This window comes from Zalophus californianus, chromosome 11, assembly GCF_009762305.2.
Source record: "Zalophus californianus isolate mZalCal1 chromosome 11, mZalCal1.pri.v2, whole genome shotgun sequence".
Classification (NCBI taxonomy): Eukaryota; Metazoa; Chordata; class Mammalia; order Carnivora; family Otariidae; genus Zalophus; species Zalophus californianus.
The window spans coordinates 103,258,737-103,510,370 of record NC_045605.1 but is presented as its reverse complement, the minus strand read 5'-3'; the positions used below and the strand labels follow the sequence as shown (position 1 = coordinate 103,510,370).

Sequence of the window (251,634 nt, the reverse complement as noted above, 5' to 3'; positions counted from 1 at the left end):
AGTCCAGAGCAGACTGCCTCTCTGCTGAAGCAGGTGGAAGCTACTACTTCTAGAAGGAATTCTGTGTTACTTGTGTTATTTTGAAGGCAAACCCCAGCTTAGGTTAAAAAAAACAAAGAAAATGGGGTGGGTGGGGAAACAAATAGTGGGGTGGGGTGCCTGAGAGGATTCAAGGAAACGTTGCACCCTCCTAGCCTGAAGGAAGGGGATCAGGGAGGGTTTAAGGACTGACTGTAGCACTAACAGTTTACGGACCTTTACCAGATCCTTGTAATTAATCAGAATCAAAACTGCCAAATCTAATGTCTCTTGGTTCCAAGTTCTAGATTCCCAGAAGAAGGAATCTTATTGGTCCAGCTTGGCCCATGGTCGATCATAGTAACTATATTCCACCCCTTAGCTGCCCTGCGCACACAAATTCTCATGTGTACACAGACGCGCGCGCACACACACACACACACACACACCCCGTCCTTCCATTCATCCAAACGAGTATCAATATTCCATGGTCAGCCCCTCCAGACTTGACGTCATGTCATGGTTAAGATCCAAGCCCAAGATTTTCAAGGTGCTGTCCATTTCTCCTCAAGTGAGTCCATCTGGCATCTAACAACTGAATTAAAGGGCACATTTCACCACCACCAACATGTCTTTTAAATTTTCCTGATTGAAGTGTATCATTGACACCATCGGAAATGTTTCAGAAATGCAGAATCTCAGGCCCAGGGCTCTCAGCAGGTTAAGATCCCCAGATGATTTGTGTGCACATTAAAGTTTGATATAAATATAACTTTGACTTAACTGTTGTTATAAAAATTGGGGGGAAGGAAAAGGAAAGATATGAAAAATATTTTTTCATTGCAGTCATTCCTATTGAAAAAAAAAAAGGAGGGAGGGGTTCATGATTTCATCCTCAGCAACTTCAGTAGCCAGCAAGAAAACACAAGCAGGGGCTGAACTCTTTATTTTCGCAACAGTTGCAAACTCCTAAAAGGTGTTTATGACTTCTGTCTTCTGACTCCTTATTTCACATTCCACTGGCCTCCAGCCTGCGTCTCCTCTGGTCAGGATTCTTCACCTGGTGGACTGACCTGTCTTCATCCTTGCGGGCCTGAGCCATTGGTGATCCCAGCTGTACAGCATCAAAACACGCTTCCATCTACATTTACCATTGGGCAGGATGATGTAGGAGGTACTCCTTGGGGACCCTCGGTTCCACCCGTACACCCCTGTGTTTGTGTGTGTGTGTGTGTGTGATGAAGATCCCCAAATGGCCAGGTGGCGGTCTCAATTTCCAATTCAATGGAACCATGATTGTGCCTCCTGGTGGAACTGTTCTTTCCTTCAGTTTAAAGACAATCAAAACCCAGAGCGGTCTGAACAGGAAGCAGATGGAAGACATTCTGATGATGGCGAGAGTCACCACCATCATTTCCACCCCCACTTCTGAGACCTTTTGGAAGAAGCATAATGGAATAGGTGTCTGGTTCGGGGCACGTACTCCCCAGGGGCCTGGTCTGGTCCAGCTACCAGGCCGGACTTTCTCTGCTCCAATGCCCTGCTTCCTTTCCCAGGAGTGCCGTCGGGCTCAATTCTGAGAGTTTGGCCAGGTGTCTTTGGAGACAGCCACCACCGCTGTGAGCAGACTGAAACCCTAGGGGGGGGGGGGGGGGGGGGGGGGGGCGGGGGGGGACAACAGTGAGGCTCCCAGAAGGGGCCGTAAGCCACAGACTGGTCCTGGTCCAGCTGCTGGGCTGTTTGCTCTCAGTTTGGTGCCAAATTCCCACTCTGGCCTCAGTTTCCCTCTGGGTCCCAGTGGGGATAATAACATGGCTTCTCATCCCCGGGGGGGGGGCTGTGCAGATTAACTAATTAACGAGTGTGACATCGTCTGCTTCCACAAAGGGGCTGATTAAATGCTGAGCGTTGTTATTAGAGCCACGGAGGATGGGTGACAGGCAGCGTCGACTGGAGACCGATCTGCTCCCTTCGCCTTCTTCCCACCCCCTTCCTCCGTCTGCCCCGTGCTCTGCAAGCTGAACATTTTGCAAGACAAAAACCAAGATGATTTTTGGCACCCCAAAGACAGTGTATAACTTTTGCACATTTCCCCTGTACTGGAATGTGAGTCATGGCTGAGCTCCGTAGTGTAATCCGTCTCCGAAAGCTGGCACAGCTGTGCCCTGCCCCAGACTCTCAGCTCCCAGCAGCTGCAGAATGGGGTGGTGTGGCCAGTGACTGCATCAGGGCAGAGCTGCCTGCAGAAAGACAACTGCAGAATTCTGAGCTGGGCACCAAGCCCCCGATTGCACTGCCCCATGGCGCAGGGGACTCAGGGACCACCTTTTCTCGCAGCCTGAGGGAGGGAGGGCCCACACAGCACACGGGCTGAAGGTTGGGGGGACTCAAAGCATGCAGGGTTTTAAAGTATAGAGTATCTGCTCATGGTTGTGGAAGATCCAATGACTCTATTTCAGCTTAGATGCAGGGTATAGGATAACTGGATGAAATCACAGCTCTGGGGCATGGTGACTTTAGCTCTAGCTTGCTCCCAGGTGCAAAAGTCCAGAGAGGCCCCTGAGTGTAGTGGTGAATGTGACTGTCCCCACAGCTGTTGTGAGATGCTGAGTCCCCTTCCCTGAGGGTTGTCGGGTGCTGGCTCCCACCCTGAGTCCCAGTACCTGTGTTGCGGTGGGAAGGAATCACTCGGTCCCATCACCGGGTAAATAAACCTGCGTCTGAGAACCAAGGGGAATATTGTTTACCCAAATAGCACAAACTCAGCCTGCCTGGGGAGGTGAGAGAAAAGCTCTCAGGAGGCTGAGCTGTCAGACTCCCACAGGGAGAGAAATGAGCCACTTGTGAGGACTAGGGAATGCATGTGAATTGGGGTTTAGGGCACCTGGAGCCAGCTTTGGATTATCCAGGGCACCTACTGGCAGGATTTCAGCCCTTGTTCCCTCTGAAACTGCTGCCCTCCCTGCTTTCTTGTTTCTCCTGCTAGGAGATACAGGAACGGGTCATGGGGGCAAATAGCATGGAAGTGGGGGCTGGACCACCCGGCATTAAAAGGCCAGACACCACTGGGATGTGCTGAGGTCCTGTGCAAGAAGCAAGTTGAGAAGAAGGAGAAAGAGAAGGAGGAGAAGAAAAGTTGTTCCTGCCCCACAGAGGGGAGCCTACAAGCCTGTAAGTTTTATCTGAGCAAGCACAATTTGCAGAGCCTCAACAAATCCATATGGTGATGGGGTGATCATGGGGTGGAGATGCTGAAGGAGGTGATGGTGAAGATGGTTTGGGTGGTGGTGATGATAGGAGAAGGAAGACTGCTAGCTTCCACGGGGGAAGTACTGGGAAGCTTTTCTATTCCCGCCTCATTCTCCATCCACTTGGGTATCACCAACATTTTGACTGTAATGCCCAGAGGACTGGGGGATCCTTGCATCTCATTAAACCAGCCTATTTGTAAGTGTCTGCTCCCTGATGAGTATTATAGTAACTAGTTTTTCTCCTGGGGAACTAGGGGAGTGTAAACACAGATATCTCAGGGGAAAGCTTGTGTGCTTACTGACTAGTGCAACGCATCTGTACTTTCTGGACACAAATAACAAGAGAAGAGAGTCTGCCCTCTTGAGGAAGTTCATCTATACACTCATTCACTCGGCCACTCATTCCCCCACCTGCCTCTTCACCCATCCATCTTGCCACCCACCTATTCATCCACTCACCCACCCTTCTACCCAGTCTGTCCATTACCCACCCACTTACCCATCCACCCATTCATCTACCCACCTACTCCTCTAGCCACCCACCTAACCCATCTACTCATCCATCCATCCATCCACTTATCCACACATCTGTCCATCAACTCTTCCATACATCCTCCCATCCCTTTACCCAACTATATCCTAAATCATGTCTTTTTGATTCTTCCTTCTAACTGTCTTTGGAACTACCCACTTCTATCCATTTCTACCAGTACCACCCAATCTGGGACACCTTTGTCTCTCTTCAGGGCAACTGCAACAGACTCCTCTCTGCTCTGACTGCTTATCTATTTTCTATCCAGTAAATAGTGTGACCTTTTATAAATGGACATCAGATTATGTCATGTCATTTCTTAAAATCTTGCTGTGGTTTCCTATTGCTCTTAAAATACAGACCCCATTTTTTTTCTGTATACAGTAAAACATACAGCTTGCAGAAGATACAGAACATTTCCAATTCCTGGTGCAATCAGTACCCACCCGCACCGCCCAGAAGTAATCACTATTCGGACTTCTATGTCATAGACTGGTTTTGTCCGTTCCTGAACTTCTTACAGATGGAATCATTTTTTTTTAAAGACCTATTTATTTATTTGAGAGAAAGTGCGGGGGGAGGGGCAGAGGGATAGAGAATTTCAAGCAGACTCCAAGCTGAGTGCAGAGCCGGAAGCAGGGCTTGATCTCACTAACCTGAGATCACAACCCAAGCCAAAACCAAGAGTCCTGGATGCTCAACCAACTGCATCACCCAGGCGCCCCCCTACAAATGGAATCATATACAGATGGTCCCCAACTTACCGTGGTTCAATTTAAGATTATTCAACTTTATGATGGTGCAAAAGCAATACATATTCAGTAGAAACCATACTTCAAGTTTTGAATTTTGATCTTTTCCCAAGCTAGCGACATGCAGTGTGATCCTCTCTTGTGACGCTGGGCACTATTCAATAAATTACATGAGGAAGGCAACAGTTTATTATAAAATAGGCTTTGCGTGAGATGATTTTGCCCAACCGGGAGATAATGTAAATGTTCTGAGCACAGTTAAGGGAGGCAAGGCTAAACTATGATGTTCAGTAGATTAGGTATATGAAATGCATCTTCAACTTAATGATATTTTCAATTGTGATGGGTTTACTGGGGCATAGCCCCACTGTAAGTCAAGGAAGATCAGTAGTGGGCGCCTGGGAGGCTCAGTTGGTTAAGCGACCGCCTTCGGCTCAGGTCATGATCCTGGAGTCCCGGGATCGAGTCCTGCATCGGGCTCCCTGCTCGGTGGGGAGTCTGCTTCTCCCTCTGGCCCTCTTCCCTCTCGTGCTCTCTATCTCTCATTCTCTCTCTCTCAAATAAATAAATAAAATCTTTAAAAAAAATAAAAATAAAATAAAAAAAGGAAGATCAGTAGTATGTACTCCTTTATGTCTGGCTTCTTTTGCTCGACATTAAGTCTGTGAGATTAATCCATGTTATTGTGTATCAGTGGCTCATTCTTTTTTTTATTACTGTGTAATATTTCATTGGGTGAATATACTATGATTTGTTTGTCTCTTCAGCTATTGATGGATAGTGAATCTATACACTTGATGTATAGATTGATGGATATGTGATCTCTTCTGGTTTGGGGTACTAATGAATAAGCCTGCTATGAATATTCTTGTACAAGTCTTTTGTTGGACTTTATGCTTATTTCTCTTGGATAGTGTGATGGGTTGAATTGTGGCCCTCCAGTGATGTCACATCCTAATCTCCGGAGACTGTGAATGTGTTACATGGCAAAGGGAAAATTAAGGCTGCTGATGGAATTAAGTTTGCTAATCAGCTGACCTTGAGATGGGGAGATTATCCTGGATTATCTGGGTGGGCCTACTGTAATTTCAAGGGTGTCCTTGTAAGTAGAAAAGGGAAGCCCAATGAGCAAACCAGTGAAATGGCAGCGAGAGGAAGACTCAAACAGCCATTGCTGGCTTTGAAGATGAACCAAAGAATGAGCTGGGAAAGGCAAGGAAATGGATCATCCCCTAGAGCCTCCAGAATGAACGCAGCCCTGCCAACACCTTGATTTTAGCCCAGCGAGACCCATTTTGGACTTCTGACTTCAGAACTGTAAGATAATAGATTTGTTTTTGTTTTAAGCCACCAATTTTGTGGCGATGTGTTGTAGCAGCAATAGGAAATTCGTATAGGCGGATGGGTAGGCGTGGAATTGCTAGGTCCTAGGATGGGCCAACGTCTCAAATTCCTCTCACGGTCCCCACCCCCCAGCATGTCTGGTCCTGCCAGCAGGTGCACCCCCATCTCAAGCCGCTCTCTGCTCTGTCCTCCACTCTCCGGCCACACGAGCCACACCATCCACGCTGTTCCCCAGAGGTCTCTCTGTGCGTGCCGTTGCCGCTGCTGCGTGCACCCCCTCCCCGACTCTTTAGATACCAGGGCCCAGGATACGTCCTCAACGAGGGAGATCAGTTTCCTTAACTGATGTGTTCTTTTTCCCTGTCAAGGTTTGCCACGGCATGTTCCTTTAAGTAATCGAGTCTTGCCCCCTCCCCGCCCAGCCAAACCTCCGTGTGGGCAGACTCTGGGTCACCGCAGCATCCACAGCACGTCGTCCGGTGCCTGGCACACAGTAGACCCACAGCACCGACCTGCTCAATGTTGGATGGAGGCTTTCTCTTTGAGAGGCGGGGGAGTAGACTCAAGGAGGAAGTCAGAGAGGAGGAGCAGGAGAGAGGGAAGAAGACAGGAGGAGAGAGAAGAGATGAGACCGAGAGAAAGAAGCATACACCCCGGAGACCACCAGCCCACGTTCTGCCCTCTGCTGCAGTCTCAGTTCACCAGGATTCCCAGGGCAAGAAGACTCTTAAAAAACTTTTCATGTGCATCAGACCCCCAGGAGGGAAATGATCTCTTAGTGAGAAAGGCCCTGTTTTCCTTAACAGACAGCTCGATGCCTTCCCAGGGACCTGTGACTCATGCTTACTGCCTTGGAAACAGTTGGCCTGGCCCCCGAGGCAGGAGGGATTTTTAAGTAGGTGAGGTGACCAAGACTCGGAAACAGACAGTGAGTTGACCAAGCCTCCTCCTCCCCAACATGTTAGAATTGGAGCTGAGACCCAAAACAGGGCTCTCTGAGACAGGTCAGCAGTGGGGTGGGGAGGGGTTGCCGGATTTAGCAAATAAAAGAAAACAGATGCCCAATTACATTGGAATTTCAGGTGAACAACAAATAATTTTTTTAAAAGATTGTATTTATTTATTTGACACACACAGAGAGAGAGAGAGAGAGAGATTGATCACAAGCGGGGGGGGTGGGGGGGCAGAGGGAGAGGGAGAAGCAGGCTTCCCGCTGAGCAAGGAGCCTGACGCGGGGCTCGATCCCAGGACCCTGGGATCATGACCTGAGCCGAAGGCAGACGCTTAACAGACTGAGCCACCCAGGTGCCCCTACAACAAATAATATTTTTAAGACAAGTATGTCCCAAATATTGCATGGACATATACAGAATTACTGCCATTTATCTGAAATTCAAATTAACTGGGCATCCTATATTTTATCTGGCAATCTGAGGTGGGGGTCAGGGTTAGGGTGGGGCTGCGGGTGAGGTGGGGATTAATCTCTGGTCCACCACCAAGCAGGCCTTTCTGGGCACCCATGTCCCCATGCTGTTCAGATCACACAGCCTGCTGGTCCCCTGGATGCCCCCTGACCTCTTGGCCTCCTTGAGTCACCTTCCGTGGCCTCTGAGCAGACTCCAGCCTTCTGCCAGGTCACTGGTCCTCAGCTCAGCTCATTAGACACATCTGTCCAGGCTGCCCCACATGCCAGTTACAGCAGAATCTCCGGGGGTAAGACTCAACATCAGGAGTTTGTAAAGCTCTCTGGGCGATCCCAGCATGCAGTGGAGTTTGAGAACCACAGTGCTAGCAGGACCCACGTTTGTTCTGCTCTTGGCCTCCCAGAAGAGCCCTCGGGACCTCTCCGGTCTCCGCTGCTCCCTTTTGCAAGCTGCTCTGTGCCAGGCTCTTCTGCCCTCACTCCTCTCAGCCCTTTCTGGTCAATTGTGAGGAGCTTCCATTTCAGAGAAAGATGGTTTCTGTCTCTCCCCAGGCTCATCAGGAAAGCAGGGGTAGGAGCCCCCCATTTGAGATCCCTGTGCCCCTGACATGCCACCTACAGGCGATGGGGTCTGGAGCACTCGGGGGAGCCATTTGGGGTCCCAAGATAAAGGCCAGACAGAGAGCAGGGTGTTCTTTGAGCTGATTTCTTTGTTCTTAGAGCCCAGTCCTTGAGGTGGGGTTGGATCTATTGGCTGTGGGTCTCTGTAGCCCCCCATGTCTCTCCTCCCATGGCATACAGTGTGCTTGTGATTACTTATCAGTGTCCATCTTCCCCACTAGACCCAACCCAAGGAGGGTAGGGGACCCGTCTGTCTTCTGTGTCCCCACAACTTGGCGGCTGGCTAGACCAGGGTCTCAGTTTACACTAGGGTAACTGGTGGATGAACGCTTAGCAATCATGAACTCCAACCCCACGCTTGTGGGGACCAGGAAGGGTAGGGGGTCCGCCCCCGTTGCACAGCATGATGGAGGCTATTAGGACTAAAACTCGAGGCTCTGATTTCCATTCCAGGGCTCCGTCCACTTGGTGCCACTATCCCTCCCCAGCTCCCCATCCCTCCTGCCCCACCCCCCCTCAGCCTGCTTTGAGCCATAAGCTTCTCCTCCATTCAGGATTACTGTCACCCCCCCCCACCCCCACACATTCGCTCTCTCTCTTCCTGAGGCTTTCCTTTCTGGGAAGGGTCAAGCTGACCCTGGCAGTGGGTGGGGAGACAGGCAGAGGCGAGAGGAGAGCTATAGTCTGTGGGAGACACCGGAAGTCCCTCTAGCAGAAGCCTCCTCTACCAGACAGACTTCTGGATGAAGAAGCCCCGCAGGGTGTGGGGTGAGCTGGGACTTCTGTTTTGTTAGGCCTGCAAGAGTGGACTTTGCCCTCTCTCCTGCCTCCTCTGAGAAAATACTTCTGGGCTACCAAGATCCCAGAACCTGCTTCTCCCAGGCCAGGCCTGAAGCGGGAAGGTCAGCAAGCAGGCCTTGGCGCCAAGTAAAGCCGGCTTTAAAGTCCAACCCCCGCCCCCACTTTTCTGGCTGTGAGACCCTCTTTGAGGCTTAAGTTTCCTAATCAGGAAAATGGGTCTAATCGTATTGCCATGGTGGGGCGGTGATAAGGATTCCAGGCATGGCACACTTGGCACATAGTAGGTGCTCAGCCAAGGGGCTTTTCCCTTTGCCCTGGGCTTTCAGTGACAAACTTGAGCATAGTTAGCAGAAACTCCAGGCTGATCCCCAGATCAGACGGACTGACGTCACACATCCCCTCCTGAGGTGTGAGTCAGCAGGTGACTTTTTGGTAAATTTATGACTGACAGCGGCTTCCTAATGGGCACCAAAGTCTCTTTCAGAGACTTCCCTGCCTTTTGAAGTCAGTGTCCAGAGGGTAAGCAAGCTTTTGCTCCATAGGGCACGGGAGGTAGATTTGCCATGGGTCTCCCTAGGAGAGCAGATATCAGAGGGGACAGAACCAGCCAGGCTGCAACCTGTGGGGCCAGTTGAGGAAACCACAGGGCTGGCCTTGGATTGCAGACACCCTCTCCTTCGTAGTTTTTAAGACAATTTTTTAAGGGACACCTGGGTGGCTCAGTCGGTTAAAGCCTCCCACTCTTGATTTCAGCTCAGGTCATGATCTCAGGGTGGTGAGATTGAGCCCTGCATGGGGCTGGGCATGAAGTCTGCTTAAGATTCTCTTTCTCCCTCTTCCTCTGCCCCCTCCCCCTTTCTCTCTCTTTCTCCCTCTCTAAAAAAAAAAAAAAATTATTTGTGTCTAGCCAACACACAATGTTACATTCGTTTCAGGTGTGCAACATAGTGATCTGACAAGTTTATACATTATGCTGCGCTCACCACAAGTGTATCTACCATCTGTCACCATCCGAGGCTATTACAGTATCACTGTGCTGTGCCTTCTATTCCTGTCACTTATTCTTTCCATAACTGCAAGCCAGGATCTCCCACTCCCCCTCACCCATTTTGCCCATCCCCCACCCCTTCTTAGCCGTTAAAAAAACATCGTGTGTGTGTGTGTGCTAAAATGTACATAACATAAAATTAAGCATCTGAACCATTTTTAAGTGTCCACTTCTGTGGCATTAAGTACATTCACATTGCCGTGCAGCCATTTCAAGAACTTTCTCGTCATCCCATCCTGAAACCTTATAACCATTAAACAAGAAGTCTCCATTCCCCCCTTCCTTCAGCCCCCCATGGCCACCACTCTGCCTTCTGTGTCTATGAATTTGACTACTCTAGGGAACTTCCTATCAGTAGAATCATACAATATTTGTCCTTTTGTAAGTTGGCTCATTTCACTTAGAATAATGTCTTCAAGGTCATCCCTATTTTTTTAAGCTCTTTTTTCCTTTTTTTTTCCTAATGGGTGGGGGGCAGAGGAAGAGGGAGAGAGAAAATCTTAAGCAAGCTCCACACCCAGCAAGGAGCCTGACACAGGGCTCGATCTCACAACCCTGAGATCATGACCTGAGCCAAAATGAAGAGTGGGGTGCTTCACCGACTGAGCCCCCCAGGCGCCCCAAGGTCATTCTTATTGTAGCAGGTGTCAGAACTGCATCTTGGGGCACCTGGCTGGCTCAGTTGGTAGAGCATGCAGCTCTTTGATCTTGAGTTTGAGCCCCACATCGGGTGTAGAGATTGCTTAAATACATAAACTCAAAAAAAAAAAAAAAAGAATTGCATCTCTTTTTAAGGCTGAGTAATATTCCATTGTATATAGAAGCCACATTTCATCCATCAATGGACAATTACGTTGTTTCTACCTTTTGGCAATAATAACAAGAATGATATAACATGGGTGTACAAATATCTGGTCAAGTCCCTGCTTGCAGTTCTTTGGGGTATGTCTTTATGGTAAAAGAGAAACTGAGGCATGTTAAAAATTTTAAGAGTTTGAGCAAAAATTGATTTGAATCAGGCAGCATCCAATCTAGCAGATAGAAAGAAGCCTGAGGAGCTGTCCAAAATGAACACCTTGGTGTTCGTTTGGGGCACCTTGGTGACTTAGTGCGTTAAGCATCTATCTTCAGCTCAGGTCATGATTCCAGGGTCCTGGGATTGAGCCCCGCATCGGGCTCTCTGCTCAGCGGGGAGCCTGCTTCTCCCTCTCCCTCTGCTGCTCCCCCTGCTTGTGCTCTCTCTCTCTCTGTCTCTCTCTGTCAAATAAATAAATAAAATCTTAAAAAAAAAATGAAAGACTTTTATAGGCAGAAGGGAGTGAGAACAAGGAAAAGTGGGTTGATTACTGCTAAGTTACTTTCCTTTAGGGGATGGCAGGGGTTTATCAGGCAGATTATTAATGAGTGCTGGCCAGGTGATTCCTTTTTTTTTTTTTAGTTTAATTTAAGTTAGTGAACATACAGTGCAGCACCGGTTTCAGGAGCAGAATTCAGTGATTCATTGCCCATCAGGTGATTCCTGATTGACTGGCTTAAGATTTTATTTCTGGGAGAGCCAAAAGCGTCATGAAGTAAAGCCTCGGTTTGGTAGTTGAGGCTTAGCATAAGCTATTCCATTTTGGGCCTGTTGTCTTGCTTTTAATACTCAGAAGTGGCATTGCGGAATCCTGTGATAATTTCATGTTTAATTTTTTTTAAGATTTTATTTATTTATTTGACAGAGAGAGAGAGAAGAAGCAGGGGGAGCTGCAGAAGGAGAGGGAGAAGCAGGCTCTCCACCAAGTAGAGAGCCCAACCCAGGGCTCAGACCCAGGACCCTGAGATCATGACCTGAGCCGAAGGCAGACGCTTAACCAACTGAGCCACCCAGGCGCCCCTCGTGTTCAATTTTTTTGAGGAACTGCCATACTGTTTTCCATAGTGACTGCCCATTTCACCTTCCCACCAGTAATACACTTCCAGTTTCTCCACATCCACACCAACACTTGTTGTTTTCCGTTTGTTTGTTTTTTATAATGGCCACCCTAATGGGTGTAAAATGACATCTCACTGTGATTTTGACTTGCATTTCCCTGATGATGAGTGATGTTGAGCATCTTTTCATGTGCTTATTGGCCATCTTTAAGGTGGTTTTTGTTTTGTTTTGCTTTATTTTTACTTTTTCATTGAGATAAAAGTTACATACTAATCTTAAGTCTGGACAACTTGATTAATTCATTAATCAACTGGGTAACCATTGTCTATATCCAAATTTAGAACATCTTAGCATCCTGGAAGAGTCCTTGATGCCCCCTCCCAGTTAGTACTACCTGAAGAAAACCACCATTCTGACCTTCTGTCACCACAGATAAGGTTACCTGTTCTAGAACTTCAAAGAAATGGAAACATAGAGTATATTTATTTTTGCAATTGGCTTCTTTCATTCGTTGTTCGATCGGTGAGATGCATCCATATCATTTCAGGTTGCAGGGGCTTATTCTTTTTCATTGCTGTGTAATATTCCATGGCATAAATATGCCAAATCTATGAGGATTAATCAAATGAAATTGCTAATCTCCAACCTTTTTGTCTACCAAAAAAAGGCCATTTCATAAGGCTCAACCTAATATGGATTCATTATATAGTCGATGGATATTTGCTGTTATGAACATTTGTGTATATGTCTTGGTGAACATATGCATGCATCTATTGCTGTTGAGTATGTTCCTAGGGATAGATTGCTGGGTCATAGGACATATGTTTGTTAGGTTTGGTCAATTCTTCCAGTTTTACAAAGTGATTTTACGAATTTCCACTCTCATTCATGGAGTATGAGAGTTCCAGTTGCTTCACATTCTTGCCAACATTTGGTATGGTTACCCTTTTCAGTTGTAGCTAATTTTCCAGCCACCTTTTGAGGAATGGGTCTCCAGTGTGTTGTCTTCCCCAGCCACTGCAGTGGGTCCCTTGGTCAGAGCCGATTTCCCTGGCCTGGCCTCCAGTCTGAAGGCCACTGTGTGGGCTGGACAGGTCAGCTAAGCCCCTGGTGGCAGCTGGTCTAAGCTTCACCCCGCTGAGCTGTTCCATAGTGAGTGTGTGGTGTTGTGATTCCTAAGAAATATATAATTAGCCATTCAGATGGCCCGAATATGTTTCTCATAGATATTTGGTCTTCCTCCATGGTTCCCGGCTCACGGATCTCAAAACCTTTGGAATTTCCTGAGCAAAAGAGCCTTGGGAGCGTCTTTTGTTATAATATTTAGGCTCTTGTCCTCAGTTCCTGAAATCCCTTCAGAGACATAAAGGTGAAACCGATGTCTTGTTATTCATAACAAGCCTCTTTCCACCATACCTGTGTTTATGTTAATGAGGTGACTTTCAGAAAGCGCCTGAGGATGGGGGAGGGTTGCCAGGTGTGCCAATACCCACACCCCAATTTCCAGGTTGGAGGTCAAATCAAGTTCACTAATCATGCCTATGTAAAGAAGCCTCCATAAAAACTCAAAAGCAGAGTTTGAAGAGCTTCAAGGTTGGGGAGCCAGAATGCTTCCATACGCCATGATACTGGGCCCCAAATTCCACAAGGACAGAACTTGCCCTATGCGTCACTTCATCTGACTGTTGATTTGTATCTTTCATATCCTTTGTAGTGAACTGGTAATCTAGTGAGCATGTGGGTTTCCGGAGTTCTGTGAGCCACTCTAGCAAATTAATGGAACCCAAGGAGGGGGTTATGAGAACCTCTGATATATAGCCAGTTGGTCAGAAGCACAGGGAACACCCTGGACTTGCAATTGGCACCTAAAGTGGAGCGCAGTCTTACAGAACTGAGCCCTTCACCTGTGGAATCCGATGCTCCTTCCAGGTAGACTGTGTTAGAATTGAGTTGAACTCTTGAACACGCCGCTGGTGTAGGAGAATTCCTGGTTGGTGTGGAGAATGTCCCTCACCCTTCCCCCACACATTGGAATTGGGCCCAGGAACAAAAGTCATGTGGCATCAGGACCACCCAGTCAAAGCCTGTCTTCCAGGGCATATACTAGCAGGGAGGAGGTGACATATCATGCATCGGGACTGTCACGGTGACCCAGAGCCTCCCCAACGGTGTGCTCTGGGGCCTGGGGGATTGAGTGGCTGACAGAGTTCCCACCTCTACCTTCAGCCAGCAGTGTCTGTACGTTTCCCAAGCATGGCAGCTGGTAAGCGTTTGGCTTCCACATATGTATGTAATGTTTTTCAAATGCATGTGGATGCCATTGTGTTAATAACGTTCAAATTCACTAAAAGCTTTTCTGAATTCACAGTGGTCTTTTGTGTTATATTTTCTCAGCCAGTGAATACATAAAAATACAGTTATTAGCAAATGGGGTGGGAATTGGTAAAATGGCGGACATGGTAGTGTGTAGAAAACAAAAGTGTTCACATGGGCCCTGGGTGTAAGCTCGTGCTGCCATTTTGGGCTTCTAAAAATGGGGTGGGGAGGGTGTGATGATGGAACTCTTGGTTCTTTCACCTCCCTGGAGTCAGCCCTCCCTGAAAGACCCGGTTGAATGGCTTGTGTTCCCCTTCTTTGTACCGGGGTAAACCTAGCATCCTTCTCCGTGTCTCTGAGAATCTTGGAGGGATGCTTGTGATCAGTCTCATGTTACCTCTTCGTGCAGCTTTCTGCTCCCCTCCCCCAGCTCTGCACCTGCTGATGCCGTTTCCCTCCATGTGCTTCACCAGGACACAGCCCAGGCCCTTGCTGATGGGGTGATTGAGCAGGACCCCAAGAACCAGACTGCCAGGGTTCAAGGTCCAGCTCTGCCATTGACAGGCTGGCTGATCTTGGGCAAGGTATTCTCTCTCTCTGGCTTGGGTTTTCTCATTATAAAACAGGAACAAGGGGCGCCTCGGTGGCTCAGTCGTTAAGGGTCTGCCTTTGGCTCAGGTCATAATCCCGGGGTCCTGGGATCGAGCCCCGCATCGGGCTCTCTGCTCCGCGGGAAGCCTGCTTCTCCCTCTCCCACTCCCCCTGCTTGTGTTCCCTCTCTCGCTGTCTTTCTCTCTGTCAAAAAATAAATAAAATCTTAAAAAAAAAAAAAAAAAACAGGGAAAACAGCCCCTCTCTGAGCTGACTGAAGGTCACAGGAGTTGATGTGGGTAGAGAACGCAGTGCCTGGCAGTTAGGGCACATGAGCCCTCATTTTTTTTTTTAAGATTTTATTTATTTATTTATTTGTTTGTTTATTTATTTATTTATTTAAGAGAGAGAGAGAGGGAGGGAAGGGGAGGGGAGAGAATCTCAAGCAGACTCCACACTGAGTGCAAAGCCCGACACAGGGCTCGCTTGAGCCCATGACCCTGAGATCATGACCTGAGCCGAAACCAAGAGTTGGATGCTCAACCCACTGAGCCACCCAGGTGCCCCAACCCTCATTTTTACTTATTTCCCACCAAGCACTGCTGTGGGCACCTGATTTTATGGGAGGTTTGGGGTGGGGAGGGGATTACAGCATCAGAACAACTTACAACTGAACCACAGATCTTGCCGCGTTTATCATGAGTCCATCCCCATCACAGAAAAGGTCTCCCCAGCCAGCTGTGTCCTCTGGCTCGGGGCTGATGCCATTTCTTGGGCCCTGCTCGCCAGCTCCTTCCCTGGACCTTCCTCCCAGTTCCGCAGCCTCCCACTCCCCTCTCAGCCACCAGAAGAAGATGCAAAGTTGATTTTGCAGAGCATCTACATTTTGGTCTCAATTACTGTCAATATCTAAGATAATGATGTTCAATGAGACCCAGACAGCCCCCTTAGGAGGAGTCTGGGAAATCTGTAAGGGTATTTCCTTTGTCATAGTGTGTGTGTGTGTGTGTGTGTGTGTGTGTGTGTGTGTGTGTAACCTGTTTATATAAAAACACAAAATAATTTTTGCATGCTTTTAATACACACAGAATTTTCCAGGAAGGCGACTATTCCGTACATGGAGAGCAAAGATTGTCCTTTGTTTTGTTCGGAATTTTGCCAAGACCTGTTGCCCATTTCACATCAGCAGTGACAACACCGTTCGAGGTGTCTGAGTCACCATTGGAACCACCTGGGTCCGTCTGCTTCTGTGGCTGTGGTGTTTCCAGTGGCCCCACTTCTAGGAGCAAGTGTGTGGCCACGTCAGCCTGTCTCCTGCTGCAGTTGACTTGCTTATTTTTATCCCCGAAATTATTTTATTATAAATTACTCCCCTTTTATTTCTCCTTCATATTATGGTTAGGCTATTACATTGATTTTTTTTAAAGCAACTGTGATTATTTATGAATTTCATTTCAGCTTGGTGAAGGGCACCTTACAAAATATTTGTTATCCGAAGGGGGCTTGGGTCTGACGGGGTTGAGAGCCACCGCCCAAGGGCCCCCCTCAGCATAATTTAAGAAACCCATTTCTGAGCCCCGGCCAACCAGGACTGATTTGTTCTTGAGACGAAGTTCTCAGTTCCCCTGAGTGGGGAGGCTGTTGCCATTTATTCTTTTAAATGACTCTTTTTCCTTTTCTCTGTAAATGTTCAGAGTTAACAATCCCACCGCTGGTCTCCCTGCTCCTGGATCTGTCCTCAGGGAGCGGCCCTAAGAGATGTTCCAAATATACGAAGGTGACATTGTTACAGTTCCACTTAAAACCCTTCCGTGGCCCCGGGTGCTCCGTGGCTCAAGTCGGAGCCCCTCAGTCTGGCCCACAGAGCCCCCCCGTGAGCCGTGCACAAGGCACAACCCCATCTCAGCTCCTCATCCCCTCCCATTGGGCCCTCTGCCCGTCTAGTCTCCTCTGTCTGGATGCCCAGTCCCCACCACCCGTACGTCCACTTCTGGCTCTACCCAGGGACTTCCTAGCCTTCTCCTCTTCAGTAGAGACTCAATCCTGAGGTTCCACCTCTAGACGATGTCTCTAACGGATCGGCTTCCTCCAGGCCCTAGAGGTGAGCCGGGGGGCTCGGGGGCCACAGCGGGAGAGGAGCATGTTGGGCTTAGAGAATCCAGTAAAGGACGCTCCAGGTTTGGAACCAACTGCGAGAGACAGACAAGACAACAGCCAGACAGATAAAGATCAAAATATTTCCCTACGGCTATGACTTCAGATTCGTGGTCAAGGGGCTTCCTACCATTTCATCTATGAACATGACATTCCCTCACCGAAACCACCCAGTCCCTGGCCCAAAGTGGGGACGCAGGAGGCTCCTGACTGCCCAGCAGGAGCAGACCAGTCAGTAAGGGCTTCCAGAAGAGCTCCTCCCAGCCTGCGCCCTCCGATAAGTCACGTCTCTGCAAGGCAGGAGGAGGGAGAGGGGCCAGAGGCTTACTGTGATTCAGTGGACACTCCTCCACAAGGAGACATGATGAGAGGGAGGGAAGGAGGCCATGGCAAGACGTCAGTGCTCAGGTCGTGCGGATGGTGTCACACGTGGGGCGGGAGCTGGGACACATGGCTGAGGCCGAGGAGACTGGCAGAGTTACGGATGGAGCAGGAAGCTTCTCTAATTTTTTTTTTTTTTTAAGGATTTTATTTCCTTATCTGACACAGATAGAGACAGCGAGAGAGGGAACACAAGCAGGGGGAGTGGGAGAGGGAGAAGCAGGCCTCCCGCGGAGCAGGGAGCCCGATGTGGGGCTCGATCCCAGGACCCTGGGATCATGACCCTGAGCCAAAGGCAGACGCTTAACGACTGAGCCACCCAGGCGCCATGAGAACTTCTCTAACTTAAAATAACTTTTGAAAACCACCAAAGCTGTGTCTGTGTATCGTAGGAAGTTGGAGCACACCGATTAGCAAACATAGGAAAACACATCCCCTTTATTCTGACCATCCGGGCTGTATCACCACGCCTTGTTGTCTGTCCTCCCAGATCTTTTTGTGCATATGTGACTTTTTTTTTTTTAATCGAAACGAAATCGGGGCACCTGGGTGGCTCAGATGGTTAAGCATCTGCCTTCAGCTCAGGTCGTGATCTCAGGGTCCTGGGATCGAGCCCACGTTGGGCTACCGGCTCAGCGGGAGGTCTGCTTCTCCTTCTCCCGCTGCCTCTACCCCTGCTTGTGCTCTCTCTCTCTCTCAAATGAAATCTTAACAAATAAATAAAATCTTAACAAAACAAAACAAACAAACAAACAAACAAAAAACGAGATCACAGTGTCCCTGTTGCTTTGCAATCAGCTTTTTGGTTTTTTCAGTTAGCAATCTCGACCTCTCCCCTGCCAAGACGTTTTTATTTGTGCACAGTTGTATTCAAATGCCCTCATTGTCCCCTAACCGTCCTTTAGGCTGACTCCTGAGAGCCAGGGTGCAGTCAGGACCCTCTGGTCGGATGCCCTCTGGGCTCCTTTGGTCTGGCAGATCCTTTTCTTATGACAAAGACATGGGAAGACAGGAGCACTTGTCTTGCAAAACGTGCCACCTTCAGGATTTGTCTCCTTGTTTCCCCTCTTGTTAAGTGCGTTCCTTCTCCTATATTTCCAGTAGAATTGCCGGACTCAGGTGATGAGGCATTTGGGTGAGGACAGATCGGTGATGCTGGCCCTTCATGGTGTGTCACACAGAAGCCACAGGACATGCGTGAGCTGAGATGGGGTGACGATTTCTCACGGGATTGGGCTAGAGTGCTTCCCCGATTGAAGAACGCTTTGAGCTCCTTGCTCTCGTTTCAGACATGGAAACTGAGTCCTGGAGCACTGGCCCTGGCAGTGAGGGCTGAGATGAGGTTGTGCTTTGCTCATGGCTCACAGTGGGGGGCGGGGGCCTCTGCGGGCCAGGCAGAGGGGCTCCGACTTGAGCCACAGGGCACTCGGGGCCACGGAAGGGTTTTAAGTGGAGATGTAACACTGTCACCCTCATATATTTGGAACAGAGGGTCTTCTTCCTCTAGGGACCTCCTTGGGAGCTTCTGCACAGCTCTGAGATAAAGGAATTATGATTCCATTTCAAAGAAGCTGGGGGTCTGTGGGGCTAAGTGGCCAGAGTGGGGACCTGATCCCTGCCTCTGGGTCCTTTCTCTTTCCCTAGGCCTGGCCGTGGGACTCTGCCTGCCCTTCTCCAGCAGGAGAGGCCTGGGCCTATCTGGCCCTGGAGCCCTCTGGGCCCAGCCTGTGGGTCAAGCCCAGGGCACGCTGCTGCCTCAAGGAGGTTTGGCACCTGTCCTTGCCTTTTGGACTGACAGGCCTTCACCCTGGGCTGGGAGGCCGGGGGACACAGAGATCTGGACCCCGGAATGTACCGGCTCAGCTGGGCTCAGGTTTCCCTCTGGGGAGGAGGGAGCCTTTGTGCATATCGCAGGGGACAGAGGCGAGGCTCTGGGGCTCTGAAGGCAGTCCCGGCTTTGTCGTCCTGCTGTTCCCTGGCCCTCCTCCCTGCAAGACCCTGCTTTGACTCCGGAGTCAACTGAGTCTCAGAGGGTTTGGAATGTTGCTGGCCCTGGGACACACAGCTGGACGTGGCAGAGAATGCAGGGCCCTGCCTCCCAACCCAGGGCGGCTGCCATTGTACCCCACTCCCCACAAACCATCCCAGTGGAGGTGCCCACTCACCAGCCAGTCCCCAGCCCAGTTAAAAGCCTGACGAAGTAAAGAGAGCACTGGGTAAGGAGTCCTAGCCATGGTCCGACCCGCCTTCCACCTCCCCATGCTGTTCGTTCATTCATCAGCACTGATTGTTGCCTGATGTGCACCAGGCTTGCACAAAATGCGGGGGATCTGGAGACCAAAAAAATGTTTTGGAATCAGATGGAATTGTTTTCATACCTTGGCTCAGTGACTCACACACTGTATAACCTTGGACAAGTCAGCTGACCTCTCTTAACCTCAGTTCCTTATCCACAAAACAATGATAAATCTCTCTAGTTGCTTTGTTGAGAGAATGAAAAGTATGGAGAGTGCTTAATAATCAGACCTCACACTTATATGGTGTTTACTACTCTGTGCCAGGCACGCTCAATTCATTTTCCACAAGTCAATTTGCTGAATCTGTGGGACAGAGGTAGGTAGTATTATTCTCACCCTCATTTTACAGAGGAGGTACCCCAGACCCAGAGAAGTTTAGTGACCTGTTCAAGGTCACACAGTGCATAAGTGGTGGAGCTGGGTTTCAAACCAGTGGGCAGTCTGGCTCCAAATTAACCTGTGCTTGTAATCACTGTGCTTCCAATAAGGTCTGGTCGCAACCGTCATAAACACTAGATGCTATCATTGGGTCCCAGGAGGGGAACATTCTTGATTTAGACACTCCCCACCATTGTGCTAAACCCCTAATGTCCTCTGAAGCCAAAAGAGCTTGGGGCTGGTATGTCTGCCCACAGCGCAGTCTGCAAAGGGGTAGTAGGCAATGCAGACTGCAATACTGTTGCATAACAAAACACCCCAAAACTCAGGGGCTTCAAAAGACAATCGCATATTCTCCCACTCATGGGTCTGCAGCTTGGTTGGGCTTGGCTAAGCGGCTCAGCTGCAGGCAGCAGGTCTGGCTCAGCCCAGATGCATGGCTCATCCTGGGGCCCAGACTGAAGGGGCAGCAGCATCCGGGATATGTTCTTCCAGTGCCTTTGGCAGAAGTGCAAAGGGGCAAGCTCATCCATAAAAGCACGTTTCAAGCCTCCGCACAGCTCATAACCCACTGGTCAAAGCAAGTCACATGATCAAGCTCAATGTCAAGAGCAGGGAGCGCATCCAGCCTCCATGAGGCCACGGTAAAGGGCTAACATATAATGCAACTACAGGACGATGAAGAACTGGGGTCAAAAACACAACGTTCCACGCCAGGAAGGGTCCAGAACTAAGTGAGCTGGCTTGTGGCCGGACATCGGGTTGGGAATGTCTCAGAAGCAGAGAAGGGCCTGAGCCAATTCTGGATCTGGAAGTTCCCAGCTTGAATAAAAAACCAAAGACAGGCTAACAAGGCTTATAATAATCGTGGCATATTTTCGATGTTTACATTGAACAAATTAATGCTTTTAGCACACATACAAATTGCCAAGCAATATAATTATACTATTCACAAGAAAATTATAGGACTTATTAAAATTATTAATTGCTGGTATACTTCGGGCAGTGGGCGGGGTCCAGCAATGGGCGCAGGTGGGAAGTTTCCTGGTTCAGTCAGGCCAGCTCTCTGTCACTGGACAGATGACTCCCTTGGGAGATAATGCCGAAAGCCTGACCCCGAGGCCCTTACCATGCATTAGAAATACCTGAGAAGCTTTTGTAAAATGCTGATCCTTGGGTCCTACCCACAAAGTTCCTGACTTAACAGGACTGGGGTAGTGTCTGGGCACCAGGTAATTTTTCCAAAACCCCCCTGGGTGATTATGATGTGCAGCCCCAGCCAGGGTTGAGAACCGCCGGGTTATGGGATGGACAGGTCTAAGCCAATTTCTGCTAATGAGACGGGAGGTGAGGCTCGCTTGCAGCTTTTGGAAAAAACTCTTATTCTTGAGACAGAGCCCTGGGAAGCTTAGTCTTTCTTCTGCTGGACACAGACAAGGAGACATACCTGCCCCGCTGCTATGGTGCCTATATCTCAGCCACGAGGGAGGCCAGCATGAGCACAAAGAGGACACAGGGGAAGTTGGAGACATAGCCAGAGTCTTGATCTCACCATACCTGAAGCCTGCAAACCTTCAGTTGTATGGGCCAATAAAATCTCCCCTTGTTTAAGTGAGTTTAAGTCAGGTTCGTGTCCTTTGGGCCTACAGGCTGCAAATAATGAAAACACTTCCATGCAGGACTGTCATGAAGACCAAGAGAGAGGCTGCATGCCAAAGAGTGCTCAGCATGGAGCTTTACATGTGTGGGTGCTCCATAAATGTTAGCTATGGCGAATCCCCCCTGCAGAGGGGCTGCAGAGAATGGGATGCCACCGGAGGGGAAGTCCAACGGTATGCGCTTTGCCGCATCTAGGCCTGGGGCCTGCACATGGCAGTTATGTGATAAATGTCTACCCAATGGGATGGAAACTTGAGGCTTTCATTTCCCTTTCTGTAATGCCCTGGTCTCGGCCAGATGCAAGGGAAGGGAGTAATCTGATTATCTGATTAAAGGAATATGGCCCCACGTACCAGCAACACAACGGCTTAAGCCACTGGGGCAGATCTGTGTAAGAGGCTTACCACCCCAGGGGTGAGCTAATCAGGTTGGCAAGGGAGCAATTAATTAAGCAAATGCGTATCAAATGCGTACCCACTATGTGCCAGCACTGGGCCAAGCCAAGGCAGCTGAGGAAGCCCCAGGCTCTTGGTCCCCAGTAGAAAGCTTGAGGGATCCTCCAGGAGGGGAGGAACACCCCTGCCCTTAGAACTTTGTCATCTTCTGCATACCTGGGCCAATACAATGGAGGTGATGCCCCAGAGAGGGTCTGAGGCTTCACCCCTGAGCTGAAGCACCAGACAGACAGACTGATGGTGCAGCCCCAACACCCAAGTTCACCACAATCCCCCAAGCCCTCTCCTCCCGAAGCCATCCCCATGTCCCCGGGGGGTGGGGTGGGGGTGGGGGGAGCAGGGACTGGAAGCCACCATCTTGTGTGTGGTATTTTTAAAAATTATCATGTTTTTGACCAGGCAATACAATCTTTTTTTTTTCCTGTGGTTCAATCTTTTTTATTTTTTTTTAAGATTTTATTTATTTATTTGAGAGAGAGAGAGAGAGAGAGCACAAGCGGGGGGAGGAGTAGAGGGAGAGGGAGAAGCAGACTCCCTGCCGAGCAGGGAGCCCGATGTGGGGCTCGATCCCAGGACCCCGGGATCATGACCTGAGCCGAAGGCAGACGCTTAATCAACTGAGCCACCCAGGCGTCCCCAGGCAATACAATCTTAGGGTTCGAAAATGAAAACAATCTAAAAAGTCAGAAGCTGGGCAGTCTGGTTCCCACCCCTGTCCTGTTCACCTCATTTTCCTGTCTCTACCGGCGGCCACTTCTTCAGTTTCTTGGCTGTCTCTCCTGCGGTGGTCACAGGACCAACTGTAGTCTGTTCTGTATCGGACTGGATGTGCAATATTTTGATTATCGCTCCACTGTCCAGCACCTCTTGGATAAAGTACAAGCAGATACAAAATATTTTTTCTCCTTTGCCTTCTTTCTGACATGGAAGTAACATTATGAATACACTGTTCTGGATCATGCCCTTTTCATTAAAAGTATTTCAGTGCTCTTTCCCTAGCAGTATAGAACGCTTCCTTGCTCTTCTTCTTCTTCTTTTTTTTTTTTTTTTACAGTTGTATATTATTCCTTCCAGAGTTTATTTAACCAAATCCCTATAAAATGCATGTTTAGGTGGTTTCCGCTCTTTTGTTGTCATCAGCAATGCTGCAGTGAGTAACCTCATACAACATCCGTGCACAGCTCGACCTATAGGATAAAATGTAGACTCAGGATTGCTGAGTCAACGGACAAAGGCATCTGCAGTTTTGAGAAATACTGCAAAATTTCCCTCCAGTGGGGGTACCCCAGGCTGAGCCCCACCAGTGAGGTATGCAAGTTGTTTATTTTTTAAAAGTGAGCCAAAGAAAACACTTCTCTTCCCAAGAACAAAAACACGCTCTTTGTAGAAAATTCAGAAAATACAATCATGAAGCAGAAAGTAAAAATTATACCTACTGCAAATGGGCAGAGAGCTTCCCTATTTGCAGTTGGGCATCTTTCCTTCAAGTCTTGATTTGTACTTTGCCTACTCTGCCATAACCTGATTCCTTCGCCAAGCCAATATTTGGTTAACATTTTTCCTACCCTCGGAGAGGTGGTAGAACAGAGACATTAAGCACGTGGATCCTGATTCAAATCTCAGCACCACCACCTTCTAGCTGCAGGACATTGAACAAGCTCCTTAGCTGTTCCCTGCTTCTGTGTCCTCCTTTAAAATGGGAATCCTGGGGCGCCTGGGTGACTCAGATGGTTAAGCGTCTGCCTTCAGCTCAGGTCATGATCTCCAGGTCCTGGGATCGAGCCCCACATTAGGGTCCCAGCTCAGCGGAGAATCTGCTTCTCCCTCTCCCTCTGCCTCTGCCTCTCCCCTTGCTTGTGCTCTCTCTCTCTCTCTCTCTCTCTCAAATAAATAAATAAATAAATCTTTCAAAAAAAATTAAATTAAATGGGAATCCTTACAGCACTACCTCACTGGATTGTTCTGAGGGTTGAGTCAGAACATGTGACACGTGCACATGGGGCTTGGCATTGGAAGTGTAATAAAAGTTGGCTGATGGGGCGCCTGGGTGGCTTAGTTGGTTGGGCATCTGCCTTCGGCTCAGGCCATGATCCCAGGGTCCTGGGATCAAGTCCCACAAGGAGCCCACTTCTTCCTCTGCCTGCCGCTCCCCCTGCTTGTGCTCTCGCTTTCTCTCTCTCTCTCTCTCTGACAAATAAATAAATAAAATCTTTAAAAAAAAAAAAGTTGGCTGGGAGTGCATCGTTTTTGACTCCAGGGTATTCCCTTGGATTGACATGACAGTTTATTCAACAAACTCTTTATTGTCAGACATTGAAGTTATCTCTGTTTTCCACTGTTCGGCCATGCATTGATGGCGCAGCTTTGGGGATCCAGCTTTGCCCAGGTCCCTGCTGATCTTCACTGAAAGACGTAGGGGGACAGGGGTGCTCAGGGGTATCCACTGTGCCCCTGGGAGGTCTTCAGGGTTGATTTTCACAACCCTTCTCCACTGGATTTCCTTCATGCAGGCTCCAGAGGCAGTGTCCGGACTCCCTGGTGCCTCTCTTGCCCCACCACCTGGGTAAATCAAGCTACCTCTCTTGGCCAAGAGAGTGTGGGAACCTTAAAACTGTCTGTTAATTGAGGAATGGATCTTCAAATGTGGTATGTCCATACAAGAGAATATTATTTGTCAATATGGGACATGCTACAACATGGATGAACCTTGAAAATACGGTGTAGGGCACCTGGCTGGATCAGGCAGAAAAACATGTGACTCTTGATCTCAGGGTCATGAGTGTGAGCCCCATATTCGGTATAGAGATTACTCTAAAAAAAGTTTAAAAAGAAAGAAAGAAAGAAAGTATGATAAACGAAAGAAGCTGGACACAAAAGTCCACATACGATTGTATGATTCCATTTACGTGAACTGTCCAGAATAGGGCAAATCTGTAGGGTCAGAAAGTAGGTCAGTGATTTCGAGAGGCTGGACGGAGGGATGACGAGGAGTGACTGCTAGTGGGTGTACGGTTGCTTTTTAGGGTGATTTAAATGTAGCAGGGGATGGTTGCACAGCCATGTGAATATACTATAGCCCACCAAACCGGACACTTTAAAGGCGCAAATCTTATCTAATAAATAAGGAAGGAAAGGTAATTGAGAAGACCTGGGCCCAGGGGAAGGGAGGGAAGCTCCGCAGGCTTCACACCTAGTGGAATAAAGTCTAATCGCTATACCTGGGCCTGGCAGGTGGTCCTCCACCCTTGATGCACATGAGAACGACCTGGGAAGTTTAAAAAATCCCAGGGCTTGGGATGTACTCAGAGCAAGCGAATCCAGCGAATCTGCCGTGCAGCGGGAGCTGGGAACCAGCCAGCGCCCACAACAAACACAGCAAAACATCTGGCCTGACCAAGGAGAGCTCTGAAGCCCGCCCCCAGAGGTGAGTAAATTTGCTTGGCAAGTCACAGGCAGCCTCTAGGCAGATAGACTGCCTTATTGCACCAGAGCGAGGGCTCTGGAGCCAGGTAGATTAACTTCAAATCCCCACTGCGCCTACTCACCTGAATGTCCCTGAGCATCGGCTTCCGTATCCACGGGTTGGAGATCAGTGAGGTGCCGCATGCAAAGGGCTTCTTCCAGTACCTGGCATATCGTGAGCGGTGTTTTAAGCAAGTATCTAGCAGTTTGCAGTGTGCTTTGAGAGGAGCAAAGGAGTGTGACCCCTGGCTCAATGCATCTGCCCTTTTCTACTTTTAATATCATGATCCTTTTTAAACTCTTGCTTATTCCAGGGGCTCTGTGGGACGCCACTCCCACGAGGCAGATGTAGAGAGCAAGACACAGGAGCTGGGGTATCTTGCCAGAAGGCTCCTCACTGATTCCTGAGTTCTTTGTGACTACGTTGGGGGTGGGAGTAGGGTAGCCCAGCCTCTGCAACTCTGGTGGTGGTGGGATTCTCTGGGGTGCGAATCACTGCCTCTCTGCCACCGCAGCACCTAGCATGAGCCCTGTCACTTAGCAGGAGCTCGAGAAACGTTTGCTGGGCCGCAGAGGGAAGTCCCAGATGCGGAGAGCAGCCCGCCACTTGGTGGGAGGCTTCACGCGGAGTGGTGCAATCCCCCAGGAGGCCACTAGGGGTCCCCACGCTCCGCCAAATGGCTCCAGGGCCCCTCCAAGGGCTCCGCTGCTTAGGGCTCGCAGTGGCGAACTTGGAGTGGGGGGCGCGCCCCCCACCCCCCAGCCCCGGCTGGATGGTGACATGCCAGAATGCCTTGGCCTAGCCTGCGGATGCCACCGGCTCCGCCCTGGGGTCCGGCCACAGACCGCAGTGAGGACCCGCTTCTGAAAGTCAGGCACTACGCCTGTGTTGGGGGAGGAGGGGGGCGGTTGCGAGCGATCAAACACCTACTATGTGCTAACTCTTTGTGTGGGGCTTCTTTTCTTTAATCCCCACAGCTCCAGGCTGTGAAGCAGACGTTGTTTCCTCTGTTTTATTAAAGAGGAAACCAGCTCCAACAGGGCGATGCAACAGGGCCCTTGCCGGGGCTGGGGTTCCCGCCCTGGGACCGCTTCTAGAGGGGCCGCCGGGCCCCCCACCGCACACACAGGCACACTCACACACAGTCACACCACCTACACACACTGGCACGTGCTTGCACACACGCCAGGCCCCCATCCGGAATCTCAGAGCCCCTCCTCCCTCGGCTGCAAAGCACCGTTCGCCCTGAGGCTGGAGCCCGAGGACTTATTACAACCTCCGTTGTTCTAATCTCACCATCGCTGTATTCTTAATTGTCTTTCCTCTGAATACACTTTGTAGCAAGGCCTTGTCTTCTTGGTTCCTGTGAAAACGCTGCTTTTCCTTGAACGAAGGTTCCGTTATGATTTTTTCCCCGTTATTACAAAAGTAATTTGTACAAAAGCAATTGCAGAAAACAGGGAGAAGCCAAGAGAACCAAAACTCCCTCACGTCCACCTCCAGGGACAGCGCAGGCTGACCTATGGGCCGATGTCCTTCCTTGGCCCGCCCTTCTCCCACCACAGCACCTGCAATCCGTTGCTGTGTCTGAGCCAGTTCTGAGAGCCGGGACTCCTCGGTTGGGGGTCTGAGGTGGGGTCTTTCTCCCGTCCTGCCACTGGGTCCTGTGCTTCCTTGGGCAGAGCCTTCTTGTCCTGGGGGAGTGCGCATGGAGATGATCTTGAAGGGCCCTGACACGCAAGGATTCTGGGGCTGTTGAGAACAGGGTTCAAAGCCCAGGGCCGACTCAAGTGCTTCTGTCATGCAGAACAAGCCAATCTGGGGCTGGGCTACCGAGAGGGGGCTGTCAGGAGCTCCCCGCCACAAGGAGGCTTTCTGGAATAATCTGGATAGCAGGGGAGGCTGGAATGGAGAAACCTCCACCCAGCTCCAGCTGAGCGGGTGGGCAGCCTTCCCCAGGGCAGACCGCTGTGCAGCTAGCTATAAGGAACCCCGTGTCCAGTGCCCCAGTCAGGGCCAGCTCCCCAGTGCAACAGGGCAGTCATATAGGGCCGCATGCTTGGTTCACTGCTCTGCTGTCTGTCTTCCAATTCTTTATAATTGCTTTAAAAGCCCCTCCCCCATTTTTATTTTGCACTGGGCTCTGCAAATTACATAGACAGCCCTGCTCCTGATAATAATACCTATTAGTGACACGGAGCTTGCTGCATGCCAGGCCCTCCATGCTTTTCCTATTTATAATTTGTCTGTCCCCTCACTGCAGCCAGGTGCAGATTGCCTCATAGACTTGGGCAGCCCCCATGATGATGTGTACCGGGTGCTCGGCACCTGATACCTGCTCTTAAGGCTCTCTGCCACACCAGAGATGCTCTTACCGTCCACAGTTCATAAAAGAGGAGCTGAGGCCCAGAAAGGTCAAGGGGCTCACCCCGGGAGGGGTCAGGCTGCTCTCCGAATCACGCTCTAGCCCCCACACATCCTGCCTGCTTAATGGGGAGCCAGCTCAAAGCCGCTGCCCCTCCTGCCTGGCCAGCCAGGGGTGGCCCCAGGAGCTCCACGGCACCCCCCACCCCGCCGGCCTCTGCCCCGGCCTCCATCCCGCCTGTGCTGGGTGCCCGGTGGTGCCCGGGTGGCTGAGCTGTCCGTTTCCATGCCTGCTGCCTCCTGATCCCCCAACAGCTGCTGTGCTCTGCACCTCTGGGGCCCAAGTGTGCGATCTGCAACCCCGCTTGGGCGCCGAGCCGTGCGGCTGGGAAGGGTCACTTTCCATTTCTCCCCACGGCCCTGAGCTGCCCACACATTTCTGGGCTGTGGCTGTGGGCACCCACTGTCGGTGTCGTGACCACTAGGAGGACAGCCCAGGCAGAGGGGCCTGATGCCAGGGGTGAGCACAGGCAGCTGGAAATGGGGCGGACAGACCCCGCACTCGGGAGAGTCACACGGCTCCGCTTCGGAGTCTCAGCTCCCACGTCTGTAAGATGGGGTGCAGAAAGCAGGCTCACCGGTTAGGAATTCCTGAATTCCTGGCGGACGCAGTCTTGAGTTCAAGTCCCTGGTCCAGCACTTAGCAGATAAGACCTCAGACAGGTCGCAAAACTGAATTCAGTGTCCCCCCTCTGTACAAGGACAGCAAGGACAGAGACACCCCTGTTAAGCCTCAGACCTGATTTACATGCAGATCCCGACGCTAGCACTTAGTAGTTATGGGGCAGTGCACAAATCACTTTACCTTCCTGAGCCTCCGTTAGCTCACCTGCCGAATGTGAAACATCCCTGAGGCGTCCTCACCGGGTCCTGGGAGGACCCGGCCTTTCCCCAGTACCTGCTGCTTCGTAAGTGCTCAGGAATCATCTAAGTACGCCCTCTCCGGGTCATCATGAGGACCAGATGGGGTCGCTGGCATGTCGTGAGAGCGGGTGCCCTGCTGGAAGGGTCTGGGTCAGGCCAAGTGCAGGGCCATCCTCCCCCAGCCAGGCTGCAAAGGACACAGTGGTTTTCCCAGGCAGAGGCCGAAGGCCTAGGAGTTTGCGGCTAAGGCTTGGGAGAGCTGACCATGAAGCAGGTGACTGAGGGCCAGGGGCTAAGCCAGCGGGGGCTACCGTGGGGCAGATGGCCTTTGACAGGCGTGTAGGGACAGACAGCCTCATTCAAAGGTGACTGGCAGTGGGGTGGCAGAGAAAAAAAACCAAGCCCACTTCAGTCTGGGCCTCCTCCCTATCCTGTCAACTACCCCTCCTTGGGTGGGGCGGGGGACCTCTGGGGTCAAGTCTCCCTCCCCCGGGCCCCAGCAGACCTCACTCTGTAAACCCTAAACTGGGCTTCCCAAACTTTATGGCACACACAAAGCCCTGAGGAGCTCCATTCTGATTCAGCAGCTGAAAGGGGCCTGGGAGTCCAGATTTCTCACCAGCTCCCAAGGATGCTGCTGCTGCTGGGTTGGGACCAAGTGGAGTAGCCAGGATCCAAAACATTATATAAACGTAGGGCATAAAAAGTAATAATCATTTGGGGTATTGACTTATTAGCTGGTCTGACTTCCATAGACTTCAAGGGCCTGTTTGGAAGAAAATTCTCCCCCGAGGTCATAGGGAACACTTACTCAAGGTCAGAGTTCCTAGGATCTGATTTTTGCTGCTAAGAGCAGAGTGACAGAGTGGGCACCTTCCAGCCTGAGTAACATGGACAGTGGTTTCCAAACTCCTGGCCACACACCAGCTGCATCAGAACTACTAGAGGAGTCTAAAAAATACAGATCCTGGGGAAAAAAGAAATACAGATTCTGAGTCACAAGAAGACAAATACTGGTTAATTCCACTTATATAATTTCACCAATCTAAAGAGGTGAAATTCATAGAACCAGGAAGGAGAATGGAGGTTGCCAGGAGCTGGGGGGCCTGGAAGGGAGCTGCTTAACGGGTGTAAAGCTTCAGATTTGCAAGATGGAAAGAGTTCTGGATCTCGGCTTTGCAACAAGGCGAATGTGCTTAACACTACTGAACTGTACGCTTAAAAATGGTTAAGATTTTTCATGTTGTTTTTTTTTTTTTACTACTATAAAAAAATACAGGGGGCGCCTGGGTGGCTCAGTCATTAAGCCTTTGCCTTCGGCTCAGGTCATGATCCTGGGGTCCTGGGATCGAGCCCCGCCTGCTCCGCAGGAAGCCTGCTTCTCCCTCTCCTTCTCCCCCTGCTTGTGTTCCCTCCTTTCTCTCTGTCAAATAAATAAATAAAATCTTTAATTAAAAAAAAATACAGATTCTAGCCCTGACCCCATGAGACCCTATTTAGGTGTATCTGGGGTAGAGCTTAGGAATTTATTTATTTATTTTTTAAATTTCCCCCATAGGATCCAGTGCACAGCCAGGCTTGGGGAACACCGGTTGTGGGGAGGTGGTACCTTGAATATCTTGACTCTGCCCACCTCCCCACCTGCCCACCCCTCCCACGCTCCCTCTCCCTGACTCCTGCTGCCACGAAGCTGCCCTGGTGACCTTTCTCAATCACAAATCCCATCCTTGCCCAGCTTGGCTAAAAGTGTTGCGTGGCTTCCTGGTGCCCTTGGTACACAGCAGAAAAAGCACAAGCTTCTCAGCGGGGTCAGGGAGTCAGGTGCATTGCCGGAGCTTTGCATCAGGAAGCTTTCAGAGTGAAGGCAGAGGTCCATGCAAGGGCCCGGAGCACCAGGAGGCAGAGGCTAATTTTGTCTCAGGGTGGGGGCACAGTAGGAGGGGGCAGGCCAGGGACAGGTGGGCAAAGGCAAGGAGGGTATTGCCCCAGAGAGGGGAGGGGAGTGGAGAGGAGAGCTGGGAGATCAGAGCTGGCAGCCAGAGAGGTTGGTGAGGGGTTAGCAGGGAGAAAGTAAAGCCCCATTCAGCGGGGGTACCAGTGGGAAGTGGGGGTGAGGGCCTCCTGGAACCATCTGATCCCCAGTGTGGCTGTCCAGGCTTTGGCTTAGGTTACCAGCTTCAGGCCCAGTGAGCTGGCTCGTGATGGGGATTTGGACAAGGTGATCTGGCCAGGAGGGGGCACAGCTCCCTTTGCTTGGAACCCCCATGGCTTCCCCCACTCTCCATTCACACAGCTAGCTCTCAGCCCATTCCCCAAGGGCCAGCCTGCCCCTTAGACCCTGCTCCTTTCCTTTTGCCTGAATGTGTTTGTCGCTGTGTGTCTGTGTGAGTCTCTTCCTGGTCATGTGGCCACTCAGTCCCTGTCTTTGCCTTGGGTCTGTGTATTCGAGGAAGTTTCTTAGAAGCTGGATGTGTCACAGCAGGTGTGGGTTTATGAGTGTGGCCCCTTCAGATTCTAGCGAAGCCCTGGGGCCTTCCCGGGATATAAGATGGGCTTCTGGGGCGGCATCGAGAGGGACCCAGTGCAAGGGAGCTGGGAGAGCTCCAGCTGAGCTGGGTATGTGCATGGCTGCTATGCAGCAGCAGCTGGCTGGCCCAATTCCCCGCCTGTCAGTCGCTCCGTGTCCCAGACTCGCCCCCAACACCACCCGAGAGGAACTGGAATTCGGGAGTGGCTGGTATCCAGGGCCCCTCTCACTCCATGACAGATCAAATAGACTGGTCCTCTGGGGCTGGAGCTCTGGGCTCTGGTTTTGCATCCCCCTTCTGCCCTGGGGAGGTCTCCTTCCTCTATCTCCCACAACACACACACACACACACACACACACACACACACACACACACACACCGCACCGCAGCAAGATCCCAGCACCAGGGCTGTGGGGGCTGGTTGAGCAGGTCCTCCTTGCTTCCTAGCAGAGGACCCGAGGGGCCCCAGCTGGAGGGACATCACAGCCACCTCCAAGCTCACGCAAGCCTTCTGTCTTTGGGGAAAGAGTTGGGAACAAAGATATCCCTGCAAGTGCTGGAAAAGAACTCACTGTTGGCAGGCTGGTTAATTGGATGCGGTCGTAAGCTAGTTCCTGGGACGGGTGTGTTAATAGTGCTAAAACATCTGAAAATGCCCAGAGCCACCGAGAGGAATTACTAGGCCTGGGGAGTCCAAGGTCACATTGAACAGCACCCTGGAGTGGAAGGACCACTGGACCAGGAGGCTGAGCCCCTGGCTCCTCACACTGGCTCAGCTACCAGCTCACTGCAGCCCTTGAGCAAGATCCAGCCTTTCCGGACCTTGGAAAACATTAGAGGGTGCAAGGCGGGGTTGCCTGGCGACCCGACAGGAGCCTCACTGTGGTCCTGTGTGGTGGTGGTGTGATCATCATCTCTGTTTTGTGGATGAGGAAACTGGGGTTCCCTGATGGGGGGTGGCTTTTGCCACAGCCGGCAGTGATCGGTGGGTACTGGACCCCAACTCCAAGCTGAGAGCCATACTTAAGGGGCTGGACCAGAAACCCTCAATTGCCCTCCGCCAAGGTAGACATTTTCTTAGTGTCCACTAGGAGGCGCCCTAGACTGTTTCTCCTCCTTGGCACCGACCACCTAGATCCCAGGCAGGCCCTGTGGCTCTCCCCCACTTCACGCGCGGTGTCTAAGCTAGGTGGAGCTGGAGGCCAGCTCCTGGGGAAAGGTCCGAAGGCACACTAGTTCTCCCTCTCCCTTCTCATCCACTCCCATGGAGGAAGGAGTCTCTTGCCCTGATCTTCCCCGGGTGAGGGAGGGAAGAGAGGGCTCTCAAACCCACAGGGAGATGAGGGCCCATTGGTCCTTTGGGAGCCCCATGTGCCAAACTGGAATCAGAGGCTCAGAGAGGGTTAGTAACTTGCCAGAGGTCACACAGCCTGGGCGGTCTGGTTCTAAATGCCGGGTCCCAGTCCTGGTTCAGGTGAAGCTCAGGGCAGGTACGCTGGACTCAGCCTGTCATGTGGCCCATAGCAAGGAGGAAGATCCTGGTCCGCTGGGGCTGTGAGCCTCAGTGGTGACAAAAAGGCTGAGTTTTCCATGGAGTGTCTCTCCAGCCACTCAAGGGTCAAGGGCTCTGTCCAGGAGGTCAGGGCCAGGTATGGGGGCTTATGAAAGGACAGGGGGAGGCACCCTCCTGGCAGCCGGGACATATCCTGGCATTGGCGTCACCGTCTTCATCTGAAAGTGGGTGTGTAGGTGGGGGGTGAGGGCAGAAGGGGTCACTCTGACTCAGAAGTCAGACTCGTCAGTGTATGGGAGCAATGGGGGCGGAGCCACTGGGGTACCGGGGTGGGGAGAGGCCTTTAAGGATAAGGGTGGGAAGCCTGAGATCTGGTGATGGGGATGAGTAATGGCCTGGACAGGCTGAAGGATCCAGTGTGAGCTGGTGTCGAGCTGACTGAGAGGAGGGGCTGGGCCGGCTGAGGGGAGGCGACAGTGGGCAGCAACGTGGGCCATGGGGCTGTAGGGCTCTTCTCTCCCTGCTTGGCTTCCTGGAGGGTTGATGCCTCTCCACCCTCCGTGGCAGGAGGCCTGGACCTGCCAGGGAAGCAGGAGGGAAGCTGAGTGTTCACAGAGAGCACCCCTTTGACTCCCCCAAAGTTACAGCCAGCCCTGCCTTCTCACCCAAGCAGGCCCTTTCTGGCTAGGACCCACCCCAGCACAGAGATGGCTAACCCCACCTGCGTTACTCAGGTCCGTACACAGTGACCGAGGCGGGGTCAGGCCCAGGCCTGGGCTTGGGCTTCGGAGTCAGAGATGGGCACACCTAGGGCCCCAGGGCGCAGGGCAACCGCCCTCAGTCAGCAATGGTGAGGTTGCTCCCGGCATGAATGAAGGGACCTCAGGCCAGAGCAGTTGTCCTGAAAAATCCCAGCCCTTCCTCCCAGGCAGGTCACAGAACCTGCTCTCCCAGCCTGGGCCCTTTCCCTCCCTCCCAGCAATGTGTCCGGGGCACCTGACTTGAACGGGCTATAAATAGAGGGATGACGGAAGGCTCCGGAAGCCCAAGGGAGGGTTGGAGAAAGGGATTCTGGTTCTCCTGAGAAGGGCCCGGTGAGGCTGCCCTGATAAGGTAATATTTTGGTGGTGAGTCTTTGGGATTGAACAGGAGTCCCCTGGCAGAGGAGGTCCCGGAAGGGGGCATTCAGGCAGAGGGCACAATCTGGTGAAGCAAGAAAAGGAGCAGGCAGGTAGCTCAGAGTGGTTGGGCAAAGGCTGCATGCCACTGTGGCAGGTGAGGAACCCGATGGCCAAGGGCCTTGAAACACCAGAATAAGGGCTCTTGAGTGTTGCTCTCAGGGTGGTTCTGGTTTTGTGATGGGGAGTTAAGAGTAACAGTAACAAGTCAGGGCAGTCCCAGGCTACCTGAGGCATAGGGACAGAAAGTACATGGCCATTCATCCTTTATGCCTCTTCTTTGTTTCTGCTGGCTGGAATATGTATGTGATTGCTGGAGCTGGAGCAGCCATCCTGGATCATAAGGTACCGAGCAACCATGAAGTGATCTGGGTTCTGATATTTGTGGAGCTGCCACATTAGTCTTGGACTCGATTCCACCAGATGTTGTTTACTTGGGAGAAAAAACAACTTCTATATTGTTTGATGCACTATTTCTTTGGGCTTTTCTATCTCCTTCAGCTGAATATAAGCCTAAACAACATCACAGGTCAGCAGTGAACCTCAAGAGCCCTTATACCCCATTGTTCCGCCACTGAAATCCATAAACAAAAATAAGAAAGGAAAACCCCAGGGGTATTTACACCTCTTCAGCGGTAACAACAGGCATGCTACAATTCCACTGCAAGTATCATCCCCTGCTCATTGGACCCTTTTCAGAGTCTTCCTTCCCTGCAGTTTCAATAGGATGTCTAGACATGTGCTGAAAGAAGAAAGAAAAGAAAGAAGAAAGAAAGAAAGAAAGAAAGAAAGAAAGAAAGAAAGAAAGAAAGAAAGAAAGAAAGAAAGAAAGAAAGAAAGAAAGAAAGAAAGAAAAGGAAGAAAGAAAGAAAGAAAAAAAGAAAGAAAAAAGAAAAAGAAAATGTGCTTTTTGTTGCAGATAACACGCAACATCAACCTTGTGAGAGAGCTTGGCTTTGTCTGCCAGGCCCCCTCATCCAGACATGCCTGGTTTTCTGGGTGCCATGACTCAGGGTCCCCATCCCCCAAGACCCATGGACTCACAGAGGCACCAGAGATATGAGCCACTCGCTGTTTGAGGAGTAGATAGTGTTCATGAGAGAGACTGTAGTTAACCCCCTTGGCCTTCCCGGTGGTCGTTCCCCCACACATAAGGTCATATGGTCTTATCGTTGCCATTGGTGACATAATAGTACTACTAATAAAGTTGCCATTTAAGGAAGACCCTACAGTGTTCACCTCTGGGAGAGGACTGGACAAACGCCCCTCTCTGCTCCTTGGCTGAGATGGAGACAGAGGGGAATATAGCCGGTGGCGAAGGATTTAATGGAGCCCTTTACGGGAACAAGCCTCTCCTTACGTAAATGAGGGAGCGATCCTTCAAGGCCTGGGCACTGCTCTGCATGGTCATGCCACTTACTGGATCCAGGGTGGGAGCGGTGTCAAGAAAGGGAGGCAAGTAGGAAAACATTTCCCTCCTCCTTACCGGGCTCAGCTCGGGCCGTTCTGTCTCTGTGTGCTTGCCTTCCCTAGAAGCCTCCCCGAGCTAGTTTGGCCAGGCCACTCCCGCAGAGGGAGGACCGGGCGGGGGGCAGCTGGGGCGTCTGCCAGGACCATCCCGGACTGCCGCAGAGGCCAGGGGCCCCCCTCCTCCCCGCGCTGAGGTGGGCTGCCTCAGCCACCCCTCCTTATCCTGGGAGGGCCCTCCTGGTGGTGGCGTACAAGGGTTCCCAGCTTGGGCAAGGGGGTCTGCCCCGGGTGCAGCAGAAGGAGGCAGGGGGCTGAGGTTTAGAGTGTGCAGGAATGCTGGGAGCCTGCCGCCTGGGCTTGATCCCAGCTCTGGGAGTCACCTGAGAACCTAACCTCTCTGAGCCTGGGTTTCCTCATCTGGACGAGGGAACTCACAATACCTTCCTCTTAGGGCTGCCATGCGCATGAAATGACTTAGCATGAGTCAAGTTTTAGGATGGTTGCCTGGTGCATAAAAGGGGTTGGAAGAAGATTAGCTGCTAGTTGTATTATTATTATGATTACTACTGGGGGAGGTATTACAAGGGAGAAGCCCCAAGTCAAGGAGCCGCCTCAGTGAGGGGAACTTCCAGTGAAGAATCGAACCTTCGAGGCGCTACCTCAGAAACGCCATCTCCAGCACACACCCTGAGGGGCCTCCTGCGTAAAGCTGTCTAATGACTCCAGCCCATCGGGGAAGGCAGAGGAGTGTCGTGGTTTCCAGCACCAACTCTGCGGCCAGACTGCCTGGGTCGGAATCCAAGTTCTGTCCTTCTGGAACATTCCGTAACCCCTCTGTGCCCAGGTTTCCTCACTCGTGGCATGGGGTGATGAAAGGGCCTTAGCAGTGAGGTAATGAGAGCTGGTGCGACCTGATGACAGCCTGGCACTGAAGATGTGGGGAGACCATATCGGTGCAGGGGAGGGGGCACGGCTGGCCCCTGCCATCCTCAACCGCTGCCTCTGAGGGATTGTCTGCAAGATCCAGCATGGCCAAGAAGTGGGGACAGTGTGTGTGTGTGAGAGAGAGAGAAAGCTGTCCCGGAGGAAGCTGCCCAAGCAGAGGGGCCATACCTGAGTGACTCTGCCTCAGGCCAAACGGGAGATTCAGGCTCTGTCCAGCTGTGACACCGGGCTGAAGGCCACGAGGGGCACAGGACCGGGACACACTCCCAACTCATTCTCTCTCCACCCCCAGGAGACCCGCATTTACTGCCCCCGTCTGCAGATGAGAAACTGAGGCCCAAAGACCCAGAAAGGAGTGTATGGATCCCAGGCTTGACTGTCCCTGACCCCAGCCCTGACCAGGACTGCCTGGCCTCCCGGCTCTGGGGTGAAGCCCCTGTCACCCAGCTCTAGGGTGCACATTTTCCCACACCTGACACCCCCTCCAGGTCCAACCTTCTGCCCCAACTCAATTTCTCTTCCCACCTGCTGGTTCCCCCTTTGTCTCTTTACCCCAGAGAGCAGAGACTTGTAGTTCCCACCGACTCTGTCCTGCAACTTCAAAGACTCAGGGAAGCAACAAGCAAGCCCTCCTCTTCTAGAATTTGTCCTGAAGCCTGGGAGTGGGTCATGGTCTGTAGCAGACACACTCTGCCCCTAGAGAACAAGGAGGGACCTGCTTTAGAGCCAGCCAGGAGGGCTTCCTAGAAGGGGTGGACCTTGGGACAAACTTTGAAGAGGTGAGGTCCCTCTGCCAAAGCAATGCATGGAAGGGCCTATCTGCTGAGGGCTCTGGTGGTGGCAGGCCTGGGTTCGAATCCCAGCCCTGTAGTCAACTAGCTGGGTTTGCCCTCGGGCCCATTAACTAACTCCTCTCTGCCTCAGTGTCCTCCTCTGAAGCAGAGGCGTGCCGAGTCACCGGCGAGGGAGGAGGGTGAGGCCAGAGGTGTGGGTGGCCCCTCAACATGTCAAGCAACTTCGATACCAACAGTAGCTGAGTCTGTTGGGCGCTCGCTTGATGCTCCGTACCTTTACTCGTTTCATCCCATTTCGATTTCCTGACCACCTTACTTGGGAGAGCCTATGACTGTCCCCATTTTTCAGATGAGCAAACACGCCCAGAGAGGTCGGCTGACTTGTCCAGTGCTGGCAGGTGATAGAGTGAAAACTGAGAAGCCAGGGTTATCTGACTTCAGAGCCTGTGTCCCTAACATTCTGGCCACTTTCTCTGACCCCCACCACCCCCCGCCAAGCTTCCCCCATTGTTACGAAGGGCAGGGGAGTCGGCAAGAAGCATTCTTCTCCATCATGCCATACAGCTCCAACTGGCAGCTACAGAAGGAAGGGTCCCTCCTGGAGTCTAGTGTCCCCCCAGGCTTCTCGGAGATGTCCCTGACGCCCCCTCCCCAGGGCAGTAAGGAGCAGGTGCTGGGGGAGAAGCCCTGTCCTGGGACTCATTTTCCTGCCTCTGCTGAGGGTAGGGGGTTGGTGGGGGAAGGAGCTGGGTCCCCAGTGCCCAGGCTCCGCTGGCTAAATTTAGGCACTGGGATATAGAAGGAACAAAGGTAATTAAGGGGTGTTGTATCACTTTCCAACTGCTTCTCACGTCCTCTGGGCTGTCACACGCCACTCGGGAAGGAGGGAAGAAGTGTGGGTGACACAGAGGGGAGGAATGGGTGGACACTCAGGGCTGGAGGAGGAGGGGGAGCCCACACCGCCTTCACCCCAGACTCGAGAGCTCAAGGAGCAGCGTCTGCCTGGGCCTAAATACTGCCCTGTTGCCCTGGGACCCTGGGAAGCAATTTTCAGCCAAACATCCCAAGGGCTTGCTCCAGTGAATATCATCCGGAAATGAAAAGTCCTGCCCTAAAAGTCGTGACCCCCCACGTCATGGGAAGTGCTCTGCTCGGGGCAACCTGCCATGTATTGATTGTGGACAGTATGCCATAGGCTTTGCGTGGATGTTCTCAGCAAGTCCTTCCAAGAATTCTCGAAGGAAGGCATCATCATGCCCATTTTAGAGAGGAGGAAACTGAGCAGTTAGCAGCTCAGCTCTGCACAGCAGAGGCATAGCAGAGTCTGGGCAGGAACCAGGCAGCCCGGCTCCCAAGCCCGTGTCCCCAGCCACGCACCATAGCTGACTCGGTGCACCATGGCCAGTCATCACTCTGTGACCGAAGAAGGATTACCAAGAAGGCTTTGCTGAAGAGCTGGAAAGAGAAGGCATCCTAGGCGACAGGGACAGCCTTTGCAAAGACTGAAGTGTGAAGTCTGCCTACCTCAAAGTGCACGGGCTGGTGCAGAAGCAAGCCTTCTGCTCTGGGGTCACCCTGATTGTTGCCATATCCCTATACCTATTAAAACCAGACCTGAATCACCCAATTAAGAAGTGGGCATGGATGTGAATAAGCACTTCTCCCAAGAAGATATGCAAATGGCCAATAAGCACATGAAAGATGCTCAGCATCGTTAGTCATCAGGGAAATGCAAATCAAAACTGCCATGAGCTACCACTTCACACCCACGAGGATGGTTATAATCAAACAGACAGACAATAGCAAGTGCTGACAAGGATGGGAAGAAATCAGACCCCTCGTGCAGTGCTGGCGGGAATGCAAAATGGGGCAGCCGCTTCGCAAAACATTTTGACAGCTCCTCGGAAAGTTAAACATGGAGTCACCATATATATGGCCCAGCAATTCCACTCCTAGGTCTGTGACCAGGCGAACGGAAAACATATGTACACAAAAAAATTATACACAAATGTTCACAGCGGCACGATTCATAAGACCGCAAACGTGCAAACAATCTAAAAGCCTGTCAGCTGATGAAGGGCACCTGGGTGGCTCAGATGGTTAAGCATCTGCCTTCAGCTCAGGTCATGATCCCAGGGTCCTGGGATCAAGCCCCGCATCAGGCTGGGAGCCTGCTTCTCCCTCTGCCTCTCCCCCTGCTCATGTTCTCACTCTCTCTATCTCTGTGTCTCAAATGAATAAATAAAATCTTTAAAAAAAAAAAAAAAAAGCCCGTCAGCTGATGAAGGGGTAAACAAGCGGTGGTGTATCCATAGCATGGAATATTATTCAGCTTTGGAAAGGATGCTGTCCTGACACCTGCTACAGAATGGAAGGACCCTGAAGACGTAATGGTGAGTGAAATGAGCCAGACACAAAAAGCTGCACATTGTATGACTCCATTTATATGAAGTAACCAGAATCGGCAAGTTTATAGAAACAGAAAGTAGACTAGTGATTTCCAGGGGCTGGGGAGAGGGGAGGGTGGGAAGTGGCAGCTAATGGGTGCAGAGTTTCATGGTGGTGGGGGTGATGTGAATGTTCTGGAATTAGGTGGTGGTAGTAGATGTATAACTTTATAAATACACTAAAACCCACTAAGTTGTCCATTTTAAAAGGGTGAGCTTTTGGGGCACCTGGGTGGCTTAGTCATTAAGCGTCTGCCTTCGGCTCAGGTCATGATCCTGGGGTCCTGGGATCAAGCCCCACATTGGGCTCCCTGCTCAGTGGAGAGCTTGCTTCTCCCTCTCCCACTCCCCCTGCTTGTGTTCCCTCTCTCGTTGTGTCTCTCTCTGTCAAATAAATAAATAAAATCTTTTAAAAAATAAATAAATAAAAGGGTGAGCTTTTTTTTAAAAAAGGATTTTATTTATTTGAGAGAGAGAGAGAGAGAGCACAAACAGGGGGAATAGCAGAGGGAGAGGGAGAAGCAGGCTCCGGAGCACGACGTGGGGCTCGATCCCAGGACCCTGGGATCATGACCTGAGCCGAAGGCAGATGCTTAACTGACTGAGCCAGCCAGGCGCCCCTAAAAGGGTGAGCTTTATGGTATATGAACTATTGATTAATAAAGCTGTTATTTAAAGATTTTATTTATTTATTTATTTATTTATTTATTTATTTATTTATTTATTTGAGAGAGAGAGAAACAGCATGAGAGGGAGAGAGGGCCAGGGGAGAGGGAGAAGCAGGCTCCCCACTGAGCCAGAAGCCCAATGCAGGACTCGATCCCAGGACTCTGGGATCATGACCCGAGCCGAAGACAGTCACTTAACCAACTGAGCCACCCAGGCGCCCCAAAGCTGTTATTTAAAAAGACAAATCTGCCTCTAATATTTGCAGGAGCACAAATGGTGACCCACATACCATATGCCTAAATATTTAAAAATCAAGCAAATAAGTTGTGGAATAAAATATGTTCCTGTCTCTTACCTTGACAAATATACCTCCATAGTGAAGTTGAGAAGTCTGTATAAAGCTCTGGTTTTTATATGCTCAAAAACCAGTGTGTTTGGGTGTTCTGTTGATGGACCGGCTGTGTTTGGACAAGCAGTAAAATAAAGATATACATAATTCATAAATTATTATGGTTTTGTTCCATAAAAATGTTCATGCCTTCATTTCACCAAAATTACTAATTTGTGTTCCAGTAACAGGCATAATCTAAAAAGACTAAAGAAATAAAATATCGTTTTCATCCAAAAGATAAATTACAGTAAATGTAAAAATTTAAAAATATTTTTCCAAAAGATGTTTTTCTAAAATACTCAAAATTAGGGGCGTCTGGGTGGCTCAGTCGGTTAGGCATCTGCCTTCGGCTCAGGTCATGCTCCCTGGGCCCTGGGATAGAGTCTTGCATCGGGCTCCCTGCTCAGCGGGGAGTCTGCTTCTCGCTCTCCCTCTGTCCCTCCCCTTGCTCATGCTCTCTCAAATAAACAAATAAAATCTTCAAAAAAAAAAATAGTCAAAATTGTTGTTTGAAATGAAGAGACAAAATACAATTGCAATTAATATGACATTTGACAATTTCTTTTTTTTATTTTTTAAAAGATTTTATTTATCTTTTTGACACACAGAGAGAGAGAGAACACAAGCAGGGGGAGAGGGAGAAGCAGGCTCCCCACTGAGCAGAGAGCTAGATGTGGGGCTCGATCCCAGGACCCTGGGATCATGACCTGAGCCAAAGGCAGATGCTTAACCGACTGAGCCATTCAGGCGCCCCTAATATGACATTTTAAACCGAATCTAAATTTTTATTAATTATTTTGAAATTTTAATGAAATGTTAGTAAACATTTTGGAAAAAATAACATCATTTGCAACTCTAGTGTTCAAAGCCCATCTCGTGGGTAATGTAAAGGATCAGCACCACGCTCCATGCATGTTATATTCAAATTTATATACACAAACTTAAGAGTAATACGAGTCGTTTAGACATTGCAAGATAAACGTTCCTCAGTCACCAGGGGCATCATTGTGGGTATTGCGTTAATTGCCAAGAATTGCTGGAACCCAGAGTTAGTACCTGAAGAAAGGCAAGAAAACAGACCCTCGCCTGACCCGAAGCCCTTGTTGGAGGGTAGGACTTGGGGAAATTGCAGACCTCCCCTGGGTCGCCCATCCCAGTGGGGTAATTCTCAGGAAAGTTTCCCTGGGTTGGTAGCCATTTTGCACAGCCCTTTAAGCTCTAGCCTCAGAGACTCAGAACAGTGAAGCCAGGGGAGACCTGAGGGATGCTCCAAATGCCAACCCAGCGCCCATCCCCTTCTGAAGTGAGCAAAGGGATCTGTGTGGCCCTGGCCCAGCCTTCCGTGACCCCCAATCCTCCATGAAACACCATGAGGCTTCTCAAGCCCCGGGACCTGCCCCTTTCTCCTCCTGTGGCTTTGGCTCTCACCTTTCCCTGGCCTTCCTCCTCTGGGACAGGTGTCCCTCCGGGCACTCTCTCACCTCTCTGGGCTTACCTAGAGTCTAAGCTCACAGAGGGCAGGCACCTCTGGTTCCGTCCCTGTCCCAGAACAGGGCCTCAGCCAAGCTGCCTGAGCAAGGGGGTGCCACTGTGTGAGGGGTCAGGAGAAGGGCTTGGCCTGGCTTCCTCCACAGCCTTTTCCTCTGTGCTTGGTGTCTTCAAGGACAAAGGTGGGCCCTCCCAGAGGAGTCAGAGGAACAGCCGGGGCCAGGGGTGGCCCCTCACTGTCTCCTCACAATCTGGATCGCCAAGGCCGGAGGCCCTGGGGACAGACTCTTCATTGCCCTCTAACTTCCTCCCTCCAAGGTCCCCTCTGTCAGCTTCCCTTAACTTCCAGCCGTCCGCCCGGACCTCAGCTCCCCAAGCTCAGCACAGTTACACATGACAGCTGAGATTCAGGGGGCCACGGGCCACCCTGTCTAGCAAGGCCACTGTCCCTCCCTCAACTGTTCTTTGGCCCAAAGACAAAATGATCAAGCTTGTTCTCTAGACCTGAGGGTGTGAAGTGAGGGGAACAGAAGGTGTGTACCGGAGCCCACATACCTGGGGCAAACTCTAGCCTTGTGACCGACCAGCTGTGTGACCCCTTCTGAGCCTCAGTTTTCCTCAGGTGTAAAATGGGGACAGTTCAGATTCCACTTCAGAGTGTTGCTGGGAGGGTTAAATGAGATAACACTTCAGGTAGAGTAGGGTAGAGCAAATCCTCGATACATGGGGTAATAATACTGACAGGAATGGTAAGACAGTTACTATCATTATTATTAACTTGTAAAAACTTGATCCTTACTATTTAGTCAGTCGGTCAGCAGGTATGTAATAGTGCCCCTGAGCAAGGCTCCAAATATCCTAAAGTGGCCTACAGCAATGGAGACATCCCCCAGACAGATACTAATCTGCATCTGTGAGAAACGCCTTTGGTCACAAGTCAAAGAATACCTGAAACCAGTGGCTTAAACACGTTAGAGGATACCCTAACATAACAAGGAATCTACAGGTAAGCTGCCTGGGCTGGTTTGCTGGCCTGAGGACGTCTTCCACCATCTTTAGGTGTTGGCTTTCAACCTTATGGTGCCACACTGGATGCCACACCTCCAGGCATCACGTCTAGGTTCCTGGCAAGAAAGAAGGAAGTTGGAGTAAAAAAGAACACTATCAGCTGGGTCTGCTCCTTATTTAAAAAAAATAAAAAACTCTCCTGAAACTCCACACAGTCCACTTCTACTTATGCCTCACTGGTCAGCAGTTGGAAGCTGGGAAATTGGGGAGCATGATTAGCTGGGACTAGCCCTGATCCATCCAAGGAGATGGGGGACAAGGCAACCCCAAACAAAGTTGAGTGTGGTTAGCAAGGGGGGGATGGGCACTGAGCCATTTTTGCCAGAGTCGCACGATGAAGGGGCTTTGGAGTTCATCCTTTCCCATTTGTATATTAGGGCATATTGTATATATCATGCTGTTTACCAGGTTTATTTTTTTAATGTTTTTTTTCAAAGATTTTATTTATCTGACAGAGAGAGAGAGAGCACGAGCAGGGGGAGTGGGAGAGGGAGAAGCAGGCTCCCCGCTTGGCAGGGAGCCCGATGCGGGGCTCCATCCCAGGACCCTGGGATCATGACCTGAACTGAAGGCAGACGCTTAACCGACTGAGCCACCCAGGCGCCCCGTGTTTATCAGGTTTAGAGAGGGGATTGACTTGCCCAAGGTCACATAGCACAAAAGGGCTTCTAAGGCCACAGGCAGAACTTTCTCCACTGCCTCTGTAACATGATAGCACTTCTTGATTGACAAGGCCCCTTTAGAGGGACTCAGGAGCTGGGGACTCCCGAGGCTCCAGCATCCAGAATTCTTCAGGAGGAAGGGGGACATTGACCATAGTGGGAGGTGAAGGAGGCCTTTCCTGCTGTCACCAACTCCCAGGGGCAGAGCTGGCTCTTCAGAGTGGCTAGCTGGCAGGCGGCTAATTACCCTTGTCACCCACTCTCTTCTGGGAAGGACAGCCATATAGTCTGCACATCAGCTGGAGAGAGGCCCCTGTTCTCTATCCCCCACCCTGGCTGAGGCTGACACTTGGCCGGTGAGGGAAGGGTGATGGGGGCCAGCTGATAGGCAAATGGACAAGTGGAAGAAGACAGTGGGGACCAGAGGCAGAGCAAGGATGCCAGGTGCCACAGCACTGCCGGGATGGGTAAACTGAGGCAAGACAAAGTTAGGCTCCTGCTTCGGGGATAGAGTGAGCTAACCTGTAGGACTTCTCCTGATGATGGGTGTCCAGGCTCCCTGGGAGGCCCTGGTGGGGAACAGCTAACTCCAGGTCGGGGGTGGAGGGCAGAGCAGGGGATGCTTCAAGTTGGAGGAAGCCAAGAAGGGAGAGAAAGTCCTCCCAAGCAGAGGGGACAGCGCAAGCAAAGGCATAGGGAGCTGCCAGCTTGTCAGAGTCAGTCCAGTGAGGGGCAGGGGGAGGGGTGCAGTGAGGGGCGGTGGGGGGCCCGGTGAGGGGCGGTGGGGGGCCCAGTGAGGGGCGGTGAGGAGTCAGGCGAGGGGCAGTGGGGGGCCCAGTGAGGGGCAGTGGGGAGCCCAGCGAGGGGCGGTGAGGGGCCCAGTGAGGGGCGGTGGGAGCCCAGGGTGCAGGGGAGGACCATTATGCAGGGCCTGCCATGAGCCCCTCCAGCAACCATGGGGGTCCTATTCCCATTCCCACTTTACAGGTGAAGGGGCCGAGGCTCAGAAGTCCAAGTGCTAGCAAGCAGCAGAGCCGGATTTGGATTCTCGCCCGGGTCAGCCTCCCACCCCAGTCAGTGCCCTGAGCCCCTGCGAGGATCTGCCTCCTGCAGTTGGAAGGGTGGGTGAGGAGCCAAGTGCGGAGCCTGGACTTTGAAACACCGGAAACACTGAATGGCCAACTAACAAGAGGAGAATGACCCGGTCCCATTTGTATTTAAAGGATCCTTAGTTCTCTTTCTAGATGGTCCCCCACCCCCCATCCTTTATTTTCCTGTTGGTTTTCTTCATCCTGGCACAGAGTAGCGGCTAAGCCTGTGGGATCCGGAGCCGAACTGGCCGGTTCAATTTCCCTCCGTGCCATATTCCTGCTGTGTGACCTCGGGCAGGTTGCTCAACCTTCCTGTCTCCGTTTCCTCGTCTGTGAGACAGACATCATGGGAGCTACTTCACAGACTCGGTGTGGGGATGAAAAGAGGTATATAAAAAGTCTTGTAACAGTGCCAGGCAGGTAGCAAACACTTAATAAAGGTCAGCTACTATTTCCAGAGTGCCATGTCTTGTGACTCTATATTCATTTGTTAACTTGTTTCCCCGGGCTTGTCTCCCCTTTCTGCACTGTAAGCTCTGGGCGCCCAGGACCACGTCACCTGCCGTCCCCACTCCTGCTATCACAAAGTACCACTGGCCGGGTGCCCTGCAACAGAGCAGGATGGTCTACAGCTCTGGAGGCCAGGAGCCTGAAATCAAGGGGTCAGCAGGGCGTGGTCCCTCCGAAACCTGTAGGGGAGAATCCCCCCTTGCCTCTCAGTTGCCAGCAATCCTCGGTGTCTCATAAATCCTTCTCTCTAATCCCTGCCTCTGTTGTCACATGGCCCTCTCTTGGCGTCTGTCTTCACATGGCCATCCTCCCTCTAATAAGGATACCAGTCATATTGGATTAAGGGCCACCCTATTTTTGAATGACCACATCTTAACTCGATGACAGCTGCAATGACCTTATTTCCAAATCAGTTCATACTCCGAGGTACTGGGGGTTACGACTTCAGCATACCCTCTGGGAGACACTATTCAACCCCTAACATTCATCAGATCATCCCCAGCATCTGGCCCAAGAGATATCCGTGGGACGGACACTAAAAATTCGTAAATGGAGTCTTCTGATTGTGAGTCACCAGGGGCGTGATTCAGTGTCCCCATCTCCGTGCTCCTGGGACCCAGGGCAAAACCTGCTCTCCTGGAGAGTCTGTAGATGGATTGTAATTTAGATGCATCTTAGGAAACTTGCCCAGCCGGCTGGCTCCCCAAGCCACCCAGGACAAGAGTCCTCTGGGACCTCGAGGGGGTAGGGGTGGGCTGAGGAGGGGTTTCCGCCCCTCAAGGGGCAGGCCTGACTGCTGAGTCTGGAAAAGCTGACAGCATGCTCAGCATTGCTGTCACTCAGCAGAGATGGGGCGCTCCCTGGGGAGACGTCACAGGCAGCTGGGGGCGACTGATATCTCAATGTCACTGCTAATCTGGGGGCTCGGCTGCCCATGCGTCAGGCAATGACTCGCACTGGGGGGTGGAGGAGATCCTGGCTGGGGGTGAGGGACAGCTGATGCGGAGTCAGGGGACTGTGGGCTCCCCTGTCCGGTGAAGAGGGAAGGGCAAGCTGGTTTCTGCAGGACCCACTCCCAGGTCCCCCTCCCCAAAGGCCCCTGGCGCCGGCCCCCCTCCCCCTGTTCTGAAAGGCTGTTCTGAAAGGCTCCAGCATCTAATGGCCAGCCAGCCTCAGCCTGGCCGACGAGAAGGGGAAGAAGGACCCAGGCAGCAACTGTAAAGGTCGGGAAGAAGGACCCAGGCAGCAACTGTAAAGGTCAGTGGCCCTTGGGGCCAGGAACATTCATGATGCAAATGTGGAATTTACATTCCCAGAACGCCTGCTGGCCAACCTGCCTGCCTGTCTGGATGCCAGCCAGCAGCGTGGGCAGCATGGGCACAACCAAGTCCCGGGCCCTCTCCGGAAGGGTAGCTCTGTGACTCCCCACTGCCGAGGGCACGTCCCCAAGGAGGGCCCTGAGGTGTGCCTGGGGGAAGGGGCCTCCGGGGGGACCGGGCAGTGCTGCTCTGGCTGGCTGGGTGGGGCCCACCCTGCTGGACCCGGGCTATCTGCCTGGGATTTCCACCATCGTGGCTGAAAGATCCCGGGGGCTGGACATGGGGAGAACAACTGGACACCGACCGGTCCTCCTTTCCTTTTATGTGACTTCACCCAGGGCCAGTGCCATTCAATGCGACTTTACGGATCTTCCCAAGCACCCGGGGTGAGGGAGAGGCCAGGCAGAGGCACGCAGGCCGGCTATGGGCCAGTGGCTTCCCTTTCAACCTCCTAACAACTGCGGCTCTCATTCCTGCTGTCCCAGGAGGAGAAACTGGGGCTCGGAGAAGAAAAGTCCCCCGACAAGACCATGCGCCCAAAGCATGGCGGGGCCGGGACTCAAACCCTTGCCTCCAGCATCCCCTCCGTTGCAGGGAGCAGGACTCGAATCTTCACTCAGCCTCACTGTTCCTGGCCACCTCCCCTCGAATTGCTTAGCCCAGCAGACTTGGAAAGATGTCCTCCACACCTTGCACTAGGCACCGAGAGTCTGTGTGTGCGTGTGCACGCGCGCGTGCACACGTTCACTGTGCTATCTATGCATGGTCGTGTGCAGGAGCACCGGGCTCAGGACCGGATTTCCGCCTGGCCTGCTGAGTGGCCTTGAGACCTTCCCCTAGCCTCTCCGGGCCTCAGACTCATCAGTGACCAAGGGTGTGGATCTTTCTAAGTCGGAGCCTCTCCTGCTCCTGTGCGTGTCGGGACCCCCGGGGCCGAGGCAATCTTCATCCCTCTCAGCTCTTCCAGCTCCCACCTGTCCCCGGCAACCCACTGCGGAGCTTGACACCCCGTGGGTGCTTGACACAGCTCATCCTTGCCTGAGTGACAAACCTGCCACTGGGAGTCCCTGAGGACACCGTCCACAGCCTCCTCAGAAGGCTTCCCAGGGCAGAAGGCTTCCTGGGGCTCAGTCTTCATTTGCAAACTTATTCTCTCTCTCCCCTACCTGCGCACACACACCCAACCCCCCCAAACACACACACACACACACACACACACACACACACACAGACACGCGTGTGCGCGCATGCGCCCCATGGCCCCGGGGAGCCCCTTCCCTCTGTCCATCACGTCAGCTACGGAGGAGCAGAGCCTTTAATCCTATTGACATTCAGTTAATGAGTTTCTGCGGCTGTTGACAGAACCTCCTGCCCCACCCTCGCCGGACGGGCTGGGATCCAAGTTCAGAGGGGTCGGCCCTTCGGAGCCTGGGGGAGGGGAGCAGGGGAAAAGGCCTTAGGAGGGGAAGCCGGGAAGTCTCCTGCAGGCAGCTGAAGTCTCCTCAGCCTTCTCCCGGGAAGAGCCACACAACCGGGAGCACTTCACAGTTTGTAGGAGGCCGAGGCCCAGGGCCACAAGGTGCTGAGGCGGACTCCGGAGTCTCGGCTCAGCACCCTTGTTGCCCCACGTTCGGGCCTGGCAGGGGAGAACGCAGAGACACCGAGTGACCGGGCTCTGGGGGGCACAGACTCAAACAGCAGAGGGACCAAGGCGTGAGGGGCCCAGCACCCAAGCCAGACACGCCGCTGGGGCTGTGGATTGCCTGGGGAAGGTAGTAGGTATGGAGGCTCCGGAAAGGGAGAGGCCTGGGGGAGCAGCCTCCGGAAGCTGCTGCCAGGAAACGAGCCTCCATGAGTGCCAAGGGTGCTGGTGTTGGCTCTGCCCTCTGGGGATGCCGACCTGCTTGGCCCTTGGGACCAGGGTAGCCCACCTCCTGCTGAGCCTCAATCCTGGGAGGGCAGGGCTGGGGCTCTGAGAGGCCTTCTCAGGGTAGGCCCCACCCCCAGGCAGGGCTGTGGGACCAAGCCCGCTCCATCACCCACTCCTGGGAAGCAACAGCCCTGGGTGGGCCCAGAGCCCCGATGGGGTTGAGGAGGGGGTCGTCCCCAGGCCCGGGGGATCTTCAGCAGCCCTTCACTGAAAGACAGCGTGGAATGAGGAAGGAGCATGGGCTCCAGGCCGACAATCTGGGTTCAAATCTCTGCTCTGCCTCTTCAAGGCTGTGGGACCTTAGGAAAGTACCTAACCCCTCTGGCCTCAGTTTTCTCCTGTATTAAATGGAACCCCTGCCCTCTGCTTCCAGTGGTTCCTTGGGAAAAGTGAGTATAAGGTCACATGTAATGGGTTTGGCATGGTGCCTTCCTGCTCAGTAAACAGCCAGCCATATAATGGCTGTTTATAAAATTTCTAACCACACCGATATACCATTATTCAAAGATCAGATCGGCGAAGCTTGCAAAGTTTGATAGAACACTGTGCCGGCAAAGCTGTGAGAGAATAGGCAAAGGCAGACCCGGCCGGTGGGAGTGTAGCCACCCAGAGAGGACCATGTGACCCTCTCCACCCCTTTCCGGCTGCTGGTGCACACAGGGACACGTCCAACCCAACCATTCTACCGTTCCGCTCCTGGGATCCTCTTCACAGGTTTGCTAGCAAGCGCGCGTCGGAAGTAGCCTGCATACAGGGTTATTTATTACAGCATTTAATGTAATTGCCCAAGACCGGAAACAAGGTAAATGTGCTCCAGTCGGAGTTGGTTAAATAACTCCGGGTCCCTCCATACAATGAAGTAATATGCCGCCGTAAAATAAGAATGAGGAACGGTTTTTCAGCTGATGTAAAACAGTGACCAAGATAGATTTTTAAGGGAAGACAGCCAGGTAGAGAGCAGGATGTGGATGCATTTTCAAAGGCTAACAAATGAGGGGGGCCTGCGTGGCTCAGTCGGTTGAGTGTCGGACTCTTGATCTCGACTTGGGTCATGATCTCAGGGTCTTGAGATCGAGCCCCGCAACAGTCTCCATGCTCAGCACGGAGTCTGCTGGAGATTCTCTCCCTCTGCCCCCCATTGCTCGTGCTCTCTCTCTCTCTCTCTGAAAATAAGTAAATCTTTTAAAAAAATAAATAAAAGGCTAACAAATGAGAACAGGTATGAAGGTGATGGTTTATCTACTGAAATCTCTGGAATAGCTCACAAGTGCTCCTGTCTAGAGAGGGGAACAGGGCCCAGTGGAGGAATGACTTTTCACATTTTGAATGTGAAATTTCAAATGTGAATTTTCACATTTGAATTTTAAACTTTGAATCATGTGAATTCATTATCCATCCAAAATATAAATGTGGGGGCGCCTGGGTGGCTCAGACGGTTAAGCATCTGACTTCAGCTCAGGTCATGATCCCAGCGTCCTGGGATCAAGTCCCACGTTGGGCAGGGAGCCTGCTTCTCCCTCTGCCTCTGTTCCTACCCCCCTCACTCATGGGTGCACACGCACTCTCTCTCTTTCTCAAATAAGTAAAAATACAATCTTTAAAACGTGTATAAATGTAAATTATTTTTTAAGTTTATATTTGTAAATTATTTTTTAAATATTCATTTTTTTCATGAGACCCTCCTGGTTGAGACTGAGCTTCAGATGAGCATTTAGTTTTGTGTGGCCGGGTGGGGAATGGTGACGAGGGGCCCTCAGAAGCTGGGCCCAGTGGTCTGCGCAGTGAGATGGGACCCCAAGCCCTGATGCAGGAGCACCTGTGTCCCCGGGGCGGGGTGGCATCACAGACACCCATGCAGGGCGGGCAGTGGGAACTCCCTGGATTCTGACTCCTTGCTGAGGAGGAAGGAGGGTACCGCCCACCCCTTCCCGGAGTCGGAGATGGTTGGTGCTGGGCTCCCAGAGATGGGGGGCCAGCGCTCTGCCAGGACTGGCCACTGGGGGCTGCCTGGTATACAGCAACATTTTCCTGCCCTTGTTATTAGTGATGGGACCAGAGCAGAGAGGCACTGAGGGTGGGTGTCTTCCTAGGGACAAGGGCCTCCGGCGATGGCTTTCCCTGCATTGCCCACACCGGGGGCGGGGCGGGGGGGGTTCTTCACTGGACTTCACAAATGGAGCAGGGGCTTCCCGACATCTGTCACAACAGGTGGTGATGGACCTACTGTGTGCCGGGACCTTCCCGTACGTGATGGCGAAACACGAGAAGCGAGGATAAATTGTCCCGCCTATTCCTTTTGCAGAAACTGAGGCTCAGAGAGATAGTGACTTGTCCTGAGGTCACACACCTGCTCCCAGAGCCCCTGCTCTCTTTTCTGCGCCCCTCCCCACTGCCTCCCCCCGCTGTGCCGCGCTGGTGCCTGTACGTCCTGGTCAGCTTGGGCACACAGGCTAGGGGGCACCTGAGCAGTAGAACCTACGGGAAGGAGCATTGCAAGAAGAGGGCACAGCCCGTGCAAAGGCACGGAGGTGGAACCGTTCTGAAAGTGGCCAGCAAGTGTGAGACGTGAGCCAAGTCTCCACAGCATGGAGGACGAGCCAAGCATGAGGAACAGAGGGAGGCTGGAGGCTAGCCAGGAAGGATGGGGTTCAAATGCCAGCACAGGAGCCTACATGGTGAGCACCGCGGCACCACGAGAGCTTTCTCCCTGGGGGACAGGCGTGATGAGAAGTGTCTTTCCAGAGCTGATTTCCCCAGGAGACGAGCCGGGTGACAGTCAGAGAGGCTCTGGGCCAGTGACAAGCAGAACGTGGTGGTTGAAAGAGAGGGTTCTGGAGTAAGGAGATGGGACGGAAGCCCAGCTGTACTGCTGACAAGCTGTGTGACCTTGAGACAGTTACTTAACACCCCTGGGCCTAAATCATCTTGTCTAAACATGGGGCTGACAATAATACACCTCATAGGGCTGTCGTGAAGACAAAGGCAATTAAAACACGTCCTGCACTTAGAGCAGTGCCTATTCAAACATCGTAAGCACTAAGTCTCAGCACGTCACCCTGGTACTCAGTCCTAAGCTATGGGACATGTTGATTCTGTGTTCCTGCTGCGGGAGGAAGCTGATGGGAAGACATGCAGCCCAGTGGGAAAGGGGGACCTGTCCTCGCTGAGGACTAGGGTGTCCCTGGCCCAGAACTAGGTGGCCCTCCACGTGTTCAGACCCCTGGTAGGTGACCAGACGGGCAAGTTCGGGCCCTGGTGGCTGGGTCCCTGCCACACCCTGTCCTGGCCCCGGTTCCAGGGGGAGGTGGACAGGGGGATTTTATACCAGTTTCCCTGGGCAGGGATGATTGGGCTTCCTTATCAAGCCTCTGAGTCAGGCTCCAGGGTCCCCCCTGCCAAGCCCAGGAGAAGGGGGGTGGGGTGATATCTCGGAAGTGCGAGGTGGGCATGCCCGGGAGGCCCTAATGAGGCGTGTGAAGGCCACCGAAGCGAAGCTGCCGGGAAGGTGAGGTCGCTGGGAGGGCAGGAGCGAGGCCGGACTGGCGTGACAGTGCGGACAGGGACCGCCGCGTGAGAGCAGCCCCGGCCGGCGGTTGCTCTGGTGAGCGAGGGCGCGCCGAGTCATTCTGCTGTAACGACTCTAATCCGCTCATTACCACTGCCCGGCTGAGGGGTGACTCAGGCCTGAGCTGCCAAGGGTCCCTGCCTTTCTTACCCCATCCCGCAGCCTCCCCCCTCCCCGCCCCGGCTCACATCTATGCAACAGCTGGGCTCCAGGACACACACTTCTTGGCAGGCCCAGCACCATCTGCTTCCCCTGGGGGAGCCGGGCACCACAGAGGGTGTGTCCTGGGTGGCTGGGCCCCCCAGAAGGACAGGGTGGAGAGAAGACACACCTGGCCTGGTATTAGGGGACTTTGAGCCTCACTGCTCTTCACAAATGAGGCAGGGGTCCAGGCTGGGGGCTCAGGAGGCTTGGGGTCTCTCCCTGGCCCCGATGGATGCTGAGTGACTTGTTTTCCTGACACTTGAGTCTCAGTGTTTCCATCTGCACGATGGAATGCTTGTCTGGCTCCCTCCCTGCTTCTCCAGCCAACCAGACCTAGAGCATGAAGGTTTTTCTCTCCTGAGGTCTGTGTGTGTATTGGGGTGGGGGTGGGGGAATCCATCAGAGGACCATTAAACTGCTGACTTCTTTGGGGTGTGGATGGGGTACAGTGGAGAGGGATGAGGGCCAGAGGCACCCCCGCCCAACCCCAGGCTCCCGACGAATTTTGGGGTCTTCCATCTCCTCTCTCCTACTCTTGCCTGGATTGTGGGACTTTTTCTCTATGGGGCTGCCCCTTCCTAGAACTGGGGGGAGCTGTCAGGATCCTCGGGAATAATAAGAGCAGCCAAAGCTTATGCAGCTCTCACCATGCACCTTCTGAAGGCTTCAGGCCAGCTGGCCTCACGGGCGGGTGGTTCTCCTCGTCCCCAGCCCACAGGTGAGGGACCTCAGGCACAGAAGGTTAGGTAAGACCACATGGCTAGCAAGTGTGAACCACAGTTCGTGTGACTCTGGAGCCTTCCTACAGAGCCACGGAGCCACTCATGCCCCGACATAGGAGCTGGAACCCCAGCGTCTTTCTTCCCTCCCAGAGGGGGATGGCCACTCCCCCTACCCCTTTCCCCAGGTGGAGCCAGAGGCTAGGGAGGAGGGCTCAAGACCCAGCCTGGCCTGCTTTCTCTGAGCACCTCCATTAATGGGTATATGGCGCTCCAAGGGCTCTGCCAGACAGAGCCCCGCCCGGCTCTCCAGGGGACACGCTCCAGGGAAAGCCCATGTGTGTGCAGAGCAGGGCCACCTCAGTCCCTGCTCCTGGCACACCTGACTCCCTTATTCCATCAGCAAACACTGGGTCTGGAGAGACAGTCTAATTGGCTGGCAGTGACCTACTCTGGGTTCCCCTCCTTGCCTAAACAGACAGCCCTGTTTGTCCTGCCTGCCCAGCCACCGGGACCTCACTGTCGCCCAGAGCCCTGCCCTCACTGTCACCCAGAGCCCACGCGTGTTCCCACAGAATCGCTGTCAGACCTGGAGAGGCCCATTGGAAACGTTTAGGAGAATCCCCAACCACGAACCCAAGCAACCCGCCTCTACCTTCTCATCAGAGAGGGGTGGGCGTGGCCCGCGGTCTAGGAGCAGGAGGGCAGGGCCCGCAGGGACGTTTCCCAGCTGTCTGAGCCCGGCCTCGGTGTCTTCGCATGTGCTGTTCCTTTCACCAGGAAAGGCCTTCCTCCAGTAAAGTCTCAGCCCACTGAATGCATGACAACCTCATCTGCACCCCCATAGCACCCCGTGGCTGCCTCCGTTACAACCCCTAATATCCGCTACCCTCTATATCAAACTGTAAGCTCCTAAAGGCCAAGACGGGGGCTGACGCATCTCAGGTCGCCCAGCTCCCAGCCCAGGGCACCCAGAGGGAGGCCCAGATCAAGGGTTGGCAACAAAAGAGTCAGTGGCCGTGAGCCAGAACAGATCTTCTCAACCCTGGCCCAGCCGTCTTTGGCCCCTCAACTCCCCAGGCCTGCTCCCTTGGGACCAGGACCATCCCGGAAGGCCTTTGGCCCCCCTGCCCTGGTTCCAGGATCTCAGCGGGCTTTTAAGACCCTCGCTTCCCCACGCCTGGGCCCAGCCTGGGCAGAGCCTTCTCCCGGCTGTTTGTGCGTGAGTCATTGGGCCGACTGTAAACAACCCGAACAAGCATTGGCTGTACCACCCAGGCCCTGGCACTCAGCCTAGCCGCGCTGGGGGGTGGTCTAAAAGAAGATATGGCTAGCTCCCACGCACCCACTATGGAAAGGAGAAGGTGGAATAGAAACAGGGGAGGCTTCCAGATTTGCATATCAACACGTGCATATCAGTCAGCAATGCAGCCCCGAGGAGGGGACTAAACAGACCCGGGAGGATGGGGGGCCGTTATTAATCAGGAGGGGACCTGCCGTGGGGAAGTCGGGTGCCTGCTGGGAGTTTCAAAGCCCCCGATGTTTACTGAGCACCTACTATGCTGCAGGCACTCGTGCACCTTCTGGGATACCTCAGTGAACGAAACAAAGACCCCAAGCTGTGGAAAACAGGGAGAGTAAGGGAGGCTGTGTGGCGGTTGCCTTATTCATCATTTGTAGGATGCTATAGAAGGATGGAATCTTGCACCGGTTTCCAGCCACTTGAGAGATGGGGAAACTGAGGTCCAGGAGGGCGGAGGATGTGCCTGAGATTGAACAGGTAGAGGCAGGCCCCAAGGCCAGCATGTGGGCTCAGAGATGAGATGTCCTGTGGGGCATCATCTCCATGGCCCTGTGAGGGCCGGTGCTGGATAAGGGCAGGACCCCTCTCCTCTGCCCCTGGGGCGGGGCACCAGGGCACTCAGCAGCAGCAGGGGCTCATGGGTAAAACCGGGCTCCGAAGTCAATCAGTTGTGGGTTTCCACGGCCAATCTCCCATCTCCCCATCTGTAAATGGGCAGCTCTGACTCCGTGCTCCTGGAGGGCCTCTCTGGGACCTAAAAAGATGCTTGACTTCCCTGGATACAGCCAGCTGGGGCCACCGGGATGGGCTGGCGTCTGAAACTCTCACCTATACCACAGAGCCCGGCGCAGAGCTCTAGGAACGCAGGATGACTGTTCCCTCCGCTTCAAAAGCTCTGGCCACTGCAGGGTCAGATCGCGAGCGCTGACATTTCAGAGGCTCACGCTCTGCTAAGTGAACATTAGACACAGATTATTTAGCCTCTGAAATCTGTGGCTGCCTCCTACATGCTGTTTGATAAGCTTTTATTGTTACCTCCCTCTGGCGCTGCGTCTCCGGGGCCCAGGGCAGCTTGTTTGCCCAGAGCTGGGAGGCTGCCAGGTGGGGGGTGTGGGGCAGCGGATGGCCCAGAGCCCTGGCGGGGAGCCGCTGTCTGGCTGTGTTACCTTGAGCACAACGCTTGCCTGGAAATGGCTCTCCATAACACTGTGACCCGGCTCCCCTGTCCAGTGACCCCTTCACCGGTCCTCTCCTGGGTGCAGTCCCAGGCTTGGGACAAAGCAACCTATTTTGGGGTCACTAAGCCAGCACCCCCAAGCTCTCACCATTGATCCAAACTGTCTGTCATCTAGGCCCCTCGTCCCTTTTCCCAGAGCTTCCTATGATCCTTTCTCACACGCTACCCCTCCCTCCCTTCTCTGAGTTCTCAGCATCCCCTGTGCAGCATCACTCTGGACAGTGTCCTGGACCATTGTGCATGGGGGTGCTCCACAGGGCTAGGGCTGGTTTCTCTTCACCACTGGGCCCCTTCCCAGGCCTGGGACATAGTTGATCTCCATAGATGTTCATTCAATCATTCAGTCATTCAACAAATAGCTCTTGGGGTAAACTGTGTACCCTGTTCCATGCTGGGTAGTGGGATCCAGATGTTAGAGGCTAATAAGGCACAGCCTTGCTCTCAAAGAGCTGCCAGTCTAAGGAGAAGAAACACAACTACATAGCAGCTGATTAGTGTCCTGGGCGGGGAAGCCCAGGGAGCAGCGGAGCACACATCAGGGCTACTTCACCCTGGGGAAACCAGGGAGAGCTTCCTGGAGGAGACAGCATCTAATTATGACTTGGAGGGTGCGAAGGAGTTAATCAGGTGGAGGAAAGAGTTCTAGGAAGAGGGGACAGCCCGGGCAGAGGTCTGAAGTATGGAGGAAGCACAGCGAATTCTGGGAACTCTCAACAGTTGGGCTAGACTCTGTTCTTCCCTATTGCCTGGCTCATTCCCCCCTCTCTACCAAAAGGAGGAGAGATCATTCCCTCCCATTGGGTAAGCTTTCCAGACCCCTATCCCTGCCTGAAGAGGACAGAGAACTCCCAGGAGGCTGCCCACTTGACCCCATGCCCCCTGAGCAGCCAGTCATCTCTCTGCTACCTCATCAGTGAAATGGGTGGGGCAGGGCACTGGAGCCCACAGACCCGAAGGAGAGGACTGGGTCCTGGGGGAACGGGAGGTCCCCTGGGCGCTGGCGCCCACCAGTCTGAGTCTAGGCCACAGAGCCCTGTCTTTCATCTCAGGAGTCTCTCCTCCTGGGCCCCCCTCCCTCCCAGCCACTTTGGATGGGGATAAAAAAAGAAAAGAAATGGTCCTCCCACCACCTGGCAGGCGTGCCCGTGATGAGAAATGCCTTTCTGCGGAGCCTGGTCTCCGTGGCATCCTTGCTACCGCCCAGCCCTACCTGTCGTGATCCTCTGGCTGCCCGCCTCCTGTCTTCTCCACCCCATGACCGGCTGGGGGAGGTGGTGGAGGAGACATTCCTGACGCAGAGCCTAGGTGCGGGCGAGGACAGAGCGGGGACAGGGAAGCCCTAGGACCAGTCTGAGGCGGGTCATTCTTCCCTTTCCGGTTTATGGGGAGAGTGTGGGGCAGGAATAGAGCTCGTGGCCAGCAGACAGGCCGGGCCTGGCTTCATTCCCAAGAAGGTCTGGGCCCCCAGGAAGGGCGCAGCGGGCTTTTAGAATCAGATTGGCAGAGTCAGGGGCACATCAGAAATGGATTCATGCAGTAAATGTGGAAACGAGGCCTAGGGAGGGGCCCGGGCTTCCCCAAGGTAACAGATGGAGTTAGAGGGGGCAGAGCCAGGCTGGGGCCAGCAGCGGGGATGAAAAACAAGGTCACCTTGAGGACTGAGGCAAAGGCAGGCCAGGCTGCTGCGAGGTCAGGGTCCAAGCCTGCCCACGGCTCCCAGCCCTCCCCCACGTGGCAAAGGTTTGCTCATGGCCGAGCTGGGTCCCTGTCCTCCCTCCCACCTGGGGTACAGTGGTGGGGAGAAAAGGAATTCCTGCCTGGATCTTCTAGCCAGACAGCCTGCTAGGTCTTTTGACATTTCAGAATTGCAGAAATACTGGAACGAAATTTCTGGGTCACCTGCTGATGAGGAAACTGAGGCCCAGGGAGGGGAAGACTGTCCCAAAGCCCAGACCCCAGGGAGTGGCCAATGCCCGTCTTCTGACTCCCAGTTCAGGCTTTGCCTGCTCTAGCAGTGGGTAAGAGATCGGGCCGCCGATGGAGACTGACAGACCTGGGCTCGAATCCCGGCTCTGCCACTCCCTGGGCATAGGACCTCACTTCACTCCCTATCTCTCTGAGCCTCCGTTTCTCCACCTGTAAATTCTGAGCACCTGGGGTGATGCAAGGGTTGAATGCAGTAATAGGAGCCCCAGGAGGGTAGATTTGGCCTCACGGACCACTGTGTTGCTAGCCCCCAGAACACTGCCTGACACATCGCAGGCCCTCCTCCACAAAAGGGAAGGGTTGTCATCACTCGGTGCCATGCTCCTTCTGGCTCAGCGTCACCGGTCGGAGGAGAAAGGGGTGACTTCTTTCATTCTATAGTCCCCTGAGGGGCAGCGGGGGAGTCTGATAGTATCCCAGAAAGAACAGCTGTGCATCCTTAGGTGCGTCCCAAGCCCTTTCTGTTTGGTTTCTCCAGGCAGTGCAGGGAGGGCATTGCCAAGTGATGACTGAAGTCCCCCAGCTCCAGGGACTCCTCCTGGACCCTGTGACATGGTCCTACCTGGGAGCAAGGACCTTTCCCTCCGGGGTACCCAGAGGGAGGGGCTGAGGGGTGGGGCTGGACACGAGGCATGGGAAGGGGGTGGCAGCCAGTTTCGGAGGGGTGTCCCAGGGCCTGGGCTCTATCGGGTTGCCTGCTTACGGGACACATTCGTGAGCAGGGAAGCTGGGCCCAAGAAGCAAGCTGACGGTGGGCGCCGCCTAGTTCATTAAGGGGCTGAAGGACAGGGCTAGGGTCTTGCTGAACACTTCATCAGCCCCCACCCCCACTCTAGCCTTACCACCACCTGGCACTTAACAGCTCCCTCCGCACTCCTCTCTGCCAGGCACTGGGGAATGGTAAGGAACATTGCAGATCTCGTATCAGTCTACAGAGCCCATTCTGGCCATTAGCTCTTGCTCCTGGCAGGCCCCCTATAAGGGAGTCTTTAATGCTTCCTCCAGGTTGTAGGGGGTGGGGGATGGGTGAAGTTCCAGGAGCAAGAGACCCCCGCTGGGCATGGCAGGGCAGGTACCCATGCCAGGGCTGTGAGCCCCCTCCTAGGGATGCCAGCTCCCATCCCATGGTCTTTCCATGGTGTGCTGCCAGCACACTGGAGGAATGCAAGGCCACACTGGCCCCCATGAAGCCTCCTATCTCCTCCATACACACATATACACACACTCTGTGTCCCCAGCGGAGGCCCTGGCATCACAGCCTTGAGGAAGGGACTAGCCAGCAGACAATTATCTAGGGGGTCCCAAAGGCCCAGATCTGGAAGTTTGCAAGTCCAGAAAGCTCTGGGATCTGGAGAGAGAAAGCAACATCCTGTTGTGACTCCTTGGAGGAAATGGCCTCCAGGGGCCAGGGGGGAAAACAGGAAGGGCCAGGCTGAGGAGGAAGTCCCGAGGGTGGGGCCGGGGGAAGAGGTGCCAACTCCAGCTCTTCTGTCCCTCCCTGCACTGGTGGGCCATGCTGAGAGAAGGCCAGCTAGGGCCGGTCCTGGGCTGCACTGGTGGGTCGGTCCCCGGCTGGCCACTGCTCACCCGAGAGCTAGGTGAGGGCCCCCCAGCTGCGTGGTGGAAGCTGAGCACGGGGGCTGGGGGGACAGAGTCTGCAGTCAGCCAGGACACAGATCGGACACTAGCCCTCTTCAGCCCACCCCTCAGTGCCAGGGGCCCTGAGCAAACTTCTCTCCCTCCATCCATGCCTTCTCGTTTCATTTACTGAGTCCTCATCCATGCCAGGCAACGGGGGCAGAACAGCAGGAGGCACAGAGGGCATACTCCTACCCCTTGTCCCTCGTCCACAGATGAGGAAACTGAGGCATGGGGACATTAAAATACACGCCCGGGGTTCCCCAGCAAGCGAATTCAAACGCTGGCTGCCTGACTGGTAACAGAAATGCTGAGGGAAAGGAGAGGCCCTCTCTCTGGGCAACCAGAGCAGTGAACACCTGGAGCCCAGCCCGAGTGGGGGAGCCCGGGCAGCTGGAGAGGTAGGCGGCTGACCCCTTCACACCTGCTGCCCTGATCGTGGGTGACTGCTTCTCACGATCTCACCGCCCCCCCATGCCTCCCCCACCCTCGCTCTCAGCTGTTGACCTTGTTTCCCACACTCCTGAACACAATCCAGTCTCTCAGAAGTGCTTCTGGATGCGTGGGCACATCCGCCCCCACCAGCATCTGCACCCACACGCTCTGCCTCCCTTGTCCTATGAGGCATGACTGCCCCCACTCCCGCCTCCATCGTGGGCCGGGCACGGGCGCCGGAGCCCAGCCCTCCGCTCGGCTCAAGGACACCGCTCCAGCAGGTCTCCCCGGGCCTCCTCTGTCTCCACAGCATCAGTTTCACCCTCTCCCCCAGCACCCCCATCAGTGAGCCAGCTCACTGCTCTTCCTCCTGTTTCCCTCAAACCTGTCATGATCCCACCTCCCCTGCTGCTCCCGTCCATTCCCTGTTCCCCTCTGCAGGGACGCTCCCCTCCTCCGGTTCCGCTGAAACCACTCCAATCTGGCTTTCACCCCCTCCTCCCACTCCATTGCAAATGCCCATCCAGATCTCCAGTGGCCTCCGCGGGGCTCAGTCTGCCACCACGGGCCCTCCCCACCGCATTGGACACAGTTTGGCGTTTCTCCCCCGAACAACTCTTTCTGATTGGCTTCCAGGCTTGTTGTGTTCAGCTGGTTCCCAGCAACCTCTCCGTGCTTTCCTTCTGGGTTTCTGCTTGTTCCTTCTTCCAGCCCCCAGTCTGGTCCTGGTCTCTGCACTCACTCCCCTGGCCATCTCTGGTCTTGCTGCTTTAAGCACCAGCTGTATGCTGATGACGGCCAAACCCCATACCTCCAGCCTGGACTTCAAACACCCAACTGTGGCTTCGACACCTCCTCCCTGGAACAGACAGCTCGAATCCAATGACCCGGTGAACCTGAGCTCCTTGCTTGCTGGAACCGTCCATTCTCCAAGGGCAGCCATCTCCCTGGGGGAGGGAGGGGTGAAAGCTGGCTCTTGGGGAGCAAAAGCTCTTAGATGCTGCAATGGTTTGTGACTCTTCAAAGGGCCAGAGTCCATAAACATATATGCATTATAGTATTATATAGTATTATCACTTAAATCCCAGTGTTAAAATTGCATAGGCAATAACTGGAGAAAAAAAAAGTCTAAAAACGCTCTTTCTGGGTGGGGAATAATGAAGAGAAGATAGAAACAGGGCTGCTCCAATTCGGGCTGCCCTTTCCGGTCGATGGCAATCCTGTCCTTCCATTGCTCTGGCCCAAACCTTGGAGGTGATGCTGCCTCCTCTCTTTTTCTCATGACCACAACCAATCCATCAAGAAACCCTGTCGGTTCTGCCTTCAAAACAGATCCAGAATCCACTAGTCCCCACCAGCCCCATGCTCTGAGCTGCCATGGTTTGTCATGTGCATCACTGCAACACCCTCCTAACTGGTCTCCCTGCCCCAGGTCCCTCAACACACAGCTAGCGTGATCCTTTGGTAGTCTAAGTCCGCTCATGTCCCTCTACCTCACAAGACACTCCAGAAGCTTCCCATCTCCCACAGTTCCTACAGTGACCCACCCTCCCCACTCCCCCTTTCTCTCCAGACCTCCTCCCCCATTCCTTTCTACCTCACTCGCTCTACTCCAGCCCCACAAGCCTCCTGGCTCAGCTTCAAACTCTCCAAGCACAGTTGCACCCCAGGGCCTTTGCACTGGCGATCCCCTATTCTTGGTATACTGCTACGCAAATAGCCACAGGGCTAAATCCCTCACCTTCCTCAAGTCTGTGCCCAGATGTCACCTCCTCAATCCATCTCCAACATTCCAGATAACCCTTGCTTCTCATGAACCTTTGTTTTCCTACCACTCATCATCCCCTAACATACAAGGTCATTTATCTACCGTTGCCTCTCTCCTTCTGCTAGATGCCAGCTCCCCAGTGGGATCTTTGTTTTGGTTACTGTTGGAGACCCAGCATGGGGACAGTGCCTGGCACATAGTCGATGTGTCTGAAACCCCCAGCCACCCACCCCAGTCAGGTTTCTGACTTTTCCCACACCACCTTTTTACTCACCCTTCCCTCTCTCTGAAAGGTGCCCCCAACACCATCCTTTCCACAGCTCTTTCTCACCCCCAGAACCCTCTCCAAGATCACTTCGTCTCTCTGGGTAGTCAGGAAGGCCCTGCCTGCCAGACAGGAAGGGAGCTTTTCCTCAAGAGTAGTGGGGACCTACGCAAGGGCCTTGAACTGGAGAGCAACGTGGCCGCACTCGTGCCTAGATGTGCACAGGACAGTGGATGGTGGGGGGGGGGGCAGCTGGAGGCAGAGGAGGGGGCCCAGGGACGGAGCTGGTGAGACACAAGAGGGCCTGGGGGAGGGGAGGGGTGTTGAGAAGGACTGGAGAGATGGCCCGGAGGGGAAAGGCCAGCCCTTGCCCCTAATTACGTGTGCGGGGTAAGGAGAAGAGGGGGGCAGGGACACAGCCAAGGTGTCTGATTTATGGAAAGGGGTAGGAGGCAAATGCTAGTCGAGTGCAGTGAATGAGCAGGGAGCACACAGTAGAGACGGGAAAGGAGGTTTTTGGTAGAAGCTTCTCTCTCCCCCGACTACAGCCCCCATCCCCATTCATGGGGGGCATTTTGTACCCCAAAACTTCTGGCCATAAAGGGAGAAGCCCATGGGGCTTTGGAGAAGGATTGGTGCTCCCCAGGGGGAACCCAGACCCCAGAACTGAATGAGGGGAGGGGCCCAAACAGGAGGGCTTTTCAGAATGCAGGCCTGCGGCCTCTACTCCAAAATTTACAGGGGAGCTTCCGGCCAGAAAGTCCACACTTGTCTCCCTGTCTGTGTGCCCTTGTTTGCCCAGAAAGATAAACAAGACAGGGAGCAGCCTCTGTGACATCACCTGGACTGCCGTGCTCAGCCCGGGGTGTGTTGGGCAGGAGAAGACAGAAGGCAGCTCCTAGGCAGGCACAGCTGTCCCACAGGACCACTCCCTGGAGGAGCCGGAGACGTTCAGGACTGCCTCATCCCACATTCTCACGCTGCACATGGGGAAACTGAGGCCCAGAGTGAGAATCAAGTTGTCATAGGGTACACCTGATTTTCTGAGGGGGGAACAGACTTCCCGGAAAGAACAACTTACTGATCTGATGGGAAGAGACTAATAATATCAGCGATATATATATATATATATATATACACACACATATATGTCCTTTCACCCCAAGAGTTCGGAGCACTGCACACTCATGATCTCATTTATCCACAAGCCCTCCCTCTGGGGTGGGTGGCAGGGCCATCTTGTGTAGACGTGTGACAATGCTCTGTCATTGCTCTCCCCTCCATAACCTTTCCTTCTTCAGCCTCTACTATATCCCCTTCTCCCCACCTAATTTAATTCAGCAAAGATTTAAGAGGCTCCCACTTGGTGCAAGTACTGGGCATTTGGGAAGCTTCTGGATTTCCCCAGGGCCAAAGTCATTATCCCGTCTTCTATGGTTTCACAGCACTCTGTTCAGATCCACACTGTACACAGATCATATTGTTTCTATATATCTACAGTCCTGGGCTTGGTCTTACTCCAGCTTGTATTCTTTCTTAGTACCTAGGCCAGGGCCTGGCATTCCAGAGCCTGGAGAAATGCTTTCCCAGGGCAAAGTTATCCCTGAATGTGCCCTGAGCATCCCTCCATTAGTGCCCTTGACCCACTGAATGCCAATTACCCAGAGGAGGAGCCCAGAGCAGAGATCCTGTATTTGCAGTGCCTAGCTCACAGTAGCTACTCAGTGTTTGCTAAATGGATCAATTTAAAAAAATGAATGAGGATGAAAATAGTAATGGACCATCCTTGCCTTTAAAGGAGCTTCCAACCCATTGCATAGGGGGAGAGGTGGGCAGAGAGCAGATTGTAGAGATATACAAACACCACTCAAGTGGATAATTCCATCAGGGCTGAGGCTACAGAAAAGGAGAGTTCAAACTCACCTGGGAGAATCAGGGATGGCTCCTTGGAAGAAGTGGCTTTTGAGATGGAGCTTTGAAGGGTGGAAACACATGGCAGAAATTCAGGAACAGTTTTTAACTGAGGGCAGGACAAGGAGGGCAGGGTCCACGTACTGGGGAGGACTCTGTTTCAGGCAAAGTTTCCTGTACCTGACTCCACAGGCTGTGGGGAGGCGATCAAGGCCTTGGGGGCGTGGGGGCTGGCCAGAGAGCTGGGGAGCAGCACGAGGGAGAGAGGGAGGGCACTGGGTTGGAATGGAGGAGGGTGGCAACTGGTTTGGAGCTGCTGAGGACGTGGAAGCAGAGGGTTGGGAGTGTCTGACTGAGGGAGGCAGCTGCCAGGGTTACCATGTGGGTGTGAGAGGGTCCACAGAGAAAGGGTCTGAAGGCTCTGAAACTGATCCGGTGTGGGGGAAGAGCAGTCAGCAGGAGGCTTTGGGGACCTGATCTAGAGCTTGGGAGAGGGATGGGGCCTTAACAGGCTCGGTATGGTCACAGGGAGGAGCTGCTCTAAGGCAGATAATGAATTTACTCCACTGGGGGAGGGCAATGCTTCACTGAGGCAGATGCCAGCCTGGGAGGGAGGTCAGGGCCCCAGAGATGGAGTTGGGAGTTAGGCTGAAGCGGTGGGAGTGCATGAGCTCACACGGGAGAGTGTGGGGTGAGAAAGCAGATGACCGCTGAGGACAAAGTCTTGGGGGACACCCACAGTTGGGGGGCAGGAAGAGAGAGGATCCAGGAGGAAATGGAGCAGCCAGAGAATCAGGAGTGGGGGGGGTGGGGGTCCCACTCTTTTCCAGGGCTGCCCCACCTCTGTTCCCCCGTTATCTCCCATGAGCTGGGCCAAACTGGGCTGAAGGGCAGAAGCAGGGGCCTGCCCAGCCTCCAGAAAGCTCCAAAGTGAAAGAAAGCAAAGCCTAGTGGTTGAAGGCTTAGACTCTAGAACAGGTCAGAGCTGGGTGGGACTCCCAACTGCCCCCATCCCTCAACTCTCTTGGCTTTGTGACCTCAGGCAAGCCATACCCTCTCTGATCCTCAGCTTCTTCACCTTCAGGAGGGAATCACAACCAGACTTCATGGGGCTGCTGTGACGACCCAATGGGGTAATGCTTGTTATGCACTTGGCACTTGGGCCGTCAAGCCCTCAGAGTTCAATAAACGGTGGCAGCTGCTGATACAATTATTACAAGGCCAGGACTGGATTCTGGCGCTTGGTCTGGGCAGCCCAAGGAGCCCAGCACCCCAACGAGCCTTTAAGAGAGAAGGGGCCAGGTGACCTGAACTCGCGCAGCTCCCGGAGTGCTGGGCCTCTCCTATGATCTCCCAAGTGCAGAGCCAGACTACCTGGACTGGCGGCAGTCACAGCTCTCTCGGTGCTGATAACCCTTTCACCTGCTGAGAACTAGGACCCCACCCCCACTGCAGTCTTCAACTCCAGCTGGGGCCTCAGTCCAGTGTTGGGGCTCCTTCAGGGCATGTCGCGGCCCCCACCTAGGCACTGGGTGCACTCGCCCCTCTCGCCCCCCAGCCCCAGGGCGGGGGCAGGCGCGTCCTCTCCAGCACACGGTAATTCACCAGCTCACGCGGGCTCCCCGGCGGCGCCCCCTCCGCGCATGCGCATCTCCGCCCCGGCCCCGGCCCCGGCCCCCGCCCCCGCCCCCGCCCCCGCCCCCGCCCCCGCCCCGCGGGAGACTCCGGGCGCTCTGGGTGGGTCGGTCCAAGTTGGTGAGAAGAGCAGCCGCGCTGGGGGCGCCCGTCGCGGGGCAGTGGCGGCCCGGAGTCCAGGGCCTCGTCCCCCGCCCCCCAAGGATTCTGCAGCTGGCGCCCACCCCAGGGCCTTCTGCGCGGCCCTGCAGGAGCAGGAGCGCGGGGGGCAGAGTGACGCCGGCTGTGATGGGGGCTTACGGAGCGGGCCAAGGTCTTGAGTCGGTGGGTGCCGGCTCCTGTCCCTCATACACCAACGCCTGTGCCCGGGACTTCTCAAAGCCTCAGTTTCCCCTTCTTAGCCCCAGGCTAAGGGATCACATTTACTGGACCCTGGACACAGGTTAATCGAACCCGTGGGTCGCATGCCTGTCTGTGCAGCCTAAGTTGGGCGGGAAGAAGAGACGTGTTTCCCCAGGGTCTGGGGGGACACTTACTCTGACCCCATCTTACCCGGACCGAGGCGGGGGCTCCGTGGGAGGAGCGGGGCTTTACTGAAGCAGCCCCTCTACCAGCTGGGCTTAGGTCTGGGGTCTCACAGTTGCAGGCCGGAGCCGTCTAGCCCTGGGAGGCCCCTATTAACTAGGCCACCGCTGGGGGTGGGTGGTGGCGGCTGAAGCTGACCGGCTTGGGTCTCTGGAGGAGGTGGCCACAAGGGCCAGGGCTTTGAACAAACCACGGAAGGCTTCTGCAATATCAAAAGAGCTCTTAGTCACTAATATATGGGGGGAAGGGGGCCGTTGGTGAAAGAGCCTCTGCTTGGTTCCCATCAGCGGAGGATCAAAAAGCATTTGGTCAAAGAACCCTTAAATACCTTGAAAGGCAGGTGAAGCCTGTTCGGTAGCCTCCAAAAGGTACTGAAACGCTGGTCTGAGCTGCAGGCAAGCTGGCGCCAACCACAGCAAGTGCTGGGGGAGGTGGCCGCTGAGCGGGAGGGAGAAATGGTGGGGTTAGACCGCCAGCCCACCCCTACCTGATCCCAAGAATCCCTGAGGGGAGGTGGTAGGGCGGAAAACTGGGCACAGACTGTCAGAGTTGGAAGCAACCTTGTAGGCCTCTGAACCAGGGATTTTAATCTGAAACCTGTAGGACCCCCTCCCACCCAATTATGGGCAAAATATTGTGTCTATATTTGAATATGAATTTTTCTAGGGAGGGGGAGGTCCATGGAGTTCATTAGATTCCCAAAGGCGAATCAAGGCGGAATCGAGATTAAAAACCAATATCCTTGTAGTATAGACTGGTAAACTAAGGCTCAGAAGAATCGAGCGATTTACCCCAGGTCACTCAGCTTGTAATTGGCAAGCCAAGGTGCTTCTACAGTACATCCTGATAAGGGCATCTCACTGGATCCCATGGCTCTCAACCTATGTCAGGGTCCCAGAACTGCCCAAGACTGAGAGGTAGGGGGTATCTGAAAACAGAGGCCTAAGGCCAAGAATCTGACTGAGGCTGGGGCTATCCCACACAGCAGCTGGCAAGGAGAAGGGGCACCAGCTTTCATCTTTTGGAGTTTGAGGGGCTGAGCCAAGCACATGAGGGAGGAGTGGGTGGCAGGGTGACAACAGAGAGAGAGGAGGTTTCAGGGAGAAAGGATGTGAGTGGGGTTGGGAGTGCAGAAGGGGCTTCTGGCCCTGAAGCATGACCTGAGGATACAGAATGGGGACCCAGGGCTATGGAAGGTCAGCTTGGGGCAGAGACCTTGGTGCCCGGGAGGTGTCAGGTGCCTTGGTGCAAGGGAGCCAAGAAAGAGACCCAGCCCTTGCCTTGCTATCTCCCCAGTATATTCTCCATCCCCACGTGGTGCCATTACAGTCCTATTTTATGGATGAGAAAACTGAGTCCCAGAGATGTCAAGTCACTGGCCAAAGCCAAACAGCTAGATGGTGGCAGAGGCAAGACCAGAGTTTAAGTCTAGGATTCTTCCCTGGATGCTGGATGCCTCTTTAGTATCAGGTCTTCAAAGTGGGGGTCAGCAGAAGTGTGACACGCATGCCGAGGCCTTGGGTAAGCCTCTGAGATTCAGTGGTCCCTGGGTCTGGGGACAAGAGGTGATTGATCTGCAAGCATTGACTCAGTCTCCATTGGGACGAGGTGGGCATAGGAATGGCCAGAGCTGCCTTCTAGAACTTCGTTGTTCTGTCCTTCCTGGGGAGGTGTTCATGTTATGCTTCTACCTGCTGTTGCCCTTCACAGCTGTCTTCCGGCTGGTCTCCGCCTGTCCCTCCTGGATCCAGCAAATGCTCAGCCTGAGCCTCTCACCACACGGATGGTGATAAGGAGAGAGGTGTGTTTGCTCTGTCTTGTTAGCTGCACAAACAGCTTCTTCATCATTTTTATTAATAATTCAGCCCGTGGTGAGGGGGGCAGGGTAGGGGGTACAGGAGCTGTGGGGAGACAGCAGCATTGGAGACCATGCCAGGTAGAGGCTGAGGGGAACCCAGGAGCCCTGCCTCCAGCCGTGGCCTAGCAACAGAGCCCGGCAGCCTCAGGGGCCCTGTTTAGGAGAGTGCGGGCCTGGTCTCTCTGCTCCAGAGGGACAGAACGTCCGTCTCTCCCTCCTCTGTTCCTCCAGAAGCCGACCCAGGACACCTGGGCCCTGATGACCACACCAGATCGGAAATAGGCCTGAGGGGCCCACAGTATTCAGTGGGGCATTCCTTGGGGAGCCAGGTGCTACCAGCATTTCCTGCCACATCACGGAACCCAGGACAAAGAAGCTGGCAGTGTCACAGAATGAGAAGCTTTCTCTGGGCCCCCCTCTACGGGGTGGAGGGGGGTTGGGGGGGGGGAGGATGGGAAGGGGAGGGGCAGAGCGCCAAAGGCCCAGGCCCTCACCTTAGAGGGCCACGACCTGTAGTCAGAACTAGGGTTATTCCCACCCTCTGATCTCTTTTCTCAGAGGACCTGCTCACTTCCCGCACACTTCATTTCCTGCCTGCGCCCAGTCCTCCGTGAGTGCTCAGAAGACAGGGACTCACAGTGGGCTTGGCTCTTGTCGATGCTCCCCCAGGAGAGAGTAGCCTTCAAATGCAGCTGAATGGTTCGAGGTCAGACGTCTAGAAGAGCTTTCTTGAGAGGCAAAACATGGTAACGAGGAGTAGGTTCGAGATCCATCAGGAATAAGTTCTATGTTCCAAGTATCATTTTAAGTGCCTTACTGGTATCATCTCGCTTACTCTTTATAATAGTCAACAGGTGGTATTTTTATCTCCATGGTATGGATGAGGACCGAGGCCCAGGAGTGTCAAGTGATCTGCCTGGGGTCACACAGCTATGAATGGCAGGGCCACGTAAATCTGTATTCTTTTCTCTTCCCAATGATTCTGCATCCCCTAGACTGAAGTGAATGAGACCCAGAGAAAGGGTGTCTTCAAACCTTTTCCTGTGTCGATGCAGGCAGGAAGTAAAACCCACTGAGGTTCCCAATGCCCCAGAGCCTCGGTCTCCACAGCAACATCTCATGGGATTTATCTAGTATGTCTGAGGGACTGTCCATCTCTGACGTTCTGGAACAATGACTGTCTACTGCCTCCTGGGAGTGAGTGAGTTTGGGATTTTTATGTTTGAAAGGGACAGGCTGTAAGATCTCAGATGGGGGAGAGCACTGAGTTTGCTCATGAATCTCATAGTGGTTGGCAAAAGGCTGGAGCCAGGACCAAGGGTCTCCTCCCGATTCTCTTGCCAGCTCCCTGTGCTGCTAGCTCTGGGAGCTCCCTGGCCAGTTCTTTCCCCCTATAGAGGCCTTGTCTTCACCATCTGTCACCCCAGTGGTGGCCTCTCAGAGGTCCTCTCCCCACCAACTCTAAAAACTCCATGATTCTAAATGCTTATAAAGATCTGTTGAGTTGCCATGATGAATTCTGCTGTCCCAATCTGGACTCTCAGGTTGATAGATGGGGAGATTCCTGAGCAGGGAACCTTTCTGTGTGGAGCCCACTGATGACATGAGGTAGGGGTGGGAAGGGGCGGACTATTTGGTCTTTACTAGCTGGGCACTGAGAGAGGGAACTGGGGATGGGAGCAGGAAGAAGTCAAGATTGGAGACCCTGGAGTCCCAGCCTTTTGGCTTGGCTTCCTGGGGTTTGCCAAAAAACGGTATATGGATATATCCTAGATTCTTGGCTGCATATGGGTGGGGATGTCTGCAGGGTATACAAAACATAATAGCCTTTCACCAAGGGGTGAGGGCTGAGATTTCTGGCCAGGGACTAATTATGGGCTGAAATCTATGACTGCCTTTTTTTTTTTTTTTTCTTCCTTCCATTTTTAATTAGAACGTTCAATCCAAGGAAATCTGTTCTCCACCGGAACACTCTTTATGGTGGTTTGCTTGGGGGAATTTCCTTATCTGTTTCTCAACCGAAAAGCCGTGGGTGGAGGTGAGTGTGTGCCTGCGCACGAGTGTGTGTGTGTGTGTGTGTGTGTGTGTGTGCGCGCATGTAATAGGCTCCATGCAAGTTCAAGAGTATGGGGTGTGTGTGTGAGTGAGTATTGGGGGAGACTTGAGACAAAGGCTGTGGGTGCTGGCTGCCTCCCGTGTTGGGGGAAGATGGAGGTGTGGTTGGGTGTGAGCTGTGCCGTACAGTCAGTTAAGTGGGTTTCTCCGGGTGGGATTAGGAATCCTTGATTTTACAAAGCCTGGCTCACCTTCCAACTTCATTCTCAGTGGAGGGGAGGGCAGGATGCTGCAGCGGGGCTAGGAGTTTTGCCCTCCTGCCTACCCCTTTCAGTTTAGGGTAGGGGCAGGCCCGTTGCAGAGCAGGAGTACTGCCGCAGTGTTCGTATCTCTTGTGTTTGTGTGCCGGTGTATGTGTGTGTAGAGGGAGGTGGTGGTGTAGTGGACTAGGTATGTAGGTGTGTGCTGGGAGGTCTCCGTACCTCAAACCACCAAGAGTTCATTCAGTTCCAGGCTTTGAAAATTGGGGGGAGAATTTCTCCTCCCTGCCCCAGAATCAAACATTTCCAATTCTAGGGTTCACCTGATTTGGGCTGTGCGGACCTGCCAGAGGCGCTGAGAGAGCCAAGGGAGCCCCAGGGTTGGAAGAAGGAGGGATTTCTTTCTTACCCACTGAAGTGCTGGGGTCAAGGAAAGGAAAGGGGGGTGGAGTGGAGGAGCGATGCAGGAGAGGGAGGAACAGAGGCCGAAAGGTCTGCGGCTGGGTTAAGTGAAGAGGGTCGCTAGGCCTCGTCCCCCACTGAGGGTGGCGATCCTGGTCCTTTCTGCGGCAGCTGTGTTCAAATTCGGGGAGATGGCCAGAGTAGACGGACCCAGGCTCAGCGCTGACAAAACATCCACTCCTGGTTTTTGCACACACCAGCCCGACTTCCCGGGACCGCCGCGGTGTCGAGTCCCGAGCTGACGCCCTCCAGCCGCCATTAGGCGGAAAACCCGGAGTGGCTTTCCACGCCTCTTGGAACGGAGTCAAAGGGCACCTCGGAGGAGGTGGCCAGCCACCCAGCCCCGCCCGGTTCGAAGCCGCTGCCATCAGAGGCGCCCCGGCCGGGCTGGTCGCGCCGTGCGGCAGGACCCGCAAGCTCGCAGGGCCCACCCGAGGGCTCCGTGCCCTCCCCGCGGGGGCTGCGGGCGGGGCGCGCGGGGCGGCGTTGGTGCCCTCGGGGCGGCTCCGGGCGGCGGCGGGCGCAGGGCTGCAGTGCGGCGCGCGGCCGGCAGCGGGCAGCAGCGGGCGCAGGCAGCCGCGGTGGCAGTGGCAGCGGGCGGGCGGCGCCGGCGGTGCCCCGGGCGCGCTCACACACACACACACACACATACACGGTCTCGTACACACTCACACACGCTCCGGCGCGCACACGCGGCGCGCAGGCCAGAGGGAGGAGGCTCGGCGCGGCTCGGCGGCAGCGGCAGCGGCAGCGTGCTCGGCGGGCGGGCGGGAGGGCTGGCGGGCGGCCCCCGCTCCCCGGCTCCGCGGCTCGGTGCAGCCCGCGCGGCCCCCGCCCTCGGACCCGCCCCCGGGGGTCGCCCGGCCCCATGCCCTGCAGCGGCGGCGGAGCAGCGCGCGGCCGCGGGCGGCTCTGAGGAGCCCGGAGGGAGCCGGCGACTAGGGGACCATGTACCGGGACCCGGAGGCGGCCAGCCCAGGTAAGCGCGGCCCCGCGCGGGCTGGGGCGCCCCGCACCGGCAGGCAGGACGGCGGCAGCGCCCGGCGCCGTCTCGGAGCCCCAGCCCGGGGCTGCTGTCCACAGGAGCCGCACAGACTCCCCCCCCCCCCCAACCCCGCCCCGGGGTCATCCCAGCACCGGGGGCGCGGGCTTGAGGGGCAGCGGCTCGGACCCCGGCCCCCGCAGTCCGGGCGCTGCCAGGCTTGATGCCCGGCGCCGGCTTCGCAGTGTCCCCACAAGGACCTCCTCCCCCCCTCCCCCAGCAGCCCAAGGACAACGTGTGTGGCGGAGCGAGGAGCCACTGTCCCCGCGGGAACCGGGCAGTGCCCTCAGAGGCACCCCCGGGTCCCCAGCACCGGTGCCCACGGGTGCCAGCGCTGCGGGACCCCAGGGCAAGGATCCCAGGCAGCTTTGGGCCAAGGTTGTGGGCACCGGGGAGCAGAGTGACATCGGCGGTGCCAACTGTGAATTGAGAGGGTGCCAAGGGGCAAGTGGGAATCTGGTGCAGCAGCAGGGGAGGGGGCCTCCGGAGAGGGAGGGAGGGTGGGGAACGGCAGGAGCGTTGACGCGGGGTTGGCGGGGGGGGGGGGGGGGGGGGGGGGAGACAGGAGTACCTGAAGGGAAAGAGAGCAGAGATTGGTGAGAATGGGGGTGCCAGGGGAATGTGCTCCTGGGTTTGGGTAGGGGGAGAGCAAAGATCCCCAAACTCACTCCAGTCCTGTCAGGGGAGGGAGGGGGAGGGGCCGGCTCCTTTGCATCTCTCCCGAGGGAGCCGGGGAGTGGCCTGGGAGCCCACTGTCTGCTTGCTATCCTCCAAGCCCTGGCGAGGAATCTTTCCTCCTTCCTCTGGAAATTGCTCTGCCATTTCCTCCTTGGCTCCTGACGCCTCCTCACACAGTGCCCACCTGTAGGCAGGTCCCCTGCAGCTCCTGCTCAGGCTGTCTCAGCTCCCACCTGGGGTACCCCACCCCAGACCCAGCACCCCCCAGTCTGCCAGCTCTGGCAGCGGGATCTCTGCTTCTGGTTTTCTCTCTGATGCTAAAACAAGGTACCCCAGGCTGAGAACTTGCTCCCAAATGAAGGGCCTCCAGGCTTACTGCTGCTGACCTCCCAGGGTTGGGGGTGCTCCAGGAAGGGACAGCTCTAAGGCCCTCTGCAGAAGGGACCTTGAGCCCCCAAGGATTTTGAGGGCAGTCCAGGGGACACCAGCTTTGTCCACTCTTGTCCCAGCCCCACATTTGTTCTCCCTCTAGGGGCAGCCTCAGCCTGTCCCTGCCTCCTGAGGAGCCGGACCCTCACCCCCATCAAATCATCACCGCCTTCTGAGTCCACTGAGGAGGACCTACTGGTGCCAGGCACTGCACTCACTCAGCGCTTGGGGATAAGGGTGAGAGAGACTCGGTCTCCCTCTCCGGAACCTCTTGCCCATCCATGAATGTCCTCTAGGTGATGGCTGAAGGGACATGGCTCTTGGAGACCCCTCCCTTCCTCTGCCTGAACCCAGGTCACCAACCCTGGCACCTTCCCTCATGAGGCTGCCACCTTCCAGCGCTCGGACCCAGGGCAGAGGCAGTCTCTGGCCGGGATCACCCTCTCAGAAACCAAGCGCTTAGTTCAAAGGCCAGCTCTCGGGTACGAGGTTGGAAGGAAGGGGAGATGCAGTGAGGACACTCCCTTTACCTCTGCCCTGCCAGGCTGACAGCCTCCCTTTCCTCTTAGCCCAATGGCCTGGGTCCCTGCCCTCATCCCCTCTCCCTCCCCCCCCCTTTCCTCCCACGCCTGGGCACCATGACATCACTGCTCCTCGGAGCACCTCTGCCCTCTCCATGGAGGCCAACTTGACATGCTTGGCATCTTCTGGGCAAAGGGCCTGCAACCCAGTGCTGCCCCTGGCATCCTGGCAGCCCCTATGGGGCATCTCCCTCTTCCGCCCTCCTCCCCAACAGGCCTCCCTATGGGGTGGAAACCTGTCTTGCCCAGTTGCGGTTGCAGGGCCCACCAGTGCCAGGGGCAGGGGCAGGGGCAGGGCAGCACTGACCAACCCGACCCAGAACAGACTGGGCCTGGGGTTCACTTCCCTCTGGTGTGGCCCCTGGACTGGATGGGGTCAGAAATAGGCTGGAGAGGGCAGAGTCTGCTTTTGATCCTGGGTCCTCCGGGGCTCTCTGAGGGTCCAGAATCATCAATCTGGCCTCTGTACCCCAGCCCCCCGGCATCCCCGCCCACCTCCTAGAATCCCTACAGCTCCAGGCCAGACTAGGCATTCCTTCCAACCCCAGCTCCCCTCAGGCCCCCTAGACTCTGCTCCCCCAGGCAGGGCTATGTGCCCCCCATTTCTGTCCCCCACCTCCCCTTTGGCTGGCACCTGGTAGGAGTGAGATATGCAAACTGATGCCTGTGTGATTCAGGCCCCCCCTCCTGGTCCCCCAGGGGCCAGTGCCTTGTCTGTTCTGATCTCCTCATCCCGCTCCCAGGGAACACCTGTGGCCCAATCGGTTTTTTTTACAGTTTTCCCTCTCCTGTGCTCTGCTCTCCCGCGTTCCAGGCCGGTTCCAGAGTGTCGCTGACGTACTCCTTCCCTCAGCCCACTCACCCTGGTCTCCACAGGGTTCAGCCTGCTGGCTAAGACCCTGTCCACAGTTCCCTACCCACCTGGGCCCCTGGCCCCTTCTGGGATCTAGCTCAGCTTAAGCAAGGGACTGTGGGAAAAAGCCAGAGCCCAGTGAAGAACGAAGACCAGCCCCCCTCCCATACACCCCCCCTTGGCTTCTGCTCCAGATTCTGTCCAGCCTCCCCCAAGCTGCCATGCCTGCAACTTCCTCTCTGTCCCCTCCCTGAGGCAGGCGGCCCTCTCCCTGCCCTCAACCCTCCTCCTGTGTTCATCCTGAAGCTGCCCTGGCCAGGCCTCCCTGTGTCCCTTCGACCCAGGCCCCAGGCCGGGCAGGGCCTCAGCAGGCCTGCAGGGGTCAGCGTTGCAGTGGGCAGGCAAGGCAGTTTCAGGGAGGGAGGAAGGGAAGGAGAGGTGACCTTGCAGGGAGTGAGCGAACAAGGCCAGAGAGGGAAAGTCTGGGCCAGTGCAGCAGAGCTGGGAGAGAGGTCAGGTCCTGAGGCTGCCTGCCTTGCCCCCAGCCCTCTGTGAGCTTGTCCCTGGGGGTAGCAGTGCTTGAAGTGTTGTCTGTCCCACCTGTTAGTGGGCTCTGCCCTCTACCAGCAACTCTTCCAGAAAGGCCATTCTCAGGAGCACAGGGGACACATGGGGCATGCATGGGGCAGGGGGCCTTGGCACAGCGGATCTCCTCTCTCAAGGCAGAGGGATCCATAAGGTTGTCCAGGCCAACCCTCTACCTGCTGGGCACAAGTTAAGAACAGAGGCCATTGGGTGGTGTGTAGGGCAGGAGTTAAGGGGTATGGCTGAAAGGGCCACCAGGATTAGGGAGGAGGGCTGGGGTATGGGAAGGTCCAATGAGACCTGACTTTGTCTGACCGGTTGGTTCACTGTCAAACTCCTCCCCCGACCCCCATCTACGCCCCAACCCCCCAAGCCCCACCTGCACAGGCCCAGACCTCCCTTTCATCTCAGGCTTGGATCCAGGTCTAGGGCTGAAGAGCCCACGGTCTCCCAACAGGCCATGGCCAAGAGGGGTGGGGGCTGGGGCTGGGCGGGTCTGAAACCCTGGGTGAGAGGGATGGCTTCTGTGGGCTTGGGCCAGGGTAGCCGGTGCCCCCAAGCTGCATGTGACTGTGGAGACACAACCCTCCTAGGCCTTGGGTCACGCATGCTCTTAGGTGGCTTTGTGAGAACAGCTTGACCAGCGGGCTGGGTACTTGAGAACTGGGGGCCAGTGGGGAGGGAGATAGCCTCAAAGCCCCTCCTGGTGGGGGAAGAGAGGCTAGAGCGAGCCCTGCCCCTGACTGACCCCAAGCTCAGGCCCAAGGGGCCCTGAAGGCAACATAGCCTAGCAGCGAAGGGCTGCCCCCTCTCACCACCCCCTGCCAGCCCAGCTGTTGCAGGAGGCCTTGAGGGAAAGGCAGGGGAGGAGTGGGTGGCTCCTTCCCTCTGGCACCCCTCCTTTCCTCCCACCCCCACTCCCCGCCCACCCTCTATTCTCTGAGGGACTTTGAATCCTTATTGAATCTGATGGACCGTTTTCAATAACTGCTTCCCCCAGGGGAGCCAGGCTGTGAACGGCAGGGATAGGAGCAGTGAGGGGGGGGCCTCTTGGGGGGAGGGCAGCGGGAGGCTGAGTCCTGAGCCAGGGACGCTTGGCTGGAAGGGGCATCACTAGGACAGTCCCCTCAGAGGTCCCATTGCTCCCCGGGGGTGCACGGGCAGCTCTGCGTGGATCCGGCTCCCTGCTCCGTGGGCAGTGCCCGGCAGGTGGCACGTGAGGCTGGTGAGGTCAGCTCCCTCTGTTGTGGCGGTCACTGGTCTGGCCAGGTGCCGGAGCCAGCCGGTGCCAGGCCCAGCCCGGGTGCCCGCCTGCCTTGCAAAGGGAACCCCAGCCGGTGGTGCCAGGAGGGTTGTGCCAGTTCCGTGGATATGGAAGTGCCTGACCTTCCAGGCAGTAGGGGCAGCCTGGCTGGGTCCTGTCCAATTTGCGTCTGGAGGGCAGGGCTTTGGTCTCACCCAGCAGCATTCCCCAAGGGCTGGAACGGAGTTGGCAGAAGACAGCATGGGACCTGTGGAAGGGGCTGGACGGTGCCCAGAGCCTGCGCCTGGAATTCCGGACCCAGCTGGTTTGGGAGGTGGGCCGGCACGTCGGGCCTGCTCTGGGGGGCTCTGTAGCTTCCACCTGGAGGGCCCTGTTGGAAGAGGTGTGTCTCCTGTGGGCAGGGGGCTGGGTCGGGAGCTGACTTGTATCAGGAGCCGTGGTGTTTGGCGAACGGATGTCTTGTCATTGAACCGGCCGGGCCACGGGCCCTGGGGCAGAGGGAGGGCAGGGCCCGAGGGGGAAAGCTCGTGTGTGCGAGTTCTGGTGCCGGCTGAACTCGGTCATAGCCGCGCTCGCTTGCTCGCTCGCTCGCTCCGTCTGAGTGCCGGCCGTAAACAGCAGCTAATGAGTGTATTTGTAGTTAGGTGCAGGAGGTGCGCGGGGAGCTGTGATGAGAAGCAGCGGGGAGGGCGCCTCCCCTGGCCCAATCCCCAGCCTGGCGGGCCGATGCCCCCCAGGGGCCCTGCCTGCCCCCTGCCACACCCTCCCACCTGCCAGCCGGCTGCCTCTTGAGGCTTCCATCTGCCGGGGCAGGGAGGTCCTCACCTGGCTGTGTGCACAGCGTGCACAGGTGTGGATGGGAGGCTGTGGGAGCTTTGGTGTGTACAGATCCGGGCATTTCCAAGACAGCATGTGTGTCTGTCAGCGTGTGTGTGTGTTTGTGTGTGCGTACTATGTCTGATTCTGTGCGTGTGCACACAGCCCTCCCCCAGAGCCCCGAGAGGAGGGCCGCCCCCACCCCCATCTTGGTAGTGGCCCTGCTCCTTTGATGTCCTTCTCAGAGTGCAAGAAGCTGGGGGCTCTCGGCAGGCTGGGCGGGGGAAGGGGGAGACCCGTTGTGCCCATCAGAGGAGACAGGAGGCAGAGGTCTGAGCCCCAGCCCCAGGGGGCGCCTATAGTTGCTACTAGCATCCGAGAAAGGAGAGAACTTGGCGCCTGCAGAGCCCAGCCAGCTCTCTGGTTCTAGAGCCCTCAGGAGCCCCAGGAATGAGAGAGCAGGGCTGCCAGGCCCGGGGCGGTGGCGGGGGGGTGGAGGCGGGTCAGCCCTAGTAGGTGGGGGTCCCACGGTGCTGGCTGGTGAAGGGTGTACCCTGCCCCCAGCCGGTGTGGGGCAGTGTGGGGTGTGGGCAGCCACAAGGGGTGCCCACGTGAGGCCCTGCATGAGGGGAGCAGAGAGGAGAACTCTGTGGCTAATGTGTCCAATTAAATTACTTCCAACCCTGCGGCGGCAGCTGCTCCCGGTGGGGCCCTGGGTACAAATTGGATCCGTCTCATTACCACGGGGGGTGTCAGTGGGGCCAGAGAGCGGTCGGTGGCCAGCTCAGCCAGCACACGGCAGGCCTTCTCCCCCTTGCTCAGCCTGGGCCCGCTCCAGCCCCCTGGCGCATTTGCCCACTCCAGTACCCCTCAGGCTGCCAGGGGCAGGGGGCAGGATGGTCAGGAGGCACGCAGGGCCTGGCAAACCTCCCAGCCCTCACTCCCTTTCTCCAGGAATGGGGGTTTCACGCTCTGTAGGGGGTCCAGCCTCAGGAAGCCCTTCTCAGGTCACCCGACCCACCCTGTTCCCTCCCTTGATAACAGGAGCACCATAATAATAGCAGGTTCTTACTTGGGGAGCACTCAGGATGTGCTAAGCACGTCATGTATGTGCCGCAGGGGGTGGCTTGCTTTTAGCTAGGTCTCTGGGGTCCAACAGCTAGCCATCTGTTTGAACCTTGGCAGAGATACTTGCTGCTCTGTCCCTGGAGCAAGTCACTCCTCTCTTCTGGCTTCGGTTTCTTTCTCTGTTAAATGGGTCTGATGATGGTTCTTATTTCACAGGGTTGGAGGATGAGGCGAGGTAAGGCGGGAAACATCTTTAGCAGAGAGCCCAGCACATAGTAAACACTCAGCCAATGACGGCTGTTATCAACCTTATCCTGCACCAAGTGATTGATGTCTGGCATGAGGGTTCCGGAAGCTCCAAGGAGGACATGCCTGCTTCAGCTGTGGTGGAGGAGGAGTCGGGGAGGGCTTCCCTGAGGTGGTGTCAGTCGGTTACCTTCAGAACAGCAAACACGTGTTGAATAATTCCTACGTGCCAGGTGCTGTTCTAAGCACATGACATACGTTAGCTCTTCCATCCTCCGACCAACCTGGGAAGGGGAAACTTGCAGTTAGAAGTCAGCTGGGGCTTCCAGCAAACACCAGCAGACCCAAGAGCATGAGCTTGGAGGGCCTTGGGTTTTGAAGGAAGAATAAGAGCTTGCCACATGACCGGCAGGGGTGAGGCATTTGGTGCCATGGGGACAGCATGTGCCATGGCCCAGAAGCAGGGTCTCGTTCCATGGGGGCTTGAATGGGGCTAGAAGAGAGGCCTTTGGGGGGCAGTAGCAGGAGGTGAGCCTTGGGAAAGGTGGGCTGGGCCAGATTATGAAGGTCTTGGCATTCAGAAACAGGAAAACTGGATTTTTTCTTTTTTTAACGAGGACCATGAAGAGCCATGGATGACTTTCAAGCCCATCTCTATACTGTAAAGAACTTGAACTCTGCAGCAGTGTGGAGGGTAGGAAGCCTGAAGGCAGGCAGGTACATGGAGCTGGAGTCCCAGGTTAATTCATCTGTCCCCACCTTTGCCCAGCCCCTCCTGGGTCTCTCCCCTGCACAGGGCTGAGTCCGAGACACCACACCAGGACGTCTGCAGCTTTCAGCTGGACAGGGACCCTGCCCTCGGAAAGCTTGTGGCAGGTAATGGGCTGTCAGGGGGGCACCAGGTGAAGATAGGTATGCATGGGCACACCCCGGGGGCTTACCTAGGGACATGGGGTATCAGAGACAGCCTTCTAGAGAAGGATACAGCGCCCAGGTGGGCAGGTCCAGGGCCCAGTGGACACAAATCCATGCCCCTGGGGATTGAATCAGCACCCCACCCCACACCATGGGTATCAGGGCCAGGCCCTGGGGGAGCCACACAGCTCACACTCCAGCTGCCAGCCGGGAGCTCCAGAGCCCCACCAGAGCCAACCTGTCTCCACGGCAACTGGGCAGGCCCCTCCCTTTCCATGCCCACGGCCCCTGGCACAGGGGCCCATTCCCAGCAAGGCTTGGGTACGTCTTCCCACTTCCCTGGGGGCTCGTCCCAGGGCAAACGCCCTCACCCCCAGGTGCCGGCAGCACACAGACATGTTGGTTTTTGGGTCCATGTGCACACGTGATGTGGATGTGTGCAGGAAGCAGGGAGGCCGGGATGGTCTACCTTGCCCGCCCACCTGAACTGGGGATTCGTTCCCCTGGGGATTTGGGTCAGATGGGCACTAAAAGAGCATAATGCCAGGCTGAACCGTCGGCCCCTGCCTCAGGGATCAGGGTGAGGAAGGCAGCCCAGAGAAGGAGCAGTAAGGAGGGAACAGGCAGGTCAGGGAAGGTGGCAGGGGAGAATCTCCTAGCAGGGCCTGGCAGGTCCATAGATCACCTTGTCCTTCACATTCGGCATTTCTTATCATCTTCACGGCAGCCCTGTGAGGGAGAGATCGCCCCCACTGTTGTACAGGTGAGGAGCCCGAGGCCCAGAGAGGTGGAGTGTCTCACCAGGTCACTCCTCAGAGCAGGGTCATGAGATTGCAAGGCAGCCTGACTCCAAAGCCTGGGTCTTAACCGCCAGGCTCTCCTGCTCGGTGCCTCCCCAACCCCACTGGGATCCGAGCCAGCATGTCTCTCGGCCTGTCACTTGGAAGTGAGTGCTGGGAATTGGTATTGGCTGCAGAGCTGGACCCGGAGGGTGTCCCCAGTGCCTCCTTTAGTGCTTGAGGCATCCCCTAAAGCCTTTGTTCTCAGGTCCCTGGAGTGGGGTGGAGCTTCCTTCCCACCCTGACTCCTCTCCCTCTCTGCAGGCTCAGTGGAAGGTTCCTCTCAGTCAAGGGGAGGCTCTGAAGTGAAAGGGAGGAACCCCTCACTCCCTGCTTGGCACCTGCCAGCCCTGGAGGAGCCTGATGAATCGGCTGTGTGTGGCCCCCCCAGCCCCGTTCCTCCCTCTCCAGCCCCCGCCTGGTTGGGGAGGTGCGAAGGAAGCGATTTCACAGCCTGTCAGCTGAGGCCTAAAAATACCCAGAACTCTGAGATGCTTGGGCAGGGGGAGGAGAGAGCAGAGACCAGGATGGGGTGCTGGGGGGGTGCAGTGCTAACTTGGCCAGAGAAACCTCACAGCCCCACGGTCCTACTCAGATGTGATGGGCAGTGATCCCCATCTGACCCCGCTTATGGGCCTCGAGAGTTCGGACCCTCAGACCTAAGGGAGGGCTTAGTGTCAGACGGGAGCCGTGGAACCCAGGCCCTTCAGAGCCTCCGGCCGAGGGCTCTTTCTCCCTCCCCACCCCTGAGTTGGCTGGCATCTTCAGGCCGTGGGAGCCAGGCTGGGCGTGTGCTTGGTTCCTTCCCGGAGAAGGTGCTCGCTTCTGTGAGGGGAGAGGCGTGAGGAAGGCAGCGTGGATGGGGGTGCTGACAGGTGTGCAGTGTGATGTGTGAGCCACCCAGGCACTAGAGGGGGGCAGAGGAGAAGGGGTGTGGTGGCCCACGTCACTGCCACGTGGCTGTGTGCTAACGCTTGGCACAGGGCCTCCCACGAGTCTGCCAGCGCCCAGAAAAGGGGACCTGTGTGTGCGTGCATGTGGACCTGCTGGAGTTGGCCTGCTCTGGGTGCCAGAAAGCCTGCGGAGACGTAGCACCCGGCGAGTGCAGCTATTCCAGATAGAAGCTGGGTGAAGGCTCAGGAGCAGGTCTATCACGCAGACCCATGCTGGTCATGTGTGCTTCCCATGTGGAAACGTGATGGCATGTGTGCCCCTGCGAAGGGCAGGGGAAGACTTCACCTAAGAGACTCATTAGGGAAATAATGCAGAATGGCAGCCAGAGCATGGGCTCTGGATCAAAAGTAATGGGGTTCCTGGGGTGCCTGGCGGGCTCAGTCGGTGGAGCATGCAGCTCTTGAGCTCGGGGTCATGAGTTCAAGCCCCATGTTGGGTGTAGAGGTGATTATAAAATTAGCAAATAAAAATTTAAAAAAAAATTTTTTTTTTAGTAGTGGGGTTCAAATCCCGGTTCTGCCATGTATCGAGTAGCTGTGTGACCTTGGGCAAGTTGAACTTTCATTGCTTCATTTCCCCGTCCGTAAAGGGGAGGTGATAATAGCACCCACTGCAGGGCGCTGTTGGGAGGACTTGAGGATTTGCTGTATATGAACTGGCTGGAACCATGCCTGTTGCCACGTTGGCATCATGGGTACACTAGCTCTTCCCATCTGGTTCGCACCTTCAGTGACACAGGTGGGAGCACCAAGTCCAGAGAGGGAAGTGACCTGCCCAAAGTCCCACAGTGAGTTAGTGGCAGAGCCAGGACTAGAAGCCTGGCTCCACTGCCTTAAGACGATGCCTGTTCAAATATAGCACTTGATGATCCTGCCCCCACTTTGGACCACAAGAAGGCCCTGCAACACAGGACTGTAACCCCACTGGCATCTGGGGCCTATATTCTGCCAGAGCTGGGCTGGGATCATGGGAACTTGAGAATCTGAGCATCTTCAGATAACGCCGGGTGGATGGGTCCTCGGGGTAGTGGTCGGTCGCCTGAATTAGAAACACGCCACCAATTTAGCCTGTGGACTTGGCCAATGACTTGACTTTCCTGAGTCTCAGTTTCTTCCCTATAATGGAATTCCAGTAATACATACTTTATAGGGTTATCCTGAGGACTAAATGAGATTGTGCATGCAGTGTCTGAAGTGGCTGGAACACTGTGCCTAGTAAATGCTCAATTATGTTAGCGGCAGTTAGAGCTCGTGCAGAATCCTCCTACCCAGTGCTCCATAAACAGTCTCTTCCTTTGCTTCTCCTTTAGCCCCTGGCTGCCCTTCCTCCCTTAGATTGATCAGGGACTGACTTGCTAGCAACCAAGACCTATCTTGGTCTCCTGTTATTGGCTTTGCCCAGGAAGGAACAGGACCCACCAGTGGGACTTTGACCCTGCACCCTCTACATCTGGCCTCATCATCCACTCGGTATAGGAACTTGGACAAGCACCATTTCCTCTTGGGTCCTTGGTCCTCCCTTTGTCAAGTAGAGAGGCTGGACCCCCATAGTCCCAGAGCCTCCTGGTCATGTTGCTGTGTGACCCCGGAGGATCCCTGGCTCAGCCCACTGGAGGCGGGTGGCAGACTGACGAAGAGAGATCAGCTGGCTGCCCTGGGTGAGTGGAGCATCTGGGCCCTGAGCTGACTGGTGGCCTGCCATCATGCTGGCCCGTACCTGTGGCTGCGTAGGAGGGCATACAGGCCCAACTGGCTGGGCACTGACATTGGGGGAGGCTCAAGGACGACGACTAGAGAGAGCCCTTCTTGGGGCCCTGGGAGCTGCCACTCCCCTCCTCCCCAGGGCTTTCCTTCAGCAATTCCTCCTTCCTCCCTGTCCTTCCTCTCTCCTTCCCCTTCTGGGAGTCTCCCAGTATCTCCCTCTCTCTGCCTCTTCCACTTCAGTAATTTTGACCACTTTCCAGGGTGCCTTCTTCCGTCCCCTCCCTCCACAGATGGGAGAGCTCTTCATCTCTTCCCCTCCTCTGTCTCTCTGCTTCCTGAGATTCCTTCTCTTTCCTTTCTACAACATGGAACAAATGTCCCTGTTTCTCTGGATCTTCCTGGCTCCCCCTGCTGCTCCTGAGCCTAGGTCTCTCTCTTACTCTGCATGGGCATGTCTAGGCTCCTTTGTTCCTTGTCCCCTGGCTCTCTCCCACTTCAGAGTCCCTCCCCACCCCCCAGTGTCCCCACCTCCACCTCCATTCTTCCACTTCCTCTGTGCTCCTTATTCCTCCACCGGTTCCCCTGCCCTCAGAGTTTCCCTGCCTCCTTCAGATGATGGGGCTGATGGGGCCGAGCCAGGCAGTTTCTGTGGCTGGCACTGCTATTCAATACCTCAGCAACCCCCCGCCCGTGTGAGTTGAGAAAGGGGGTCAGCCCAGGGCCCAGGGACTGGCAGCCTTGCCTCCTAATTAGTAGGAAGTAATTGCCTGGAAAAAAAAAATTTCATTTAGAATGAGACTCTGAGACTCCAAGGTAGAGCTGAGCCAACTGATGGCCCCTGGGGACGAGGAGGAGTGAAGCAGCCCAGGTCAGGGTCTTAGGAAGCCCCTGGACCCCCTCCCTGGCTTAACCCCAGGACCCCAACCTTATGGAAGTACGGAGAGGGCACTGGGCTGGGAGTACCACCGTCTTCATCTGAGTTTTGGTTCCACTACTCACTGTGTGACTTGGGGCAAGCCACTTAATTTCTTTGTGCCTTAGGTTTCTCTCCTGTCAAATCGGAAGAATGCCTCGGTATCATGAGGGTTAATTCGGACAATGGCTCTGAAATCACTTTGCAGGCTGTAAGTGCTGTGGGAGTGTGAGGTGTTACTGTGTTCCTCCAATGTGCTCTCAGATGAGATGTGAGGATGTGGAGGGGTGGGGCAAGGAGGCTTCCAGAACAGGGAAGGATGGGGAGGTGGATCCTGCTGAGCTGCAAGATGAACGGCAGACAGATGTGGTTTCCAGAGCCAGTCTCAACACATACCGGCTGCACCACCCTGAGTGGTCACCTCACCTCTCTGGACCCCCCTTTCCTCATCTGTAGAATGCTGACCATCATGCTTCTTCCTGGGGGGGAGGGGTTGTAGTTTTCAATGAGAAAATGTTTGCAGAGCTCTTAGCAGTTCTTGGCCTAGAGTAAGTGCTCAATAAATTTTATTATTTGTGTCTACTGTAAAGATTGTTATCTTTACTCCCTACCTGGATCCAGAGAGGCAGTGATTTGGGGCATTGTCTTCAGGTGGTTTTATTTGCTTTGATGTTTGTTTTGGAAAAGAGGGAAATTTCTACACCCAGTGAGGCTAATATGAAGCAGTTCCTAGAAGCACTAAGCAGATCTGCTTTTCAAAGAACCCCCACCTGTGGAGTAGGGAACAGGAGTGGGCAGCAATTAGCTTTCTCCTCTGACTCCCGTTTTTTCCTAGAGAGGGGCTGTGGGCAAGTTTCTTATCTGGGTGGATGTGAGGTAGGGAGCCTTTGCCCTCAGGGGGGCCTATTACAAGCCCTTGTGTTCCTTTTGGTAGGGCTCACCCTACAGCGGGAGGAAAAGTTGTGTTAGAGGGAGCAAGAAGTTTTTTCGCTTGGCCCGGGTTGACCACTGCGTTGAGTCTTCGCTGTGAAACAGGCAGCATGGTATTTCAAGGCGGCCGCCGGGCGGTCGGACTGCTTGGAACGTGCAGGTTATTGGGCAGTGCTGCAAACTCAGAGAGCCATATTTTCCCGGGATGGGTGAGGGGGCGGTGACGGCGGACCGTAGGCCACTCCTTCCCCACCCGCCTCGCGCCACCGCTGGGGACCTTCTGTGTTTCTGCTCTAAGCGCAGTACCCTCACCCAGCCGCCGGGAGGCAGTTCGGCGGGCTCCACTTGAGGGAATGGGAGGCGGCATTTACATTAGCGGGGAGGCTTTTTTGGTCCTGAGTCGGAGTGCTGACTGGGTCCTCAGCATCTGAGGACCTCACCGGGGAAAGGGAGCTCTCGAAGTTGCCTCGTCGCCGCCATGGCTTCAGCTCGTGGCTGATCAGGGAGGAATTGGTAGAGGAAAGTGGTCCTAACAACAGTCCTAAAAACAGCTCCAGTCGTTTGGATCCTGCTCGTCAGGGGCAATACAGAGCGGCCTGGAGGAAGGAGCGGTCTCGGGACGGAAACGATTTCAGCACCAAGGACAGGGGTACCGCTCCTGTCACCTGTTTCAGAACCATGGACAGATCCCAGGGCGGCGCTCTCAGCGGTGCAAATGATACCTCGGAAAATGGTAGAATGGCACCTCCCAGACGGAATCTCAGTCCCATGTTCTAACGAGGAGACAGGACCAGAGAGTTGAGTTAGTTGCCTAAGGCCACACACCCACAGCGGCACAGTGGGTGGCAGAACTGGATTCAGATCCCCAGTGGTCTCTCTCCAACCATTTCTCCCCACCTGGATTTCCACTAGTTCTCTCCCTCCTTCCTAAATATCCCTGGGAAGAGCTTCACATTCTAGTCTATCCCTGAGAGCCCTTGAGCTGGCAAAGATTAAGTGTACCCTTTCCCCCGCCAAAACCCAATCAAGAATCTGAATCTCAGGATGGAAGATTCCTAGCCCCTGAAGCTTTTTCATGGCTCCAAGCACCAGGTGGGAGGGTGTCAGGGCGGGCCAGGCGCCCTGGCCTGTAAGGAAGCCTGTGACTTGGGGAGCTAGAGTTGAGTCATCAGCATGAGGAACTCTTAAGTGCTCTGAGATCCTCAAATAAAATAGAGCGCACCATTCCAACCTCAGCTTCTTTGCAGCCGTGTATTATTAATAACAATAAGATGCTGACTTAGGCCAAGGCACAACAATGCATTATTCATAGGAGTAACTAGTGGTCAAGGCCTGCACTTAATCATCACACGTCCCTGATCCTGCCCCTGCTCCACACTCCTGGTGGAGAAGCCCTCCACCTGGGCTCCTCCTTTCCTGGGCACTTGCTGCTCTGATGGACATGATCATTTTCAGGGGTGCCCAGGTGGCTCATCGGCTTTGGGATCAGGGTGATTGGGGAGGGTGGCTGATTCCCAGCTAACTCAGAGCTGGCACCTGGTTCCGTTCGTCTTGAATGGCTTTGACCCTCATGACTTCCAGACTTAGCAGCTCTCTGGAGTCTACAGATGGTCTCACCGCCCCCCCCCCACCACCATCTTTTGAGGCTGAAGACTGAAGTCGGATGTACCAGGCTTCCCTAAGCCAGGAATTGTGGGAAGTGGGGGTGGCTGTGGTGAGGGAGGGGTCACCAGGCTGAAGATAGCCCATCACCATTAAATATGGCAAGAGATATGAAACCCTAGGTAAACTCTGGAGCACTTTGTAAACTTTTTGGCTCTGAACAAATGTGAGCCATATTTACCAAGGCCATGCTCTCTGCTGGAAGAGAGAGCCAAGGTAGAGAAGGCATACAGAGTGCATGGATGAGGCCTTTGTAGCTCACCAGGCCCTGCTCCCCTGATGAAGAGTCAAAGTGCTGGTGGATCCTGACATGTTCCCGTCCAATTTCTTGCTGGAACGGCTCCTGGCCCATCCGGACAATCCTTCATTCGCTGTTTACTCACTTGGCATCGCCTCTGAATTCTAAACCGTCTGCATCCAGCCAGCACTCTCTCCTTAGCTCACTCACGCATTATCTGTTTTTATTACAGTCAAGGTTGAAGAGGTTTGCTCGGGCTAAGCCCCTATTTTCAGCTACTTGTAACTTTCCAAAACAATTCCCCTTGGGCCTCCTCTTTCACCAGCCTTGAGCCCACCCCGGCTGAAGCCTGAGGGGTTGTGGGTGTCTCCTTGGCTTTCTGAAGGACACTCAGGGAGACTGTCCAGGGGGCACGGGGGTAGGGTAGAGGCCCAGCTTTCCTGGGAAATGAATGCCAGGCTCTCTTTCCCCTCCTTTTCCTTCTACCTGCCCATCTGATTTTCTTTTTCCCAAGGTGGGTAGCTTGGAGGGGGAGTTTTAGAGTAGAGAGAGGGCAGAAAATTCAGCATGACAGGAGGCCCAGAGCTTTGCCTGGCTGTATAGTGTTCGGAGGTTTGCTCATTGATTTTCTGTTGCTTTCTCCCCAGTTCAGCCTTTTTCTGGCTTTGTGTGTGTGTTGGGTCAGGAGGATAGAAGAAGGTGGGATAGGTACCAAAAATCTCCCCCCTTCCCATGCCCAAATAGTCCAAGGACTGGTAGGCTCTGCCTTTGGAAATGCCCTCCCACCTTCCCCTGTTTCCTTCTGCTCAGCATGCACGTGGAAGGGTGCTTCCTTTGGAAACCCGTGACTCTAGCTTTCACTACTTTCCACCTTGAACGTCATCATGCAGCCACCAAAGGATAGCGGGGAGGTGCTGGGGCATGATGTGTCGTAAGTAGTGCAGAATCAGGTGGGAGGAGGCAGTATTAGGATAGGAAGGCACTGGCAGGCGTAGCCCCAACCACCCCCAACATCACTCTTCTTTATCTCCAGAATAGTGGTTGTGCCCTAGGTGGCATCAGAGACAGGGCCCTGGGCAAATCCTGGACTACCCCACGCGTCTCTGTTTCCTGCTCACCCTTGTCTAAGCCCAGGGGCCCGACCCCCCAGCCTGTTCGGGGACCTTTAGGTGGACTGAGCCTCTCTCTAATGAGGGTGCTTTACCGAGGCTGAGGGCTGAGCCAGTGGAAGGAGGAAGGATCCCTGGGGAAGGGTGTGTGAGAGGAGTCTGCAGCTTTGGAGTAACAAGGGCATGGCTCTAGTTGGTAAAATTTGGGGGGAAATTCCTCTCCCTGCCTCTTATTTTGTGTTCCCTCCGTTTCTTCTCTTGGCTGTCCTCAGAGTGACTTGGGTTCAAGCTCCTCTTGGATAGAACAAGAGAGAGAGAACTGTAAGGTTTGAGGTTTACAGACTCCAGGTGCAATCCTGGCTTTACCTCTCTTCTGCTTATGGGCAAGTATTTAACCCTTCTGAGGCTCGGTTTCTTTCTTTGTGAAATGAGCATGAGTGTAGTTACCTCTAGAGGGGTGCTAAACAATGTAAATATGATTCGGTGTTGAGTGTACATTAGTTACTATGATGAGAGATATTTGGTAAGGAGAGCAAGGGCCTGGGATCTGGGGATCCCGAAAGACAGAAGCAGTCTATGTTGGGAGGGCATGGGGGTGATGGGACAACTTTGGAAGGCCTGGATATGGACAGTGTGCGTGTCACCAGCCAAGAGTGCAAGAGCAAGCAAAGTCTGAGGGAAAGAGAGTGTGTGCACAGATTTCCAGCATGTCCAGCAGCTTCTCTGTCTCATATCCTGGGCTGTGGGCTGTGGGAGAGCCCAAGCGATGGGGAGACATGATCGTACCCCATTGGCTCTGTTTGGAGGAAAGGCCTACCCCCAAGAAAAGGACGCTGGACAGAAGGTCAGTTAATTCAGTCTTGGAGAATGAAGAGACTGCTGTGAGCACTTGTCATCAGGAAGGGCTTCCTGGAAGAGGCAGGCTTGCCTGGGGGCCTTGAATAACTTCATGCATCTGTTTAGCACTTACTTATCCAGCTTCTCCTAGGCACCAGACCTGGCCTACAGAGAGGAGTGGTCTGGGGTCTCGGCCCTCCAGGGGTTCCCAGTGGGCGAAAGATAGAAAGTGCTAATTATTAACCCACAATGATGAATTGCCATAGTTACGGGGGAAGCAGAAAGGAATGTGGGAGGGAATGAAGACCATCTCATGTCTCGGGATAATCACGGTAGAAGATAGAAGGCAGGCATTCCAGGCAGAGGGAAGAGCTTGTGCCAAAATGAGGAAGAGGTTAGGCGTCTTGAAGGTGGGAGGAAAGTGAGGCGATGCTGGGTCATGCGGTGGAGCCCAACATGGAGTGCTGGTACGTTCTTCAGCTCGGAGGGAGGCAGCTGGAGCTGCAGTAAAGGGCAGGCTCGCATCCTTAACCCGCCTAATATGCCTGTCTCTGCCTCTGTGAAATGGGGATGATCCTGGTACCCGGTTGTAGAGATCACATGTAAACTTCCTGGCACAGCGTCTGCTGCAAAAGGGGAGTGCTCAGTTAATGGGAGCTATTGTTTTATCTTGACAGAACCCCAGCAGGGGACGTTAGGGGCTGAGGTCACTGGCCAGGGACAGAGATGTGACTGGAATCCAGGCCATCTGCCCCCAGGTCTACTTCCTGTCCCACTGCTCTGCCTCAGAAGGACAGACAGAATTTGAGTAGAGGAGTAACGGGCCTGGGCAAAGATTCCAGGCCAGAGGATGTGCATGAACATCTAGACCTCGTGGATGGCGGAGTGGGCTGGGCATCTACTCGTGGCCATGGCCATGGGCGTGTGCGTATTTGTGTGTATGAGTGTGAGCACAGTGCCCATGCACAGCATGAGTCTCCATGGCTTGCGCGTGTGTGTGTATTTGTGTGTACATGGGTATCTGCCTAGTGTGTTTATGCATGTGTGTGAATGAGCGTGGGTGTCTGTGCAGGGGGTGGGTCTCCGGGGCTGTGTGTGTGTGTGTGTGTGTGTGTGTGTGTGTGAGCGTGCACGTACCTGCGTGCACATGTGGGCTGTGTGGGCCGCATGGCTGTGCCAAGAGTGAGCCTCTATGGTGTGTGCACGTGTGTTGTACGAGCCATGGGTGTCCATGTCTGTGACCTGTGTGTGTGCGCCTCCTCCCCCTCTGGCTCCCCTGCTGTACTCCCCCCTCCCTGCCCTCCCCGGGCAGCTGGTGAGCGTGCCCTCAGAAGTCCATTCCCTCTCCGGCAGCTCCCCAGGGCATCCCAGCAGCCAGCCGTCCTGTTTGATTCTGTTCATCCATAAATTATGGCTTGCTGAGGAGATGAGAAGGAGTTGGGAGTGGGGGCAGAGCCTGGCAAGGGACGGGCTCAGGTCTGCGGTCCACACCTGAAGCCCAGCCTGGCTTCCAGCCAGGCCCCCCCACGCCTCCTTGCCCCAGCCCTCCCCACTCCTTGCCACAGGCATTCACTGATGCTCTTGGTCTTGGTCAAGCCCCAGGGCAGGGAGCTGGGTGCACAGAATTGGGTAAGACAGGACCCCTGGCCTCTGCTGTCTGGTGGGGAAGAACTAGATGTGTATCTAGTGCAGTATTTTATTCAACACTCATTGAGCGCCAGCTCCGAGCCCCAGATGTCTCTAATACTGGGTGGACGTGGTGATACTATGATAATAGCTAGCATTTATTGCCTACTTGTTTTGTGTCAGGCACTGTGCTAAGTGCATTATATGTGCTAATTCCTTTAAACCTCACAATTGTCCTATGAGACCTGTACTATTATTAGCTCCCATTTACAGATGGGGACACAAAGGCACGCAAAGCTTAGGTCACATGTCTTGGAAGAATAAGAGCCAGAATTTGAACCCAGAGAGTCCAGTTCCAGAGCCCTGGTCCTTAATCACTGCAATCTAAAAGAAGGGTGCAGGCACAGTGTAGTGGGAGCTCCGAGGCAGGAGAAATTCATTCCCACCGGGGGATCTTATGGAAGGCTTCCTGGAGGAGGTGCTTTTTATGGGGGTCTAGAAAAATCAGGAATTGTCAGGCAAAGATGGCATGGGGGAAGACTGAAAAGGGTCCTGGTGCGCGCGCGTGTGTGTGTGTGTGTGTGTGTGTGTAAAAGAGAGGCTCAAACTCTGTCCCGGCAGCCTCTCCCATCATGTTTGGGTGACAAGTGGGATAACATGCAAGTACTGAACATTTAACATTTACTGAGCACCTCCCATATGTCAGCCTATCGCAGAATATCCAGAATGAGCAAAGCAGATCCAGCCCTTGCCTTCACGGACCCTGGAGTCTGGTACACAGTAGGTGCTTATAAATGGTAGCCTCTATTATTATCATTATTCTTAGAGGGCTGAGGTTCCTCCTCACTCATTCTTTCAGCAAGCTTTTGTCAAGCACCTGCTGTATGCCCTTCTCCCTCCTTGGTCCTGGGAAGACAGTGGTGAACAGAGAGCAAGCCCTGCCCTTACAGAGTGGACATTCTAGAGGGGAAGACGGCATGAGCTTGAGCATGTCGTCCACCCTTAGAGGGGGCTGCCTCCTCGAACACACAGGCTTTACCCCGAGAGCTACTTGACTGGTGGCGAGGTCAGGAGCACAGGACCCCCACCAGATGAGCGTTCATCTGGAGCTCGGGTCAGCTGACCTTCCCTGCCACAGGCCTGGGCAAAGGGACAGCCACGTGCCCGAGCTTGCGCCTCACTCCCAGGACACCCCTGGGATCGGACCCACGAGGCCTGGCTCTCCCCGCTCCTGCCTCCCCCTGCCACCCGGGGCCCCTGGTGTCATCTGTCTGCCCTTGTCTGTGTCTCACCCCCGGGATCCGGGATGTCTCCTCTGCCCAAGGATAGGTTGTGGAATCCGGCCCTGTCAAAAGCTGATGAGGGCTATGATATTTTCTTTCCCCCAATGTTAATATGCTGACGCTAAGGGGACTTGAAACCATGTATGTCATTGGAGGAAGCGTTAGAAGGGCCAGGGCGTCTATGCCTGGAGAAGACTGGAAGGGGACATGAGAGCTGTCGGCAAGGATTTAGAGGCCTGTCATGTGGCCGAGGAAGCCAACGTGTTCCCAGCAGCTCTGGAGGGCCAGCTTGAGAGCGAGGGGGGATGGGGGGGGAGGAGTTCTAGGGAGACAGACTCCCCTCAGCACGGGGCACAGCAACCCTCCCTAACCATGCCTGTTGGTGGAGGGCCTGCCTCCTGCGACTTGTCACAGACAGGGCTGACCAGAGGGTTCGTGCATCGCTGGGGCCAGACTCCATGACGGCAGAGGTCCCTTCCAGCCCCAAACATAGTGATCCATGCTCTTGGGAATGGGGTCATTCTGGCTGACAGGCAAGGACACACGCCTGCACCCCCTTGATGGCAACAGCCCTTGCTGGCTGAGGACACCGTGTCACTTTCAGTCACCACATCAGTGCAATTTGCAGTGACAAGCCTTTGTTTTACCCCGGCTTCAAGGGCTGTGGGTGGACAGCCGGGGGCCTGGCGGGGAGGGGTTGGACTCCATGCCTGTGAGCTGACAGCAGCAGATCCTGGGGGTCCCAATCTAGGGGGTGCAACTTGCCTTAGCAACACAGCTCTTTCTTCAAATAGAACTTTCTACGAAAGCCCAAGATGTGAAACAGGGAAATGCTCTTGCTTTTTGGAAGAGGGCTTGAGGGACTGCAGCCTCATCTACTCGGCATCCACCTCTGTGGCCCTTGAGAAATCCCTAGGATCCCTAACAGTCCCAGAGAGCACACAAAGCAAAGAGAGCCGACTTTGAGCCAGACTGCCTAGGTTTGAACCCTTTCTCCACTACCTACTACCGGAATGACCTTGGACAAGGTTCTTAACCACCTTTGCATCTCCGTTTCCCCGTCTGCAAAATGGGGACAATCGTAATGCTTACTTCAGTTGCTGTTGTGAGGACTGAGTTGTTAGCTCGTAGGAAGCATCTGGAACACCTGGCTTATCATCAGAGGAAGGGTCAGCTCTTCCACAGATGAAGGCACTGACATCCAAGAGGCTGAGCGCCTTGCTCATGGCCACATAGCTGGTTAGTGGCCAGAACAGGGCCTCCACCAGTTTTCCTAGACTCCAAGCCCAGTGCTCATTCTGCCTGCCCTCAGCATGCTACTTGTTTCAAATGGGCACTCCCTGGATCTCTGGGGGCTCTTCTTAGCATGCCCACTGGCTTCTGGGATTGACAGGCTCCGTCCTCAGGGGCCCTCTACCTACAGCAGGGGTTGAGGAGCAGTTTTGAGAAAGACTTTTTTTGGCAAAGAGAGGAGCAGACCCCTTGCAGAATCGCCCCATGGCCAAGATGTACGTGGAGGGGGAGGTGGGAGGAGAGGGTGTGGGGGCGGGGCAGAAGAACCCAGCTGGAGCTTGGCCTCCTACCACAGCACCACAGCTACCAGACCAAGAGCCTGCTCCCTCTGGTCCTGCCCCTCCCCCACTCAAAAACCTTCCATGGCTCCCATGTCCTGCAGAATGCAGCAGGGCCCTCAGCCTGATAGACAAGCCCCTTTCCCATCAGGCCCCACTCCGTTCCCAGCCTCTCCCCTTCCACTTCACACCCACTAACCTAGACCAGCTCCTCAAACAGCATGCCTGCCCCCCCCCACTTCTTGCCTTTGCTCTTGCTTTTCCCTGTGCCCTCACCTCATAGCCATCCCCAGACCACACCAAGTACCACCTCCTCAGGGAAGCCTTCCCAGATAGCCCTCTAGTCCAGTAGTCACTTCTTCATTTGTGCTCCCAGAGCCCTCTGGGTACGGTCGAGAGAAAACTAACCCTACTAACTTTAATCGTAATATGTAACTATCGAGTGCTAGCAGTAACCCCATGGCGGGGGGTGCTACTCTTGTCTCTACTGGTAGACACTGAGTGGTTAAGACACTTGTCCAAGGTCACTCAGCTATGAAGAGGCAGAAACTGCACTCACACTTTGGTCTTTTCTCGGATATTTTGGAGTCTGGAGCCCTGGGCTGGGTGTTCTGCCACTCACTGGCTCTGGGGCACCTGACATGCTAAGAAATAATCAGCTGAAATCTTGCCTCTTGCCTGTCCCGCATGCCTCATGCGAGATTCTTAACAGATAGTGGTTGAAGAAAGCTCAGACCAAAAATGGAATTTATTTTATTTAAAAGTGAGTTTAACAGAGGAAGGTGTGAGGTCACTTGCTTTTTCAGCCCACATAGCAACCCCCTCCCAGACTCTTCCAGTGGGGCAGGGGCAGTTCCTGTGGAGAGAGCTGGAAAAAGTGCAGGTCCCCTTCCTGGGAGGTACATTTGCCCCTCTCTTTGCCACAGGCTTGAGTCTTGGGGCGCTGGGGGCGTGACCCGTGGTGTTATGGCCTTCACTCTCCCCACTTGTCTTGCCCCCTTCCCTCAGAAGCCTGGAGGTTAAAGATGGAAGCCTCCCATTCGGCAGATGTGGCCTTTCCAATCTTGCAGAGCTGTGTTCCTCCACCCCAGGAAGGGAAGGGCAGGACCAGGTCCTTGGTGTCTGCTAGTTGTCCAGGTCAGAGCTCCTGGGTGCTGTGGGCCCTGAGGCTGACAGTGAACTGGGTGCAAGGCTGGGCGGGGGCAGGGGCAGGGGGAGGCGACAGACTCAGGACAGGAGGAAGCTTAGTTGGCCTGGCAGGTAGACTGGTGGGGACCAGGCAAAGGTGGCCTTTTCCCACAGCTGGGAGGCTCAGGAAGTTGGGAAGGGAGAGGTTGGGCCTAAGCAGGACTCTAGGGAGAGCAGGTGGTGAACCGGCTGCCCAGAACACTAGAATGGCGGTAGGAGGGAGCCCCAGGGGCTCCGAGAGCTGGGCTAACCGCTGGGCCCTTCTCCACGAGGCCCCACAACCAAACAAGAGATACTGGGAGCCCAGAAGCTAAAACCACAGGAACCAAGACCAGACAGATACCGTCAACTCTTAATTACCCCCCTCACTGGCACCGAAAAGCCCATGCAGTCTCCTCTGTAAATAAACAGCGTCTACTTGCCTTTAGGACGCATCCTAGTGCATACATATTCACAGTGCACGTGCGATCTATGCTGCTTTCTTTCGACTCACTCCCCCACACGAGAATTTCTGGTGAAATTTTGCCTGCCTTGCATTTGGTTTGGGCTCGTGTTTGCAACCACCTGTGAGAAGGCAGGGAGGAGGTTTAATCCGCATTTACACGGGAGAAAACTGAGTGGTTCTGTGACTCGTCCAAAGCCACAGCGAGCAAGTGGTAGGATCTGCACAGAAACCTGGGGCTTTTGTCCCAGGGCAGGTGACGGGGCAAGCTCAGGGGGCTAAGGGTTAGGAGGGCAGGATGTACAGAGGCCACTTGGGTGGGCTTCCAGCCCAAGGAAAGCTGAGCTGAAGGGGGTGAGGGCTGGTCAGGGGGTTACAGAAATTCCCTTTTGGATTACACATGTCGCCGCTGAGTTTGGGCCAGACACTTCTGAGGGTCTGTTAGTGCCCATGGGGCAAATGTCCTCGGACATGGTGCCCTTTGGGCAAATGGGGCTGGAGTTGTGGCTCAGAGTATTGGAGGAGATGGAAGGGTGCTGGGCAGGAAGGGTGTGCTGAGGAAGTGGCTTTTTTAGGGGAGGTAGAAGTGTCCACTGAGGCCTGGCTGGGCAGAGGGTACACTTGGCCTCTCCCTTTGAGGTGTCAAGTTTGGGCAATGGTGCGGATCCTCTGGGCTCACACAGAGCCCATGCAGGGAGGGTGTGGGAGGAACTTCAACCTGCACAGTGCCCCCATTTTACAGATGAGGAAACTGAGTCACAGAGAAAGGAAGGAACTTCCCAAGGTCAGCCAGCAAGCCTAGCTGGGAGAGGAACTTGTGGCTCAGAGCTCCCAGTGTGGGGGGCCAGATGGTAGGGTAGGGTAATTGCTGGGCGGGGGGGGGGGGGCGGGGAGGGGGGGGCTCTGGGCTGAGGGAGGGTGGCCGGCCCTGGCCAATGAGGGTCTGACCTGTGTGTGTCCTCCCCAGGGGCGCCCACCCGCGATGTCCTGCTGGTCTCTGCCATTATCACCGTCAGCCTTAGCATCACTGTCGTCCTCTGCGGCCTCTGCCACTGGTGTCAGCGCAAACTGGTGAGGCTCCTGAGGGCCCCGGGGGCGGGGCCTGGCCCTGCACCCCGCCCCCCACAATTACTGGCTCCCGAACCCTCTCAAGGGCGCCCGCAGATGACCCACCTGCTCACGTAGTCAGGCCCATTTCCGTAGGAATTCACACGCACGCACGCACGCACGCACTGCGTTTGCCTGGGTGTTGGCCCCGTATGTCGTGTGTACACCCAGAACCACACACCTAGGGACACATTTGAGGACACGTGAGTCTCACGGGCATGCACACGCCCCACCTCCCGCAGGAAGAACCGTAAGCGCAGCCTGAGAATCGCCGCGGCCCCCTCCCACCCCGGTGCCTGGCGCCCCACCCCAACCCAGGGCTGGGCGTGGCCGAGCTGGGTCTCCTGGCCAATGAGGAGGCGCCGCCCGCCCCGCCCCACCCCCAACGCCCGCACATCCATCCTGGTTCTTGGGGTTTGTACAAGCACAAACGGCTTCTTTTCATTTTTAACGAGGGCTGGGGAATTAACGAGCAGGATTAGGCCATCAATAAGTAACGAGACCATCAGGAGGGACATTCATCACCCGAAGGCCCGAGAGGGGAAGCCGGCTGAGGGGTCTACCCTGCCCGCAGCCCGCAGCTCCCCGAGAGGGGCTGAGGGGCCGGCTGCAAGGCTAGACCACCACCCCGTTTCTCCCCATTCCCCCACCCCCAGTCCTGCTGCCCCAGCCCAGAAGTGCAGTGGGGACTTTGGGGGCTGCAGTGGGGCACCCCCAAAGGTGGACCCAGAGGTGTCCCACATGTTGGGCCTTTCCTGGGATTAGGTGAAGAAGCGTCCCTGACAGACACCTCCAACCCCTAGATTGAGAACGGTGGGAGTGGGGGCCAGGTGCCACATCTGGAACCCCCATTCTCTCCCTGCCCTGACACAGAGGGGCCTTAAGGACGAGGGGGGAGGGCCATGGTCGTGGGCACCATGTAGCTGGGGGCTTCAAGCCCCAATCCTATGGAAGAGAAGGGGCAGATAACCCAGCATGTCTCCTTCAGGAGAGGCAGACTCAGGAATGGAGAACATGGGTCTCCATCCTGGGACATTCAGCGTCAGGGAGCTTCTTCCCCTGGGGAGGAGCCATGGAGAAGGCCAGCTCGGGCCCCATGTGCCCTGAGTGTGAGTGCACGGGTAACCTGGGCCTGCTCTACGTGTGCAGGTGCGTGGAGCCAGGCTGGCCGCCCTGCATTGTTCCTGGATCCCCGGTGTCTGCGTCTGTCTCGGAATTTCAGAGGAGGTGGAGGAAGGGGCTTGGCCATGTGCCTGTGTGTGCGAGTGTCCTCAGAGGCCGTGGGAGGGGCTGAGCACACACGCACTGTAGCCCTGTGCATCTAGTTGCAGGGTCTGTTTGGCTGTCTGTATTAAAGTCCTCATTTGAAGGCCCAGGAAGGTGTATGAGCAGGCACTGCTGGTGACCTTGAGTGGGGGTCTGTGTGCTGAGTGTGCCGACTCTGAGGGTATTGGTGCAGTGCGTGTGTGTCTATTCACCCCTGCATGGTGGGATGTGCTTCATCTCATCAGATCTCCACCCCAGTGAGCTGACACTTGCTTCATCCCCACTGTCCTGGCCTCTCCTGGTAAGTGCTGCAGTGTGTGTGTGTGTGTGTGTGTGTGTGTGTGTGTGTGTGTGTGTGTTGTGGTGAGAGCCTCCCCCCCACCCCACTCACTTGGGGACCAGTGTTCACAGATGACAGCTTTTGTAGCAGGTGGCGGACTGCCCTCCCCGCCCTCCCCCCCCCCCCTGCCAGTGCGGGAGGCACTGCCCCTGGCCCCAGCCCCTCCTCCCAGCCTCCAGCCAGAAACTTCCCCAGGGGTCCCAGCCATAGTCGGTTGGTCTATCCCCTGCGACTTTCTCCCCTGAGCTGCCCAGCCCCACAACCCTCTCACAACTCCTCCCCTGCCCCCCACATCTGAAGAGCTGGGGAGCTTTCTGCCTGGGCTGTCTCTGTGCTTTCCGGGAGGGGCTTTCACATGGCCCTTGCACAGTTCCTGGGCTCTCCTTGCCTGCCCGGCCCCTCAGCAGCAGTGATGTGATACCCCGACAGTCCAGATCCCATTTCCAAACATTAATAACTTCCTTAATCTCCAGCTGGCTTTTTCCAGATCAGCCTGGCCAACCCCCTCCCTGAGAAGCAGGCTGGTGGTATTGGGTTCCCTTTGAGCCGCCCAGTGTCTCCTGGACTCTGCCTGGGTTTCCTGTCATTGCCCCCTTAACTTCACCCTGCCTCCCCCGAGCCCCGAGTCAAGTCCTGCCCTGGCTCCTGTTCCCCCACCCCCAGCCCCACAGTTCCTGCTGCAGAGTGATCATTGTAGCCAGAGGGGAAGGTTCCCTGAGCTGTGGAAGTAAGAGGGGCAGGCCCTGGATGAACTGGGGGACAGCCCGCCCAGCCATGCCTGGCCTTGGGGAAGGGGCAGTTGACCCACCTTAGAAGAAAGTGCTGCCTAGGCCAAGTTCTCCTGCCAAGACTAGGGAGAAAGAGGAGAGGGGTTGAGGGGTGGGGTTGGGGGGCCCTCAGCAGGTCCTCCCTGCCCCACACTGCCTGAGGTAGGGGGAGATTGGGGGGGAGCAGGTGGGGGGGGGACCCTCCCTGTGTCTTGCCCAGAGAAGGGCCCTCGGCCAGCGTGGGGCAGCTCCAGGTCCTGATCTTCCCAGTCCGGACTGGGCATTACTGGGGATTTGAACTTCTGGGTAATGATGGAGGAGAGACAGCTGGAGCAGAGAGAGGGCAGCTTTTGTGGACTCGGAGGATCCAACAGCTCTGTTTTTTTCCACTCTTAAAAGTTTTGGCTCGGAGGCAAGAGCCCGGGGCTGAGACCCCCCGGTGGGAGGGGGGCACTGGGGGGACACTCCCACGCTATCCATTCTGAGAACTGCTGGGTACCTAGAGACCAGACAGTCCCTGCCCTTTCGGGCTGCGTTCCCCCAGGGGCTGGGGGCACTGAAGTAAGTCAGGAGAGAGCTAGACATACCTGTGATGAGAGCCTAGAAGGATGAGGGACCTGGGGCGCATCCGTGACAAGTACCCCTTTTTGGAAAGGAGGAAAAGTAGGTCAGAGAGGACAAGGGACTTGACAAGGGTGACACGGGGAGGGTGCGGCGTTGCCGGGAGCAGGACCCAGGCACCCCTGAGACCTGGGGGCGCTGGAGGTGGAGTGAGGACTCTGCCCCTCCACCCACAGCATTCTGGGGGTCCGCTTCACCGCTGCCGGGCTCCCTCCGTGGGCGGCTCCCGTGCCCTGGAAGGGGCTGCCGCTGGTGGGAGTGTCGGGGACACGGCTGTGTGGCTCTTACTTTGTTTCAGGGAGGATGGAATCGTTGGCTGTTGTGGCTGTGGTGTGGGAGCACAGGACGGGATGTTGGGGAAACGTGTGTGCACGCATCAGGGTGTGCGTGTGCGTGTGCGTGTGTCTGAGCTGCCTGGCCCAGGCCCGTGGCCCGTGGGTGCGCGTGAGCTCACTCCGTGGCAGCCAGGAATGTTAATGGTGCCCAGCTCTGCATGAGCTAAATTTAGAAACCCAAACCGAGAAGGTGAACGGTGCTCACCTTCGCAGCGGCAGGCCCGGTCCCCACTGCAGCCACGGCCCTTCCCCTGGCCGGGGGACCTGGAGCCCCCACCCGGCCTGCCATGCCCTTTCCCCGCTCATGCTGGTGTGAGGAACTCTGGGGTGCCAGTGGGCAGCCTCTCTTCCTAAGGCTGCCTTCCTATAAAGAAGAGTGCTCAGGCCCTGCCCTGCCTCACTGCCCAAGGCAGGAGGACCCCAGGGAGCCCCCAGATGACGCTGGGTATGGTCCTGGGCCGGACCGGGCACAGGGCCCTCTCCCTGCCCCCGCCATTCACGTCACTGGCCACTGCCAACCTTGCCCCTGCAGGATGCCACCCCCACCATCTGGGGGTGGTGACGTGGCCAGTGTGACGTGGCCAGGCGCCTGAGAGCCGTCTGTCCGTGGCAGAGGGAGATGTGTTTCTGGGAGCTGGGCCAGAGCCCCAGGAGACAGGCAGCCGGGAGGGGCCCCATCCCTGGGGGTCAGGGGTACCCTTCGAGGGGCAGCGTGGTCCTCGAGCCTTATGGGCCAGGGAGCTACCAGCCGGCGAACAGATAGCAGTGGGGCTGGCCCCCCACATGGGTTGGTGACACCTTCACACGTGGGCCCCTGGACCTTGTGGCCAAGGCTGGGCCCCAGCCTGCTCCCCTCCCCAGGCCCATGCTGGGGAGGCAGGGAAGGCGCAGTGCTCTTTGCCCGGAGTGACCCTGGTGCTATCTCCACAGGGCAAACGCTACAAGAACTCCCTGGAGACTGTGGGCACGCCAGACTCAGGGCGTGGGCGCAACGAGAAGAAGACCATCAAGTAGGTGCCAGGCTTCCAGTTTGGGGCAGGAGCACACAGGCAGCCCCAGTGGGAGGAGCCTCCCCCCTCCCCAGAGCTGGCCACACACCCTCACACGTTGGCACCATTCTCTCTCCCTGCCCCGTGCCTGCACACTCCTAGTGCCTCCGGGTGGCTCGGGGGCTCCAGCTTTTTCTGCCCACGCCCCGCCCCCCCGCAGACCCTCACCATGTTCCAAGGACTCCAGCTCCCCATTTTCTGGCAACTGTCACTTCCAGCTCTGTCTGCCTCGTCCCTCAACCCTGGTTGCTGGTTCCTCCATCTACCCGCATATCACACACCATCTCCAGCACCCTCCTAGCTCCCCTGCATATCTGAGGGCCCCCCCCAGCCCCAGCTGGGATCCCCTCTCTCAGGGGGCTCAGGCTCTTCTCTAAGACCTCACCAGTGTCCTGAGGGTGACTTGGAAGGTGGGCAGACCTCAGTGCTGGGCCACTTGGGAAGCAGAGCAATGGGGACTCTTCCCTTCCCTGTCACTTCTGGTCCCCACGGCCTGTCTTGCTGCCTCTGCCTCACCCAGGCTCCCTGCTTGTGCTCTGAGATCCCCCTTCAAGGAGGCGGGTTTGCCTTCCACAGACCACCTTGGCCAGCCCACGGCACATGGTCGCTGGGACACACCCAGGGCAGCCCCCGCCACCAACCACCCTACCTGGCTAGAGGCTCTGGGAATGAGGGTTCTCTCTGGAGGGCTCCTCTCTGCTGAACCCAGGCCTGTGCTGGGAGGCCATTAGGCTGAGGTGGGGCTGGGTGCCCCTCCGTCTTAGCCTGGCCAGGGCCAAGCCTGCCAGCAAGGGGCTTTGCCTGAAGGGGAGCCGCCCCAGCCTTCCCTGACCCCCACTTCCTTCCTTTAACTCAAGGCCTGCACCAACCCTGCCCCACACCTTCCCTTCTGCGCCCCTTCCCACAGCCTAGTCCGCCCCCCGCTTCTTGTCCCTCTTCTCCCTTCTCCCTCTCCCCTGCTCCTGAGGGCTCCCTCCCTGCTCCTCCCCTGTTTTCAGCTCTTGCTCTAACCCTGTTTAGGGCCTTCACAGAAGCTTCCAGTGTGTGCCTTGTTGGGGGGGGGCGGGCAAGTGGAGGGGTGGGCCTGCCGAGGTTGGGGGTGGGAGGAGGTTCGGGAAGAGGCCTCGGGGAGCCTTTGAAGCTGGGTTTGGTTGCACACTCTCCGGTCTTCAAAGCCGAAAGCTGGCAGGTCTCAGGGGCTGATGCAGAGCCCAGGCCCCAGGCTTTCTGAAGGCAGGGAGGGACCATGTGGGGCCCAGCCCAGCACCTATGCCGCCTCCAGACCAGGCCCCTAACCCAGTTTGCAGCTGGGCCAGGGGGCCTGTCTCTGCCAAGTGACCATAACCTGGGCAAGTGTATGTTCTGGATAGTCATGGAAAGGGCCCGTGAGAGGGGATGGGATGCCCAGCAAGGGGGAAGGCGGGCAGCATGGGGTGCAGCAGGCTCTGCAGGCTGGGACAGCACCCACGAACGCTCTCTGAGACAAAGTGAGGGCAACAGTGGCTCTCCCCTCTTCTCCACAGCCCTGCAGCCGCTGCCACCTCCCACCCTGCTGAGCTGTCAGAGCCTCTGCCTCAGGGGAAGGGAGTCACCATTCCAGTCTACAGGCCCCTAGGTTCCTAGGCCTTTACCTCTTGCCAGGGCCCAAAGCCAGTCGAGTGGCAGGAAGCAGGGCTTACCCATTGCACAATCTCCACATGGGCTTAGGAGCTCCTCTGAAGGGATCTTTTGTCAAGGATGCTGGGAAGTTGCATTCTTTAGCAGTGGTTCCCAAACTGTGTAAATGATTAATAGTTATTCCATGAATCACTGAGGTTTCATCGGTTTCATGGCCAACTAAGTTTGGGAAACACTGCACACTCTATCTCCCTCTTGGAGATACGGGTATTCATTGACCCATTAGAGGCTCTGAGAAGTCCTGCAGTAAAGGAACCTGTGTTTCCAAAACTTTTAAAATTAAAGATGGTCTTTTCCAGTACTGCAGCAGACAACATGAGGGACCCTGGAGCTCCTTGGAACGGAGGGTGGGAGACCAGCCCGGCAGTGATGACCCTGGTGGCTCTTTCTCTCCAGGACCTAGGATTGATTTGATGACACTTGATTTTGGAGATCTGGAGGGGGGCAGGGGGAGGGAGGCCTTCCAACTGGTTCCCTCTCTCGGTTACACTGGAGGAGGGGGACCAAAGGATGTCTCTGGCAGGAGCAGGGTCTTCCGTTGAGGGGGGCCTCCCCAGGGAGGGGCCGCCCGGTGCTGAGGTCTGTCTTGCCTCCCTTCTCAGTCTCCACTGTGCCACTCACAAACTGGCTCAGGACTCTGGCTTCGAACCCGGTGTACAGAGTCCCTGTGAGACATTTCCGAGGCGCACTCTGCTCCAGACAGACAGACGCTGTCCACACCCCCTTGGGCCAGGACCACCATCTCCTCTGGGCCTGTGGTGGCCGCCCAGCTTCTCTCCTTTGTTCCCAAGTCTGAGGCTAAGAACCAAGGTCAAGGTCAAGCTCTGGTGTGGCGTCGGTGTGGGGGAAGAGAAGCAGGTGCCCCAAGAACACGTTTGCTCCTTCTTGAGGGGGTGTGCCTCCCCACAGTGGCCTCCTCCACAACAGGGCCCCCTCGCCTTGGCCTTGAGCAGCGGCACAGCCTCAGCACAGGCCAGGCCCACCCCCAGAACCTCCTAGAGCCCCTTCCCCTAGATGCGTTTCTGAGGGCTCAGGCATGGCTCCCTTCCAGAGTGTTCCTTTGGCCTGTTTCTTCTGCCTTTCCTCTCCCTATGCTCCGAGACCTGCTCCTCGGGGCCCCAGGAGCCTGACAAGGTGATGGAGCCCCTTGTCTGAGGCTTCTGCAGCCAGCCCCCAGAGGAAGTCCCCGCATTCTCTGTGCTTCCAGCCTATCTGCTTCATTGGTATGACTTGTCTCAGAGCAGAAGGAGGTGGGAAGACTGGGGCAAAGGGTCCCTTCCAGACCTAGCAGCTCCACCCTGGAAAGGATCAGGGGCACAGGGAGAGGCTACCCGGGCTGGCAGGTCAGGTATGTGTCAAGGGCCCGGGGCTGAGTCTGCCCATCAACCCCCACAGAGAAGGGCAGGCTCCCTCCACACGGGCCCCAAAACATTGGACCTGGAGGGCTCCGGTGACTCTGGTCACGCCCTCAGCAAGGTCAGAGGCCTGGAGACCTTTCTCTTTTCTGGGGGGGCCACCCAATCACCACATCTGCATTGAGTGGAGAATGTCTTCAGCTCAGCTGAGATCCCACCAAGCTCACACAAAGGCTGTGTCCTAGGAGGAGAGAGAGCAGAGGAGGCTGGGGGTACCTCAGGCCAACAGGAGGAGGAGAGAGATGGGCAGGGAGCCGGGCCTGCCCCAGGAGCGGCTCCGTGGAGGTGGATGGAAGAGGGGAGAACCTTGGGTCTCCGCTGTGGGAGAGCTGACAGCCCAGCGGTTACAGCCAATCTTCTGGTTTGGCAGGCAGGGAGACTGAGGCCAGGAGCGGTTGGGCCCCCGGACAAGTCGGCAGCAGGGCCTGATCTACCTTTCAGCTCTTTCCAGCCAGAAACCAGCACTCTGTCCTTCTCCCGCTCCCCGCACCAGCCTCCCCCACGCCTGTCCCCAGCCCCCTCTCCCCCCAGCTCCCCTCTCATCATCTTTCTCTCTCCCACCAGCTTCCCGGGCTCGAGGCTCCAGCGTGCCCACCTGCAGCTCGCCTCCTTTCTGCGTGGCTTCTCCCGGCCCTCGAGTGTGTGAGCGTGTGCGGGCGCGCAGGCGGGCGCGTGCGTGTGTGTGAGAGAGAGTGTGTGTGTGTGAGTGTGTGTGTGTGTGTGTGTGTGTGTGTGTGCGCGCGCGCGCACTCATGCACTCGCTCGCTCGGGGCGCAGCTGCCGCCTCTCTTCCTCCCGCAGGAGCAGACCCTGGCCCTCTCGGCTCTCTGTGGCTCTCTGTGTGTGCAGCCCCGGGGGCCCCTGTTCCCTCTGCCCCTGCAGGACTTGCAGTTCTTGTTTCTTCTTGTATCTCCCTGTTTTCTCCCCTCTCTCTCTGCCCCTCCAGCGATCTAGACAGAGACTTTTGGAATAACAATGAGAGCACAGTGCAGCAGAAATGGAGCTCCTATCCTCCCAAGGAGTTTATTCTAAACATTTCACCCTACGCCCCTTATGGCGACCCACGACTGTCCCTCAAGTGAGTGACTTTACCTGGTTTGATCCTATGTACCGAGTATCCGCGCACGCCCTCCTTCCCCTCTGGCCCTCACTTCCCTCCTGCTCCTGTCCCCGCCCCCCTCCGCCCCGGACTTCCCCACCGGTGCACCCATGGGCAGGCCAACCATGGAGACGAGCAACCCCTCCTGCCTCCCCTCACCTGCCTGCCCCTCTCCCGTCCCCTCCCCCAGGGCCAGCCGAGCAGGAGAGCCCCCTCCGCAGCCACACCCGGCCCCCCAGCGGGTCTCCCCCCCTCTGTGCAGTCAGGATGGGGTTGCCCGTTTGGTCCCTCCCTCTCGGCGTGGCTCGCTTTCTCCTCCCCGCTGTGTGCTGCTGCCCTGGCTGCTCGGTGGTGGTGCTCGGTGGTCGGTGGTCGGTGGTCGGTGGTCGTGGTGGCGGTGGTCGGTGATGGCGGTGATGGTGGTGGTGGTGATGAACTCTGACTAACACGGCTTTCTCTTTCTCCCTGCCTTGGGGCCTCCTGGCCTGGACAGCCCGCTCTTCCTCCGTCGTTAACCCTTCGTTGTCCTGTGGGATAGAGTTGGAGGTGGCTGCCCTCCCCCCACCCCCGCCGCCCCCGCCCCAGGCGGTGGGGAGGGGCCGCCCCTCCGTTGTCGTGGTGCGTTGTTCTCCGACCCCAGCCCGCCCGGCCCCCTCTCTCCTCTCTGCAGGCTCTGCTGTTAACCCACTTGCAGTGCTGATGTCTCTCTCTCTCTCTCTGTCTGTCTCTTGTCCGTCTGTCTCTCTCCTCCTCTCTCACTGTCTCTTTCTTCCTTTTATCTGTCATTGTTTTTCTCCCTCTCCCACCCCCACCCCCACGTGTGGCCCGCCCTCTCCCCCCCCACCGCCACCCCCGGCGCCCCTCTGGCCCGGCTGCCTCCCGCGTGCCTCCAGTGGCACCCTCCTGTCGGGCGCCAAGGTGGCCGCCGCGGCGGGGCTGGCGGTGGGGCGGGAAGGCCGGCCGGGGGAGAAGCCAGCGCTGGTGCCGCCACCCAGAGAGGACACCTCGAGAAGCGGCGGGGCTGCCCCCAGCGAGCCGGGCAGCGGTGGCAAGGCGGGGAGAGGCCGCTGGCGGACGGTGCAGAGCCACCTGGCCGCAGGGAAGCTCAACTTGTCCAAGTGAGTCATGGCCCTGTGGCCGCTGGAGCCGTGAGCTCGGGTCGGCCCCCGCCGGGGGGGGACAGTGGGACCCCCCCGGCATGCCCGCTGCTGCCCCCAGAGGTGCCGTCCTCGGCCCCTGGCTCATTTCATCCCTTCATGAGACGCGCATCATCCTTGCCATCGGGCACAACTAACAGCCATACGGTGTCAGTGTCGCATCCCAGCCTCCGGCTGCTGCCCACCCCCCCCCATCAGTCTCTTTCCTTGCCAGTGACCAAGCCATTCCATTTTCTGCCCCCCGAGGCGGCTTCATTTCAATCCTCAGGTCATCCCATCCTCTTTGACTGGCCGCCCCATCCAGCCGTCAGGTCATCCCTCCGTGGGCCACCCGTGGTTGCTCAGCCATTGGACCATCCCATCCCTGGGGAGCTGGCCCACTCTCAGCCTGTGTTTGATGCCACTCATCTGCCACCGGGCCTTCCCTCTTACAACCAGCAGATGGCTCTAGACCCAGAGGCTGAGCCGTTCCATTTTTGACCATCTGGCGCCTCCACCGGCTTGTACCCGCTCTTGTCTGCACCATTTCCGCATCTGTCCCGCAGGCCCACCATGAGCAGCTGGGCTGTCCCCACGGGTCCGTCCTCACCTCAGCCACCCCATGGGCTGTCCCAGTCCTGGGCAGCGAGCGATCCCACTGGCAGCTGGTGGGTGGTGTGTTCTTGGCGGTTGGGTTGCTGAGCCCCCCGGCTAGCTTCTCTTTTCTGACCAGGGTGGTCTGGACTGCAGACAGAAGAGCCATTTCCCTTTTAAAAGCTCTCTGAGCTTGCCAAACAGGACAGTCCCTCTCTTGGGCCATGGACATAGGGATGGCCCCTGTTCACAGCAGAAAGTGTATTCTCTCCTCCCCCAGCATGGGGCTGCTTTATTCTCATCTTGGCTTTTAGAAACTTCCATGTCCCCGCAGCTGAGCCCTTCCAGGCTCTAAATCCTTTGAACTATGACCATTCTCACCCACTGGGATGTAGGTTCCATTTTCAGCTATTCGAACTGCCTCATTCCCAGCTAAGGGAGCAGCCTCTCACTTAGGAAACCGGCAGCCCTGACCCCTTCTTAGCTGGGGGCTGTCCTGTTGCCTTCATTCAGCACCCCACCCCGCCCCTGGTTCTCTTTAGAAGGCCTATGACTCCTGCCTTTGGGACCACTGAGGGCCACTGTGCTGAGACCGTATTGCTTGTTGGCCTGAAGGCACACAGGCCCATTTCTCCCCTGACGTCGAGCCTCAGGAAGGTCTCGGAGGGAAGCCCCACACCCCCTCGGAGAGCCAGGCCCAGCACCCCGCCCTCCCCAGGCTGCTCTGGCCACAGACTCCAGGCTGGCTGAAGGCTCCATGCCATCCACTGGCTCCAGGCGTGGAGGCACCAATTTTAGTTTCCTGTGACCGAGAGGTTGTAAATTGGACTAATTTTGGATGTGATAGGAAACCAAAATGAGGTCAGCAAGGAGGAGGAGGAAGCCATCCAACTGTCGTCCACCCCTGCCTCGGCCTGCCCCCAGGGAGCTGTGGGCCTACCTGGCCGGCCAGGCCTGGGCCTGTCCCTGGTGGTAGCCCAGGCTCCAGACCTGAGCTAGGCAAGGCTGCTGCCTCCTCCAGGACCCCAGCTCCCAGCTAAAGCCATGTTTTGCCTCTCTCTCTCTCTCTCTCTCTCCCCCCTATCTCTTGTTCTCTCTCTCTCTCTCATTCTCTCTTTACTATTCTCTGACTTTCTCTCCCTCTTTTGCTCTCACTCTTTCTTTCTTTCTCTCTCTCTAGCCCGCAGGGGCAGCTTAACTGTTGTCCTTTAGTTCCCATGGTAGGCTCGGGAGGGAGCAAAGCTGAGGTCTGGCTGCAGTGGTGAAAGCGGCTCCAAGGGCCCTGGGGCCCCTCCTGCAGGCAGCCCCGGGGGGGGGGGGGTACCTGGCTGCCCTGTGGTTCTAGACCAGGAGTTGGCAAGCTTTCTCTGTAAAGGGCCAGATAGGAAATGCTTAGGCTCTGCAAGTCACATAGTCTCTTTTATGCCAACTCAAGCCTGTCACGGCCATAGACAGGATGCAAATTAGTTTGTTCCAGTAAGACTTTATTTACAAAGACAGGTGGTGGACCAGATTCGGCCCACAGGCCATAGTTTGCCAACCCCTGCCCTCGACCACTGGATCGGGAGACGGAGGGAGGGGACAGAAGAGGAGGTTGGGACCTCTGAGGCTCTGGCCCTGCCTATGGGGTGTGCTGAGGTCTCTGGCCAGGAGAACGAAACAGGCAGGTTGCCTGGGGAGGCCAGGGGTCTCTGACTTTTCCTACCTCCATCTCCTGAGACATTTGCAGGTACCACTGGCACGGGGAGCGTTAGCTGAAACACATGTCCCTGGGCCCGACCTCATTAGGTCCTCATGGCAACCCTGGGACAGAGGCGGCTCAGGGATGATTTTCCACCCCGGGGTTTTATGAAGACACTCAGATGAAGAAACTGAGGGGTGGACTCACTTTTCCAAAGTCCTGCGGTTCGGAAGCAGCAGAGCTGGGGCTTGAACCTGGGTCCCTCTGACCTCATACTGCCTCTGATCAGCCATGCCCTGCTTCCTGCCTGTCCCTGCCCCCTTACCAGCATTTTTCAGGGATGCCTGTGGGCCTGCTAGGAGGCGCCCCCTCTTGAAAACGTATAGCCACCCTGTTTTCCATCAGAATTGGGGCAAAGTGACCAGACAAGTGGTTCCTGGGGCTCCCACCTCATCTGCTCCTTTCCCGGGTTCCCTCTTCTCCCTGGAGTCACTCCCAAGAGATCAGGAATGGACACTGCATCTCAGAAACAAGGGACCCTGGAAGGAGGGCAAAGGTCTGCTCCGGAGCCTGAATCCTGAGGCAGCCCTGGCCACAAGGCAGAGGCCCGAGGACAGAGGGGTGTCTGAGGACAGTCCCCAGCCTCCGTGGCCCAAGCATAAGAACCGCCGGCTTTCCCTGCCCTGCCGCACGTTACTAGGCCAGCTCTGCACTGGCCTGGATTTCCTCGGGTCTCCAAAGGCCGGTCGTACTTCGATCACAGAGGCAGACTTTCCTGGGGTCCCCCAGCGAGACCGCGGGAGGGGGCGGAGCAGCTCCCTCCCCCCACTGCCGTTGGGCACGCCAGGCCCAGGGCCCCGGGGACGCCTTCACCACGCAGCCTCCACAGCTCCCGCGGCTCAGACAGGAGGCGTTGGAGCATCAGGCGAGCCAAGGCCAGAGGGCGGGCTGGGCAGGGCCAGCAGGGGCTGGGGGGCCGGGGGGAGGGGCTCAGGGCGGGCGCGGGGTTCGGTGGCCTCCTGAGTGAGGTGGTGGCAGAGCTACAGCACAGCGGTGGCAGCAGGGATGGAGGCCCGGCGAGGTCCGGCAGAGCGCGCCCTGCACTGGGGCCTCCCAGTCTTGACCCTCGGCTTCTTTCTCCTCCACTGTGATCCCTTCATCTGCTTCTCCTTTCTCTCCTCTCCTCCACCCGCCCCAAGTTTCGAGGACTCCACCCTGTCCACGGCCACTACCCTTGAGTCTATCCCCAGCTCCGCGGGAGAGCCGAAATGCCAGCGACCCCGCACCCTGATGCGGCAGCAGAGCCTGCAGCAGCCGCTGAGTCAGCACCAGCGGGGCCGGCAGCCCAGCCAGCCCACCACCAGCCAGAGCCTGGGCCAGCTGCAGGCCCACGCGGCCTCGGTGCCGGGCCCCAACCCCCGGGCCCATGGCCGGGGCCAGGCTCGGCAGGGCACCTCGGCCGGCTCCAAGTACCGGGCGGCCGGCGGCCGCAGCCGCTCCAACCCAGGCAGCTGGGACCACGTGGTGGGGCAGATTCGAAACCGAGGCTTGGACATGAAATCCTTCCTGTAAGTCCCCCCCTTGAGCGGGCCGGCCCCCACCTCCCGACCCAGTCTCTCTGCCCTCATCTCCTTGGGAGCGGCTGGCCCTGCCCTGGCTCCAGGCCCTCCATCTCCGCGGCAGGAGCAGACTCGGCCCACCCCTCCCCAGCCTCCTGTGGCTCGAGGCTCCGTGCCTGCAGCCCCCCATGGAAGGATTCTTACCTGGGCCACCCCTCTGAGGACCCCGGCTCCTCCCCCTTCGGTGCCTCCCAGGGCTCGGAGAAGGTCCTTCCCCCAAATGTCAGTGGGGACCCTGGACAATGCCGCTGAGACCTGAGGCCACCTGGTCCGCTTCCTCTTCCTGCTGGTCGCAGGCTGCTCCTGGCCTCCCTGCTAGCCTCCCCCCCTCCTCCCAAACCTGGGCTCTGGCCCTGCCTCCGAGCCTCCAGATCACCTCTTCCCTGTAACCCGACTCAGCTCACCTTCCTGCCCCGCACTTCCTCCCTCCCTCTCACGGTTCCTGCCATCAGCCCAGTCCTCTGCCTCTCTGACCTTCTCCAGCCACCTGTCCTCCAGCTCCCAGAATGACCCATGCCCTGAGGACAAACCTCAGATGTTCCCCCCAAAGCTTTAGAAAAGGTTCTTTGTAAGTCAGAGGCTTCTCTCAAGTGTACAGGTCTGAGAAGTAACCACAGGCCATGGGTATCTAACTGTAGCCATTCCTCATCACCCCCCATCCCGTGCTGCCCTGCCCCACATGTAGGGGCCCTGCCCAGGGCGCCCCCCGCTCTGGCATCACTCTGGGCCTCGGCACTCACTCTCAGAGCCCAGGGCAGACCTGGGCTTTTGCCCCTGATATCCCTCGCCTCCTCCGGCCTAACATGACCTTCCTTCCAGGCTCTGGGGATTATTCCCATCGCCCAGGTCTTCCCTGGGAGCACTTTTCATGGAGCAAGAGACCAGCACTAAGCCTGGGAGAGGAGAAAGGAGGAGGAAGGGGAAGGGCAAGATGCAAGGCCCAGCTCATTGGCAAGATGTGGGGATTCTGAAGGCAAGCAGGTCCCTCCGAGCTTCCTAGCTCTCCAGCTGAGACCCCAGCCCAGGCTTCCAGGGCAGACGGGAGTGCTGTCCCTGGCAGGGGCCCCCCAACAGAAGAGGCCTTGCCATGCCAGCTTCCCACATCCGTGCAAGTGGCCCATGGCCCTGGCTGGCAGCTCGTGCGGCCCGTGCCTCTACTTGGCACATCCAGGCAGCACATCTGCCGGGGCTCTCCCTGACCCAAGGACCCTTGGGGATCCAGCTGGTGCCTGCATGAGACAAGATGCCCAGCAGAGCCTCCTGGCTTCCAGGCGGTGGTTTGTCTGGGAACAGATACAGTGGCACTGGTGTGGATCAGGAGAGTCGAGGGAATGGGTTCTTCTGTGGCTTGGACAGAACTGGGAGCCAGCAGGCCCCCGCACCCCTCTGCTCCTCCTGCCCTCCGGCTGCTCTTTGCACAGCTGTCACCCTGCTTCCTATTCTAGCAGCCATCAGACTGGGGCAGGGGCCATCCCCAGGCCCTGGGAAGAAGGGAGCCCGCTGCAGGAAAGCCTCTGTGTACCGACCCTTCCCTGCCCGCCGCGCCCCTGCTCAACTGGGATTTGCTGAACGGTGCCCCTGTGCCAACATCCTCAGTCCACACTGCTGCCCCCACCACGGCTTTATGGGCCCCTCGCCTTCTGGCCACCGCTAGAGATCACCCAACCCCCCACCTCCTCCACTTGTCATTCCTCCCGGCAGGGGTCGGCAAATTTTTTTCTGTAAAGGGCCAGATTATAAATATTTTAGGCTTTGTGGGGCACGTGGTCTCGATCACATTTTTTTAAAGCAATGCTTTAAACACGCACAAGCCATTCTTAGCTTGTGGGCTGTAGAAAGACAGGCCACCAGCTGTACTTTGCCCACCTCTGACCCCCCGCCTTACAGTTTATCTGGTGTGCTTCTGAGGCCCTTCTCTTGTCCCAGATGCTGCTGGTCTACGGAGACAGCCGGGGTGGGAGGGCTAGCCAGGCCTCCCAGGACCCGACCCCCTCTTGCAGGGAGGATGGTGCTCCTCCTGCTTAATGGGTGTGACACCCCCCCCAATACCACCAGCTTCTCCCCAGACTCTCCTCTTGCCCCTCGTTCTCACCCTTGCAGCCTGTGTTGCTGGGGAGAATGACAAATTGGGAATTTATGCAGAGGAGCCGTTTTGTTTTTAAGAAGAGCAAAAGGAGTATCTGAAAAATGCATTAACCAGGGAAAAAAACATGTTGTTTTCGTTGGGTTCTCCTTCCCCCAGCTCAACCCAGCTCCCAAGCAGCCAAATGGAATTTTACCAACAGTAAAACAGTACCGGTGGGCAGAGAACAAAGAAAACAAGGATTTGTCCTGAGGGAAGGGGGAGTTGTTACCCAAAAGTTGGATGCCAGCACGAGTGTCAGCCTGGAGTAATGTGCCCAGGACAAAGATGTATGACATGGAAGGCGGTGCAGCCACTTAGCTTCCTCCCCTCCCTGGGCCCCCACTGCCATCTCCCATTTTCCCTGCGCCCCGCCCTCCCCCCCCCCCCCCCCGCAGGTGCCACGTCTCACCTGCTTGAGTTCCCTTTCCGACAACCTCTCTAGGAAATAGCCACAGCCGCCTCTTCCTGTCTAAACCTTGCCCCCCTGGACGGTGGTTGAAAGGCAGACTTCCCAACCCAGGATCCCCCTCTCTGGAACATTCTGTTAGGCTCACCATCCTTTCCTTGGCCCTTCCTGAGACATGCTTTCCTCCCTGCCCCATCTGAAATCCCCTTCTTCCTTTGTTCGGATGAGAGACGCAGGGCTGGACGAGCTCCACAAAATACCCAGAAAATGCCCATGAACTCATGATTTTGCAGGGCAGCAGGTCACCTTTTGTCCCTGGAAAATGCCGGGAGACCCCACAGTTGCCCAGGGGTTCTCTGAGAATGCCGCCTATGAAAAAGTCACACCTTGACCTCTGGCCCCACGCTGCTGCCCACATGGCAGCTCCTTGTCCACCTGGACGGAGCCTCCCTCAAAGCAGGATGGCTCCAGCCCCTTCCAGATCTTCCTCTCTGCAGAAATTCCTCCAGACCTTGCCAGCCAGGTTCCTGCACTTTCTCTCTCTCCACCTTTGCTTTTTGGTGACTTCTGGACTACTTCTCCGAGGAAAGGCCCCTGAACTGGACCCAAAAGCATTGGTGGTTATTCCCTGGATCTCCGGGAAGGGGGACTCAGGAGAAGGCCCATGACCATAAGCCAGACTCAGGAGAAGGCCAGCACACCATAAGCCAGAAGGGACTTCCGTTCTCCTCTGATGGGCTGTGTGTTCAGGGACCCCCTCCTGGTGTCAAGAACATCTGGCGGACCATGACCCAGAGATGTCTTTATTAGGAGCACAGGGTGCAGCACCCATTGGATTTCCAAACTTTCTAAGAACCTCCCACCTGGGAACCCAAACCTGCCTGCCCTTCCCCATGCAAGATGGCGATGGAGCCCCTCTCTCTTCTCCCAGGGGCCCAAATGGCCAGAGCGAGTAGCTCCCCTCCCCCGGCCTTCCCCGAGCCTTCCTCGGCAGTCTTCCTCGGCAGCGTCTGGGGCACATGCCGCTTCAGCGGGCCTCGGGCCAACCCCGTCCCAGAATCTCTCCAGAGCGACCCGCTCCCTGGCTCCGAGGCAGGCTGGGTCTCAGGCTGTGGACACCTCCCCTCATCCCCTCCCTTTCCGCCTCCACCCGCCTCTGCTCTACAACTTTTGACAGTGCTAAAGTGTGTGGTTTCTCTCCTGCAGGGCCAGTTTCTTACGCATTTTTCTTCTCTCTCTTTGTCTCTGTCTCTGTCTCTCTCTTTCCCCTCCCTGCCCCCGCCTGTGGGGCCTCCTCGTTTCCTCCCGGCTGGTGGGCTGCCCACCTCGGGCAGGGAAGGCAGGATGGTGGTGCTATCCTTGGTCTTAGGGCTTTCGGAACAGGATGACTTTGCCAATATCCCTGACCTGCAAAACCCAGGAACCCAGCAGAACCAGAACGCTCAGGGGGACAAGAGGTACGAGCTCAGGCGAGGGCCTGCGGCGGCCGCGGCAGAGATGGAGGCGTGGAGAGGCTGCCGGCCTCCACCAGCCCTGCCCCGGCTGCTGGATGAGGCGGCGGTGCCCTCAGCGATCCTGGAGCGGGAGGACAGCCCCCTCCCCAGCCGGTGCCCTCACACACGCCACCCCGGGCTGTCCCTGGGGTCCAAGGCCAGTGTGGCCGTCCTGGGACCATTCTGGATCAAGCCTGCTCCCCAGGCATGCTTGCCCTCGCCCGGAGCAAGTCAGCCTTTCTGCCCCATCTCTCTGCTTGGCTCCCCCCCACACCTCTTGCTGCCCCTCATTTTCCATCTCTGCCCCCCCAACCCCGAAATCCCAGTTTCTCTGGTGGTTGGTGGGCGGGGGGGATGTAGGGAAGGGGCACCAGCCTGTTCTCCCTCATCCCTGCCACCTCAACCTCCCTCTTGCCTGGAGGTCCCGCTGGGGTGACGGTAGCACCCCCTCACCGCAGGGGTACTGCACAGGTGTGGCTGAGCTGCTTGGCTGATTGAAGAGGAGCCCCTGGTGGGGAGGGTGTGGGGCATGGGAGACGCGTGGGGACCAGAAAGAACCGAGAGGCAGCCCTGAACCTGAGGTACCAGGAGGAGGGAATAGGGGGAGAGCCCGAGAGCAGACCTGTTTGCTCAGGCGGAGCAGAGGCCTGGGCATTTAGCCGTAGTGTTGCCATCAGGAACTCAGGGAAGCGCCTCCTGGTGCCTCCCGTCTCAGGGAGGGCGTGGAGCACTCGCGGGGAAGGAGATGGGGGAAAGGTCGGAGGGCCGGAGGCTCGGGCAGCGTCGCAAAGGTGGGGTGATCCTGCCCTTGGTGTGGCTGCCTCCCGTCACCTGGCCTTGGGCTGGGCCAGCCACACACCTGTAAGTCGCAGAGGGAGGGCTCCTGACCTCGGTCAGGTCTGCTTCTCGCCAGACCAAAAGCCTACCGGAGAGCATGGGCTGACGGCCAGGATGCCAGCCTTCTAGCTCTGGTTGCCAGAGACTCGCTCTGCAGACGTGGGCGAGTCACTGCCCCTCTCTGAGCCTCTGTTTCCTTGTCTGTCGAATGAAGGATTGGAGAGGGTGACCGCTTCCAGCTTGGGCATGCTAAGCTTCTCATGAGAGCACAGACCCTCAGGCTGGGGCACCTGTCAGAGCCTGTGAGCTGGGCAGGGATCCTGACATTCCCTGAGGCCCATAAGGCAGGAGGGGACTGTCCCAGGCCGCCACCAGGGCCCTGTGGGTTACGGAAGCCTAGGCCAAGAGTTAGACAGCTGACTGCCTGTCCCTCCAGCGGCTTCTCGCTCTTTCTTCCTGTTCCAAGTTCACAGCTGCCTGTCTATGGTGGACACAGCCACAAGTCCCCGGAGAGTGGGAGGGAAGAGCAGGACAGGTTCTTTCACCCATTGGCACAGATGGTGTCAAACCCCGAGCCCATGTCCTTGGGGGGGGGGTGGGAGGAACAGAGCCTACCACCTCCAGCCCACCTGGCGCCCCAGAAGTCCTGGGCTGGGCCCCGGGCAGGCCAGAGTGCCGTGGGGAGGGGGCCGGGGGCCACGGGGGAGAGGCGGCAGGAGGAGGCTGGGGGCCTCTGGAAGCCTGCTGAGAACCCGAGCTCTTGGGGGGTGGGGGGGGAAGGTGTGAAGTGTGCGGGAGCAGACGCAGGCTGGAAACGAGATTTCATATCACCCATGTGTTCATTAGCTGGCTCCATTTCCACCCACAGCCTATTTTTACCCCTGCCATGTAGGTCTCCCGCCCGTATTCTAACACACCCATCTCTTCCGACCATTACATCAGCTGTCCCTGCCTTCCTGGGAAAGGTGGGTGTGGAGGTGGGGGCCGTGGGCCCTCGCCCCCACCCTGCCTGACTCTCCAGGTGGACATATGTCATTCCCACCTGGTCACACCCACCCCATCCGTCTCATGGCCTCTGGGGTGTTTCCCAGGTGACCGGGCACTGCGAGGGTGTCCAGCACTGAGGGCTTCCTTCCCGGCACTCTCCCCCGCCCCAAGCTCGACATCGGCACTGGCAGCACCCCACCAGGCTCTCGGCACCTTAGGGCTCCACTCCTCTGGAGCCCTGGCTCTTTGGACCTTGGAATGCTGGGCTTGGGTCAGCTGTCCCTTTCTCTTCAGCTTCTGTCTCCAGACCCAGAGTCTGCCCTTCTGCCCTGATTCCCGCCCCCCCTTTACCATCCGGCTGACCCCTTGGCTGTGGACTTTCAGCCCCTGAGGTCTCTGTCAGCGGCAAGTCCCTGGGTGACAGGAGGGCCCCGGGAGGAAGAACAGCCATTCCAATTCCCAAACAAGGTAGGGGTGCATCTAGCGAGCAACATGGAGACGGGAAGGTTGGTCAGTACCTCCCTCCCAGGATCCTTGGTGGCCTGGAAGCCCCCTATCCAGGATCTCCCAGTCCCAGAGCCTCAGTACTGTGGGCCCCAAGAACAGAATGCTGTTGGACCCGGGAGGGAGGAAGGAAGGAGGCCAGGACCACCCCTGGCCCCCGTGCCTTGCTGCCTTCACCCATCCTGCCCTGCATCCATCCTCATGTCATGCTCCCTGCCATCCCTTCCATCGCTCCTTGGGATCCGAATGGTGTCCACCGTGACCCCCCCCCACCCCCTGAGTGGGGCGCGGGGCAGGGCGGGGACCTGGCCACCCCCATCGCTCTCCTCGCCCCCGAACCACCACGTTTCCTCCGTCCCTGTGTGTCCCCCGCCTCCTCTCTGCCTCTCCTCTCGGCCGCCTCGCTCGTCCCCTTGTCCACCCTGCAGCCTTCTTCGCTAGTCTCCGACTAACCTTTCTTGGCCTCTCTCTCTCTCCCCCTCTCCTTCCTCCCAGCTGCTCCTCACAGGGATGTCCCTGGGCCAGTGAGGGGGCCCCTGCGCCTCTCCCTCTGCCTCTCTGTGCACTTGTCTCTCTGTCTCTCTCTGTCCTGTGACCTCCGGTAGCTTCAGTGGCGCTGACCATCTTCCCAGGCTGCTTTGCAGCTGCGCTGATGCTGTGGTGTGGCCAAAATAACTCCGACTTTCTCATACCTTCAGCAGTCAATCTGGCGCTCTCCTCCTGTCCCACTCTATTTTTAACCTGACTTTACCTCTCCAGCTATTTCGGTGCCCTCTTCCTCCCCGTGCCTGTCTGCGTAAGCACGTGTCCGCGAGTGTGTGTCCCTGTGTGTGCGCGTGCACGCAGGCGTGCCCCGCGGTGGCCGCGCCTCTGGCAGGGACCCCGGGGTGGCCCCAGGCGGGGTGGGGTGTTTCGTGCTGTCTAGGCAGGGCCGGGTTCTCACAGCAGGTGCGCCTGCGTCTGATTCTCAGGGTGTCTGTCCCTGAAACGGCTCCCCGCTTTGGTCTGTTTCAGTCGGTCCCGATTCACACGCACACCTTGGCATGCCTGGGTCTCCCTGGATGTTTCGTCTTGGGATTTAAGTGTGCATCGCCGGGGGGGTTGTGTGTGTATGTGTGTCACCTCACTGCTCTGGTCGACCTGCCTTGTTGCTGTGCCATTCTCTCCCTGGTGCCGCCTGGGTGTCTGTCAGGCTTGTGTGCACTCGTGTGTGTGTGCGTGCGTGCGTGTGCACGTGCACACCTTGCTGTTGGGTCCTGGTATCTCCCCTCCAGGGCCTGGCAGATTCCGTGCATAATGTCTGTCTGCCTGTCGTGGTCAACTGTGTGCTGGCGGCTGGTCCATACCGAGGGTGTGTGTCTAGCCTGTGTGTGTCTCCGAGTATGAGGCTCTGGGACTCTCAGAGCTGTTCTCTTGTAGCCTGTCTCAAGCCCCATGCTGCCAGTCTTCCTGTCTTTTCCTCGCTGCCTGCCCCACCTTTCCTCCTCATGAGATGTTCCAGCCTGGTCCCTGGGCACACTTTTAGGGCCCCCTTCCTGAGCCCCAGCTGGACGGAGCCTGGGCTCACCACCCAGCTGCCGGGCCAGAGAGCCCAGCTTCCCGGGAGCGGCATGGAGTCGGGGTGCACGCAGGGCCTCGCGTGGAATGGTCAGATTCGGGGCTTCTCGGTGGTGCCCCGTCTCTCTCTGACCCTGGGTGAGAGCCTTATCCCACACGCAGTCCTCAGAGCGGGAGGCAGGTGGGGACTGGGGAGCAAGCGGATGTAGACTCGTCCTATCCCGCAGGTGGCTGTTTAAATCTAAATTAGTTTGAGTCGAACAAAATGAAATATTCTGTCCTCAGTCGCACTGGCCACTTCAAATGCTTTAGTAGCCACATAGGGACGGCGCAGACATAGAACACTGCTGCCATCGTAGAAAGTTCTACTGGCCAGAGCTGTGTGGACAGTGGTCCTGACCTCCGCTGGTCAGTCTCGGGTCTGAAGGGCGCCTGTGTTCTCAGGCTGAACAAACACAGGTGGGGCGTCTGGGAGCTAGCACCCTGGGCGTGTTTGCAGAGGGTAATGACGCAGAGGGGTGACCTGGACATGCCACCTGGGGAGCCTCCCCTGCCAGATTGGAGCGAGCAGGGGTGCCCGGGGCCTCTGGGGCCGTGGGCACGCTCCAAGACCACCCCGCAGGCAGTGACTGGGTGGCGGGGCATTCTCTGGGGACCAGGAGGAGGGCAAGTACCCACCAATACAGCATCCACAGGGGCAGTCAAGCTGGATCATGCTAAGGTGAGGGAGATGGGCCCCGAGTGCTGCTCTAGGTGAAAACCAGGCCTCCCCGTGGACAAGAGCACGGCTCCTGCTGGCCTGCAGGAGAGGGTGGCTGCTTGGGTCTCAGAGGAGGTGCTGCCGCCACCCCGGCCAAGGTGCCCAGCCCAGCCCACCTCCCGACCCGCGCTCATTCGGATTCCCCCTACCTCCAGGTTGCCTGCAGGAGGGAAGGCAGTGAACACAGCCCCAGTGCCGGGCCAGACACCCCATGATGAGTCTGACCGCCGGACTGAGCCACGCTCCTCCGTCTCGGACCTCGTCAACTCCCTCACCAGTGAGATGCTCATGGTGAGAAGGGCAGGACGCCGGGGCCCCAGGCAGGAGCTGAACTGGGAGGCCGGGGCCGGGACACGTGTGACAGTTGGTGACAGCGTGGGGGTTGTCCAGTCGGGAAGGGGAACCAACATGGACTGAGTGAGCAAGGCTTGGGTTCTTTTCTCAGCTTTTTCCCCAGAACAGGCTCTCTGTGCCTCAGTTTCCTTATTTGTCCAGTGAGAATAAGAATGCCCATCTTCCTCCAGTCTCTTTCTGGGTTGAGTGGGGGTCCAAGAAACCCTACTCGTGGGAGGAATTTTTGTGATTGTAGGAGGAAAGGCTTGGGGCAGAATGTGTCCCCTCTCTCGGAGCGGTGTCCCAGTGAGGGGAGGTCTGAGGTGGAGCTCCCAGTGGGGCGAGTCTCATGTCCCTCTCTCAGGGACCTCCCCTTACCCCCATTGCTGGAGGCCAGCTGAGGCCCAAAGATAAAAGGAGAGTAGGAAACTGCCCCTCCCAGCCCTGATTCCTGGGAGGGAACAGCTGTGCCGAGAGTCTTCTGTGCACACCCTTCTGTGCACACACGGGGCTTCCAGCCCTATGGTTCTGGGGTGTTTCCACCAAGGGAGAGGTTGAGGCTCCTGTCTCACCCCCTGGTGGTAGCAGTGAGGCACAGCCTTGTACCTCACCTGTGCTGAGGGAAGAACCTGGGGAGGGCCGGGGCCCCAGGGCGAGGACCTTGTGATGGGGCAGCCAGCGGTTTGCAGGCGGCCGTCAGTCAGAGCTTTGCCAGCTCACAAGTCCCAAGGAGGCTTAGAGTATGAGGTTGGGAACCTGGTGCCTGCTGTGTTCCTACTGGACATGACCGTGGACAAGTCATTTCTGCTCCCTGGACCCGGGTCCCCTCCCTAGTCCCTCCTGTAGATCGAGGGAGAGTTTGTGGGCTCTCCAGCCCTTGCCAGTCCTGACATCATTCAGTTCAGAGTTCCCTTGCCCAGGCCCTGGCATGACAGCTGCCACGCTCTCTGGGGCCCCAGAGCCCCCGGGCCCCACCCTTCTGCCGGTTAGGGCTCCAGCCAGCTCCAACCATCCACCCCCACTGCCCCTTTCTAGCGCAGCGCTTCTCAAATTATAATATGCACACAAATCACTGGGAGATCTCGTTAAAACGCGGATTCCCACGGGGCGCCTGGCTGGTTTCAGTTGGAAGAGCCCAGAGCTCCTGATCTTGGGGTCATGAGTTCGAGCCCCATGTTGAGTATAGAGATGACTTAGATACATAAAACTTTTTTTAAAAATGCAGATTCCCAGTCAGCAGGCCTGTGGTGGGCCCTAGGATCTGCATTTCTCTTGCGTGGATCCAGATTCGGGCATCAGATTTTCCCTGTTCTAGAGCTGATCTCCCCTGGGCCTCTACCCACCACCCCCACCATAGGCCCCTGCACACCTGGCCCTCTGCGGCCCTCTCGTCATCTCCCTCACCCACATAGGTGGGCCCAGCCACACCGTCCTCTGGATGGGCCAGCCACAGCCTGCTCTCCCTCCCTGCCCAGCCTCTTAATTGGTTACAGCTTCCTGGTAGTTAGGTTCCAAGAAGGAGCAGTCCATTCCCAGCCAGCTTGCGGGCCGTTTGCTGCCCCCAGGGAGGAACTGACAGCCTCAGGGAGAGGAAGGAAGTGTAGGCCTCAGGGCCCACTCACGGGCTCAGGGCTCGGGCCCAGGGCTCAGCGGAAGCTCAGAGGTGGGCAGGCGAGGTCTAATTGCCCAGCCCTAGGCCAAAGCTGGGTCATTGTCATTAACGGTGTTGAGGAAGACAAGCAGGACCCAGGCTCTCAGAAGCTGGGGGTCAGGAGTCAGGCGCCCACAGCTGGCCAGAGGAAGGGACCGAGGGAAAGGGGTCAGAGAGGAGGCCAGGCCACACCCCCATCTGAGTCACCCCAGCCCTGGCATGCTTTTTGATGCTTGCTTCTACTGGAGCAGGGGCTCCCGCCGCGCCTCCCCTGGGGCCCTGGTAGGGGTGGCCAGTCTGGTTGCCATGGAAACAGCTCCTCAAGCTGCCCCGGCTGGTTAATTAGAGCTTGGGACTGTGGTTTGGGAAAGCTGGGAACAGGCACAGCTGGGAACAGGCCTCTCACCCCCAGACCACCGGGTTTGGGAACCAAGAGCCAAGTGACCAGAGGGACCTCAGACGGGGCTGGGGTCACCTGGGCTCCAGTCACCAGGGACTCCACCCAAACTACAGAAGGAACAGGAGGGGCAAGTGGTCTTTGCTGGCACTGCCTACTCATGCATGCCCCAGGCTCCTGGTCCCAGGGCCAGCACTGGCAGGGGCCAGGCTGCCGAGGGACCTGAGCCCATTTACACCATCCCAGGAACCTCGCAAGATGGATCTTATGGTTCCGTTCTGCAGGTGCAGAATCTAAGATGCACAGGGAGTAAGGCTGGTACCAGCAATGGGCAGGAGCGCGGGAAAACTTCCCTGGGTCGGGAAGCCACATTGTCTGTGGGCCTGGAGGGGAGCTTGCAGGGTTGCCTGGATCGGGCCAAGGGGTAGGAGCCGGAGGCACCCTCTTCCACTGTGAGGAAGAGCAGGGAAGGTAGCTCAGCCCCCACCCCCTTCCAGCTCCAGGCAGGACTAGGGTGTGGCTGATGAAGCCCCAGATGCTGGATCTGAGTGTCGGAGTGAGAGGGGGCCAGAGGGACACCCGTGATAGCTGGGCACTGACCTGGCCTCAAGTTTCAACTCACCACTGCCTCACGGGTGACTGGAGGCAAGCTAATCACCTCTCTCTCCTTGAAACCCAACTGGTACATGGTAGTGCCTGCCTCATCCAGATGTCGGAGGGAGTCGATGAGCGCAAAGCGCAGGGCACAGGGTGAGGCCAGGCCTGGTGGTTACTGTTCTTAGTGTGATTTGAATCTTCTCACCTGGGGCAGGTGAGTTCTCACTGGCTTGGGGGGATGTCTCAAAATTGCCCTGGGATGCGAGCCTGCTTTGGTGGAAAGAGTGGGCTCTCAAGTCAGAGAGGATCCATAACGCTGTGCAATCTTGGCTGTGTGACTTAACCTCTCTGAGCCAGTCTCCTCAGCTAGGGAGTGGTGGTAACTGCCTCGCCCAGCTGTTGGCAGGATTCAGTAAGAAGGTGATGTAAGAGTCTTCCGCCATGGTAGGTGCACACTATATATATTCTTATTATCTGTACTACGTACGTAGTATTTCAGAGCTTGGGGCCGCTTCCCAGGAGGAAGGAGGGGGCACAGGGAAGTCTCCTGTAGGGGAAGTGGGGAGACAAACTGGGCCAGCAGTTTCGTCCTAAATGCGGTACCACAAGTCCCAACTCGGGCTCTCATCCTGTCACCTGAGGAGCTTTCAGAGAGAGGGATGCCTGGGCCACTTGGACCCCTGGGTCTGGGCTGGGACCCAGGCAGCCAGGAAATGTCCCCAGGTTCCCATGAGCAGCCACGGCTGAGACTTGCCTGGGAGACCCTCCCCCAAATTAACTCCCCCTAGTTTTTCAAAGTCAGCATGGGAGGGGGACACCCACACCACCCTCCATGTGTATGTCCCTTGCTGGGCTGGCCCAAGGGCCAGCCCCTGGGACATGCGGGCTGAATGCAGGCGGGGCCCTTCCTCCTGGTGGTCCTCAGCCCTGGGGTGGGTGTGCTGTAGAGTGAGCTGAGGTGCTTTCTAAACAACTCTGCTGCCCAGGCCCTCTCCAGCCCCAACCAGTCAGGCCCATCTCTTGGGATGGGGCCTGGGAACCTGTATTTTTAGCATCCCGACGTGGATCTATGCCTTACACAAATTAGATGTTGCTGCTGAAAACTCGCCTCTCTCATTTTGTAAATCACATCATCCTCAACCCCAGAGAATCCCTTTCCAAAGAAATATCCTGGTAAACTCTTTTGAAATGCGAACAATCTCCCTCATCTGGGGCTTTTGTGCTGGTGCATTTCACAGTGGGCCCCGCTGGGCTGTGGAAGGTGGGACCGTGGGAGGGGAGCTCGGGGCAGGGGCAGTGGGCAGACCCAGGGCTTCCAGGGGAGACTGGGGAGTAGGGTGCACACTGCTCTGAGGTTTCGGGGGACAGGGGCTGTCCTGGCTCTGCCCCTCCCGTGTGACCTGACCGTCCTCACCCAAGTGTGAATGTGAGTGCGACGGGTCGCAGCCAGCCCCACATGGTGACCAGAGGGAAAGCAAGCTCTTCAGGCCCAGGGAGGCTTCATAACTGTGCTGGGCTGTGGTGGGGGCCCCCCCGGGGTGGAGGGGGCGGAAGCAGAACCCTCCCCAACCCTGCCCGCCTTCCCCCCCCCCCCCGCCCCCAGCTCTCCCCAGGCTCCGAAGAGGAGGAGGCCCACGAGGGCTGCAGCCGGGAGAACCTGGGCCGGATCCAGTTCAGTGTCGGCTACAACTTCCAGGAGTCCACGCTCACCGTGAAGATCATGAAGGCCCAGGAGCTGCCCGCCAAGGACTTCAGCGGCACCAGCGACCCCTTCGTCAAGATCTACCTGCTGCCAGACAAGAAGCACAAGCTGGAGACCAAGGTGAAGCGGAAGAACCTGAACCCCCACTGGAACGAGACCTTCCTCTTCGAAGGTGAGGCCGGTGCCGCCCCCGCCCCCACCCCCACCCCGAATCCCGCCTTCCCCTCCCCCATGCCCCCCACCCAGGGGCGCATGTACGCGCCGATGTGCACGCATGTACATGTGCACCGATGTGCGCGCTCGCCCACACGGGCACGTGTCTCAGGCCAGCCAACCTGAGGCGTTTCGTGTCTAGCTGCGGTCAGGTGACAGGGCCCGCCGGTGGCGGAGCAGAACCGGAGGCCGAGGAGCCCAGCCCGGACCCGGCGCCTGGGGTCTCAGCTCAGACGCGGGACTCGTCCTGAGGGGGGCAGCCGGGCGGGGAGGGAGGCGGGCCAGGACCCAGAGGGGGACCCCGGGAGTAGTGTAGTGGCCCAGAGTACAGGCTCTGGCCCAGGCGGCTGTTGGAAACCCAGCTCCGCCCCCTCTGGCTTTGTGACCAAGGCAAGTCCCTGAACGTCTCTGGGTCGTGGTTTCTGCATCTGTAAAACACGGATGGTAATACAAGGACGAAACAAATCAGCGAATTGTGAAAGCCCTTATAACACCCAGAAAACCCTTTACACCAGTTTGTTGAAGACACACCCTCTGTTCCCGTTCTCTGAGCCCTTCCTCCCGCACCCCTGCCCCACATCCAGACGCATGGCAACAGCAGCTCTGAACCATGCTCCTGGCTCCTAGAGGCCGCTGAGGCAGATGCCCTTCCTCTCTCCTGCAGACCCCCTATGAAGGCCGTCTTTGTCTCTTACCTCTGAGGCGCCAAGGTAACCAGGAAGCTGGGCTGTGTTCAGGGAGCCATTTTTGTCCCGGGCCCTTTTGGTGCCTGGACTCCGCTTAGAGAAGCCCTTATCCTTTCCTGACACGTTCAGCCAGTGAGAATAAATCCCTCCCACCACCAGCTGCCTCGGTGCTCCAGAATTTTCAGTGTGCACCCCAGGGGATCTTCCCCACCTGGTGTCCCAGCCGTTTGACACCCCACCCCTTCTGCAAGGTGACAGCGAGCTCACCTCAGATGGATCGTTGAGGGTGAGCTAGTGGGTGCTTGTCGGGGGACGGGAGGACCCTTCTCCTTCCCAGTTCAGCGTGGTGGCCAGTTTAGACATGGGAGAGGCTCAGCGCTCTGGAGGAGTATGAGGCCAGCTGGTGGGGCGAGATTTATGGGCAGAGCTTCAATCCCCTGGTCTCTTGGGCAGACGTTTATCCAGCACCAACTATGGATTGGGCGCTGTCCTGGGGACTGGGGCGGGGGGGCGGTGCAGAAAAGTCGGGGGCACCATTTGGCCCTCAAGGCATTCCTGATCTAGTGGAGGACATAGGTGTGTAGACAACCAAGCCATACTCTGCGTGGCAGATGCTGTGGGAACCCACTCTCTGCTCCCCTCGTTGGTGCTGGAAAACATTTCCCAGAATAGGGGCCATTCAGGATGAGTTCTGATGGATGAATAGGTGTTTGCTAAATAAAAAACTACCTCCTCTGCGGCTGAAGAGAGCTGCCTCTGATGTGGGGACCTCTTGGAGCCTCCAACATTTCCAGAACCATTCACCTGAATCAATGCCAAAGGTCAACTGGGCAGGTCCCCGGGGACTCCCGAGATGAGCAAGATGTAGCCCCCTTTGGAGGGAGGAGGAAGCCCTGACGGAATTCAAGGGCTGGGAGTTTGGGGAACACAGGACTTCCTCTTCCAGCACACCTGCTCCCGTCAGAAGCAGTTCTGCTGCTAGCGTCTGGCTGAAAGTGCTAGAGTCCTCCAGAGCTCTTCCTCTCCCCACATCTTCTCCACCAGCCAGGCTAAGGCGTCGGGTGTCCTCTCTCCTTCCTGCTCACACCGTGGTTCAGGATCTCACCACCTCAGACCTCCAGGCTGACCTGCACCCCCTGTGCCTCCCAGGCCGGTCTTTCCTCAGAGGAGACCAAGCCTCCCCAGGCCCAATGACTCCAGCTTCAGCCCTTCCTCAGGCTCCCTCCCCTGGCTCCCCCTGAAGCCTCCTCACCCGCTCCCCCCCAACACACTCTTGCCGCTCCATTAGGCCATTTGACTGCCATTTATTCATCTTTACAAGTATTGATTCACTTAAACAAATATTTACCGAGTGCCTACTACGTGCCAGAAACTGCTGGATGCTGGAATCTCATGGGTGAGGGCAGAGAGTGCCTCCTGAAAAATCCTAGCCTGGTGGGAGTCAGGCCCAAGGAAACAGCTGAGTCTCTGGTACAGCCCGTGGTGCGTGATGTGAAAAGAAAGTGCTGGAATCTAGAACAGGGGACCCAACGCCATCTGGGATGTCAGGGGGGAAAGCCGAGACCTGTCTCGGCCAGGGCAGGTGGTGGAGGCACCTCTAGGCAGGAGACACCGGGTACTAGAACTCAGAGAAGGAAGCTGGTGTGGCTGGAGCCCGTCATTGAGCGGAGAGTGCTTGCCACAGAGGCCGGGAACGGACAGCGGGCCAGGTTGTACTGAGGGACTCGAAGCCAAGTCAGGGCGCGCAGCTTTTACTCTAAGTGCGCTGGGAGCCACTGAAAGGCTTTAAGCAGGAGAGTGTTGTGATGGGATTTCTATTTTTAAGGGATCACTCTGCTGTGTTGACGATGGACGGCAGGAGAAAGTGCGCAAGCAGGGAGGGAGGTTTGGAAACTCTGGTGACTGTCTAGGCAGAATGTACCAGCAGCTGGGATGAGGGAGGTGGCCGTGGAGAAGGACAGCTTCGGGATCTGTTGGGGAACAGTGAAGGACAGGCTGATCACTGGAGGGAGAAGTGCAGCATCCGAGGACACGCGTTCACTCCTGTTTCTGTGTCTTTGCCACTCCCCTCCGCCCGAGGCCTCCTGGGGCTGGCTTTCTGGAGGCAGAGGCCGGCTCGGACAGTGCCACTTGTCCAGGCTTGTCCCGGGATGATGGGCATTGGCAGGGCTGCCCGGGGAGAGAGGGGCCCCTGCCCAGCCACCAAGACAGACGCGTGACACAGGAGTGCATAAATGGTCCCAGTTCTGCTCTTTAGTAGCTGGGAGACTGCGGGCAGGTAATGTAAGCCATCCAAGGCTCTGTCTCCTCGTCTGTAAAATGTACAAGATGCCGTCCACCTTGCGGAGTTGTCAAGAGGGACAAGAGTGATGGTGACAGGATGCTTCAGGAAGGTCTGAATTCAGCTGTTGCACGCCATACCTCAGTGGGGTGGCAGCAGGTGGGCACAGGGCACAGGGACTTTGTGCCCTGGAGCGTCGCCCTGCTCAGGCCCCGTGTGGCCCCCCTGTCCCACTCTTCACCCGTGCTGTCTGTCCACCAGGTTTCCCCTACGAGAAGGTGGTGCAGAGGATCCTCTACCTCCAGGTCCTGGACTATGACCGGTTCAGCCGCAATGACCCCATTGGGGAAGTGTCCATCCCTCTCAACAAGGTGGACCTGACCCAGATGCAGACCTTCTGGAAGGATCTGAAGCCATGCAGCGATGGGAGTGTAAGGCCCCACTTGTGGGCCCCTGGCTTGGGGAGCTGGCAGGTCAGGGCCGGCAGATCGGGTCCTAGTCCCCCTGCAACCTTGGTGATGTCAGGAGGGTGGTGGGGAAGGCGCAAACGGGCACCCAGGGTGCAGAGTTCCCACCCTTGGTCTCAGCACCGGAGCTTGGCCCCTGGGGGGAGCTGCCTGAGCTGTGGTAAAGGACCTGGCACCTGTGTAGGGAGGAGGGGGCCCACGGGGGGCAGTGCACAGAACTGCTGGGTGAGGAGACACCAGGTGTGACAGAAGTGACAGATGGGGGTGGGTGAGCACCCGGGCCAGGACAGGGAGGGACCTGGGGCAGTGGGGCCAGCCGGAGAGTTCTCTAACTGTCCCCTGTCCCCTCGTCCCCACACCGCTCCTGTTCTCCCTCCCAGGGGAGCCAAGGCAAGTGAGGGGCGGGGACACCCTTCCCCACAGCCCAGGCTCACCCGCAACCTTTCCCTCCCAGGGGAGCCGAGGGGAGCTGCTCTTGTCTCTCTGCTACAACCCCTCTGCCAACTCCATCATCGTGAACATCATCAAAGCCCGGAACCTCAAAGCCATGGACATCGGGGGCACATCAGGTTCTGGGGATTCTCAACACAGAGGGTGAGGGTGGATGGACCGGGGAGGTTCTGAGGACATGATGGTCATGCTGGATGTGGAGAGCAGGGTCTGAGCTGTGGCACTCACCCCTGACCCTCTCACCCCCACCTCTGGTCTCAACTCCGATGCCCTAGAGCCCTAGGGGGACCCCCTTTGGAGCACCCTTAGGGTCTGTATCATCTTGGACTCTGTCCTGACCAGAATCAAGGAGAAGGGGAGCTCTGTGGTGGGAGACCTGGGCTCCAGCACCAGCTCAAACACCTGTCGTCTGTGGCCTCGGGCAAGACCTGGCCTCTGCGCGTCTCAGTTTCCTTGTTCATAATAGGGCACTAGGTTAATGGCCAAGGTCCCTTCCAGTCTGTCCATCCACTGGTCCCCCAGATCCCTCTCGTTGCTTGGGGCTTTCCTCACCATCTGGGGAAAGCATACAGCCCCTCCTGCCCCGGCTGCTACTCCTGGAGAGGGAAGGGGATCCTAGGGAGCCCCCACCCGGTCTCTCTGACCTCTCGTCTACCCGTCCCCCAGACCCCTACGTGAAGGTGTGGCTGATGTACAAAGACAAGCGGGTGGAGAAGAAGAAGACAGTGACGATGAAGAGGAACCTGAACCCCATCTTCAATGAGTCTTTTGCCTTTGATATCCCCACGGAGAAGCTGAGGGAGACGACCATCATTATCACTGTCATGGACAAGGACAAGCTTAGCCGCAACGACGTTATTGGCAAGGTAGGCGCCTGGCGGGTGGGGTGACACACCTGTCCTCGCAAGAAGCAGCAGAGGCGGTGGTTGAGCTCAGGGCTGGGCCAGTCCCTTCCCCTCTCTGGGCTTCCCTTTCATCTAAAAATGAGGGGATAGGACAAAATCTTCCCTAAGTGTCCTACTGTGGGTTGATCAGCTCAGGACAGGCCACTAGAAGAGCAGGGAAACGAGGAAGTGGAAGAAGGACGTGGCTTGGGTCCCCAAAAGGGAGTTTTCTGGACAGGATCCTCAGGCAGGGTGAGGACCTCAGAGCAATGTCACCCAGGTCCCATCTTCAGAGGGTGAGCTCTGTGGGGCAGTGTCAAGACCCGCAGTCGGACCGCGGGTCCAAAGACCTGGCTTCGGTTCCCACCTCATCTGCTGCTAAATAGCTGTATGACCTTGGACAAGCCACTTGTCTCTCTGATGTCCAGTGTCCCCATTTATAAAACAGACCCAATAGTACCAACCTTCTAGCTTTCACAGGGTGGTATGAGAATTGCCTGCGATCTGTGGATGTTCCCCTTGTAGAAAGTGACCTCTCCTCATCATAGGCTCATCAAAAAAAATCCATGTGCCTGGCCTTGAGTTTTTCTAGGATGTCATTCTGTGACATAAACCCTTCAGTTTCTGTACTTTGAAATGTCTTATCCCCATGTTCGTTTATGGTTTAGTGTTGAGAGTTTGGGCTTGGGAATCAGATTGCCTGGGCCCAGCCCCCATCTTGACAGCCATGACCTATCTGAGCCCCATTTCATTTCCACAATGAAAGTAAGACAGTCCTAACCTCACAGTGTGCTGAGATTAAATAAGACAACATGGGTGAAATGCTTGGTACAGTGCTTAGAATGTATGTGTTACCTGCCATTATAATAAAAGTTATTTTTGAAGCATTCCTATTATGGGCATGTTTGTCCATTGGGGCATGGAGCTTTGACCAGGAGCAGTGCAGGAAGCCAGGGATGAGGGCAGGTGGAGGGGAAGGGCAGATGCCAGGAGCACGTGAGGAAAAAATATGCGTCACCTGGGGCACGGCCCTGTATGGGGTAAACGAGGAGTGACCCGGACCCCCATGGGGAAGAAGGCCAAGATGGAGGCTCCTTTCAGACAGGGATGGAGAACTTAGCTACTGGGGCTAAGGGAAGCAGCTGACCTCAAAGCAAGGCCCCGGAAACATGCCCGGCCAACCTGTGGTCACAGGTGGCACCATTCCTCAGGGCAGTGACACCCATACCCTAGCGGGACCCTGTGTTCCGAGCAGGCCTGCAGCCTGCTGAGCCCCCGCCTTGATCAGCTCAGGCCAAGTAACCATATCTACTTCGAAGCTCTTTGGAAGCTTAGCCTTTTGGAGTTGGGTGTTCTTGAGATAACCAAGTATAGCTCCTTCTGAAACCCATCCTACCTTCTGTTGACTGAGCCAAGGTGGAGGAGGATTGGTTCTCACTTTGGCCTGGGTCCCTTAGGGAGCCCTAGGCTTCTAACCAGCCTCCAGTCACAAGGTTGGGGTCAGCTGGGGGACCATGCACACAGCTCCGCGAGGCTGCGAAGCCCCTAAGACAGAAGCCAGCTGGGTGGGGCCGGTAGTCCAGAGCCAGAAAGGCCTAGATGTAAATTCCTCTGTACTACTTATTAATTCCATGACTCTGGGTGAGTCTCTGCTCTCTGCACCTTCGTTTCTCCATCTGTAAAATGGGGATCATATACCTGCCTCACGGGTAAGGATTCGGTGACCTGTATGTTTAAGGCCTTGACCTCAGTGCCTGGTGTGCTGTAAGTGGCAAGGAGGTGGGAGCAATGGACAGTGAGAAGAGGCAGACAGTGGCCAACAGGGCAGGGAAGGGCATGGGGCCAACCGCCTCCACCCCCACCGCAAAACAGGTCAGGAGTCTAATTGGGAAGGGCCAGGCGTGCCCAGGCACCCAGAGGGAGGCACAGCAAGGAAAATAGGTCAGGCTGGCGGGGAGGAAGGAGGGAGCCTCTGAGGGTAGGCTGTCACTGTAGGCGGAGGCCCCCTGGTCCCCGTGATCATGATCTTAGGGTGCCAGTGAGGAGCTGGAGCGTCACCCCCTGGTGGGGGCAGGGGACAATGCCTCCGAGAGTGTCACTGAGACTGTGCTCTTCCCTTTCTCCCCAGATCTACCTGTCCTGGAAGAGCGGGCCTGGGGAGGTGAAGCACTGGAAGGACATGATTGCCCGTCCCCGGCAGCCGGTGGCCCAGTGGCACCAGCTGAAGGCCTAAGTGTGGCCACGGGAGGCCCAGGGGGCTGAGGGCCCGGGTCCCCATCATGCCCTCACCACTTTATGCACAATGCCCGGCCTGGCCCCCCGCCATAGGTGAGGGGAGGACCCTGAGGGCTTGGCCAGGGAGGGGTCCCAGGAGTCAGTTGGGCGCCGTTTCTAGGAAGTACCAGCCTCATCCTCCACTGGTCCAGCTCTGGGGGAGGGGCTCTGGGAGCCATTTTCCTGCTTTGCCCCTTTCCTTCCTGACTTGCTGATACTAAAGAAGTGGGGGAGAGCGTGAAGTCCAGACAGGCAGACGGGCAGATCCCTCCAGAGACCCGCCAGGTGGGCACAGTCCCCCGTTTTCTTTCAGGCAGTGCCTGGAGTGGAGAGAAGCTGCCCTCTCCCCAGCTCCCAATGTGGGCCCAGGAGAGGGGAGGCCGAGGCGTTTGGCCCCGGCCTGGCCAGGAGAGGCCCGTCCCAGGGCAGTTTCAGGTGCCGGCTGGGCCCTGAATGCCAAGGATAGTATATAGCCTGCTCCAGGGTCCTGGAGCCACAGCCCATGTACTTGGTGTCGCATCCACCGTGTGTGCGCGTGTGTGTGTGTACGGGGGTGGGGGCACGCTTCCCCTGTCCGCCTGGGGCCAGCCGTGCAAAGAAGGCAGGCTTTCATAAAGTGAGGCAGGGTAGGAGGCCAAGAGAGGTCAATGCACAGAGCAGGGGATGGGCAAGGAGAGGCCGGTGAGGGGTGAGAAGTGAAATGTGGGGCGGGGGAAGAGGCCCGAGAACTTGGCTGCTCCCGCCGCCCCCACCCGCTGCCCCTCTCTGCGCCTTGCCGAGCAATTTCACCTCTTGAACATCATTTCACAGCTTTTAGGCACCTACTGCGTGTATCACATTCCACCAGGACCCCCTCCTCTCCTTCTCAGGGGTCCCAAGCCCCCACTAGCTCTCTTCCCTAACACCCTCGCCCAGACACCCTCAGCCTTCCCAGATCTCAGATCCCAGCCAAGTTGGCAAAATTCTCCATGCTTCCCAGATTCCTTCCCTGTCTGTGCAGCCCTCTGCCACCCCTCCATCCCCCGAGCTCTCGCAGACCTTCCCTTCCCTTCCCTTCCCTCCCTCCCTCCCTCCCTTCCATTCGGGGGCCCGAGTCTCTGGCCCAGCCTTCTTTCCCCACTGCTCCCAGTCCCTCAGAGCAGCTCCTTCTGCCCCTCTCAGTTCAGGCAGACGAAGCAGGCAGAAGTCCAGATTCTACAAGTTTTGAGGTTGCCCCACACAGAGAAGTCAGGGCTTCTCTGCCTCGGCTGCTGCAGAGACTAAAACTGGCCTCCCCTTGGAGACAGCAGATTCCGGGATGATCCCTGCTTAAGCCTGCTCAGCCCCACGAGGGTCCTGGTATTGATACAAGACGGCGGGCAACAGTCTCAAGTCCAGGGGTCCGCCCGCCTGGGCCTGCCACTTCCGGCACAGGCCGCCAGGTGGCGCCCAGACACCACGTCGGTGGCCGCGGCCTGGGACCACAGTTCTGCCCGGAGATGGGCTTGACCCCAAGGGGGGACTCTGGATAGGGTCCCCACTTACAGAGCACGGCAAAAGCATGGGAACTTGGGAGCCATTTTCTTTCAGTAGGCTGCCCCTTGAGCTGCCCGTATCAAAATGTATTACACTGAAATTCACACCCCTGCCCCCATTCCCTCCCCCTAAGGATCTGGAGGAATATCATACAGCGTAGGTGAATCATTTCGTAGATTGAAGAGTGCTCTTGTAAAGCAAATAGTCACCCACATTCCTTGTAAATCCCAATTTTTCTGTATTGTAGCTTTGCTTAAAATGGGGGCCTGCCCCAACCGCGGGGTCTTTACTGGGCGGGCTGGGGACCAGACCCCCCAGCGGGACGGGAAGGCAGCAACTCCGAAGGCTGTGTGGAAGGGATCAGAGGGTTTTGTGGGAAGCCTTGCAAGGCGAGGGATCTGTCCTCCTCCATACCTCCCTCAGATCCTGTGCCCCTCCACCACGCGGTGCCAGCCCCGCCCCCATGGCTCCCTGCCTGTTGCGCAGCCCTGGGGGGAGGGATTGAACCAACCTGCAACGAGTGGGCGGGGCAACTGCATCTCTTTTTTCCGAGCCCCGCCGACGGGGCTCTTAGCCAATCACATGCAGAGAGCATCTTCGGGCGGAGTCTGTTCCCAACCTGACCCACCCAGGCAAACTGGTGAACCAGTGAAACCTGCCTGGGTTTTCCAAGCCCCAGAGACGCCGCCGCCGGGAGGCCGCGGAGGGGCGACAGGTGGTGGGCCAAGGGCCCGGTGGGCTGGTACAGGAGGAGACGGGTGGTATGCGGTGAGGGCGGGGGTGGGCTAGGGCTAGAGGAGAACAGGGAATGGGGGAACTTGAGGATGGGGGGGAAGGGCACAGAAGCCCTGCCACCATCCCAGGACCTTGGGCAGATCACCCACACTCCCGGGGCCTCAGTTTCCCCATCTGTAAAATGATGGTAATAATACTTCACCTACCTCATAGGGGAGGTTGTGAGGCCGCCGTCACCAGACCTGGGGGTTGAGGCAGGAGGACTGTGAAGGTGCTTACCCGGGAGCAAAGTATTATTACTGTAGCCTGAAAGCAAGGCCCACCTGCCCCTCTCCCTGCAGCGTCTCCAAGGATAGCCGAGGCTGGCCTGGGCCCATCTGTCTCTTCTCCACCGTGTCCCAGGTCCCTTCATGAGCGTCATCTGCCGTCTTTGTGGGTGCCCTAGACTTAGTTGTTATCTTGTTCAGGTATCCTTTCTTGTGACCATCTCCCTACGTAACTGCTGACAAATTCCACCTGCCACAGCACCCCGCACCTGCCCACTGGCGCCAGACGCCAGGGAAGGGACAAGGAAAACAGCCACAAAAAAGCCAAGGAGGCCCCCAGAGCCCCCAGCCCAGCTGGGGCCCCAGGGGTGGGGTTGGTGGCCGCTGTTTGTATTGTGTTGGAGTCCTTGAGTGCAAGTGTTTTATTCTAAAAAAAGAAAAAAAGAGAGACAGAAACCCACTATCGCAAGAAAAAAAAATTGCAGCAAAGAGAAATGAAGAGATAACTGAAGAAAAAAAAGAAAAAAAGGAAAAAGAACCATACAAAATTTTTCCACCACACGCACCCTCTAAGCCAGCAAGATTTCCTCTTTGCAAAATCATATTTTTGTGGGAATGGGCCCTGCTTTTTGTGGCAGGGCTCGTTCTGATCAATAAAGGATCATGACAAAGTAGGGCCTCGGCTGTTTCCTCCGTGGGTCCCAGCCCTACCTCACCTCCCGGGGGAAGAGGCAGTGGGGCGAGGGGAATGGGGAGCCTGGGACTGAGTCTCCCTTTATCACCTTTGGGATTTGGCTTCACTGGTGAGGAGGCCTTCCCTGAGCTTCCAGCCCCTCCTCAGATCTAGAGTATGAACCCACCAGCTGCCCAGGAAACAGGAGAGCAGCCATATTTCCTGATCGGGCCTGAAGCGAGGCTTGTCGGGAGCGGAGTCTCCTTGAGACCCTCTAGCTCACCCAGTCCAGCATTACCTCCTTCAGTTCCCAGGGGACCGTCACCACCCTCCAAGGCAGGTCAGACAATCCAAAGCAAGACCCTCCACCTTGCCTACCACCCCCTGAATGTTGACTGGCCCGTCGTGGTTTTGGACCAGCGTCTCCTTCCCGGTCCTTGCGGGGACCAGGAAAGAGTTCCAGATCTGTTGGCTGGATCTTTGGCTTCTCTCCACCCTTTCCCGGTTTAATCCTTTAGGATTAGAAGAGTCTTTCCAACTCAGAAGAGGCCATGGCCAGTCCCAGTCTGAGGAAGCTGGGGCCCAGTGTCTTCCTTCTCCAGCCGCTGTGGTCCCCGGGCAAGTTACTTCCTTCCCCGGGACCAGTGTCCTTAGTTCACAAAAGAGCAATAACCATCCCAGCCCATTCCCTTCCCTCCCCACACAGCCTAGGGGAAGCCGAGGCCTGGCAGCTCTCAGGCTACTTTAGAAGGAAGGTGCTACATCTTTTGCAGACACAAAAGGAACAAGTGCGCCTCTGTTACCATGTGTCCACCTACTGGCCTTGCCCCGCTCCAGAGTGAAGAGGGCCACCGCACCCCTGCTCCCCAGCACCTGGGGTGGGCAACTGCTTCCCTGCGCTGCACCAAGAACCCCCACCTAAAGCTGCCTGCCCTGTCCCCTTCCCCACCACGAATCTCTTCCAACTCAGCTTCAATGTCCCGTTAAAAGGTGGTTTTCTTCTTTTGGCTTCTGATCTCTGTCCCAGAGATTGGAGGGAGCCCTAAGGTCAGGTAAGTAGCCTGAAGAGCATGCCTTGCCAGAACTTCTGTTCAGGATCTCTCTGGAAAGCTGGGCCCGAAAGCAGGACCCCTCACAACCTGGCAGACGCAGCAGCTCCTCGCGCGGGGCTCCGGGGCTCCTCCTGGACTTTTTGCCTGGTTTGCCCGCCTTCACCTTGTTGGCTCTCCCAGTATCCATGCCTTCACCAAGAGATTTGCCCATCTCTCCCTGTGCCTGGGACCCCTGTCCTCTGGTGTGCTCTTCCTCACGCAAGTCCCTCCTGGACGCTACTGCTTTCCCGAAGGCCGTCCTGGGCCACGTCCTGCTCTCCACTCCTTCCCCCACAAAGACAACGGAAGGACGATGCCTGAACACACTGTGCGCCCCAGCCCACGGCTCCCCTGGCCATCCGTGTCCCTTGAAGATGCCCCACTCCCTGCGTCTGTGTCCTGCGTGTGTGTGTATGTGTGCGTGTGTTGTGTCTTGTTTAGATTGTAAGCCCCCCTGGGCAGGGACCCCTGTCTGAATACATGTTCCATGTGGCACACCCGGGTGTGCTAATAAATGTCCATCCTCAGAACAAGAGTGCCTGGGTGTCTGTCTTAAGGAAGCTTTGGGACAGGTGGCTGAGCAAGGCAGTGTGGTGGCATTGGAGGCAGGAGGCGGGTCTGCGCAGGGCCCCCAGTTCCCAAGCACCGTGTTCTGCTCTCCCAAGCCCCAGAGAATGAGTGGGAAGCAGGGGATGACTGTAACAAAGCTCAGAAAGGACACACATACACACACACACACACACACACACACACACACACACACACACACACACACGTCTCTGCCGCTCTGCTGGCCAGGTCTGGCTACGGGGAGGCTCCAGGAGAGGGCAAGTTCCCACCCATTCCACACGGAGACCTGACCATCAGCTTAGGACAGAGGGGGTCTCCTATGGTGTGGATTTAGCCCTGGGTTAGGCGGCCTGAACCCCTTGGATGAGCAAGTCCCTTCCCTCCCTGGACCTGTTCCTAGCCCTGCCACTGCCTCTGCTTGTTTGTCATCACGGTCACCACTGCCTGCCCTCCAGCTCTGGTCCCTGACCCCTGGGCACGCATACAGTTCTTGCAGAGCTACCCCACCATGCTCCCCCGAGGCCCGCCCACCGCTGACTGCCCCGCACCAGCCGGGCCGCTGCACACATGGCCACCGTTACAGATGCCCCTCCAAAAGTCTTTTCCCCTTCCCCCTGCTCCCCCAAGGCCAAATGAGAAGTCTCAGGCAGTTGAGTGGGGGGTGAACTAGGATTCCCAATGCTGTGCTCTCTTCAGCACTGAGGGGATCTGTGATGCCCAGCTGTCCTTGGCAACGGCCCCCCTCCCACCCTGATCTCTCCATTTCCAGATGGAGACGCAGACACTCGATAGTGCTCTCAAGCCAGGAGTTAGCGCCCACTTTAACCAAGCTGTCTCATTTCCCGAGAGGAACTGGCTTCTGGTAGTGGAGCAAGCAAGTAGCAAAGCCAGGAACTGGGCCCCGACAGGTGCTTCCTCTCCCTGGAGAGAAGCTCAGCCTTGGCAGCCCCTGCTTGGCTAGTGAGTGGCCAAGGACGAGGGAGCCACGTTTGACAGTGCAGAAAGGCAGGGGGCCCTCTGGGCCTGGACATGGCCCCGGGGGTATGCCTGGGAACTTTGCCTCACCTAGAGTTCTCAGGCAGGTGCAGCAGGGGAAGAGGTACAAGGAAACACACCAGCGAGAGGAAGGAAATCTGGGCTATGGGGGCCAGCATTATTCCAGGGTGACGTGGCTCCTCCCGCACCCTGACTTCCCCTGTGTCTAAGATTTGCATGAAGGGAGATAGAGAAACATCAGGCTGCATGACGTTCTGAGCTGTAGCATCACACGTAAATGAACCCAACATCGTGTGTGCAGATGGGGAAACCGAGGCCCAAGGGACCACGACGTGCTCCAAGTGACTTGGCCAATAGCAGAACTGGGACTGGAACCCACGCCTTCTGAGCCCGGCCCTGGGGTTATTTCCTCTATGCCATGGTCTGAGTCACGGAGCAAGAGGACAGTCTCTGGCCAGCTGCGTGCAGTTCCTACCTCGAGTGTTCTTGAGATCTCAGATTCCTTCCGCCAAGTTCCCAGACCCCAGGAAGGTCCACTGACCCTGACGGAGCTCCAGCCAGGGGAGCAGGGGCACCTGAAGAGTCCCAGGAGGGAAAAGGTCTGCAGCTGAGCCCCAGACCCCCTCATCCTCCTGGAGCAGGCAGCAGCCTCCAGTCTGCCCCACCCACCCGCTCCTTCTGTCCCTTCGAGGCCTTCTCTCTCACTTGCAAGCCGCCTGCTCCCAGAGCCAGCCCAAGCCCCCTCTAACCCAGGCCCAGTCCGGTGACCAACAGAGCTGCTGGGCCAGACCTGACCTTTGGGCCTTGTATGACATCAGCCCTGTTGCCATGGTCATGGTGGCCCGGCAGCATCTTCTCATGAGGAGATGGGCCTCTAGGCTTGAGGCTTTATGATGTTTTCTTTAAAACTTTCTTTTTTTTTTCCCCCAGAACAATGAGGGGAGAAAGTAATACCATAACTGAGTAAAAAAGAGATAAAGAGGGAGAGACTAAGAAAAAGGAAAACGGAGTGAGGGATATGGAAGGAGGGAAGAATAGACACATGGAGAGGAGGCGAGAGAGGGGGCTGAGTACCAGTGAAAGAAGAGAGAAAGGTCAGCCCAGCTTGAGGGAGATTCAGATTATATTAAGAGCTGGGAACCTTCGAAGCAAGCTGGAAAGAACAGGGAAGGGAGTTGGGGGGGGGGGTGCCTGGCGGGCAGAGTGAGGGAGAGCGAGACAGGAGGCCAGCCTCGAGCAGCCAAAGCCAAATGTAACTGAGGACAGGCGCTTGGTCCCCAGGCAGGACACAACTGTTGGCCATGGCCTGCCTGACGCAGAGCTGGTGCACACGGGCAAGACGGCAGTGCCACAGGGAGCCCAGGTTCCCCACAGCCATGGGACCCGGTGCTCCCAGGGCTTATAAATAAACAGGCATGTGGGAAACGCACATTCTTTCTCCAAGAAATATAATTTATGTTTACGGCCAGTTTTTTTTTTTTTTTCTTCCTAAAGAAAACACTACCACGTGGGGCCCCTGCCCCTGACAGTGTCCCTGAGTGTCCCCAGCCCTGGCCCCCTCCTTCCGTTATTGCTTGGATGGGAAAGATCTGGCCCTGGGAATTGCAGAACGACACCCCACTCCTCACCCCCTGAGGCTGTCCCTGGTGACGGAGTGGAGGCACACAGTGCTTGTCCCATGCCCCACGCCGTGCCAGCCACCCCGACTGTGCCCATTTAAGGGAATGGAGAGTGCAGGCAGTGGGAGAGGCTCTGGAACAGCCTCCCAGGGCAGAGAGCCTCTCTCCTCCGCGCAGGAGGCCCTAGAGGCACAGTGGCTTCTTTTCAAACTTGACAGCTGGAAGGCTCAGGCTGTGGGGAAGGGGGAGAGAGCGCTCTGCTCCCAGCGAGATTCCAGGCACAAGAGAACAGAACAGAATCAAAGGCAGGGGTGGAGACCCTGCCTTCTAAGCGCCCCCTCCCCCATGCAAGTTTTAGGGGGCCTGGGAAGGGAGGTATGTGCGATGAGCCCCAGTGGAGGGGCAAGGGCAGCTTCGGTGTTAGGGCCCCAATCCCACTTTCCCACTTCTGTCCTGGGCACTGGCGCTTGGCCCAGGCCCTCCTCCAAGGACAGTTTGGGCTCACATGGGCATGCGGTCCACCTCAGAGGTAGCTGCTCCTGCACCGGGAAGGGTGGGTCTGGGAGATCCAAACTCCAGGAGGAGGAGGGCTGGTGTGGCACCCTGGGCATCCAGACTCAGCCAGCGGGGGTGATTCTGGGGAGAGCACGGACACGGCGCCAGGAGGAAGCCAGCATCCCCACTGTGCTGTCAGTGACGCTATCAGAGGGGCCAGAGCCAGAGGGGACTAGACGAGCCGGGACTTCTCCGTCTGAGGGCTGCCCAGAGACCAGCCAGGTGGTAGGCTGCTTACCAACCGTATGTGAAGATGACGCCCAGGCCTGCCTGTCCCTACAGCTCGCCCCAAGTGGCCCCTCCACTGCCCCAAGGTAGGGGTCCACCGTTCCCACAGACCTTCCCAGAGCCCCTCCTCCCAGAATGGCCCAAGTCCATCACCCAGAGCATAGGCTCAGGTGCCCAGTCCTGGAGCGGCTTCCAGGGCGGGGAGGCTGCCCCCGGGGGGCCCCAGAGCCCGGGGGCCACCGCCCCCTATGAGTAGGTCTTCTTCCTCCTCATCCTCAAAGGCCCGAGCTGGGCGCCGGGGCGGCGGCCGGGGCGTGGGCCCGTCGCGCTCGGCCATGCGCTCGACGGCGCCCTCGCCCACGAGGAAGACGGTGTCGGCGACGCGCGGGGGCCCAGTGACCGGGTTGTGGTCGTAGGAGAAGACGCGCAGGGCGCGCAGCGGGTGCAGGTCGGGGAAGCCGCCCAGGCGGTTGCGGTCCAGGTCGAGGATGTGCAGGCGGCCCATGCGCAGCAGCGCGGGCGGGAACTCCTCGAAGCGGTTGCCGTAGAGCCACAGGCCGCGCAGGCCCGTCATGCGCGGCAGCTCGGCGGGCAGCGCGCGCAGCCGGTTGTCGCCCATCTGCAGCGACTGCAGCGCCACTAGGCGCAGCAGCGGCCGCGGGAAGCGCCGCAGGAAGTTGCCCTCGATCCAGAGGCAGCGCAGGCTCTGCAGCTGCGCGAAGTCCGCGGGCAGCGCCAGCAGCCGGTTGCCGCCCAGGTAGAGGCGCGTGAGGCGCGGCAGGCGACACAGGCCGTCGGGCAGGCGCTCGAGTTTGTTGAAGTCGAGCGCCAGGATGCGCAGCTCGCGCAGTTCCTCGATCTCCTCGGGCAGCTCGCGCAGCCCGGTGCCGCTCACGTAGAGCTTCTGCAGGCGGCTCAGCGCGCACACGGCGCTGGGCAGCCGCCGCAGCCGCCTCCCGCTCAGCTCCAGCTGCTGCTCGCCGCTGCGCAGCTGCTCCTCCGCGTCCGACGGCAGCTCGTCCGGCGTGGACTCGGCGATGCCCATGGTCACGGGCCCCGGCCCGGGCCGCTGCCGCCGCCGCCGCCGCCGCCTCCCGGCATCGCCCCGCCCTGGCCGCCCCCGGGTCTCCCCGACGGGGCCGAGGCCGCGCCGGCTCCGGGGCCCCCCGCCCCGGCCTGTCCCTGCGCCGGGAGGGGGGCCGGGCCGGCCCGGGGAGGAGGCGCCCTCTCGGGGCCCCCGCCGCCGCGCTGCGCCGCCCGCCCTCCGGCCTCCCCCGCTCCCTCCACCGGAGGCCGACTGGCTCGGCTTCTCGCTGACTTGCGGCTCCGCGACCCGTCGCCCTGGCAACCCCCGACGCGTGTGCGGCTGCCAATGAGGCGGAGGGGGGGGCGGGGCGGGGCGGGGCCGAGGTGCCACCGGAGCGGGGTCCCAGCGCCCGGGCCCGCCCCCCGCCGGCCCAGGCGACCCGCCCCGGGAGCCGGCGCACGCCGAGGCAACCCAAGGTCCGCGCCCGGAAGGCCGGGCACTGCGCCAAGACCGACACGACGTCCGACGCTGTCTACACCTCTAGCACGACGAGCTGTTTGGCGAGAGGTTGTGTAGACTCGGAGCAGCAAGTTAGAAGGAACCGAGGACCTAGGAAACCCGGAGCGCGACCCGGGACTCTGGCCGAGTGGCTCTCGGGGAGGGACTGAGGGGCGCGGTCAATGCCGGCTCTTCGTCGCCAACGGCTTGCACCCCTTCTCACTTTAGGATAGTAACTCGGAGCGGTGTTCCTTTCCGGCCCTTTTCAGGGTGGGTCACATCGGAGACTTTGTGCCCCGCCCCAATCCCCCGGCCCCGCTGCCAACAGGTTCCTCGTTAGTGCGCTCACGCTCCAGTCTCCTGCCTTGTCCCTCCAGCTGCGTTCGAGGTCTGCGTGTGGCTGCGGTGGGCAGAGGACTGGGACACGTGAGCCCCTTTGAGCACCACCAAGGATGACCACTGTCATTCTGTAACTCTCTTGCGCATGCTCCCACCAACAGCTGTGTGCCCCTGCCTCCTTCCCTCCCATTCAGAGCCCTCCTGCCAGAGCACGTGGCAGAAACACCCGCTCCCGTTTCCTCCGAGCCCGCCACGTGCCCAGCGCTATACTAAGAGCATTGCACTGAATCCTTGCAACACGTCTGAGGTTGGTACCCTCATTACCCCAAAGTTAAAGGCGGAGAAACTGAGGCTCTGAGGGGTTTCACTTGAGCTGGGTGACTTGCCCAAGGTCACCGCGCTGGTGAGCGGCTGGGATTTGTGCTCTTAATCATGTACCGCACTAACCTATAGAAACAACGAATTTTCTCACCCCGGAGGCGCTAACTCTCCTGCCAAAGCTACAAGGAAAGCATCGTTAGTCCCATGTGAAAGATGAGGAAAGTGGCCTGAGAGGGATTAGGAAACCTGCTTAAGGTCACCACAACCAGTAGAAGTTACATCCAGGCAGCGGCCTCTGCAGGCTCGATGCCTCCTCCATCCTGCCTCCCCTTGAGCCTGGCTGGTGTGCCCATGTAACTGACCCTGTCCCCTGCAGCACCCTGACCTTTGACCCACCCCCACCCCCATCCCCACCGCAGGCAGAGAGGGAGGCCAGCCCAGGGGCAGAGACCAGTGGCCAATGCCAGGAGAGCATGGAAGCTGGAATGTCACCTCCCGCGGCAGACAAGTTTATCTCCTTCGCTGCAGCACCATGTCTAGCACGTAGTAGGTATTCAGTGAAAACTTCTAACATTTTTTAAATGGAAACAAACTTTACATACCATGAAATGCTGAGATTGTAAGTGTACAGTTTGATGAGTTTTGACAAATATAAACACCCATGTAATATTTCCATCACTCAGAGCTCCCCTGAGCCTCTTTTCAGTCAATCCCCGCCTCCCAGAGGCAACCATGAGTGTGACCTTTATCATCACGGATGATAAAGGTCATGTTCTTGAATTTCATATAAATGAGATTATTCAGTGCCTATTTTTTCTTTTTTTTTTCCTTTCTTTTTTTTCCTTGTTCCTGGCTTCTTTTGATCAGATGCACCATATATACTTGTCGGATAAAGGGATGAAAAAGCATGGGGTGAACAGGTGATGGGAGACAGAGGCAGGTATTGCTGTGAGCCAGGAAACCAGCCACGGACCCCTGTCCTGGGAGAGGCACTCTCAAATGAAGGCGGGACTCCGAGCCGAGGCAGGGGACTCAGGCAGAGATTAAGCGGAGCCCGGACACCAGACCTGGGGTGTAAGAGGGTTCTGAGCTCCTTCCGGTCTTCATCTAAGCCCCAACCCACTCTTCTACTCATTTGGGAGAACTTTTTGGAAGAGACCAAAAAGCCGAAGAAAACCCAGCCAGGCTACTGGGGAAGAGCATGAGTCCCTCCCCCTCACCTCCACCCCCCACCCCCGCCACCACCCCCCAAGCAGTTTCCCCAAGGGAACATTCACTTGTTGGAGGAGGAAGCCCAGCCAGCACCCCCCAGCCCCCTTGCCACATGCCCGGAACTGGCACTCCAGCACCAGGCGGCCCTCTTGGGCTCTACGGACATGGCAGGAGCCACAGGGAGCCCCTGCAAATCCAGCACCGGCCTGGCAGAGCTTCCTGGGTTCAAGGGCACAGGGGGCCAGCCGTCTTTTTCCTCCAAGTCTTTCTCTTGCTCTGGGTAGATCATGTGCCTTCACCTCCCACCAGGCCGTTCTCGGTGGGTAAAGGTAAAATGTGCTGGCGTTCCGGGCCCACGCAGGCTGGCAGCCGGGCAATCATGTTGATGAATCACGCGAGCGCTGCAGGCTCCCGGTCCTTGTCGAGCGTCACTAATGAATTAGCTTCACCCCCAGCACGGGGCCTCTCAGCCTTTCCCTGCTCCCCAGGAAGGCAGGAAACTGAGACCTGGGAAGGGGGAGCAGCGGGGAGGGAAGAAAGGGCTCCAACGGCTCCAGGGATGGGCTCCGACCGGCCGTCCCCTCTGCCCACACACACACACCCCGGAAAAATGACCGAAGTGCATGTCCCTCAGGCCCCCCAGAAACAGCTTCTCTATGCCTCTTCACAAGCTATAACTGCCCTGCCCACCTCCAAATCTGTGGGGGTTTTTTTTAAATAAATTTTTGAAATACAGAAAAAGTACAAAGCTCTCTGTGACAAACACCCCTGTGCCCAGCATCCGGTGTTGACAATTGTTCACATTTGTCATACTTGCTCTACATCTACATTCTTTTAAATAAAAAGAAGGCAGCACATGTAGTCATACAAGTCTCCTCTGTGCCCTCCCGTGCGTGTCCCCCCCCCCCCCCGGCGCTGACCCTGCCAAGGCCCCCCTCTGGCTCACATTCCCCTCTCTGGGGCCAGGACCACAACTGAGACCAGAATAAGATCCTGGAGCGTCAGCATCGTGGGTTCTTAGCAAGGATTTGAGCCTATTAGATCCAACCAGGAAACACCAGAGCAGGGGTGATGCTGAACTCTGTTAAATGTCCGCAAGAAGTTAGGGACCCTCATCCCAGAACAATGCGTGGAGGCAGGAACTCACCATTGATGTGCACTTTTCCCAGGGGTTCACGATCTTCTGGGGTCTAGTCCAACTCCCTCATTTGGAGAAAAGGGACATTGACCATGTGTCCTTCAAGCCACGGCTCACTCCCCTGACCTGCACTGCCCCCCAACTTGAACCCTTGCCTCCATTCAGGTATTAATTCAACAAACAGGAAGCCCCTACTTGTGTGCCCAGGCACTGGGAATGGCTGTGAATGTGAACATTATAGACAAAAACCCCTGACTGTAGAACTTCTGTCCCTGTGAGTGGAGATAAGCAACAAAATGCGTTCACAGTCGGTGAGGGGCTAGTCAGGCTCTGCAGGAAATGAAGCAAGGGGGAGAGAGGAGGATGGAGGACCCCATTTAAAACAGAGTGGCTGGGGACACCTCCTTGACAGGATGGCCTTGGAGAAAAATGGGAAGGAAGAGAGAGGGTAAACCTTGCAATCAGATGTCAAGGGGAAATGCATTGCAGGCAGAGGGGGTGGTGGTGCCAAGACCCTGGGGCAGGAGTGGGGAGGGGGAGAGGGTTCTGGAGCAGCAAGGAGCCTGGGGAGCAAGGGGGAGGCATGGTTACAGATGAGGCCAGAGACAGCTAGTGAGGAGGGGGCAGACCTCAGCGGGGCCGTGGCCTTTGTGGAAGCTTTGGCTTTGACTCTGGGTGAGAGGTCACTGGGGGACTTTGAGCAGAAGAGTGGCAAAAAATCTGACACGTATTTGAACAGAATCCATTTGGCTGCGGCCGTAAGAAAGGTGTGTGTGTGTGTGTGTGTGTGTGTGTGTGTGTGTGTGTGTGTGCGTGTGTGTGTGTGTGTGTGTGCGTGTGTGTGTCGGGGGGCAGGGGAGGTTGTGCAACTCATACCCCTGTCATTTTGATTCTCTTCCACAGGAAAATGCTGGTTATCACTTACTGAGCCCCAGTAGATCATCTCATCCACCTCCCAACACAGTTTTGCCAGGCAGATACTAAATCCCCCTTCTTTGACTGGTGAGAAAACATCCTGCGAAGTAGCGCGACCAAGATTACCCAGCTGGGAAGGGACAAAGCCAGGCCATCCTATTGCAACGTCTGGGCTTCTCCTACTACGTCTCATTGTCTCTCTCGGCCGGGGGAAATTAGAGAAACCACCCAGGTTGTCTGAACACTTGCCTCCATCCTGCAAACAGCAAAAAAGTTTCCAGGACTGCCCTACTTGGAGCTTTTGATCCCAGGCCCCAGGGCTCGGTGTGTTTGACCAACCGGGGGCATCCTAGAATGCACAGGACAAGCCTAGGAAACTCACAGGTTCAAGAAGGCAGATCAAGGAGGTTCCCAAGTCCAGGGGCACCCCAGGGCTGTGATCTGGGCTCAGGGTTTGCCTATTAGCAAATTCCAGGCAGTCTCTGACCCATGATTAGCCCAGGGCCCTTCACTAGGTAGCCAAACTCATGAGGCTAGCTCAGCCACCACCAACCTGCTCCCCAGACTCCCTCGAAACTAGAGTCTAGACATGTCCTGAGGATCACATTCCCCTGGAACTTGAGCCCTGAGAGCGACCTGCCAGGACTATTGAAAGGTGAGTCTTCTCCCTTATCTCTTCCAGGGACACCAGAGCTGGAGCAAAAGAGGCCAAGAGAGTGAAGGCCACACCTCCATGCCATGGACGGGAACCCGACCATTCAAAGGGGTTCTGGGCATGACAGCTTCTTTTCCCAGGAAGAAGCTGCAGTGCTCATGGCTAGCAGCTGCCCTTATGTTAACACATTCCTCCGGGGCGCCTGTGTGGCTCAGTCGTTAGGCGTCTGCCTTCGGCTCAGGTCATGGTCCCAGGGTCCTGGGATGGAGCCCCGCATCGGGCTCCCTGCTCCGCGGGAAGCCTGCTTCTCCCTCTCCCACTCCCCCTGCTTGTGTTCCCTCTCTCGCTGTGTCTCTCTCTGTCAAATAAATAAATAAAATCCTTAAAAAAAAAAATACATTCTTCCATCTGTGGTCAAGGGCAGGCTGGATCTTCCGCCCTGACACTCTACACCCGGGGCTTGACCATGACCGCCAAATACTCGCCTGCTCTGGTCCCCTTCCCCGGGGCCGGGGCTGCTGAGGGTCACAACTTCTTCTTCCTGAGCACTCAGCCCAACTCCTTCTCCCAGGCCGATGGGGTGGGGCTGGATTGAGCCCTGGGCCAGTGGAGGTGGGCAGAAGTACTACATGCCACATCCATACACAATCCTCTACTCTGATTTTCTACAGTATTAATTAAAGGTGGAAAAACCTGGATCCCCAAGTCACCACTTAGAGATGAGTGACCCGACCCACATTAAACTGTGAGGCAAATGAGAAATACAATTTTTTTTTAAAGATCTTATTTATTTATGTGAGAGAGAGAGAGACAGAGAGAGCACAGTAGGGGGAGCATCAGAGGGAGAGGGACAAGCAGGCTCCCCAATGAGCAGGGAGCCTGACATGGGGCTCGATCCCCCCAGGATCCTGAGATCATGACCTGAGCCAAAGGCAGACGTTTAACTGACTGAGTCACCCAGGTGCCCAGAGAAATACATTTTTAGTATGTTTAGCCATTTAGAGTTAAGGGTTGTTGGGCTGACTAGCACACTTGCTCTCAGTTTCTCAAATGTGCCGGCTTCTCTCTGTTCCAGGACCTCTAGACACACGCTGAGTTCTCCTCTTCCTTCTCGACGTGGCTCATATTCCTCATCTTTAAGGTTTCAGCTCAAACTTTCTTCTCTCAGAGAATCCTTCCAGAATCTTCCAGGGCACATCAAGCCGCCATGCTATAGACCCTCAAGCTCCCACGTTTCTCCTTCGAAGTACTTATTCCAATTCCAATTAAAGAAATAATTACCTGTGAATTCTTTGATTGAAAACTGTTTCCCCTGTTATAAGATATAAGCTCTATGAGGGTAGGGACCTTGTCCGCTGATACTCCACATACTCAGCCTTGTGCTTGCTGCATTGAGCCCGCTCAAGGAATATGTGTTGAATGAACAGATGGAGACCCTCTCTCCCTCATGTGTCTTGGGGCCATCTGTTCCATCTGAGCTACTCACCGTCTCTGAACCTTAATTTTCACATCTGGAGAAGGAACCCAGGGCTAGGGCTTGGTGAGCAAGGCACAAAATTTAAGGGGGCGCCAAAGAAGACTCAGTAATCAAGATAAGTGACAGTTTAATGCAACGTTTTTAAATCCAAAATTGATGCAAAAAGTCTATGATGAACAAAATATTAAAATTTTACATGAAGATAGGATCAGTTATCAGTGCTATCTATGATGAACCATATCGAAGCCTCTGGCAAAAGGCAAAATCAGCAGTACTCAAGCTGTCTTTACTGGAAATGTTGGTATTTACTGAAAATGTTGGTATTTTGCTCATTTGAATTTTTTTTTTGCATTCACTTTTATTTTTTTAAGTAATGGCGTTCAACTATTATTTCTCTTGATTGCTGAGTTTTCTGGCACTTCTCTGAATTTTGTGCCTGGGAAAAGGCCTCCCTCCCCTCACCCTAGTCCTGGCCCTGGAATGGGCGCAGTCACCCTCTCTTGAAGAATGATCATGAAGCCTACGGGACCTGGGGATTGTCATTCTGAGATATTAGCTGATGCTCCACTGGAGACAATTTTCAACATATCCATTCCCATAAGCCGGCTTCCTGTGTTCTCCCCTCTCCAAGGGCAACTCGGAACAAAGACTCAAATCCTTGGCTTTGAGTCGCAAAAGAGGCTTTGAAACCCAGAGTTCAGACTACAGCCATGCAAGGGCTGGGTTTAGAGAGAGAAAAATTTTTTTGAAGGTCAAAAGCTTGGCTTTGAACTTGGAGAGAAGGGAGCTGATGATGTAAGCCCTGGGAGCGGGAAAGCATGTGTCATCACAGAAGCCAAGATCCCACCCAACAAGAGATAAAGCCTCAGCCAGCAGGTGGGAGAGAAGGGGCAGAGCAGAACACCCCTACAGATGGATGGCCTGCAAAGGAGCTCAGGTGCCACCTGCCATGGGCCGAGGCAGAGGGCGGCATGAAAAATATCCCAGGTACATAGAGGGGACACCAGGGCAGAGGGAATCTTTCCTTTCCTTACCACATGTGGCCTAAGAATTCAAGAGGCCTCGTAAAGCCTCCCCTTGGCTGTATGGAGAAGCCCCAGGAGAGTAGAAATAGAGGGGAGCTAGCCCCTCCCCTGAATCCTCTACACACCCGTGTCACGAGGGAGAACATCCAGAAGTTTCTGCACCTCTGAGATGGACGTGGTGGGCTGACAGCAGCTGATGGACCTGGAGGGGCTCCATGTGTGGTCCAGCTGAAGGGCTGTTTGTGTAACCCTGGCAACCAGAGGTCAGAAGATCATAGCTGCTTCTGGGAGGACGCAGGTGGATTGACCAAAACCCATGAAGATCACCCATCTCATGGGGAGGCCACATAGATAGATGCCTCTCCCCCAAGAGCAAGCACCACACCTCCTGGGGAGCAGGACCCGAGAGGGAGGAGGGGCAGAACTCCTGACCTGATTGGATTTGAATCTCGAATGAACAATTTAAATTCAAGGGGGATGAGGAGGTTGGGAGGGAAAGCGACGGATGGACGTCTTTGCTACGTTCAGTTACAGAGAGACCAGCGTACATTTCTGAGCTCCCGACTGTGTGGCTTGGGAAATCCACACCTGCTGTGCGCACAGCTGAGCAAGTGGTGCCGTGCACAGTGGAACCCCATCCCAGGGGCCCCAGGGGCATCAGGGACCCGGCAGACTGGTGTACTTTTAGGGAAGTTGAGGAAGGGTATCTGTTCCCCATGTCTCACAGAGGGTCCTTAGAGGCTGGGAGCGTCCCCGCCAGGTGTAGAAGGCACCGCACAAGTGCTCATTCCCTTCTTCTTGATGGTAACATGGACGTGAAGGACATGTGAAGTCCTTGAGCCTCTCAGCATTCTCCTATGTTGGACAACCCCAACTGCCCTACAAAACCGAACCCGCCCACACTACCGCACAGGGTGAAAATGCTGGGAGCTCACTTTCCCAGCTTCCTTTGCAAGCTGGGTGGGTGCAGGTAGGGGACCAGGGAGCCACCCATCAGAAGCACCCACCCCTTATCTGGAATCGGAAATGAGGGACGCAGAGCAGAGCGGACTGCGCAGGATCCCTTCCAAGGCTGGGTGGGGGCTGGGGCAGCAGGAGCCGCGTCCAGTGCCCAGCAATGGGGGAGACAGGCTGTCGCCGTGGGCCCAGGCTCATGGGACGATTTTGGCCCCCATTTTTGGCTGGGTAGCCTCAAGCTTTGTTCTCAAGTCTACCTGAAGATTCTGTGAGCTCTGAATTCCTTTTAATAAATTCCTCTTCTTTTTTTTTTTTTTAAGGATTTTATTTATTTATTTGACAGAGAGAGACACAGCGAGAGAGGGAACACAAGCAGGGGGAGTGGGAGAGGGAGAAGCAGGCTTCCCATGGAGCAGGGAACCCAATGCGGGGCTCGATCCCAGATCCCAGGACCCTGGGATCATGACCTGAGCCGAAGGCAGATGCTTAACAACTGAGCCACCCAGGCGCCCCTTAATAAATTCCTCTTCTGCTTACATTAGCTAACGTCTGTTTCTGTTGCTTGCAAAGAGCTTTGACCGCTACCGCATGTGAACAGACTTCAGCCTGTGAGCACTAACGGAGCCCCATGACCACCGTGAAGGGTCCACGGTCCCATGCTCCAGGGTCTTCATTGTGGTACCCAGGGTGCCCACACTGCCAGGTGCCTTGTATATGCTCGGGAATCAGTTTGCCCGTGTTCTTCAAAGCCAGCCTCCTGCCCTGGGGCCAGAGCCTGCCAGGAGAACATGTCTCTGCTGCAAGGCTCTTATCATGGGGACCACACCTTGTCACTGGGGCCAGAGTAAGGATGCTGGGGTCCAGAGTCCCATAAAGTCTTTCCTGAACACTGCCGCTCCTTCGGCATCTCACCCAGTCTCTCTCTTAGGATGGGTGGGCTAGACCGATGCCCTTCTGATCTGTCCCTTTACCTGGGGACCTCCGAGGAAATACACTCACACACACTCGCATAGGCCTCCACTTCTGCCTACTCGAGAGCCCCATTTCAGTGATGTGGTGGGAAAGGCCTTGTGTTCAGAGCACAGACACCCGAGCGTGTGCTCACTAAGCTGCGTGGCTTTGGGGGTTGCTTTCTCGCTGGCCCAGATTAGTTGGTTATCACAAAGGTTTTTCCAGGAGTGAAGCTTTACGGTGCCAAGAACTTGCCCGGCAGAGCCCTGCCTGTGGCGGCGTCCCCTGTCCCCTCCCGTGAGAAGCGCGGACGGAGCGTCTGAATGCCTGGGAGACCTGGCTGGCCTCCTCTGACCTTGAACCGAGACGGCGGGGGGGGGGGGGGGGGGGGGGGCGGGGGGGGGCTTCCTGACTCCTCCTCTACCCTTGCATATTTGGCTCTTCAGAAAATGTCCTTGAGAATGGGTGGCCCTCCAGATGGTCAAAGAGGAAGGCGGGGATCGGATTCTCATTTTCAGGCCCTCCATCTGTCTGGGCGTAACAAACCCACCGTCCTCCCCACGCAGGCTTCCTGCCACCCCCTCCCCCGGGGGGGGGGGGCTCCAGGTCCACAGACAGATGCCTTCCCCACCTGGCCAGCTGTCAAGCCCGCAAGCTGGTGGCTCTGCACGTCACCACGTGACCTGGGCCAGATGGTACCTGTCAACGTCAGCTGCCGCAGCTCCGTGACAGGCAGCAGCCTCACACGCGTCCACGTGCGTCCGAGGTGGGGCCCGAGAGCGTGGCATCCAGCGCTTCTCCCCGACCTGCTGTCCCACCAGCCCGCGGGGCTGCACACCCCCACACCACGGCTGTCAGCGCAGCTCCCACCTGCGCCCCCAAACTTCCCCCGGAGAGGGGCCCCCCGGCGTTCTCGCTGAAGGGCTGAAGGCCCATGGAATATTCCCAGCATCCAGCAGGCTGTGGGGGCTTCAGAAAGCTAGTTAGTTGTTGTCATTGTACACCCCCCCACAGTTTCTAAAGCAGCTGTGGGGAGGAGAAGGAAGCTTCTGGTAGCGTCTACAATCGGCACCCACTGCGAGTGACTCGCCTCCACGCCCAAAGCCTGGCTTCCAGTGCGGGGACAGGCAGGCTGCCTCCAGGAGAGCCCAGCAGAAGTTGGCCTCGGGGACACGACAGGGGCAGCCTCGGCCTCCCCGCGAAGCCGTACAGTGGGTTACCTGACCCATGAGGGGGCTGCTCCCGGAGAAGGGTCCTGAGGAGGCCTGTCCAGGGCCAAGCAGGAGGAAGCAAGAGCCAGAGCCTGTGACTATCTCAAGTCCCCACTCCTAGCTGGGCCCCTGTTCCCTCTGCGCCAGAATCAAGGCAGCCACTCGTCCCCCGCAGAGCACTTTATGCCCGCCATCTCGGGTAGCCCACAGCCTGGGACCTGCCACTTGCTTCTGCTCAGAAGGGTCAGGTGGCCTCCACAGCCCAGGGCAGGAGGCAGCCTTGGGTGTGGAGAGCCGGGAATGAGCCCAGGCAGTCTGACCTCAGAGCTCAGGCCCCGCCGGGGCTGGGTGGGGGGCGGGGGGGGAGAGAGGGCGCTGGGCTGAGGCTGGCTGGGGCCAGACCGAGGACTCAAGTCTCAGAGGGGCGAGGGGAAATGAAGCCACAGGACCCGCGCCCACACTCACCTGACAGCAAAGAGGGGGAGTGACAGGGCAAAGGCCTTCCCTTCAACAGAGGGTTCCGTGACCTCAGTAGGCACAGGGTGGGGAGTATCCACCCCTCCTGCCCTGGGGACACAGAGTCCCCTAATTGAGGAGGAGGAGGACAGAGAAGGGCTCCTTAGCATGGCAGGAAAACCTAGCGAACCCGCCTTCCCCATGGGCTTGCCCACCTCACAGCCTCACTTGTCCGCCCCCCCCCAACCCCCGGCCGGGCCTTGAGCCGGCCCCTGCACTGTGTCCTTGCCCACAGCCTCGCCGCCTTCAGCCCCCACCACTGGCCATGCTGCCCATTTCAAGGGCCAGCTCACACCTGCCTCCCCCACGGGGCCTGCCCTGAGTAACTCCGTGGAGTGGGCAGAGGTCAGGAAGGCGGATATGACTCAGAGTCAACTCACATCCCCCCCAGGCAGCCGCCACTCTGGGCCGCCACGCCAGCCCTTACCAACAGGTGCCCACCCACAGCCCTTGGTGCTGTGTGACCTGGGGCGAGTGGCTCCACCTCTCTGTGTCTGTCTCCTCGTCCAGAAGTTGGAGAAATCCATGCTCTGTACCGGGCAGGGGTTCCAGAACCACCTAAGCTAGGCATTGGCCCCCCCTTCCTGCTACCACATGCCCTGGGTCACCCTGTCCTTACACCGTCCTTTGGGCTGGGGCCCAGGATCCAAACGGGGAGGCTGGGATGGGCTGCCTGGAGAGAGGCCAAAGGGGGTGAAGGCAGGGGCTAAAGGAAAGAGAAAGGTGCTACTCAGCCCCCTTCCCTCGGGTGCGGTCCGGAGCTCCAGCTCAGGAAACATCATGGGGTGGCCCCAGCTCACATGGCCTAGAAAAAGGGTGCAGGACAATGGGAGGTGGAGGGGACCGAGAAAGGGTGTGATGAGGCTCCAGTGTCCCCAACACCGTACCCCCTACTGAGTCAGACAGAGGAGGGGTGAGCTGTAAAAGGATACTGGTGGGGAAGAAGGACACGGACACGTGCAGTGGCGTGTGTGTGTGTCTGTCCGTCTGTCTCATACGTCTCTGCTCGTCTGTTTGGGTGTGTCTGCGTGTCTGGGCCTAAGCATGTTGAATGTCTGTAAGTCTGCTCTGTGTCTGCGTGTCTGTCTGCATGTACAAGCGTTCGGGTGTTTCGGTGCATTTGTGTATGTCTCCATCTGTCTCCGGCGTGCTTGTGTTAGTCTGTGTGTCCTTGTCTGTTGGCATGTGCGTGTTAGCATGTGTGCGTCTCCAGGGGTCTGTGTATTTGGGGGGAGGGGACTGTGGGCGGGAGGGGGCCCTGTCGATCCCCTCCCCCACCTCCTCACGGCCAGGCCACAATTGGGACCCAGACCAGTTGGCAAATCTCTGATTTGGTAACTCACCCCTAGTGCTGGAGGCCATGGACCTGCAGGACCCACCCACAGCCTGTGGGGCTGTCACTGGGTCCGGAGTCTGGCTGGGTTTGCAGCGGAGAGACTGTGTCCCCTCCTCCCCTCCTCCAGGGCTGGAGCCAGCTGGAGCCACCCACGTCCCACATGGATCCCCAGCCAGGCCTAGCGAGGACAGCCCCCAGGCCTGCCGTTCAAGACGGCTGGTACACCCGGGCCCCCGGGGCCGGCCGCGCTGCTCCACAGACACCCACGGAGGGTGGGGTGTAGGGGGCAGCTGCTAGACCACTGAGTCTGCCCCTCGGCATGCCGGCTGGCCTGGAAGGTGCTGGAGACATCCCGGCCTTGGGCTGCGGCTGCCTCTCTACCCTTAGGACCTCAAGCAACTGAGGCACACTCTCTGGGTCCAGGTTCCCCTTTATAAAATGAGGACCTGGTGCCGGCAGGAACACAGCGTGCGGTTGCATAGTTGTGCACTGTGCAAATGCACCCGCTGGAGGTGAGGGAAGGCACTGAGGGGCAGCCTGGGCTCCGCCCTGCAGCCTGAGGGCCCCCGTGTCAGGGGGCAGAGTCTGGAGGAAGGGATGCATTCTTCCCACAAGAAGTTTGCTCTTTAGGGACTGTGCTTGGGGGTGGGGGAGGATCCTTGTTCTAAATCTCACAAAAGGGCTGCCCTGAGGCACCAGCCTTTTCAACCAGCCCCTGCCCCTCCCTGGCTCAGTGTCCAGGCGTCCCTCCGTCACAGACCCTCATCCGTCTCTAGAGAGAGATCTCTGTGACTGCCTGCCCCTCTCCCCCTCTGCCTCTCCCCACTCTGACCGCCGGCTCCCTGCCAGGGCTCCCGGCCTTCCACACCGACTGAGCACTCAGCACCAACTGTAGGAGACCCCCCGACAGGAGAGGAATCTGTGTCCTTGTCCCTCGTGTCACCGTGAGTCCAACCCGACCTCCCTGACTCCAAAGCTGGCCCGGGGCCCCTCCACTCCCGCATGCGCGCCCCGCACCCCCCCTCCCCATCCTTTTCCCAGCTCCCCTGCCAGTGACTGGACACACGGCCCGCTTCACTGCTCTTTATTTCATTAGGAAAGTAGCCAGGGGAATCTGGGCAGGGAGGGGTGGGGGTAGGGACTGTAGCCGGCTCCCGTCCTGCCCGCTGGGTTGGCAAACCTGTGAGGAACGGAGATGAGACCTGAGGGGCTCCCAGGGGGAGGGGTCCTGTGCCCTCCCCCGGCCCTGAGAGCCCCCCCGCCCCGGTCTTCCACCCCTCACTCTGAGGCTGGGTCCCCAGCAGGGCTTGCTTGACTCAGGGCTGGGGATGCGGGTCTGGCCCACGCGGGGCGCCCCTTACCCAGCCTCAGGCTCAGTTGGGTGTCATGAAGCGGCTGCTGTGAGGTGGGGCTTGGTAGAAGGGATCCACAGCGATCAGGGTTCTGCAGGCAGGGGAGGGGTGGAGGGGAGGGGGGATGTGAGGCAAGGTGGGACCTGCTCTTCTGCTTGCCCCTCCCCTGGGGCAGCTCTCAGCCAAGCCACATTCTTTGCCTGCCAACTCTGGGCCATTGTCTTAGAAATGTAATTTTTGAGGAATTGAATTGAGCCGAAAGGAGTCAGAGTGAGGCAGAACCACAGTCCATTCAGTTCTGTCCCCACCCCCTTGCAGCCTGGCAGGGAGCAGGTGTGGAGCTGGCCTCTGGGATGGGAACGAGGCGGGGCGGGGGGGGGGGGGGGGGGGCAGCCATGCAGGGGGAGGGGTCGCTGGGGAGAGCGGGGGAGGAGCCGGAAAAGCTGCGAGCAAGCCAGAGAGAAGAAATAGGCCTCTCAGACAGACGGAGGGAGGGAAGAAGCTGGGGAAAGGCCTGGATGCTGCAAAGGACAGAGCGGGAGGGAGGGCTGGCTACCTTCCCACGTGGGGGTGCAGGTGCCGTAGGCTCTCCGTGGGGTCGGGGGTGGCCTCCATGCGGGTGACCGGCTGGTTGAGGGCATAGCCTCCGGGCTTCTGTGGCTGGATGCCACCTCGAGTCCAGCCTTCTCGGTCCAGACCCTTGGGGATATTCTCGAAGTACCTGCAGCACGGGGTGGGGACGGGGGGGGGGGGGGCGGGGGTGTTGCTGGTGATAAGCTGGCCTCCGCCCACCTCTGCAGCCTCTCTGCCCTTCTTGGACAGGAATCTTGGCTCCAGCAGAGCACAAATGGCCTCAGATCCCTCCAGCCTCCTTGCTTTTGCTCATGCTGTGTCCTCTGCCCTGAGCCCCTGTCCACTTGGGGAACGCTGCTCACTCGGGAAGCCTGCCCTGGCTCTGCTGCTGAGCTGGACGGCCCTCCTTCGCCCAGCCCCCCGATGCTGCGCCAGCATTCGGGAGCAGAAAGGACAGTCTGCACACTGCCTCCCTCCCTGGCCCATGAACTTCTTAGGAGTGGGGGAGTGGAGACCCCGGCTCATTCTTTTCTCTCTGGGCGTTCCACTTTGCTTGCATTTTGCTGATGCTCCCTGAGCACTGGGCCGGGCTCTGAAAGGGCCACGATGAGTAAGATGTGGGCCATGCCCTTGAGCGTATGAAGTGGGGGTGCAGAGAGATACATGAGGAAGTCAGTGATTACAACCCCTGAGGAAGGAGCCGCGCGCGCCTGACCCCTGGCAGGAGCTCGGGAAAGCCAATGCGCGGGCGGGAGAAGGACCCCGTAGACATGGCTGGGGCCGACGGTCTGCCGGGGCTGCTGGAGGAGGGCGTTTGCCCAAGGACGGACAGGGACACTGTTGTCCGCCGACACCCAGCATGAGTCTCTGCCCCTCCCCCTCCCCCTCATGGGGACTGGAGCAGCCACCTGTGTCACGGACCTGCAATGTGGCTTAGGTGCCACTTCTCCCATCTGAGCCTCAAGGTCCCCGTCCCAAAGAGGGGCGCCAGCCCCAAGGATGGGAGGCAACTTGGGAGACCAAGTGGGGGGCCAGTGTGGACACAAGTGACACACGCTGGCACAGATGACAGATGTCATGCAAGGAGGCTCTAACCCACTCCTGCAATGCCCTCCCCATCCAGTCCTGGTCCCGGGAGTCCTCCCCATGGCTCTCGGGCCACCTCCTCCTGGAAGCCCTCCTGGATGCTCGGCAAAGAGCTTACTTTCTTGGGAACGCAGAGCCCCACCCCCCACCATGGACTGGACGTAGTATCTTCGCAGATGCCATGTTGCTCCACCCAGACGCCCTTCAGCCCCTTACTCGTCCCCTGCCCACCAGCCTGGGCACAGCATCAGGGAGAAGCGCAGAGGTCGGCTGCCCTTGGGCGGCTGGGGCTTGCTTCGCAAACTGTAGCAAGGAGGTGCCTGGGATTTTTAGTATGGTCCCCGGGGACCGCCCTAAACTACTGACCGATGGCTGTGGGGGTACCAGTATCCCAGCTCGCTCTCCCCTTGGCCGGGATCATTCTGAGTCGTGTGTTTGCACAGTTTTCTAGAGCCTCCCCACGGGATATCTGGTTAATAAGCGCTGGCTTTGGGCTGCCTTCCTTTTCCCACACAACTTCCCAGCTCCCCCGCACTCCCCAGTAAGAGGCTTGCGCTCAGATCCTTGGCTCAGGGGCTGCTTCTGGGGGATCCCACACTAACTCAGTGTTGGTCTACTTCACAGGCTGTGAGCTCATCACTTGTCCCAGTGTCTGCCTGTGAAATGCGTGCTGGCTTCACAGCCCTGGGTTTGGACAGGGAAGGGGGGTGCTCACCCTTGGTTGTAGGTGGTCAGGTACCGATTATCCATGTCAGGGTCATAAGGGTTCCGGAAGTAGCTGGGGTTGTTGAGGCTGAACCCCGTGGGCTCCTGCACCAGAGGTACGGAGAGGAGTTGTGAGATCAGGAGGGGGTGGAGATTTGGGAGTGGGGCTGGGCACCCCGGCCTCACCTTGTTCCCCACGGTCTCCCGGCCCAGCAAGGCAAAGTTCGTCTGTTGCATGCGCTGCGGGGGCTGGAACTGCCAGTGGCTCATGCTGCTAGGTTCTGGGCCGGGAGGGGGCACCTGCAGGGGACGGAGCCACAGAAAGGCGGTGGGTGGCCAGGGTGAGGCGGCAAGGACGGAGGGAGGGCCGGCAGAGGCACACGCGGCCCCAACTTGCCCCCAGCCCCAGGACCTCGCCCTTGCCCCTCCAGGCACACGGAATGCCCTGGGTCAAAGACGCCCCTCACTTTCCGGTCCCTGGGCCTTCGCCCCTCCCCGGGAGGGTCCAGATATTCTGATCCTTCCCATCCTTCAGCGCCCAAGTGTGTCTGCGTCCAAGGAACCTCCCTGCCCCCTCCCGTGGGAACGCTCCCGCTCTGAGGGAGTCCCCCCGGTCCCCGAAGTCCACTCACTCTGGGGTTCAGGGTCCTCTCCGTCACCCGGTTGTAGCCCGTTTCCCACTCGGAGCCTCTGGCCAGCACAGGCAGGAACTCGTCCCCCTAAGGCCGCAGACGAGCCCCCTGGCACCAGAGCAGAGCTGCGCCTCCCACAGTCCTCCAGCTACTGTCCCACTGCCCCACGGAAGGACCCCAGGCCCTGGGGTCAGACCGCCCTCCACCCCCAGGGGCTCAGCTTACATGAGGGTGGGACATGGGGAGGAAGTCAGACCTGGTGACACTCCGGCCAGGGAGGAGGACCTGGAAAGAGGCCCGCAGAGGCGCGTCAGCGGGGCAGCGGCAGCTGCCCCCGGGGCCTGAGCGCAGAGGGGGCTCATGACACGTGCGTGTGATTGGGGTAACCGAGGAAAGGGAAGAGTTTGGGGAGTAACGATGCTGAGTGAGAACCAGCAGCAGGCCAGGGCCCTCGCCTGGACTCTGAGTAACATTGGCTCTGCCCCTTCTCCTCTTTGGACCTCAGTCTTCTCATCCGTAAACTGGGGGAGCTGGGCCAAAGCAGTGGTTTTTACCCACACTTGTTCATCTCGTGTTTGAACACAGGGTTCAGCAGCTCACACATTTTAAGCTAGAAGTCACCCTGAGACTCTACTGGGCACAGGCCTGACTTACCGGGTCCCCAGGGAGGGCCTGGGAGGGGGGCTGGAAGACAATGGGGTTCTTGGTGGACTCTTCGGTGAAGCCAGTCTCTTCTTTGGCGCCAATTGATTTCTTCTGCAAGAGATCTGCAAAAGACATCCCCCTTGTGCTGCCCCCCATCCCGGCCACCTAGCTGGCTCTACCCACAGGGCCTCCTGAGGCTCAGTGTCCCAGGCAGTGGGGAGGGAGCTGGCTCCAAGGATCTGGACGCCTGAGCTATAGGATCATGGGCACCAGGAAGACTCCAGAGTTCAGGACAGAGAACGACACGGGAGAGGAGAAGAGAGGCGCAGGAAGGGCAGGCGCCAACAGGCCGGGAGGCGGCTGGGGTCGGGATCAACAGCCCTCCTAAACCAGTGAGTCATCCTTCGGGGGGGTTGGCGTTAGGGCACAGGTCCCCCAGGCTGCCTCTGTACCCTTCTTTCTTCCTGCTGGTGCCTTCTTTGTCCTGCACCAGCTCCGTCTGCAACCCCCCCCCCCCCCCCGCCGCCATGTCTCTCCTTGTGGCCAGGGGGAGGGAGGTGTAGTGGGAGGAAAGCATGAGCTCAGACATGGGCCTACCTGGCTGGTTTGAAGGCTCCTTGAGATACTTGGAATTGTACTCAGAGGTCATGAAGCACGGGCCCTGGAACACAGAAGGGAGAGCACTGGGGCCCGCAAGGTGGACCAGGGCCTGGGGCCGGTTGGCGGCAGTGGTGGCTCTTCAGTGTTCTGAGTGGACCCGCACGGTATAGTCCCCGAGGGGAGGCCGGGGGACGGCAGGCCCGGCAGGCCCCTCTCTGATGGGGCAGCAGAACCCCACACTTACTCCCGGTAAGTTCTCCTGTGACAATGAAGCCCGTCCCACCCACACTGGACTCCCAGGAATGAACATGGGACCCAGGGACTCAGCTGAAGGGGGGGCCCAAGGCGAGGAAAGAGGCTAAGGGAGTAAAGTAGGTCTTCCCACCACACTGCACTGCCCAGAGCTCGGGGAGTCCGGATGGGCGAGGGGAGGGAAGGGGCCTCTGGGGTGAAGTCCTAAGACCCGAATAAGGAAGCCCGTGGTGACCACGTTGATGCTGTCTTGGAAATACCAAATATCCTTGGCTCTCCCCAGTTTTTCTAGGTACCCTGAGCCCACATTTAGTCGGCTTTTCGGTTGAGTCAGAGCAGTGCCCGTCTCCAGGAGGGGAAGGAGGTGAGTCTGGCCCCTCTGCCCCACTCACAGCCCTGACCAGGGGCTGCCCACTCACATGCCGGGCGTTCTCCCATTCCATCGAGCCCTTGCCCTGCAGCTGGTGGAGCAGGGGCACGTCCTTGGGCTCCAGCCCTGTGATGGCCTGCGGCCCACAGTCCTGGGTGTCAAAATGGACCTTCCTGACCTGGGAGGAGGAAGTGGCCAGTCACACTCCAGGCAAAGGGATGGCAGTTCATGTCTTGATTCTGCTTCTGCCCTGGACCCCTACAGAGTATCCGTAGCCTGAGGGGTCCCTTGACAAAGTCCAGTCATGTCTCTCCTCTGCTCAGAGCCCTGCAATAGTCCCATTGCACTAGGAGTAGAACCCCATGGGCTGACAGAGACCCACAAGGACCCTGGCTCCTTGCCTGGCTCCAGCCACCTGCCTCCTTGCTATTCTTTGTCACATCAGATACTCGCACCTCAGGTCCTTTGCGCTTGCCATCTGCACTGCCTGGAACTCTCTCTCACATCGCTGCACTTAGAGGACACTAACTTCCCTTGAGTCTTTGACTCACGTCTCCACAGCAAGCTATTTTCCCACCCTCCTGGCTTGCAGTTGCAACCCCTTCACTACTGCTTCACCCCCTGCCTCTTCCCTGTTGCATTTTCCCCCAGCACTTAGCACCTTCACATATAAAAGAGATGTTCAGTGGGCGCCTGGGTGGCTCAGTTGGTTAAGCGACTGCCTTCGGCTCAGGTCATGATCCTGGAGTCCCAGGATCGAGTCCCGCATTGGGCTCCCTGCTGAGCAGGGAGTCGGCTTCTCCCTCTGATCCTCCCCCCTCTCATGTGCTCTCTCTCTCTCATCCTCTCTCTCAAATAAATAAATGAAATATTTTAATAAAAAAAAGAGATGTTCAGAACGCATCAGCTGAATGAATGAATGAATGAACGAATGAATGACAGTATACATTCTCCTGCTGGTGATAAGGACGATGATCATAATGTCGATGGAGTGATGAAGATGGGGACGACAGTGACAAAAGGAAATGTGACATTGGTGGTGAGGATGGTCATGCGGGGTTGGAGATGCGGATGGGACGGTGGAGACCATGGGGTGGGGGTGGGGTTGGTGTTGGGATTGGAGATGGGGGTGGTGGGGGTGATGGCAGTGACAGGGACGGGGATGGAGGTGGAGGGGAGGTGGCGGTGCATCCGGGGATGGGGACGGAGGTGACACGGGTGAGCAGACTCCCAGCCGCATGGTGGCTCCGCGGCGCCCAGGCATCTCAGCCTGGGCCAACTCTTGGCAGGGCAGTCCCACCCTGCTGGGGGGATCCTCACGCTCTCCGCCCCCTCGGCCCTTCCTCCACCCCAGCCTTGGGGTCCCTCTGTCTCCTGGCCCTAGCCCAGCACTGACCTCCTTAGTGGGGGTCGCCGCACTGGGCTTCTCCCGCCAGTAGCCAGAGCTGGTCTGATGCATGTTCCACGGCAGTGGGTACTTGCCATCAGGCGCCTCCAGGGGGCAGTAGCTCTGACTGGTCACTGACTGGAAACTGTGGCCGCCTTGTTCCCTGAGGGTAGAGCAGGAGCCACCCGGAGGCTGCAGTGCTTATTTCTGGAAGCTGCCCACTTCCCTCAAACCTCCCACAGATGCCTCAGGAGTCCGCCTGCCTTGGGGCCCCAGGTGGGTGCCATGCCCTGAGTGCCCCAGGACGCCAGACCTAGGCCAGGCAAGGTTCAGGGTCTCCATGCACGGAGCCCGCAGTCGGGCCGATGAGCTCCAATGGCCCTGAGCGCTAAGGCTCAGCGGGGCAGGGAGGGAGAAGGGGTTGCAGACCTTACCCCATGGCTGGGTTGTCCACGGCATCGAGGTTGGCGGGGTAAGAGACCACAGGCCGGTAATTGGATCTGTAGCCTGTGCCTTCGTGGCTGCCCATGCGGGGCCGGAACTCCTCCCGACCTGCCGGAGGAGAAGCCAGGGGACAGCACAGGCCCGTGGGGCAGGGGAGTGGAAGAACAGTGAGCAGAGCCTCCCAAGCAGGGCCCGCCACACACCCCCAACCCCCCCCCCCCAAGGGCCCGGGGGTCCTCGGGATGGAGAAGGCATAGAGCCAGGGGCTGGAACAAGAGCCGTGAAAGCCTGGCCCTTCGAGATTGCGGCAGCGGGGAATGGAGAGAATAGGGGAGGGACAAGGTCAGTGTGGCAGAATCACGGGATGGACTCGGGGGAGGGGCAGCGGGGCCAAAGCCAGCCTGATGGGACAGGCATGGACACGGTTGTTGGGGGTGCTCAGGGGATGGGTCGGTTCAGCTCGCTGGGGTCCCTCTGAGCGTGTGTGACGGGGCCCTGGGGCTGCTCCTCTCACAGCGGGAGGGCCTCCCCCCATCCTGCCCTGCGGCCTAGGGTGGCTCCAGCACACAGGGGCGCTCACCATAGGCTGTGCAGTAGCTAGTGGCATAGAATTTCAGGGGATCCGTGCAGCCCCCCGAACTCGTCTTCACATAAGGGGAGACAACCCCCAAGGGGACTTTCCCCATCATGGTGCTGTGGGGCAGGGCCCCGGGGGGCGCCTAGGGAGGAAGCACAGGGAGCCCCATCAGTTCAGCAGCCCAAGCCCCGGAGCCTGTCTCAGGCCCAGGCTGCAGAGGCCCCAGAGGTGAAGCTGGAGCCCCACCCAGCCAGGGCCTTCCGTTCGGCCCGTCCCTCTCCACCGACACCCACACCCCCAACTGAAGGAAGGACTGGTCGTCGTCAACACATAATCATATACACTCATTCCCCCTTCCCCACACCTCGTTATCTCCCCAGTTTACAGCCAGGAAACTAGGACGCCAAGTGATGAAGGATGAGCTCATGATGGGTGGGAGGAGCCAGGATTCAGGCCCCGGGGTATCTGACTCCGAGCCCCTGATCTTATCTGAATCCCCTCCTGGCTTCCTCTGGGAACCCAATGGACAGACAACCTCCCAGCCCAGCTCTGGAGCTCACTGCCAGCCCGGGGCTCCTTGTCCCTCCCTCAGCTTGCTCGGGGGCGGGGGCCTGGCTGAGGGACGTTGGCCCGGCCCTCCTGGGGCCCAACCGCAGCGGGCCCCACCCTCACCTGCCCTCTGCTGCGGCTCTGGTGAGAGGCTGCAGGGGACGGGAGCTGCTCCAGGGAAGCCCAGGCCCTCTGGGAGGTGGCCCGGCCAGGAGAAACAGTGTGTCGCCTGGCAACCGTGCCTAGCAACAGTGTCCCCGCCTCTGAGGCCCTTCTAGGGCCAGGGCCCACTGAGAGGCCCAGCTGGCTGGGATGAGGGCGAGGTCCTGCCTCCTTGGCCCCCCAGTCGCCGGCTTCCCTGGACCGGGCTGGGCATTGTTGCTGTCTTTTGAGTGACAAGAAATAAAAGATAATCTCAAACCATCACTCCTACTTATTAAGTATCCACTTCTCAGCAGACACTTTCTATCCTTTATGGCCAATCCTCTGAGTGGCTCCTCCAGGTGGCTATTATTATCCCTCTTTCCACGCGGGGAAAGTGAGGCTTTAGACAAGCAGTGTCTTGACGGGCCAGAGATCTCGAAAACAGAAGGAAAGAGAAGAGTTGAGGCTCCAGTGTGGGTGGGCCCAGACCCCACTTGTAAGCCTCTCGGGGAATTATCCCGTTTCCTGCTGGAGCCAGATCGGTGCCAAGCTCTTCCACACACTTTTTTTTTTAAGATTTTGTTTATTTATTTGTCAGAGAGCGAGAGCGAGCGAGCGAGAGAGCGCACAAGCAGGGGGAGGGGCAGGCAGCGGGAGAAGCGGGCTCCCAGCCAGCACCCCGGGCTCATGACCTGAGCTGAAGGCAGACGACTGACTGAGCCACCCAGGCGCCCCCTTCCACACACATTATTACCTCGGACAGTCCCCCAGACCCCCTTATGGCCGGGGTACTATGGTTACGGGGCCAACAAGCTCCAGCTGCTAGGAGTGTGGCCCAACCCTGCTGTGTCGTCTCTGATGAGGGGGCCTGTCCCCTTACAGCCGCCCATTTCCTCCTCTTCACCGAGGGCCGCAACCGGACCCGCTTCCGGGGGGCTGTTGGCAGATTTCCTGAGGGCATGGTTTCGGCTCCTCAGTTTTTCAAAGCTGTATTCTCAGCCTGTTTTGCAGATGGGAAAGGTGAGGCCCAAAGACTCTGGCCAGGCCTCAGAGTCGGTGAAGGATTACAACGGGAGTGAGCCCTGCTCCCTTTGGGCCGGCGCCTTTGCCCCAAGGGGCTTTGAAGCCTGTAACTGTTTAACCGGATCTCTGGGGATGGGGTGGGAGTGGGGGGCCGCGATGTGTAGCATTTGCCACGTTTCTGTGGTGTAAACTCCCATCATGGCTGCTTTCAAACTACTAAGGCAAGGTCACCGAGCAGGGGGTCGGGAAATCATGCTCGGCCCCCTGTGGAGCCACCACTATATAGAATTTGCACTGGGCAGATCCAATAGACAGAAGTGACCTTGAGACCATGAATGACAGACAAATGTAGTAATATAACAAGAGGGTAATGACTTTGAAATATTTATTACCCTCCGGGTTTTTTTTTTTTAAGATTTTATTTATTTATTTATTGACAGATTGAGAGAGAGGGGGAGAGGGCGAACGCAAGCAGGGGGAGCAGCAGAGGGAGAAGCAGGCTCCTTGCTGAGCAGGGAGCCCGATGCGGGGCTCCATCCCAGGACCCTGGTCTGGGATCATGACCTGAGCCGAAGGCAGACGCTTAACCACTGAGCCAGCCAAGCTCCCCTATTACCTTTGTTTTTATATAACTTATTAAACTGTAAGTTTATATAATTTGATTTTTAACAATGGCGTTCAACAACCAGCTCACAAATTTCCTGGAGGTTTTGCCTTTAACTCTCACGAGCTGGTATGAGTCAGCTCCAGAGCACCCCGACTCATAAGGGAAAGTAAGGTATGGATGAAGAGGGTGGCAAGGGAAAGGGGGTTGCCCCACCCAGGAGATGCCCTAGCTGCAGTCGGCCTGAAGTGACTGGACCTGCCAGAGACGGAGCCTGCCTGATCCCCGCAGAGAGGTCCTGGACTCAGAGGTGCCCGGGGCCAAGCAGAGGCCCCCATCAGAGTAATTATTCTGTTCAGGGATCAGAAGCTGCAAGGCCAGAGGTGAATTCACACAGTCCTGCTCTCCCCATCTAATGACAGAGGCTCTGGTGAGCCCCACCCATGAAACACACAGGAGGGTAAGACCTCCGTGGGTGGTCAGGAGAGAGGGATGGAGTGTGCATAGAAAAGTGGTTACCAGCAAGAGCTCAGACTCTGAAGCCGATGGCATAGGCCCTGGCTCTACTACTTAACAACTAAGATTCGATGCGTGTTACTTGTGCCTCAGTTTCCCTTTCTGGAAAATGGTACCTACCTATGGGGTTGCGGTACACATAAAGCACTCGGAATCCTCTGTGCACAGTGTCTAGCAGGCAGCAGGCCCGTCCCAGATGGAGATGAGGGAGGGCTCGCCACCTGGAGGCCCTGCAAGGGCAAAGGTGGGTAGCACTGGCAGGCCGGGGGCGGTGATGGGTCCCACGTGGCTGTGGAGCACTGTGGGAGGGGGGAGCTCAAGCTGCGAGAGGCTGTGCCAGGTCTCCCTTTCAGCAGCTGGTGGGGCAGAGGAGGTGGTGAAAGGCTTGAAATCGTCAGGAGCGCTGTGAGGGGAACTCTGGAGCTGCTGGGGACAGCCTGGCGTGGAGCCCACAGACGATGGGGGGCAGTTCTGGGAGGTGTCTGTTCCCAGACGGAACTCCCATTAGGTCTGGGCTCCCAGCGACCCGTCGTTTTGTTTTTGTTTTTGTTTTTGTTTTCTTGCTGTGTGGCGACACCCAGCGGCTGTCACTCAGAACTGCAGGAGATGCAGCAGGTGCTGCCCTCATAAGGCTAGGGGGCTCCTGGAGGGAACAGAGGAGGGGGAGAGCCACTATCGCCCCTGCCCCAGCCACCCTGCCTCACCTGCCCTCCAGAACACAAGGGCCCGGCCTGGCAAGCAGGGCAAGGGCCAGAGCCTACAAGAAGCAAGAGCCTCGGGGCTGCTCACAAGGTGCTGGTCTGGGCGGTAACCAAACTGCGGTGTGAGTTCTGGAGCTCTTGGCTCGAGGCCTGTTTTTCTATCTGTAAAATGAAGCAGCAGACTAAATGATCCTTCCAGATTTTAAGTGGGAAATCCAGGGCCCACCTCAAGCCCCTCTTCCCATAACCGTTCCCATTTATTAAGCATTATTTTCCATGCAGGTGCAGAGCTGCGCCGTCTCTCCACTCTTCAGTCCAGCCTTACGAGCAGGGACTATTGTTACTGCCCCCGCTTTACACACAGGAAGGGGTAGTAGGTCTCACGGGCAGGAAGGGGTAGAGCCAGCTTTGACCCCAGAATCCACGCCACGCCCTGCTAGAACATGCTGGCAAATGCACCTGTCAAGTGCTGAGACTGTAGCGGTAGACTCTTAACGCTCTTTGGTTGAGCTCAGCAATTTTCCAAAGGGACAGACTGCCCTGGCCAGATGGGTGACCTCTTTCTCCTTTCTAGACCTTCCCAGTCCTGAGCAGTAATGTTCAGCCCTGTTTCCCTCCTGTGAGAAAGAAGGGCTACAGACACCTTTGGGCTGGCCCCAGACACCAGCAGCTGCCTCCTCTCTGAAGCCTGGAAGGTTGAGGCTCAGGAACCAGCTAGAGGATTTTGGGGCCCTGGTGCACAGAACTCCACAGCCAGGACCAATGGGAGAGGGCCCCGATGGGCGTCCAGGGCTAGCGCGCACCACCCTTTGCTGAGTCCTGAATGGGGACAGACATCTGCGCTCCGGGATCTGGGCTGTGTGAGCTTTGGGTCCCCGGAGGAATATCAGCTCAGGCAAACGAGGCAGCACACCCCTGAGCAGGTGGTGTCGTTTGACTTTGATTGACGTGTGTCTTCATGACAGGCCTCAGAGGGCAGGGCCAACTTTGTCAGGAAGAGAGGTTCAAGGAGGGAAAAGCTTTCTAATACACCCAACCTTCTAATGGGGGAACAGGGTGCCCTGGTGAGGAGTGAGCTCTCCATCCCAGAAGGCATTCAAGCAGAAGTTTGAATTCACTTGAATCTGGATGACAATAATAGCAAACTCTCTTTTGGGCTGTTATTTGGTATCAGGCACTGTTCTAAGTGCTTCACATGTATTAACACATTCAAACCTGACCATAGTGAGGTGTGCTCCTGGGTGGGGTGGGGGGTAGCATCAGCACCTGCATTTTACAAATGAAGAAATTGAGACACAGAGAGGCTGCTTCACTTGTCTGAGGTCACACAGTGTATAGGGGAGGGGTCATTATTTGAATCCAGGCAGCTGGCCCCGAGGGGCAAGTTGGTGGCTGCTTTGATGTTGCTTCCTGGGTTGAACTAGAAGGTTCTCCAAAGCTCCAAAATCTGAGCTTTGATGGCAGTTTTCTTTTTTGAAACTTGTGCCTCCCTTGTCCTCTTCTGCACTCAGCTCCTTGGTCAGTGCTGGGCACCTTGGGGCGAAAATCCACAGAAGAAAGGTTTAAAATCAACCTAATCGGCCAAGATGACTAAGAAGCAGGAAGCGGGCCTCTGGGGTGCAGCTGAGCGGGAGACTGGGGGTGATACGCAGAGGGGGGACTCGGTTATCCTTTTTTTAAAATTGTGGCAAAATACACGTAACAGAAAATCTACCATTTCAACGTTTTTTTTTAAAGTGTACAGTTCTGTGGCATTAAGTACGTTCATGATGTCGCACGACTATCACCAGCATCCATCTCCAGAACTTTGTCATCTACCCAAATTGAAACTGTGCCCATGAAACTCTCACTCCACACTCTCTCGTGCCCCCCAGGCCCTGGCAACCACCGTGCTACTTTCCGTCTGGATGAATTGGACCGCTCTCAGGACCGCCTGTGAGAGGGATCATACAGTGTGTGTCCTTTTGTGTCTGGTTTATTTCACCTAGCATCATGTCCTCAAGATTCATCCCCAATGTAGCACGTGTCAAAATTTCCTTTAGAAAAAAAAAAAAAAAAGGCTGTGTACATCTATTGTGTGGATGTACCACACATTGTTTATCCATTCAGCCGTGCATGGACCCTTGGGTTGTTTCCACTTTGGGTTACTGTGAATAATCCTGCTATGGACATGGGGGTACAAATATCTCTTTGAATGCCTGCTCTCATTTCTTTGGGGTGCATATCCCTTGGTGGGAGAGGAAGGGGCAGGAGGGCTCCTGTCTTGAGTGAGACCAGGTCACATCCCTGCTCCTTTCTGAGCCTCTTCTAGAACTTGGCTTCGCTGTCCAGCTCCGGCACAGACAGGGCTGTGTGATTTTCCTTAATTAACCACCCTCTCTGGTCCTGCTGCCTGTGAAAATAAGGGCGGGGCCAGAACAGAAGGCTGTGCTGTTTGTTTTGGCCTCAGGGCCTTGGACCTCTCTCTCCAAACAGTCCTGGAAATGATGGTTGGCTCCACACCTCCTCCTCCACCCGTCCATCATCTGTGCCAAAGCCAGAGCAGTACCCCAGCTCATTCTCTCTCGAGGTCCTTCCTCACCACCAGAAACGGCAGTAGCCCGAGTCTGATGGCCTAAGTCCACTCTCTGTCTCTCTTTTCCTAAAAGGCAACAATTCCCTTGATGACCTGAGCACTCACTCTCCACCTCCTGCCATGCCCGCACAACTTCTTCTGGTTCGTTCCCCGCCCCAGGTGGACATTTCCTGGAAGAACTCCAGCGTGCTTGTTTGATGGCTCTTCCGTTTCTGCCTGTTCTTGTTCTTTTACTGTCTCCTCTAGGTGAATAGGTTGATCTTGCACGAGGTTTAAAAATTCATGACTCCCGGGGAAGATGAAATGAGACAGAGCAGAAAATAAGAACCCAATCCCAGGGCTCCAAGGGGATGAAGACATTGTCGGCAGTGATCAGCAAGGAACCCAGGGCAGGGGTCCAGAGCAGGGGTTCTGGATACACAGAGGTCTGGGTTCGAATCTCCAGCCCTGTGCTCTCGGACGCCCTTAACTTCTCGAAGGCTGTTCCCTTAGCTGTATGATGAGGTCACAGTGGTGAAGTCCCGTAGCAGAACTCACACAGTCAGGCTGAGTGATTCAGAAGAGACACATTTAAGTGCTTAGCACGCAGCCTGGCACAGAGAAAGCACTCGGTAAGTGTCTGGGATGGTTTTACATTCCCCGGCCTCCCCTGTGGTTTTATAAACACAGTGTGTCCACTCCCAGCCGGAGGGAGTTACAAGTGGCCGTGCATGTGGGTTGGAGACCCCGTGTCGGGACAGAAGAATGAAAGATGGGAGCAGCCTGGGTCACTGAGTCACCGCACAGAGGTCGGCTGCCCGGATCACTGTGGTGCTCTGTTCCGGCAGCTTGGGCCGACCCAGCCACTCTGTCCCTGGAACCTGCAGTGTTCCAGAAGGGGCTGCTCAGCCAGTGTGAGGCCGGGCACGACAGCGACAGACATCACGCGGAGCCCCCCACAGGCCTGACGCGCATGCGGTGTGAGCAAGCTCTCGGGGGCCACCACCATCCGGAGCTGGTTGTTAGCACAGCACAACCTAGCCCTTTCTGACTGTGAAGCCTTATCATCTTTCAACACTATTATTTCAGAATTAAGTGCAAAAGGTTGGGCATGACATTGAAAATCCGCCGTCCTTTCAGGCCTCGTTGCTGACCCTCGCTGTGTGTGGCGACCTGAGAAGGCAGCGCCTGGGGCACTCGGCCACCCCATGAAGGAGCTGCCCCGTTCTCACTGGACTTGGCCCAAGTGAGAAATAAAACGTTGCTTTGTTAAGCCACTGAGATTGGGAGGTGTATTTATGATCATAGGCTAACCGGCCAGGTGCCCTGCTGCTCCAGCCTCACCACAAGCCATTTTGAGACCCTCCAAACACGCCCCTCGTTCTGTCAGCTCCTTGACCCCTGCAGTTTCCCTCTGCCTGGAGTGCCCTTCCCTGTCCCGGCGGTCTTCCTACAGCCCAGATCTGCGTAAGCCACTTCTCTGTTAACATCGCTCACACAGAGCCATTCTCAAGCTAAACGAGAGGGTTCTGTGGTCAGAGATGAAGGCCATGCCATTAAGCGGTGTCGGGAGTCACCACTGGACCGCGAGGCTAGTGTGGTACAGACGGGGACTGCCCGCGCGGCGGGAGATGGATTTGGGGTGCTCTGGTTGCTGCAGCCCCAGAAAGGGCCTCCAGGAGGTGCTGGGGAGGATGCAGGTGGCGAGCACCCAAGGAGCCATGTAGGGCTCCCAAAAGGGACACTCCCTGATGTTTTAGGATGGATGGAGACAGACAGGTTTTTAACAATTTATAAACCGACATCACCAAGTAATGGGAACAGTATGTGAAGGCAGCGTGCCAAGCTCTTTTCTTACGAGAAGGCAAACCTGCAGAGGGCTCAGGAGGGCGGGCGTGGAGCCAGGCGGCCCGGCTTTACGTGCGACCTCCCCAGCTCACCAGTGGAGCGACCCTTGGGCAGGTGGCGTGGCTTTGGTGCACCTCTGGTTCCCAGCAAAGGCGGGATGACCTGGGTGCGTCTGCCTTTCTCTAGGAGGAGTAGGGAAGCTAAAATGAGAGGCATGCCTCACCCGGTACGCACATGTCGCCATTCTTAGGCTCGGGAGAAAGCTAAAAGAAGCATGGTCTTGGCTGTCCTCCTGACACTGACCAGGGCACTGCCCACACGACCACATGACCCTCCTGCCACACGGTCGACGGGCCCTGTAGGTGATGAGGGTCACTGGTGTGGGTTTCCAAGCACTGACTATACCCGCATCACCACAACAAACCCTCCTGGACGCTGATGACCATTTTGTATGTGACAAACTGATAACTGTATCAGAAAGACAGTTAACATCTTTGGCTCTCTCCACCTACATACATATGGGCTCTTGGCATTCTCAAAGCTGGTTCATACCATGGTTTAAGAAGAGAATGGCTTTTTTTTTTTTGATGGAGAACTTGATTTTCATTTTAGATATAAATGATACTAGGAAACCAAGAAATCTTTCATGATAGACCAGTCCTTGACAGTCCCATTTTTCTTAGTGAGGAACTTATTTTTTTTTTTTAGGAACTCATTTTTAAATATGAATTTTTGTAACTCAATTAGACTACTTTTAGCTGCATTTAATTTTCATTTGAACATTTTATTTAAAATTTTTAAAAATTCAATAATGTGGTTTTGTTTGTTTCCACAGTTACAGACATGAATTTTGACAAAGATGTCATAGCAAGCCAATAGGACAGGAAGTCTTTTTAATAAATGATGTTGGAATAACTGGGTATCTCTACAGAAAGAGAAAAGAGCCTCAAACCTTACCTCACACCATATCTAAAAATTCATTCAAGATATAAAGGTACCTTCGTGACTCAGGGAGAAGCAAAGTCTTCTGAAACAGGTCACAAAAAGCAATAACACCATCAGAGGAAAAGCTGGTAAACTGGACTTCATCAAAATTTAAAACTTTGGCTCTTCAAAGGACACTGAAGAAAATGAACAGACAACTCCCAGACGCGGTAAAAAATATTTGCAAACATATATCAGCAAAGGGCTGGTATGCAGGATGTATAAAGGATTCCGATAATTCAATAATAAAATGAACTGCCATCCACAAAAGAAGACATATGAATTGCCAATAAGCACGTGAAAAAAATATCCAACATCATTCATCGTCAGGGAATTGCAAATGAAAACCACAGGGAGGTGCCAGTTCCTTCCCACAAGAATGGCTAGGTTTTGAAGGACTGACTGACACCAAATTCCAGCAAGCTTGCAGGGCAGCTGGATCTCCCTTACATTGTCCATGAGAGTGCAAAATGGTACATCTGCTTTGGAGAACATGCTGGCACTTGCTTTTCAACTAGACATACACCTACGTATGGCCTAGCAATTCTACCTCTAGATATTTACTGAGAAATAAAAACATTCGATCACAAGAAGAATTGTCTGGAGCCCAATACCAGAAGGAGCTCAGGTGCCCATCCATGGAAAGAATACACTAAATGGGGTAGAGTCATTCGATGTGATACATTCGACTCAACAATAAACAGGACCAAATACCGGTGCGGGCAGTGCCAAAAACATTATGCTGACTGAAAGCAGACACATACAGAAGAGTACATACCGTATGACTCCATCTTTATGAAATTCTAGAACAGACAAAACTAATCTATGATGAAAGAAAAAGTTAGAGATATGGTTGCCTGGGGTGTGGGGAGGTGTGTTGTAGGGACTGACCGGGATGGAGCATGAGAGAACTTTCTAGGGTGATGGTAATTCCCCTTTCCTGATAGGAGTCTGGTGTGGGCACCTGCCGGAAGGCAGCAAATATACAGGTAAGATTTGGGCATTTCACTGTATGTAAATTTTACAGCAAAATAAAGCAACTTTAAATAAATGGGTAAGTCTAATAAATGATATGTGTTCCAAAATATTTCGGGGAAGCATTCTGATACCTATAATATTCTTTGAAATGAATCAAAAAGTAGATGGATGAATCCAGTAAGTAAAAAGTTAATGGTAGAATCTAAGTGGTGGATAGGACATACAGTTATTCGCTGTATAACTCTTTTGGACATTGCTGTACATATGAAATTTTTTATAATACAATGTTAGAAAAAGTCCACAACATTTTATGTATTGAAAAAAAAATTTTTCTTTTTAAGTAGGCTCCACGCCCAACGTGGGGCTTGAAATCGTGACCCTGAGAAGAGTCGCATGCTCTACTAAGCCAGCCAGGCATCCCCAAAGCATTTGTTTTTATAGCTACCTTGTTAATTTTGGCAAGTGACACCATCGATATGGTTTTTCCCATTTACAGTTGTGATGTAAAGTTTCCTTTTAAAAAATTAATTGGTTTAAATAAAGAAGGGACTCAAGGAAGACAGTAAGGAAATATTAGTGTAGACGGTGCACGGATATGGCAAAGCTCAGGAAGGCAAGGAGTGGTCAGGGTAAGTCTGGGACAGGTGGGGTGTTGGGAAGTACACACCAAGATCTGGGGAAACCTGGGTTTCCTTCCTGTCCTGCTGCTTCCCAGCTGTGTGACCGTAGGCAAGCCTCTCTGAGTTTCTGTTTCCTCACGTAGAAATGGGGTAATGCAATCTCTTCTGAAAAGAGGCATGTGGGGAGCATGAATGAGACCTCCTGCGAACGCAAGGGTTGGCAGATCACAGCTAGCAGACCTTCCGTCCCTGCTTATGAGAAAGGCAGAGAACATCGCTACCTGGTGAGGGCCGCACTCATAGGATAATGAAGTGGACAGCTAGTCAGGGGAAGATAAGGAATGAAGACAAGTACAGTTGTGAAGGGGAAGTTGGAGAAGTTGGGTTGTGAAGGGGAGGAAAGGGAAAGGCTCTGGCGAGGAAGTCTGGGCTTGCCAGTTGGAAGCCGCTGAGTGAGACACATGAACATATAAGGACTGTTTGATGAGGAGGAAGGAATGAGGTAAGGATGGGATCCGAAGTACAGGTAGAGGGATGGGCTGCACGTGGGAGGAGGGACAGCTCCTGCGTGGGAACAGAACGGCTTGTGCAGATATGGGAAGTAAGGAAGGACCTATCTGATGGCTTTGATTTCCCCTGAAGTCAGTGAGGTCATCTCCTGAGAATGGAGGGAAATGAAAAGTCACAGGTCTGAGGATGGGTATGTTTGACCCAGTCACTGTGGAGAGTGAGATGGCAGATTGACCACAAGTACATAGCATGTGCAAAGGCCCTGTGGGAGGGATTGTGGCAAGAATAGGTTAAAGGAGCCTCTTAAAGGCTGGAGCACAGAACCAGAGAAAGACTGGCCACAATGAGGTCTGATATTTAAGTGGCAGTGATATACAGTTGACCCTTGAACAGCATGGGTTTAACTATGTGGGTCTTCTTCTACATGGTTTCCCCCCCCCATAAATACAGTACAATACTGGGGCGCCTGGGTGGCTCAGTCGGTTAAGCGTCTGCCTTCAGCTCAGGTCATGATCCCAGGGTCCTGGGACTGAGTCCTGTGTCAGGCTCCCAGCTCAGCGGGAAGCTTGCTTCTCCCTTTCTCTCTGCCCCTCCCCCACTCATGTTTTCTCTCTCTCTCTCTCTCAAAATAAATAAACTCTTTAAAAAAAAATACAGTACAGTACTGTAAATGTATTTTCTCTTCCTTACAATATTATTTTTAAAGTAAGCTCTATGCCCAACATGGGGCTTGAACTCACAACCCTGAGATCAAGTCACTGAGCCAGCCAGGCGCCACCACGCCCCCCTGCCTTATGATATATATATTTTTTTTATTTGAGAGAGAGAATGAGAGATAGAGAGCACGAGAGGGAAGAGGGTCAGAGAGAGAAGCAGACTCCCTGCTGAGCAAGGAGCCCAACATGGGACTCGATCCCGGGACTCCAGGATCATGACCTGAGCCGAAGGCAGTCGCTTAACCAACTGAGCCACCCAGGTGCCCCGCCTTATGATATTCTTAATAACATTTTCCTTTCTCTAGCTTCCTTTATTGTAAGAATACAGTGTATAATACACATACATACAAAATATGTGCTGACCAACTGTTTATCCTACTGATAAGGCTTCTGGTCAACTGTAGGCTACTAGCAGTTAAGTTTTTGGTGAGTTGGATTGTACGTGGGTTTTCACCCCCACATTGTTCAAGGCTCAACGGCACTATGTGTCTGACAGAGCAAGATGTGCTAGTCAAGAGTAGGAGAGGCTGTAACGAGGAAATGAATAAAGCACAAAATCGCCCTGATCTGACACAGGAAAGGTTCATGCCTCATTCGTGCAGTTTGGGAGTTCAGGTGACCTTCCTCCTTCGTGTAGGTACCCCATCTAGAACATGTCTTGGATGTCTGCGGCAGGGTAGGAGTGGGCTGAGGATCACCTGGGGTGTTTCGAAGGGCCAGGCCGGAAAGTGGCTTTCCTTACTTCCACCCACGTCCAGTCCCAAGCCCGCAGCACCGGCCTTACGGAAGGCAGGCTGGAGACTGTCGTCTTCCCGGATGCTCAGGAAGAAGCGCCGGTGCGGTGGGCAGACACCGTAGTCTCTGCTGCAACCCAACCTTCTGAGCGCCAAACCAGCCGGTCTTTCTTCTCACACATAGCACACTCACGCTCTCCCCAAGGGACACCACCCAAAGTCCTGTCATGTCCCTGCATCTGGCTTGAAGCCTGGGGTCTCTGGTGACACTGGTGCCCCAGCCTCTTCTCATCCAAAGAGCCTCTTCCTGGGCCAGGGACCCATGGACCGGAAAGACAGGCACGCGGATCCCCTGGGGCACGCGATACAGTGGTGGGGCAGGGACGGCCCCGCAGGGAGGCTCCTTCACCCACTGGTCCTGCTTTGCCGGAGACTCCTGCTCACTGTTGGCATTGGCCCCGGCTCTTCCATCTGGGGGCCTCCTCCTTGGCCACCATCCACTTTGGCCACCTCTGAAATGGGTATGGTGGAGGCTGTCCTCCTGCGGGGATGCATACTCTCCTTCCTGCTCATGGTTGAGGTCCACGGTTGGAGGTCCAAGGGTCCTTTTACAGCTGCAAATTGTCAAGGACTTTCATTTGTGAGAGGAGGGGAGCCCCAGCGCATGGTTCCGGTGGCAATGCAATTCTCCACAGACCCATTTGCTTCTAGTCAGTTTTAGGTGCCCATAGCCACACTCACCCCAAGTCTTTTCATAGACAATTCTAGCACCTAACTTGTCTGCTAGTTCACCTCCATACCTCTCCTCTCCTCAATGACTGTCTTGAGGGTACTCAGAATAATAAATAGGAGGCATGCCCTAGTCTGATCCTGTCCTGAGGCACATTATCCAAGGGAAAAGTTTTACTGGGTTTTTGTTGCCCCCCGTTTTTCTTATTCCTCATCTTTTTCTACTTAGGGTGTAGAAGATTTTTCAACCCTGGAAGGCCCTGGATCTCCGGATTCTATTTCCCTTGAACACCATCTAATTCTTTCCCGAGCTCACCTCCTCCTCGTAACTCCTCACCAAATGCAGACAACAGTAGCCGACAGAGAGGACTAGCTTCTGGCTTTCCAACCTCTTCTCCGTGGGTTGCCAGCTTGGAAGGCACGTGGGGTTCCTCTCAAGTTAGAGAAGGCAACAGCTTTACCAAACATTTTGCTAATGCATAACATAGTGAAGACCATTACGGCGCATCGTTAAAATTAAGTTCTGGGCATCACTTCTCTTTTTAACCAACTGCCTTTTTCTACTTGAGTTGGAGACACATTATCTAGTGCAGTATCTACAAACATTTCTCACCTCTGCAGGACCCTGATGAGAGGGTGGGAGCCAAGAGAAACAGGGGAGTGAGGGTCCTGCTCACAAGGGGACTGGTGTGAGTCTCTGGCTATAGGAGGAGTCAGCGCTGGCTTGTCAGCAAAAGCACGGGACCCAGGGGTGTGCGGGAGGTTGGGGAACTCAGATCTGTGTTTGGGAAACCCCATCCCTGGAATGGGGTTCATGTGGCCTTCCCAACCAGCCACATCCAGCTCCCACAGCCAGCCTCCAACTCAGAGGGAAAGGACGGATAGGGACAGGAAGATCCAGAAAGCTTCAAACCTCATCTCTGCTGCTCGAGGTAAGGATAAAACCGTTGACACAGGGCAGTTTGAGCCCTGTCCTTGGACTGCCCCCCAAATCCAAAGCGTCTCTCAACTCCAAACCATCATCTGGAGGTGGCACTGGTCCTGCTTGGAGGGCTCGGGGGTTAAGGCCGAAGCTGCTGAGGCCATGCTGTCATGTCTGCAAGAGTCAGGGCCCAGGGGTCCTGCAGGGAACCAAGGGAGGGGCTCTTGGTCCACAGACCAAGACGAGATCTGGGACGAGAAGCCAGTAGCTGGGGAGGGCTGGTGATGGCGTTCCTGTTTGGAGGGGGTGTAGCCCATGGTGCCTGCCCAAGGTCTGCCTTCAAATGCTTCTCTTCTGTGACGTTGAGCAAGTAGCTTAATCTCATCAGGCCTCACTTATCTCATCTGTGGAAGGGGAATGACAACCCTGCCTATCCCTTAATGACCATCGTGGACATTCAGCGAGAGTCCAGGGGAGGCTCTCAGCAGCACTGGGCCCGCCATTAGCAAAGAGCACTATTGCTAAGGCGCCAGGTCCTGTGCTAGGCATCTTACATGCAGGACTTCATTTGGTCCTTACACCCACACGTGCAAGGAGGTTCCTTTTCTTTCCATTTTACAAAAAAAGACACAGAGCTATGGAGAGGTTAAATTAACGTGCCCACATGGCTGATGAATGGGACATCCGGGAGTCTTACTTGGGAGTCTTACTTAGGTCCGATTCTCAAGCTGCTGCCCTTAACCGCCCTGCTCTATTTGCCCTAACCGTGTGTCCCCAGGCATCGCCAAAGGTGAACGTTTCACTCGATACTGACGAAATAACCTGAAATCCACTAGCAAACAAAATGCACATCTTAACGTCATCGTTTGCTTTAAAACTACAGGCTATGATGTGTCGTTATGTAAGATGTGTTCACAGTGCCCTTTTTAAAGAGAACATCCTCCTCTTTGGCAGGAGTATCTGGATTCAGGCAAGACTTGGGACCCAGCAAAAGACTCTTGACTCTCCTCCTGTGACTACAGGTTACGACGCGGTAGATTTCTTCTCTGCATGTCTTTCCCTTTCAAGCCTCTTATCTTGAATAGCTTCCACTTTTCTGTAATCCACCTTAAAATGTCAGACTGCTAACAGACAGGTGTTCCTTAAAGCTGCAAGAGCTCCCTTGCCTCAGGCCACGTGCCCCACCAATGCCATTGTAGCGCACTGGGGAAGGCACCCTTCCTCACTCCCAGAGGGCTCCCTGGGAAACTCGAGTGTCCGAGGTGGCTACGCTGGAAGCTGATTGGCACTGTTCACTTGACAACTGCAGGATGGCAGGCCTACCCCCTCAGACACGGCCGGCTGTGCTATTGGGGGGCCGTCAGCTCAGAAGTCTCCCAGACCTGCTGGCCCCTTAAGGCTGCCCGGCTTCCGTATCATGAACCCTTCCCCTTCCTTGAGCCACGACAGTGTGGCGGATGGACTGGCGGATAAATGTGAGACTCTCAACCGTGCCAGCAGAATCTCTTTTCCTGGTGATGTTTAAAAATATGAACCAGGGGGGGCGCCTGGGTGGCTCAGTCATTAAGCGTCTGCCTTCGGCTCAGGTCATGATCCCGGGGTCCTGGGATCGAGCCCCACATCGGGCTCCCTGCTGGGCGGGAAGCCTGCTTCTCCCTCTCCCACTCCCCCTGCTTGTGTTCCCTTTCTCGTTCTCTCTCTCTGTCAAATAAAGATTCTTTGTCTCCCTCTGCCCCTCCCCTCCCTTCTCGAATGCTCTCTAAAAAAAAAAAAAAAAACCTCTCTAAAAAAAACAAAAAAACGAACCAGGTTTGTGAGTGTGCCACCCTGGCTGGAGCTGTGAGACAGACCAGAGAACCTCCAGATAATGCCCGAAGCCAGTGATGACCTCAACAGCGATGACCCTGCACAAGACCCCCTCCAAGGCACGGAGCTCGGGCAAAGGAGTTTGGCTTGTGCATCCTGAAGACTTGACATGATTAAGAGAGGCAAGAATGGGAAGGGAACAGCCTTTGTGAGCCAGTGTGACGGGTCACGAGGCAGCCTGGCCGGCAGGACTCACAAAACCACTTCAGGTGGGGCAGCGCAGGGCCAGAAGCTCATGTGCCCGGCCCCGGCTGAGAAAGAGGTCACTGAGCAGTGATGTGTCAGACTGAGAACGATGGGGCTGGCTCCCGTTCCCCGCAAGTCCTTGGGGGGCTGCTGGCCCTTGCTATTTATTAATTTTTAAAAAATGCCCTGTGGGGGCGCCTGGGTGGCTCAGTTGATTAAGCGACTGCCTTCGGCTCAGGTCATGATCCTGGAGTCCCGGGATCAAGTCCCACATCGGGCTCCCTGCTCGGCAGGGAGTCTGCTTCTCCCTCTGGCCCTCTTCCCTCTCGTGCTCTCTATCTCTCATTCTCTCTCTCTAATAAATAAATAAAATCTTTAAAAAAATTGCACTGTGGGCCAGCCTAGTTTTAGTTAATGCCTAATAAAGGGAAAAACTGTTTACATAGCACCCCTGGGTCTGACACTGAGCAGCTGAAGTTAGCAAGATCCTTCACTTTCTGAGGTGACACAAGCCAGCAGCCTGGGAGGAAAACAGTTCTTTAGAAGCACGCCAGTCCCAGGTGACAGTGGCAACAGTTGAACATCATGTTAAATGAGACAAAATCAGGGTCAGGAGACCTCGAACCCCCGGGGGGGAAAAGGCCCAAGCTGCCCACTAGGCCGTCAGGGTGGGGCGCGGGAGCATCCAGAATGGATGGGCAAGTCGCTGCCCAGCTTGTGTGCACATCTCACACTCCAGCTCACTCCACACTCTCTGGCTGCCTAACGCCCTCTGCCCAGCACATCAAACGAGTCCCCAAGTGGCCAGAGTCTGCGGGAAGTCCCGGGGGATGTCCTCTAGAGAGCCCTGCTTCTGACTCCCAGCTGTCACTCTGACGCCTGCTTCTCGCCCCCAGGGTGTCTTCTGTCTCCCCTGGCTGCTAAGACACCCCCGTGGTTCTCTAGCGGGCTTGGCTTTCCCACCTGCACAGGAGCCTGCCCCACACAAGTTCTGGTGACCTCAGTGACATGCCAGGCGACTGGTGTTAGGAGGTGGCTTTTAAGTTTCAGGCTGGGGCCTCGACCAAGCATTGACACCTAATATCTACGGAGAGCTGAGTGTGCTGGGGGCCAATGAAGAGCTTTGTGAGCTTTTTCTCTTCTCATCTGAAATTTACAATCAGCTAAGATAAGGAGAGTCATCACCCCCATTTTGTGGATGAGGAAACGGGGGCTCAGGGCGATGCACTCAGCCAGCAAATGAGCAGCGGAACCGAGATCTGAACTTGAAACCAGTGCCGACACTGCTCTGTCACTTACGCGAGCTGCCCTGGGGAGCCACGGGCTTACTTTGGGAAGCACCTGGCAGCTGCCTGCCCCCTTCGTGACACACAGGTTCACTGTCTCAGAATGATCATGTCTTTTGCCCTGACTTTCCAAAGCATGAATTCCTACTAAGTTTCCACCAGTGAAGAGTGGTCTAGTAGAAAGTTCATACACTTTGCAGGCAGAACTAAAGGAGATTGTCACTTTCTGACTAAATAGCTACTTGACCTCGGACAAAGTGCTCTCTGAGCCCACTTTCTCATCTACGAAATCAGCATAACACCACTTGTCCATAGGGGTGCTGTGAGGCTTTCACAGGGTCGTGTAAGTAAAGCCTAGTTCTCTTCTCTCCTCTCCTTAGCGGGGAACACCGAGGGGCAGGGAGGACCAGGAGGCGGCTCTCCAGAATGCTGGAAGCAGGCGCTTCCTCTCTGCGTGCATCTCCTGTGATCACCAACCCCGTGCTCATCCATCCCAGACTGCCTTCTGAGGTCCACACCCTCGGATGGTCCTGGCCCAGCCCGGGTGATGACAGCTCTGACTGGATTACAGATCTGAGGGCAAAATCCCTCCAGGGAGACCACTGCTAGCCAAACACATTAGTCTTCCGGTCCCGGAGCTCAGCTCTTTCAACCGATTCCAAGATGTTATTGCTTATGTGTTGTCAATTTGTCAACTACAGTGATGGGGAAGACTGCAGAAATACAGAAAAAGCTTGCCATCATGCCACATGGGGATAAACCCTGTGGTTGTCACCTTGTATAACTCTGGAGACAAATGACTATGGATTATGTGAGGACAGAATTAAAATAATTGTGTGAGGGCCGGGAACTGTGGTTTTTCCTTCATAAAATATTCTTTAATATTTAATTATCTTTCAGTTTACAGAGTGAACGTTCTAGAGGAAACCTGATGAGGAGGATGTGGACTCGTCAGTAGCATGCCCACACATCCCTGCCTGCCGCCCTCCTTCTGCCTGCCGTGTCTCTGACTCAGCTCAGGGGGCTTGGGTCTGCTGCCCTGGCAGGAAGGACCCTACTGGGTGGGAAAGGTGGGGTGGGGGGGAGGGATTTCACTTGAATAAAGCCCTGGGCTGCTCGGGGAAGCTTGCCACCCAGCCCCTGCAGCTGGCTGCCTCTTTGCACTGAACACACACTTCGGGCTAAAGCAACGAGCCAGCACCATCCCTTCCCCGACACTGCCCTCCTGTGGCAGAGAAACAGGCCAGAGTGCTGGCAACACCAGCAACCGCTTTTAGGCTTAAAAGTGAACCAACAAAGTTTTAGAATGAGTCACACCCAGTATTTACACGTCCTGAGAGATGGGTCCCTCAATTGAAGCAAGACAAACAGTCTGGGAAGGCTGAGTGTCTCAGGGGAAGCAGGAAGTCGAGGCCAGTGTCTATCCTAAGTTAGGGTCCGTGGACTGAGCCCCCAGGGCAGGCAGTGGTGCACAGCTCAATGTGGCTTTTCGAAGAGGTATTCCAGATCTGGGGCACGCAGTCTCTGCTCTTTGTTTTTGTTTTTAGCAAAGTCTCTCAGCAGGGCCATGACTTCATTTTCAAATATTTCTGGGGCCGGTTTTGCTTCTGCAAGGGAAGAATGGGCAGAAAGAATGATGTCCGTTAATACTCAGGCATGGGGACCCTGACCCTTGAAACTCTGGCCTTTGCAAAGAACCAGTAAATACACAGCCTGTCTCTACTCTTCCTCTAAATATACATGGTGGCCTACAGCAGGAGCTGGTGAACCATGGCTGCCTGCACATGTAAACAGCTCTATTGGAACAGCTGCTCCCATCTGTTTACATACTGTCCACGGCTGCTTTTGCTCTAGGATGGCAGAGTTGAGTAGTTGGCAACAGAGACCATATGGCCACAAGACTAAACTATTTACCGTCTGGCCTTTTATGAACGAGTCGGCAGACCCCTGGCCTGTCCAAGCTCGGCGGCACTATTTTGTTCTGCACTTGGTATTTCAGTGTTTTCTGGGTATTGTGTTTCTCCCTCCAGCTTATACATTTCCTGAGGCAGAAGTCCTCGGTTGTACATGACAGACTAGTAGTTCTACCAACTTCAGCAAAAAAGAATTCATTAGAAGGCTATCAGCGGTACACAAAATGGACATGAACCAGGAGAACGAGATGCGGACGGATAGGCCCCAAGGGCATGGACAGCAAAGCCACGGGAGTGTCATCTCGGGGATGCGCAAGGCGGCCTGGCATGCCTGCTTACCTCCCACCTCTCTCTCCACCTGCAGACACTCGCTTCAGATTCCCATTACAAGCAAAGCCTCCCACGGAGGAAGCTTAGGTAATGTGCTCGAGAATGACCCTCCTGTCAAGACTACAACGCTGGGAGAGAGAATTCCTCAAAGCTTAACTCCCCCTCACTCAGCACACAGCCCAGCATCTAGTGGGCTTGGTGCTGGGGTTTTTTTGTAATGATCGAAATAAAGTCCAGGAGGTTTAGGCTTCCCCCAAGGACGGTGCAAGTTGGAAAGAGCACCGTGCTCATCCTAACAAGAAGAGCCAGAAAAACTACAAATAGCATGACTTTCTGTGAAGTCATCCAAGAACCGAGGTCACAGGGCAACCAAGTAGAACAAAATCTAAGGGAAGAGAAGCCCCTCAAAGGAGAAACTGCACATGAGCACCTGCTCGCCTGAGACAGGGCCCGGGAAGAAGACACACTGGATGCCATCTGGACAGGTAAGAAGAGTTCAGCTAAAATTTCGAACCTGCTGCTACAAGCCAGGTAGGGGCTAGCCACAGACACCACACGAGGGAGTGTGCGCCCCACGGGCTGTTCGCAACAAACCTCCAGAGTGTGCTCCTGACCGATGCCAGGTTCAGAGCAAGAGGTGGGAGAATGCCTCCCTCAGAGATGTAGGCCAGGAGCAGCCAACACGACACAGAAAGCACAAAGCCCAGCCCAGCCCTTCTCCTCTACCAAACAAAGGCCTTAAGAGACTGGGATTAGGTCTGCAAATCCTGTCTCCTACTTGGAACACGTGAAGACCCATTTGGGATGGTGAAAAGAGAAAAGGGGAAAAAAAAAAAAAAAACTTGTCCTGTGGGACAGGCAGGGCCACGGAGAGAGCCCACCCAAGACCCAGGGCCACAGGGACTGAAGGTGAGCCAGGATAACGGAGACTGCCCTCCCAACTTTGCTCCCCACAAGTGGGAAGCAATAGAGATCTACTGCCGGGAAAGGTCAAGAGCTTAGAGAGATTCCCTTTGAGGCACAGAAACAGGAGGAAGGCTGAGAGCTGAGGGTAGAACAGGAACATGGAGAAATACCCTCTGGAAATTCAGCCCCTACTCTACGCAGATGGTAGCAACAGAGGCTTATGGTGCAGTGAAGGGGAGCAAAGCAATAACAGAATCTAGGTGAGCTTAACTCCTAACTAGACTGACTTGATCCCCATACTAACAGCCTACTGAAAGCATGCCCATTTCTAGGCATAAATACTATTTACTTTGCTCTTTACGGTCTTACTTATGTCTAAGTACTCAATCAAAAACTATGAGATACACATGTGCACAGAAGAAGAAAAACACAACACACTGTGAAGGGACAAAGAAATCAAGAGAAAAAGCCTCGGGGATGACCCAGATGTTACAACTATTATGGAATTTAAAGTAATTAATATGTTAGGGCACCTGGGTGGCTCAGTCATTTAAGCATCTGCCTTCGGCTTGGGTCATGATCCTGGAGTCCCGGGATGGAGACCTACATCAGGCTCCCTGCTCAGTGGGGAGTCTGCTTCTCCCTCTGCCCTTCCCCCTGCTCATGCCCTCTCTCTCTCCCACTCTCTCTCAAATAAATAAATAAAATCTTTAAAAAAATAACTAAAATATTATAGGTTCTAGTAGAAAAAGTAGACAAGGGGCACCTGGGTGACTCAGTCAGTCAAGTGTCTGCCTTCAGCTCAGGTCAAGCCCAGGGTCCTGGGATCGAGCCCTGCATCAGGCTCCCCACTCAGCAGGGAGTCTGCTTCTCCCTCTGCCCTTTCCCCTGCTCATGCCCTCTCTCTCTCTCCCATTCTCTCTCTCAAATAAATAAAATCTTAAAAAAAAAAGGAATATGTTAAACGCTCTAGCAGAAAAAGTAGACAAAATGTAGGAACAGATGAGCAACTCCACTAAAGAGCTGGAAATTGTAAAAGCCAAATGTAAATGTTAAAAATACAGTAGCAAATAAGCAGGTTGACCTCAACAGGCTCATCAAGAGACTCAACCCTGCAGTCAAGGAAAGAACTGGCAAACTGGAAGACAGATCAATTGGTCTTACCCAATACAAATTCCCCAAACTGATACATAAAAAGAAAAGACTTAGACACAAAACAGAATCCAAAAGCTGTAGGGTAAAAGTAAACAGTGTAATGGGATCCAACATGCCCAGAGAACCCAAGCAGGAAAAATACCAAGAACAAACATCAAGACATATCATATTCAACAGCTAAAAACCAAAGATGAAATGCTGTAAACATTCAAGAAGAAAAGATACATTACATATATAGGAATAAAGAGACACAGCGGACCTCTTGTCAGAAACTACAAGAACCAGGAAACAGCACATGGTAACGCTACACGAATTGGAAGTTGAAGGTGCGATGAAGGTAACCAAAACAGCAAACCCAAACCCAGCACAGCTCCCGACCGAAAGACTCAATCCTCCTGCACACTAACAGCAAAACAGGTGGGCCCCTGTAAAGTGCTGAAAGAAAATACTGTGAACCTGTAATTCTATACCCAGTGAAGTATCTTTGAAAAATGACAAAAACAGAGATAATTCCTAATAACAGAGCTGCACTACAAGAAATATTAAAGGAAGTTCTTCAGGCAGAAGGAATACGATACCAGATAGAAACATGGATCTCTACAAAGAAATGAAGATCTCCAGAGAGCACTAAAATAAAGGTAAATATAAAATATATTTGACACACTGTTATTTATTGTTGTACATATATAAGACATACTATAAAAATTATAATTTAAGGGCGTCTGGGTGGCTCAGTCGTTAAGCGTCTGCCTTCAGCTCAGGTCATGATCCCAGGGTCCTGGGATTGAGCCCCGCATCGGGCTCCCTGCTCAGCGGGAAGCCTGCTTCTCCCTCTCCCACTCCCCCTGCTTGTGTTCCCTCTCTCGCTGTGTCTCTCTCTGTCAAATAAATAAAATCTTTAAAAAAGTAAAAAAATAAAAAAAATATATAATTTATATAAATTACACATATAAAATATAACTTATTCTTTTCCTTATTTTAAACTGCTCTAAAGATAATTGTCTAAAATATAGTGTAGGCTTACAATATAAGAAGAAGTAAAAAGTACGATTACAACAGCACTAAAGATGGGGGGAGGAATTGGGAGTATATTATTGTGAAGTTCTCACATCCTATGTGATGCAGTATAATATAACTTGAAAGGAGACTGATTCATTAAGGATGTGTATTGTAAAGCCTAAGGCAATCACTACAAAAAAATGATAACAGGAAGTATAAACAATAAACCAACAACGGAGGTCATACGAAATTTAAATTCTCAATTAAAAAAACATGGAAAATAGAAGGGAAAAGGAAAAAAGATGGAAAAAACAGGCAACAAAAAGACAGTAATTTTAACTCAACCCCATTGTTCACTGAATAAATGCAAATGGCCAAATACCCCAATGAAAAGACAGAGACTGTAAGACTGAATAAAAGAGACTACAGGGCACCTGGGTGACTCAGTCGATTAAGCGTCTGCCTTCGGCCCAGGTCATGATCCCAGGGTCCTGGGATCGAGCCCCACCATCAGGCTCCCTGCTCATCAGGGAGTCTGCTCCTCTCTCTCCTTCTGCCTGCCGCTTTGCCTACTTGTGCTCTCTCTCTATCTCTGTCAAATAAATAAATAAAATCTTTAAAAAAAAAAAAATTCATCGGGCGCCTGGGTGGCTCAGTTGGTTAAGCGACTGCCTTCAGCTCAGGTCATGATCCTGGAGTCCCGGGATCGTGTCCTGCATCGGGCTCCCCGCTCGGCAGGGAGTCTGCTTCTCCCTCTGACGCTCTCCCCCCTCATGCTCTCTCTCTATCTCATTCTCTCTCTCAAATAAATAAAATCTTTAAAAAAAAATAAAATAAAATAAATTCATCATATTAATAAACTAAGGGAAAAGAAATCATATGACCAAATTATCACCTCTACAGAAATGCCTAGAAAGCACCTGACAAAATTCAACATCTATTTATGAAAAAAAGGCTCAATATACTACAAGCAGAAGGAAATTTTCTCAATCTGATAAAAGGCATTTACGACTAACCTAGAGTTAACAGTATATTAATAGTGAAAGACTGAATACTTTCCCCCTAACACTGGGAACAAGCCAAGGATGCTCTCACTGCCACTATTTAGCCATTACACCGGAGAACCCAGACAGTGCAATAAAGCAAATTAATGATATAAAGGGCATACAGACTGGAAAAGAAGAAAACATTCTCTGTTCACAGATGACACAGCTGTCTACACAGAAAATCCCAAAGAATCTACAAAACAGCTTCTCGATCTGAGTGAGCTTAGCAAGGTCACGGTATACAAAAATCAACTGTATTTCTACATTCTACCAACAACGGGAAATTGAAAATTTTTCTTAAAGTACCATTTATAATAGCACCAAAATATATGAAATACTTAGGTACAAATCCAGCAAAATATGTCCAAAATATGCTGAAAACTACAAAAGACGGATTGTAGCAGTCAGACTTCTAGAATGGCCCCCAGTGATCTCCACCTGGGTATCATGCTTTTGTGTGATTCTCACCCCTACTCCCTGCCCTGGGCTGGACCTAATGACTTGATTCTAACCAACAGAATACAGCAAGGATAACACAATGTAATTTCCGTGACTAGGTTACAAAACACTGAGACTTCCATCTTGCTAGCAAACTCCTCTCTTGCCTTCTTGGCTTGCACACTTTGAAGAAGCAAGTTTCCAAGTAGGAGAGGCCCTTGGGACAAGGAACAGAAGGCAGCCTCTAGGCAACAGTTAGCAAAGAACCTAGGCCTGCGGGTGGGGAACCTATGAGGAACTTAATTGTGCCAACACCAGAGAGAACTTAAAGCAGATCCTCCCCTAGCTGAGCCTCCAGATGAAACCCCAGACCCTAGGCTGACACCTTGGTTATAACTTCGTGACAGATTAAAGCACAGCACCCAACTAAGCCATGAGTGGATTCCAGATCCACAAAAAGGTTGAGATATTAAAGGTGGGTTTGTTTAAAGCCAGTAAGTTTTGGGGTAATTTGTTACACAACAACAGATAATATGCTGATTAAAGAAGTCAAAGACCCAAGGGCGCCTGAGCGGCTCAGTCAGTTAAGCGGCTGTCTTTGGCTCAGGTCATGATCTCAAGGTCCTGGGATCGAGCCCCACGTCGGGCTCCATGTCAGGCTCCCTGCTCGGCAGGAAGTCAGCTTCTCCCTCTCCCTCTGTCCCTCTCCCCAGCTCATGTGCTCACTCTCTATCTCAAATTTTTTTAAAATATTAAATGTTAAAAAAAAAGAAGTCAAAAACCAAAATAAATGGGAGATACAGCATGTTCATAGATTAGACAATTCTAAATTGCTAAAGGAATTTTCCCAAATTGATCTCTTGATCAACACAACTCCAATCAAAATCCAAGTAGGGTTTTTTTTTGGAGAAACTGAACAGGTGATTCTAAAACTATAAAATTCCTAGAAGAAAACAGAGAAAATCTTTGTGACTTCGGATAAGGCAGATTCTTAAGACACAGTATGAAAAGCACAATCCACCAACTCACCAAATAAAATATTGTACTTCACCAAAATTAAAAACTGCTCTTCGAAAGACAATGTTAAGAAAATGCGAAGATAAGCCATAAGCAAGGAGAAAGAAATTTGCAGGACGTGTATCTGACAAAGGATTTGAATCTGACATAAATAAGGAACACTCAAAACTCAATTAGAAAATGAACCAACCCGATTAAGAAAAAAACAAAGGTGGGCTAAGATTTGAAGACACATGCTAGCAAAGATGTATGAATGGCAAATAAGCACTTAAAACAGACCCTCAAGGGGCGCCTGGGTGGCTCAGCCGTCTGCCTTCAGCTCAGGTCATGATCCCAGGGTCCTGGGATTGAGTCCCACATCGGTCTCCCTGCTCTGCAGGAGGCCTGCTTCTCCCTCACCCACTCCCCCTGCCTGTGTTCCCTCTCTTGCTGTGTCTTTCTCTGTCAAGTAAATAAAAATAAAATCTTTAAAAAAAAAAAAAAAAGACCCTCAATATCCTTAATCATCAGGGCCATGTCAACTCACTACAGTGAAAGATCACTGCCTATTTCTTAGAATGGCTAAAAACAAAAACAAAATCCTGATAATACCAAGTGCTGGTGAGGATGGGGAACTTCACATCCAGTCCCTGACAACTGCTAGTTTGTTTTCTACCCCTATAGTTTTGCCCTTCCCAGAATATCATAAAAATGGCATCATACAGTATGGATGGCTGGACTTGGGAGTCTGGTCTCTTCCACTCAACACAAGAGTGAGCAAACTATAGGCTCCTGCCTGTTTTTGCACGGCCTGTGCGCTAAGAATGACTTTTAAATGGTTCAAGAAAAAAGTCAAAAGGGTATTTCGTGACACACGAAAATTCTATGAAATTCAAAGTTCAGTGTCTGTCAATAAAATCTGACTGCAACACCGTAGCAGTGGCAGTGTGTGTGCTCCAGCGGCAGGAGTGAAGACTCAAGACAAAGACGGTAGGGTCTGCGCAGCCTGAAGTACTTCCTCCCTGTCCCGTTACAGAAAGTTTGTCATTAACTCTTACCATACGACTCAGTGACCCTTCTCCTGGGTATGTATCCAAGAAAAACTACAACCTACATCCACAAAAAGCTATATGTGAACACTGATAGTGGCTTTATTCAGAATCACCAAAAACTGGAAACACCCTGACGTCCCTCAATCGGTCAACAGATAAACTGGGGGGGTACAGTCACATGGTGGACTTTTACTCAACAATACTAAAGGACCAGAGAGGAAATATTTTATACTTTGTGGGCTTCCCAATGTTTATATATGCCTTGAGACTCCGTATTATCACCCTTTATACTCAGAACCTACAGAATGGTTTCTATTTTATGACTCAAATCTGGACTGGGAACATAAAACCAGAAGACCCAGAGTGTGACAGAAATGGATGAGATGTACCCTAATATCCATTCTCCCATTTTTCCTTGACAAGAGAACCCCCGCTGCAACTGGATGCATGAAATAAGACTATATTATTTTTTCATCGTGACTAGGCGTCATCATGTGACTGAACTGTGGCCAATGGAAAACTATTGGAAGTGTGGTGCATAATCTCCTGAAAAGGATTTATAAAAAATAAGGCGTGTGCTTCTACACATTTTCTCCTGGCTGAAACACAGACGTGACAGAGAGAGCCACAGCAACCACCTTCGACCACAAGGTAGACAGCACATGCTGAGGAAGAAGGAACACGTCAAGGGGAATCTGGACCTCATGACTTCTGAATAGAATGCCTACCTCTGGACTGCTGTTATGAGAGAGAAGTACAGTCCTGATTTGTTTAGGCTATTATTGTTTCGATTTTTTTTATTTTAACCTGATAGCCGAAGATAATCCTAACTACACAGAGTGAGAACTGTTCTTCCCAAAGGCAGTGCTGGAGTGAGACTATCGAGGAGCTCTTGCTATGTAGCTTTCTAGAGCTGTCAGGTTCCACACCATTCCCAGCCTGGTTTTTCTGTAATTCTGCCTTTCCACACCATTCCACTAAACTCCCTTTTTGCTTACGTTAGACAGGTTTCTATTGCTTGCCAACAAAGAACTTTAATAAAACAATTTTGCACGCTTTGAAAAATTTGGAGAGTGCTGGGGTTGAGTATCGACTTCATGAACAAAGAAAAAAATTGCCTAGGACACAATTCCAGACCCAGATCAGCGCGAGTCATCCTATTTTTCCCACCATGCTGCTTGCTGATCATGCCCAGTACCTGTGGCCCAGTAGTAAATATCCCAGTCATTACTGGGCTCATTAATCAGACGATCATAGAGGTTCAGCTGTTTCTCAGTCATGTGGTGCAGATATTCTTTAGCAAAGAGGCTAAAACAAGAAAGAGAGAGAACAAAGTTGAAAAAGCTATCTCCAATAAAAGAGAAAGTGACACCAAGTCTCGTATTTCCCTACCTAAGCAGAATACAGTTTTCCAACATTCCCCTCTTTCTGCTCTCATAGAGCAGCCGGGCTCTTTTGGTTTCTATGGACTCATCAGTTCGCTCCTGCCATGGAGGCAAAGGGATTTCAATCATGTCTTTTTGGGAATCTGTTGGGCTATCACCTCTGTAGAAACGGCCGAAAGATGATGTGCTGAGCAAAGGAGACACTAGATGGCGCCTTGACAGAGCAAGCATCTGAAATAAACCACAAACATCTTTATAAAGACTACCATCACTGTCATTCACTCAACACTTATTAGGTGCTAAATGCATTCAATCTCATTTAGTTCTTAAGAAATTATGTTGACGGGCACCTGGGTGGCTCAGTTGTTAAATGTCTGCCTTTGGCTGAGGTCATGATCCCAGGTCCTGGGATCGAGACCTGCATTGGTCTCCCTGCTCAGCAGGAAGCCTGCTTCTCCCTCACCCACTCCTCCTGCTTGTGTTCCCTCTCTGTCAAATAAATAAATAAAATCTTTAAAAAAAAATTATGCTGATACTGTCCCCACTTTATAGCATACGAAGCTGAGGCTCAGAGAGGTTAAATAACTTACCAAGGTCACCCAAATAGTCCCTGCAGTTAGGATTGGAACCCAACCCTAACTGCAAATGTGCTCTTAACTAGTACCTTTCCGGAAATTCTCCAGCAGAAATATTTTCTCCTTCCTTTATATTCCTTTAAAATTCTTATAGAATGGTATATATATTAGTCACTTGCTTGTGTTGACATCTGAGCATACAGTGATGGCACGGTCCCCAATGCCCCAAAGGCTCCCAATCTAGAGAAGGGCAAAACCTATCAAGATGCAGTGAGAAGGTAGTGACACCAGCAAGATGATGGAACAGGAAGTCCCACACTCTCTCTCATGGATACACCAACTCAGCAATACATGGACCAATTCCCTTTATGAGAAATCCAGAAACCAGGTCACAGACTCCTGAAAAAAGAAGCCAGCAAATCCCTGAACTGGGAATTTACACACACAAGCCTAGAGAAGACCTATCCACACAAAAAGTCTGAGAGACTCCTGGAATCTCTAGCCAAGCTGACTGGTGAGGGTCGTTCTCTAGCCAGTCCAAAAAGACTGGGAGGGGTGACTTTTTTCAAGTGTGGATCCAACATAAAGTTGTAAGGAACATGAAGAAACAGAAATACATGGTCCAATCAAAGGAACAAAATAAATCCCTAGAAGCCGACCCTAAAGAAACAGAGGCATATGAATTACCTGACAAAGAATTCAAAACAACTGTCAACAAAATGTTCAATTAGCTTAAGAAAACAAGGCATGAACAGAATATCAACAGAAGAAATATTAAAAAGAACCAAACAAATTTTGGAACTGAAGAATACAATAACCAAATGAAAAAAATTCACTACGGGGGTTAACCGGCAGACTTGATCAAGCTGAAGAAAGAATCAGTGAACTCAAAGACAGGTCATTTGAAATTTCCCAATCAGACGAAGAAAAAAAAAAAGAATGAAAAAGATTAAAATGCGCCCAAGGGACTTATAAGACATCATCGAGCAGACGAATATAAGTATTATAGGAACCCACAAGGAGAAAAGAGAAAGGGGCAGAAAACTTATTTAAAGAAACAGCCAGGGGCAGCTGGCTGGCTCAGTCAGTAGAGCATGCGACTCTTGATCTCGGGGTCATGAGTTCAAGCCTCACGTTGGGTATATAGCTTACTTAAAAAAAATAACAATGATAATACAAAGAAATGGCTAAAAACTTCCCAAATTTGGTGAAAGAAATGAACATCCAAATTCAAGAAGCCCAAAGGACCCAAAGGACAACAGACAGCAACACAAAAGCATATGAAAGCATAAAGATCACTGGTAAAGATAAATATATGGCAAATACAGGATACTGTAATAGTGGCACATAATTCTGGTATAAAAGTTAAAATAGAAAAACATAAGCTAATGGATATAAGACACAAAAACATGTAATTGTGGGGGCACCCGGTGGTACAGTTGGTTAAGTGACCAACTCTTGGTTTCTGCTTGGGTCGTGATCTCAGGGTCCTGAGATCCAGCCCTGTGCTGGGGCTTTGCAAGTCCGCTTGGGACACTCTCCCTCTGCCCCTTCCTCCCCACCCCCCACCTCCGTACACATGCACGTTCTCTCTCAAATAAATAAATCTTTTTAAAAAATATATGTAATTATAATATCAATAATGTAAACTGTGAGAAGTAAAAGAGTAGTTTTTTTGGTACGTAACTGAAGTTAAATTGTTACCAGCTTAAAATAGATTATTACGTTTTATGTAAGCCCCATGGTAACCAAGAAGAACACATCCATAGAAGATACACAATAGAAAATGAGAAAGGGTTTAAAGCTTGTCTACACACACACACACACACACACACACACACACACACACACACGACAGTGAAACACAAAGCTGTAAGACTGATAGAAAACAATTAACAAAATGGCAATAATAAGTTCTCGATCAGTAATTATTTCACATGTAAATGAACTAAACTGTCCAATCAAAACACTAGAGTGGCTAAGTGGATTAAAAAACAGGATCCGGGGTGCCTGGGTGGCTCAGATGGTTAAGCATCTGCCCTCAGCTCGGGTCGTGATCTCAGGGTCCTGGGATCGAGCCCCGTATCGGGCTCCTTGCTTGGCGGGGAGCCTGCTTCTCCCTCTCCCTCTACTGTTCCCCCTGCCTGTGCTCTCGCTCTCTCTGTCAAATAAATAAATAAAATCTTAAAAACAAAATAGGATCCAACTATATGCTGTTACTACAGATTCCTTTTAGATGTAAGAATACATATGCTGAAAGCAAAAGGATGAAAAAGATATTCCATGCAAATGGTAACCAAAGAGCAAAGATGGCCCTCCTTATGTCAATCAAAACAGGCTTTAAGTCAAAAATTGTCACGAGAGATACGGGACATTATTATATAATGATAACGGGGTAAATGTACTAGGAATATAAAACAATTATATATGCAAACAACATCAGAGCACCCAAACATATGAAGCAAACTGACAGAACTGAAGGGGGAAATAAACAGCAATACAATAAAAATAGATTTCAATATTCCACATTCAGTAATGGATAGAACATCTAGATAGAAGATCAATAAACAGAAGACCTGAACAACACTATAGACCAAATGGACCAAAACAGACACGTACAGAACATTTCACCCAACAGCAGAAGAATACATTATTTTCAAGGATGTATTCCTTGGATGGGAACACTCTCCAAGATAGATCACCTTAGGCTGCAAAACAAGTCTTACCAAATTAAAAAAGATTAAAATGATACAAATGACCACAGTGAAATGAAACTAGAGATCAACAACAGAAGGAACACTGGAAAATTCACCAATATGTGAAAATTAACACACTCTAGCTCATGAATAACCAATAGTTCAAATGGGTCAAAGAAGAAATCAAAAGGGGAATTCGAAAACATCTTGAGACCAACGAAAACGCAAGATACAAAAAAATTATGAGAAGAAGCACAAAAGCAGTACTGAGAGAAGTTCAGTGTGAAAAGCCTTCAACAAAAAAATGATCTTAAGAAGTGGAATCATAACAGGTATTAGACAAAAGAACAGACTTAAGAACACAGAGAAGCGGCGCACAGAGGCGGTGCAGCCAGCTCCACCTGGGAAACAGGTGAAACCTGAATTGGGTCTCTGAACGAGACAGGCACACAGTGGGCTAAGAAAAGAGTGGATGTGACCTGAATCTCCTATGTTGCAAGGCGGATCTCTCCTTGGTTCTGCCCTTGCCCTGGGCTATCGGGCAGCTGGATGCTCCCCGCAGTCTCCATTACTGCGTTAGAAGTCGAGACTCAATCCCCACTATGCCCTGCCCAGGACCCTAAAACCTCCACTCTCCTCACCCGTGTCAGACCCGGTAACATGGAGGCCACCGCCATCCTTCCCGACCCACACCGGAAGCCTACGGCGTGGCAACTTCCGGGAACTTCCGGACGCCTGAAATACGGACCTCACCGCTGAAGGGCCAGAGCCGGAAGATGCGTCCCTGCGTGTGGCGGAAGTGGCTGTGCGTGTGACGTCAGCGGTGGGGGGGGCGGGACTGGGGCCGAGAGCGGTTCGCGCGCTTCGGGCCTAGTCCGGACTCGCCGCCGCCGCCGCCATATTCCCGGTAACGGGGGCGCGCGGCCGGGGGCCGGCGGGGCCGGAAGAGGGCTCGGGGCCAGCGCTGAAACTGGGAGGGGGTCGGTTGAGTTTGGGGCAGCCGGAGTCGGCGGACGGGGGGCGGTGCGGGCCTTTGAGGGAGGAGGCCGAGGGCGCCGGGCCGAGTCTGTGGGGAGGGAGCGGGGCGGGCCTAGTTGGGGGCGAGGACTAGGCCTGGGTGGGGAGCGGAGGCGGCTGGAGCTCCACGACCCGCGGGGACTCTAGCCGGGACCGCTTTGGGGCCTAGGCAGGTGCGGCGGGCTGGGGCTGCGGGCTTCGCCGCGGTCGTTCTTCGCAGCGCCGTCCCAGGGCCCTTAGGAGCAGAGGCCTGGACTTTGCCGTCGCGCCACGGGCAGCTGCGGCGCAACTCGGGTCGGGCCCGAGGGTGATGGGCAGCGAGCCCCGCGAGCCCCGGCGGCCTGGGAGAGCGAGGGGCGGCGCGAGGCCGGGGGCGGGGCGGAGCGGGTGGGACCGAGCTTGGGCTGTCGGGATGCTGCGTCTCTGGAGACGGGAGGTTGGCAACCATTGCTCTCCTCCCAGCCTGGGACCCTCATGCCTTCCAACTCTTGCCTCTTTCAGGATACCGCAGTGGCATCTTCCTTACTTTGTCCGTTCTCCGGGCTCGCGATCTTCCTTCCGGAGCCATGTCAGAAGGAGTGGACTTGATTGATATATATGCTGACGAGGAGTTCAATCAGGTGAGGGGTCATCGGGAGCATTGGGACTTTACTGGATCTGCTGAAGAATCACTTTTACCAAACTTGCAGTGGTTCCAAGCTATCGTAGTCCTTGCTAGGCCTGAACGTCCCTCTATCGGGTCTAAAATTTTACTCTATCACAGACTTTCAAGACGTCTGATCATTCCGCTTTATGTTAATTTTAAGCTCCCAAGGCTTAATTTTACAAGCTTTAAGAGCAAATAAAAATCAGGTTTAATAGAATGATGAATCAACCTGTGGAACTTGCTCCCCCAGGAGGCCGAACTTGGGTGTCAGTCTCCTCAAAGACTACCCACACTTAAAAAAATCACACTTATGTTTGCTGTAGTATTCATGAGGACAGTGTTCATACCTGTTCCTTTGCAGTTCTTTTTTTTTTTTTTTTTCCTTGTAGAGAGGGAAAGGGGGTGGAGGGGGAGAGAGAATCTTAAGCGCTCCATGCCAGTGCAGAGCTGAGATCACAACCCTGAGATCAGGACCTGTGCTGAAATCAAGAGTCGGAGGCTTAACACACTGAGCCACCCGGGCGCCCCGCTTTGCGATGCTCTGAAAGGGCAGCTGGAGAAATATAATCCTCTTCTCCATAAGGCAGTGCAAACGGTATAAAAGGTACTTTAGCATTTAATTGCAGCTTCATTCTGATTGTTTTGGGTCTTACTTCGTTCTGTAAGTAGTTTGTAGTCTTGAGAGGTACATAGGCATTTTGGTGTAATAATTTATTGATGAATCTAATTGTTTTGAGGGTAGAAGTAAAGGTGTTGGACAAACCAGTTAAAAAGTACGTGTAAACTCCCTCATATACCTTGGATTGTTGGTTGATTTGTGTTATGTTAAGGAACATTATGTAGTGATGTCCCTTGAAACAATAATCTAACATACTGAGGTCAATCTCAAGAATGTTCCATAGTTTCTATTTAAAACTTAGTAATATCTTGCGCAGATTGTTTTTTAGCCCCAGTTTACTTGAGTAAACTGGTTCTTCCCATTAGGATCTTTCAGTGGGTATACATAAGGACCTGGAAAGAGGATAAAAAGAACAGATTAGAGAAAGAAGGTCCCCTGGTTAGACCCTGACTTTTATACAAGGCAACAGAGGTCTTATATATGTCATTTTCTTTACTTGACGCGTTTACGTTAAAAAATTTTTTTAACGCATTGTGCTGTTTAACATGGAGATTTTAGAACACAAAAGTAGAATAGTATAGTGAGCTTGTACCCATCAGCTTCACCATTTAAACATTTTCCCACGTCTCAGATAAACTGGAGTCATGTACATGTGGCTGCCGGTTGACCTAAATATGTGAAAAAAAAAAACTTTTTTTTTTAAAGAGATTTTATTTATTTATTTGGCAGAGACACAGCGAGAGAGGGAACACAAGCAGGGGGAGTGGGAGAGGGAGAAGCAGGCCTCCTGCTGAGCAGGGAGCCCGACGTGGGGCTCAGTCCCAGGACTCTGGGATCATGACCTGAGCTGAAGGCAGACGCTTAACGACTGAGCCACCCAGGCACCCCGAAAAAAACTTTTTGAGCTCAAACAAGTCAAATGATTATGGATGAAAAGAAAGGTTTAGTATATTAACTTAGTTATACACCATTGTTTTCCATATTAACTTTGAATCAGACCTTTACTACTGTTTACAAGTTGAAGGTTATTTTTGTTTTTGTTTCGTTTTTAATACAAGACAGGAAGAAAAGGTTCTCATAGTTGTTTATTAATAAAAACCCTTTTCCCCCCTTAATTTCCTTCTCTGTGGGTTGATAACAATGGTGCTGATTCACTTTGAGAAACTGGAAGAACAGGGTAGGTCTAGCCACATTTGATCTGAAAAAAATGGAAATCTGTAATTTCTTAAGCAGTATAACTTGGAGATTCTAGACAAGGCACAGGCCTTGTCCAGTGGTCACTGCTTTGTCAGAGAAGTAGTCATTGGCCTCAATTTGTTCTCCTCTCTCTAGTTAGAAAAGACTTTTTTATGGGTTTAAGATAGTCCAAAGATGGTATGTGGAATCTAGTAGACATTTATACCAAACAGACAATATTTATTGCTTGGCAAGTTGAAAGAAGTATAGATTTTGAGTGTTTTATGTCCATTTGTGGAAGGTCCAGGGAGGGGTGCCACCCAGTGCCTGCATCCCCCCTCCACCAAATGAGTTAATTTTTGGTAAAGCTGGGCTTAGTGTAATTTGGAGTCTGCTAAAACAATGATTAAAGTTCTGTTTGGCAAGGATTGTTAAAAGCAAGGTTAGACTGAAGGCAGCCAGTACAGATTGTATTTTAGAATGTTTTAGGAATATTAAGGATTTATCCTGAGCCAGCCCGTGCACAAGAGCCCTGTCACACGTACGCTGCTCCCCAAGCAGAATGAACATGGTTCCTGGACGGAACCCTATGGTGCTGACTCCCTGACCTCTTCTGACAAGAGCTCTTTTGCAGAGCTACTATACTCCTGTCACATTAGGAGTCAAAATTCACAGCTGCTCCCTTGGGCTGGGTAGAGGTAGTCTGGAAAAGTGAGAGCTGCCGTTTTGGTGAGTGTTTTGCCTCTATTCCTTGTGCTAAGCAAAGTAGAATGTGCTTTGCACATTGCCCAATTCTGTTCGCTACTTCCATCAACAAGTACTTATTGAGCAATTTCTGTTTGCTAGGCACAGTGTCAGGACTAACGAGGGAACAGGGAAGAAATGGATCCCTGTGTTCAAAAGAGGTTCTGTTCCTGGTGGTTGAGGGCAGTGGACAGTGGCAGGGAGGGAGGGCATAAGGTGAGGACTAGAGCTAGTTATTATAAAGCCAAAAACTGAGAGCTTTAGTTACAATTAAAAGAACAATGGTGTCAAGTAGGTGGCTTTGAGAACCATCATTCCTAGCCTTTCTTACTTCCCTCAGATATCAGGAAGAGGGGGTTGGAGGGTAGAAACATTGAGCACACGGGTGAAGAAGTTCTTAAATTCAAAATCATGCAAGTTCTTTTATATCTAAAAAGCTTCAGAGGCAGTCATAGTTCTTCCTATGCTATTAAACACAAAATTTTTCATGAGATCTTTATTCAGTTTTAAATACATACTTACTTTTTAATCTCCCTGGAATGAAATCTTCAGCATCAGTGCACATAAAACATTATATTTTTCACTTAATTTGTAGAATTAGATTTTGCTTTAACCTAATCCAATACTGCATAAATCACCAGCTCATTTGGTAATCAGAAAAACCTCAGGCCCTTACCTGTTTTTCTGTCTTACCAGCTGAAGAAGTTAAAATGAATTGGTGTTGCCAGTAGATTTAAATCCAAACAACTTGGGCGCCTGGGTCGCTCAGTTGGTTAGGCGACTGCCTTCGGCTCGGGTCATAATCCTGGAGTCCCGGGATCGAGTCCCACGTCGGGCTCCCTGCTCAGCAGGGAGTCTGCTTCTCCCTCTGACCCTCTTCCCTCTCGTGCTCTCTATCTCTCATTCTCTCTCTCAAATAAATAAATAAAATCTTTAAAAATAAATAAATAAATAAATCCAAACAACTTGATACGTTGTTTCTTCAACAGACTCCTCAACAGGCCTGCTCTGTGCATCAGAACAGTTCCCACCAACTATTTTGAACCGAGGTTCTATGGCCCAGAGAAACCATTTGAATCTTGTGACAATTTTGGATTCATTGAATCCTTTTGTGCTTCTTAAAGTGGTAAGGTAATCCATATGCAAGGTTTTTCAGGACTTGAGTCTATTGTGCTCTCTAAGGGTCCTGAAAGAGTAGATTATTGGCCTAGACTTGCAATATTGGAGATTTCCTGGTGATGTGTGCGGTTTCTGAGCTGTCCAGATCTGGGTGTTAGTTTACTACCCAATTATCAGTGGTAATTTTTGTATTACAAATTTTAGACACAATCTCTGAATCACAGGTACTTCCTAGAAGGAATTCCAGTTTGGTTCCACTGAGTATCCAAGATAGTGTGTTTCCTCATTCCCCTTTTAAGTTTTATTTCAGAATCCTTGATTTAAATTTAAAAAGCACCCTGGTGTGAAGTAGTGCTCTCTAAGGATTAGAACATCAGAGAGGATCCAGTGGTTTCCATCTTTTTCCTTTACCTTGAACCATAAGGGCGTATCACTGTACCTACTATATGAATGAGTAAATAAATGATTTTGTTTAGAGTTGCAGTTCTTTGAGACATAAGGGCTATGAAGTATTTTATACCCATTGTATTTTTCAAGTTTTTAGCACTTCACTTTACTCAATTTATTATCCACCCTGTGCTCTCCAGTGTTAGCTTCTCTTCCTGTTCTTTACATACTCTTTTTTATGCCAGATGCTTATTTGTTTATAAATTTCACTACCTAGAACAGTCTTCCTGTGCTTATTTGTCTTCACTTATTCCTTTTGTTGTTTGATTTTTTAAGATTTTAATTCTTTAATTTTAGAGGGAGAGAGCACATGAGCAGGGGAGGGGCAGAGGGAGAGGGAAACAGTCTCAACTAGACTCCACACTGAGCGTAGAGCCCAACATGGGGCTCGATCCCATGACCCTGAGATCATGACCTGAGCGGAAACCAGGAGTCTGACTCTTAACCGACTGAGCTGCCTGGGCATCCCCCGCCTTTTCTTATTTTTAAATTCCCTCTAAAAGGGTTACTCTCTTTTGCCATTCTCTCTGATATTTTCACAAGGTATAAACTCCTCTCTTGTGGGGTTTTTTAGAGTATTTGTAGTATTTAAAATTATTTATATGCCTCAGGAAGTAGAATCCTTTCCCCTTCACTATCAGAACAGTCTGATAGTGCTACCTTTGTGTGCCTGTTCTTCCACTGTACGTCAGATGAACTGAGAAACTAAAAGATGGTTTCCAGAAGTGTGTGATGGTATATAGGTCTAGGAATGAGTTTTGTAGTGAGTCCCCTCTCTAGTCTCACTTTAGAATCCACAGTTCTTATGATGGAATTGAACAGAGAAAGTTATTGGGGCTTCCTGTCCTGAGTTGCATTAGAGGAAGTGCTCTCTTTCTTCAGGGAAGTAGACAAGTTTTCTAACGTGGGTTCTTCCTTTATTCCCTTTTTAAAAACACAGCAATGACATGAATGAGCTGTAGTTCCCTTCTTTCTGTCAGTTTGGCAGCATCATCTTTAGCACTGTTGGGATGTTTTAGAATATTATCTGAAAAAATATTGTCTGATACTTAACATAAAAAGAGCTCTTTGAGGTAATATTGCAAATCTGAAACATTAAGATCTCCTGGTAGTAGTTCTTAACGGTTTTAGGATTTGGGGTATATAGCGTTAATTTGGCTGCTTTAACGGAATACCAAAAAATTAATGGCTTATAAACAACAAATTTATTTCTCACAATTCTGGAGACTGGAAGGTTGAAGTCAGGTTTGGGTGCTGGTGAGGGCCCTCCTCCAGGTTGCAGAATGCTGGCTTGTATCCTCATGGATGGAGAGCAGAGCAAGCAAGCTCTCTTGGCTCTTATATGGGCACTAATCCTGTTCATGAGGGTTCCACCCTCAAAATCTGGTCTAATTGTAATTACTTCCCAAAGACCCCACCTCCTGGTACGGTCACATTGGGGAATAGGGTTACAACATAGCATTTTGGAGGGACAGACACAGTCTATAACTAGTAATAAATAAGTAAACATAAACAAAAAATATATTTCTGATTATGTTTCGGAGTACATGTTCATGTTGTAAATGCTTACTGTGACATAGCTCATGGTGTGGGTGCTTGTCCTGTTTTCTGACCCTTAGATTTGAGAGAACTTCACTGTTTTTGTGTATCATTGAACATCTCTGGTGTTGCTCCCAAAAGTCTCTTATGTCTAAGTGTCTCGGTAATGTATTGGAGCTGTGTTGTTATCTGAGAAATAGTAAGGGAAAATCTCCCAGAGTTATTCTTTTCCCTTTTTAAAAATGTTTCTTTGATGGTTACTAGAAAGATGGGATTGTGTACTACGAGTTTTAGAGCTTCTCTGAATCATTTGTGTAAATCTAAAAGTTTTAAACTAGTAACACTAATTCTTTTTTGCATTCTGGGTTCCCATTTTTTCCCTGCTTTTTATTTCTAAATGAATATATTCTCTTATTAAATAGAGTTGTAAGTTTTGTGTAACTCTTGATTTTGGAAATAGCGTAAGATGTGGAAAATAAGTTTTCCTTACTCTTAGATGTGGTCTTTAGAAGCTGACCTCATTGACAACAGTAGCAGGTGCGTCTTTGTGTTCTTAGTTTGCTTGTGTAATCATCATGTACCTTTTGATTCTTACAGTTGGCTGAAGCTGGAAACATTATAGCCTACTAACAGGGTCTTGAGAGAAAAACCTACAGAAGCATAATTCAGTGAAATGGTTTTAAGTGAAAAATTATTCTTACCTAGCTTCCTAGAGTGGAACAGGGAAGTTTTGTATGTTGCTTTAAGAAGTATTTGACTGTGGACTCTTAAGTAAACTAGAATGAAATAGAATGAACCCAGTGGAAGGTCTGCAAACCCACCTTTGCCAACCCATCTCTTAGGACCCAGAGTTCAACAATACAGATCAGATTGACCTGTATGATGACGTGTTGACAGCCACCTCACAGCCCTCAGATGACAGAAGCAGCAGCACTGAGCCACCACCTCCTGTTCGCCAGGAGCCGTCTCCCAAGCCCAATAACAAGAGTCCTGCGATCCTGTACACGTACAGCGGCCTCCGCAATAGGCGAGCTGCTGTCTATGTGGGCAGCTTCTCCTGGGTGAGCATGGGGAACCAAAAAGCCTCCTGGGTAGGCTGGAGGGAGAGCGCTGGGAGGTGATGGCATTTTCAAAAACCACTGTTGCACTGTTTTGTGCTCTGATGGGGTTGGATTTCTTTTTCCTGGGATCAGGTTGGATTGATCTCTGAAAGAGAACTATCCTGAGGACGTACTGGTGCCGAAGAAAGCAATAAGTGGGTAGTTGCTTTTTCTGCCATCTTGTTAATGCCCCTGACCCTGGGGCTTTATGTCTAGCAGGGTCATCTGTGGGATGATTTCAGAATGAACACCTTGAACTCTTGGTGGTCATTCGATGGTCCTTTGATAACAGTGGGTGACAGGGATCAAAGACCTTGATAGTTCTAGTACACTCAGGGTAGGTGGTCATTGTTCTGCAAAAGTTCCTGTGTGACAGACAAGTTTTGGGGCTGGTGGAGGGAGGGTCCAAATTAGGAAATGTACATACTGAGGGGAAAGTTCCTGACAGTCATCAAACTGTAGCCTGTCAGGTCTGTAATTAAAAGCTGTTAGTAATCATTGTTTGAACTGATGACCAGCCAGCCCAAATGGCAGTCAAAGTTAAAATAGGTTTTAATTTTCTTAATCTTAAAAGATGGGGATTGGGAAGGGGGTGGGGGGTTTTGGAATTCTGGGTGGGTGAGGATAATAAGAAAAGTCTGTACTAATTGAACTGTTGATGGGCTCTTGGGTTTCTGTGGGGAGGTCATGGTTGTGACTAGAATCCTAGGTTTGGGGAAAGGGTTTGGGACATTCTAGGTGGGGAGGGGGTGTAGCTCTTGACATTTCTTCCTTTTCCATCTTGCCGGCCCCAGTGGACCACAGACCAGCAGCTGATCCAGGTTATTCGCTCTATAGGAGTCTATGATGTGGTGGAGTTGAAATTTGCAGAGAATCGAGCAAATGGCCAGTCCAAAGGGTGAGGTCTGGATTCGAGAAGCCCCTTTTAGTTTGTCATCATTAGGATAACAGGTCTACGTTGTATTTTGGCCCTGGATTTTAATCCCTCTGACCCCTGGCCCAGGTTATTGCCTTGGTTTTGGCAGAGCGCCTTAGAATGGGGACCTAGCTGCAATGTAACAATGTCCATCCATTGAGGGGCAAAAAGAGCTGATTTCTGGTTCCAAATAAGTAGGAAGATTATAGGCTGACACCTTTTTGTTGATGGTAGTTTTGTGTATGTTGTATTAGCAAGGTATGTTTTGCTTCACCCGTTTTCACTAAAAGTGGAAGAGAATTTCTTTGTTCTTCTCTTGGCTGCCTAGTAGATCTCACTCATTTTTAATTTTTCTTCCCCAAGGTATGCTGAGGTGGTGGTAGCCTCTGAAAACTCTGTCCACAAATTGTTGGAACTCCTTCCAGGAAAAGTTCTTAATGGAGAAAAAGTGGACGTGAGGCCGGCCACCCGGCAGAACCTGTCACAGTTTGAGGCACAGGCTCGGAAACGTGAGTGCGTCCGAGTCCCAAGAGGGGGTACGTGGAGACCATCTGTATGAAGGGGGGCAAGTTTGTGGGTTTGTTTTCTGTGGTGTGGGTTCTGCCTGCAATGTGGAGGAGTTGGTGGGGGGAGGGTGGTGGTGGTTATGGGTGGTGGCATGGTCAATTAGTAGACCCAAAAATGAGGCTGTGTACAGAAAAGAGCACTCTGCTGAGAGTCAGGTAGGTTCCGGTTATAGTCTGGTTCTGCCACTGACTCAGTTGTGTGACCTTGGGCAAGTCACTGTACTGCTTAGGGCCTCTTCCCCTCTCTGAAGTAGTTACATGATGTTTAAAGTTCCTGCCAACTCTAAATTATGTGGTTTTGTCTAAAAAATCCGTGTATAGTGAGTGGGCTTAATTACAACACGTGCTCTTTATAAATGACAAGCAGCCGCCCTAACATATGCAGGTAATGTTTGTAAAGATGGCTGTGATCTTGTCATAAACATGTGCTGGAAGGGTGCTCTATAAGGAATCAACCAAAAGGAATGCTGGAAAAGAAGAGTTTAACAATGTTTCTCCAGCCCTGTCCAGGGGAGAGGGTGCCCTTTGAGTTACCTGATATTTTAGTCTGCTTGGCAAGTATTCCCCACTAATAAAGCTGCATCATACTACCTTAGCTTGATGATAGTGTCCCTTGAGTTCACTTTACTCCCTTTGTCCTGATTCTGTACTCACCAAGCCACCTTCTGATACTAATTTGGTTTCCCAACTAGGCTCTCCTACTGGGAAGAGAATGCGCTGACCAGCCGACACAAGTATTCCGGTCTGCTTGGCAGTTATATTTCTCATTGTAAATTAATAAATTGGCATTCTGGTTTATGAATCAGTCTCTTGTGAGTTTGGTTAGCGTGAATCAATTTCCTAGGGTACAATCACCCCTGGGTGAACTGTTAAAGTCGAGTTTCTGAACCTGCGAAACCTGAGGACCAGACCTTGGATTGTCCTGACCTCACAAGGTGCAGCCACCCTGCAAGGCCTTGCCTGAAGCAGCCAACTGCCTTTACTTTTCTTTTATGACAGTGGGTGTGAGGGGTGGGGGTGGGGGAAAGTGTCATCACCTGCGTTCTGTCATCTTAGGTCCTGCTCTCAAAATAGTGCCTTGTATTGAATTGGGTGGTCCACTGGAACCTTGTATTGATTTATTGAAGGTGGAGATATGGCCACTTCTCTCTTGCATAGGAACAACTGTTCTTTCAACTAGATTGAGAGCCTAGATGGGTATAGTGTGAACTCCCATTGCTTTGGGTTAAAAGGCACACACTTTTCTTTGACAACTTGAATTTTCAAGTTCCTCTGTTTCAGAGTCTTTGTATAATTCAACCCTTTTCTGACTTTCCTAAGTTGCATAAATGTACAGTTGCATTAGGGATAACATTCCTACTTCCGTTTAGCTATTTACTCCTCAGTGTTCCCTTTCTTTGCTGAAAAGATGGTGGTGACGGAGTGGTGTTTTCCTGCTCTGTCATGTTGACAGACTTGGGTTCTGTTAATTCACTAAGTGCAGCTGGTGGACTTCCTCTGCCTACAAATGGTTGCTAGTCTTGCGATTATAGCCATAGGTACAAAACAGAACCCTCGCAGAAGTGGGAAGAGTAGCTGGGAGGGTGACTAACTTTCAGAGGATCCCACTTGCTAATACCTCTTTCTTTGGTTTGAGGGAACTCAGGGAAGAAACAAGTTGCCATGTGGATGAGACATGAAGCACAGGTGTGCCGTGATAGGCACCAGTGATCTGCTACAGTGGAGAAAGGGCGGTTGCTGAGATGATGGGTCCCCGCATGCTTGAAACCGGAATTGGGTTTACCAGCAAGTGTTAGTTTAAGGAGCACTCAACCTTTCTGTCCACATTTGACTGCTAACAGCATCTCTCTGCCTCCAAGACCCCGAAGGCCATGGGATCATGTTCTATTGGATTCCACGTTAACCAGGCTTGGAGTAGACTATTAAATTGGAGAGAGTGAACAAGCTTAACTGAGTGACTTGACAATGGACAGCCACGTTCCCAGCTGTAAACAAGCATGTGTGAGCCCCTGTTGTGCACAACACCATACCAAGGTGCTGTGGTGATGTTTCTCTGGGGTACTGTGTTTGGGCCATTGAAATACAGTGGGAGTTCCCCAGATATGAGGCTTGTTTTTTACTAAGCTTTTACTAGGAGTCCCTGCTGTCACCTGTGCCATCTGCTCATTCTGTGGGCACATCTTGTTTTGGCTTACCTCCCATTTTCTCTCTACTTCTCACTTGACCTCTAGTCTTCTGTGGTGTATGTCTCTTCCCCATCCCACTGACCAGTTTTGGTATGTGGATGGAGGAAGTATCTATCCCCTGCCCTTTCCTCACTTCGAATTCCCTGGCCAGAGTGCCTTTGCGAAGAGAAAATTTCAGATGCACAGTGGCATAGTACCGGTCTCAGGTCAACTAGTAGTGGTCTAAGGAGAGAGGCCCTGAACCTCTTAATCAGGGATGGTTGATTTTACATCCACTTGAATCCAGCTGAACAGTAATGAACAGACTTCTCAACAGCGTCATTTTCTCATGGGTTAATTAGGATCCTGCGTTTAGAAATAGAAAACAAATCTAAGGATAAGTTGTGAAGCACAAAGAGTTCTAGATAAAGATCATTCTTTGACATAGAATTGGGGTGATACTGCTTTCTGGATTTATGACTTAACTAACTTGCCTCTGCCCTTTTTTTCTGAGGCCAAAGAAAAGGGAGTAGATGATCTTACCTTCTTTCTCAGCTGCCTGTCGCCTTCTTCAGTATGGTGTTGGAGGACTCTTGCTGAAGGATGATGTGGTCCCGTGGGTACGTGTAAAGCCTTGGGCAGTAACGTTAGTTCTGTTTTGCTTCATAGGAATACCTCCACGGGCCCATTCCCGGGATTCTAGTGATTCTGCTGATGGACGGGCCACACCCTCTGAGAACCTTGTACCCTCATCTGCCCGTGTGGATAAGCCCCCCAGTGTGCTGCCCTACTTCAATCGCCCTCCTTCAGCCCTCCCCCTGATGGGTCTGCCCCCACCCCCAATTCCACCCCCACCTCCTCTCTCCTCAAGCTTTGGGGTCCCTCCTCCTCCTCCTGGCATCCACTACCAGCATCTCATGCCCCCTCCTCCTCGATTACCTCCTCATCTGGCTGTACCTCCCCCTGGGGCCATCCCACCTGCCCTTCACCTCAATCCAGCCTTCTTCCCCCCACCAAATGCTACAGTGGGGCCTCCACCAGATACTTACATGAAGGCCTCAGCACCCTATAACCACCATGGCAGGTAAGGACTATTTTGTTCCTTTCAGATCTGAGCCAGGTATAGTAGGGTAGACCATGTGTCAAGCATTTTGTTCTCCCTGAGGAAGTGAGTGAGTGTGAATTTTTGTGTTCTCCCTTGTGGAAACTCTGTTGTCATAGTGTTGAGTCCTGGGAAACAGTTAACCATCTGTTAGATAATGTTTTTTATTTGGTGTTTCATTTGCATCTAAGTCTTGACCCAAACCGTGTCTTTCATATTCCTTTTTAAGGATCTTGATTAAATCGAGGGCCGTATGTGGCTGTTAGGGGTGCTGTGAATGTCTAGCACTATTGGGTCACGCCAGAATTACAAAAGAGTATGTTGTAAATCCTGTCCTTGAAGAGAATGTGAACACATAAAATGTCAGCAGGCTGAGAACCATTTAAGACATCATATAGGAGAGCATGATTAAGTAACACTGTACTGTAGAATACGGTAAGGATGACAAGAGGTGTGGGCAATCAGGAATGGTGTTATTTCTGTGCAGCCGAGATTCGGGCCCTCCGCCCTCTACAGTGAGTGAAGCAGAATTTGAAGAGATCATGAAGCGAAATAGAGCAATTTCCAGCAGTGCCATTTCCAAAGCGGTATCTGGAGCCAGTGCAGGTAACTCACCCTTACCTTTGCTGTCTTCCCCTTACCTTTAGTTTTTCCATGTTTTATCATTTCTATTGGCAAGTTCAACTAGATAAAGTTGGAGCACTGTTAGATTCTCTAGAGTGGCACATTTTGAGTAGTATATAACCTGATTGTATGGCTTCAGGGACGCTCCAGGGTTATTTATTTAGCCTGTATCCAGACCTGCCCCGTGAAAACAAATTTAGTGACTAGACTATAAATAACTAATAATATCTTATTGTAGTATTTGTTGTAGAATGGAATTCCTGGCCTTGTGGAGATCTCAGTAGTTGATCAGTGGATCTAGTGTCTATGTAGTGCCTAGTGTAGATCCCAGGTTTTTTAGGACTGATACCCCAACTAGATGTGGTTTGATATGGAATCTCTTTATATTTGGGGGTCTAGACAGACTGCTGGCCTGCCTGTAGCCTATCCTAGAAGGAGGCAAGTCTGTTGGGTGTCATCGTAAGACATAATGTGCCCTTACAGCTAAGTCTTGCCCTGCTGTTAGTATTAAGTGGGCAGAACCAGGCGCTGTGACTCGGAGAGCCCTGGCATGGAATCTTTGGTTCTTTTTAGGGTTCTGGTCCAAGTTCACATTATGATATGAGTCATACTCGCTTCCTTCTTGTGAGTTTCCCACATTAATGTAAATGGGGATTGTCAGCTCTCCTAAGAAATAAGTTAACACTAAATATTACCATCTGTTTTCTGTAATTTCTCATCTTTGGCTGCAAAATTTGAATCCACAGAGTAGGTTAAAGACAGGAAATACATGTATTCTCTCTCTTTTTTTTTTCCTCCAGAAAACTTTCATTGACATCTGAAGGATTTTTTAATTAGAAAGTAATCTGTGCTCATTTTAACAAGTCCAATATACAGAGGAGTATAAAGGAAATAGTCATTGTACTTCCTTACCAACTCCTTCACTTTGAGATGATCAGTAACTGAATCTCTATCTCCCTTCCTTTTTGTTGTTCTCCTTCTAGTCATTCAGACCACAAATACTTATTGAATGCCTACAAAATAAGCAAAAATTCCCTACCCCGGTAGAGCTGACATCCTGGTATTCCTGGACTTCCACAGAATCACAGTTCCTCCACAGTTTCTATTCTGTTCTTGCTGCCCTGCACAGAGGAGGCAGCCAGTCCTCATCACTGGACCCCTGTCTGGTGTTATGCTTTCCTCGCACTGTCTTCTGTCTGTAATGCGCTTGATTTAGCTTGGAAAAGCATTGTGCAAGTACCCAGCCCCTGACCACGATACCTGAGCCAGGCATTGCTCACCTTTGGGGAATGAAGGGGGCTAATTCTTGATGGCAGCATAATTTAAAATATATATATCAATACACCCCACATGTAGACGTGTTAGATATACATCACATATATGTGTACACACATCTTTAATAAAAGTCCTCTATACAAGGGCCACCACCAAGACCACCTTCTACAATTTAGTGTCTGTCCCTCAGATTCTTTTTTCCGTGCATATGACAACATATATATAATTTTTATCCTTTTTACAAAAATGGAATACTGATTTTACAGATTTTTAGAAGTTAATATATTCTGGACATCCGTCAATATATAATAGTACCTAATATTTATTGAGCCCTTACTGTGTGCCTGGCACTGTGCTAAGCGCTTTACGTGGATTACTTTGTTTACCTACATATTTATCGCGTGCTTTTTAACAACTGTGTAGCATTTTATAAAACCAGTGTCCCATAATTTATTATAGCACCCTGCTGAAGGAACTTTATGTCTGATTTTTTGATAAAATAATGCTGAAATGTAACATTGTTAAGCATACATACTCGTGAACAGAAGTAGAACATTCTTAGAATTGCTGGGTCAAAAAGTATGCACATTGTTTATTGTAATGGATATTGTCAGATCACCCTCAGACCACCCTGCCCTGTTTTGTATGCCCACTAGCAACATCTGAGAACCTGTCTCATTGCAGACTGTTGGAATATAGGTGCCGTCCACTTTTATACCTGCCACTTAAGCCTCATCCATCTTACCATGGTTCTGTGGGAACGAGTTATTGCTTTGTGTCCTCCTGAGTTCTCCTTTTGGTCCAGTTAGTTTACTGCCTCTGCTCATCCTTGGCCTTTCCCATCCGTCCCCTGTCAGGGGATTACAGTGACGCGATTGAGACGCTGCTCACAGCCATTGCTGTTATCAAACAGTCCCGGGTCGCCAATGATGAGCGTTGCCGTGTCCTCATCTCCTCTCTTAAGGACTGTCTTCATGGCATTGAAGCCAAGTCCTACAGTGTGGGTGCCAGCGGGAGCTCGTCCAGGTGAGTTATCGGTTGCTCCAGTGGCCTACCAGCCCCGAGCAGCACTCTTCCAGGGATTGGCAGGGGGAGGAAGAGAGCCCAGGGGATCTGGCAAGGCCCTGGCTGGAAGAGCAGGCTGGCCCTGATGTCTTTAAGGGGAAGGAATTAACCAGGCATCTGCATTAACAGATGTCATGTCCGCAGTCCGTGTTGGGTGAGGCAGTGGGCTGTTTAGGAGTAAAGATAGACTGGTGTAGTTAAGAACGTGGGCTTTGAAGCCATACGTGCTTGGATTCAAATCCCAGTTCTGCTCCTAAGTACTTGTATGGCTTTGAGTATAGCACTCACTCAGCTTTCTAAGCATCATTTTTCTCATTTTAAAAAAAGGGACAATAGTGGTACTTCTCTGACAGACCTGTTGTAGAGATTGGGTGAGATAAGCATGTAAAGCTCCTAGCACTGTGCCTGATACATTAGTAAGACCTCAACACATTTGACTTAACTATTTTCCCAAAAAAGACTAGGCGTCAAAGAGCTAACATTCTCAGACATTGGGCCCATCATAGAAAAGTGGTTCAGACAAGTACCGGAAGATACCGAAACACAACACTCTTGGAAGGCATGTGGTAGGTTCTCTGAGCGAGGCTGAAGGGTCTTTCTAATAGGAAGAGACACCGGTCCCGAGAGCGATCGCCTAGCCGGTCCCGGGAGAGCAGTAGGAGGCACCGGGACATGCTTCATAACGAAGAGCGGCATGATGATTACTTCCAGGAAAGGAACCGGGAGCACGAGAGACACCGGGATAGAGAACGGGACCGGCACCACTGAGAAAGGTGGGATGAAGCCCCGCTCCCGGCTGTGGGCCGTCTTGTATAAAAGAGAAATTACTGACCGTGAAGATTCTGCTCTCTCTTTCTAAAGCAAATAAAGGGAAGGGGAGGACTTTTTGACTTAGGTAACAGAAAATTGAGGAGGGCAGATTTGGAGAGTTCTCGCCCTGAAATGGACCTGAGATTGAGCTGGTTTTGTGTGTGTCTTGTCTGCCTTAACCTGGTATCCGAGAGACAGCATGGCATCCGGCCTGAGGGCACAGTGATGCGGGCTGTATTAACTTTGCTCTTCGGCTTTCCTCATTTGTAAACGAACATGGTAAGAGCAGCTGTCTGGCTGAATCCAGAGCATTCAGCACTCATGGTACTTGTCACGTACCGAGTTCTCAGTAGATGATAGCCAGTTATATTTTCACCCCACTAAACTTTCAAGGTTTTTTCAGGAAACTGACCAAGACAAAAAAGTAAGAACATGGCCTACTTGTTAGTTTTTGAGATGCAACATTGATGATTTTAAGAATTAACATCTATTAAAGGGGTTCTGTAAAAAGCGAAAGATTTATGCACTCTGAAGAGAAACCAGAGTATTATTAAAGGGATTTTGAAACTCAGGATACTTTAGGAGAAAGCTGATCTGAAAAAAAAAATCATACTTAATAATGTAGAAACCGTGTGGAGGTTACTTCAATGGAAGGATATATTTGTTCGGGGAACAAAAAATTTACAGCGATTTTTTTTTTCCCAAAACAAAAGCAGAAGAGTTGTGAGGGAACTATATTATCTCAGGTTATGGAGAAGTTGAGTTAGGCTTGGCTGCATCCAGGGGCTCCAGCTGTGTCCTCAGGACTTAACCCCTCTGCATCCCCAGCTCTGCTTTTTCTCAGTCTTCTTCCTCAGACAGGCCTCAGTGTTTGGGGTGGGGGAGGGGAGGGCAGAAGGCGACAGCAGCCCCATCGTTCCAGTCCCTTCATTCTATCCCACCAATTTAGCTATCCCGACTGAAGGAAAGCTTCCAGCAGAGATTGTTTCTAGTATACAAGTAAGCAAGAGTGGTTTTGATTCTGTTTCTCTGGAGACCTTTAAAAGTAGTCTAGACTCTGGCTAGGATGATCTGTTTGTGGTTCCTAGAAGCTGCTGCATGACCCAGATGACTTTAGAGTCTCTTCTCGACTTTGGTTTCACATCAGGCGTGTTATGAAGATGTCCTTGTTTTTTGTTTTTCTGTGTGTGGTTTTTTTTTTTTGCCAATTTGGTTGATCTGAAGTAATGGTAACTGAACCAGGAGGGTGAGGATTAGGAACGGCTCTCGGGTGGCTAGGGGCTAGGTGGGTGGTGACTGGTTGAAGACGAGAAAAGAGACCCTGCCACTACCTGGGAATGCCTGTAGTTCACCAGCAGTAGCTGGACCCTAAACGGTAGGCAAGTGCAGCGTTTGGCCTGCTGACAACCTACTAACAAGAAAGGAGTTCTGTTATAATTTCCCTGCCACCCTCTACTTTGTTGTTTGGCATTATCTGCCATTAATATAAGCAGTTATAGCTGGAAATTTCGTTTTGTTGTCTTCTTTAGGAGGCGAATGAGTGGGAAAATGAAAAGTTACCATTTTTTTTTTACCTGCTTTCCTTCTCTGTTCTTAAACCACTCATTTATTCCACAAAATTTTAGCGGGCTTGACATCACTGAAATCTAAGATAATCCATGTAAAATCAACAGTTAGGCTGTGGGTTCTAGATTTTGCAACAGGTAGAGTTGGGGGAGGTGCCCATGTATCCCCAGGACGCTAGGAGAGATGGGGCTCACAAAGAGCTCTGGCCTAACTCGGCCTCGGAGTGGGCAGGAGGGCGGGCACTAGAGTAGACCTCTGTCCCTGTCCCACCCCTTCTGTGGCAGTAGCAGCATGTCCCTGCTCCTGTTGGAGCTGGCGCAGTTGCTAGTGTTGCTGTAGGTCAGGTGCCACCCCTTCCCTAACCCTGCTGCTCACAGTGTGGGTCCTTCAGAGTGGAAAAGACTAGAATAGTGACCAGGGAGGTACTTGTCCGTGCAGAGGATGAATTAGTCTCTGGGGCCACATTCCCTTTAGCAGTTAGAACATATAACTGCATGTCACCATTCCTGGTGGCTTTGCTTCTAACAGCCTCTTGACAGAGAAATTGTGAGATCCACTGATAACGAGTATTTGGGGATTGAACATCTGAACCTGAAACATAAGCTGTCATTTTGCTTCATTTCTTCCACCTGTAAAATGGGCCTGTTTTTCCATTATGAGGGTGATGCACTTTGGATAACTCTGAAGAACCTATAACCTGGTAGTTCCTAGAAAACAGTCATTTGGCTGGTGGGAGGAACTCTGGAACAGGTTTTCCAGGTCCCCATTTTTTATCCCTTAGATATGTTGGTTATTCCATCCAAATAACTACTCCAGAAGAATTGAATCAGACACCCCAAAAATGTCAGTTTCTAACATCCTCATCTTAAGGACTCTGCATTCTATCTGCAGTCACCAAGTTGTGAGGTAGGAGGTCTCATGTTGGGGAGATGGTACTTGGGCCCATTTAGCTGGAGACCTGTGCAAGTTCTGTGTACAACACGTTTTAGTTAGAAAACACTAGTGTTCATATTGTATGGATGGTGTTCCCTAAAAGCCAAAGGTGTGTTCTGTCTAGAGGCAGCAATACAAACAGCAAGCTTTTCTGTCCATTCTTCCTCAGGATGGGCACCACCACCAGGGCACAAAGTCTCATCGGCCACTTTGGCTTCTGCCTGCATCCAAACATTACCACCAAATGTAACCACAAGCTCTAAGAATTGGGTGCTGCAGTTGACTTTTTTTGATGTACTAGTTCTCCTTTGTTGTTTTGTATGGACAGTTCCCAAATTATATCTCTTTTGGAGTATGTGCGTATGCTTTGAAATTTGAGGATATCCTTAGGTAATGTGGAGCTTTGGCTCCAACTTCTTGTAGTTCTCGGCTCTTGGCTCATTATTTGAGGATATTATCCTACTTAAGATCTAATCATTCTCACCTCATTTCCTTTCTCCTGGTCCACTGAAAACTAAACATTCTGTTCAGTTTTGATCCAGTGCAAAGATTCAAAAACCCAAATGGTATGAAGTGGAGAGGCACCAAGGGCTTCAGTTTTCCCCCATAGAAAATGAGACAAACGCCTGCCAGTATAGGTGTTTAGAGAAGCCAGAAGGCAGCGGCCTCTGTAACAGACTCTGAGGAGCCCAAGATTAAACAGTGCCAGTTCAGAATGTTGAAGGATCGGGCAGCTTGTGGATGTTTTTTTCTTGGATAGCTCCTCCGGGTTACGGAAGAGCATACGTAAAGAGTGAGCATTTGTGTGTAGGCTGTGTTGTGGGTTTGGCCATTAGTAGAAGTCTTAAGCCTGGATTGAATCTCTCTTTTTCCTGTTAGCTATTAATTCTATTTTATGCAGTCAGATTGACTGGGCTGCTCCCCGGCTTACTGATGCTGCAACACTGCAAAAGGGCTGGCCGTACTAGGGACCTTAAGTTTGGTAGAGATGTGGTAAGTGGCTTAACAGTGCCTTACTGTTTGGCAGAAGTTCTTAATTGTGCTTTTAGGTTCCTTGAATGGTAACTACTGGTTCTTTTATTTCCGTGCTCTGCTTTCTCTTCTGGCCTGGCCAGATAACTCTTGCTTGGTATTAGGCTGTTTTTTGATCCCTTACTCAACACTGTTGTCTGGGAAAAGATTTAGAAACCCTTGACTTTTAGTACAGGTTAGAACATTCCCGGCTCTTTGTGTGTGCGCATGCACACGTACTCGTAAGGACACTGTTTGGAATGTTTTAAACAAGTCTTCTTGAAAAGAAAAGTTTAGGAGTTTCCTGTGTAAGTACATGCTCCCTGCTAGGGCCTCTCGGGTGTTTGGGGGTTAATGGGTTTGGTTATGTGCAATTTGTTTTCTTACCATTGTACCTCCCATTTCCAGATTTTTACCCCTCCCCTTAAGGTAAGCTCTGACTTGCTCAGAACAGATTTTCTGAAATGGTATTTCAACTCCCCATATTTCTTTATTGCAACTCTTTTTGGATTGTTGTAGTTTCTATACTTCTCCAGCCAAAGTCTCCTTTTCAGTCAAACTGCTTTGAGACTTTGTTTCATTGTCTGTTTTCCCCTAACCTTAAAGTGAGATGTCACTGCTTTTTTCTCTCTACTGACTGTAGCTTCTGCAACCATTCCCTCACTACGCACAGTGCCAGACGCCCCCAGACAGTCCTGCTTTCTTTCCTTCACTTTCCCAGGCTTGCATTCTGTCTGTGTATATATCCTACTTCATTCATTATAACCTTAAACAAGGCCAGTGTAATTCGAGTAAGCCCATCAATCGGAAGGTAACCTCTAACGTGTGTTTTCTTTTTCTTCTGATGTTCTCATTGCAGGAGTCTGGTTGGAAGCAAATGTTTTTTTAATGGACTTGCATCTCCTCACCTTGATCAGGACTAAAGGACGGAGGCCACTCCACCCCTCCCCCTTCCTCCAAACCCCTAGCCCCCTTCAGACACCCAGGGAATACCCTCTGCCCTACAGGATTGAAGACTGCCTGGCAGCCCTCCCAATCCCACACCTCCTGTTTGTCAGGGGAAGGAACCTAAAGACTTTGTGTGGTTGGGAGGGGTGGCAGACAGGAGGAAAACATGTCCAGGCCCCTGGTCTCCATAGAGAATGGTGCTTTGTCCAAGGAAACGTAGGAGTTTCTGATTCTCCAGGAGCAGTTCAGTGGTGAGGTTGATGGGAAGACTTTCTTCCCAAAGAAAAAGGATCCTCCATGCAGGATCTAGGAGAGTGACTGGGTGTGCCAAAATATGCCCAGGGTCCTGCCCTCAGCACTAGGTTTGATGGGGCCAAGAGGGTCCAAACCCCTTGCTAACATACCACTTCTTTGTTTAACTCCTTTACCTTCCCAGCCCTTTGAGGAGGGACCCTGAGAACAGAAATTCCCTTAGGAGAAGCTTCTCCTGTTCTTGCTTTTTCTTCTTACATATTGACGGTTCGTTTCCCTGACCTCCCAGAGGGCTGAACCTTTCCACCTCCCTGCTGCCCAGCCGCCTCAGTGGACTTGCCCCTCCTAAGCAGAGAAGGCCCTTGAGGTTGCTTGCTGCTGGGGAGCCCGGCAGAGCCAGTTACCACCCTCTGCTGCTTTGTGCTTGGTTGCCTCTTGCAATAACCAGTTGTACTAGGTGTTCCCTTTCCTGGGGCTTTTCCATTTCGCACGTGGAGCCCCTCCCCCAGGAAGGCTGCTTCCTTGTTTTAGAGGAAGCTACTGCCCTTGGGAGACGGGGACAGCGGACCTCAGCACTGAAGAACCCTTGTGAACTACCAGGAGGGGTGGGAAAGGAGGCAGGCTGGGCAGGCTGTGGCCTACTTCCATAGAGGCTTTTCTTTTTTCAGGTTCGATGTGAGCATGGGCTTGCATCCCCCAGGTACATACATATTTTACTTACTGTGGGAGAACCTGGCACTAGTAGGCAGGTGAAGTCACAGATTTGTTGGTGTCTTTCCACCTTTTGACTGTTGACGTATTAATAGTTGCCCTCGCTCTATGTGGAGGTGCTTCCTGCCTCTGATGAGGAGTGAGGAGGAAGTGGAGCCTGACTCAGATGAGCTCGGCTCAGAGTTCTAAGGACCACCACTCTGGGGGCCATTTTCTACACAGGCAAATGGAATTGCTTTTCCCCTAACATCCAAGTTGTGGTGTGGTTGCTGCTGATGGCGGCAGCAACGGTCCTGCGCTACCGCATGCACGTACAGGGCATTTGACACCTAGCAGGAGAAGAGACGTGGCATGTGAGATGGTAGGGTCACTGGAGACCCTTCTGACTCAGAGGGAAGAGACTGAGTTGGACTGAACCCTTCCTCTGTTCCCTGCACGTATCTGACAAAGCCCTCAGTCAGTCAGTGAGGGGGTCCCCCCAGGGTTGGACAGGCACATTCCCTTGGGACAGAGGCTACACGTTTGTAGCTTTTTTCCCCTGTCCCCAACCCCATCCCCACCTCCACTTCAGAACATGGCCCCCCGCCCAACTGGCCAAGTGTTAAGTGATGTGCTTATCCTTGAGAGCAGCTCCGGGTGTCTTTTTAAAATGTAGAGAAAACGGAGTATGGTGACAGTTTAAGGAAAAAAAATACATAGAATACCAGAAAAGCCGTTTACCCGGAGAATTTTTTTCTCCCCATTTTTGTTTTGTTTTTACTCAATGACACAAATTTTAGTTTTATTTCCTGATAGCAAAAGGAAAAAAAACCCAGCCCTCAAAAAGGCCAAGGCCCCGTCCCCCTGTTGTCGGTGATTTGTTTGTCTTTCTGATAGGTTGAAAATTGTGTAATAAACTTGATGACGCTGTCAATCTTTTATACTGCATTGTATTTTTTTTCCTTTTGTAACAAAATATTTTTAAATAATAAATGGGGTGTGAGCTGTTTTATGGATTTTGCATTGAATAGCTTTGTTGAGGTGTCTGGGACATGGGCCGGGGCTGATGCAGAGGCTGTGGGATGACACTGAAGCCCCCGAGTTCTGAGCTGGAATCCCAGGTCGGGTGTGTGGTGGCCTGGGGGACACTAGGGAGCCTCTAGTGCAGATCTTTGGAAGTGCCCCCTTGAGGCTTAGCTTGCTTCCTTAGCCATCTAAACTAAGGGAAGAAAAATTCCAAGTTGTCCTTTGTCTTTCAAGATTCCTAAGATTCATTCTCTGAGTAAATGTCCTCCCTCTACAGTTCAGTTCTGACGTTCTCAAATTCAGGAAGGGAAGACTCCTCTGCTCGGAGTCTGGAAGTATGCTTGCCAGTGCCTGCTTGGGCGGGGTGAACAGCAGCATAACCTAACTGAGCTGAGAACAGTCGCTATTCTGCCTCTCACACAGCGGTGTTTTAAGAATCTGAGAGAGTAGGGGCGCCTGGGTGGCTCAGTTGTTAAGCATCTGCCTTCGGCACAGGTCATGATCCCAGGGTCCTGGGATCGAGCCCCGCATTGGGCTCCCTGCTCAGCGGGAAGCCTGCTTCTCCCTCTCCCACTCCCCCTGCTTGTGTTGCCCTCTCTTGCTGTGTGTCTCTCTGTCAAATAAATGAATAAAATCTTAAAAAAAAAAAAAACCTGAGAGAGCAAATGTGAACATGTTTTGGGAACTGGGTTGCTATCTCAACATCGGGAAGTACAGATTAGGAAGTTTAGGAGAATGTTGTGGGTGAGCTCCTTGGAATTCCAGAAGGCTTCTGGCTTTTCAAAAAGCCAGGTGAGCCAAGAGGAGAGTTACATGTATAAAAAGATGAACCAGAGACCATGTGATACATAATGTGTATTGGGACCTGCAAAGGCAAGATCAGCATAAAAACAAGAAACCTTCAGGGGGCCCAGAATCTCTATGACAACGCACAGTGTGAGGGAAATACGAGTGGGCTCTTAAGGCAAGTTCTGTGGTCCCGTGCTACGCTTGCTAAAATTCCTGTTTTTGGCTGCATCCACTTCTACATGAAGCCTAGAAATCTACTTTTTATATCCCAGATGACTTTCATGTAAACTAAAGTATGAGGACTGGTAGTTTAGAGAAGTCAACACGTTCTTCATTGAAGCGCTACCATAGTGAAACAGAAAGAGAATGACCCTTGGGTTACTCTTCGTTCAAATCCCAACTCTTACTTTTTAAGCTAAATGCCCTCAAACAGGAGGTGACTTAACATTCGAGTTGATTTTCTTCTGCCTCACAGGATCGTGGTATGGATTAAATCTACTCTGCCAGGCACTGAATGAATACTAGCCTCCTATACATTGCTGTCATGGTGTAGAGCCAGAAACCCGAATCTGTGTGTCCCAGGTGCTTCCTGATTTGGGCCAGACCTCAGCCTCTAGAGATGGCCACTGCAGTCACTTGTCAAGTTCTAGCCATGAGTGTGAATACCTGAGCAGGTCTCTACCAGCCCATGTGACCAAGCCCTACAAGCCCTACTCCTTCACTCAGGTCCTCTCCCCTGTTCCAGAATATTGATCCTTCAGGTCTAGATAGGCAGTAAAGTGACTTCCCTTGGCCTTCAAATATAGCATCTGACCACATTAACCCTGAAAGACTAGCTTTGCTCATTCCCATCCCCTGCTGCCTCAGTTTCTGTTGTATGATGTTTTATTCTGGGGTGACTACGCCTGCATGTGTGGCTCCAGGAAGCACCCGGAAGAATGAGTATCTGTGGAGCCATCCACAGGAAGCACAATGCATTAAGCTCCCGGAGAAGCATGAAATAAATGAGAGGACTTCCTGCTCTAATTCTATCCCCATTGCCAACCACTCATTCTCCTTAAGTGGTACCTGTTGAGTAGAATTTACTCGATCTAGACTGAGACTCCTAAGACAAGATTTCTAGATCCAGCTGTTAGTAACCAGTTGTGTGATGCGTGGCTGTTCCTTTCTCATCTCTAAGCCTGCAAAGTGGGGGATTAGATTCCTTTCTAAGGTGCCTTTTAATTATAAGCCACCTCTAAACTTCCAGCTGAGCCTTTCATTCATTTATCTTGTGTTGCCAGGAGAGTGACCTTAACCACTGAACCTCTAAAAGAAATGGGGAGGCCACGGAGAACAAGTTCCTGTCTAGCTTGATGCCAACAACTTCTTCAAAGCACAGCTAGAGAAGGCAGCAGTGTGAGCAGCAGAAAGGGGATTGGTGGGGTTTGTCACTGAAACATCAAGGAGGTTCCAACTGGATTTTTTGTTACTGTTTCAGTGTTTCATGGTGGATTAGACCTGTCTACTACAGTTTTTGGATGGACTCCAAAAGCAGCCAGGAGGCAAGGACACAGAAGGGGTAGGAAAGAAGAAAAATGATTAAGTGCTTTGGACAGTGGAGACCTTCACAGGATGAGAATGAGCTTGATCACAGGAAATAAGCAGAATTAAAAGCCAGCACGGAAATGCCTAAAGATCAATTAACTTTTGACTTTGAGCAAGAGCAGATACTCTTCTGACAGCAGAGGGGCCATATGGCTCAAGGTTTTCTAAAGTGGATTCTGTCATGGCTCCTGGTGGCTTCTTGGGGGGAAAGAAAAAAAAAGCCACTACTGAGTAAGATGAGAAAGTTTTAAAGACGGTTACTGGAAAAGGAAATGATATATGCGTGTAGGGCAATATTTCTCCAGCTGAAAAGAAAAGAAAAAAGGAAGGAAGGAAGGGGGGAGGGGGAGGGAAAGGAAAGGGAAGAAAGAAAAAAAAAGGAAGGAAGGAAAGAAAGTATGTTTCCTTTTACGTTAACTTGAAATTTTAAAATGACCAAAAAATACTGGCAAGTTTTGAATATGCTTCTTCCAAGTATTCATGCCTCATTCTGGTAAGCTGACAATGATCTGTAGGAGGAATGAGAGAAAAAATGCTGGCTTTGAGGCAGAGGTGAAGAATATAAGCAGTCTTTTAGGATGACAGGCTTGAAGAAGATACAGAAGTTGGCAATGCCTTTAGGGATTAATTCAGGCTAGAGCTGGAGGAAGAAAATCATCACTGCTTTTGTGTCCACACACAATCGCTCAGCACAGCCTGAGAACAAACCGCTGGGAGAGTCCCTGCCTTCCCTTGGAGTGGATGAAATTCTAGGGACAGGTGCCATAAGGAAAAGGCTACAACTCCCATGATAGAAAATACACGTTTATTATAAAATAACGTTTGTTTCATGATGAGAGTAGAAAAATAACACTATGAGCCGCTAATAAAGTTCTGGAGCTCAGTCTCTGAGGAACAAGGTGAGAGGCTTGTGCATCACCCTGGGAGCAGACCGTCCCGAGGCTCTCTGTGCTCGTGTGACAGGGGTGGCACAGCACATACGAGGAGTATGTGGCTCTGGTCCTGCTGGAAGCCCAAGGAGCCTACAGGGTCCACACAAGATGCTCTGGCCACGAGGATCAAAGAGAACTGGAGCTCAGCAGGGAACTGGTTCTGAGACGGGCCAGGATGGGCCAGCCTTGCCCCTCCCTACACTGGAGTATACAACAGTTCTCTTAGGCTGATGGTCCTGGTTTAGAAGATGATGCCCAGTGGCCTCACACTCAGTTTGTTGCCCGAATGTCTGTGTTGAGGAAAAGCTGCAACCCTTCCCAGGACAACCTGACCCACCAATTCTCATTGGTGTGGCTAAAGACCAGAAGAATCTGTGGTCTCAGCCCATGAGGGCTGCTGGCTGAAATGCTTGTACTTCAAATCCTGTCCATACTGATGGCAGAAAGAAAGAAAGAAAGAAAGAAAGAAAATGTTAAAAGGCCAGTGAACAAGAGCAGCTGGTCTGAACTGTTCTATATTCCAAGCTTCTTGGCCCCAGAGAACAAGGAGAATGTCTTCCCTGAGTAACTGTCTACCCTGAATAGGAAAAGCAATCCCATAGGTACCCCGTTTCCCCCTTGAAAGTGCTTCAGACCCCTCAGGCTTCAGAAGAACAATGAGTCCCTCCCTAGGATGAGATGGGAACCCAACCCTCAGGTGACAGGAAATGGTCCCTCAGCAGCGGTACCTGGAGAAAGCCGTCAGGGTGAGCACCTCAAGCAGCAGCTCTGAACCACAGAAGAAGAGCAAGATGCTGTTCATGATGGCTTCCAGGCGGAGTACGTAGGTCTGCAGCAGCAGGTAATAGGAGGCCATCATGGCAGATGGGAAGGTCAAGGCCACGCTAATACCAAGTGGCATCTTTCGTTGGCAGAGGTTCCCCTTTGTACCTGTCAGACACAGCCCATGGAGTCATCTCCAGGTGGCCTGCTTTCCCTGGACTCAGAGAAAAGGTTGGGGGGATGGGATGGGATAGACTGGCAAGGCAGAGAAAAATGATCCTGAATGGGGATGGGCAGATTTATAAATGGGGTCCCACTGTGCTAAAAGTGAGAGGCTTTGGAGGTGCCACAGGATGGAGTCATTCACTCCAAAGGTCCTGCTTCAAGTCTGGCTCCCCACTCAAGGGACAGTGACTTCTTTACTTGGGGGAAATATTTTTTTAATTATAATATATAATCATTGAAAACTTTTCAACTAATATAAGTACAGAAAATAATTTTAGAAAATACAGAAACTAAAAGGCCCCATAACTCCCCACTGGAGATAGCCATCATTACAGAACGATGTATATTGCTTCAGTTTTTTTATGTGTATATACTTAACATATTACTACTTATTATAAAAATAGAATCATACTCTACATACTGTTTTCAACTTATTCTTTCCCATCTAAGTTAAGACATCTTTCCACGTATAACTACCTTATTCTTTTTTTTAATGGCTATGAACAATTTCATTGAGGCAATTCCATAATTTAATCCTGTATCGACAGATGTTTAGTTGTTTCCAATTTTTTTAAAGATTTTATTTATTTGAGCTAAAGAGATCACTATGGAGGGGGGAGGGGCAGAGGGAGAGGGAGAAGCAAACTCCCCACTGAGCAGGGAGCCCAACGTGGGGCTCGATCCCAGGACCGAGATCATGACCTGACCTGAAGTCAGACACTTAACTGACTGAGCCACCCAGGCGCCCCTCTGTTTTTTTTTTATTTTATATTTTAAGTAATCTCTACCCAACATGGGGCTTGAACTTACAACCCAGAGATCAAGAGTGGCACACTCCACGACTGAGCCAGCCAGGGGCCCCTCTAATGTTCTGATGTTACAAAATATGTGGCCATGGGCGCCTGGGTGGCTCAGATGGTTAAGCCTCTGCCTTCGGCTCAGGTCATGATCCTGGGGTCCTGGGATCGAGCCCCGCATCGGGCTCCCTGCTAGGCAGGGAGCCTGCTTCTCCCTCTGCTTCTCTCTCTCTCTCTCTCTCTCTGACTCTCATGAATAAATAAATAAAACATTAAAAAAAAAAACAAAATATGTGGCCATAAGCTTTCTCCAATAGGTACTTTGCTATCTGTAGAAGTGTTTGTTTTTTTCAACCAGTTTTAGATGTGTAATTGTCAGGACTAAGAATACAAATTTTAGGGGCACCTGGGTAGTAACTCAGTCATTTGAGTGTATGACTCTTAATTTCAGTTCAGGTCATGATCTCAGAGTTGTGAGATCAAGGCCTGCATCAGGTTCTGTGCTCAGTGGGGAGTCTGCTTGAGATTCTCTCCCTCTGCCCCTCGACCCCACTCATGCCCTCCCTCTCTCAAATAAATAAATCTTAAAAAAAAAATACAAATTTTACATGGCAAAACTATTAGCAAAACAATTGTTCTAATTTACATTCCCAAAAAGTGTGGGAAAAGAGAGACCTGGTCCTCACACCCATTCTAATACTGGGTATTTGGAAATCTTTTTAATCTGATGGATGAAATTATTATTTTGTTGTCTCAATTTGCTTTTTATTAATGAGTTTGGGCATTTTATCATGATTACTGATCCTCTGTAATTATTCTTATATGAACTGCCTATTAGTGTCCCTTACCAATTTTTAAAATTAGGTCATCTTTTCTTTAGTGACTTATGTGAGCCTTCTTAATCCTTTGTTACATGTGTTGCAAATACTGTTTCTTCTCAGCTTGTGTTTTAACACTGTTTTCTGGGATAAGATATTGTAACTAATAATGAATTTGCTCTGGATCTGTGAGAATAAAAAAGTTGTCCTAGGGGTGCCTGGGTGGCTCAGCTGGTTAAGCACCTGCCTTCAGCTCAGGTCATGATCTCAGGGTCCTGGGATCAAGCCCCATGTTGGGCTCCCTCTCCCTCTGCCTGCTCCCTCTACTTGTGCTCTGCTCTGTCAAATAAATAAATACAATCTTAAAAAAAAAAAAAAGGGTCCTAAGAAATCCCTATTCAGAGAGTGGAGGGGACCTTAGTGCTGACTTGTGTGACATATACTGCCCTGAACGTGGGGTTACAGTCAAATCTATTCTCCCAAGCAAGCCAGTGAGAGGAACCAGGCTCTCCTAACACTTAGGAAATTAGGAAGGAACTATCTAAAATATCATGCTACTGCCCACCTCTGGCCCTACAGAGCAACAAGTAAAGCTTGACCCAAAATATGAAGCAGCTTGAAAGTTCAGAGAGGGAGTAATGGGACATTCCACCAGATCCAATCTCTTATTGTGAGACTAGGTTATGTACTTGTTCTTGTTAATCAAGCTAATCAAGTCTGTCTGAGAAGGAATGGAAATATTCTCTGGACAGCACTCACCAAAAAACAGTCGAATTACTTCAATTCCAAGGTAAAGGAGAAGCATCACCACATCCAGTACTAGGTTGGCTGTTGGATATGGTAGCAGGAGAGCTGCCGACACAAAAGCCAGAGTTTGCAAACATAAAACAGCACCCACAAGAACTCCCCTACACCTGGGGATCAAGAGGGCATGCGTCTTATCAGCTTTCCGTGAACTAGTTAGTGAGATGTGGGTAGGATCTGTTAACCTGCTACAGGATACATTAACTCACAGTGTGACTGTGTCTGTTAGAGGCCGACTCATTATTAGGGGATTTCACTCCTAAATCCAAAAGTCTGTGAGGCCTCCACTCTCCAAAATGATTGGATCTACATGGGTACACTGGCCACTGAATAGTTTCTGAGGGTCACCAATGAGCTTACAGTGGAGCTCAGCAAAGACAGGTGACGAGGGAGAATAAGGACGGAGAAGCCCACATTTCCCAAACTGAGGAAACTCTTGCTAAGGGGCTTCCTAGTGAATCATTCTCAAAGAAGCCATATGATGAAGAAGTGAAGAGGAGCTACAGAAAAGGATGAAAAATAAGAAGGCTCCTGATGGGAGTTGACTCTGGGCTTAAGTGCGGAAGGGATGTTGAGGCAAGGGTAGTCAAGCCCCAGGCCTTACCTTTATACAGAAATATGAAGAGTTCCAGCAGAAAATAGGTAGCATAATACCACCCGTTCAGAAAGAACAGGATTTCCAGCGGGGTAGAAGACAGCCGTTTATCTGAAAAGATGAGCACAAATAAGAGGGATGGGCACGACGGCACATCAATCTCTGTTCTTTGAATGGTTCTGTGCCTAACTTGAAGAAAACACGAGGTCGCAGCTAGTGGGAAAGACCACTTGGGGTACTTCTGACTGCTGATAATGGGAGGGTGTGTGTGTGTGTGTGTGTGTGTGTGTGTGTGTGTGTGTGTGTGTGTGTGTGTGTGTGTGTGTGTGTGTGTGTGTGTGTGTGTGTGTGTAATGGGAGGGTGTGTGTGTGTAGGGGGCTTCCTTCCCAATGGGAGGGTGTGTGTGTGTGTGTGTGTGTGTGTGTGTGTGTGTGTAATGGGAGGGTGTGTGTGTGTAGGGGGCTTCCTTCCCAATGGGAGGGTGTGTGTGTGTGTGTGTGTGTGTGTGTGTGTGTGTGTGTAGGAGGCTTTCTTCCATCCCCGGAATCACCGTCAAACCCGACTCTTGTCTTCGGGGTGAAAGGCAAGGCCGCTCTAAGATCTTAACCCCGTCACTATTTGGGCCATTGGGGCGCAAAGGCCACCACTGGCCAGCACTGGCCTGTGCGAGGTCACACAGCAAATTCGTAACTGAGCCGGCCTGAAATAGGCCCAGCCCAGGATCTGGGGGTTTCTGAGACCCGAACCTCGAAACCAGGCACTCAGGGAAAGTGGGGCTGCGAAACCCCACTCTAGACAAGTGAGGAGCGATGTCCCTAACACCCGAGAACGAAGAGTTTAGGTCGGGCTCTAACGGGGGGGAGAGGGACACTGAAGGCATCAGAATCCGAGACTCACACACCTCCAGAATCTCACCTCGCGGCGCCATCTTCAGTCCCCATGGAAACTGCGTACGCCGCCGCAGCCGCTCCCAGAGCAGCGAGGCGCGGCCGGAAGCGGGGATGGAGCGACCCCGGCTGCTGGCCCCTCTGTCCGCCCGCGGCACTCTATGGTTTCCAGGGCCCGGGGCTCGCGCGAGGCCGGCCACGCGTGCGCGGGGAGGAGCGCGGGCGTAGAGCGCCGTCGCTGGGATTTCGGCTCGCTGAGCCTGGGGGGTCAGTGGCAGGGAGCAAGGTTATCGTCCGCGGGGCCGCGGGGCAAGGGCCGTTCTCGGGCTCGCCAACCCCAGGTGACAGTGCATTGGCAGAAGTGGTCAGTTTGTGGCAGCGTGACCACAGGATTAGTAAATAGGCCCTAGCCCCACGCTTCTCTTTTCTAACAACGGTCTTAAAATGAGAAACGGTTTGCGCGACCGTGCTCTGCAAATGCCGGGTGGGGGTTAGCCGGTACCAGGTAGTTAGCGGACACCAAAGTGAGTCAGAACCGGAGGCTCCGTCCTAGAAGCACAGTGAAGACACAAAGATGAAACGTGATCACCAGGTGACCCAGAGCGTGCAGGGGAGTTGAGAGGCCAAAGTACTCCTGGGTGGGAATGGAAAGAAGTTTCCCAGGGATGGCCTGTGAACTGGGTTTTGAAGCCTGAATACCATTTGGAGTAAGCACTTTCCGCAGGGGAGTGGAAAGAAAAGGAGTTTGCAGTGGGCCCAGGCTGACTGCCTCTTAAACCGCAGGGCAGGAAACAGGTAATTTGAATAGAGTGACTAACCCTCAAGGACTGTGCTGTACCCCTCGCTAGTTGGCTTGGAGGTGGGGCGGGAATTTTTTTCTTCTAGGCATAAAAGGGAAGGAGCAGAAGCAATTCCATGCACCTGGAGAGAGGTATGGAGAAGCCCTCCCACCAGGCGCGGTGGGTACATCGCCAGGCTTGTTTCCTTCCTCTCTCCTCTGCCTTCCTCTCTCCCCTTATGCCTCCCCTTGGCAGAACTTACTGCAAGCTGAAGGTTTTCTTTAGCGCGGGGAGCTCAGATGGGGAGGTAAGACTGAATTGCTCCTAGCACCCCAAGCAGCGGGAATGTCAGCATGGTTCCCCTGCACCCAAGTCCTCTGAGTGACAATGAGCCCAGAGAGCGGTGCGCACAGTAGATATGCCACATCTGAGGAGCCCAGGGTAATGGCTCAGCACCTTTGTAAGCAAGCAGCTAATAAGCCAGGGCCCCTGGGGAGAAGGAGCAATTACAGTGTAGACATATATACAGTAAGGGGTTAATATCCAAAATATATAAAGAACTGACACAGCTCAATAACAAAACAAAACAACAATCCGATTAAAAAATGGGCAGATGACATGAACAGACATTTTTCCAAAGAAGACCTACAGATGGCCAACAGACGCATGAAAAGATGCTCAACATCACTCATCATCAGGGAAATGCACACCAAAACCACAATGAGATATCACCTCACACCTGTCAGAATGGCTATTATCAAAAGGATGAGAAATAACAAATGTTGGCAAGGATGTGGAGAAAGGGAAACCCTTGTGCACTGCTGGTGGGAATGTATCTTAATGCAGCCACTCTAGAAAACATGGAGGTTCCTCAAAAAATTAAAAACAGAAATACCACATGACCCAGTAACTCCATTACTGGGTATTCATCAAAAGAAAACAAAACCCTAATTTGAAAAGATTGATGTGGGGCTCCTGGGTGACTTAGTGGGTTAAGCGTCTGCCTTTGGCTCAGGTCATGATCTCAGGGTCCTGGAATCGAGTGCCACATTGGGTTCCCTGCTCAGCAGGACGTCTGCTTCTCCCTCTGCAACCCTCCGCCCACCGCCCCGCTCATTTGCGCACTCGCGCGCGCTCTCTCTCTCTCTCTCAAAAATAAAATCTTTTAAAAAGAAAAGATACATGCGGGCGCCTGGGTGGCTCAGTTGGTTAAGCAACCGCCTTTGGCTCAGGTCATGATCCTGGAGTGCCGGGATCGGGTCCCGCATCGGGCTCCCTGCTCGGGAGGGAGTCTGCTTCTCCCTCTGACCCTCTCCCCTCTCATGCTCTCTCTCTATCTCATTCTCGCTTTCAAATAAATAAATAAAATCTTTAAAAAATAAAAATAAAGAAAAAGAAAAGATACATGCATTGCTGTGTTCACTGCAACATTATTCACAATAATAGCTAAGATACGGAAATTAAGTGTCCATCAATGGATGACTGAAGAAAGATGTGCTGCATATATATTCAATGGAATACTACTCAGCCATTAAAAAAATGAGATCTTGCCATTTGCAACAACATGGATAGACCTTGAGCATATTATGCTGAATGAAATTCAAGTCAGAGAAAGACAAATTACCATATGATTCCACTTATATGTGGAATCTAAAACAAAACAAAAAACAAATGAACAAACAAAACTCCTAGATAGAGAATAATTTGATGGTTGCCAGAGGGGAGGGTGGGAGGGTGGGTGGTGGGCAAAATGGGTAACGGGGATCAAGAAGTACAAACTTCCAGTTCTAAAATAAGTCATGGGGATGTAAAATTGTCTATAAATAACCCTACAATCCTTTTAATATGCATACGATCTATAGGAACATTCCCTTTTTCATTTGTAATATTGGTAATAGTGTCTTCTTTTTTTCTTGATCAGTCTAGCTAAAGATTTATCAACTTTTTAAAGAATTGACTTTGGTTTTATATATTTCTCTATTATTTTGTCCATGTTCTCTTTAGTTCTGGTCTTGGTTTTATTCTACTTTGCTCTTTTTTTCTAGTTGAAGGTAAAAATTTAGACCATTGATTTTGGTTTTTTAATATTTTTTCAAAGATTGCATTTATTTATTTGAGAGAGAGAGAGAGAGGGAGCACAAGCAGGGGGAGCGGCGGCAGAGGGAGAAGCAGACTCCCCGCTGAGCAGGGAGCCCGATGCGGGACCCGATCCCAGAACCCTGGGATCATGACCTGAGCCGAAGGCAGAGGCTTAACTTACTGAGCCACCCAGGTGCCCCAAGACCATTGATTTTAAATATTTTTTTCTAGTAAAAAGCTACATCATAGGCATTTTAATGTTTTATTTTCATTATTACTCAGTTCAAAGTATTAATTTCCTTATGATTTCTTCTTTGACACATGCATTCTTTACCAAGTGTATTATTTAATTGCTAAATATTTAGTGGTTTCCCCGTGTGGCAGTTATCAGTATAGTGCCCCTCAGCTCCAGATTCACCTTTCAGCACTTATTCTGTGATAGCGGACTGGACTTGAAGCATTTCTCCCTTACAATGAGCTCGGTGATAAGAGGATGCTAGAAGGACACTGCAGGAGAAAAGGGGTTTTCGTGGTTCCAGTGTGCGTCTGCTCTTGCTGCAGTCTGTCAGAGATGTGTACTGGGGGGACATCCAGTGGTGCTCTGCCCCAGCTGTGTGCCAAGAGTGGTGGGTCCCACAGCAATCTTTTAGCTTCAGCCCAGGTTTGGTGCTCACCTTGCCACAGCCTCACACCTGCAGTGCATCAGGATCCCTCTGTATCCTGCCCACCAGCCTCAGCTTGCAGCACCCCAGGGGCTGTTTCCCAGAGCTTTCCTCATACGGATACCAGAGGCTCCAGATCTCACCCTGCAGTAGTGCCCCGACTCTTCTGCATCCCCGCCCACCAGCCTTGGCTCACCCACACCCTGAGGTGTCGTTTCCTGGGGCCCTCCCAACAGAGACACCACGTTCACCATTAACTCCGTACAACATTGCATCTGATCATGCTACTCACTTCACAGCACAGGAACTCTGGCAATGGGCTTATGCCTACGGAATTAACAGGTCTTCCCACACATATTTCATCTCCTGGAACCAGGGGGCTTCCTTGAAAAGTGGAACAGCTTACTGAAGACTGGATTCTAGCACCAGGTGGGAGACAACACTATGAAAAAATGAGGGTTGCTTTACAGAATGAAGTACTTCTTTGAATGGGAGACCATCCTACGGTGCTGTCATCCCCCTGGCCAGCATAACATGGGTCCAGGAACCAAGGGGTGAGAGTAGGAATGACTCGTCCTATTACACCTTACCCACTCACAGAATTTTTGCCTCTTACCCTGAAAAATTGGAGCCTGCTGATTTGGAGATTTTAGTTCTCAAGTGAGGAATGTTCCACAAAGGGACACAAAAATGGTACCATGGAATTGGAAGAAGAGACTGCCACCTGGCCATGTTGGGCTCCTTATGCCACTAAACCACTGGGCAAAGGGAGGGGGTCCAGTCGATGGCTGACGTAATTGATGCTGATTCTCAAGGGAAAATTCCACTGCTGCTACACAATGGAGTTGAGGAAGACTATGTCTAGAACCCAGAGGATTCCCTGGGAGCACCTCTCAGTACATCCGTGCTTCCCCCAAAGCAGGGCAATTAAGGACTAAGATCTTTTAGAATGAGGGTTTGGGTTACTGTACCAGGTAAAGAGCCCAGAGCCCCAGAATCTCAGCTGAGGACAAGGGAAATATGGAATGGGTAGTTGAAGAAGGAAGCCATGGATATCAACTATGTCCTTGTGACCACTTACAAAAATGACCAGTTACAAAAACGAGGACTATAGTAGCTTTGCATGTGTTTCTTTGATTCTTGTATGTATATTTGTGTATACTGACAATTTTCTCCTTTTTACTCCCCTTTTTGTTTTATGTACAAATTGTGGGAGGCCAACTTTATAATTTAATCTTTAGGTAGTAGAATATTTCATGGAACCATGACTAAAATTGTGGAGTATTTACTAGAGCCAGCTCTGGATACAGTATTAGGACTGTGTCTTCTCATCTGGGAGAAGGGTGAGAATATCACTTTTAAGGATAGATAAATCTTATTGGTAGGAATATAACTGATTGGGAAGTCCAAATATATATAGAAGGGCACATATGGATTCTGAGTAGCCAAGAAGATGGATTCTGTTATCTATATTTTGCCTCTTGGCTCCAGATTCACCCTTTAGTACCTGTTCTTTGATAATGGACTGGTCTCAGCATTTCTTCCTTACAGTGAGCCTGATGTTAGCTTTGTCAGTAGAGGGCACTAGAAGGACACTGGAGGAAGGAAAGGACTTGTTTTCTCTGCTGCAGGGAGCTCTGGTTTGCTTTTCCTTGCTCCGGTGCCATGGTCTATCAGCAATGCCTGTGCATGGGGACGTCAGGGACCATGCGGGGGACAGTGCTCTGCTCCAGCTCCACACCAGGAGCAGGCACTCCCACAGCAACCTTGCAGGCCAGGTCCAGCCCCGCTGACTACTTTGTGGTGGCCCTGTGAGGGATGCTGCTTGCTCCAGGCCTTGCACCTGTGGCAACTCCCTGACTCTCTGCACCTGCACCCTCAGCCTTTTTTTTACCTATGCCCTGGACCATTTGTCCCAGAGCCCCCCAGGCATGGACACCACATGCCCACAGCAGTGCCCCGACTCCCTCTGTACATCTGCTCACCAACCTCGGCTCTTCTCCCAGGAGGGCTGATTCGCATGGCCCTCCATGCTTTGTGTGGCGGTCATGCACTCCAGGCCTCGTGCGCACACCTTTGGTCACCTTCCCAACAGTCTTGGCTCACCTGTGGCCTGGAAGGTTGTTTCCTGGGATCTTCCCAATGTGGATACTGTGGACTCTGGGCCTAGTGCCTGCAGGCTGTGCCCTTACGCTCCCTGTGCACCTGCTCACCAGCCTCGGCTCACCTGTGTCCTGGAGGGCTGTGTCTTGCCTGGCAGCCGGGAAGCAGCTCTGGCCTGGGCAAACCCATGAACTCGTCTACTGCCCAGTGGGCTGCAGTGAGGTCTAAACCCCAGTCTTAGGGTGGGACCCTGCCAAGTTTGTCCTTTCTTGGGTACTCTCCCTCAGCCCTCAGGTACCTTTTTAGAATTCTCTTTACATCTTCATAGTTACTCTTTTGCCATAACTTTATAATTTAATTTATAGTAAACTTGTCATGTTTGAATTACTGTATGGTTTCTGTCCCTGATTGGACCTAGACTGAACCACCTAGCTATCTTGTTACTGATTTCTAGCTCAATCCCATTATTGTCAAAGAACTACTGTTTAGGGGCACCTGGGTGGCTCAGTCTTTAAGTGTCTGCCTTCGGCTCAGGTCATGATCCCAGGGTCATGGGATCGAGCCCCGAATCAAGCCCCACATCAGGCTCCCTGCTCCTCGGGAAGCCCGCTTCTTCCTCTCCCACTGCCCCTGCTTGTGTTCCCTCTCTCGCTGTGTCTGTCAAATAAATAAATATTTTTTTTTTTTAAAAAGAACATACTCTTTACACTTTTAAATTTATTGAGAATTGTTTTATGGCCCAATTGTTTTATGGTATATACTGGTCAATATTCTGTGTGCTTGGGAAAAAATTGCATTCTACACTCATATATGTTATAAAGAAATTAATAGGAAAAAAGACAAAAAGTCTATTTAACTGGGCACTATTTCTGATGTGCTCCATTCCTTTCTGAGAATCTGAGTTTCCATCTGTCTGTTACTGTTTCCTTCAGGCCAAAGAATTCCTGTAGCATTTCTTGTAATGCAGGATTGTTGGCAGCTCATTCCTTTAATCTGAAAATGTCTTTATTTCAACTTCATTCTTGGAAGTATATTTTTGGTGAATGCTGAATTCTGATGACCTTTTTTTTTTTTCTTTTAGCATCTTAGAAATGTTATGTTCTCTCCCGGCTTCCAGTTTCTAGTGAGAAGCTAGCTTTCAATTGTTGTCCCTCTCTGTGTGGTGTGTTGTTTTCTCTTGATGTTTTCAAGATTTGCTTTTTGCCTTTAGCTTTCAATGATTTGACTAGGATGTCCTAGCAGTGGCTTTTCTGTGTTTCTCAAGGTGGGTTTGTGCGGTATCTTAAATCTACAAATCTCTCTTTCATCAAATTAAGGAAACTTTTGGCCATTTCTTCCCCAAATATTTTTTCTGCTCTGTGCCTTCTCTTTGCCTCCTAGGACTCCAATTACAATACGTCAGACTGTCTGATATGATATAACTAGTCTGTGGAAGTTTTTTTTTTTTTTTCATCCTTTTTTCCCCTTTGTTTTTCAGCTCAGGTAATTTCTACTAATCTGTCTTCTAGTTCGCTGACTCATGGTTATCTCCACTTTTGCTGTTAAATCCATCCATTTAATTAAAAAATTCCCAGTTGCTGTCATTTTTATTTCCAGAATTTCTGTTTTTCAAAAATTATCTGCTTCTGTGCTGAGGTCACCTATCATTTTGCTGAGAATGTATTTTCATTGCCACTTTAATATCCTTGTCTGGTTCCCATATCTGGTTCATCTCAATGTCCATGTCAGTTTTTTTTTTAATTATTTTTATTTTTTTATTTAAAATATTTTATTTATTTGAGAGAGTGAGCGAGAGAGAGAGAGAGAGAGAGCATGAACACACGGAGGGAGAGGGAGAGGCAGACTCCCTGCTGAGCAGGGAGCCCGATGCGGGACTTGATCCCAGGACCCTGAGATCATGACCCAAGCTGAAGGCAGACACTTAACCGACTGAGCCACCCAGATGCCCCTCAGTGGTTTTTTGTTTTTTTTTTTAAGATTTATTTGAGAAAGAGAGAGCACAAGCAGGGGGAGCGGCAGGTAGAGGGAGAGGGAGAAGCGGGCTCCCTGCTGGTGGGGCTGGATCCCAGGACCCTGGGATCATGAACTGAGCCCAAGGCAGACACTCAACCAACTGAGCCACCCAGGCGCCCCACCATGTCAGTTTTGAATGTGAAAGTGTGGAGACTCTGGTTTCTGTTCCTTGTCTGCAAAGACTAATGTTCCTTTGGTTGCATCAGGTAATCAGCCTGGCTGGAGACACACCTGAGGGCACCCTTACTGGGTGGAGGGCTCCAATCTCAGTCTAGATCTTCTGTCTTTAGCTGAGATGCCATGAGTCTGCATTGCACATACGTGGCGCAGGGCTTGGGCAGAGATGTGGGCAGACAGAATCTGGGGATTCCCACCTCTCTGGCTCCTTCCCTTCCGAGATTCTCATCTTTCTCTCCCACGCCTTCAGTTGCCCTCGCTCAGTACTCTGGTACTGGGATTTTCCAACAGCAAACGTACATGCCACTTTGCCTACTGCCAAGTTACAAGCAGCAAAAATAGGGAAATTTCTCTGCATAATTCTCCTCTTTAGAGTGTGGACTGCCCATCAAACTTTCCCTTCCTTCTCCAGTATCTTCAAGGAGCTGTTTTTCATATTATGTCCAGACTTTACAGTTATCTGTGGAGGGGTCATTCCCATAGGATCTCAGCCATTATTAGAAATCCCTACGTATAGTTTAAATATTTTATCTACGTTCTCCATGTTTCCTCTGTTTCATGAGCATATCAACCATAGTTTAAACTCCTTGTCTACTTTCTTCAATATTTGGGTCACCTGTTTCTATTTTTTTACTTCTACTCTGGTTTTAAATAGTACGGGCCTATCTCTTGACTTGCCAGTAATTATTACTAGATCCAGAAATTGTGTATAAAAAATATAGTGTCTCTAGATGATTTTTCTTCCACTCTTGTCTCTGAAGGGCAGATAGAAGGGGACTGATCACCTTAACTTGCTCAAGAACTAGATGGTTTGAGGCTGCACTGCAATTTTGATAAGCGTCAGTCTACCTGTTTCATCTTGTTCCTAGTAAGGAGTCCTGGGCTTTTTATCTGTTCACCGGTTCCCTCCGGCTGGTGGGTCCTGAATTCTAATTATCAGCACCAAAAATCTGCCAAAAATTCTGTTCTGCTCTTCAGAGCTTTGAGGTTTAGCTTTTGATAACCTCTGGCCCTAAGATTTGGTAAGTATCTTGAGGAGGTAATTGTTTTGTGTTTAAGCCTCCTCCAGCCTTCAGTTTTGTTTCTCCAGTGTCGTCAGACAACCTGGCTCAGCTTGTTTCCTGGCTCTAACCCTCCACCTGGGGAACGCCTGGATTCTTAGCTTCTTGCTCAAACCCAGAATCAGCAAATGCCCCCAGGGAAAAATCTGCTGCAGACTGTCAGCTCACTTCTCTATGAATCTCCCTACTTTAGAATTTTAGGTCCCCCGATCGTCTTTCCTTCAGTAATTCTCTGAGGCCCTTTAGGAAGATGATTTTTGCATTTTATCTGTTTTTTCTACTTACTAACTGGAGCACTGGTCAGCCAGGAGCAATTCTATCCTACTAAAAGTCTCTAAGCATTTGTGAAATGCTTTTCTTTTTGCTGACTGTCCCCAGGGAGTTAATTTAACATCTCATCTTAAATACACATTCCTTGGGGCACCTGAGTGCCTCAGTCGTTAAGCATCTGCCTCGGGCTCAGGTCATGATCCCTAGGTCCTGGGATCGAGCCCTGCATCGGGCTCCCTGCTCAGCGGGAAGCCTGCTTCTCCCTCTCCCACTCCCCCTGCTTGTGTTCCCTCTCTCGCTGTGTCTCTCTGTCAAATAAATAAAATCTTTAAAAAGAAAAATAAATAAATAAATACACATTCCTACTGCTAAGTGGGGGGAAAAGCAAACTGTCTTATGGCATATTCCCCATAATCACAGCTGCATTTAAAATATATACACATATTGTCAAAGGTTTGACATAAATGACTGGGAGAGGATTATGGCAAACTGTATGTCTGTTTTCGGTAAAAGTGTTTCTGAAATGTTATATTATCTGTAAGTAGTATACAGGTAAATGTAGATTGTCAGGGAGGGGACAGAGAAGGAACTCAGTGGCTGAGATACAGCAGGAAGAAAACTAATCACATAAAACTTTAATAACTTGAATTTTGTATCACATGAATATATTAGCTATTAAAGAAAGTAAACACACACACACACACACACATCCCAGAACTCACAGGGCCCCAAAGTGCCACAGATATTTTAAGGAAACAGGCATTTGGTTGTACTCACTAGCTGCAAACACTATAGAGAACAATCTAGGCCAGATTCGTTCTGGGGCACAAAAAACTGCATTGTTGTGAGCAAAGGGGAATATAATATTCCTATACAAGCTTTTGTGAAAAGTTCAAAATTGGGCTTTTTTATAGATGAGGGTATAGTAAGTATAGATGGTGGTTGCTTTGTTAGGTCTTTTTAGATCACTTGTTCCAATTATAGGATATGGGGCCTTACACGGTTTAACACTGTACCTTTTCTTTTTTAATAACTGTTAAAATCTTGACAGCACAGCTGATTAACTATATAGTCTCTCTTTCTCCAGGACTGTATTCTAGCCCTCTAAATCAGGGCTCAGTATACTATGGCCTGGGGCAAATCTAGCCTGTTTTGCACAGCTCTTTAGCTAAGAATAGCTTTACATTTTTACATAGTTGAAAAAAGTCTAGGGCGCCTGGGTGGCTCAGTTGGTTAAGCGACTGCCTTTGGCTCAAGTCATGATCCTGGAGTCGCCGGATAGAGTCCTGCATCAGGCTCCCTGCTCAGCAGGGAGTCTGCTTCTCCCTCTGACCCTCTTCCCTCTCGTGCTCTCATTCTCTCTCTCTCAAATAAATAAATGAAATCTTAAAAAAAAAAAGTCTAAAGAAAAATATTTTGTGACACATGAATATGATATGAAATTCAAATTTGTGTCCTTAAATAGTTTTATTAGAACACAGCTGCATCCATTTGTTGACGTATCATCTCTGGCCGCTTTCACACTATGATGCTGAAGTGGACTACGGGCACGCCTGAGATACGGCAGGTTTGGTTCCAGAATACCACAGTAAAGAAATACCACAATAAAGCAAGTCAAATGAATTTTCTGGTTTCCTAGTGTACATAAAAGTCGTGTTTACACCATACTATAGTCCACTAAGAGTTCACTAGCTTTATGTCTAAAAAAAACCCTACATATATACCTATATTCATACCTAATTAAAAATAATTGCTGGGGTGCCTGGGTGGCTCAGGTGGCCAAGTGCCTGACTCTTGGTTTCGGCTCAGGTCATGATCTGATGGGTGGGATCCGGTCCTGTGTTGTGTCAGGCTCCACACTCAGCGGCGAGTTGACTTGAGATTCTCTCCCTCCCTCTCCCTCTACCCATTCCCCCTCCTTTCTCTCTAAAAAAATAAATCCTTAAAAAAATAAAATTAAAAATAAAAAATTGCTAAAAAATGCTAACCATCATCTGAGCTTTCAGTGAGTTGTAACTTTTTTTTTTTTTAATTTTATTTATTTGTCAGAGAGAAAGAGAGAGAGAGCATAAGCAGGGGCAGTGGCAGGCAGAGGGAGAAGCAGGCTCCCCACTGAGCAAGGAGCCCAATGTGGGGCTTGATCCCAGGACCCCGGGATCATGGCCCGAGCTGAAGGCAGTCACTCAACCAACTGAGCCCCCCAAGTGTCCCCAGTCATAATCTTTTTGCTGCAGCTGCTGCACTGTGCACTTGTATGTTATGGAGATGGCTTCTTTCCTTAAACCTCATGAACCAGCCTCCACTAGTTTTGGACTTTTCTTGGGCAGCTTGCTCACCCCTCTCAGCCTTCACAGAACTGAAGAGTTTGGGCCTGGCTATGGGTTAGGCTTGGGCTTATAGGAACGTTGAGGCTGGTTTGATCTTCTATTCAAACTTTCTCCATATCAGCAACAAGGCTGCTATGCTTTGTTTGTGTGAATGCCAGAGCAGCGCTTCTAATTTTTTTCCTTTGCATTCACAACTTGACTGTTTGGCCCAAGAGGCCTAGCTTTTAGCCCATCTTGGCTTTTGACATGTGTTCCTCAGTAAGCTTAGTCATTCCAGCTTTGGATTTTAAGTGAGAGACATGCAACTCTTCCTTTCACTTGAACATTCAGAGACCATGGTAGGGTTATTAACTGGCCTAAGTTCAATACTGTTGTGTCTCAGGGAATAGGGAGGCCAGAGGAGAGGGAGAGAGACGGGGAACAGCCAGTCGGTGGAATCACAACATGCTGAACATCTATGGCCTAAACTTGCTAACCAACATGGGTGCGCTTCATTGTGCCCCCAATAATTACAATAGCAACATCAAGGATCGCTGATCACAGAGCACCATAACACATATAATCAAAATGAGAAAGTCTGAAATGTTGCGGGAATTACCAAAATGTGACACACAGACATGAAGCGAGCAAAGGCTGTTGAAAAAAGTGGTGCCAACATCCTCGCTTAACATGAGTTTGCCACAAACCTTCTATCTGTAAGAAACACGGTATCTGTGAAGCGCAATAAAGCAAGGTATGCTTATGGTTGCAACAAAGACCATATGGCCCTCAAAATCTAAAATATTTATTATCTGGAGCTTCACAGGAAAAGTTTGCCCACCCCTGTGCTAAAATGCCTCTGAATGATGAGTTTTACAGAGCAACCCTCTGACGTGGTTAGACTGAATTAATGGCCCTCCCTCTATCTGTGCCTTTTACCAGGACACTTTGCAGTGCTTTCCCACCAGGGCTCTGGGCTCAGTCATATGACTTGCTTTGACCAATGGGAGTCCAAGAGAACACAATACAAGCAAAGGCTTGAAGTTAAGATTGCACAATGGAGCTCATTCTTCTGCTCCTCGACCACTGTCATGTGAACAGACCCAGGCTAGTCCTCTGGACGATGACTCATGAGAACCAGGACAGCCCAGTCAGTCCAGCTGAGACCAGCCTAGGTTAGCCAAAAGCCCCAAATCCCAAGATCATCACAGCTGCCTGGCTGACCCACAGATGACCACAGACACATGAGCAAGCCCAGCAGAAATCACCTGAACCCGCCCAATCAGCTGAACCCCAAGGCTCAAGAGCCATGTAACTATTTATTGGTACCTGCCACTGAAGTTTGGTGGTAGTCTGTTACACATTATTCTAGCAAAAGAAAGCTGATACCATGGGCATATGAATTTTAAAAAATTTCTTTTGCCAAAACAGGCTAAGGAACATTTTTATTCTTCTGAGGGCAGTTAAGGGATCTGTGCTGAATAAAGCACAGAAGTCCAGGGGCGTATGGGTGGCTCAGTTGGTTAAGCGTCCAACTCTTGGCTTCGGCTCAGGTCACGATCTCAGGGTCATGAGATCAAGGCCCATGTCGGGCTCCCTGCTCAGCGCGGAGTTTGCTTGTCCTCCCTCTACTCCTCCCCCGCCCCCCTGACCCCAGGTGCACATGCATACATGCACACACGTTCTCTCTCTTTCTCTCTCTCAGCTAAAATAAATAAATAAATAAAACCCGAAAAAAAAAAAAAGCACAGAAGTCTGGAACTCCAAGGGTTGGGGTGGGGAATCAGATCGCACCTTGAATTTCTACAAAAATAGCTTATACTCATAACGGCACTCAATAAATATCTTTATTTGTTCTGTGGTTCAAGCTGCCCACTGGGTCAAGTAAATGCTAAGGCCAGGACTTGACATTCTTCTTATCTGGGAAGAGATCTAGCTACACAAACAGACTCTACCATGTACGGAAAAAGAATTCAATTTATTTCCTATTTATAAAATGTAAAAAAAGCCACCTTAGGTATAAAATCTAAATGTCTACAGTGTGATCAGTCAGGAGCTCAGAAATGTCACTCTTTGCATCCATTAATTATGTTTGCTGCAAAGAAAGCAGGTGCCAGGAGCCCCTCCTGTACCAGGCTAAGTGACAGCCTCCCAAGGATCAAGCCTCACAGCACTGTGTGAAAAGAGGGGCAGAGAGCAGGAAAGGAAAAGGGGCAGAACCGAGGTGAGGCCGGGGAGGGTTATGTACTGAAGCCTGTATTGGGAAACACTTTGATTTGCAAGACGGAAGATCTTCCTTCTTGATGGCTGAACACAAGTGGCCGGAGACTGTCCTAGTAAAGTCAAGGTGCTTCCTGTGCATAGGGCCAACGCCCACCCCACAGAGCCACAAACATAGCCTCTGTCAGGAAGGAAAGGCATCCATCCATCAGTGTGACAAGAAGCGGTCACCTTTGGACTTGGGTGAACTCGCTGCGCAGCCATAACGAGTCCTGGTAGAAGCGAGGATCGCCCAGTCTCACAGCTGTCCGCTTGTAGAAGTAGCAGTAAAACACCGCCGCTGTGGGCAGTACGCAGGAAAGAAGCGTCAGTGATGCTCCTGAATATCCGTTTCAGGCTAAGAACACAACCTAACGGGGCGCCTGGGGGGCTCAGTCGTTGAGCGTCTGCCTTCAGCTCAGGTCATGGTCCCAGGGTCCTGGGATCGAGCCCCGCATCGGGTTCCCTGCTCGTGGGAAGCCTGCTTCTCCCTCTCCCACTCCCCCTGCTTGTGCTCCTTCTCTCTCTGTGTCTCTCTGTCAAATAAATAAATAAAAAATCTTAAAAAAAAAAAAAAAAAACACAACCTAACAAGGCGGAGGGGCCCTGCCCCCTGATTTCCCAGTGCCTCCCTTGCAAGGGCAGCCGGCCACCATCCCTCCTGCTCTTGTCATGGCTGTTTTACTCGTCCCATGCTGGCCGTGATGGACTGTGAAAGCCAGGATCGCGGCCCTTAGTTGCCTGAGCCATGGGTGCCACTGAAGGGAGGCCTGAGGTTGCTCTGGTCCTTACCTAGTCTCTGGAATACAAACAGCGTTTGAAGTCCATCTGTCCAGACAAAGCGGTTGGAGTTTTTCCAGCGTAAGTTCTGAAGGAGACATGAGTAGACAGGGAAAGGTTAGTGACCAGATGAGGCCCTAGAATCTCCAACTTGGTTAGCTGCAGAAATGCCGCTTGGTTTCAAATCAGGCTAATCTCAGCCTCCTTTCTTCCCACAACCCCAAGGAGTGTTTTTCAAAGGAGCTTCAAACTCCCTTTTCTGTGCAAAGGAAATATCCTTTTAACCCTGGAGGAGAGAGTTTGAACTAAGCTATTTATTCCCTTTCATTCCATAGCCTTTTCCAAGGAGAAGTGATACACATTATCTCAGTTCAGTGTGGTCACTGTCTTTCCTTGAAGATCTCAAGCTCAGTTCCTGTCAGATAAAGGCTTAGTACACTCAGGGTTTAATCAGATTAACAGCTTTATATCACAAAGTACAAAGCCAGGACCTATTTTGGCCCCAAGAACCAGAGCAGAGACAATCCTCTTCAGGAAGCGCTTAGAGACTCTGGCACTGCTATTTCTTTCCCGTGAGCTCTACTTCTCTCTGGAGTAACAAGGGCGACTTAAGAGAAGGTTCAGTCTAAGAAGGTGGCTTTAGTAGAGAAGTGACTAGAGAACCCTGAGGTTTTAATGCGTTCCATCAAAATAAGTATGAGAAACACCGGCAATACCCAAAGAGATGGAACAATTCGTGAAGCAGGAGAATCTGAACCATGAAAACTGGGATCTGCTGTGAGGCCGTGTCAGCACCTTGGAGATGAGTCCTTCTGGTGTGATGGGCACAGAGCAGAGGGCATGAAGCACTAAAGGGCAAGTGACACTCTTGGCCTGGCCATTTCCCACGGGACACCAATGTCTAAGAATACCTTGTCCCAACACCCACCTGCCCAAACAGCTAATGATGAAACACAGTCACCTTCCTGTTTTACCAGGACTGTTTTGGGGCAAAGGTGAACAGAATATTCCAGAAGTGTCCCCTGACTCTTGGATAAGGCAGTTCTTTAACACAAAAGGTTGGGCAGAAGTGCCTTATGCAACTTCCCCAAGCCCAGGCGGCACCACATTCATTCACCACAAACACACCTGTTTCCTGTCAAGGTTTCTGTGAGATGTAAAAAATTGAGGCTGGATTCCTAGAAAAAAGATACTTCTAGCCCCTTAAGGATTCAGGAACTCAAGAGCTACGCTCTTACCATGACCCAGACATGAAGGGAGATGCTGAGGGCGAAGTACACAGCTGTGAGGATGATGGTCCCTTTGAACTTGTGGAAGAGGAGGTTGACCAAGCCAGCCTGGAAGACGAAGGTGTTGAAGAACATAAGGAAAATGATGATGATGTTGAAGAGGATTGCGATATCCTGGATGCTGCAGACATCAAACAAAATACAGCCAAATGGAGATCTGTGGGACGACCCAAGAGCTGGCCCTAAGTCCTAAGGGACACCATGAAGTCTGGCCTTCCCTGTGCTCTAGGCCCCTGAAACCACACCCCCCCCCCAACAGTGGCATGCGCTTTGGGTCCCAAATGACATGAGTCTCGAACTCCCTGCTGGCCCCATCAGTGAGGTGCAGCCCACAGACAAAGCTTTCCTGCTCTGGTGCTCTTAACCTTCTAGACACTTGGGAGGAGAAGCTGCTTTCTTCCCTATATCCAGAAAAAGCCAGCCCCGCCTGTCACATAACCTGGGCCTGCCAGACATTTCCACCTAGACAGATGGCAACACCTTTCCCTTGATCTTTGCACGGCTGGTGTCTTAGGGCCATTCAAGTCTCAGTTCCAATGTCTCCTCTTCTGAAACCCTCCTTTAACCCCACTGCCTCAAGGAGCCCTCCCCTCTCCGCCCCACCCGCTTTCCATCCACTGTACATTTGTTACTATTCAAAATTATCTTTAAAAAAATGTATTCATTGTCTTTTTCCATTTGAGTGGAAATCCTGTGAGAGCAGGAAATTGTCAGCTTTACTACTGTACCTAGAACACTGTCTGGCAGGCCAATGAACGCTTGTTGAATGAAGGAAGACAGTGTCAAAGACTGATTTTCTGTTAATAACTTGCCTCGTGGAGTCTATCAATCATTGTGGAAGAAAAATGCCAACAGCTTCATCCCATATACATAACAGATTTGACTGCCCTTTGAGCTCACTGTTCTGTAATCCTCTTTCATAGCAATGTAAGATAATACTTCTACTCACAGACTGAGAAAATAACCCTCTGACTGCTCCCTGGATCCCAGACCCTTATTAGAAGCATATAAATACAGGATCTGTGACATGTCTGTGGAGTACCCAAGATACATGAAATTTTATTTTCCCTAAGATTTCTCTATTAATAACTTTAAAATGCTAAATCACAATTGTCAGAGCTTTCAAACCGCTCGGGTTCAGCTGTCCAGTCCCACCCACTGAACTCACATGAAGAGCACCAGCTGGATGACAGGAGCCATCCGGAGTAGCTCCGAGAAGGAATTGACAAAGAGGTCATAGGACAGCAGCAGGAACTGCAGGGAGAGCACCAGGCTATAGTTACTGGTCTGGAGCATCTTCCTTCTGCTTTATTGGGTCCCCAGGGGCACACTCCACAGTTCCCCAGAAGACAGCTCCTGGCTTTCTCCCCAGCACTGAGGAAGAAGCACTAGTTCCTCAAATCAGAGCTGTTTTCCTTGCTCTAAGACAAGGGCCTGTTGAGGCAAAAAGGAAAAAAGAGAGAGAGAGAGAGAGAGGTGGTTAGAAATTCATTAATAGAGTAAATATTTACTGAGGACCTGCTACATGCCAGGTCCCATTCTAGCTGCTTGGGATACATCAAAGACCAAAACCACTACCACCTCCCAAAAAACCCAACTAGTCATTCCTAGGGACCTTTACCCTCAAACTTTCTGCATGCCTGGAAACTTCTAAATGCAGAGCTCTTTCTTTTTTCTTTAAGTTTTAATTTATTCATTTTAAGTAGTCTCTACATCCAACGTGGGGCTCGAACTCATGACCCTGAGACCAAGAGTCACATGCTCCTCCAACTGAGCCAGCCAGGCGCCCCAACGCAGAGCTCTTTCCACTTTTGAGTTCAAAGGAATCTAGGAGCACTACAAAGAGTGACTGTCTGGGTCATGCAGTTAATACTAGTTCTAATACTAATTGCAGCAGCAAACCTTTATATAATCACTTACAGTATGCTAGGGACTATTCTTTTTTTTTTTTTTTAAGTAATCTCTACATCCAACATGGGGCTCAAACTCATGACACTGATCCCCAATATCAAGTCACGTGTTCCACGGACTGAGCCAGCCAGGCACCCCTGCCAGGGACTATTCTAAGCACTAAAATTCTGTAACTCTCAAAATAACCCCATGAAGTAGAAGACACACTATTATTACTCTACCCATTACACAGATAGGACGACTGAGGCTCGGAGAGGTAAAATAATTTGTCCTAGGTCACACTGCTAGTAGCAGTGACAGAGCTGGGATTGGGATTCAGGCAGCTTGGGTCCAGAGTCTGGGCTTTTAACCAATGCCCAAAGCTGCCTCTCATTTAACAGACAGGCTGATATGTACTAGGTGGGAAAGATGTTGGCGCAGAAGTGGGAAGTGGTGCAGGCAGGGCAGAGGAAATAGTGCTCTCCTGCAAAACTCTATGTTTAAGGGGGTGGCAACACAGTGGCACCAGGTAAGGGGGGGCTGGGTCTTTACTTTCACATAATCCAAGGCCCAGAAATTGCTCTGCAGGTGTCCTGTGACCCCTCCAGCTGGGTCAAATCTATAAACAAATTTCAAAATGCTCTGAGGTGTAAGAGGATGAGATTAAATTAACGTCTGCAAAATGTTTTACAATTTACAAGCTCTTTTTATATTCGTCAGGTTACTTAATCCTACACCCATTTTGAGAAGCAGCCGTTAGTATGAATTTAATCCCCATACCACACAGAGGCTCTGAGAGGTTAAGGAACCGCATCCCCCTCAGCTGGTGGAGACGTCCCACCTTAGTGGCTGCATGATGGCACTTTCTCTGAGCGGACAGCTATCACCTACTACCAGCACCATGATACACTTGGCGACCAGGACAATTTCCTTTAATCCTCGCAACTACTCTGCAAGGTGGGAAAGAAGGAGCCCCCCCGTTATACAGGCAAGAACCCAGGGTCAGAGTTCAAGTCGTGCCTCCAGGTCGCAGGGGAGCAGAGCCAGGCTTCACAGCGGGGGGATGACGCCAAAGCCCCGCGCTCTAAACCACGACTTCACGGGCCACCGCGGCGGGCTGTCGTGAGGATCCGTGACAGAGAACCGCCCGCCGCCAACTCTACGGGAAGGAGGCCCATCGCCTCCGCTTTAAGGAGGCAGAGATTCGCGAGGTAACGAAGCCGTCTTCGGTCTGTCCACGCTCCCTGCCGCGTTCCCTTTGTCCCCAGAGCAGCTTTCCTCCCAATCCTTCCCAATCCACCTCAAAATGCGGCTCCCTTGGCAAACCCCCCCCCAAAAAAACCAAAAAAACACCCCAAACAGTAAAAACAAAAATTCCGATTCTGGTCACCTCACCCACTCCTCAAGCACTCTCACCTCAAAGCCCCAACGTCGGTTGTCATGGGGACGCCGTCCTGGCTTCCGGAAACCGGTTTTAAATCCCGGAAGTAGGGTGCCTGGGTGGCTCAGTCCCTAAGCGTCTGCCTTCGGCTCAGGTCATGATCCCGGGGTCCTGGGATCGAGCCCCGCGTCGGGCTCCCTGCTTCTCCGTCTCCCACTCCCCCTGCTTGTGTTCCTGCTCTCGCTATCTCTCTCTGTGAAATAAATAAATAAAATCTTTAAAAAAAAATAAATAAATCCCGGCAGTAGATGGCGGACGCGGGCTCCGTCTGTACCGTGTTATCCGCCGGTCCTCGGTTTTCGCTCCGCGCTCTGTGGCCAGCCCGGCTGCCATATCTGGCCGCCGCTTTCCTGGGCCCGCTCCTCTCCTGCTCCCGGCGACGCCGCGTCCAGCTCCTGACCTTCCCAGACGCTGCCCCGCGGCCTTGCTGAGGGCCAGTCCCCGGCGAGAGGCTTCGCGTCCGCCCACACACGAGCTGGGGGTGAGGGACCGGGCCGAACTGTTGGCGGCGCTCCCTGGGGAAGACACGCCCGCGAAGGAACTGGAGTTGGGAGTCTGCAACCTCTGACTTCATTTCCCAGGGGGCCGCGCGCGCGCCCGGAAGTGCTGTGAGCCTATAAGAGAAGGAGGCGGCTCGGTTCACAGCCCTGGGGCTGCGGCGCGGTCTGCACGGTCGCGCCCCTCCGGCAGAGTCCGGGATTCCATCCGCCCGGAGTCCTGGTAGCTACCGCGCCGGGTGGCGAGAGGCGGGTCTCGGAGACCCCTGCGACCCACTGTGGTTCGGGGGTGAGAAAGAGCTCGGATGGGGAGTTCAGGGATCTGGGTTCGAGCGCTGGCTCCGCTACTACCTCTCCGCGCTGTCGCTACCCTTCACTCGGCCTCAGCTTTCTCCTGTAGGAAATGGACACCGTTGTCCGCGCCCTTCCTTCTACAGGTGTGGTGTGGTTGTACAGGCACGAAAGCGCTTCGGGAGTCGCAGTCAGCAGGCGGAGCCCCTCGCCCTAATTGTCACCGAAGGTTAGCTAGGACCAACAGCCCTTCGTCCCCGCAGAAGAGTCGGGGATCGGGCTCCGGGTTCCTGGAACGGTTCTCCGGACACCTGAGCCAGACCGGGGCCGTCTGGAAGGGCGGGTCTGTAATCACTGTGGCGCCAAGGAGCGCCTTGCCTATCTACGTCCCGACTGAAACTTAGGGGCCCTCACTCCTGAGCCCTGACTTTACAGAAGCCACGTTTGGACGTGAGGAGTCCTTGGAGCTGAGGGAAGCGAACCCGAGTTCCTGTACCAGCTCTGCCACTCATCGTGGCCGAGTCGCTTTCCTTCTTTGGGTTCCAGTGATTTTGATCTGTAAGAGAAGAGTGTAGGACTTGAACGCGAAGTCTGATTCTCAGGGTTTCCAAAATCCCCACCATTCGTCCTGGAAGCGGGGGCAACAAATTGACTTTCTGTTCCTTCATCTATTTGTAGTTCTAAATTATAAAAGTAATATTGTAAGAGTTTGGAATAGAGCCTTTTCCTAAGATCAAGGGCTGAATGGAAGCTTACCCATTTCTTACACCGAGGCCTGATCTCTTTTACAGCAGCCAGGGAGAATCGTTTTTTGTCAAGGGACTGAGGAGAGTATTAGGTTGGAGAGTACATTTCTTAGATCATGGTCGATAGAGTAAGACACACCGCCTGCATGGTTTTTGCATTTTTAAAAGATTAACACAAATGAAAAGGATAATATTTTCTGATTTGTACAAATGACCTGAACCTGAAGTTTCAGTGCCCCTAAATAAAGTTTTCTGGGAACATGGCTGTGTTCGTTTGTGAAGGTACTGTTTATGACTGCTTTTGCACTACATCAGAAGAGTTGATGACAGAGTTGGGAGAGAGACTTTGGCCTGCAAAGCCTAAAATATTTTCCATTAGGCCCTTATAGAAGGGCATGCTGACTTCTGCCTTAGCATGGGGCTCTACAAAGTGCAGACAGAATCAGAGACCAAACAATGGTGAGCACATCCTGAAATCATAGCACAACCTACTTTCTTGGAATAAATGATAGAATATTCTCGGTGTTAGGGTTGCAATTTTACTGCATTCTTCTTTTTTCTTCTGCACTTTCGCGTAGAGGTAGGGTCATCTGCGTACTGTGAGCAGTATAACATCATAGCCTGTTGTCAGAAAAGTGTCCCAATTGTGAACTCTAAGTCTGTCCCAGAGCAGTAATCCAGGACCTCTTCGAGAAGGGTGGACACAGCCCTTTTGGATGATATTTACTTTTGTTTTTTCTTCTCCAAAGGAAAAGGAAGTCATGAAAGATAATTGTCTGGTGGATGGAGCCTGCTGACCAAGTGCTTCATGCCGACCTCACCGGGAGGTGACTGAACATCTGGTGACCTGAAACTTTCTCTGCTCTTACGGGGCCTAAGGGGACACCTCTGAGGCTGGGTGGCAAATCTCTGAGCTTAGTAGTTGAGTCATGAAACTTCTAGGAAGATGGTGGCATTATTTTCCCTTGGCCTTATGGAAGCTTGTTTTTCCCCCAGCCCCTCGGATCTTCCTTTCTCAGTGACTACTGCCAACTCGGGTCACATTGTGAGAGTTCAGTGTCTGTTTCTGGTTAGGTGGACACCTGCTGTGGAAAGAGTTGGCATAGCCTAGTATCAGGGCCACCGACAGGCCTGGGCTGCCATGAAGGCCACGAGCTTCAGGCTGTAGTTTGTAGGTAGGATGAACTGCTGTGACAACACCAAGAAAAGGAGAATACTTTGCTCTCACAACGTCCTTATGGACATTTTCTTACTTGCCCTTTCGACAACCTGTGGTCAAGGAAAAAACAGGAGCCTTGAAGCCAAACAGACAAGGCTTTGAAACTTCCTGAAACTTACTGGGTCCTAATGCTGGTATTTAATCTTCCCGAGCCTTGGTTTCCTCGTCTATAAGATGGGGATGATAACTGCTCATGGGAGCAAATAGGATCATAATGTTCATGGGTTCTAGTGGGGTGTCTGCTCCTAGCTGCTCTTCAGTATATTCTTATTACCATGACTTTCTTTCAGGTGAGACGACCGAGTCCTCCAAATGCTAAGTGATTTGCTCAAGGTGCCCCACTTCATAAGAATTGGAGCCTCGGCCACCACTCTGTCAGCTTGTCACTAAGTCTAAAGGTGAGGAATCAAGTGTTTCATCGCCATGGGAGTTCTTGGCTGTTTCAGGGACTTCCTTTTCTGTTAGCTGGTTCAGATTGAGGGATCTCAACTGCAGGATGCCACAGCGTCCCCTCCTTGGTGTGAGTCTGCGGGACAGGGTGACAGCCTTGAGAGTTAGGCCCGTGCTGCCTACACGCCCCCTGAACGTAGACGTGGTCCCGTGGCTTTGTGTGTGTGCCTGCCAGCCCGCACCCCAGCTGCCTGGTTTGTAAGAGCAGCTGCTCAGGGCCCTAGACATTTGTCTTGAAATCAGAGTTGGGGTTTCTGAGTTTATCAAGGACATGGAGAAATCTCAAAATAAACTCTTGCTTTCTAGACCATGAGTTCTTGCTTCCTCTTTTCTCTTCTGAACTTTCCTCACAGGAAGAGAAAGCAGAAGTCTCAGGCCCAGAGACATCTGAGGGCTGCTGTCCAATTCAAGGTGTGGAGTGTGGGGACCCCAGAGGGAAGTCCCGATCTTACTTCCTCAGTGGGAGGATTAGCCTCGCAGAGTTCACCGTCTGGCGAAGAACTTACCTGTAGAAGTGGGAGATCATAGGACTTCCTCTCCGCTGGCCTAACAGTGTGTTGGCTCCTTGCAGATGATAATTTTGCCTCCTTCTGGTAGAACTGAGGGCCTAGGCATTTGTGTGATCTAGCCTGGATTTGGATTCCTGTCCCTTCTTTTTTGTGGGGCACGGTGGGGTGGATTCTTTACCTTTTGGTTCTGTGAAGGGAGGCTAATCCCAGGGCTTTGGGCCGAGAGACTTGACATCCGGCCCTTCTCCAGAGCCGGCCCCAGCACTGTGTGCTGCCAGGTACTGGGGTGGGGCCATCCTTACTGTCCACAATCAGAGGTCAGGCCTACCCAGCACTCCAGGTCTCATGGGGCGGTGCCCAGGCTGGTGGCAGGAGAACTAAAGTGAAAAGTGTCCACCCTTCCAGCAAGAGCGAGCTCGGTGTTACTCCTTTAGCTGGTAGGTGAGGTGCACTCAAGCACGCAGAGCCAGCAGGGACGTGTGACGTCTGCTTCTTCCAGGAGCACCTGCTCAGAATGGCCATGGGATGGTTCTACCTGTCCTTCTACTCACTGTGGTTCCTGGGCTTGATGTGTATCATCCTCACCATCTATTGGATGCATTTGTGGCATGGTGGCTTTGCCTGGGATGGCACCATTCTCATGTTCAACTATCACCCAGTGCTCATGGTTGTTGGCTTAGTGGTACTCTACAGTGCTGGTGAGTACGAGGTCATGGCAGACATCCCATGACCCAGACCCGGCTGGGGCAGAGCTCTCCCTTCCCGGGGCTGGCCTTTGTCACTGTTGGGTTTGGGGCTCCGGGAGTGGGGTAGGTCGGGCTGCCTCTGGGCCCAGGTGTCATTTGCAGGAAGAAGTAGTGAGAATGGGGGCGTCTGAGGAGGGTAGCTTTACAGATTCTCTAGGGCAGGGATTGACAGACTTTGTCTGTAAAAGGCCAGATGGCAAAGGCTTTACAGGCCATATGACCTGAGTTGCAACTGTTCATCTCTGTTACTGTATTGTGAGTAGCCATAGATAACCCCAAAACATGTTCGTGGCTATGTTCCAACAAAACTGCTTACAGAAACATGTGGCAGGCTGGATTTGGCCCGTGAGCTGTAGTTTGCCAACTTCTGCTTTAGGGAGCAGGAGATTGAAGCCTTTCATGCCCTGCTCAGGTCCTTCCACGAGGAAGCTGCTTACTCCCGCCAGACCCATCTTTGCCCCATGCATTCAGAGCTGGGCCTCGGGGCCCAGGGGAGCCTCATCTCCCCGCTTGTAAAATGGGAACGATGATAACGTCGATCGCAGTAGTGTGGGGCAGCACGAGGGGAAGAGGCCGGGCCCTGGGATGTTCTCTTCTGCAGCCTCGCTGGTGTACCGCCTGCCGCAGTCCTGGGCAGGGCCCAAGCTGCCATGGAAGATTGGCCACGCGGCCCTGCACCTGCTGGCCTTCATCCTGACCGTGCTGGGGCTGGTCGCCGTCTTTCAGTTCCACCGCCACTCCAAGGTCGCCAACCTCTACTCCCTGCACAGCTGGCTGGGCATCGTCACCGTCTTCCTGTTTGCCTGCCAGGTGCGTGCCCTCCCTCGGGTTCCTGCTGCCGGCTGGCGGCTGGGGGCTCTGGTTGGGGCTGCCCTTTCACCCGCACCGCACACTCCCTCTGCTCACCGCCTGGAGACGGCCCCGCAGGGCACACCCCATAGCGTCGGCAGCTGAAATGGCCGGAGGAGACTGCCGGTTCCCACACTCACCTGCTCCTTCTCTTACTTGTCACGCTGCCCCTCTGTCGTCCTGGAGCACGCTCAGCTGCCCCGATCACAGCACACGCCACGCTGACGCTAGGTCATCTTTGCCACCTTCCCCATTCCCACCTTTCTTTGAACCAGAAGCAATTCTGCAAGTGGTTTCCGCATTCTGAGGTCAGCCCCGTACAAGTGAGGAGTTTTATGGGCCAGGACTGGAAGGAAGCAGAGACGTACAAGGATGGCTGGGCTTTCGGGAGACCGGGCTTGTAGCTAAGCATTTCATGGAACATTCTGGTTTGGCGAAGAAGGCGACCACAGTGCAGAAGCTAGGGGCGGCACCTGGTGGGAGGTGTGAGCTGGGAAAGAAGGGTGAGGGACCATTGCAGGGTAGGAGGTCGTGGTGGGGCGGGATGGCCCGCTGCACCTCTGGGCCCAGCACAGGGCCGTCAGGTTCTTCCTCCCTGTGTTCACAGTGGTTCCTGGGCTTTGCCGTCTTCCTGCTGCCCTGGGCGTCCATGTGGCTGCGCAGCCTCCTTAAACCCATCCACTTCTTCTTTGGCGTCATCATCCTCTCCCTGTCCGTTGCATCTGTCATTTCCGGCATCAATGAGAAGCTTTTCTTCAGTCTGTGAGTGGGATGGGGCCCCCAACTCTGACATGGAGGGGAAGGCATAGGGTCTTCAAAAGATGTACCCTGTGATCATAGGACTTAGCCAAGGGAGGGGAGCCTTTGGGGTTGGGATTGTTCCTGATCTGGAAGGTCCTGGAGTCTTTAGGTTGAGATCGGTAAATTGGTCAGCAAACGTGTATCTACCATCAAACTGACTTAGTACCTACTGTGCGTCAGAAACTCTTCTAAGCACCTTAAATTTAATCCTTTAATCATTTTACAACATAGATACTGTTGTCATTGCCATTGCCATTTACAAAGAAGGGAACTGAGGCACAGAGAGGTTAAGTAACTTACCTAAGGGCACACAGCCAGTAAGCGGCAGAGCTGGGGTTTGGGTTAAGATTACAGCCTGCATGCCTCACCACTACCATCCCCCATTCTTTTAAGACAGGGGGTGGGTAGTGAAAGCAAATAAGGTAGGAGGTCAGACTGGGGTTTAAGTCTTGGCTATGCCATTTACTAGTTACTAGTTTTCTGACGCTGGGCAAGCTCACCTGCCTCTCTGAGCTTCAGTTCCCTCAGAGGTAGAAAGCAGTCTGTAGATATTTGCGTGGTGGTAGGGACTTAGTATGTTAACGTTCCAGGTCATAGATGGTCCTTGGAAGCTTTTCTCACCATCTGCTAATGGTGTTGGGCAAACACAGGTGGAAAGTCTCTCAAGGGCCCACCCTGTTTTGTCATCTTCAGGAAGAATGCCACCCAGCTATATTCCAGTCTGCCCAGTGAGGCTGTCTTTGCCAACAGCCTTGGGATGCTGGTGGTGCTCTTCGGGCTCCTGGTGTTCTACATCCTCCTGGTTTCATCTTGGAAACGCCCAGAGCCAGGGATCCTGACTGAAGGACAGGTATGGGGTCCTGGTCTCCCCTTCCAGGCTGGGGTAGGGCCAGGTTTCGAGAAGGGTCACCCAGGAAAGTCTCGGGCCTTGCCAGGAAGAACACTCAGTAGCGTGGTGGGAAACCAAGTAGCTTGAAGGTGGGGTTAGGTTGGCTGATGGGGAGCCCTGGTATCAAAGTAGCGCATCCCAGCCGTTGTGGCAAATGCAGCTGCTCAGGCTCAGGGGGCTCCGGGGGCCTGTCTCTTGGGAGAGGACTGGTCTTTATGCCCCTCCCCAACTTCCTGTGGTTTCATGAGGGGAAAGTGTGGCCTTCTCTCCCTCAAGGAAGGGCTTGGGCATGGTGAAAGGGTGTTGTAATTTCTACTCTTCCAGCCTTAGGGCTAGTCTCGTGGGGCGGGAGCTTATGTAACGGGCGCTTGCCGAAGGGGTGAGTGCTTGGGGTAGGTTTTGCCTGTTCTTGGCCACTCAAAGTGCCTGAAGGATGCGGTGAGATGGGGTATCTATCAGGCCGAGGGGCTCTGGGTCATCCCTGAAAGCCGTGGTGGCTTGGATGGGGACCGCTCTGCAGGTTGGGGGTCTATCTGAACAGCTCAGGCCCCGGGGGGGCTCCTGCATGTTAGGGGCTATTCTGATGTGAGGCTGTTAACTGCCGTGCCTCTTCCTGTCTTTCCAGCCCCTGTTGCCTGATGGGGAGTGAGCCAGGAGCAGGTGGAGGTGCTTCCCCTCAGTAGCTCTGCTCTGCCTGGGACTCCTGTCTGGTTTCAGCAACACTTGCCCTGGGCTCCGGGCCCAGACGTCTTCTGGCCTCCATGTGGGGCCTGCTCCCTCCGCCAGTGTGCTGCCCACCCGCTTTGCTTGGTGGCTTCAGCTTCCGTGCTCCTTCCTGGCCTCAGCTTCTTGGTCTTCATTTACATACGGCCCCCCTGGCCCCACCACAGCTGCTCCTGCTGCCCCCGCTCTGCGTGTGAAGTCAAGCTGACTTCCCCTCGAGAGCCCTAAGGATGTGGTAGAAACTCTCGACAGCGCGGATGAGCCGGGACTCAAGTGCAGTCTGCATGTGAAAAGTGAGGGACGCGGCGGTGTCCAGCAGCTTTCCCTTAAAGGCCTGCATTTCCTTTGGGCCACCCCCACCGTGGGGTGGGCATCATCTGCTGTTACCTCGAGCCAGCCCAGCTGCACGTGAGGCTGGGCACACACATCTTGAGGTGACGGAAGGAGAGCGGGGAGAATGGCAGCAGAGCGGTGGAGGGGCTGACTGCCCTTTGCCGTTCTGTTTCATGCCCGCCTGCGTTGGGACTGTGCGGCTCCCCTCCGCTGCTACAGCCCTGGCCTACATCCTGGCCTTGCCCCGTGACATGCAAACCCGTCACAGTCAGGCAACCCGACGAACCCTGGTAGCCTGCTCCCTCAACAACAGCCTGTCCCCCGGCTGTCCGGGAGGGCTGAGCGCCAGGGGGGGCCTCAGGCTTCCTTTGCTGCCCCTTCCCGGATCAGGGCTTCTCTGCCTTTCCCCGGGCAGGCTGGCAGAGCCCCAGCCCGGCTCATTTTCACTCTCCAGCTCACCGCGAAACAAGCCAGAGTTGTGGTGCATCATGCCCAGCAGATCCCTGGGGCCACGGCCACTTTCTAAGGCGCTCCCTGCTGAGTGTCAAGCTGCCTCATTTCCCACTCGGGCGACTTGGGTGGCCAAATCCAGTCTCCTGTTCCACTAGAGGGTGAGCAGCTACTTGCCTCCCGAGGAGAAGCTGGGGTTGGGGTGCTGGAGTGCTTGCTCCTCTCTTCTGTGATGGCGCCGTGGCTTTTCCCACCCTCTCCGAATGAGCCCTGCCAGGCCCCGGGCTCCATACTGCCGTCCTTAGTGACAAGCAGCAGGACACCGGGGGCTTGGGTGCACTTGCCCCGGCAGGTGGAGACGAGGCTAACGGTCCACCCCACCCTCACGTGGCTGGCCCACTGGCAGGCCTGTGGCTGGACTTCCCGAGGGGATGGGGCATTTGAAGCCATTGGGATGACTGCCAGACACCTCAGTCAACATGACCAGCGCCCCCTCTTTCCATGTGGGAGGCCTGTAACCTGAAGCTTGATTTCCATTTATCACGTGTTTGAGAATCAAATCCTTCTCTACCGTACTGACATCGTGGTTAGAAACTTATTAAAGCCTCTGGACAGTTCTGACCCTCAGCCCCGGGGGCAGAAATTCAAAAGGCACCAAAGATCCTGTGATTGTGCTCCTGGAATCGTATGTGGCTCGTGGTCTGTGTGGATTGTCCTTAATAAGGAAAAGCTTGAGTACTGGGTTATCTCACAAGGAAGGGAATGTTTCCTGTTTTATAATCCAGAACTCAAAAAGGAGAAGGGACTTGGTCACTGGTGACTGAGGTCCCTTGGCCAGGAAATGGGAGAATCGGGACCCACAGGCCGGGCGTTTATGTCAGTACCCTTCCCAGCCTCTGGGTATGTGCCTCCTGCGCGCTGATAACCGCACCGAGTGATCCGGGACCCGTGGTGCACGCCCACAGGGGACAGGGGACCCTGGAGAGAGGGGCCCTGCAGCCAAGTGTGGGCAAAGTAAGTGACGGAGAGCCCCCTTCCCTTGGCGACCAGCTGTGGACACCTCCTGGCGGTGGAGCAGACGACCCAGAAGGAGCTGGGGACGGTGATGATGGTGACTCTCAGTGAATAAGCACCTGGCCTGTACTGGGGGCTTTACCTTCATCAGTTTATTTCAGTGCTCATCCATGTCCCCATGAGACGGGTACAGTTCTGGTTCTACAGGGGTCCCAAGAGGCTACATAGTAGACCTGAGTTTACGTAGCTGGCTGGAAGCAGAATCAGGAGTTAGTCTGGTTTGAGTCCACGCCAGTGCCTTTAACTGCGCCCCCGCACCAAGGATGGGCCAGGCGTGTGTCGTGCGCCAGACTCCACAGCCCCTTCCTGCTTGCCCACCCGCTGTCA

At 53.4% G+C, this 251,634-nt stretch overlaps 8 protein-coding genes and 2 long non-coding RNA genes across 41 annotated transcripts; 4 read left to right on the top strand and 6 right to left on the bottom strand.

Annotated features, from left to right (window-relative positions):
- Nucleotides 1–65,550: 65,550 nt before the first annotated feature.
- LOC113914333 lies at nucleotides 65,551–68,175 on the top strand. Its single transcript, XR_003517444.1, has 3 exons — nucleotides 65,551–65,680; nucleotides 67,652–67,742; nucleotides 68,031–68,175. It is a non-coding gene; the product is annotated as an uncharacterized LOC113914333 (long non-coding RNA).
- A 3,166-nt stretch (nucleotides 68,176–71,341) lies between these two features.
- On the top strand, nucleotides 71,342–134,460 carry SYT7 (synaptotagmin 7). Of its 16 annotated transcripts, none has more exons than XR_004819415.1 (15): nucleotides 71,342–71,555; nucleotides 93,727–93,855; nucleotides 95,316–95,419; nucleotides 99,715–99,794; nucleotides 103,872–104,003; nucleotides 104,918–105,142; nucleotides 108,635–109,003; nucleotides 112,920–113,042; nucleotides 117,879–118,014; nucleotides 122,305–122,575; nucleotides 125,845–126,014; nucleotides 126,505–126,619; nucleotides 127,167–127,366; nucleotides 129,513–129,712; nucleotides 133,621–134,460. XR_004819415.1 is itself a non-coding variant. In XM_035722826.1 (14 exons), the coding sequence occupies exons 1-14, from the start codon at nucleotides 71,525–71,527 to the stop codon at nucleotides 129,615–129,617; spliced, it is 2,190 nt and encodes a 729-aa protein (XP_035578719.1). In that variant the 5' UTR covers nucleotides 71,342–71,524; the 3' UTR covers nucleotides 129,618–131,959. The 16 variants fall into 16 exon arrangements, 14 of the variants coding, with proteins under 14 accessions (XP_035578719.1, XP_035578723.1, XP_035578721.1 ...); XR_004819416.1 differs by lacking the exon at nucleotides 133,621–134,460 and adding an exon at nucleotides 133,554–133,570; XM_035722826.1 differs by lacking the exon at nucleotides 133,621–134,460 and having other exon boundaries at nucleotides 129,513–131,959.
- LOC118356078 lies at nucleotides 131,787–136,267 on the bottom strand. The gene is made up of 4 exons (XR_004819417.1): nucleotides 136,210–136,267; nucleotides 135,980–136,079; nucleotides 132,115–132,150; nucleotides 131,787–131,912 (listed from the first exon to the last, which is right to left on the bottom strand). It is a non-coding gene; the product is annotated as an uncharacterized LOC118356078 (long non-coding RNA).
- Nucleotides 136,268–136,935: 668 nt separating this feature from the next.
- Nucleotides 136,936–139,046, bottom strand: LRRC10B (leucine rich repeat containing 10B). Its single transcript, XM_027577980.2, has one exon. The coding sequence runs from the start codon at nucleotides 138,949–138,951 to the stop codon at nucleotides 138,073–138,075; it is 879 nt and encodes a 292-aa protein (XP_027433781.1). The 5' UTR covers nucleotides 138,952–139,046; the 3' UTR covers nucleotides 136,936–138,072.
- Nucleotides 139,047–152,551: 13,505 nt separating this feature from the next.
- PPP1R32 (protein phosphatase 1 regulatory subunit 32) lies at nucleotides 152,552–160,878 on the bottom strand. The gene is made up of 14 exons (XM_027580487.2): nucleotides 160,780–160,878; nucleotides 160,111–160,249; nucleotides 159,521–159,638; nucleotides 159,096–159,249; nucleotides 157,749–157,877; nucleotides 157,075–157,138; nucleotides 156,487–156,599; nucleotides 156,058–156,117; nucleotides 155,833–155,919; nucleotides 155,387–155,500; nucleotides 155,211–155,305; nucleotides 153,393–153,557; nucleotides 152,846–152,927; nucleotides 152,552–152,664 (listed from the first exon to the last, which is right to left on the bottom strand). Exons 2-13 carry the CDS (start codon nucleotides 160,217–160,219, stop codon nucleotides 152,858–152,860), a joined length of 1,278 nt encoding a protein of 425 aa, XP_027436288.2. The 5' UTR covers nucleotides 160,220–160,249; nucleotides 160,780–160,878; the 3' UTR covers nucleotides 152,552–152,664; nucleotides 152,846–152,857.
- Nucleotides 160,879–176,620: 15,742 nt separating this feature from the next.
- Nucleotides 176,621–191,833, bottom strand: SDHAF2 (succinate dehydrogenase complex assembly factor 2). 2 transcript variants are annotated; one of them, XM_027581381.2, is made up of 4 exons: nucleotides 188,388–188,520; nucleotides 187,805–188,028; nucleotides 187,611–187,720; nucleotides 176,621–179,184 (listed from the first exon to the last, which is right to left on the bottom strand). In XM_027581381.2, the coding sequence occupies exons 2-4, from the start codon at nucleotides 188,026–188,028 to the stop codon at nucleotides 179,054–179,056; spliced, it is 465 nt and encodes a 154-aa protein (XP_027437182.1). In that variant the 5' UTR covers nucleotides 188,388–188,520; the 3' UTR covers nucleotides 176,621–179,053. The 2 variants fall into 2 exon arrangements, with proteins under 2 accessions (XP_027437182.1, XP_027437180.1); XM_027581379.2 differs by lacking the exon at nucleotides 188,388–188,520 and adding an exon at nucleotides 191,710–191,833 and having other exon boundaries at nucleotides 176,630–179,184.
- A 58-nt stretch (nucleotides 191,834–191,891) lies between these two features.
- Nucleotides 191,892–216,827, top strand: CPSF7 (cleavage and polyadenylation specific factor 7). 7 transcript variants are annotated; one of them, XM_027578470.1, is made up of 11 exons: nucleotides 191,892–191,975; nucleotides 192,587–192,705; nucleotides 199,218–199,436; nucleotides 200,270–200,373; nucleotides 200,755–200,927; nucleotides 203,792–204,206; nucleotides 204,712–204,830; nucleotides 206,981–207,149; nucleotides 207,794–207,961; nucleotides 211,917–211,937; nucleotides 212,368–212,430. In XM_027578470.1, exons 2-9 carry the CDS (start codon nucleotides 192,652–192,654, stop codon nucleotides 207,954–207,956), a joined length of 1,416 nt encoding a protein of 471 aa, XP_027434271.1. In that variant the 5' UTR covers nucleotides 191,892–191,975; nucleotides 192,587–192,651; the 3' UTR covers nucleotides 207,957–207,961; nucleotides 211,917–211,937; nucleotides 212,368–212,430. The 7 variants fall into 7 exon arrangements, with proteins under 7 accessions (XP_027434271.1, XP_027434272.1, XP_027434274.1 ...); XM_027578471.1 differs by lacking the exons at nucleotides 211,917–211,937; nucleotides 212,368–212,430 and adding an exon at nucleotides 216,694–216,827; XM_027578473.1 differs by lacking the exon at nucleotides 211,917–211,937 and having other exon boundaries at nucleotides 200,755–200,900; nucleotides 212,368–212,613.
- On the bottom strand, nucleotides 207,159–222,779 carry TMEM216 (transmembrane protein 216). Of its 2 annotated transcripts, none has more exons than XM_027578477.2 (5): nucleotides 222,636–222,724; nucleotides 221,743–221,844; nucleotides 221,094–221,186; nucleotides 218,461–218,662; nucleotides 207,159–207,355 (listed from the first exon to the last, which is right to left on the bottom strand). In XM_027578477.2, exons 3-5 carry the CDS (start codon nucleotides 221,137–221,139, stop codon nucleotides 207,280–207,282), a joined length of 324 nt encoding a protein of 107 aa, XP_027434278.1. In that variant the 5' UTR covers nucleotides 221,140–221,186; nucleotides 221,743–221,844; nucleotides 222,636–222,724; the 3' UTR covers nucleotides 207,159–207,279. The 2 variants fall into 2 exon arrangements, with proteins under 2 accessions (XP_027434278.1, XP_027434276.1); XM_027578475.2 differs by lacking the exon at nucleotides 207,159–207,355 and adding an exon at nucleotides 217,154–218,165 and having other exon boundaries at nucleotides 222,650–222,779.
- A 12,987-nt stretch (nucleotides 222,780–235,766) lies between these two features.
- TMEM138 (transmembrane protein 138) lies at nucleotides 235,767–242,269 on the bottom strand. Of its 3 annotated transcripts, none has more exons than XM_027577759.1 (6): nucleotides 242,005–242,269; nucleotides 241,706–241,923; nucleotides 239,568–239,833; nucleotides 238,349–238,520; nucleotides 237,123–237,198; nucleotides 235,767–236,631 (listed from the first exon to the last, which is right to left on the bottom strand). In XM_027577759.1, the coding sequence occupies exons 3-6, from the start codon at nucleotides 239,693–239,695 to the stop codon at nucleotides 236,519–236,521; spliced, it is 489 nt and encodes a 162-aa protein (XP_027433560.1). In that variant the 5' UTR covers nucleotides 239,696–239,833; nucleotides 241,706–241,923; nucleotides 242,005–242,269; the 3' UTR covers nucleotides 235,767–236,518. The 3 variants fall into 3 exon arrangements, with proteins under 3 accessions (XP_027433560.1, XP_027433563.1, XP_027433561.1); XM_027577760.2 differs by having other exon boundaries at nucleotides 236,489–236,866; XM_027577762.1 differs by lacking the exon at nucleotides 241,706–241,923.
- A 105-nt stretch (nucleotides 242,270–242,374) lies between these two features.
- Nucleotides 242,375–250,887, top strand: LOC113913495 (cytochrome b ascorbate-dependent protein 3). 7 transcript variants are annotated; one of them, XM_027577756.2, is made up of 9 exons: nucleotides 242,376–242,516; nucleotides 244,014–244,091; nucleotides 244,774–244,881; nucleotides 245,287–245,344; nucleotides 245,942–246,140; nucleotides 246,790–246,998; nucleotides 247,645–247,799; nucleotides 248,532–248,688; nucleotides 249,353–250,887. In XM_027577756.2, exons 5-9 carry the CDS (start codon nucleotides 245,957–245,959, stop codon nucleotides 249,374–249,376), a joined length of 729 nt encoding a protein of 242 aa, XP_027433557.1. In that variant the 5' UTR covers nucleotides 242,376–242,516; nucleotides 244,014–244,091; nucleotides 244,774–244,881; nucleotides 245,287–245,344; nucleotides 245,942–245,956; the 3' UTR covers nucleotides 249,377–250,887. The 7 variants fall into 7 exon arrangements, with proteins under 7 accessions (XP_027433559.1, XP_027433556.1, XP_027433557.1 ...); XM_027577752.2 differs by having other exon boundaries at nucleotides 244,014–244,106; XM_027577754.2 differs by having other exon boundaries at nucleotides 242,413–242,450; nucleotides 244,014–244,106.
- Nucleotides 250,888–251,634: the final 747 nt, after the last annotated feature.

Excerpts from the sequence above, each read along its gene's own strand:
- SYT7 (XM_035722826.1), top strand. The coding sequence starts at position 71,525 with ATGTACCGGGACCCGGAGGCGGCCAGCCCAG. Across the intron at positions 93,856-95,315 it reads GGTGTCTGCTAGTTGTCCAG|GGGCGCCCACCCGCGATGTC; the intron begins GTCAGAGCTCCT and ends TGTCCTCCCCAG. Across the intron at positions 127,367-129,512 it reads GCAACGACGTTATTGGCAAG|ATCTACCTGTCCTGGAAGAG; the intron begins GTAGGCGCCTGG and ends CTTTCTCCCCAG.
- PPP1R32 (XM_027580487.2), bottom strand. The coding sequence starts at position 160,219 with ATGATGGGGAAAGTCCCCTTGGGGGTTGTCTCCCCTTATGTGAAGACG. Across the intron at positions 157,878-159,095 it reads CGGCGACCCCCACTAAGGAG|GTCAGGAAGGTCCATTTTGA; the intron begins GTCAGTGCTGGG and ends TCCTCCTCCCAG. Across the intron at positions 155,501-155,832 it reads AGAGGACCCTGAACCCCAGA|GTGCCCCCTCCCGGCCCAGA; the intron begins GTGAGTGGACTT and ends CGTCCCCTGCAG.
- TMEM216 (XM_027578475.2), bottom strand. Across the intron at positions 221,187-221,742 it reads CTTCATATTTCTGTATAAAG|CTCTCCTGCTACCATATCCA; the intron begins GTAAGGCCTGGG and ends TTGTGTCGGCAG. Across the intron at positions 218,663-221,093 it reads AGTAATTCGACTGTTTTTTG|GTACAAAGGGGAACCTCTGC; the intron begins GTGAGTGCTGTC and ends TGTGTCTGACAG.
- TMEM138 (XM_027577759.1), bottom strand. The coding sequence starts at position 239,695 with ATGCTCCAGACCAGTAACTATAGCCTGGTGCTCTCCCTGCAGTTCCTG. Across the intron at positions 238,521-239,567 it reads ATCCAGCTGGTGCTCTTCAT|CATCCAGGATATCGCAATCC; the intron begins GTGAGTTCAGTG and ends TGATGTCTGCAG. Across the intron at positions 237,199-238,348 it reads CCCTTCATGTCTGGGTCATG|AACTTACGCTGGAAAAACTC; the intron begins GTAAGAGCGTAG and ends TGTCTCCTTCAG.
- SDHAF2 (XM_027581379.2), bottom strand. The coding sequence starts at position 191,745 with ATGGCGGTGGCCTCCATGTTACCGGGTCTGACACGG. Across the intron at positions 187,721-187,804 it reads GAAAACTGTATTCTGCTTAG|CCTCTTTGCTAAAGAATATC; the intron begins GTAGGGAAATAC and ends TTCTTGTTTTAG. Across the intron at positions 179,185-187,610 it reads TATTTACTACTGGGCCACAG|AAGCAAAACCGGCCCCAGAA; the intron begins GTACTGGGCATG and ends CTTCCCTTGCAG.
- LRRC10B (XM_027577980.2), bottom strand. The coding sequence starts at position 138,951 with ATGGGCATCGCCGAGTCCACGCCGGACGAGCTGCCGTCGGACGCGGAG.
- CPSF7 (XM_027578471.1), top strand. The coding sequence starts at position 192,652 with ATGTCAGAAGGAGTGGACTTGATTGATATATATGCTGACGAGGAGTTC. Across the intron at positions 199,437-200,269 it reads ATGTGGGCAGCTTCTCCTGG|TGGACCACAGACCAGCAGCT; the intron begins GTGAGCATGGGG and ends TGCCGGCCCCAG. Across the intron at positions 207,150-207,793 it reads GCCAGCGGGAGCTCGTCCAG|GAAGAGACACCGGTCCCGAG; the intron begins GTGAGTTATCGG and ends TCTTTCTAATAG.
- LOC113913495 (XM_027577758.2), top strand. The coding sequence starts at position 245,957 with ATGGCCATGGGATGGTTCTACCTGTCCTTCTACTCACTGTGGTTCCTG. Across the intron at positions 247,800-248,531 it reads GAGAAGCTTTTCTTCAGTCT|GAAGAATGCCACCCAGCTAT; the intron begins GTGAGTGGGATG and ends TGTCATCTTCAG. Across the intron at positions 248,689-249,352 it reads GGATCCTGACTGAAGGACAG|CCCCTGTTGCCTGATGGGGA; the intron begins GTATGGGGTCCT and ends CTGTCTTTCCAG.